The sequence below is a fragment of the Lepus europaeus genome, chromosome 10 (genome assembly GCF_033115175.1).
Source record: "Lepus europaeus isolate LE1 chromosome 10, mLepTim1.pri, whole genome shotgun sequence".
Lineage (NCBI taxonomy): Eukaryota > Metazoa > Chordata > Mammalia > Lagomorpha > Leporidae > Lepus > Lepus europaeus.
Window position 1 is genome coordinate 51,521,482 of NC_084836.1, and position 288,358 is coordinate 51,809,839.

Genomic DNA, 288,358 nt, shown 5'->3' on the forward strand with positions numbered 1-288,358 from the left:
AATCTTATGAAAACCAACCTATGGGATATGATTTATTTGAAAGGCAGAGTTACAGGGAAAGAGAGAGGGAGGGATAGAGAGAGAGAGAGAGAGGGAGAAAGAGAGATCTTCCACCTGCTGGTTCATTCCCCAAATGGCTGCAACGGCCAGAACTCGGCTGATCCAAAGCTAGGAGCCAGGAGCTTCTTCTGGGTCCTTCGTGTGAGTGCAGGGGAGCCAAGTACTTGGGCCATCTTCCACTGTTTTCCCAGGCACATTAGCAGGGAGCTGGCTCAGAAGTGGAGCAGCCATGAATCAAACTGGCACCCATATGGGATGCCAGTGCTGCAGGCAGTGGTTTTACCTGCTACAGCACAGCACAGGTCCCAATTTTTTTCTTTAACTCTGTATGGAAAAGAAAAAAGCACAGCTAGCTCAGGTGGCTAGTAAGTGATGGAACCCGGATTAGAATCCAGACAGTCTGTCTCCAGGGACACATACTTAACCACTAAACTAATATTTATTGAGTCTTTCCCATGTGCCATACCCATGACTGCCTTCCAACTGAAAGAGACGACTAGATTTATAGAAGAATGCATAGATCTCCTCCAGGCCTTTTATAGGGTACTATAACAAACCCACACAGATCCTTCTCATCTGCCTCCTCTCCCACTCCAAGTCATTCTGACATGTGTATAATCTTCATTTTTGAAGTGTACAAACTGCCTTACATTGAAAACTTTCTTTAATTCACATACAGTTCTTACATGAAGTGTGCTATTGTTACTGAAAGTTATCATGAGGAGTTCTATGCACGTAGTGAACAGAGGCATCTTCCACAGACAATGGGAGCAATTTGAAGCAATTTAATATAGACACTGGAAACCAGTATCTGCAGTCAAATTGTGCTTGTGCGGAGAAATGGGAGATAGCAAGGTTGAATTTGAGTAAAAATGTCACATTGACACAAACGTGGTGAAAACTAAAAAACAGAAGCCCTAAAAAGGGATGCGCATCAATTTTTAGTATATTTTGTATCTAATTTTTTTAATAAACATCGAGGAGAAAGTGTTAAAACTGACAACTTTATTTAAAAGGCTTAAACTCAGTAACTGTTTGACAAGAAGCTGTTTTGTGAGTGTAAAGAACTTAAGAGATTGCATTCTCTCTGTACTTTTTTTTAATCAAAATGTAACCCACCTTACTCTGCCTCAACTTCTCTTTCTGCAAAATATGCATGATAAATGCAGCTTTATATCATAGAGATGTTGTGAGACACAGCTAATAAATGATTATAAAGCACAGTTCTTTGAAGTATAAAGCACTGCATAATTACTAAATACTATAATAATCATCCTCATAATAATAGTAATTTTCAACCAACACATCAACCAGACCCAGATGCCTTTAGTCACCTCCCAATTAGACAAAAGTGTATGTGCCAACTATGAAATAAAGTAAAAAAATCTTAAACCACAAACTAATTCCACTCCTTTCCTCTTTCCTATGGAGAATTTCTGAAGTCAGACTACCAGTGATATACAAGGGGACTTCAGAAAGTTGAAGAAAGAGCGGCATTAAAAGTTTACTTTGATGAAAAAATTCTGAAATCCATGCAGTTTCTTCATAATATGCATTTTCCATGAAATTTATAAAGATTCCTTGGGCTCATTTAATTTTTACATAGCTTTAATGTTAACTTAAACAATAGGATATTATTTAATATGCACCATAAGCTCTCTAGTACTTAGAGTCTTTCTTAAGATGCTAATTCAAGCTTATTTTATAAGTATAGTATAAACATTGATTTTTCAAAAGCATGAATACAATTATGTTGCTTTTGCAAATGACCTTATTTGAGTCAGCAATGATCTTCAACATTACAATATTTACTAGGCAGCAGTCTAAAGAAAGAATTTATGCCCATCTGCCATTTTACCCCACTATGAACTACCCCGTTCTAAGGGTCATATTAGAACAACTGCAGTTTCAAAAGCTTCCTGTCTTGGTACAGCAAATTTCATTTTCCATCACATTTTCAAGCCAATGTAATACGACCTCCTCCCCTTTTTTTTAATCTCCACAGAGTGTATGATGGAGAGAAATGCTGCTGATCAGGAGCTTTCTAAATGATGGCTATGGAGAGATGCCAAGGAAAGTGAATGGTGCCAAGTGCAGGATCCTCTAGTTCTCTCAACCAGCAGACACTCACTGGGAAGCTGGGTATCACCGAGGCAGGAAGTATCTCATCTACAAAGACACAGCACACGTGGAGATTATGTCTTGGACGAGGGAATAAAGGAAGGTGAAGGTACACTGTATTTCAGTAGACTGGGACATTCAGTAGAAGAGAACATTTCCTGAAGACCAGTATCTCTGGTGATGAAACAAGACTTATGCAGTAGTTTGAAATGGCTCCCTTACAGCAAATTTAACTGCTGAAATTGTACTGTTCCTTCAACAAGCTCAATGCACTTAGAAGATAGAGAGAGAGAGAGAGATCAGGGGCTATTTCAAATTTTAAAAATTACAGTATTTGGGCCGGCGCTGCGGCTCAATAGGCTAATCCTCCGCCTTGCGGCGCCGGCACACCGTGTTCTAGTCCCGGTCGGGGCGCCGGATTCTGTCCCGGTTGCCCCTCTTCCAGGCCAGCTCTCTGCTATGGCCCGGGAGTGCAGTGGAGGATGGCCCAAATCCTTGGGTCCTGCACCCACATGGGAGACCAGGAGAAGCACCTGGCTCCTGGCTTTGGATCAGCGCGATGCGCTGGCCACAGCGGCCATTGGAGGGTGAACCAACGGCAAAAAGGAAGACCTTTCTCTCTGTGTGTCTCTCTCTCTCTCTCACTGTCCACTCTGCCTGTCCAAAAAAAAAAAAAAATTAAAAAAATTACAGTATTTGAAATATGCTCAGGTCCAAAGCACTGCCAATGTGTATTGCATACTTACCATGAACAAGGCACAGGAGGTCAGGGGGAGTACCAAGAACAGCATCACAGAATGAGTCCTCTGAGAATAAAAATGCCAGTTGGGGAGATAAGTTATGGGTTCATAGAAAAAGAACCAGAATGATGCAAAGCATCCTGTGGAAAATACGGAATGAACAGCAGAGTCAGTTAAGTTTTGGAGATCTCTTTCATCATCCGTGGTCTTGGGACCTAGTAAGAGACAGACTGATATAACATCTTAAAGGATTTATAGAAATTTTAGGGAAAGTGAGTATGAAAATAGACCCCAGCACTCAAACAATATACATGAAGGAAAGTACAGACCATGTCTAGGAGGAGATCTTGAAGAGATCCTTTTAACTGAGCCAAGGAGTTCATAACAAATAGAGAAAACTTTGGATAAGTAGATGGGGCCTCTTACTAAAGTGATGAGGGCCCAGGTTTGAGTCTTTGCCACCCACTTGGGAGATCTGGATTGAGTTCCTGGCTCCTGCCTGTTTGACTGTTATGGATATTTAAGGCATGCTAGATGATAGACCAATCCCCCCACCATATCTACCTCTAAAATAAATTTCTAAAAATCACCTAATTTGAAAAATACACTTACAAAAGACTCTTGTATGGGCAATAAAGAATCAAACCACTTCCTGATTGTGAAGCATCACAATTAAAGGACACTTTTTTTTTTTTTAAGATTTATTTATTTATTTGAAAGGCAGAATGACAGAGAGAGAGAAGGAGAGACAGAGAGAGGTCTTCCATCTGCTGGTTCACTTGCCAAATAGCTGCAACAACCAGGGCTGGGCCAGGCCAAAGTCAAGAACCAGGAGCTTTTTCTGGGTCTCCCGTGTGGGTACAGGAATCTAAGAATTTGGACCATCGTCCACTGCCTTCCCAGGCGCATTACCAAGGAGCTGGGTTGGAAGTGGAACAGCCAAGACTCAAACCAGTACCCATATGGGATGCCAGCACTGCAGGCCATGGCCTAATCCTCTGCGCCACAGCACCAGACCCCAAAGTACACTTTTTAAAAAAAACTTGATTTTTTTTCATGAAAGAAGTTTTGGGAAACACAGAAAAGGATTAAAAACAAAATAAAAATCACCCAGAAGCCTACCATCTCAGAAATACGTTAAATTTTTGATGAATAAAATTATGGCATTTTTTTTCTAGTCATATAGTTAGCTATGTGTATCTATAAACTGGGATTATGCTTTATTCACACAACATTATTTGGTATTTTCTGCAACATAATTTTTAATAACTGCATGTATTTAATCATGTAAATGTAATCTATACTTATCCAATTCTCCATTTTTCATCAAGGCACAAAAAACTAATAAGTTAAGCAGTTTGTAGGATGATTGGAGGGCCAATTTAGAAGCTGTTGGCAGACAACTCCTTAAGTAAATTAGAGCATATCCACACACTGGAAGACCATTCTATTACAATACAACGATTAGTCAAAGAATGACGCTTTTCCTGTGTACTATGGTAGAGTCATCTCTAAGGTATGCTTTCTTTCTTTTTTTTTTTTTTTAAAGATTTATTTATTTGAAAGATTTACACAGAGAGAGAAGGAGAGGCAGAGATAAGAGAGGTCTTCCATCCACTGGCCAACTCCCCATTTGGCTGCAATGGCCAAAGCTGCGCAGATCCGAAACCAGGAACCAGGAGCCTCCTCCAGGTCTCCCACTTGGGTACAGGGGCCCAAGGACCTGGGCCATCCGCTGCTTTCCCAGGCCACAGCAGAGAGCTGGATCGGAAGTGGAGCAGCCAGGACCCAAACCAGTGCCCATATGGGATGCTGGCATTGCAGGCAGCGGCTTTACCTGCTATGCCATGCTTCTTCTACACTACCCTTCTTCTCCCTTTCTCTTAAATTAGGAGTGCTTCTGAACTCTGTCCTTTCTCTTCTCCATCTACAAATCCAAATTGGTGATCTCATCCAATATCAAGGGTTTAAATATTTTGTCTACATTAACTGCTCGATGGCCAATGGAAAGAAATAGTGTTCAACATGTGGAGGTGGAAACAGAATTCAAAATGATAAATTGGAAAGGTCTGCTATACTCCAGTGCTATCCAGTAGGAGCAATTATAAGCACAAAACGCTGGTATACAGCCCTGGGCGTAGTGCTTGCAAGTAGAGAGCTTTGGAGCTGGGTGCGTGCTGCAGCCTCAGCAAAAGCCCGAGGTCAGGAGCAGAGTGATGGGGCGAAGGAACCAGGACGAGGACACCACTATTACAAAGTCAGGGGATGGGATGGGTCGGAAAAATCAATCTGAGTCATTTGCTCTTTGACCTCTACTCTTTCTGATGTTTACAGAATAATAACCTAAAAACTTCATTTGATTTGAGTTGTTAATAAATGGTTCATTGTGACAGGAGGTGGAAGGAAAAAGATTCTGTAGACCAATGAACAGAATAAGGCTTTTGAGATAGGAAGCAAATGTCCACGAGCCTTCATTTCCAATGTGTTCCCCATTTCAAATTTTCTTTCATAGTTTCTATTACAAGTTCTGCTTCCCAGCAAATAACACCCTCAGCTAAAATTTGCAAAGAATTCTTTCTTTTCATATTGAAAAGGCCTGGCTACTTTTATATAATTGCAATTCTGCCCTCCATTCTATGTGAGCACAAACATGTAAAAATATTTATACATCTCTCCAATCTATAGAAAACCATTCTGGGAGTCTTGCAAACAGACTCTTTACAGATGGAGAGAATGTGAGAGAAATGCCCTCAGTGTGCTGGCCGAAAGCTGCCATGTCTGCCCAGCACTGTGCCTCCTCTCATAACAGGGGATGCTCTGCTGAATGAGCCCTTGTATGTCAAGATTCAAAAAGGGCTTGTTTGCTCCAGTCGAACAAAGCTCTCACAGACAGTGGGATCTGCAGGGTAGCCACCAAGCGCGTTAGACCCATGTTGCCTCCACCACATTGCCGAATAGTTTATCGTAATGGCAGTTCTCACCTTCATGTATAGGGGCCCGTGTTCATGCTCCTGTCCCGCACAGAGCTCCCACTGACTTCAAAGGAAATGACATAGAACAGAACCCCATGGTGTACGGAGAAACAAGCAGCATCTGAGCAGAATCAGGCCATATTATTTTTTTCATTCTCTCTGTCTAAATGGCTAAATTTATATACAGAATATCTAAAGGCCACCTTTCACTGGAGCCGTTTATGGGTTGTCGGACATACACACAGTCATGGCGAAGCTCAGCACTGACTGCTTTTTGTGCAGAGGGGAAAGGGAGGGGACCATGTTTTAGAGAAATCCATCCCAGTTCCACACTGTTCTTGGTTTCTAAGATCCCCAAGATATCAAAGTGATTTGGGGTGAACTTAGCGGTTCTGTTTCACTTAAAGCTGGCCTCGAGGCAAGCCCCAAGGGAAAAGAAGACGGAGAGGGAGAAAGAACAAGTGAGTGTATGTTTAAGTCTCTGGAGAGTAGGATTCTTTCTCACTTTTCTCACCTTAAAAGCAGGGGCAAAAGTCATTAAAGATTAGTAAACTTAACTACAGAAAATTTCACATTTGTACATGTCAAAAATCAAAATAAGGTACATTTAAATGGCAAATAAAAAACTGACAATTTTGACAGGTAAAGGATTAACATTTCTAGGGTATTAGGATTTTCTACAAATTGGCTAATATAACAAAATAAGTTCTAGATGGATATAGAGTTGAAACTTACATTTTCTGAAAAAATTTTTAATAAAAATAAAGTAGAGGTGAATACCTAACCTTGGGATAGGAAGAGAGCTTGAAGCTTAAAAACTGCATAAGAAAAAGACTAATATATTTGGCTGTATAAAAAATTAAATTCTATAAGCTAAAAATATAAAGGAAAGTTAAAACAGTTAACTTGGAAAATATTTGTAACAAGCATTTTTCCTGAACTTATAAAGAACTCAAGAAAGTTATATATTTTTTTTAAAAAGCTCTAAGATTTCCGTAGGAAAAAGAGACAAAGGATTCAGACAATTCATAGAAACACAAATTAAAATAGACATTTGAAAAATTTTTCCAATAAAAATAAAATGAAAACTAATTTTTTCATTTCAGATTAGTAAATCTGAAAAAATGAAACTATCATAGCCCTTTCGAATATAAGCAATAAACAGAAATGTAATGAAAAAGAAATGCCTTTTTAGACTAGCAGACAAAAAGAAAATCACAAAGAATATACTTAATAACACATATGCAGAACCTAAACAAACAAAATGAGCTCTCCTTTCTTCCTGGCCAAAAGGCAGCCTCATGGGGGCCAGGGCCCACACAAAGAGGGTGTTCTAGCCAACTGGCAACCTAGAGGTGTCAAGAGATTACACACAGGGAGATTAAGCAAATTAGTAGAATATTGAGGACAACAGACAGTCAGATTTCTCAGTATCAGAAAAGAAAGGAATACCTATGGATGGGCAAGATAGAATGAGCTCTGTAGCAACAGATTAGAACTGAATCTACCAGTGTGAACTTATGGAGGTATATCCGTATATAAATGCATGGGTGTATAGATGTACATAAATGAATGTCTGTAAATACATATATATGTAAACCCATCTAAATGTCAATATGTATATGCATATATGCATATTTCCTAGTTCTCTTAGCAAGGCAGTCTGGGAGAAGCAACACCCCTAATGACAATGAGCAGCCCTAGTACCTAAATCTTAATTTCTAAATTAAAAAAGAAAAAGTTCATTGAGGCTGGTGTTGTGGTTTAATGGGTTAAGCCACCACTTGCAATTCCAGCATCCCATAGGGATGCTGGTTTGAGTCCTGGCTGCTCCACTTCCAATCCAGCTCCCTGCTAATGTACCAGGGGAAAGCAGTGGAAGATGGCGCAAGTGCATGGAGCCCTGCACTCACATGGGAGATCCAGATGAAGTTCTTGGATCCTAGCTTTGGCCTGACCAGCCCTGGCCATTGCAGCCACTTGGGGAGTAAACCAGAGGATGGAAGATCTCTTTCTGTCTCTCCCTCTCTCTGTACTCTGACTTTCAAAATAAATAAATAAATCTTTAAAAAAATAAGGTAAAAGTTTATTTATTTGAGAAACAGAAGGACAGAAGAGAGAAAGAGACAGAGAGTTTACACCTATTGATTCATTCCCCACTTTCTGGGAGCTGAGAACTCCATTCAAGTCTCCCGTGGGAATAGCAGGACCCTAATTCTTGAGCCATCAATGCTGCCTCTTAGGGTCTGCACTAGCAGGAAGCTGGAATCAAGAACCAGAGCCTCACTAGAACCCAGCCACTCCACTATGAGATTCAGGCATCCATGTGGGATTCAGGCAGGACAAGTGCTTGTCCCTGGATCTTGGTTTCTTTTTTTTTGACAGGCAGAGTGGATAGTGAGAGACAGAGAGAAAGGTCTTCCTTTTTGCCGTTGGTTCACCCTTTAATGGCCGCTGCGGCCAGCGCATCTCGCTGATCCAAAGCCAGGAGCCAGGTGCTTCTCCTGGTCTCCCATGCGGGTGCAGGGCCCAAGCACTTGGGCCATCCTCCACTGCCTTCCCGGGCCTTAGCAGAGAGCTGGCCTGGAAGAGGGGCAACCGGGATAGAATCCGGCGCCCCAACTGGGACTAGAACACGGTGTGCCGGCGCCGCAAGGCAGAGGATTAGCCTGTTAAACCACAGTGCCGGCTGATCTTGGTTTCTAAAGATAGCCCTCTCTTCCCCACATTTACTCTTTTCCTTGGAGAGCTCATCCATTTCCTAAAACTTCCTGCAGACATCTACATTTCTAAGTCAAAACTAGGCCTTTCATGAAAACTCCAGACTAATACATATGAACTCTTGTTTGATTTGTCTGCTTTGTTGTGTCACAAGCATTTCAAACCTCACACAATCAGTAAAGAATGCTCAGTATCCCCGTGCCCTCTCCACGCGATTCCTGCCCATCAGCCTCTCTTTACAAATGGCACCACTATTAGTTCAGTAACTGAAGTCCGAAGTCTGGCAGTCATCCTAGTACCCCTGCCTCCAGCCCCACCTTCCTTTATCCTTCATAGTTAATCTGTCAACCAGCCCCAAATTATTGTACCGCCAACACAGATCTTTTTTTTTTTTTTTTTTTTTTTTATTTGACAGGTAGAGTTATAGACAGTGAGAGAGAGAAAGGTCTTCCTTCTGTTGGTTCACTCCCCAAATGGTCACTACGGCCGGCGCTGCGCCAATCCAAAGCCAGGAGCAAGGTGCTTCCTCCCGGTCTCCCATGCGGGTGCAGGGGCCCAAGCACTTGAGCCATCCTTCACTGCCCTCCCAGGCCACAGCAGAGAGCTGGCCTGGAAGAGGGACAACCGGGACTAGAACCTGGCACCCATATGGGATGCCGGCACCACAGGCAGAGGATTAACCAAGTGAGCCAAGGCGCTGCCTCCTCCAACATAGATCTTGATTGTATTCCCTTTTCCTCATCTTCACCTGGGACTATGCCAGTTGAAGCCACCATTCTTCCTGTCCTGGATTACTGTAACGGCTTTTTGATTGATCCTCCACTTCTGTGATAATGTCCTTACATTCTTTATGAACATAACCAGGGTGAACTCTTCAACTGTAACTGCAGCATGCCATTCTCCTCCTTAGAACTCCTCTGTGATTTTTCAGCCTATTAGAGCAAACCCAAGTGCTTGGAAATCGCACAATGTGGCCACGTGCCTGAGGTCTCCAGCTTGAGACTACGGACCTTATCCCATCAGTTACAACTCTACAGTTCAAGGTCCTCTGGCACACGCAAAGCACTCTCTTGCAGGATTTTCGCACTTGCTCTTTTTTCATGAGAAATGCTCTTCTTCCTGCTTTTCACATGATTGGCTCCTTCTCATTTTTAAATTCAATGTCAATCCCTCAAGGCAGAATTTCTCGGCCATTTTATTTATCTAGTCAACCGTTTATATTCTTTCAAAAACATGTTGTAATTGTCTTATTAGTTTATTCGGTTTATTGTCTGTCATTAGAATATAAGTTATGTGAGCAGAGTGAACTTATTTTCTCATGTATTAACATTGCCTAGGCTGGCGCCGTGCCTTAACAGGCTAATCCTCCGCCTTGCGGTGCCGGCACACCGGGTTCTAGTCCCGGTTGGGGCGCCAGATTCTATCCCGGTTGCCCCTCTTACAGGCCAGCTCTCTGCTATGACCCGGGAAGGCAGTGGAGGATGGCCCAGGTGCTTGGGCCCTGCACCCGCATGGGAGACCAGGAGAAGCACCTGGCTCCTGGCTTCGGATCAGCGAGATGCGCCAGCCGCAGAGGCCATTGGAGGGTGAACCAACGGCAAAAAGGAAGACCTTTCTCTCTCTCTCTCTCACTGTCCACTCTGCCTGTCAAAAAAAAAAAAAAAAAAAACCACATTGCCTAGCACAAAGTCTGATATATAGCATACAACTGTATGTATAATTCTTGTTTTTTATTTTTTAAATCTCTAAAAATAAACCAATTGATTACAGAGGGATACTGAGAGATAAGCAAACATACAGAGAGCATGCCCATCCACTGTGCTTGCAATAGCTAGGGTTGGGCCAGGATGAAACTAGGACCTGAGGATTCAATCCAGGTCTCCCGCATAAGTGGCAGAGATCCAACCACTTAAGCTAATACCTACCTGCCACTGTGGTCTTCTGGGGGAGTGAACTAGTGGATAAAGGCATGCATGTGCTCTCCCTCTGTCTCTCAAATAAATACATATTTAAAAAAGCAAAAATATTTATAGAAATCTACCATGTGTTAGATGCTAGGGATTCATTCAGAAGTACAGCACAACATTTCATCTCATATAGTGAATAGTACAGAAGGGAAGTAAAGGAAAAAGTAAATAAGAAATTGCAATATTGCAATATTTAGCACAATGATGGGAGAAATGTAGGATCATATAAGAGAAGCCTCTATTCTGGGATCAAGGAAGATCACAAAAAACTTTTTGGAGCATATGACATCCTAATGAGACCTGCAAGATGGATGAGTTAGTCGTGCAAAGCATAGTTGGGTAGAACAGAGGCAAAGAACAGCATATGTCTGGAAATGAGACAAAGCATGGCATGGTTATCAGGCTAAACAGCCTTAAGCCTGGGACAAAGATTTAAGGGAGAGGGACATGAATGGCAAACCTCGTGAAATAGTTTATCTTGGGGAAATGGGGTAGTCATTGGGAGGTTCTATGCAGGGAGTAACATGATCACTTGAGTTACCCAATGATCATTTTGGCTGCACAGTGTGTAAGAGATTGAAGACTGGCCGCCTGGCAGCAATCCAGGTGGACACAGAGTAGGAAGACAGTGACCTAAACGAGGGTAGTAATCATGGGAACATAAAGAGAAAGACAAATTTGAAGGCTATGGAAAAAGTGGCAGTGTCAAAGATTAGCAATTCAATAAACAATTTGATAAATAATCTGGGAACAGGTGGTTAAATACTAGGAGGAAAAGAGTTAATTCCTTATTTCAAAATTATATAAAAATTATCTCCAGATCAATGAAATATTTTAATTTTTTTTAAAAAATGAATTTAGAAAATTATCAGAGGACATTTGGTCAATATGACACTTTAAAGCACCCCATCTTTTCCCAATCTACTTATGATAGGAGGCTTTAAAAAAAAAGCTAATGCTTCCTCTGTCCCTGAGGCTATGGTATTATATTGAACATTGTAGTGACCTTGAGATAGAAGGACAAAAGGCAGCAACTAAGAGCTGAACAACACTGGCCACTGTCTCAGTAAATGGATCTGTGGCATCCCGACGTTATCCCAGAGCAGGTGCTTTGAAATCCACTGTCGGTGTTGAGAGAGCAGAATCTTGCTGGAGAACCTACGAAACTGCTAGATAAGAAGGGGAGGGCAGAGGAAGTGCGGGAAAAATAACCAAAAACAAACAAACAGGAAAAAAAACTTACTTAAAATATGTCTGGAAACAATTTCTAAAAAGGCAATAAAACTAAGAGTGTATAGAGTTAATAATTAGTACATGAATTCATTCCAAGTGAAATTAATTTTATAGAGCAGTCTAATGATTATTATTTTTTTAAAGATTTATTTATTTGAAAGTCAGAGAGAGCAGAGGCAGAGAGAGCAAGAGAAGAGAGGTTTTCCATCCGATGGTTCACTCCCCAGTTAGCTGCAATGACTGAAGTTGCACCAATCCAAAGCCAGGATCCAGGAGCCTCCTCCAGGTCTCCTACATGGGTGCAGGGGCCCAAGGACTTGGGCCATCTTCTACTGCTTTCCCAGGCCATAGCAGAGAGCTAGATCAGAACTGGAGCAGCCGGGTCCTGAACCAATGCTCAGGCCAGGGCATTAACCCACTGCACCACAGCACCGGTTCCTCTAATGATTATTTTTAATAAATATTTTAAGATGTTCAGAGACATTTATAAAGGCAAGCTTCTGCTAAAATGAAGAGAAATTTTGAAAAAAGCATAAATAAAATAAAAACATCTGGATATAGAAAAGAAGTTTCTGGGGGTGGGTTTTTGGCACCATGGTTAAGAAGCCACGGGATGCCTTCATCCCACGTCAGAGTGCCTGGGTTCAGTTCCACTTCTGATTCTGGCTTCCGGAGGGTGCATACCCAGAGACGCAGCAGAAGAGGCTGAAGTACACGGGTCCCTGCATGCAGGTGGGAGACCCATATTGACTTCCAGATTTGCTCGCTCACTCTCTTTCTCTCTCTCTTTCCCGTTCTCTCTAACTCTTTTATATAAATTAATAAATTTTTTTAAAAATAGAAGCCATCTAAAAAGAATTTTCACATATTCCTACTGTTACATCTATTCACCTCCCTGTACTTCTGTTCACTTGCTTGGTTGGCCTTCTCACTTGTTACCATGAGTGGACTGTCTATGCCTCTAATGAAGACCACAACTCCACTAAGTATTGGACCACACCACAGCATTCTTGCCTTGCTTTCTGGCATCTTCCATCCCCCTCCACTTCCCCGTCCCCAGATCTTTCCCATAAGAGCAAAACCATGGTTTACTGCTTCCAGCCTAAAAAATAAGAAACCTACCACTCACCTCCTTTATCCTTCCATTTACTATGACATTTCCTACATTCTCCTTTTTGAAAGGATTCCTTGAAAGAAAAATCTGCCTGTACCCACTATTTCTAACTCTTCCTTTCTCTTGAATACACCTTGATCAAGTAAAGGCTTCTCCTTTCTGCCTTAGTCTATATTGTGCTGCAACAACAGAATACCACAAACTGGGTAATTGATTTTTTTTTTAAAGATTTATTTATTTATTTGAAAGTCAGAGTTAAACAGAGAGAGAAGGAGATTCAGAGAGAGAGAGAGGTCTTCCATCTTCTGGTTCACTCCACAGTTGGGTGCAATGACCAGAGCTGTGCCAATCCAAAGCCAGGAGCTTCCTCCAGGTCTCCCACATGGATACAGGGGCCCAAGGACTTGGGCCATCTTCTACTGCTTTCCCAGGCCATAGCAGAGAGCTGGATTGGAAGTGGAGCAGCCAGGACTAGAACTGGTGCCCATATAGGAGGCCAGCACAGCAGGAGGAGGCTTTACCCACTACACCACAGTGCCAGCTCAAACTGGGTAATTTATAATGAACAGAAATTCATTGACTCACAGTCCTGGAGGCTGGGAAGTCCCAAATCCAGGGGCCAGCATCTGGTAGGAGACCTCTTGCTGCATCATTGGAGGGCAGAAGACAGCCCATGATGGGAAAGCAGAAAGAGGGTGACAGAGAGATCAAAGAGAGCCAAACACCTATTTTATTCTGGACCTACTCCCATGATAATGTCATTAACCCACTTATGGAGACAGAGCTCTCATGGCCTACTTACCTCTTAGAAGTCCAACTCTCTATACTATTACAATGGAAATTAAATTTTACCATGAGTTTGAGAAGGGACAAATGTTCAGACCATAGCACCTCCTCACCATGTCATTAATTCTTTCATCAAGATCACCAAAAATTTCCACATGGCTAAATCTAATGGTTAATATCATTGCTCATCTTGCTTGACTTGTTAGCAGCATGTGGCTTCCACTGTTTCTATGTCACATGCTGTTCCTTCTTGAGACGTATTTGTCTCCTGGCTTCCAATGATTTCTCTCTATATTCTACTTCTCAATCTCCTTTGTTGGTTTTTCCTTATCTCCCTGACCTCTGAACACTAGACTATCTCAGACTTTATATTTCTTCTCTTCAATGACTACATACACTTTGTGGTAGATTAAATTATGGCTTACAATCATTTGCTCCCTCCATATTATGAGAATTGCTCCCCGACAATCTTTTGATTTGTGTTACAATGCTGCTTCTGGGCAGAACACACATCCTTGCTCCATTGTAGGGCCAGGCTACATGACATTTTGTGACCCATGGAGTGGAAGTATGTGGTGTAAGCCACACACCAGCAAAAGCTTTAAGTTAGACTGCCTTATTTAGTTTGGCCTCTCTTGCTTCAGCTCTTGGCCTTGATAATAGCATGCACTGGGCAGGGGATAGTTCTTCCCCAAGGCCCAAAGTTAAAAGGCACCTGAATCAGACTTACATATGGTCCATCACTTAGAGAAGAACCGAAATTGACTTGTAGCTTATGCACAACAAGATTAAGAGGCAAATCCTTATTGCTATAATCCCCTGATAGTTGGGAGCTGTATGTTACCTCAACAATGTTGACTGATAGAACTCCCTTTAAACTATCCTGAAGCCCAGGTTCATATATCCAGTTGCCAACTGTATTTGGATGTCCAAAAGGCATCTCAAACACAGTAGATTTAAAAATGAGCTTAAGATCTTTCTAATTAAATTTGGATTTCTTTAATTCTATTATCAATCAATGGAACCTCAACCTTCTACAACAAGAAAACTATAGCCCTCTTGATTTCTCACTTTTGCTTATACTCCACGCCCAATTTATTAACAAATCTTGTTGGTTCTATTTTCAAAATAAATTCAGATTCTGGCAACTTCTCACCACCAGCACAGGTACGACTTTGCTCCAAGACATCATCATCTTTATTTACTGCTATAGCCATACCAATCTCCAGTGGTCACAGCTGCTTTCTGCATCACAGTCTCAGTTCCTAAGAATTACTAGAGGGGCCAGCGCTGTGGCACAGCAGGTTAATGCCCTGGCCTGAAGTGCTGGCATCCCATATGGGTGCTGGTTCTAGTCCCGGCTGCTCCTCTTCTGATACAGCTCTCTGCTATGGCCTGGGAAAGCAGTAGAAGATGGCCCAAGTCTTGGGCCCCTGCACTCACATGGGAGACCCGGAAGAAGCTCCTGGCTCCTGGCTTCGGATGGGCACAGCTATGGCCATTGCAGTCATCTGGGGAGTGAACCTTCAGATGGAGGACCTCTCTCTCTCTCTGCCTCTCCTCTCTCTGTGTAACTCTGACTTTCAAATAAATAAATAAATCTTAAAAAAAGAATAAAAAGAATTACTAGAGAAAGTTCTTCTAGAGTAGAAAATAAAAGTTAATCAATAACTGCTCAATGAATGCTATCCAACCTCAGCTGGGTCACAGATATCAACTAATCGCTCAATTATCTCTAATCATTTTTTACCACCTCTATCACCATAGTCCAAGCCACTACTATCTTTCATCCTAGTTATTTTGAAAACCACTCAGCTTACTCCTGCCCTTGTCCCCCAGAATGGGTCTTTCAAAACAGTAAGTCAGATGGTATCACTTCTTTGCTGAAACTTTCCTTTGCTCAAATGATGTCCCACCTCACCAACAGAGAAAAGCAAGTCATTCTAGGCTCTACAACATCCTTAACACTCTGTACATACACAACACACACACTCCCCACCTAACTGCTCACATCACGTTTCTTATGGCTCTCACTGTTCTCCTTCAGCTTTGGCTACAGTGGCTTCCTGGCCATCCCAAAGTCTTTCGCACTTGTCCTTCCCTCTACCTCAGGTGCTGTTCCGCTAAATAGCTCTATGGCCTGCTCCTTACCTCCTGTAGGACTGTACATAGTCATCTTTGTAGTGAGGCCTTCTTTGACTCTCTTTTAAATTGCACCAGAACTCCCTATCGCTCTTTCCTGCTTTATTGCACTGTGTAGCATTTACAGAATTTGTAAATTTTAATGTATGAAACATTTTGCTTGTGCATTGTGTTTATTGTTTCTCTCCCTACACTAGAATGTAAGCTCCATGAACTAGCAGTGTTTTGGGTTTGTTTTGTTCACTGTCGCATCCTCTAAGCATTGCAAGTGCTCAATAAATATTTGTTGAGAGAATCAATACAACTAACTAGCTGTAACATTCAGAATATATAGAGTTCCTACACATCAAAAGGAAACATAAAGATAACTAGATGAAAAATTAGTCAAGAATACAGATAACGAATTCACAGAAGAAGCATATAATCAATAACCCAAGGAAAAGGATTCAACCTCACTAGCAATGAGTGACTTCTACATAATGGAATATCTTCTAATAATCATCTGGCAAACATTTTAGAAAGCTAATACACTGGCAAGGATACAGAAGAGCAGGGACTCTTACATACTACTGGCACAACTTTGGAGATTTGCAAAATCTAGTAAAAACTAGAAATACAAGCACCGTTTAACCTAGCAATCCTGCCCTAGGACAGAAGGCCAAGAAATGAATGTCATTGAATCTTTTTACATGAGACATGCATAAGAATATTAATATCAGCATTATTGATAAGAGCCTCCAATGAAGACTCAATTCACAATTAAGAGTAGAAAAAACATGTGTGATTCACACACACACTGGAATATTTTACAGTAATCAAAATGAATAAACTATGGTCTGAAACAACTTAAAAACCACCTTGGGGCTGGTGTTGTGGCATAGCTGGTAAAGTCACTAACTGCAATGTCTGCCTTCCATATGGGCGTCAGTTGGTATCCTGGCTGCTCCACCTCTGATCCAGCTCCCTGCTAATGGCCTGGGAAAAACAGTGGAAGATGCCCTGAGTGCTTGAGCCCCTGCCATCCATCCTAGGAGACCTGGATGATATTCCTGACTCCTGGCTTTGGCCTGGTTCAGCCCTGGCCATTGTGGCTATCTAGGGAGTGGATGGAGAATCTCATCTCACTCTGTGTGTCTCTCTCCCTCTCTCTCTGCAACTCTGACTTTCACATACATAAATAAATCTTAAAAACAAAACAAAACAAAAACTGAGGGGCCGGCACTGTGGCATAGCAGATAAGGCTGTGGCCTGCAGTGCCGGCATCCCATATGGGCACTGGTTCAAGTCCTATCTGCTCCACTTCCAATCCAGCTCTCTGCTATGGCCTGGGATAGCAGTAGAAGATGGCCCAAGTCCTTGAGTCCTGCACCCGCGTGGGAGACCCAGAAGAAGCTCATGGCTCCTGGCTCCTGGCTTCGGATCGGCACAGCTCCAGCCATTGCGGCCATCTGGGGAGTGAACCAGCGGAAGAAGACTTTCTCCCTCTCTCTCTCTCTGTCCCTGCCTCTTTGTACTCTGCCTTTCAAATAAATAAATAAATCTTAAAAGTAAAAAAACAAACAAACAAACAAACAAAAACCTGAAACTACCTGAAAGCCAAAGGGCAAGGGAGACTAGAAGATGTAGCTGTGCAGAGCAGGGAAAAACAGTTCTGCGGGCAGACAGGGAAATGGTGGGCACAGGGTAGTCGGGGTTGAGTGCTGCTCCTCTTGCTGGCAAGATGGAAGGAAGCCTGGTCTAGCAGGCCCATTTCTAGACAACCGAAGAGGAGTCCCTGGAATCACTTTTGATGCTGCTGCTTGTCATTCCATAATACATTTCCTGTGTACTTTTTACCCTCTTTATTCATCGACTTCATTGATCATTCCTTCATTTATTGAGCAATGTTTTAGGTGCTACAGAGGACAAAAGGAAGCAGAAGCCATGGCTCTTGTGCTCTGCGAGTTCAGTATATAGTTTCAAAGACAACAGTTGATGATGTGAAGGGCCATACTTGCCTTCTCATTAAAGAAGAAACAAGTACCATACGGTTGTATACCAATCATTCTGGCAACTCAGACCAGAGAGGATGGCTGTTGATTGAGGTAGACAAGATTTATAGGAGAAATCTGGAATTTCAATTATATTTTAGAAGCTGGCTCAGGTTTCATTGGCACATGTTGGGGAAAGCTCATGAATAAGAACTCACAGTGGCAGAGCGCATAAATGAGGTTCACAAAAGGGCATCCAGTCGAGGTGACCTGAAACACATGATAAATGCAGGGAAGAAGAGGAAGGGGAGGGTGAGTGAGAAGGTGGAGGCGGAACACTGAAGAGCTGTCAAAGACATGCTAAGGAGTTTTAACTTAATAGATTTTGATGTGGAAATCATTTGGTCAAAATGGTCACTGCTTCATATGCACCATCTCACTGAATCCTTATAATAATAAGGTAAATCTTATTATATTCATTTTTCAAGATCAAAAACTGAAGTTCAGGGGCTGGAGTCATGGCTTAGTGGATAAAGTGCCTCCTGTTATGCCAGCATCCCATATGGGCAGTGGTCCGTGTCTCAGCTGCTCCACTTCCGATCCAGCTCCCTGTTAATTGCCTGGGAGAAGCAGCAGAAGATGGCCCAAGAGCTTGGACCTCTGCCACTCACATGGGAAGAAGCTCCTGGCTCCTGGCTTCAGCCTGGCCTACCCCTGGCCATTGCATCCATCTGGAGAGTTAACTGGCGGATAGAAGATCTCTCTCTCTCTTTCCCTCTCTTTCTCTCTTTTTCTCTTTCCGCTCCTCTTCCAATCTAGCTCCCTGCTAATGAGCCTTGGAAAGCAGTGAATGACTGCCCAAGTGCTTGGGCCTCTGCCACCCATATGGGAGATCTGGATGGAGTTCCAGGCTCTTGTCTTCAACCTGGCCCAGACCCAGCCATTTTGGCCATTTAGGGAATGAACCAGTGGGTGGAAGATTCTCTCTCTCTCTCTCTCTCTCTCTCTCTCTATATATATATATATATATATATATATATAAAACTCTGCCTTTCAAATAAATAAATAAGTCTTTAAAAAAAAAAAAAAACCCTGAAGTGCAGAGAGGATATGTAATTCCTTAAATTCACACAGTGTGGAAATTGTATAATCAGTCCTCAAAGTCAGGTCTTTCTGACCCCAAAGACTGTACCTTAACTCTCCACTATATTACCTTCTATTAAAATACGCTCAGTCCATTCATCTCCAAGGAGAAGATGCTATACATTTGACCTAAGGTTACAGAGGTAAGGGATTTATTTGAAAGGCAGAACCACAGAGAGAAAGGAGGAGAGACTGGGAGTCGAGAAAGATCTTACATCTGCTGGTTCACTCACCAAATGACCACAACAGCCAGGGAAGAGTCAGGCCAAAGCCAGGAGCCAGGAGCTTCTTCCAGGTCTCCCATATGGGTGCAGGGTTCTAAGTACTAGGGCCATCTTCTTCTGTTTTCCAGGTAAATCGGCAGGGAGCTGGATCAGAAGTGAACAGCCAGACTCGAACTGGTGCCCTTATGGGATGCCAGCAACCCAGCCAGCAGTTTAATCTGCTATACCATAGCATCAGCACCAAGATTTTTATTTCTTTACTTATTTGAAAGGCAGAGTGACAGAGAGGGAAAAGGAGAGATAGAGAGATAGCTTCCATCTCCTGGTTCATTCCCCAAATGGCCACACATTTGAAGCCAGAAGTGTAGAACTCTAGCCACATCTTCCATGTGGATGGCGGGGACCCAAGCACTTGAGCTGTCATCTGCTACCTTCCAGCAGGAAGCCATGAAGGAAGTGGAGGAGCCAGGACTTGAACCCAGGCATTCCAGTATGAAATGTGGGTATCCCAAGTGTAACTTAATTTCTGTGCCAAATGCCGGACCCATGTATCTTTGAAGCAACAATAAGATTCTATTAAAAGGGAACATTCAGAACATTATAAAATTCTGTAAATATTAATGTTAGGCCGGCGCCGTGGCTTAACAGGCTAATCCTCCGCCTTTCGGCGCCAGCACACCAGGTTCTAGTCCCGGTTGGGGCGCCGGATTCTATCCCAGTTGCCCCTCTTCCAGGCCAGCTCTCTGCTATGACCCGGGAAGGCAAGTGGAGGATGGCCCAAGTCCTTGGGCCCTGCACCCGTCTGGGAGACCACGAAGAAGCTCCTGGTTCCTGGCTTCGGATCGGCGCAGCTTCGGCCATTGTGCCCAATTACGAAGTGAACCAGTGGATGGAAGACCTCTTTTTTTCTCTGCATTTCTTTTTCTCTCTGTGTAACTCTGACTTTCAAATAAATAAATAAATCTTTAAAAAAAAAAACAGAAAAATTGAGATAAAAGCCAATTAAATAATCAAGGGAAATCTACAAGAAGTAATTGACATGAAATCCTATAGTATTTTAGAATCAAAACAAGACATGCAGAAAGGAGGAACAGAATGGGGTCAGACTTCTCAAAGCAATACTAGAAGCTACAAGACAATCAACAATGACTCCAAAAGGGTCACCAACATGAATTTTTTTATTTTTATTTATTTTTTAATTTGATAGGTAGAGTTATAGGCAGTAAGAGAGAGAGACAGAGAGAAAGGTCTTCCTTTTGTTGGTTCACTCCCCTAATGGCCACTACGGCCGGCGCTGTGCCGATCTGAAGCCAGGAGCCAGGTGCCTCTCCTGGTCTCCCATGTGGGTGCAGGTCCCAAGCACTTGGGCCATCCTCCACTGCCCTCCCGGGCCACAGCAGAGAGCTGGACAGGAAGAGGAGCAACCGGGACTAGTACCCGGCGCCCCAGCCAGGACTAGAGCCCAGGGTGCCGGCACCGCAGGCAGAGGATTAGCCAAGTGAGCCATGACACCGGCCATCAACATGAATTTACCACCTTGAATTGTGTACAAACTGTCAACCCTGTATCAGATAGAAAACACTTTGGATATTCAAGGTCTCAAAAAATTTACCTTTAGGCATTCACTTCTCAGAAAAGTTTTGGAGAAAGTGTTCCATCAAAACAATGGAGGAAACCAAGAAAGAGGCCTCCATCCAATCCAAGAAAAAGAAAGTCTTACCTAGGCATGAGAACAAGGAAACCAGCAGCCCTTGGGGAGCCAGCTGTGTGGCAGGTCTAAAAAATAGTCTATCACAGCAAAATGATGGAAATCTCCAGAAAGGCTATTTCTAAGTGGAGGAAAAAAATTCCATGAAAATCATAGAGTATCTGATATATCTGGCTATACAAAGAGGACTTGCACAGCTCTGGGAGAGGAAAAGTATAAATTGTGACAAGTACATAGAAAACAAAAAAACTAGGAAATTATGATTATAGTTATTCTTAGAATAAAGGAGATGTCATCAATTGTTTCAGCAGTGAGTAATACCTAATATGAACCTTATAATATAAACATGAACATTGATTTCATAAAAATTTTTACATTGGGAGGATGGAGATAGGATTTATTAGAGTAGGCTTTTTAAAATATTTATTTATTTATTTATTTGAAAGTTACACAGAGAAAGGAAGAGACAGAGAAAGAGAGAGAGAGAGATCTTCCATCCACTGGTTTACTCCCCAAATGGCTGCAACAGCAAGGGCTTGGTCAGGCTGAAGCCAGGAGCTTCTTCCTGGTCTCCCACGTGGGTGTAGGAGCCCAAGCACTTGGGCCACCTTCCACTGCTTTCCCAGATGCATTAACAGGGAACTGGATCAGAAGTGGAGCAGCCAGGACTCAAACTGACACCCATATGGGATGCTGGTGTCACAGGCAGTGGCTTTATCCGCTACGTGACAACACCAGCCCCTAGACTAACTATTGAAACAAAAGATCTCAACATCTATAATGGTCTAAGCTAGCTGATGATAGCTCTGCCTTCTTCCATCTTCAGTAGGTGACCCAGGCCTAGAAGCCGTACATATCACTATGCTTGCATTGCATTGACTAGACTTCAGCCAGTAGGCACACTCAGACGGAAGACAGCTGACAAATCATTTCTGGGTAGGTATTCCTTCCCAGCACTGTTCTACATTCTAGAAGGGAGAGTACAGATCTTGGTACACGGCTAACCATAGTAGAAAGCAAGTGTATGTATGTGTGGGCTGGTATAAGGACCTAAAGTCTAATTCAGTCAGCAAACAATAAATAAGGCTAAAAATAAAAAAAAAATTAAAACTTAGGAAATAGTTTAGGCTTTAAAAAAAAAAAAAGAAATATGAAAGTAAAAGGAAGAGAGCATGAGAGCTGAAAATAATCATGCTTATAGAGTACTGCTCAGTGAACAAAGCCGAACCAAGGGACTGCTCCTTGTATTTTTTTTTTCTTTTTTCTTCCCCTAAAAAACCTTTTATTTAAGGAATACAAACTTCATGCATTTCATAAATTCAATTTTAGGGAAATAGTGATTCTTCCCACCATACCCACCCTCCCACCCACACTCTCACTTCACCTCCTCCTCCCTCTCCCATTCCATGCATTTTTTTTTTTGACAGGCAGAGTTAGACAGTGAGAGAGAGAGAGAGAGAGAGACAGAGGGAAAGGTCTTCCTTCCCTTGGTTCACTCCCCAAATGGCTGCTACCATTTGGCTGCTACCATTTGGCAACCGGGACAGAATCTGGCGCCCCAACTGGGACTAGAACCTGTGGTGCTGGCGCCGCAGGCAAAGGATTAGCCTAGTGAGCTGCGGCGCCGGCCCCCTGTATTTGTTTTTAAGATGAGCTTTGGGAGCCAGTGCTGTGGCATAGCAGGTTAATCCTCCTCCCCCTGCGGTGCCAGCATCCCATATGGGTGCTGGTTCAAGTCCCGGCTGCTCTTCTTCCAATCCGGTTCTCTGCTGTGGCCTGGGAAAGCAGTAGAAGATGGCCCAAGTCCTTGGACCCTTGCACCCAAATGGTAGACCCAGAAGAAGCTCCTGACTCCTGGCTTCAGATCGGCACAGCTTTGGCTGTTGCAGCCATTTGGGGAGTGAACCAGCGGAAGGAAGATCTCTCTCTCTCTGTCTCTCCCTCTCAGTGTCTGTAACTCCTCCTCTCAAATAAATAAATACAATCTTTAAAAAAAAAGATGAACTTTGTAGAACTATTCAACTTGTTGATAGTAGTATATGTACTACCACATAAAAATTAAAGTTAACTCAATAAAGTTAAATAGAAAATAAAAGATCTTAGAAATGATTGAATAGAGAATAAGAAAGAAATACAGGCAAAGGAGATGCCAAGGTCTGAATGAATAGGAGGATTTTGCTGCCATTAAGACAGATGAAGAATCATGAGCAATAGTTTTTTTGGAAAGATGTCATTTTTATGATAGTTGAGTTTAAGTTCTACCTGATGGACCTCCAAGTAGAAATGTCAACAAGGTAGAGAAGGTCAAGCTAAAGACACATATTTTTCAGTGATCTGCTTGAGCTATGCAAATGGATAAGGTTACTAAAGGGAGCAGTGTAGAGATCAGGTTGAAGACAAAGTACAGAGAACCTTGACCCTCTCTCTGCAGGGTCAGAGAAAGAAAAACATTCAATAAAGATGCAAATAAGTAGTTAGAGAAGCAGAAGCCCTTGAAATAGAATCCTTCATGGAATACAGGGGAAAAGAAACTCTCGAAAAAGATTAAATAATAGAAAACACTTCAGAATACTCAAGAAGGATGAGCAAAGCCTTTTGCTTTTAACGATAAGAAAGTCCCTAGTGACCAGCTACATAAGAGTTTCGTAATAGTGGCAGAAGAAACAGTGAATGGAGTATAAGGCAGCAAAAATTCTTGCCCTTACCTGGTTATATGCTCCACAGGCTCTATGCTGTTTGTAAAGGAAGATCTGGCTCTTGCCTACTTAACTCAATCCTCAATGTTAGCATGACAAAAAGTAGGAAAATCAGAAGGAATGTGCCCCAAATGGGACGCAATGTGAAGTATATAGCGCCAGCTATGCGCGTTCTTGACCAGAATGTTGAACCTGAATTGCAACCAGCCTTTAAATCTCCCCTCCAGTTTGTAGGAAATGCAGGGGATAGACCAACAAGTAAAACGATACCAACACAGAAATTAACAAGCTCAGAAGATGGGACATTAGCTAGGGGCTCAGTCTCTTCAATTTAGTGACATAAAAAAAGAGAGGAGAGGCACTGTTGAAATTAAAAGAGAAGTAAGCAATACTTATGCAACACATTCCTTTAATTGAATTCTGTCTTGTAAAACACAGCTATAAAAGCTGTTATATAGATCATTAGGAAAATTTCTAAATGGTCTATTATATAATATTAAAGTATTAGTTTTACTAGTTGTGATAAGTATACTGATAGAGATGCATTCTAAAATATTTAGAAATAAAATATAATAATGCCTATAATTTAATTTAAAATACTTCAGGAAAAGAAGGATGAAGCAAACACAACCAACTGTTAAATGTAGGCACAGGCCAGCGCCACGGCTCACTAGGCTAATCCTCCATCTTGCGGCGCCGGCACACCAGGTTCTAGTCCCGGTCAGGGCGCCGGATTCTGTCCCGGCTGCCCCTCTTCCAGGCCAGCTCTCTGCTGTGGCCAGGGAGTGCAGTGGAGGATGGTCCAAGTGCTTGGGCCCTGCACCCCATGGGAGACCAGGAGAAGCTCCTGCCTTCAGATCAGCGCGGTACGCCGGCTGCAGTGTGCCGGCTGTGGCAGCCATTGGAGGGTGAACCAACGGCAAAAAAGGAAGACCTTTCTCTCTGTCTCTCTCTCTCATTGTCCACGCTGTCTGTCAAAAAAAAAAAAAAAAACCACAGAAAGAAAGTGGCCTCTATTATGGTATTCTACTCTGTATATCTGAAAAGTATAGTAAAATAAAAAATTAGTTTAGTTGCGGAAAGAAAGCAATAAAGTAGTAGCTTGAAGGGGGTAACTGAGTCAAAGTTGTATTTTTTTTTAAAGATTTATTTATTTATTTTAAAGTCAGAGTTATACAGAGAAAAGAGGAGAGGCAGAGAGAGAGAAGTCTTCCATGTGCTGGTTCACTCCCCAGATGGCTGCAACAGCCAGGGCTGGGCCAGGCCAAAGCCAGGATTCAGGAGCCAGAAGCTTTACCTGGGTCTCTCACATGGGTACAGGAGCCCAAGGACTTGGACCATCTTCTGCTGCTTTCCCAGGCACATTAGCAGCGAGCCAGATTGTAAGTGGAGTGGCTGGGACTCAAGCAACATTGGGATGCTGGCGCTGTAGACTTAACCTGCTGTGCACGGGCCCTGTCAACATCGTTTTTATGGGGGCGTGTTTGTAAGCTGAAGGGAAGGAAGTAATACAGGAGAGAAAGGGAGGAACAGGTGGAGCTAAGTCAAAGAAGTGGGAAAGGATGGACTACAAGGACATAAGTGTTCGGATCCAGAAAGGATCATCAGCACCTTGTTCCCTGAGAGGAGAAAAGGGGGAGACATTTGTCCTAGGGGTAAAGCCCCGATTAGGATGACTGAGTCTCAGATCAGAGTCCCTGGGTTTAACTCCCAGCTCTGGCCCTTGTTTCCAGCTTCCTGCTAGTGTGGCTCCTAGGAGGCAGCAGTGATGGTTCAGTAATAGGGTCCCTGCCACCCATACAGGAGACCTGGACTAAGGTCCTGGCCCCTGGCTTTGGCCTGGGTCCACCCTTGGCCATTGCTGATATTTGGGGAGTGAACTGGCAGACAGGAGCTTTGTCTCTCTCAGTATCTGTCTCTCTTTACCTCTGTCTCTGCCTCTCAAATAAATAAAATTTAAAAATTTTTTATAGAGGGCCAAAAAATAATAATTGGAGAGCTGAAAGCATTCTAAGGTGAAGACAGCCAAAGTGAAAAATGGTTTTCCATGGACAAAGGTTTTGGATAGACCAAGAGTAGTGCAACTGAGTTTGGGAACTTAAGGAGAATGAGAAAGTTCTAGAAATGCTGCTGAGTAAATTCTGTAGGGATGCATTCCTGAAAAAGCAGGATCTAGATGAAGCTAGTATATATTCATGGTGAATCCAATCAGCACAACTCTATCATTTCCTTCAGGCATGTTCATCAACCTGAAAGGAAGAAAAGCCAGACAATCCTAGACCTTTTACTTAAGTAGAAGGGAAGACGTTAACCCCACAAATCAAATAGGTGACTATGAGTGTGGCTAGGCTTATAGAAAGGCCATAAATAATTAGCCAACCACAGGAAGCCTTCTGGGTGCAGCAGCTTTTTTTTTTTTTTTCAATAATAGTATTTTTTAAAAGAATGGCTGATTTGAAAGGCAGACTGTCAAAGAGAAGGAGAGACAGTGCATTCCCCAAATGCCAGCAACAGCCAGGGTTGGGCCAGGCTGAAGTCAGGATCCAGGAATACCTTCCAGGTCTTTCACATGAGTGGCAGGGACTTAAGTCCTTGCACTATGATCTGCTTCCTTCCCAGGGGTATTAGCAGGGAGCTGGACAGGAAGTGGAGTAGCCAGGACTTGAACTAGCACTAATATAGGATGCCTGCATAGTACGTGATGGCTTAATCCACAGTGACACAATGCCAGCTCCTGGTAACTAAACTAGGAAATAAATACATCAGGGGCCAGTGTTGTGGCTTAGCAGATAAAGCCCTTGCCTGCAATGCTGGCATCCCATATGGGTACCCATTCAAGCCCCAGCCAGCTCCCTGCTAGTGCGCCTGAGAAAGTAGCAGAGGATGGCCCAAGTGCTTGGGCCACTGCACCCACGTGGAAGACCCAGAAGAAGCTCCTGGCTCTTGTCTTCAGCCTGGTCCAGTCCCTGCTGATGGGGCCATTTGGGGAGTGAACCAGCAGATGGAGGCAGGCTCTTTCTCTCTCTCTTGCTCTCTCTCTGACTCTCTCTCTCTCTTTCCCCCCATAGCTCTGCCTTTCAAGTAAAAAAAAAAAAAAAAAATCTGAAAAAGAAAGAAAGAAAAAAAACCAGAAACACAATACCGCAACAATAATGGTCTGTTACTTCTGAAATTACGTACATAAAGACTGGCTTCCGTCTTGTTCGCCTTCCCTTGTTTGTTCACGAGTTTGCTCTGACAACACCAGCTGCCACATGGCAAGCTGCCAGATGGGGAGACCAACCAGGAAAAGAACTGGGAGAGGCCTCTGGCCAATGGCCAGTGTGGCACTGAGGCCATCCAGCAACCCACGAGGACGTGGGCTGCCAACACCCCAGGAGCGAGCTTGGAAACAGATTCTCCCCATTGGGCCATAGATGATGGAAGCCCCGGCTGATACGCTCACGGCTGCCTTGGGAGAGACCTGAGCGGAGGATCCAGAGCAGTCTTGTTCAGATGGGACTCAGAGATAATCCATGTTTGTTGTTTTAAGCCGCTAAATTGGGGGGATTTGACACATACTCATAGATAACTAATACAATGAATGTTGGTGCATTGAAAGTAGCAGGAGACAAGGTACAGAGGGAAACCACAATTCAGGAGCAGATCCTTTAAGATTTAAAGCAGAGTTTCTCTACATTAAGGTCAATCAGATCACTTGGAGGTCTTGTTAGAAGACAGATTCCAGTGCAGTGGTTTGGGGGCCTAAGGTTCTGCATTTCTGACAATTCACGGGGGAGGCTGCGCCGACCCAAAGCCAAGAGCCAGGCGCTTCTTCCAGGTCTCCCATGTGGGTGCAGGGGCCCAGGGACTTGGGCCATCTTCTACTGCTTTCCCAGGCCATAGCAGAGAGCTGGATCAGAAGAGGAGCAGCTGGGACTCAAACCAGCATCCATATGGGATGCCGGCACTTCAGGCCAGGGCTTTAACCCGCTGAGCCACGGCGCTGGCCCCTAAATTGATTTTTTGTACAAATCAGACTCACATGAGTTTGGGTGCAGGAGCTAGTTTTTAATAGGGTCTGATCAACCCAGACAGATGAAGCCAAGGTTGAGGTTCCAGACCTACAAAAGGCAGAATACCTACAAAAGTTGCACTTTGTAAATTCACATTTATGAAATAAAAAATTTTAAAAAAGAAAGAAAATAAGCATAAAAAAAAGGCAGAACACCTGCAGAATGCATGCAGAAGGGCAGCATCTTCCCTGACCTCTTCCTCATCTGTACCCAGTGGAACAGTAGCTCTAAAGAGGACTTGAGCACAGTCACACGGCTCACCAAGAGGTACAAAAGTCAGATCCTCTTGGACTCACATGTGTGTGTCATGGGTGTGGAATAACCTTGAAAGAGGACTGGAAGAACTTAATGAACCCATGCGAACAGATGTCGAAGTTCAGGTCCTTCAGCCATTTGTGTGCACCAAGAGTGAGCTTTCCTTCCTGCTATGCTTCTATGGTTTCAACCACAAAAATTACCCATAAAGAGACAAGAACTGGGCAAACTGTTCTGGGAGCCTCATTGACACCACCATCCCTAAGGTCAGCTTGACATCAAAATTCATGTTCTGCTTCATCAAGTCTGGCCAGTTTTTCTCGCTCAGTTAACAGGGCAAACCATTTCCTGCCCCGGGACTTCTCACTGGCCTTGAACTGCTGTGGCAGCAGTGACCAATGTTAAGTTCAGGCTAAGCATGTATGTGAGCATCTGAGCATGCCTAGACAAGTGCCAGAGGCTGCCATGGCCACCCCTGTCCAGACTTGACTTGACCTAAGCACTGACACCACAACATGAACTGTCACCACACCCCCAGCCCACCCCGCTCTACTGAGGTCTTGAAGCGTTGAGGCCACATCTATTTTTCTTCTCTCAGAATGAAATCCTATGTGAATGTCCTCAGAACAAAATTTCTGAGGCATTGTCTTTCTCATTGAAGTTTCGGTCACACTAACAGGAGATCTGATTCACATTCAGTGTCAAATATTTTGTCACTCTTTGATACCAAATAGTCCTTGTCAGTGTGTATGTAAGTTTCGACATAGTTGAAATCAAGTTATTCATTAGCCTGCTTTTTAAGCTTATTTCACACTTAAAACAGCTTCAAACATAACGTGTAGACACACACTCATGCCTCAGTGTAGATCAGATTCACATCACTTAGAGCTGGTACACAGTATTTCAGAGAATGGCAGAGTGGGATTTGCTTAGCCTTGTGCTTCATGGTTGGATTTTTATTTGTTTCCAATTTTTTAATATCGTGACTAATGCTGCTACGTATATGCTTGTACAAATTGCCTTTTTTTCCTCCTAGGCTTTTACCTTGGAACGTTTGAGTTTTTGTCAAGGAAGTATTACTGAGCCTCTGGATGGACAGACAGGAATCAGTGCAGGATGACAAGTAGGGCGCTGTATTTTCACCTAGAAAATATCTGTCCGGGGTAGGCTTTGGGTGCAGCAGCTGAGACCCATTTGCGCTGCTCACATCACATAGTAGAGTGCCCAGGTGTGAGTTCCAGTTCTCTCCCAACTCCATCTTCCTGCTAATGTGCACCCTGAGGGACAGCAAGTGTTGAGTCCCTGGCACCCATAGGAGACATCCATTTGGAGTTCCTGGCTCCTTAGCTTCAGCCTGGTCCAACCCCAGCTGTTGTTGGCATTTGGGAAACAGACCAACAATCTCTCTTTTTCTGTCTCCCTTTCAAAATGATGAAATTTTTTTTAAAAAGTCTGTCCAATGAGGGCAATATTTGTCACGGAGTTCTTGTGAACACTACATGAGGTCAAGGAGGTGATAGCATCATTACAAATTATGCAGAAGGGCCGGCGCTGTGGAGAGTGGGTAAAGCCGCCACCTGTAATGCTGGCATCCCACATGGGTGCCGGTTCAAGTCCCAGCTGCTCCTATTCCAATCCAGCTCTCTTCTATGGTCTGGGAAAACGGTAGAAGATGGCCCAACTCCTTGGGCCCCACACCTGTGTGGGAGACCCATAGGAAGCTCCTGGCTCCTGGCTTCGGATCGGCCCAGCTCTGGCCATCGTGGCCATTTGGGGAGTAAACCAGTGGATGGAAGACTTCTCTCTCTCTCTGCCTCTCTGTAACTCTGCCTTTCACATAAATAAATAAATAAATAAATCTTAAAAAAAAAACTACGCAGATATAGATTCATAGACTCAGACTGTGATTAGAAATTCTAATTATGAAGGAATCATAATGAATTCATTATCTGTTGGTTTAATCACACACTCACACACATGCAAAGTGTTTCTCTTGGGCTCTTTGTATGCTAAAATGTTTTCCTGAGGTTGTTATTTAAGCTTTGCCTGCAAAAAATAGTGCAACCCCATGAGAAGCAGTGAACTCTAAAAAAATAATCATTCCGAACAAACATATTCTTTGTCCTGTGAGCTAATGCAAGTGTCAAGACCTCAGGCTTGCTCCAGAAACATGGAAGTGGTCCACTCTTGAAGCATGACAAGGTTTGTGACCCCACAAGGAGAAAGGAGACGTTATCCAGTCTAGACACTGGCTTAAGGGACAGCTCACATTTCTCTTCTCTCTTTTTATTTGATCCATTGTAATCTTCTTAGTATATTTAAGTCCTGTTTTTGATTCTCTCTCTCCTCTTAAGAGCTCAGAGTGCCCTGGATTCACCATTTCGGGACTTTATTTTGTCTAGAAGATGTGAATTTCATCTTGACAGTCTCTCAAAGCCCGTCCAGCTCTGACCTCCTGGGTTCTATGATTCTGTCCACTCTCACTGAATGACAAAGCCCAGTCTTGTTCCAACTCAGTGTCTGGTTGCTTCAATTTCCTCATACCATGACCAGCGGCTCCTTGGGAAATTTTTGTCAAAGTGCAATATCTGACTCACTTGAATATGTGTAAACATGCAGACTCCTGGGCCCTATGCCTACAGAATCAAAATCTCAGGAGTGTAGACTGAGGAAACTGTATTTGATAAGAGGAAAACATGTATCTAACACATGTGGTCCTGGGCCAAACAGGCTGAAAGGCTGCCTTAAAGGAACACCCTGCCAGTCCCTTTTGTCTTCATCTTTCCAGTCTTACCTCCCACTCTTCAAGATTCTGCTTCCATAACAGGCCCAAAACGTCACATTGAAATCACATAAAAAAAATGGGTTCAAATGATAGGACATCAGGCATCAGATCAATACATAAGGAAGACCTCTGCCATCCCACTGGCTCTCTAATCCTACTGGGTCTGTGTTTGCCAAACCTACTATAATTTAGGCTGACAGTGTGGCTTTAGGAGAAGGTTATGGGTTAAAAGTATTCTCCTAAAATTCACATGTTGAAGCCTCAATCCCCAGTACCTCAGAATATGGTCTTCTCTATAAATAAGATTGTTGAGATGTGATCAGTCATGTACATGGAGAATACCATGTGAACATGAAGGCAGAGATTGTATCTACAAGTCAAGGAAAATGAAAATCCACCAGCAAAGCATCAGACACTAGGACAGGGGCATGGAACAGATTCTTCTTCACAGTCCTCAGAGAGAGAGAGATCTTCCATCTGCTGGTTCATTTCACAAATGGCGTCAGCTGGGCCACGTTGAAACAAGGAGTCAGGAACTCCATCCAGGGGCCCAAGTACTTGAGGCCATGCTCTACTGCCTTCCTAGGTGCATTAGCAGGGAGCAAGATTGAAGTGGAGCAGCCAGGACTCCAAACAGCACTCCTAAATGGGGTGCAGCCATCGCAAGCAGTGGCTTAACCAATTGCATCACCACATAGGCCCAACCATGCAACACCCTAACCACTGCACCAAATGCCCACTCCAAAACTCATTAAAAAAAAAGATTTATTTTATTTATTTAAAAGACAGAGTTACAGAGCGAGGTAGAGCCAGGGAGAGACAGAGGTCTTCCAATCCGCTGGTTTACTCCCTAAATGATCGCAATGGCCAGAGCTGAGCTGATCAGAAGCCAGGAGCCAGGAGCTTCTTCTGGGTTTTGCACACAAGTGCAGGCACCCAAGGACTTGGGCCATCTTCTACTGCTTTCCCAGGCCATAGCAGAGAGCTGGATCAGAAGTGGAGCAGTGGGGACTCAAATGGGTGCCCATATGGGATGCTGGAACTGCAGGCTGGGGCTTTAACTCACTGTGCCATAGCACCGGCCCCCAAAACTCATCTTTTTTTATTTTTATTTTTGACAGGCAGAGTGGACAGTGAGAGAGAGAGACAGAGAGAAAGGTCTTCCTTTTCCATTGGTTCACTCCCCAGTGGCTGCTGCAGCCAGCGCATTGCGCTGATCCGAAGCCAGGAGCCAGGTGCTTCTCCTGGTCTCCCATGGGGTGTAGGGCCCAAGCACTTGGGCCATCCTCCACCGCCTTCCCTGGACACAGCAGAGTTGGACTGGAAGAGGAGCAACCGGGACAGAATCCAGCTCCCCGACCGGGACTAGAACCTGGGCTGCCGGCGCCACAGGCGGAGGATTAGCCTATTGAGCTGCGGCACCGGCCCGAAAACTCATCTTTTAATTCCATTTTCCCATGAACTTTTTAAAATACCCTCATATACTGCATTCCTTGGAAGAAAAGTATTGTTGGAGATGTCTTTAGCACACTTGTGAAGTGTTCGCTATTATTAAAATATTATTCACCTTGTGGCCAGCAGGAAACTGCTTTGAGAAGATCATAAATGAATTCTCTGGTAACCAAGGGTTATTCTTCACATGTAGAAAGATAGGCGCCAGGTTGTAGGTGCCTTCAGTTCCTGACATCAGTGTGCTCACTCCCTGTGCTTCTGTCCAAAGCCAGTCTCTCCCCAGGCAAGGGAACACATCCCTCCTCCCTGACTTGAGGACATCACTCCAGCCTTCTTCCCCTTCTCACCTAAATCTTCCATTTTCTCCTTCCATCAGCACACCACCATGCTATTAGTTTTCCTACTCTTAAAGAAAACCCCTTGACCCTTTCTTCCCTCATTTCTTTCCTCCCCTCTGCAGTAAAACTTCATGAAACCATTGCTCTGAACCTTCTCTCCTGTTCCTCTTCTTACCATTTTTAATTTTTAGTAAACTTTATATTAGACATTTAGAAATACACGCAAAATCCTATGTTCTGAGTTAATTTTCACAAAGTAAACATTTCTGGTAACTAGCACCCAGATCAAGAAATAGAATCTTATCAGCACCTTATCAAGCTTACCTCCTGACCCCTCTCAGTCATTAACCCCAAGAGAGCCACTGTTTTAACTTTTAGCACTGTAGATTAGTTGTCTTGTTTTTAGACAATGAACAAATGAATTCATTTGCATAAAGAATATATATTCTTTTTCACCTGGCTTCAGTCTCCCACCATTATATTTGGGAACTTTATCTTTTTTCTTATAAATAGCTCTCATTCTGATTGCCTTAGTCCAGGGATTGGTAAGCAAAAAGACTATATAGTAAATATTTCAGGCTTTGTGGGTCATAAAGTCTTTCACAACTACTCAACTCTGGCCGTAGCTCTCTAAAATAGTCATAGATAACACTTCCTTAAAACAACTGGCCGAGGCTATGTCCAGGTAAAACTTTATAAATTTGACTCTGAGGCTATATTTGCCAACTCAAACTTAGTCTCTAGAATTCTATCAAGCGAATATGCTATAGGTTTTTTAAAAAAATTCATTCTAAATTGATGGACATTGTTATTTCCAGGTTTTGGTTATCCTAAACTTCTCTTCTTTTTGAGCTTTTAAATAAACTTTGTTGGGTTGTAATTTACATATAATAAAATGCACCCATTTACTTGTAAATCTATTCCAATTTGGATTACCTCCTTCATTCCAACAAAACTTTTGTTAGCAAAATCACCAGCAGTCTCTATATTGCTAAATCCAATAATGTATATTCAATCCTCATTTTATTTGACTTTACAAAGATATTTGATATGTACCTCCTCCTTGATACACTTTCTTCACTTGGTTTCCAGAACTTACCTTCTGGATTTTCCTCCTACCTGTTACTCCTTCTTGGTCTCCTTTGCTTATCCATCCTCTTCTCTCAACCCCTTAATGTTGTGGTGCTCAAAGGCTCAGTCCTTGGTCCTCTTCTCTACCACACTCACTTCCTTGTGATCTAAACCAACCTTTATCATTAATAACATTTTTTATTTTTTTAAGGATTTTTTTTTTTTTTGACAGGCAGAGTGGACAATGAGAGAGAGAGACAGAGAGAAAGGTCTTTCTTTTGCCGTTGGTTCACCCTCCAATGGCCGCTGCAGCTGGCGCATCGCGCTGATCCGAAGCCAGGAGCCAGGTGCTTCTCCTGGTCTCCCATGCGGGTGCAGGGCCCAAGGACTTGTGTCATCCTCCACTGCACTCCCGGGCCATAGCAGAGAGCTGGCCTGGAAGAGGGGCAACCGGGTTAGAATCTGGTGCCCCAACCGGAACTAGAACTCGGTGTGCCGGCGCCGCAAGGCGGAGGATTAGCCTGTTAAGCCATGGCACTGGCAAGGATTTTTATTTATTTATTTAACAGGTAGAATTACAGACAGTGAGAGGGAGAGACAGAGAAAGGTCTTCCATCTGCTGGTTCACTCCGCAGATGGCTGCAACGGCCAGAGCTGGGCTGATCCAAAGCCAGGAGCCAAGAGCTTCTTCAAGTCTCCCACATGGGTGCAGGAGCCCAAGACTTGGGCCATCTTCCACTGCTTCCCAGGCAGAAGAGAGCTGGATTAGAAGTGGAGCAGCTGGGACTTGAACTGGTGCCCACATGGGATGCTGGCACTACAGGCAGCGACTTTACCTGCCATGCCATAGTGCTAGCCCCTATTTTTATTTTTTTCAATTTTTATTTTTAAAAGATATATTTATTTGAAAGGCAGTTACACAGAGGCAGAGAGAGAGGGGGGGGGGAGAGACTTCTATCTACTGGTTCACTCCCCAAATGGCCATAGCAGCTGGAGCTAGGCCAATTTGAAGCCAGGACACAGGAGCTTCTTCCAGGTCTACCATGCAGGTGCAGGGGCCCAAGGACTTGGGCCATCTTCTACTGCTTTCCCAAGCCATACAGAGAGATGGATCGGAAGTGGAGTAGCTGGGTCTCAAATCCTCACCCACATGGGATGACGGCACTGCAAGCAGCAGCATTACCTACTATGCCACAGTGCCAGCCCCTCATTTATCACATTTAAATCTCCACCCAGGGCCGGCGCCGTGGCTTAACAGGCTAATCCTCCGCCTTGCGGCGCCGGCACACCAGGTTCTAGTCCCGGTTGGGGCGCCAGATTCTATCCCGGTTGCTCCTCTTCCAGGCCAGCTCTCTGCTATGGCCCGGGAAGGCAGTGGAGGATGGCCCAAGTCCTTGGGCCCTGCACCTGCATGGGAGACCAGGAGAAGCACCTGGCTCTTGGCTTCGGATCAGCGAGATGCGCCAGCCGCAGCGGCCATTGGAGGGTGAACCAATGGCAAAAGAAAGACCTTTCTCTCTCTCTCACTATCCACTCTGCCTGTCAAAAAATAAATAAATAAATACACCCAGAATCTTCCCCTAACTTCAGACTTGTGCATCCCACAATGTGCCTCACCTGTAGCCTTCTCCACTCTAGTGGTCAGCATCATCTGAATTGTCTTTTTTGTTGTTGTTTTTCTCACACACTACATCCAATCCATAGCAACTCCAACCGACTTTACCTTTAGGTTCTACCCCAAATCCAACTACTTCCCACCAACTCTGCCATTTGCAACCTGATCCAATCTAGCACCATCTTCCTTCTTGATAATTGCAATTACATTCTTTCTGGTTCCCTTGTTTCCAACCTTGTTCTCATAAAGTCAACTCACGCTATAGCAGTCAGAGTGATCTGGTTGTCATGTAAAGGAGAATATGTCACTCCTCTGCTCAGAACTCTCTAGTAGAGTCTCATCTCATTCCAAGTAAAAGTCCTACAAGATAAAAGTAAGAAGTCTAAGTGATGACCCATGGGCCCACACATGACTGTGTTGGTCCTACCTCTTCCATTATCCATGGTCCCCCATCCCTCCCTCTGTTCTAGCCACCTTCTCCAAACATACCAAGACACTCCTTTGTCTGGAATTCTTGTCCCCCAGAGAGCCACCTGGCTAATCCTCTTAACATCTTCAAGTCTTTGTTCCAGTATCATCTTCTCAATGAGCCCTATGCTGACAATTCGGTTTAAAATTGCAACCAGTCCCTCATACTTTCAATCCCCCTTACTCTGTGCTACAGTTTTTCTATAACACTTAGAGTCTCCCAGCACACACTACATTATTTACTTATTTAGTATGCGTATTGCTAATTTTCTATGAAGATGCTTCAAAAAAATTTGTGGAGAAATAGAATTAAAAGATAAAGTTAATTTTCCTGCATACACTTTTGAAATCCATGCATAAATTTTTCGTAATATGCATTTTCTGTGAATCTCCTGAAGAACCTTTGTAGTTCTCACACTTGAGTATGAGGCCAGAGAGGGTATGAATTTTACCCTTGCTCACTGATGTATTCCAATCTCCAAGAACAATCCTATCACATAATAGACATTCAATAAATATTTGTTGAGTGAATGAAAGTTCAAAAAAAAAAGAGGGATTTGTATTTCGGTTTAAAAAGTGTTAGTCTCCTTTTTGGGTACAAATTCTCACCCTGGATTGAAAGCTAAAGGACTCATCTGTCAAGCTCCCAGCGAGTGGTTTGGCATTTATATCAACTACAAGCAGGTCCTCTTAGGTCGATGGACACCTGAGGCTATTTATTTTATTGGTGAAAGCTTGGTGTGAGAGCATTTTGGTCCAGTTCACGAAAACAGCAGTGTTCTAACCAGCAGCTCCAATAAATCTTACACATTCTTGAGCCCATAAGTCCTGGCCTCCTGCCTCTCTACACATCCATTCATCCAGCTAAGAAGAACCTCTTGTTGGAGCACACAGGGCCACTTGATTAGTAAGAGCAATGGGAAGGAACACAATCCTCTTCCCTTTCTGCCCTGGGGACAAAACTTCAGAGTGAACAGCTCAGGGCAGGCAGTAAGACTTTACATCTCTTTCCACATATGCCAAGTAGCTTGCCCACTGTCCAAACACAGATGAAGTTAACTCATGGTGCTACGCAATGATATACATTTATTCTAAGGCAAGCCAGCTTTATTTCTGGCATAGTGGGTTCCTATATGGTCAATAAAAGACTACAGACACTAAACTGACTGAGAGATGGTCTGTCCAAAAGAACTTATTTCCCATAATGATTTCTTGATTCTTTGTTTCTTTGCACATAATCTTGACTGTAGTATTTTCCACACTTTGCACTGTAGTTGTTTGTTCACATTTTGACCTTACCATGTATATCCCTTGCTCATCCCTTGCCCCAACCATCACACTAACAGTTTCTTATAGCTGGGTGTAATTGTTAAAGGCATGGGCTAAAAAGCCATAGTATATGGGTCAGATCCCAGCACTAGCACTTACTAGCAGTATAATCTTGGGAAAGTTATTTAACCTCTGTCTCAATTTTCTGTGCTGTTAAATAAGGATAATACTACTGTATCATAGTTTGCTATAAGGATGAAATGAATTAGAAATTAGTACAGTGTCTAACACATTGAATGTATATATATATTTACATACATATTAGATATATATATTCCACAAAGCTCATAGAAAAATAGAATCAAAGATAAATTTATTTTGGTGCAAAATATTTTTAAATCCAGACAGAATTTTTTGCATGCATGGGTTTTTAAAACTTTTTAAGCCAAAATAAACTTACCAGGCAGGCGTTGTGGAACACTGGTGAAGCTGTTGCATCCACATCCCACTTCAGAATGCCTAGTTCAAGTCCCCGCTCCTCTTCTAATGTGCACCCTGTGACCCAGCAGATGATGAAGCAGACACCTGGGTCCCTGCCACCTGTGTGGGGATCCCAGATTGAGTTCTGAGATCCTGACTTTAGTCAGGCCCCACTCTGGTTGCTGTGGGATTTGGGGAGTGTCAGTAGGTGGAAGACCTCTGTCTCTCTACCTTTCCAACAAAATGAAGATAAGTAAATAAAATAAAAAACTTATTTTTTATTTTCATTTTCCATGAACTTTTGAAGGCCCCATGTGTCTACGTGTGTGCTTTCTTGTTTATATAATTATAAGAACTTTTTGATGTGACACATTTTTTAAAAGATTTATTTGAAAGAGAGAGTTACAGAGAGAAAGGGTGGAGGGGAAAGATTGTCCATCTGCTAGTTCATTCTCCAAATGACCACAACAGCCAGGACTGGCCCAGGTTAAGCCAGGAGCCTGGAACGCCATCCAGGTCTCCCACGTTGGTGGCCAGAGCCCAAGCACTTGAACCATCTTCCATTGCTTTCCAAGAAGCAGCAGCAGTAGTTGGACTACAAGTGTAATAACTGGAACTTGAACTGGCATCCATATGGGATGCTAGCATTGTAGGCTGTGGCTTCACTCAGTACATCAGAGTGTTGGTCCCTGGGTGACAGAAATTTTTTCTTTTTTTAATTTTTTTTTTGACAGGCAGAGTGGACAGTGAGAGAGAGAGACAGAGAGAAAGGTCTTCCTTTGCCATTGGTTCACCCTCCAATGGCTGCCGCGGCTGGCGCGCTGCGACCGGCGCACCGCGCTGATCCGATGGCAGGAGCCAGGTGCTTCTCCTGGTCTCCCATGGGGTGCAGGGCCCAGGCACTTGGGCCATCCTCCACTGCCTTCCTGGGCCATAGCAGAGAGCTGGCCTGGAAGAGGGGCAACTGGGATAGAATCCGGCGCCCCGACCGGGACTAGAACCCAGTGTGCTGGCGCCGCAAGGCGGAGGATTAGCCTAGTGAGCCACGGCACCGGCCCATGACAGAAATTTTTATCTAAGATTGTCTTTCATTATGACCCCTGCTTTGGAATAATGAATGAGCTGGCCTTTGTTTAGTGAAAAGATTCTAAGATGGTAAGGGGGAAAAAATAAATTTGTGCACACATTCCCAGAATACACTTGGTCTTCTCAGTCTCATGGAACAAGCTCCCCGGCATACATTCTGGAAAGAAGACCTCAGAAGCTGGGGTATTACAAGTGATGCCACCAGGGCCTGGAGGAGGTGCAAACAGTGGCCAAGTTTACGACAGCTTCTAGTTGCTTCCCCCACCCCTGCCCCTCAAAATACCTATTAGATCTCAGGGGATTGGGTGCCTTTGGCCTAGCCAGACTCAGATCATTTAAGGTTTGCTAAGCACTTTCCCACCCCACTTCACGTGTTGAAGTCCTAACCATCAATGTGGTTCTATTTGGCGGCAGGGCTTTCAGGAAGTAGTTAAGGTTAAATGGAGTCCTAAGGATGGGATCACAGTCCGATAGAATCAGTGGTCCTCTAAGAAGAGAGAGTGATCCCCTCCCACTTTTTGTCCGCCCTGAGGGAGGGTCATGTGAGGACAGGGTGAGAAGGTGGTTACTTGCAGGCCAGGCAAAGAGCCTCAACAGGATTGGCAGGCACCTTGATCCTGTGTGAAACATTTGTGCTGTTTAAGCCACCCAATCTATGGCATTTTGATATGGCAGCTTGAACTGATTACAACAGGCTGAAACAAGATGCGTGCCCAGTTGAGCCTGGATAATGGGATTTGTTGCTAGGATCCATGAGGCAGCATAAGATGTCTTCAGCTTTGGCTTCCTAAGCTGGGCAGCCACTCTTTGTCCCAGAGCTTCTCAGATGGGGACATTTACAGGCTCATGGGGACATGAAACAAAGGCTCAGGAATGCTGCCTAGTTTTTTTATTTGTTTGTTTTTATTTACTATTTCTGTTTCCTGGTTGTGTTGATTTGCTATTGTCCAATCTACCATGTCCTTTTTGGGCAGTTTGACACCAAGTTCTCTCTGACCTTTGAAACTAACTCATTCCCCAAGCACGTTGGCTGCAACAAAGTGTGGTGGGGGAAGCAGGGTTGGTTTCACATGTTATGAAACCAGACAACAGACAACACATCACCAGGGGCCTGCAGGCTCTCTACACATTGCTCAAGGCGTATGTATCCTTGGCTTCAAGGATTTCTCCTCAGTGTGGAATCTAACCCTTTCCATGGCAACAAAGCTTGATGAGAGCAATTCTGAGGTAAATTCTCTTACTATGCTACTGGCAGTATTCGGTATGTTCAGGGAACAGAGTTACAGAAGCCGGGGCACTGGGCTGCAGGCACATGTCCTCCTTTTCAGTTCCTATCTAACATTTAACAAACTTTTGCTGATTGATTGGGAACCAACTGTACTGTCACGCATTAGCAGGATGGCTTAGAGTTAGCTACGTTGGACACGTACTTACTACAGTTGAACAGTATTATCTCCCAGTCTCATTTGGGAATGTTTTGAAGGTTCTCTATTCTCAACAAAGTCTAGTTGAATAATTTGAAATACAATCGAGAATACCATCTTTGCCAGATTTATTTTTTTTTCCAGTGGATCCCTGTTAAAATTTGCAGTTCTTCTATTTGTCTTTCCCAGGCAGACCCAATATTTATATTGTCTTTATTTTTCTTTCAGTTTACTCATGTGCTTCTGTTCAGGGTGGTTTAGCAATATGCTAACATCTTAGGACTTTGTTTCCTATGTCAGACAAGATTATGTAGGTTAATATCTTCACTGCATAGTATGTTTTTCATTTATTTTGGTTAATGATTCCAGACCTCTGCAGGCAGGAACATCCACAAATTCAAGAATTTCTCTGCTCCTGAGAATCCAGCCTCCCTTTTCTCCTGAGGCTATTTCCATTCATTTTATATATTACTTCTACATGAATCAATATAACACAAATTTAACTACATCAAGATGATATCTCTGTGGGGCCGGTGCTGTGGTGCAGTGGGTTAATACCCTGGCCTGAAGCGCAGGCATCCCATATGGGTGCCGGTTTGAGACCCAGCTGCTCCACTTTTGATCCAGCTCTCTGCTATGGCCTGGGAAAGCAGTAGAAGATGGCCCAAGTCCTTGGGTCCCTGCACCCACGTGGGAGACCTGGAAGAAGCTCCTGGCTCCTGGCTTCAGATGGGCACAGCTATGGCCATTGCAGCCAACTGGGTAGTGAACCATTGGATGGAAGACCTCTCTCTCTCTCTCTCTGCCTCTCTTCTCTCTGTGTAACTCTGACTTTCAAATAAATAATAATTAAATCTTTTAAAAAAGATCTCTCTGATAAACAGAATAATGCTCAAAATAATGCAATATTCCACATCTGTCAAAAGAAAATAACTCATACTCATCATTTGCTGTAACTTTATTGATATTAGATGGGATTAAGATAACCAAACATCACATGGAGAATAATTACATATCTTTCAATTATTCTTCCCACTCGCTTTCAAGAAACTTGTCAACACAGGCTTGATGCATTGAGAAATAAATAATGCTACTTTAAAGGAACCATTATGAAGCTCAAACTGACAACTCAATGTTGAAAATCAAGGACAATTAAACTTTTGCTTATCCTCAGTTAATTTACCACCCTTGAGATCTTGTTTCACCTCCTTTAAGTGTTTTTAAAAAACAGACTGATTTTTTAAGAAAGGCACCCTGTAGGTAATGCTTTACTTGAACAAATAGAATGTTTAAAAGTCCTGTGCTGTTCTAGCATCCTTGACTGCCTATGTTTGATAGAGAATTTAAACTGAAGTAGCCTCTACGAATACAAAACAAGAAAACTGATTTTGAACGATTGCCGTAACTCTTTGTCTTAGCCTAGAAAACAAAGGATGAGGCAAGGTATATGCTGATATTTTATTAGGAGGGAGGTGGACAGACATTTGACACAGCAGATAGGAGACCTGGGATTAGGTCCCAGGTCTACTCCTGACTCCAGCTTCCTGCTAATGTGTACCCTGTGAGGCAGAGGTGAAGGTTCAGGTGGTTAGGTCCCTGATACTCACATGGGAATCCCAGATTGAGTTCTGGTCTTCCAGCTCCCAACTTCAGTCTGGTCTAGCCACAGTTGTTGTAGGCATTTGGGGGAATGAATCCGTGGATGTCTCTCTCTGTCTCTCTCTCTCTCTCTGTGTAACTCTTATTTTCAAATAAAATAAATAAATATTTTAAAAAAAAGCAAATAGGAGTAGAAAGTGGTGCCTTAAGAAGGTGGCCACAGCTTCACAAGGACATACAATGGGCCGCATGGTCAGGTACCTGGAATCCTGTACACAGAGTGGCTCCTCATGGAGTAAGGGACATAAGTTAACGTGTTGGCTCCTTGGCACCTCCTGTCTCTAGCTAGTCAAAGTAGACCCCACAGGAAGCTAACTTCCTGGTGTTCCTGGGCTGTGCAATCTAAGACCCCTCCAGGCAACCACTTCGGAAGCTACAGCCTGAGGCCCAGAGCTGCCTCTGAGTCTGTAAGAGGCAGCAGTAGCCAATGACTCCACCAGTCAGGTTGGGCTAGCTTGAGAACTGGTTCTGCTGCAGCTCTCACGTGTGGGTGTAGTGGAGGCCAAGGCCGTGATGGTCCCTGTGCCCAGGGAAGGAAGCACCACCAGCCCCTCCAGTTAGAAAGCAGCTGGGAATCCGGGGAGGCAGATCTTGGGGAACACAAAGAAAAGTCCAGCAGTCTTTACTGTTATATTCAAATGCCCTATCTTAAAATTCCCTGTAAAACACACTTTTTGAGCGCCTGTTATGTGCCAGCCTTTTTGCCATGGGTACAAAGATAATAAAACAAGGCCTTAGCTTCATGATTAACTGTAATTTAATATACTAAACATCATGACCCTGGAGCTCCAAATGAGAAACATGAATTCTGTCTGGGAGAGAGCAAGGAAAGCGGTAAGGAAGAGAACATGGGTGAGTAGGGCAGCTTTGTCTAATGTGGGTGAGACCTACAGAAGAGGATAGACTGCAAGACACATGGAAAATTAGCCAAGAATATGCATCCTGTCTCCTGAGCATGGAAAGAGGACTATATGTGAGTGATCCCTGGTAGCAGATGGTGGTCTGTGCTCCCTAAACTTTCTGCCATTATGGCCACATGTAAGGCATTGTGGCAATTAAGGGAAAAAAAATCCAATAACCATAATCTAATCCATAAATATATTCATTATTTACTTAGTTCAAGGCAAGTCATCCCAGAGTTGTTTTGGAAACCAAAAGTATAACCAAGAACAAAGGGTCTTTTTCCTATTCTGCCACCTTTGACTTGCACCCATAATCTTATTCCTTCCGAATCCCAAAATGATTGCTTCAGCTCCAAACACTACATCTTCACAGAAAAAGAAGGAAGCAAGGTGGCAGAAAGAGTTGTTGTTTTTTTTTCCCCCCAAAGAACTTTCTCAGAGGCCCCTTGTAGCTGTTCTTTCACACCCTATGGACCTGAACTGGGCTGCAAGCCCCAAAGAAATAGGTCAAAACGGGTGAGGATAAAGAGATGAAGACTGTTGTGATGCCGAGCAGGCATCGTGGTGCAGCAGGTGCACCACTGCTTGTGATGCCTGTGTCCCATATGAGAGATTTCCCACATAAGAGTGCCAGGTAATGGCCTGCTTCTGACCCAGCTTCCTGCTAATGCATCCTGGGAGACAAAGGATGATGGCCCAAGTACCTGGGTCCCTGCCAGCCACATGGGCAACCTGGGAGTTCTGGGCTCCTGGCTTCAATGTGACCCAGGTCTGGCTGTTGCAGACATTTGGGGAGTGAACTAGAGGATGAAAGATCTCTGTCTCTGTCTCCCCCCTTCTTGCTCTCTCTCTTCAAGCAGATGAGAAATAAATACATAAATATAAAAAAGGTTGCCTAGGAATCCTTGTAGGCATTTCAGGAGTGAAACGGTGAAAGAGAGCTTATAATTAGCCTCCTCGGCCGGCGCTGTGGCTCACTAGGCTAATCCTCTGCCTGTGGCGCCGGCACACCAGGTTCTAGTCCCGGTTGGGGCGCCGGATTCTGTCCCGGTTGCCCCTCTTCCAGGCCAGCTCTCTGCTGTGGCCTGGGAGTGCAGTGGAGGATGACACAAGTCCTTGGGCCCTGCACCCGCATGGGAGACCAGGAGAAGCACCTGGCTCCTGGCTTCGGATCAGCGAGATGCGCTGGCCGCAGCGGCCATTGGAGGGTGAACCGACGGCAAAAAGGAAGACCTTTCTCTCTGTCTCTCTCTCTCACTATCCACTCTGCCTGTCAAAAATAAATAAATAAATAAAAATTAAAAAAAATAATAATTAGCCTCCTCGATTGCCTTCCTCCTGGTCAGTACACTCATTCTAACAACCCGATGATGTCAATGTTACACTGGAAATACCTCTTCCTTGTCTATAGGGCAAGTCCAGGTTCTGTGACTATTAATGCTTCTTCATGTGATCTCTTCAGTTTTATCCCCTCTCACTCTGTGGCAGGCACTCTGTTGCAGATATGTGCAATTAGCTGAGATTCCCAGAATGCACCATTCTGGTTGTAACCTCTGGTGGTTTATAAATACAACAGGTCCCCTCATCTATGGGGATAAGTTCCCAGATCCCCTGGAAATGGCAGAAAAGGCAAATAGTATTGAACTCTTTATTTGCTGTGTTTTTTCCTATACATACATAACAATAATCAAGTTTAATTTATAAGTTAGATACAATTAAAGATTAGCAATAATAACTGAGAATTAAATGATATAACAAAACAAATAACAACTAGGGGCTGGTAAAGTGGCATAGCAGGTTAAGCTCCCACCAGGGATGCTGGCATCTCATGTTGGTGCCAATTCAAGTTTCAGCTGCTCCACTTCCTATTCAGCTCCCCACTAATGCACCTGGGAAGGTAGTGAAAAACAACCAAGTGCTTGGGCCCCTGTCACCCATATAGGAGACCTGGATGGAGTTCGAGGCTCCTGGCTTCGACCTGGCCCAGTCCCGGTCATTGCAGACATTTGGGGAGTGAGCCAGCAGATGGAAAATCTCTCTGTCTCTCTTGTCTCTTCCTCTCTGTCAGTCTGCCTTTCAGAGTAAATAATTAAATAAATAAATAGATAGATAAATAAGTAAATCTTTTTTAAAAAACTAAAAATTAAAACAATATATTGCAATAAAAGTTATGTGAGTGACCTCTCCAAATGTCTTACTGTATTGTCCTCACCTTTCTTGTGTTGATGAGATGAGATGAAGTGAAGTGAATGGCATAGGAATTGTGACATAGCATTAGGCATAATGGTAAGGATTACTTGTTCAGAAGCAATGTGGGGACCGGTGCTGTGGTGCAGCTGGTTAAGCCGCTGTCTGCAGTGGCGGCATTTCATATGGGCGCTGGTTCAAGTCTGGCTGCTCCACTTCCGATCCACCTCCTTACTAATGACCTGGGAAAGCAGTGGAAGATGGCCCAAGTCCTTGGGTCCCTGCACCCACATGGGAGACCTGGAAGAAGCTCCTGACTTCAGCCTGGCCCAGCCCTGGCTGTTGCGGCCATTTGGGGAGTGAATTGGAGGATGGAAGATCTCTCTCTCTCTCTCTCTCTCTTCCTCTGTGTCTCCTCTCTCTTTCTATAACTCTGACTTTCAAATAAATAAATAAATCTTTTTTTTTTAAAGCAGTGTGATACCACAGTTGCTCTGATAAGAAAGATGGCTACTAAGAGACTAACAGGAAGGTAGCAGATACATCATGGATATGCAAGACATAGGGATGCTTCCTGTCCTGAGTGGGACAGAGTGGGACAGCGTGAGCTTTCATCATGCTACTCAGAATGGCATAGAGTCTAAAACTCATGAATTATTTTCTACTTCTGGAATTCTCTATTTACTATTTTCAGACCATCACTGACTGCAGGTAATTGAAACTGTAGAAAACAAGACCTTGGATAAGGGGAGACACTCTCCTGCCTCTACTGGTTTCCTGCATCATCTTCCTATCAACTGCAACTTACATTTCAAACTTAAATGCCTTCTATTCAGAAAATCTTCCAGAAAGTTCCCTGTTTTCTGAAAGACTGCTCTGCTAACATTCCTTTTATGGCATTTACAGCTTGTGGTAGCTACTTACTTTTTCATTTATCTCCTTTACCAGACTGGAAATTCCCAGGGCTTAGCCTGGTACCCAGAATTCAGAAGCCACTTTAAAAGTGCTGATGAGATGAAAAGTCTCTACAAACGTGTGCTTTCAACTCCAACCCCACCAGGTCTTCATTTGTTTGATTTGTCACCAGCTGAATGCCACCCCAAGGACTTTCCAAACATTCCCCATCCTCCGGCAGCCTCCAGTGCAGTCTGCCTCCCTCATCCTCAGCGGGTGATCTCAACCTCAACTTCTTTTATTTTAAAGTATAATTTCAGTTCTTTTACGTTTGTTTGTTTGCTTGTTTTTTCAGTCCTTAAGGCTCAACTCCTTGCATGGGCTTTGGTGGAGGTCGTGTGACAACACTCACGGTCTAAATTCAGGGTGAGGGTGTTTGGTCCTTTTGGACTTCCTGAGGGTTACTTCAGACTACCTTGCTGTGGATGCCACAACTCACGCCATGTGAGATGCCACAGGTTGCCTGGGAAGCACACAGTTGTCAAAGACTCCCTTCAGAAATGTCCCAGAAAACCACAGCCTCCACTGTGCTTCAAATGATGAACTTAGGGGCCAGTGTTTTGGCACAGCAGGTTTAAAGCCCTGGCCTGCACCACTGGCATCTCATGGGTGCTGGTTCAAGTCCTGGCTGCTCTTCTTCCAATCCAGCTCCCTGCTAAATCCAGCCTGGGAAAGCAGTAGAAGATGGCCCAAGTCCCGCTGCACCCATGTGGGAGACCCTGAAGAAGCTCCTGGCTCCTGGTTTCGGATCAGCTCAGCTCTGGCTGTTACAGCCATCTGGGGAGTGAATCAGTGGATGGAAGACACCTCCTCCCCCCACCTTCCTACCTCTCTCTGTAACTTTCAAATAAAATAAAATAAATTTCAAAAAATATTTTTTAAATATGATGAACTTAGTGGCCTCATCCTTGGGTATACATTGGGTTCAGTTCACATGGGCAGGCTGCCTGTGGCCTTAGCCCTCTTTGGCACAACCATTGATCCCTTTTCCTTTGTCATCTTGAAAGTGAGGACTCCAGTGAACTTGACTTCTGCTTAGAGTTCCATGATGACACTAATATCAAGGCTCTTAATCTTTCCTCATTGATCTTCATTCTCAACTCGACCTTCATTCTCAACACCTGATGTTTCTTGATTGCTCACTGTCTTCATCTCTCCCATCTACAAGGAAAAAATATGTCTTCTGCCTAAGAATTTAATGGCCTTGGACCTCTTGCTCCAGAATCTTCTGTCTTCCCTTTGATACCTGCTGGAACTCTGGTCTCCTCCCAGCCCTTAGACACCCATCACACTGGTCACCCTCGCAAGGTCTCACATCTCAGATTTCTGCCCCATGTCAATGACACAGCCAAGCCCTGTGGCAGGGGTTCTACAACTGGTGGCTCAAATATGAGATAACACGACCCATAGAGGTGTTTCACTTGACCCTCACGGTGTTTTTAAAATTTGGAAATTTCACTTAAAAATCAAGATTTTAGTCTTTTCCCTAATGGTCTGGCTGCTCTGGGCCATATTGCCACATGGCAACAATGGTGTGGGACCTTTGAGCGGGACGTGTGACCACCAGGTGGTCAGAACAGCTTCTGGCCCTCTATGCTCACTTTTGTTACCTATAAGGGCCTGGGGAGCATTTGAGTTTGCAGTCCCCTAGACTTGTGGGTTTTGTCCTTATATTTCAGCTTTGGAAGTGTCCACTCTCATAACTCCTTTCAAATGCTCCCCTTGCTTCCTGTCCCTCATCCAAATCTCATTCCTTGCACCCTGGCTAAACCATCTTTGTAAAACATTGCTGTGATCCTGTCTTTCTTCTACGACTTTACATTTGGTAGCTGAGGGAATGAGACATGGCGATTTGTCAGGATTTTCGTCCACTTCCTTCTCGGCAATCCAGTATATTTCGACCTCAACACAATGACAGCCCACTTTTCCTGTACCGTTCTTGGTATGTAAGATACTTTTAGTTTTCTCCATCACTTGAAAAAGAAAATCCAAAACTTACGATCTTCAACCATCCAGACCCAACCTATTGCTTTCTGATAGCCACCTAACGTCACCTGGATGACTCTATGTTCACTAGACAACTTGAAGTTACTCCATGCTTGCTCCCTTTGTTGACGCAGGCCCATTGTTAAGAAGGTCCTCCCCGGGGCTGATGTTGTGGCACAGGAGGAAAAGCTGCCACCTGTGACACCAGCATCTCATATGGGTTTGCGTCACAGCTGCTCCACTTCCCACCCATCTCCCTGCTAAATGCACCTAGGAAGGCAGCAGAAGATGGCTCAAGTCCTTGGGCTCCTGTCCCCAAGTGGGAGACCTAGAAGAAGCCTGGCTCCTGGCTTTGGCCTAGCCTAGCCCTAGTTGTTGCAGCCATTTGGGGAGAGAACCAGCAGATGGAAGATCTCTCTTTCTGTCTCTCCCTCTTTCTGTGTAATTCTGATTTTCAAATAAATAAATAAATCTTAAAAAAAAAAATGGGGGTGGGGAGGAGACAACGCTTATTTTCCTGAACTTTTGGCGATCCCTTGGACATTCTGGCATTCTTTTTTTTTTTTTTTTAAGATTTTTATTTATTTATTTGACAGGTAGAGTTATAGACAGTGAGAGAGAGAGAGAGAGACAGAGAGAAAGGTCTTCCTTCTGTTGGTTCACTCCCCAGATGGCCGCAACAGCTAGAGCTGCGCCGATCCGAAGCCAGGAGCCAGGAGCTTCTTCCTGGTCTCCCACGTGGGTGCAGGGGCCCAAGGACTTGGGCCATCCTCCACTGCCTTCCCAGGCCACAGCAGAGAGCTGGACTGGAAGAGGAGCAACCGGGACTAGAACCCGGCGCCCATATGGGATGCTGGCGCCGCAGGTGGAGGATTAACCTAGTGCGCCACCGTGCCGGCCCCTCTGGCATTCTTTTATAGCTGGATTTTCTTTGGCCCACTATATTGTGTAGGGACTAATTCCTCCATCTTTTATCCAATTAGAGCATCCAATACATGCCATTCTTTCCTTCAACAAGCTTCTGTGTGAGCTTCCTGTAACAGTGGGTGCTGAGTCAGGTCCTAGCACACATACATGGGAGAGGCATAGTTCCTGTCCTGATGGGGTTCTCATTCAGACTGGTGAGACTGACACTAAAGCATGATAAACATAGCAGAGGTATGTAGAAAATACAGGGAGACTTTATTCATGGAGGGAGATAGAGTGGGAAAGTTAGGGTGTAGAGGATGTGACACTTCAATCAGGCATTAAAGGAAGACTGATCAGAGAGGTGAGCAGAGGTAATGATTGAAGTGAAACTAAAGCCAGCGATACTTATATAACTTATTGGCCATTGTGAGGATGATAAGGTACCTAAGTTGAAGGATTAACCCGAGTTTATTTAGATTATGTAGGTTTTAGTTTGGTATGAAACAGATAAATAAAGGTTAGCCCTATCACAGAGGGATGAATTCTACCAAGTTAAGTATGTAGGGAGAAAACTTGAGTCACTCTACTTCTGGGTTGTTGATTCCCTCCAGTGCATACTTCACTTTGTTGGCAGGTGACTATTTTAGATGAGTATTTATATATTGCAGACATTGAAAAAAGAGGAATACAGAGTTGACAATCAAGATCTGGTGTCAACCCATGTGGGAGACCGGAAGAAGCTCCTGGATCCTGGCTTTGGATCTGCTCAGCTCTAGCCATTGCAGCCATCTGGGGAGTGAACCAGCAGGTGGAAGACTTTCTCTCTCTCTCTCTCTCTACCTCTTTGTAACTCTGCCTTTCAAATAAATATATAAATCTTAAAAAAAAAAAAAAAGATCTGCTGATCAGAAAACCAGTAAAAAATGTTATATATATGTGTGTGTGTGTGTGTGTGTATTGCAATACAGTCCTTGCAGACCAAAAACAGCTTTGATGTTGGAACTCTTCCATTCACTGAACATGACTTGAGCAGCAGTCACCTGCCAAAGCTTAAGTCACTGCTAAAATGGCTTCCCTAATATAAGACAATTCCCAGAATCTGCCTCAGCCAGGAGAATGACCTTTGATTTCATCTGTAAAATACACAGCCTTATTTGACTAAGATAAGCAAAAAACCCAGCAACTTTAAATATAACTTACTTCATTTGATCATCTGAACTGAAATCTCTTTTTACATGAGAGCAGAGCTCTCCATCAGCAGGATTTTTCCTTCTTTCTTTTTCTTTTGTTTTTAAGGGACAGCTGGCTTCAAAAGCTTTGATTGCTTTTTTTCCCTATTGTAAAAATATTAAGTCAAGCACTTCTGGTGAGGCGTGCAACAAGAATGCAAACATCACGTACGTCCTGCTGATTTACAGGGGGACTGTGACCACAGTAACAAGTGGTGGCTATTGTGTGTGCAGAAACACCAGGAAGAAAACAGCCCTAGAAACACAGCCCTTGCATAGTGATCAGTAATATTACGTATTTCTCCATCTTAAAGCTAGCTTGGAAACACCAGTAAATGACCGGAGGAAGACACAGGTCACGGGTTTTCTCGTTGTGGGAGTTTTAGCCTCCCACCTGGGTAGTCTTTCACCTGGGCAGTAGCCCTTCACCCCTCCCCTTCTGCTCGGAAACTTCAGGAGTATTCACTCCAGATCCTGATCCTTGGCCTGAGCCAGTCTGGGCACTGCCCTCCTGGGAGGTGGAGGATTACATGCCGACTGACAGGGATGTGAGCTGGCAGCGCTGCCTTGTCGTTCCAAACTCAAATCCAGGTGAAGCCAGCCTGGGTAACCAGGTGGCACCGGGAGGTTTGTAAAGAGGTGGGCATGGAATATGACCCAGTGTGCTTCTTGGGCTGCCCTTTGACCCAACCCATGGCCATCTCTCCTTACCTGTGATAACTGCCCCCCACCCACTGATATGCACTCTGGGGAAATCCCCACTGTCCTGATAACCACGGCTAGGCCACGGTGAGTGTGAGTGCCTTCTGGGTTTTTCCCTGGAGCAATCACTTTGCAGTGTGGCTCTTGGGCAGATGCCAGTTGCCCAGCTAGAGGACTGTACACAGTATGCAATTCAGGGGAATTTCATTTTTCCTGTGCTGCTTGCTAAATAGCTAATGAAAGACAGCCGAGGTTAAAAAGCCTCCCCAGTGTTTGTGGGCGCTGATGCTGTGTTTTTTAAGGGGAGTGTGTGTGTCAGGGGGCAGTGCAGCCACTCATTAACCAGGTTGAATCCTTGGTACCTGTTTGCTCTCTGAAGCCCAGTCTGAGGAGGAGAGTTCGTGGCAGGGCAGCAGCAGAACAGAAGCAGAGGCACACCAGCATTTTCCACTCCTCTTCCACCAAGGGGGGACTTAGGCCCCGGGAGATGCCAGGCCTGCAGGATCAGCCGCCCCTGGCTTTGCCGGCTGGTGTAATGGTTCTGTTCTCACAGAAGTGCTGACAGAACATGACAAATAGAAAACAGATGTGAACTGACCTTCCAAAAATGTGTTCCAAGGCTTCTGATTCTCCCTAGGAACCCTTCAGGGGGAAGAGATGCCACCTTCAGGAGGCAATGCTCATGGCACCCTCAAGGGCTGGCGTTGCTGTCTGTGATGACCTGACCAGGCCTTGCGCTCGCACGAGCCTTTCCCTCGGCTTCTATCTCACACGTGGTCACCTCCCCCCACCCATGTACACACAACCGTGTCTTTCATAGCTATAGTTACCTATTCTAAGCACAGAGACTGCTCCTCTCTCCTTCAAAAAAATTTGCTTATTCATTTTTATTTAATTAAAATGCAGGCAGAAAGAGAGAAGAAGAGAGAGTTCATCCATCTTCTGGTTCACTCCCCAAATGCCCACAACAGCCAAGGCTGGGCCAGGCTGAAACTAGGAGCCAGAAACATCCAGCTCCCACATAGGTTTCAGGGGCCCAAGCACTTGAGCCATCTTTTGCTTCCAATGCACATTAGCAGTGAGCTGGATTGGAAGCAGAACAGCCAGGACTTGCAGTGACTTAACCCACTGTACCACAACACCAGTCCCTTCTCTGTCATTTTTGCCATTGAATCCATACTCTCTTTGACAATGCCCCTGCCACCAGGTCTATTACTTGCTCCAAAGTAACCAAATGTTGGCTGAAAAACCATGGAGTACACTGGCTGTGCCTATTTAACAGCTTAAGTTAGAGGCCAGCTGGGAAAACAAGCTTCCCTGCTCCTCTCTCGCGGCCTTCTTCGTCTCTGGCTTCTAGGCCAAAGGGCTGCTCCTTCTGTGTGCTCAGCACCATGGACGATTCCACAGCTTCTGAACTGCTCCACTTCTGTACTCCGTGAATGCCTATGTGTACCCTGCAAGAATCTGGATGGGATTTCTCAGTTTTGCCCTCCTGGTGACTGTAATACTTTTTTTTTAAATAAAGGTTTTTATATTGATTTAAAAGACAGAGAAAGACATACAGAGAGACAGAGATCTTCCATTCTCTGTTTCACTCTCTAAATGGCTGCAATAGCCAGCCGGGCGCGGATGAAGTCAGGAACCTAGAACTCCCTCTGAGTCTCCCATATGAATGGTAGGGACCCAGGTACTTGAGCGAGCACCTCCTGCCTCCCACGGTGTGCAGGAGCAGAAGTGGGCATCAGAAGCAGAGGAGCCAGAACTCAAACCCCAGCAACACAGTATGGGAGGTGGACATCCCATGTGGTGTCTTAACCACTGTGCCAAATGCCTGCCCTGACGACAACACTGTGCTGAAGACTTTCTTCCTTATTGATAACCCATAAAACAATTGTTGGTATGTTTACTCTGAGAAATAAAGTCATGTAATAGAGCAAATCCATCCCAATAGCATAGATAAGCATTCAACTACATCGCTCCCAAATCAGTTTGGTTTAAAAGTCTGGGCACCTCCTAGCAGCCAAACCAGCAATCACCCTGAAAGTCTAGGTGATTCATTATTATGTAAGAAGGATTATCCCAGGGTAGGTATTGTAGTACTGAGGGTCAAGCCACTGCTTGGGATGCCCACATACCATACTGGAGTGCTAGTTGGAGTCCTGGCTCCTCTACTTATTATTTTATATATATATATATATATATATATATATATATATATATATATATTGCCAGGCAGAGTTAGACAGTGAGAGAGAGAGAGTAATAGACAGTGAGAGAGACAGAGAGAAAGGTCTTCCTTCCGCTGGTTCACTCCCCTAATGGCCACTATGGCCGGCGCTGCACCGATCCAAAGCCAGGAGCCGGGTACTTCCTCCTGGTCTCCCACGCAGGTGCAGGGACCCAAGCACTTGGGCCATCCCGGGCAATAGCAGAGAGCTGGACTGGAAGAGGAGCAACTGGGACTAGTACCCGGAGCCCCAAACAGGACGAGAACCCTGGGGTGCGGGCGCTGCAGGCGGAGGATTAGCCAAGTGAGCCACGGCGCTGGCTGCTCCTCCACTTCTTATCCAGCTTCCTGCTGCTGATGTACCCAAGAAGGCAGAAGATGATGGCCCAAGTACTTGAGTCCCTGTCACCTATCTGAGAGATGGGGATGGAGTTCCTGGCTCCTGGACAACTCTAATTGTTGTGGGTATTTGGCGAGTGAACCAGTGGATCAAATCTCTCTCTCTCTCTCTCTCTTTTCCTCCTCCTCCTCTCATTCTGTCACTCTGCTTTTCAAATAACTAACTAACTAACTAAATATTTTTAAAAATATTGTCCATGTGGTTGAGGCCCTACGCAGGACCAAGTCCTAGTTCCCTAGCCGCCAGAAGATCCACATCTCAAAGAAGTGGGGCTTTACTGAGTTTAATGTGGGTGAATTTGAAGACATGGTGGCTGAGAAGTGGCTCATCCTGGGTGACTGTGGAGTCAAAGATATCCCCAACCGTGGTCCTTAGACAAGTGGCAGGCCTCCACTCATGAGGGCTTCAGTCTCCTGCGCTCCTTAATCATCAATAATAAATTTTGATTCCTGTTTTTAAAAAAAGTGTTGTCCAACTCCCAGACATCATATGCCATGAAATTTTCCATCTTATTTTAAAGTAAACTGAATAGAAAGTTCTGTACAGATAGAGCTTGTAAAACCCAAACATCTGAATCTTTTTGTATTCCTGTATCACTTAAGAGTAAATAATTTGTTCAATGTGTGGAATAATAAAAATGCACCCTCTACCAGAATATACAGTCATTGTTTATATATTTGAGTTTTGCAAATGGTCAAAAGTGCCAAAAATGCAATTTATACACATTGGCTTAGTTGAAAGTGGTGATGATCTTATACGACGAACAATATCATGTTAATTTTACAGAGTAGAGAAATGTAGCTGGTAGATGTGAACTCGTGTTGTTTCACAGTCCATAAGTGGGGGAGCAGGATTGCCTGTGACAGTGGCTCCAGGATTTTTACATGAGAAGGGCTGGGGCAGCATTTGGTGGGAATGTGTGCAGGTGACTTGTTTTGAAGCTGTATTTGCTTAGCTAGCTGGTTGCTTTATTTAGCACATTTATTTGGGTTAGATTGAGGGGGAAGAAGTGATCAGGGAAACTTTTTACCGCACACCACCCCCCCCCCCCCCCATCATGCAAGCTACTTCTGGGGCTCTCATTGCTTCTCTGATTCCAAGACCCACTTTCTTTTAGTTCATATATATATATATATATTTATTTGACAGATAGAGTTAGACAGTGAGAGAGAGAGACAGAGAGAAAGGTCTTCCTTCTGTTGGTTCACTCCCCTAATGGCCGCCATGGCCGGAGCTGCGGTTGCTTCAGTATTTCAGACCTAGAGCCTATGAATACTTGCTGAAAAAGGTATGTCCACTTGCACAAACATAGCACATCCACTGTTCCCAAGCTTACTATCACTGTATCTCCTGTCTGGATTTTGCAACCGGTTCCTGATAACCCCGGCTTCTACTTTTGCTTCCATCTAGACCAGCCAGTTACCCTTCCCAAACTAAAGTCAACTCATGTTAATCCTCTGGCTTCCTTCTCACTTGGAATAAAAACTCAAGTCCTTGCAATGGATTCCAAGATCCTACATGGTTTGGCTACTGATATCCATCTTGATCTCATCTTGCTCACTGAGCTCTAGCCTCTGGCCATTAGATGCTCTTCAAACACACCAGGAATGCTTTTGCTTCATGAAGTTTGTCCAGCCTGTTCCTTCTGCCTGGACCATTATTTCCGAGATATGTGACCTCTCACTCTTCTATCTCCTTCCTGTCTTGCTTAAATGCCACTTTTCCCGTAAGACCTAGATTTACAACCCTCTTTAAAGTTGCCACATCATCCACACTATCCCCCAGTAACTCCCAACTCTCTTATCCTGTTCTAATTTTCTTTTTCTCATATCACCTAACACCTTCTAACTTAACTAATTATAGTTAACCTATTCATTATTTTGTGTATTGTTTATTTGCTGACTTTCCTTCCTAAAATACTAACATCACAATGGTAAAGGCTTTTTTCTGCTGTCATATTCTCACACACTTATAATCACACTTGGTACACACATAAGGAGCTTAATAGATACTGATGTTACATATGGATACAAACATGCACGCATATGTACAGCTATCCATAACTTCAGTTCACAGTTACTATGAGTTGGCAAATTCACCAAGAGGGTCAACTCTTCTAGGCAAAGACAGGAAAAGCAGAGGCTTTGGTTGTGGTTTGGACATAATGCCCTAGAAAGACTTCGTTTAAATGGATCTTTTCAACAAAAAGGTGTTGCACAAAGCCCCTTCTTTGTGTAGCTTCAACACTTCCTTTGGCAATTTGAATGCTTTGACATCTAGGCTATGGCCCTGCACATGTGGTCTTGATGGAATGTCTCGATTAGTTATCAGATGTGCCTGAGCAGCTCTGGGGAATAGCATGTCAGTTCAGGTCTCTCCCTACAGAAACAGTTTTTCATTTGCAGTTCTATTGAAATTCTTCTTGGGCTGACCCTGTCCTCAGGCAGTTCAAAACAACACACTTCCTCACAGTCTTGTTCATTAAACTTTTCCCATATTTATTGGTAAAAATAAAGTGTCATTTGCTCTCTCTAGCACTCTCTTTCTGTCTCTACAGAAAAAGAGAAAGAAAAAGAGGAAGGAGGGGAGGGGAAGGGAGAGAATGGGAGAGGGGAGAAGGGAGAGAGAGAAAAGGGAAAGGGGAGAAAGAGAGAGAGAAGGAGGGACGGAGGGAGAGGGAGAGGGAGAGGGAGAGAGAGAGAGAGAGAGAGCCAGCGCACAACAGCAAGCTTTCCCATTCACTGGTTCATTTCCCAAATGCCTGCAAGGCCCAGGGCTGGGTCTGCCCGAAGCTGGGAACTCAGTCCAAGTCTCCTGAGCAGCAGGAACCCAATTACTTCAGCCATCACCACTGCCTCCTAGGGTCTCCATTATCAGGAAGTGGAAATCAGGAACTGGAGCTGAGATTTAAACCCAGGCACTTCGATGTGGGATGTAGGCATTTTAACCGGCATTTTTACATCTAGGTCAAGCGTCTGTCCCATAACGCAGTTTCTTAAACTATAATTAATAATAATAATAATGGTCACTTTGGTCTTATTTTAGGCCAAATTCAAGGGTTTTTCACTTTTTTTAAACTTTTATTTAATGAATATAAATTTCCAATGTACAGCTTATGGATTACAATGGCTTCCCCCTCCCATAACTTCCCTCCCACCTGCAACCCTCCCCTCTCCTGCTCCCTCTCCACTTCCATTCACATCAAGATTCATTTTCAATTCTCTTTATATACAGAAGATCAATTTAGTATATATTAAGTAAAGATTTCAACAGTTTGCACCCACATAGAAACACAAAGTGAAACATACTGTTTGAGTACTAGTTATAGCATTAAATCACAATGTACAGCACATTAAGGACAGAGATCCCACATGAGGAGCAAGTGCACAGTGACTCCTGTTGTTGACCCAACAAATTGACACTCTAGTTTATGGCGCCAGTAACCACCCTAGGCTGTCGTCATGAGTTGCCAAGGCTATTCACTTTTAACATGTAGTCAGCTATGTATTTATTTTTAATATCTTGGCACACAGCTGGACAAGACTCTGTGCTCAGCATTAGGACAGGATAAGGGTAGAAGGGAAAGCCAGAATTACAGCTAGATTTTGTGCCTTGGCATGGAACAGACCCAGTGCAGGCACTGGGAGTAAGCAGTGGCAGAGAACTGCCAGCAAGGATAACAAAAAAGAGAGGCCAGCAAGGTGCTCTGTCAGTTCAGAGGAAGGTGAGCTTGCTTGAGGGTAGAGGATTCCAGCCCTGTGAGAAGGACATATTTCAACAAAGGAAGGAGATAGCAAGTGCGTCAGACAAGTTCAGGGTACATTCAAGGAACAGAGTGAAGATCCTACTGGTTGAGGTCAAGGGCATGTATATACTAATTCTTTAACTTACACATTTATTTTTAATTTACCATCAAAGTCCTTCCAGCCATGCCCCACACCCTGGATCTTTCCAGGTTTTACAGAATATTGGCTCCTTTTTTTTTTTAAGTTATTTTATTTTATTTTAAAGTTAGAGTTACACAGAGGAGAGGCAGAGAGAGAGAGAGAGAGAGAGAGAGAGAAAGAGAGGTCTTCCATCCAATGGCTCACTCCCCAATTGGCCACAACGGCTGGAGCTGCGCCAATCTGAAGCCAGGAGCCAGAAGCTTCTTCTAGGTCTCCCACATGGGTACAGGGGCCAAAGGACTTGGGCCATCTTCTACTGCTTTCCCAAGCCATAGCAGAGAGCTGGATTGGAAGTGGAGCAGCCGGGACTTGAATTGGCACCCATATGGGATGCCGGCACTTCAGGCCAGGGCATTAACCCGCTGCACCACAGCGCCAGCCCCAGAATATTGGCTCCTTTTTTTTTTTTTTAAAGTTATTTTATTTTATTTTAAAGTTAGAGTTACACAGAGGAGAGGCAGAGAGAGAGAGAGAGAGAGAGAGAGAGAGAGAGAGAGAGGTCTCCCATCCGATGGCTCACTCCCCAATTGGCCACAATGGCTGGAGCTGCGCCGATCTGAAGCCAGGAGCCAGAAGCTTCTTCTAGGTCTCCCACATGGGTACAGGGGCCAAAGGACTTGGGCCATCTTCTACTGCTTTCCCAAGCCATAGCAGAGAGCTGGATTGGAAGTTGAGCAGCCGGGACTTGAATTGGCACCCATATGGGATGCCGGCACTTCAGGCCGGGGCATTAACCCGCTGCACCACAGCGCCAGCCCCAGAATATTGGCTCCTAATTGCAGCTACTTCAAAGGAGCCACTGACTGCCATCAGGGCAGGGGCCAGCACTTTGAGAGCCTTGGCAGCCATCACTAAGCAGTGAAGTTTAGGCTCAAGGGAGCAAGACACCCATCAACCAAACCTGGGAGCAGCCTTGCATTACTGGCCTCATTCCCTATCCGAGCTGATATCTCTTGGAAGAACTTCATGGGCTCACTCAAGGGTCTCTGTGCGCAGCATACCACTTATAAGGGTGACATCAAGGAAGTCCAAGAATGTGACTTCCTGCAGGGATTGGCAGTTTTCTCGATCTACAGCAGTTTACCAGTCAGGGACCATTTTTACCACGTGTGCTGCCTAGCAGCGTGCTTGACGCACTACCCTTATCAAGCTGCCTGGGAAACAACTAGGAAGTTAACTAAAGGTCAGTTTCTCAGGCAGAAAGGGAAATAGTTTTGTTAAGTCTTTACCCATATTACATGCTCCAATTTCACTGCTTTTCTTAAAAATAATTCTTGTAATTTTTCTAAACATTCACAACAGGACTGGAGCTGTGGTGTAGTGGTTAAAGCTGCCACCTGCAGTGCCAGCATCCCTTATGGGTGCTGGTTCAAGTCTCAACTGCTCCAGTTCTGATCCACCTCCCTGCTAATGTGCCTAGGAAAGAAGCAGAAGATGGTCCAAATCCTTGGACTACTGTGCCCATGTGGGAGACCTGGCTCCTGGCTTCGGATCAGCCCAGCTCCCGCCGTTGTAGCCATTTGGGGAGTGAACCAGTGGATGGAAGATCTCTCTCTCTCTCTCTGCTTCTTCCTCTGTCTCTTGTAGCTCTGCCTCTCAAATAAAATAAGTCAATCTTTTAAAAAAATTCACAACAATTTGTGTACATACTGGTAATTAATTTACATCCATTTTTCACATTATGAATGATCAATGAACATCCTATATACATGTATTTCCTAGCAATGAAATTACTTGATCAACTGGTAAATAAATGTTAATTCCTGGTAAATATTGTTAAATGTCTATTAATATTAATGTACACTGACAGTTTATGAATACCAGTTTCCCTTACTCTGTGTAACATATCAGAAATCTTTTAATTTTGTCTTACAGTGAATGAGAAATGGTCTTGTGCTAATTTGCATTTCCTAGTGGGTTTCCATTTACTAGTGGGTTTACTTGTCTTTCCAAGTGTCTATGGACCACCATATGAATTTTTCCTTTCTTTTGCTTTTTTTTTTTTTTTTTTTTGACAGACAGAATGGATAGCGAGAGAGAGAGAGAGAGACAGAGAGAAAGGTCTTCCTTTTGCCATTGGTTCACCCTCCAATGGCCGCTGCAGATCCGAAGCCAGGAGCCAGGTGCTTCTCCTGGTCTCCCATGTGGGTGCAGGGCCCAAGCACTTGGGTCAACCTCTACTGCACTCCCAGGCCACAGCAGAGAGCTGGCCTGGAAGAGGGGCAACCGGGACAGAATCCGGCGCCCCGACCGGGACTAGAACTTGGGGTGCCGGCACCGCAAGTGGAGGATTAGCCAAGTGAGCTGCGGCGCTAGCTGCTCTCTTTCTTTTTTTAAAAAAAGATTTATTATTTATTTGAAATGCAGAGTTACAGGGAGAGGGGGAAAGACAGAGAGAAAGAGATCTTCCCTCAACTGGTTCACTCTACAAATAGCTGCAACGACCAAAGCTGGGGCAGGCCAAAGCCAGGAGCTTGGAACTCCATCTGGGTCTCCCACATGGGTAGCAGGGACACAAACTGGGGCCATCTTTCCCAGGTACATTAGCAAGTAGATGGATTGGAAGTGGAGTAGCCAGAACTTGGAACATGAGCTCATATGGGATGCCATCATCATACACTGTGCCGTAGCCCTCTGTGCCACAACACCAGTCCCTACTGTTTGTTTTCTTAATTTTATCTTCCGATTGTTCATTGCAAGTATATGGAAATATAACTGATCTTTGTGTGCTTATCTTTTTTTTAAATGAAATTTAGAGTTTAATTGAGATTAGAACAAGGACACATTCAACAACCAAAAAAATAAATAAATAAATACTTTCCAGATTATCAGTTTTTGAGAGCCAAAGCATCCCCCAAACAATGGAGATCGGGCTTATTTCTGAGACATCAACCATCACAAAAGGTTTTCACTCTTTGCACTATTCACATTTTGTAGCACAAAACAGAACAACGTTCCACAGACATCCCTCCTCTCTTCTTCCCTCCATGTGTTCATAAACAGGGGCGTTCATAGTTCCAAAGAAAAACAGCTTTCTTAGCTGATGAGGAGTAGCCCTGCTCTCACCCTGGAGTCTGATCGCTGCCAATTCCCAAGACACCAGTGGCTCCTTTACTTATGGATGCATTCATCTATAAGGGGAGTCCCTCTCCTGGGATTACTGTGCCAGTCCACAGCCTCGGGACAGGCAGGAGGCAAGGAGGGTGAATGAGAAAGCACAGGGCCAGGACAAAGAACGGGTGGGTTTCCTGAACAACCCACAGCAAGGCAGAATGATCCAGGTTCACAAACCACTCTACAAACTGCAGACACGCACACCCAAGTTGGGGGAGGAAGGAGAGAGTTCAGAAGCAGACTTGCCTGTGGACATTTCCCACCTTCCTAACACTGGGTGGTGTTTCATTAAAGAGTTGCTGTTCAGAATTGTACTGAAAACACATCTAACGATAGGTCTGTAGTCATCTTAAAAATAAAAGGTTACTCCTCAAATAAGAGGAGTAACAGGTATTACCAGATACCAACACTTGAGGTATCTTTGAAGTGGATTTGAAAAATGTCCTGGCAGAGAAGGGAAAGAGGGAGGAAGAAGGAATGAAGAGGAAGGGAAAGCCCAGAGCACAGTGGGAAAGGCAAGAGAACTGGGAGGAACACACTCTGAGGCCCACGCTTATCGATCCCAGCAGTCAAACAAAGCAGACCAGCCAAGGGAAAAAGAGCTCTTGTCTTAGAATCACCTGAGAGGCAGCTTTAAACTCACATAGAGGACAACAAATATGACAATGCTCATCGGCTCTTAAAACAGCGACTGCTGGGGCGGGGTACGCCAGAGATTCAACACTCTTCCGGGCCATCCTCATGTGTGACCTGGCACCATACTGCCATCGGGCTTTCCCCGCCAGTGGAGACCGACGCGCCTCTCTTACTCGGGATGGACCTGCTCTGGGAGCAGATAAACCACCCGGATATACAGAGGACTCTGCCAGCAGTCAGAGCAAGTGGGGAGGAACGGCGGGGGGCAAAGAACAGCCATTCCTGAGGGCTCTCTTCTGACACAGTTTCAACATGTCTGCACAAACGCCTATGGAAAGGAACGGCGGGGTGGACTGTGAGACCAAGACAGAAGGCACTCCTCCCAGAGGAAAGAGGGGAAGGGGACTTCAAAACGGTGTCACAGGGTAATGCTCCCAGAGTCGCACACACGGTGTGCTGTCCTGAAGGACAAACGCCGAAGGTAAAAGGGAGAGCAGCTTTCTCTCTTATCATCTCCCCTGGTGTTTTTAAAAACTCAAACCCACAATCTCACAGCACAGAAAAACGGGCAGGATCCAGAGCAAGGGAGGAGAGAGGAGGTTCAGGAACATGAACAACACAGAACCCACCAAACCTCTGGATCCCTTTGCCGGAAGCCCCAGCAGGGGCTCATTATTGGGGGGTTGAGATTTGGTTTGGAGAAGATCTGAGAGGGGATGGGTGGTTCTCAATAGAAAAATGACCAACGAAGATGGTTCAGACGTTTCTACTATAGACTGCTTGGGTCTACAGAAATACTCCCAGGTCTTCAATCTAATCTAAGTGGGAGGGGTAACAGGAAAGGAGGAGAAATATGTTAGATGCAGCTCATCATCCCATTATTCGGCACCTGCAGGAAGGGGAAGGTGCAAACTGCAAGGGGGACTGCTGGTGCTCCTCTTCTGTCTTTCCACTGTGGATCCTATTGGTCAAGTCAGGTACACACAGGCCTTCTTGCCACTGCTTTTCTTCTAATCCTGGCTGGAGAGTCAGATTTCCATTTTAAACTGAGCAGCATCCCCAACTGCTTGCTTCCGGTCATGATTGTTTAGGTTGTTCTAGCTGTACTTCTACTGGGGAGTCTTCGACTAAGGTGCCAGGACTAGTGACTCCTGGAATACTGCGAAGATGGCAGGGCAGGGTCTGAGCCATTGGAGAACTGTGATGATCCAACAGAAACTTTGGGTCAGAAATGATTCGGGCGCCTCCCGGCATGGTGAGAAAAGAGCGTCCCACCGGGCGTGGTGCAATAGTCATGAGGTAGCTGGGCGGTGGAAGGGCGCCCTCTGCTAGCTTCCTCTCGCTCTCCCTCGTCCCGCTCCGCCCTGGCTGCCGGTGGGGCCTCCACCAGCAGCCTCAGCTTGTGTGTTTATCTTATACCCAGCAACCTGCTGCACCCATTTATGACCTCTAGTCGTTTCTGTGTGCTCGTGTGTTTAGCTCTTAGGATTTTCTTTGTACAGGAACGTGTCATCTGTGAGTAGAGATCACTTTACATCTTCCTTTCTAATCTGAATGGCTTTTATCCTTTTTTCTTAAATAGACCCTGATAGTACCTTTATTTTATAGATGCAATGGGAAACCTTTTTTTTTTTTTTTAATAAGATGTATTTATTTGAAACAGCGTTAGAGAGAAGCAGAGGCAGAAAGAGAGAGCTCCTTGTTCATTCCCCAAGGCCGATCCGAAGCCAGGAGCCAGGAGCCAGGAGCTGCACCATATTCTACTGCTTTCCCAGGCCATAGCAGAGAGCTGGATTGGAAGTGGAGCAGCCAGGTCTTGAACTGGTGTCCATATGGGATGCTGGCATTGCAGGTAGGCGTACAAGCTATGCCACACTCTGGCCCCTTCATTTTTCTTCACTAATTGCCCTGGCTAGAACCTCCACCACATTGTTGAATAGATACAAAGAGACTGAACATCTTGTCTTGTTCTTCACATCTAATTGGCAAAAGACCCATCTGTCACTGTTATGTGTGTTTCAGGTTGAAAAAGTTCCCTATGTTTTTCATTTGTTGAGTGTTCATCATAAAATAATGTTGAATATTGTTAAATGCTTTTTCTGCATCTATTGAGATGATCATCTGTGGCTTTTTTTTTAGTCTTTTATTCTATTAATATGCTATCTGTATGAATTTGTTAGGGGTGCCATAACACAGTACCACGTACTGGTAAGTTTAAACAGCAGAAACTTATTTTCCCCAATTCTGGAATCTAGAAGCCTGAGATTAAGGTGTGGGCAGAGTTGGTATCTTCTGAAGCCTTTGTTGAGGGCCATCTCCTTGTGTTTTCCCATGGTGATACATGTCTGTGTCATAATCTCTTACATGGACACCAATCAGATTCGATTAGGGCCCACCCTAATGACCTCATGTAAACTTAATAACCTCTTTATAGACACTATCTCCAAATACAGTCGCATTCTAAGATACTAGGGGTTAGAACTTCAATATATGAATTTGGGCAGTGACAGGACACAATCCAATTCATAATAGTGTATCACATAGATTGATTTTTTTTTTTTTTTTTTTTTACAGGCAGAGTGGACAGTGAGAGAGAGAGACAGAGAGAAAGGTCTTCCTTTTGCCGTTGGTTCACCCTCCAATGGCCGCCGCGGTAGCGCGCTGCGGCCGGCGCACCGCGCTGTTCTGATGGCAGGAGCCAGGTGCTTCTCCTGGTCTCCCATGGGGTGCAGAGCTCAAACACTTGGGCTATCCTCCACTGCACTCCCTGGCCACAGCAGAGAGCTGGCCTGGAAGAGGGGCAACCGGGACAGGATCGGTGCCCCGACCGGGACTAGAACCCGGTGTGCCGGCACCGCAAGGCGGAGGATTAGCCTGTTGAGCCACGGCGCCGGCCCATAGATTGATTTTTATATGTGAAACCAACCTTGCATTCCTGAAATTAATCTCACTTGATAATGCACTTAGTCCTCTTTGTAATTGCTAGATTTTATTTGGTGGAGCATTTTTGCAAACATCTAGCTTTATTATATTCTTTCTTCCTATCATTCACAGTGCTATTTCACTTAACCTTAAACAGAATCCCATGAAGTGGGTAGCACTCTCATTCACCACAGCAAGTAAGGCTCGGGAAAGTTGATTTCCGAATTATAGATTTTCAGCAGCACATAGTACAAATTGGAACTGAAATTACAGAGGAGGAAAACATTTAGACAGATGAAGAAAGCAGGATTTAGTGAGGACAAAGAGCAACTCTGTATGGGTGGAAGTCTACAGAGCCATTTTGAATGGCATCAATGATCTCAGTGATGTAAGAACTGAGGTCATCTGCTGATGTGCAGAATAAGATCAAATAGATTTGTGGTTTTAATTCATGCATGTAATTAGACCAAGTAGAGATGACAATTCTCATTAATTTTGAGAACATGATTTGACCAGATCAGCTACAGGAAGAATAGACAAAATTTTTGATGATAAGGATTTGACGATCAGTCACAATAAACCCCAGTTTCCAGAGTCTTTTTTGAAAGTTGGTGTCTTCAAAAGTTAGTTTCCAAGTTGATTTCCAGCTCACAACACCCTTCTCTAAGCCTTGGTTAAGCTGTACTTTGATACTCAAGTACCCATGACTGCCCAGGGAGGGAATGCTGAATTCAGTGGATTGGGTGACCATGAAAGTCATTTAATTTCTTCAAGGCCTTATGCCCTTATCAAGTGAAGGAACTGAATTAGATGCTTCCTAAGCTCCCTTCTATTTTGATGGCCCTATTCACTCTGCATAAGGGGACAGATGATTCAGTTGACTGGAAATTTTTAAATAGCAATGATGAGGAATTCCCTAAGGACAGACTAAGGAGACTAAGGACTTACTAAAGAGCAATGGAGCCTGACTGAAGACAGAGAACATTTAACCAGTGAAAGTGAGAACGAGTAAACAATGCAGTGGGAGTAGGGGAGGGCTACTAGGAGTTGGGGATTGGCATGAAACATATCAAACACATATAAGGCTCCTGGAACCTCGGTGGTCAATAATCAGTTTACTAATTAAAAGCAACTAAAAGGAATCAAAGTCTGACCTGACTTGAGAGCCCAAGATGAGTCAGAATATGGGTAAGACCCAACTTTCATCACCTATTTTTCTCTCAGGATCATGATGTTATTTGCTGCATGATGCCCTGCACAAGCACCTTATCCATAAATCCCTGAAGATATCCTGGCCCCTGAGTCCCTCACATCATTTGCAAGTCACGTTTTATGTCTCTGAACTAGCACATGACACTTCATCACGATCTGGTTCATGGAATGGAAGGCAAGGTTCTGATAATCAAGACATCTGTTGTTCCTAACTCTTTTTTTTTTTTTTTTTTTGACATGCAGAGTGGACAATGAGAGAGAGAGAGAGAGAGAGAGAGAGAGAGAGAGAAAGGTCTTCCTTTTGCCGTTGGTTCACCCTCCAATGGCCACCGCAGCTGGTGCGCTGCGGCCGGCGAACCGCGCTGATCCGAAGGCAGGAGCCAGGTGCTTCTCCTGGTCTCCCATGGGGTGCAGGGCCCACGCACTGGGCCATCCTCCACTGCACTCCCTGGCCACAGCAGAGAGCTGGCCTGGAAGAGGGGCAGCCGGGACAGAATCTGGCGCCCTGACTGGGACTAGAACCCGGTGTGCCAGTGCCACTAGACTGAGGATTAGCCTGTTGAGCCACGGCGCCGGCCGTTCCTAACTCTTTATTTCTATTCCTTCACTCAAATGAAATCCATTCTTATTGTAACAAATCCAAACATTTAGATACATAGTGCAGTGAGTTTTTTTTTTTCCTCTTAAGATTGGTGAAGATTCCAAGTCATTTTTCTCTGCATGCCGTAATATTATTTACAAAAATGGGATCACAGACATAGCTTTTCAAACTACCTTCCCCAACTCTCACTCACCAGCCTAATCCAGATACTGCTTTCACAGTAGGGCATACAGATCTGTTCTATTCATTTTGACAATCACAGCGGATTCCATTGTATCACTGTATGCCATAACAGTTAATAAGACATTTGCCTTGCTTTCATTTTTTTCCCATTGCTTAAAGTGAACAGTGTTGCAATGAACATCCCTGTATATATCTTGCATATTTGGATTTTTCTAAATAATACATTTTTTAAAATTTTTATTTATTTATTTGAAAGGCAGAATTACAGAAAGGCAGAGGCAAAGGCAGAGAGAGAGGTCTTCCATCCGCTGGTTCACTCCTCAGATGGCAACAATGGTTGGAGCTGCACTGATCCAAAGCCAGGAGCCTAGAGCTTCTTCCAGGTCTCCCACATGGGTGCAGGAGCCCAAACACTTCGGCCATCTTCCACTGCTTTCCCAGGCCATAGCAGAGAGCTGGATAGGAAGTGGAGGAGCCGGGACTCAAACTGGCACCCATATGGGATGCTGGCACTGCAAGTGGCCAATTTACTCACTACACCACAGCACCAGCCCCTAAATAATACATTCTTAAAAGTCTAATGGCTTCCAACAAAAAGTTTAAAAATGTAAATTTATGGGGCTGGAACTGTGACATTGTGGGTAAAACTTCTGACTGCAGTGCAAGCATCCTATATGGCCGCCGGTTTGAGTCCCCGCTATTCTACTTCCGATCCAGCTCCCTGCTAGGGAGGGTGGGAAAGCAGTGGAGGATGGCCCAAGTCCTTGGGCCCCTGCACCCACATGGGAGACCTGGATGAAGCTCCTGGCTTCAGCCTGGCTCAGCCTTGGCTCTTGTGGCTATTTGGGAAGTAAACCAGCAGATGGAAAGTTCTCTCTCTTTCTGTCTCTCCCTCTCTTTGTAATTCTCTCAAATAAATAATCTTTAAAACGTGTAAATTTAAAAGGTGAAGTTGCTGAGCCAGAATATTTTAGTAAATATTAGCCAATTGTCCTTCAAGAATATTGGGCCAATCTACAATTCCACCATTCTATCAGAGGACTTGTTTTTCCACTCTCTTGCTAGCACTGGGTGACTTTTTTGTTTTGTTTTGCTTTGCTTTTTAATATCTTTCCTAGATACAGAGTAGGAAAAACACTTCAATATTTAGGTAAATCTGAATTTCAGATAAAACATAAAGATCACCCATCTCCGACTGCCAGCTGGTTTGTTTCTGGTTTCAGTGGTGTCTTCTCTGTTACCAGTATTTGTCATCACCATTTATCTTCATCAACATGGATAAGAAACACTTGCTATTTAAATTTGCATATACTTAGGATTTAGTAGGGTCAAGCATATTTATTTAAATATCTTTTTTAATGAACTATTTAAGTCTTTGGCCAGTGGTTCATTCCTCTTCCTTAATGAACTACAAGAATTTTTTTTTTTACCTCAGTAAGACACTGTTATCTGTCTCAGTTTTCCTTTATAATACTTTTATTGTTTTTCTCTCATCCAGAAGGGTTGCATTTCTATGTAGTCCAACTTATCAACTTGTGTCAACATAATGGTTTCTCAAATCATCCAGATACCTTTAACAATTGCATATTTGTTAAATTTTGTTAAATATGCTCCTTTCCACATCTAGGTAATCAGATCTTTGGGAGTGAAATTTAGGGTTCTGTACTTTTTTTTCTTTTAATTTATTGGGAGTTGCAGGGAGAGAAATCTCCCATCACCTGGGTCACTCCTCCAATGCCCACAACAGCTGAATCAAGTAGCCAGGAACTCAATCCAGGTGTCCCACGTGGGTGGCAAGAACTGAATTACTTGAGCCATTACTACTGCTTCCCAGGGTCTGTGTTGGCATAAAGTTTGAGTCAGGAGCAGGCACTTTTGATATGGAACCTGTGTATCTTAACCCTACGCAAATGTCCACGCAAATGTCCACGTCAGAACTCTGTACTTGTTTAAAAAAAAGCTCCCCAGGGGATTTTCTTTCTCTTATCTCCCTGTTTTCTCTCCTCCCATCTATCTTTCTAGAGTTTTCTTTTTTTTTTTTTTTTTTTTTGTTTTTCTTTGTTCTCTTTTTTCTTTTGTTCTTTTTTCTGGAGTTTTCTTATATTCAGTAATCAGTATGGAAGAATTCGCTGGGATTATTAAAATATAGACATGCTAACTTTGCAACTGGAAGGTGTTGCTCTGATCAAGTATCAACACAACTTTATCAGTTATTGACTTTAGTGAAAAGAAAAAAGGAATCATGAGCCGGCGCCGCGGCTCACTAGGCTAATCCTCCGCCTTGCGGCGCCAGCACACTGGGTTCTGGTCCCGGTCGGGGCACTGGATTCTGTCCCGGTTGCCCCTCTTCCAGGCCAGCTCTCTGCTGTGGCCAGGGAGTGCAGTGGAGGATGGCCCAAGTGCTTGGGTCCTGCACCCCATGGGAGACCAGGAGAAGCACCTGGCTCCTGCCATCGGATCAGCGTGGTGCGCCGGCCGCAGGGCGCCTACCGCGGCGGCCATTGGAGGGTGAACCAACGGCAAAAAGGAAGACCTTTCTGTCTCTCTCTCTCTCACTGTCCACTCTGCCTGTCAAAAAAAAAAAAAAAAAAAAAAAGGAATCATAATGGTTAGCTCTGATACTGACAAACTTCTATTATGGAAAATCTTAAGCATTTACAAAAACAGAGAAAATAATATAAGTTCCTATCCACTTGTTACTCCACTTCTACATTCATCGACACATAGGAAATCCTGTTTCATCAGTCTTCCCTATTTTTCTCTACCATCTTCCATTTTCCAGAGAAGTTTAAAGCAAATTTTAGGAGATTCCTAAGTTCAAATTTGAAATTCTTTCCAATTCCAAGAAAATAATATTTATTCATGTTTTTTCTAGCCAGTACCTGTTGGAACACCTTTTATTTTAGTCTCAAGAGTTTGAAATTGGGGGCCAGCGCTGTGGTGTAGTGGGTAAAGCCACCACCTGTGATGCTGGCATCCCCTATGGGTGGTGGTTCAAGTCTTGGTTGCTCCACTTCCGATCCAGCTCCCTGCTAAAGGGCTGGGAAAGCAGAAGATAGATCAAGTGCTTGGGCCCCTGCACCCACGTGGGAGACCTGGAAGAAGCTCCTGCTTCCTGGCTTTCCCCTGGCCTACCCCTGACCATTGTGGCCATTTGGGGAGTGAAACAGTGGATGGAAGATTCTCTCGCTCTGCCTCTCCTCTGTAATTCTTTCAAATAAATACTTAAATCTTTAAAAACAAACAAAAAAGTTGAAATCTATAATTAGTAAACAAACTGGAGACACTGAAAGTAATGCACAAAGAATAGGAACTTGAAAAAAAATTTTTTTAAAAAGATGTATTTATTTTATTTGAAAGGCAGGTTTACAGAGACAGGGAGAGAGATCCACTGATTCCCTCCTCACATGCCTGCAACAGCTGGAGTTGGGTCAGGAGCCAAGAGCTTCATCAGGGTCTCCCATGTGGGTGCAGGGGCCCAAGCACTCAGGCGCTTCTGCCGTTTTCCCAGATGCATTAGCAGGGAGCTGGATCAGAAATGGAACAGCTGGGACTTGAACAGGTGCCCAATATGGGATGCCAGCATTGTAGGCTGTGGCTTAACCCACTATGCCACAACAGCAGCCCCTTGAAGTGTCTTTACAAGAAATTTCGAATACCTTTTCTTTAGAATTCCACCCAGCAGTCCTCAACAGAATTTCCTTACATCGTACTAATGGCTTGCAAGATTCACATCTATAGTGTTTTGCCTTTGTGCCACTTGATGTTCATTTTTGATAGTTTTAAATTACTCCAAAGGAGGGAGGTTTAAGAAGTATTTGGACACGAGCAACAGATAATTAAAAATGTTCTAATGCTTTGAACATGAGAATTAAGTATTATAGAGGCAGAGAAGCCTGTAGCTGTGGATTACTCATCTGAGACCCGGTGGTTGACTCAACAGCAAGCTATAGTCTCTTAATCTCCTATTTGTAAAGTATGGATAACAACAGTAACCACCTACATTGCTTAGAAAAATGAAACTTTGATCTTCTTTAAAGAAGTAAACTGTCTAATTAGCTGAGTGTTTAATTGTTCTAGCTCTTGATATGAAGGAATGATCCCTTGGTAAATAAATATTCTCTTTCACTGGTAGAACGAGGAAACAGAAATCAAGACCTTCTGGAACATTGTAGAGATTTCTATCATCCTAAGCAACAGGAAAAATATGTTTACTTTATGAAAAATTGTAATAGAGGCCGGTATTGTGGTGCTTGAATTAAGCTGCCCACAACCTTGTGCTCATCCCATATTGAAGCACTGGTTCAAGTCCCGGTTGCCCCGATTCTGATTCCAGGTCCCTGCTAATGCACCTGGAAAGGCAGAAGCAGGTGGCCCAAGTGCTTGCATCCCTGCACCCATGTGGGAGACCCAGATGAAGTTCTGGCTCCTGGCTTTAGCCTGGATCAGCTCCAGCTGTTGCAGCCATTTGTGGAACAATCCAGCAGATGGAAAATCTGTCACTCCGCTTTTCAAATTAATCAACAAATTTTTAAAAAATAGCAATTTTTATTTTAAAAAATTGGAAATCCTTTTACTTCATTTACTCTTAGCTATTTCACAAATGTGACAGGAGAAATTGGGAGTTTGTGATGAAATTTAGGAAAATTCTTTTTCCATAAAGCAAAAACATAATTCTTTCCCTCGGGTTCCTTCCAACTTTCCTTCACTGTGTTGAAGAGATACCAAGTTCTTCCAGATTTTTGGATAGGTGGTTTCCAAACTGATTGGGATTATCCAGGTAGGGAGTTCCTGCACAAGGTTTTCCTGACTTTACAACTCTGAAAATGATTTCACCCAGTTCACACCTCATATGCTTCATTGGTGGGCAAGTGAAGCTTTGAGAAGCATAACATCCCCACCAGTGCACTGCTGAAGGGAGCACATGAGCCAAGTAGCTGTCTATTTAAATAATATGAACAGATCCTGAACAAGCCTGCTCACTTTAGCAGATTTTTGTATTTTTTGCCACAATCACCTTCCCAATGATTCATCTGGCATAGACAGATGAATGAGCCGTTGCCACTATGTAGCTTTGGTCACCTCCTGGCTCTTTTTGAGATGTTTCAAAATTTTTATTGAGATAAAATTTACATAATATTCACCTTTTCGAAGAGCACAATTCAGTGCTTTTAGTAAAATCACAAAACTGTGCAACTATCACCACTAATTCCAAAACACTTGACCACCAGATGAAGCACCCTCCATTCTCCTGATACCTTGGCAATCAACATCCAACAGATTTGCATATTCTGGAATGTCACATATATGGAATCATATAATAATGCAGCTTTTTATGCCTAGCATCTTTCACTTAGCACATTCATTCATGCTGTAGCAGAATCAATACTTTCTTTAAAAAAATTTTTTTGAGAAGCAGAGACAGAGTTCTTATTTGCTGGTCCCCCCTCTAAGAGCCCACGAGTCCACAATTGTCCTGGGCTGGGCTGATGACTAAAGCTAAGAGTCAGGAACTTGATCCAGTTCTTCCATATGGGTGACAGAAATCCAATTACTTGAACCATCATTGCTGTGTCCTAGAGTCTGCATTAGCAGCTAGCTAGTCATGAGCTGGAACAGGGTAGGGGACCCAGGAACTGCAATGTGGGATATCAGCATCTTAACCACTAGGCCAAATACCTGCCCCAAGCAGTTCATTTTTATGGCTAAGTAATATTCAATCATATAGATATACCACATCTATTTATCCATTGGTTAACGAACATTTTTTTTTTTTTTGGGTGGCAATTATACATATTACTACATATTTCCATTTCTCCTGGGTACCTAACTAGGAGAGGAAATGCTGAGTTACTGGGTAACTAAAGTTTTTGAGGAATTGTCAAACTGTTTTCTTTTTCTTTTTTTTTTTTTTTATTTGACAGGTAGAGCTATAGATAGTGAGAGAGAGAGAGAGAGAGAGAGAGAGAGAGAGAGAGAGAGAGAGAGAAAGGTCTTCCCTCCATTGGTTCACTCCCCAAATGGCCGCTGTGGCCAACGCTGCGCTGATCCGAAGCCAGGAGCCAGGTGCTTCCTCCAGATCTCCCATGCTGGTGCAGGGCCCAAGCACTTGGGCCATCCTCCACTGCCTTCCCCGGCTACAGCAGAGAGCTGGACTGGAAGAGGAGCAGCTGGAACTAGAACCTGGCACCCATATGGGATGCTGGCGCCGCAGGCGGAGGATTAACCAAGTGAGCCACGGCGCCAGCCCCCAAACTGTTTTCAAAAGTAGTTACATCATTTGATATTCCTACCAGCAGTGTATGGATGTTCCACTATTTCCATATCCTCACCAATTTGTTTTGTTTTGTTAAAACTCATGGCCATCCATCCTAGTAGGTGTGAAGTCTCACTGTGGTTCTGATTTGCATTTTCCTAATGACACTGTGTATCTTCTCGTCTTATTGGCCATTTCTATATCTTCTTTGGAGAAATGTCTATTCAATCTTTTGCCCATATTTAAACTGTTTTGTCTTTTTTTTAAAGATTTATTTATTTATTTGAAAGGAAGAGTTAGAGAGGCAGAGGCAAAGGGAGAGGCAGAGAGAGGTCTTCAATCCACTGGTTCACTCCCCAAATGGCTACAACAGCTGGAGCTGGGCAGTTCCAATGCCAGGAGCCAGGAAACTTCTGGATCTCACACATGGGTGCAGGGGCCCAAGCACTTGAGCCATTTTCCACTGCTTTCCCAGGCCATAGCAGAGAGCTGGATTGGAAGTGGAGCAGCCAGGTCTTGAACCGGCACTCAAATGGAATGCCAACACTGCAGACAGTGGCTTTACTCGCTACGCCACAGTACCAGTCCGTTTTGTCTTTATTACTGAGTTATGAGTTCTCTGTAACTTCACAGGAAGAATAAGGTAAACACAGAAATAACAGCTGATGGAGGACAGGACTGTGCCACGATGATGTATTCTGAACCCCTGTACCCCTGTATCCGTGTACATATAAAGTCAGAACTGCAAACATTGACTTTGGTTTTCTTTTCTTTTCTTTTTTTTGAGATTTTATTCAATTAAAAGTTACAGAGAGAGGGAGAGACAGACAGTCTTCCGTCTGCTGGTTCACTCATTCCCCAAGTGGCTACAAAAGCCAGGATTGGAGCCAGGAGCTTCAGCCAGGTCTCTCATATGGGTGGCAGGGTCCCAAGCACTTAGGCCATCTTCTGCTTTTCCCAGGCCATTAGCAGGGAACTGGATCAGAAGTGGAGTGGCTGGGACTTGAACCGGTGCTCATATGAAACATCAGCATTGTAGGCAGCGGTTTTACCCACTATGCTACAATGCTGACCCCCAACTTTGGTTTTCTGAACGAGTATATTCTTGGGGTCTAATATGGCTAAGGAGGATGGTTTCTCATGTCAAGGCTCCCCTACTACAATGGCACTTTTCCCTCCAGTTTAGGATCTATCCCCATGCCCTCCCCAATAGTACGGGCCTGGTAGGCATGATGCATAGAGGCAGGAGGAAGCTGAATGATTCCTGGAAAAGTAAGTGCCATTCCAGAGGGTCCTGGCAGGAATTTCAAACCACACAGACCTCTGCACAACCTCTTAAAAGATGTGAGGTCACAGCACTATGAAGTATGTTCGTTGTATTGAAGGAATGCCAGAAAGTCTTCAAAGAGGAAGAAATACATCAAGAGGCACAAACAGGATCTGTAAACTGCATTTATTGACTATGTACTGGGCACACCATATACAAGACAGGTAACATGGGGGCAGGTAAGAACTTGAGAAATTAAATACACAGGCTAATTTTACCACTAATTCTAACTACTAAAGAAATACACACAAAATTTGTACAAGTTAATCTTCATAATGAAATTTTGATACCTGTCAAAGGACAATAACCTACACATATACTAAAATAAAAATATTTTAAAAATTGTGCTTAACATCACAGAATTTCCCTAAAATGGGTTGGTAAAATCCTATGCAGGATTGATCCTCAATTAACACACATTTTCCATTAAAGATTGCTTGAGCAGTACAAACACTTTGACTCCATTGCCGAGAATCTGTCAACAACTACATACACAGTTCCTCTAAGAAACATCACAGCATTTTCATTAAGTCCTTTTCTCCATCAAAGTCCACCTGATTTTTAGCAAGTTCTTGTCAAAGCCATTTATATGTCTTTTGTCTGATCATCTTCCTCAAGTTTCCTGATTTCATTTTTTAAACAATTTATAGTTTCACGACTTGCTTTTAATCTCTCCTTCAGCTCTGCAATTTCAAAGCTTGTTTTTTTCTTGGCAGCTTCTAATTTTTCTCTAGTTTTCACTTCAAGTTCTGCAACTAAGGAAAACATACTTTTACTGAATTATTTAAGTTTTCTTACATTTAAAATATGTCACAGAATCACAAACAGCACTTTCTTCAGTCAATGTTCCCCTGATAAAATACGGACAACAGAAGATGGAAAACATCAAATGTGGCGGGTGGGGTAGGAAAGAAAGTCTGACTTCCCAACAGACAAGCTCAGACGTTTTCTACAGCTAAGAATGAAACTCTGAGGCCGGCGCTGTGGCTTAACAGGCTAATCCTCCGCCTTGCAGCGCTGGCACACCGGGTTCTAGTCCCAGTTGGGGCGCTGGATTCTATCCCGGTTGCCCCTCTTCCAGGCCAGCTCTCTGCTATGGCCCGGGAAGGCAGTGGAGGATGGCCCAAGTCCTTGGGCCCTGCACCCGCATGGGAGACCAGGAGAAGCACCTGGCTCCTGGCTTCAGATCGGCGTGGTACGCCGGCTGCAATGACCATTGGAGGGTGAACCAACGGCAAAAAGGAAGACCTTTCTCTCTGTTTCTCTCTCTCACTATCCACTCTGCCTGTCAAAAAAAAAAAAAAAAAAAAAAAAGAATGAAACTCTGGTCGTGGAGGCACAGTTTATATTTGGAAAAAAGGGACCATACAAACCCAAGAGACTTCAGCTAGTAAGATGAACTAACTTTATAAAAGTATTCTTAAATTGATGTACAGGTGAACTTATATAATCAAAATTGTACTATCAAAATAAGCCCATATCTTTTTTCTCAAAGAGGCAGCACTGACTGCCTGAATTTGAATTCCAGCTTTACAGTTTATTAGCTGTGACACTCTTAAGGTTTTTCACCTCTCTATGATAATTTTGTCATTTATAAAGCAGAAATTATAATGGGAAACACTTCATAATATTGTTAAAATTTTAAATGAATTAATGTGTACATAAAATATCCACATGCTGCCTAGTACATAAAAAGTCCTATCGAACTATTATGATGATAAGACATTAAATGATATCTGAAACAACCTAGCTGGCTACATAACAAATCACTAAAGAAAATGTCATTACTACAAAATATCAATTTAAATATGTTACTTGAATAGTGTAGCATTAAGAAAAATGCCTGTATATATCCAACATTTCCATCTGGTGGACATTTTAGGTAATTGCTGCTGCTGATTTTTAAAGTATAAGAGTATATCAAGTTCACGGGGAAAAATTAAAAGATAAGTCTACTTTGGGGCAAAAAAAAAATTGAAATCCACACATATTCATATCTTGCTTCTGTTAATCTGAGGATGCTTCAAAAAGCTCATGGAAAATGGAATTAAGGGCTGGTATTGTGGTGTAGCAGGTAAACATGCCACCTGCAATGCTGGCTTCCCATATTGGTGCCAGTTTGAGTCCCAGCTGTTCTGCTTCCAATCAGGCTCCTTGGGAAACCAGCACAAGATGGCCCAAGTGCTTGGGCCCCTGTCCCCTATCATGGAAGACTCAGAAGCAGCTCTTGGCTCTTGGCTTCCATCTGGCCCAGCCCTGGCTGTTATAGCCATTTGGGGTGTGAACCAGAGGATAGAAGATCTCTCTCTCTCTGTAACTCTGCCTTTTAAATAAATAAATCTTTAATAAAAAGTAGAATTATAGGTAAGTTTTTATATACTTGAGTACTTCCATTTTTTAAGATTTATTTATTTACTTGAAAGCCAGAGTTTCAGAGAAAAAGGGAAAGACAGATCTTCCATCCACTGGTTCACACCCCTAAATGGCCACAACATGTGGAGCCGGGCCAGGTTGAAGCCAGGAGCTTCTTCCAGTCTCCTGCATGTGTGCAGAGGCCCAAGTATTTGGGCCACCTTCAAATGCTTTCCTAAGCAATTAGCAGGGAGCTGGATAGGAAGTGGAGTAGCTGGGACACAAACTGGCACCCACATGAGAGGGTGGCATCACAGGCAGCGGCTTAACCTGTTATCACAACATCGTTCCCATTTCCAGTTTTTTCTACAAATAATGCAATACATATGCTGCATACAGTCATTTCTTTATATTTATTGGATAATCAATATATTCATAGGGTAAATTTCTCTAAGTGGAATTGCTAAGTTAAAGGATTTATATACTTTAATTTTGGAAGAATGTCAAATAACTTTTTTTATTTGACAGGTAGAATTATAGACAGTGAAAGAGAGAGGGAGAGACAGAGAGAGGTCTTCCTTCCATTGGTTCACTCCCCAAATGGCCGCTACGGCCGGCGCACTGCGCTGATCTGAAGCCAGGAGCCAGGTGCTTCTCCTGGTCTCCCATGCGGGTGCAGGGCCCAAGCACTTGGGCCATCCTCCACTGCCTTCCCGGGTCACAGCAGAGAGCTGGACTGGAAGAGGAGCAACCGGGACAGAATCTGGCGCCCATATGGAATGCTGGAGCCACAGGCGGAGGATAAGTGAACCACAGCGCCAACCCCTCAAGTAACTTTTTTTTAAGATTAATTTTTATTTGTAAGGCAGAGTTACAGAGAGGGAGGCAGAAGCAGAGAAATTCCTTCCGCTGGTTTACTCTCCAGATGGCTGTCGACAGCTGGGGCGGGGCCAGGCCAAAGCCAGGAGCCAGCACCCAGGATCTACTTCCAGGTATCTCATGTGAATGCATGGGCCGAAGTAACCAGGCTGCCCTTTGCTGCTTTTCCAGGCACTCTAGCAAGGAGCAGGATTTGAAGTAGAGCAGCCAGTTCTCAAAGTGGCACTCATATGGGAAGCTGGCATTGCAGGCCAGGGCTTAACCTGCTGTGACACAATGCCAGCCCCTCAAGTAACTCTTAGAGGGTCTACCAAGTTTTAATTCCACTAGTATTATATATTTGTTTCCCTACAGAATAAACTTTATAGTCTTAATAAACCTAAAAGATTAAAAAAAAATATTTCAGGGGCCAGCTTTGTGGGGCAGTGGGTTAAACTGCAGGTTGGGATGCCAGCATTCCATATCACAGTGCTAGTTTGAGTCCTGGCTGCTCCCTTTCTGAGCCAGGTTCCTGTTAATGCATCTGGGAAGGCAGGAGATGCCAGAATACTTGGGACCCTATCACCCATGTGGGATACCTGGATGGAGTTCCTGGCTCCTGGCTTTGGCCTAGGCCAGCCCTGGCGGTTGTGGGCATTTGGGGAGTGAGGTAGAGGACAGACCACCTCTCTCTGTTTCAAATAAATTAATAAATAAATAAATAACATCTGTAAAAAGATTATTTCAAAGCAGTCTTAATTTGCATTTATCTTATTATACTGAAGCCAACTCAAATTTTTTTCTATGTTTAAGGCATATCTCCCTTCTTTTCTATGAATTGCTTTTCTCTTGTTCATTTTTCTATTGGGTTACTGGCCTTTCTTACTGAATTTATAGGAACCATTGATTTGTATATTAAGAAAACTAATTTACTTATGACATGAGTACAACAGGTTTCCATAACTTGTCTGTCTTTGGTTTGTTCACAACACATTTTATTAAAAAAAATTTTTATGGGGCCGGCACCATGGAGCAGTAGGTTAATGCTCTGTCTGCTGTGCCAGCATCCCATATGAGCGCCAGTTCTAGACCCCGCTGCTCCTCTTTCAGTCCAGTTCTCTGCTATGGACGGGAAAGCAATGGAAGATGGCCCAAGTACTTGGGCCCCTGCACCTGCATGGGAGACTGGGAAGAAGCACTTGGCTCCTGGCTTTGGATTGGCGTGGCTCTGGCCGTTGCGGCCATTTGAGGAGTGAACCAACAGAAGGAAGACCTTTCTCTCTTCTGTCTCTCCCTCTCACTGTCTGTAACTCTACCTCTCAAATAATAAATAAATAAATAAATAAATAATTTTTTTTTTAAAAAAATTTTTGTCTGCACCTTCTCTCCATATCGAAAAAAATATACCAAGGTGATATGCATTTTGTTAGATGCAGCAATTCAGAGATAGTAGACATGCAAGAAAAAAATGCAGCAGTGTCATGAGATAATCAGAGACAGCTATAATAGACTGGAATCATCACCAGTGGGAAAGGATGTATATGTACCAGGGAAGACTCTCGACACCAGTAAAATATGAATTGAGTTTCAAAGAATAGGAATAGAATTTGGTAGATGAAATGACATAGCAACTATCCATATACAAGGACGCTTCAAAAAGTTCATGAAAAATGGAATTAAACAATAAGTTTATTTTGGTTCAAAAATTTTTTTTTTTTTGACAGGCAGAGTGGACAGTGAGAGAGAGAGAGACAGAGAGAAAGGTCTTCCTTTTGCCGTTGGTTCACCCTCCAATGGCCGCCGCGGTAGCGCGCTGCGGCCGGCGCACCGCACTGTTCCGATGGCAGGAGCCAGGTGCTTCTCCTGGTCTCCCATGGGGTGCAGAGCCCAAACACTTGGGCTATCCTCCACTGCACTCCCTGGCCACAGCAGAGAGCTGGCCTGGAAGAGGGGCAACCGGGACAGGATCGGTGCCCCGACCGGGACTAGAACCCGGTGTGCCGGCGCCGCAAGGCGGAGGATTAGCCTGTTGAGCCACGGCGCCGGCCTCAAAAATTTTTTAAAAGATATTTGAAAGAGTTACATAGAGATATCTATGATATGCTGGTGTAGTTCCCCAGATGGACATAACAGCCAGGAGCCAGGAGTGTCTTCAGAGTCTCCCAAGATGGGGAACAGGGACCCAAGCACTTGGGCCATCTTCTGCTACTTCTTCCAGGCCATTAGCAGAGAGCTGATCTGAAGTGGAGCAGCCGGACTCAAACCAGCACCCATGGCATGCCAGTATCACATGAAGTGGCTTGACCTGCTATGTCACAACCCTGGCCTTGCTCATTTTTTTTCTTTTAAAGAATTATTTATTTACTTGAAAATCAGAGTTACACAGAGAGAGAAGGAGAGGTAGAGAAAGAGGTCTTCCATCTGCTGCTTCACTCCCTAATTGGCTGCAACTATGCTGATCTGAAGCCAGGAGCCAGGAGCTTCTTCCTGGTCTCCCATGTGGGTGCAGGGGCCCAAGGACTTGGGCCATCTTCTACTGCTTTCCCAGGCCAGAGCAGAGAGCTGGATCAGAAGTGGAGCAGCCAGGACTTTAACAGGTGCCCATATGGGATGCCAGCACTGCAGGCGGCGGCTTCACCCGCTACACCACAGCACCAGACACTCATTTTTTTTCCTTCTTTTTTATTTTACTTTCTCATTTTTTTATTTTATATATTTTTTTCTTCTATTTCAAACCCTTGTGTCGAAGGCTGACTTTCAATAGATCGCAGCGAGGGAGCTGCTCTGCTACGTATGAAACCCTGACCCAGAAGCAGGTCGTCTACGAATGGTTTAGCACCAGGTTCCCCACAAACGTGTGGTGTGTGATGGGCAAGAGGGTGGCCCCCTTTCCGGCCGCGCCCCATTTCCAGGGATGAAGTGCCCTCCGTACTGGGCCCCGGTCCCGACCAGACACTCATTTTTTAAAAAAATTTATTCGGCCGGTGCCGTGACTCACTTGGCTAATCCTCTGCCTGAGGCGCCGGTACCCCAGGTTCTAGTCCCGGTTGGGGCGCCGGATTCTGTCCCGGTTGCTCCTCTTCCAGTCCAGCTCTCTGCTGGGGCCCAGGAGGGCAGTGGAGGATGGCCCAAGTGCTTGGGCCCTGCACCTGCATGGGAGACCAGGAGGAAGCACCTGGCTCCTGGCTTCAGATAGGCACAGCGCGCCGGCTGTAGCAGCCATTTGGGGGGTGAACCAACGGAAGGAAGACCTTTCTGTCTCTTTCTCTCTCACTGTCTAACTCTGTCAAAAAATAAATAAAATAAAAATAAAAAGATTTATTCATTTAGTTTGAAAATCAGATTACAGAGAGACAGATACAGGGAGATCTTCCATCCTCTAGTTCACTCCTGAGATAGCCACAACAGCCAGGGTTGGGCCAGGCTGAAGCCAGGAGCTTCATCTGGGTCTCCCAAGTGAGTGCAGGGACACAAATAATTGGGCCATCTTCTGCAGCTTTGCTCAGGCCATTAGCAGGGAGCTAGATTGGGAATGTAGCAGCAAGAACACGAACTGTCCCAGTTACTGCGACTTAACCTGCAACACAACGCCACATACCACCCCATCACCAATTTCTTTTGAAATCCATGCGTATGAGAGGTCTTAAAAAAAGTTCATGGAAAATGTGCATTTGGAGGCCGCAGTGGCTGTGGCATAGCGGGTAAAGCCAGTGCCTGCAGTGCTGGCATCCTATATGGGCACTGAAAGAGACAGAGAGAAAGGGCTTCCTTCCGTTGATTTACCCCCCAAATGGTCGCTATGGCTGGCGCACTGCACTGATCCGAAGCCAGGAGCCAGGTGCTTCCTCCTGGTCTCCCATGCAGGTGCAGGCCACAAGGACCTGGGCCATCCTCCACTGCCTTCCCGGGCCACAGCAGAGAGCTGGCCTGGAAGAGGAACAACTGGGACAGAATCCGGCACCCCGACCAGGACTAGAACCTGGGGTGCCGGCTCCGCAGGCGGAGGATTAGCCGAGTGAGCCACGGCTCCGGCTGGCTACTCCATTTCTGATCCAGCTCTGTGATATGGCCTGGGAAAGCCGTAGAAGATGGCCCGCCGGCGCCGCGGGTCACTAGGCTAATCCTCCACCTTGCGGCGCCGGCACACTGGGTTCTAGTCCCAGTCGGGGCACCGGATTCTATCCCGGTTGCCCCTCTTCCAGGCCAGCTCTCTGCTGTGGCCCGGGAGTGCAGTGGAGGATGGCCCAAGTGCTTGGGCCCTGCACCCTCATGGGAGACCCGGAAGAAGCTTCTAGATCCTGGCTTTGGATCAGCTCAGCTCCAGCCATTGTGGCCATTTGGGGAGTGAACTAGCGGATGGAAGACCTCTCTCTCTCTGCCTCTGCCTCTCTGTAACTCTGACTTTCAAATAAATAAATCTTAAAAAAAAAAAAAAAAAAAGCCGGCACTGTGGCTTAACAGGCTAATCCTCTGCCTTGTGGCGCCGGCACACCGGGTTCTAGTCCCGGTTGGGGCACTGGATTCTATCCCGGTTGCCCCTCTTCCAGGCCAGCTCTCTGCTATGGCCCGGGAAGGCAGTGGAGGATGGCCCAAGTGCTTGGGCCCTGCACCCGCATGAGAGACCAGGAGAAGCACCTGGCTCCTGCCATCGGATCAGCAAGATGCGCCGGCCGCAGCGGCCACTGAAGGGTGAACCAACGGCAAAAAGGAAGACCTTTCTCTCTGTCTCTCTCTCTCACTATCCATTCTGCCTGTCAAAAAAAAAAAAAAAAAAAAAGCATCTAGTGCAAACTTTTTAAAACAAAATGAACTTACTTTTAATTCCCTTTTACCATGAACTTTCTGAAGACTCCTCTGGCATAGCATTGTGACACAGTTGGGATTAAGCTGCTGCCTGCAATGCCAGCATCCAGTATGAGCACAAGTTGGAGTCCCAGCTGCTCTACTTCTGATCTGGCTGCCTGATAATGCCCCTCAGAAAGCAGTGGAAGACAGCTTAAGCCATTCCACCAAAGTAGAAGAACTGGATGGAGTTCCAGGCTCCTGACTTCTGCCTGGTTCAACCCCAGCCACTGTGGCTATTTGCAGAATGAACCAGTGGATGGAAGATATCTCTTATTGTCTCTCCTTCTCTTTCTGTAAGTCTTTTTAATACACAAACAAACCTTAAAAAAAAAAAAAAAAGACCCTCTGGGACATTTTTTTTTTTTTTTTGCAACTCAAAGGATTAAAAGGATCCTGCTGTATTTAGAAGAAGTCCTGGGCTAATCAGCAATGAGATTTTTGGGGAAAACATTTTAAAACTTCTTTTAGCTTGTTCCAGTTTTCTGCTCCCTATTTATTGTTTATATACATAAAAAAAGGAAAAGTTTATTTTTAATTTCCTAACAAAGTCTCAATTTAGAGGAAATTAATTTGAAGGTTATTTTGATAGAAAAAAAAAAGACTTAAAACTTATTTGAAAAGCAGAGATACAAAGAGAAAGAAACAGAGACCTCTCTCATCTGCTGGTTCATTCCTGAAACATATGCAACACCTGGGGCTGGGCCACCTCAAAGCCTTGAGCCTTGGAACTCATTCCAGATCTCCTATGTGGACAGCGGGGACCCAAGTACTTGAACAATCACTTGCAGCCTCCCAGGGTGTGCATTAGCAGGAACCTGGAACTGGAAGCAGAGCCAGGACTCAAAACCCACACATCCTGACATGAAATGTGAGCGTTCCAATAGGATTTTTATTCCCTGTGGCCAAACACATGTCCCTACTATGTGATCTTTTAAAAATGTTAAGTCTGATAATGTCACTCCCCTGCTCAAAACCCACAAATGACTTCACATCTCATTCAGCTTAAAAATCTAAACTCCTAAATAAATGTTATCTACAGTCCCAACTTGACTTCATACCAGCTACACTTTCACCTCAGGGCTTTCTACCTCAGATCAGTACCATGCCTCTCTAGGTACCAAATGCATTCCTTGACCTAATTTTCAGAGCTCCAATCATTTCCTACCAAAGGTACTCCTGACCTACTTTATTTTTTTCCACAGCACCCAATCATTACCTTATACTTCACTGTTCTATTCTCCTATTAGAATAGAATGTAAGACCCAGGAGGGTGGAGCTTTATGTCTAAGTTGGACACTGCTCTATCCTCAGCACATAAATACTGCCTGGCATAAAACCTGTGTCCAGTATAAATTGTAAATGAATGAATTAAAGATCAAAGGAATGACTGAATAGTAACATCACAGATAATTTAGGGATGGCACATAGGTGTCATCTTAAATGTCAACCGCAAATCACTGGCAGTCGATGCACTGGTGATGTACAGAGGATTCTGAGGACACATCAGCTTGGGGAAAATATTATATGACCTTCAATGTGGCATTCAGGTTTTCATCATTAAAGCATTCACTTGAAACTATAAAATGACATTGGTAAAAAACATGACACAGATTCTTTCATAGTACACAGTACACAAAATAATTCTGCAAGGTCCTTCACACAGATTTTGTTGGCAAAGACCAGTAAACAGAAAATGACTAAGTAATAGGCTAGACAAATAGAAACTGAACTTAAATGTAATTAGGGAACAAAACAGACCACCAATGTTTCAGACAATGTGAGAATCTTTCACTATTTTGAATGCTGGCACAATTTAAAACATCCTTTTTTATAAGTTCTACACCAATTTTAACTCCTAAAAATTTACTTATATCATTAAAAAAGATTTACTTATTTAAAAAAGATTAATGCTCAATAATAATACAATCCTTTCACACATATTACAGAATTAAAATTAAGAAAATGTGGCACTTACATTCTGTTTCATGCTTATAGGCTCCTAATGTTAGCTGACGAGATGTTGTTAATAATTGTTGCATCATTGCTGTTGGATCTTGAAATATCTAATGTGACAGAATTTAAAAAAAGTCCAATAACTTCAAAGATTACCAACTTAAAATATTTTAAAAACTCTTAATATTATTAAATCTTCTTACCATTTCATCATAGAACTCTGAAACCACTGTCTTTTTTCCCAGCATTGCATTTGTGTCTGATTGAAACAGTTTTAGTAAATGATATAGGGTTACCTGTGAAATAAAAAGTTGACATCTGTGAAACGGCTTGTACCACCATTGTGAGACACTGTCACTTCTTCTTTATTTTCATTTATTTATTTATTATTATTATTTTTTGACAGGCAGAGTGGATAGTGAGAGAGAGAGACAGAGAGAAAGACACTGTCACTTCTTAAAAACTGAATTAGAGATTGAAACCTATCAGCTTCAGAATCTTATTTCAATTGCAACTTATTGAGGTCAATCATCCAATCTCTCTGCACTTTGTTTTCCCATCCATGGATGGTTACGACCATCCATCCATTTTATTTTGGTGAATGTTTTAAGAAAATAAATAAGGATATGTTCAAGAACATCTAGAGATAACTAAGAAAATATAACACGATATTCAGTAATCAGAATTAAACTGGGAAATCACTAAGACATAATTTTTTATTTACAAAATTAATACTGGATTGTGATAGTTATCAGTAGAGATTAGAGTTTACAAATTTATTGTGGGAAAAAAGAATTAGTATTTTCAAATGAAATGTCCAATACTGAAATGTTCAGTGAGGGCAAGATAACCTCTTTGGGGATTATAAAATTACTACATAAATGATATAAAAAGTAAAAAAAAAAAAGTTGGTCAGTGGTAATTCATTTGGCAAGAACATATCTTCAAATACTTAAATATAAGTGCAGTAACACATCAAAGGGAAAGTTGTGCAGTACAATGTGTAATCATTTCAGTGAAATAAAACCTAGCTGGCAAAACATCAGAGTTCATGTTTCAGTTATAGAAGATAATTTAGAAGCCTCAAGAATTTTCCAAAAAGTTACATAAAATCATTAATAAGGGAATGCTAGTCTTCTAAACACAAAATACGGAGTAAAGGAAGTCAGAAAATTACAAACATTCTTGCAACTGATTTTGAAAAGTATCATCAACTCCCTTTAAAGACAATCTAACTGAATTTGTAGAAATGTCGGGCTTCCCTGGACATGATTCAACCAGAAGTATCCTATTTAAAGGACATTTTCCAGGTTCAAGTTGGTGCATTAAGAATGTGGAGGCAGAAGGGAAATTCACAGAATTCTAAGCACACTAATAAAGACAAACAATCTAAAAATAAGAAAGCATGAATCATATGCCATCTTTAAAACAGATAGCTTAGCAAATTTCTAAAACAGACAGAAAGTAGATGAGACAACAGTGAAACAGTGACAAAGCATAACAGAGAAAAACCACAACCTGAAAACTTGAGGAAAACTGCATCAGTTGGTGGGAGCCAGAGTGCCCAGGAGCTCCGGAGTTGGCAGGTACTAAGATAAAGAATGTCATCAAGTGCGGGCCTTTTGACCCTCCCTTGCCCCTTCGAACAGATTAGAAAGCATATATCTAGAACTTTTCACCCCAACAAATCAAGTATGAAGGGAAAATAAAGACCTTTTCAGTGAGCAATGTTTACAAAAGCTTATTTCTCAATAATCCTTTCTGAAGAAATTAGTTCAGCAAAATGAAAAAGAAATCTGAAAAAAGAAAAGGCGGGGGGGGGGGGGGCGGCGGCGCTGTGGCACAGGGGGTTAATGCCCTGGCCTGAAGCGCCAGCATCCCATATGGGCGCCAGCTCTAGTCCCAGCTGCTCCTCTTCCAACCCAGCTCTCTGCTATGGCTTGGGAAAGTAGTACAAGATGGCCCAAGTCCTTGGGCCTCTGCACCTGCTTGGGAGACCCAGAAGAAGCTCCTGGCTTTGGATTGGCGCAGCTTCCTTTCTCCCTGTCTCTCTCTCTCACTGTCCACTCTGCCTGTCAAAAAAAAAAAAAAAAAAAAAAAAAAAAAAATAGATTGGCGCAGCTCCAGCCATTGCAGCCATCTGGGGAGTGAACCAGTGGATGGAAGACCAATCTCTCTGTAACTCTTTCAAATAAATAAATCTTAAAAAAAAAAGACAGGATCATCTGTCATCATTACCAGCTGAAAGATACTATCTAAAGTTGAGAAATCTAAAATTAACAGTTTAAATATATGAGATCCACGGGAGCAATTTCTACAAGAACTGAAAAACATTAATTGCTAAAAAGTAGTTTTCCTGGGGAACAGGTAGGAGAGAGGGAAACATGATTTCACATATTTAACTGTATCACCCAGAAAGATATGTTGAAATCCTAAATCTTAGCACCTGTGGATGTGATCTTATTTGGAAATAGGGTCTTTGCAGATGTAGTTAAGAAGTTAAAATGAGGTCATCAGACAGGCCCTAATCCAGTCTGACTGGGACCCTTACAGGAATGGAGATACTGACAGGGAGAGAGACAAGCTCCTATGACAACTGACATAGAGACAGGAATTATGCTAACAAAAGCCAAGGAATGCCCGAGGCTATCTGGAGCTGGAAGAGGCAAAAAAAAAAAAAAAAAAAGATTCTTCCTTGAGGCTTTGAAAAGAACAGGAATACTCCTGACCTCCAGGAATGTGTGAATAAATGTTTACTGCTTTAAGCTCCCTCCGGGATAGTATTTTAAAAAGTCTTTTAAACCATGTGCACATCTAATTAAAAAAAAATTCTTTTACAATTATGTCATAAAACTGTCCTTCCCTAAATTTATTATTTAGACTTTCAAAGGCATGCAAATACAGACAATAAACAATTTCAAGACAAATGTTTCTAATTTTGAGTAGTATTTGAAAATTCTTAGAGCAATGAAACCGCCTCTACTAGAAATTCATATTTCTAAGAATGAAAACCCAATTTTAGCATTTGCTTTTAGAAAATTTACAGCGGGTTAACCTATATAACAGATTATTGAATAACAGAAGTAAATGGCAAATTACCCATGTCTTTCTTTTATGTTTTAAATAAACCTTAATAGATGACATATTTTCTGTAAGAGCCAACTACTGAAAAAGTACAACAATCTCATTATATCAAAAGAACGCTATAACTTTTTTTAGGAAACAAAATTTAGGCCTATGTAGATCTTCTATGAGAATGTACCCAATAGATTAATCACTGCAGAAGTCCAACAGGTGATATTACTTTACCTTTCCATGCATGACTTTGAGAGCTCGCCCTCAGAGGTTATAGGTTATATGAGACTCCTTTCACAGAAAATGTTTCCAATTGGGGTTGGCATGGGGCAGATTTGTAGGCAGAGGTAAAGAGCATATTCTCAAAAGGAAAATGAAAACAGAACAATCTCAAAAGTGAAAGTAAGTGCCTGGTCTAGGAACATCCTGGGCTCCTCCATCTCTCTCTCTCAACATCTGCATTCTGTGCTCTTCGCTCCCTCATAAACTATTATGATTCAGGTCAGGCACGATTCAGTTCTGTATCCTTCACAATCCCTTGAACAACATCTTGCAAATAATGCACATTTCATAATTTATTGCCAAACAGAACAGAATGTCTGTGAGAGGTCTACAAGGACAATAAGAATAGCAGGGGATATGGAAACCCCACCACATGAAAAATATTTAATAAGCTATGGATGTTTACTCAGGAGAAAAGAAAACTAATGTAATGAAGAGTTGAAAAAGTTTAAGAAAGCATAACATAAAGTACAGCTTCCTTAAAATTAGAACTGTGGCATAGCAGATAAAGCTACCGCCTACAGTGCCGGCATCCCATATAGGTGTCAGTTCAAGGCCCAGCTGCTCCACCTTTTTTTTTTTTGGCAGGCAGAGTGGACAGTGAGAGAGAGAGAGACAGAGAGAAAGGTCTTCCTTTGCCGTTGGTTCACCCTCCAATGGCTGCCGTGGCCGGCGCACCGCGCTGATCCGAAGGCAGGAGCCAGGTGCTTCTCCTAGTCTCCCATGGGGTGCAGGGCCCAAGCACTTGGGCCATCCTCCACTGCACTCCCGGGCCACAGCAGAGAGCTGGCCTGGAAGAGGGGCAACCGGGACAGAATCCAGTGCCCCGACCAGGACTAGAACCCGGTGTGCCGGCGCCGCAAGGCGGAGGATTAGCCTGTTGAGCCATGGCGCCGGCCCTGCTCCACTTCTAATTCCGCTCTCGGCTGTGGCCTGGGAAAGCAGCAGAGGATGGCCCAAGGCCTTGGGCCCCTGCATTTGTGTGGGAAACCCAGAAGAAGCTCCTGGCTCCTGGCTGTTATGGCCAAATGGGAAGTGAACCAGCGGATGTAAGACCTCTCTCTCTCTCTCTCTCTCTCTGCCTCTCCTTCTCTGTGTAACTCTGACTTTCAAATAAATAAATAAATCTAAAGAAAAAAAAAAAAACCAGAACTTTCAAAAAATGTAATCTGATAAAGGAATGAGCTGATTCTAATAAGACAAAAATCAATAGTGATGAAAGTCAAAGTCCTGAAACTAGAGTTAACCCAAGCCACACGTATGTGCAATGAAACAGCCATAATTGATTTCGGACCCCATGTGTTTTAAAAAGGGAAACAGACAACTTAGTTCTGGTCACAAGAAAAAGTACCTGAAAGGGTGTTTTGTCTGAAAGCAAACACCTGGGTTCAAAAACTAACCCTGCCACAATTACTTAAACTGAGTGTTTCTGAGCGCACGACTTAACCTGAACCTCAGTATCCGCATCTCTAAAATGAGAATTTCCTCAACTTCACAAAGTCGCTGAGGGATCAAAGTGAATGTTTTGGAGATTTTTTTACATTATCAAGGAACAATCTGACAAGAGATCACAACTGAAAAAGTCAATGGTTATAAATAAGAACTCATAAAAAAATAAAGCTGCTAGTACTGATGGCAGTTTGAAAAGGCAAAAAGACTGTTCTTAAGACTTTCATCATAAAAACTGAATACTCCCATTTCAGAAAGCATATGGACTCAACTTGTGTAATATGAACAGCCAAATGACACTAATGAATTTTGAATGCTTTTTTTGTTGTTGTTGCAATAATCATCTGATTTCCATGGTTTCTTTCCAATGCAATTATATTCTTTATTTCCATGCTTGAGAAAAAACAATGGGGGGTGGTTTGAAAGGCACTTCACCCAAAAATGGAAAACCTTAACTCATGGCAAAACACACCATACCATAAGATTACATAAAGTACATCTGAATGAACACTAGATATGTATTAATGATTGTTACATTTTCACATTTGCTTGGAATATACATTTGCAAAACTTAACATTACTCACAGGTCTTTCATTAGGGTCAATAAAAAATATCTTAATGATTATTTCAAATTCACCCCATCCTGTTTCGGTAATTTCATATGGAGGCTTTGTAACAACTGGAAAGAGGAAAAAAAATTAAAATTATAAATCACTGATTTAGTTTCCTGTATTTTTTTAACTTTATATACAAGTCAAAAAACTGCTCTGTACCTCTTAAAGGATTGCCATAGCTTTCGTGCAATTTAAATTGGATTTTCTTCACATATGCCGACATATCCTAAAACAGAAATTATTCTATCATGTACAAATGAAAAGTAGGATGGAAATACACTGAACATATATACCTAATTTTATAAAACACACTTTAAAAAAAAGATTTATTTATTTACTTGAAAGAGTTATAGAGGGGGAGGGAGAGACAGAGAAAAAAAGATCTTCCATTCGCTGGTTCACTCCCTCGTGGCCTCATCAGCTATGGCTGGCCAGGCCAAAGTCAGGAGCCAGGAGTTTCATCCAGGTCTCCTAAGTGGTGGCAGGGCTCAAGCATTTGAGCCGTCTTCTGCTGCTTTTCCAGGGGCATTAGCAGGGAGCTGGATCAAAAGTGGAACAGTCAGGACTTGAATTAACATCAGTTTGGGATGCTGGAGTTGCAGCTGGCGGCTTGACCCCACTGTACCGCAATGGTGGAACCAAAGCACACTTTCTCTCAAATTTATGGAACACATTTTATTTTTTTAAAGATTCATTCATTTCTTTATTTGAAGAGTAGGGTGACAGAGAGAAAGGTGGTCCAGGAGCCAGGAGCCAGGAGCCAGGAACACCAAATTACAGAGAGAGAGAGAGAGAAAGAGAGGAAAAGAAAGGGGCAGAGAGAGATCGTCCACCCTAAGGTTTACTCCCCAAATGACTGCAATGGCCAGGGCTGGGCCAAGTCAAAACCAGGAGCCAGGAGCTTCAACTCCCACATGAGTAGCAGGGGCCCTAGGACCTGGGCCATCTTTGACTCTTTGCCTGGTGCATTAGCAGGGAACTAGGTCAGAAGTGGAGCAGATGGAACTCAGGTCAGCTCATATGGGCTGCTGGTGTTGTAGCAGTGGCTTAACTCACTGCACCACAACGCTAGGCCCTCCTCCCTGAATTCTTTTCTCACGTGGAGGCAAAAACTTGGAGCAAGTCCAGCTGGGGACTGAATTCCCCACAACAATTAAACCTTACAGGTCAAGAACATGCCCTACCATGAGGGTGACTTCAGTGGCTCCCACAGAAACCATAGACAGCAAGCTTCCCAACACTGCGTAACACATTAACAGCTGACAATAGTCATTTGCCTACCCGTTGCACAGTAACATAATACTTGTTAGGGATTAAGAAAAAATCTGCTGCCCCTGATACGACTAGACCTAACTTGTGGCAGCCTGTGCAGATCGACTCAGACTGACCTGAGAGTTACCCAGTTCTTCACTATCATGTTAGGTGACACACACTGCTAGGTCTCTCACATGGGTGCTGGGGTGAAACACTTGAGCTACCTCCTGCTCACTTCCCAGGCTCATTAGTAGAAAGCTGAATCAGAAGCAGAGGCCAGGATGTGAAACTGGCACTCCAATATAGGATGACAACACCACAAACTGTGGCTTAACCCACTGAACCACAACACCAGCCCCATGTAACCCAATTTTTTTAAAAGCACAAATTACGAGGACCAGCATTGTGGTTTAGCGGGCAAAGCTTCCACCTACAACACTAGCATCCCATATGGGTACTAGTTCAAGTCCTGGCTGCTCCATTTCTTTTTTCTTTTTTTTTGACAGGCAGAGTGGACAGTGAGAGAGAGACAGACAGAAAGGTCTTCCTTTGCCGTTGGTTCACCCTCCAATGGCCGCCGCGGCCGGCGTGCTGTGGCCAGCACACCGCGCTGATCTGAAGGCAGGAGCCAGGTGCTTCTCCTGGTCTCCCATGGGGTGCAGGGCCCAAGCACTTGGGCCATCCTCCATCTGTACTCCCTGGCCACAGCAGAGAGCTGGCCTGGAAGAGGGGCAACCGGGACAGAATCTGGCGCCTCAACCGGGACAAGAACCTGGTGTGCCGGCGCCGCTAGGCCTAGCCACGGCGCTGGCCTTGCTCCATTTCTAATCCAGGTCCCTGCTAATGAGTCTGGGAAAGCAGCAAAAAATGGTTCAAGTGCTTGGGCTCCTGCACCCATGTAGGAAACCAAGTTCCTAGCTTCTGGTTCCAGCCTCATCCAGCCTTGGCTGTTGTGGCCACTTGGGGAGTGAATTAGTGAATGGATGATTTCTGTCTCTCCCTCTCTCTCTGTAACTCTGTCATTCAAATAAACAAATCTTAAAACACACACACACACACACACAAATTATACTCTCTCTGTAGTTCTGCCTTTCAAATAAATCAATCTTAAAAAAAAAAAAAAAAAAAAAACCAGGGGCCGGCGAAGTGGCACATTAAGTTAATACTCTGCCTGCGGCACTGGCATCCCATATGGGCGCTGGGTTCTAGTCCTGGTTGCTCCTCTTCCAGTCCAGCTCTCTGCTGGGGCCCAGGAGGGCAGTGGAGGATGGCCCAAGCGCTTAGGCACCTGCACCCACATGGGAGACCAGGAAGAAGCACCTGGCTCCTGGCTTCGGACTGGCGTAGCTCTGGCCGTGGCGGCCATTTGGGGAGTGAACCAACGGAAAGAAGACCTTTCTCTCTATCTCTCTCTCTCACTGTCTGTAACTTTGTCAAATAAACAAATAAAAATCTTAAAACAAAAAACAAAAACAAAAACAATTATATTGGAGGCATTTTTTTTAAAAAACAAAGAAGCCTGTTGTGAATTCTCTCATAATTTATAGTACACAGAACTAAATTATGCTAATTCACTTGTGTGAATATTCTGCTTTTAGATACCACAATAAACAATACTGTAAATCAATTTTGATTTTTCCACTAACAGTACATTTCTAGTATTTTTAAAGAACTAATCATATAAATCAAGGCAAATCTATAGTCACCGTCAAATAAATACTATAGTATATAATGCTAAAAACAAAAAATGCAGGGCCAGTGCATTTTTGGCATAGCAGCTAAAGCCACCACCTACAGTGCCAGCATCTCATATGAGCACAGTTCAAAACCCGGCTGCTCCATTTCTGATCCAGCTCTTTGCCATGGCCTGGGAAGGCAGTGGAAGATGGCCCAAGTGCATGGGCCTCTGCATCCATGTGGGGTACCCGGGAGAAGCTCCTAGCTTCCGATCAGCCCTGCTCCAGCCATTGCAGCCATTTGGGGAGTGAACCAGCAGATGGAAGGTCAGTCTCTCTCTCCCTCTCTCTCTGCCTCTCTGTAACTCTGCCTTTCAAATAATAAATATATATATATATATATATATTTTTATTTTTGACAGGCAGAGTGGACAGTGAGAGAGAGACAGAGAGAAAGGTCTTCCTTTTGCCGTTGGTTCACCCTCCAATGGCCGCCGCGGTAGCGCGCTGCGGCCGGCGCATCGCGCTGTTCCGATGGCAGGAGCCAGGTGCTTCTCCTGGTCTCCCATGGGGTGCAGGGCCCAAGCACTTGGGCCATCCTCCACTGCACTCCCTGGCCACAGCAGAGAGCTTGCCTGGAAGGGGGGCAGCTGGGACAGGATCGGTGCCCCGACCGGGACTAGAACCCGGTGTGCCGGCGTCGCAAGGCGGAGGATTAGCCTAGTGAGCCGCGGCGCCGGCTATAAATAAATATTTAAAAAGAACAAATAATCAAATAATCTAAAACAACCTAAAACGAATAAAAATCTGTGGCTCTGCCTTTCAAATAAATAAAATAAATCTTTAAAAAAAAATCTTGCATCATAACAATTTATTCTGAGGTAGATTTTCATATGCATCTTTGAAGACTTTTTGTGGGACTACTTTATTACTTCTACAAATCTTTAAGTGACCACCAATACTGCTATACCAGCTAAGTATACAATGGTAATTATAGAGTTTGGCCCTCAGGTACAAGGCACTTATTGTGAAGTAGAGGACACTCAGTCTAATATGTGTTTTTTTGTTTTCTCTTGTTTTTTTTTTTTTTTAAGATTTATTTATTTATTTGAAAGGCAAAGAAATGGAGAGAAGGAAAGAGAGAGAAAGATCTCCCATCTACTGGTTCACTCCCCAAATGGTTGCAATGGCCAGGGCTGGGCCAAGCCAAAGCCAGGAGCTTCTTCTATGTTTCCCATGTCAGTGTAGGGACCCAAGTACTTGGACCACCTTCTGCTTCTTTCCCAGACACCTTAGCAGGGAGCTGGATCAAAAGTGGAGCAGTAGGGACTTGAACCGGCGCCCATATGGATGCCAGCACTGCAGGCAGAGGCTTAACCTTCTATGCCACAGTGCTGACCCCCAATGTAGTATGAAGAGGTCTACAGGGACAAGGTCTGTAGTTGGGTCCCGATATGGTGGTTAAAAAGGAATTCCAGTGGCCAACACTGTGGTGTAGCAGGTATAGCCACCACCTGCAATGCCAGCATCCCGTATTGGTACCTGGTCCCCGCTGTTTCACGTCTGATCCAGCTCTCTGCTAATGCACCTAGGAAAGCAGCAGAAGATGGCCCAAGTGCTTGGGCCCCTGCACCCACGTGGGAGACCCAGAGGAAGCTCCTGGCTCCTGGTTTCTCTGGCCTAGCTCCGGCCATTACAGCCATCTGGGAATAAAGACATACAGTGTGTTTGGGAAGGAATGAGTTAAGGAGTTTAAGAGTCCCTTTGAGATTAGTTAATTTGAGAGTAATTTAATATTAATAGAATGTAGAGTAGGAAGAAATGATGAGGCACAGATAAGTGAAAAAGTTGGGAGGTAGGAGAGGGAAAGAACATGGCAGGACTTCTAAAACGTGATGGAGAATTCTAATTTTATCATGATGACAATTTGCTATGCAGCAATGCCAGCTCCAAATTGGTTTTTTTAAATTAATTAATTAATTTATTTATTTATTTTTGACAGGCAGAGTGGATAGTGAGAGAGAGAGACAGAAAGAAAGGTCTTCCTTTTTGTCGTTGGTTCACCCTCCAATGGCCGCTGCGGCCGGTGCATTGTGCTGATCCGAAGCCAGGAGCCAGGTGCTTCTCCTGGTCTCCCATGTGGGTGCAGGGCCCAAGGACTTGGGCCATCCTCCACTGCACTCCCGGGCCATAGCAGAGAGCTGGCCTGGAAGAGGGGCAACTGGGATAGAATCCAGTGCCCCGACCAGGACTAGAACCCGGTGTGCTGGCGCCGCAAGGCAGAGGATTAGCCTGTTAAGCCACGGCGCCGGCCTCCAAATTGTTTTAATAACAGCTTTATTGGGGCCAGCGCCGTGGCTCACTTGGTTAATCCTCCGCCTGCGGCGCTGGCATCCCATATGGGCACTGAGTTCTAATCCCGGTTGCTCCTCTTCCAGTCCACCTCTCTGCTGTGGCCCAGGAGAACAGTGGAGGATAGCCCAGGTGCTTGGGCGCCTGCACTCGCGTGGGAGACCAAGAGGAAGTGCCTGGCTCCTGGTTTCAGATCGCCGCAGTGTGCCAGCCGTAGCAGCCATTTTGGGGGTGAACCAATGGAAGGAAGACCTTTCTCTCTGTCTCTCTCTCTCTCACTGTCTAACTCTGCCAGTCCAACAAAAAAGCTTTATCGAGATACAATTCATACACCATACAATTTACCTATGTAAATATATAATTCAATGGCTTTTAGTATATTCACTACAATCATTTTTTAAAAAGATTTATTATATTTATTTGAAAGTTAGAGTTACACGAGAAGGAAAGGCAGAGAGTGAGTGAGCGAGGTATTCCATCCACTGGTTCACTCCCCAACTGGATGCAACGGCCAGAGCTGCGCAGATCGGAAGGCAGGAGCCAGGAGCTTCTTCCCGGTCTCTCACACCAGTGCAGGGGCTCAAGGACTTGGGCCATCTCCACTGCTTTCGTAGACCATAGCAGAGAGCTGGATTGGAAGTGAAGCATCTTGGACATGAACCGGTGCCCATCTGGGATGCAGGCACTGCAGGCAGCAGCTTTACCCGCTACACCATAGCGCCGGCCCCACCACAATCAATTTTGGAACAAGTTTATACACTTGAAAAAACTCCATACCTATTAGCACTACTTTTGATTTTCTCTACCTCCCACCTATTGGCAACCCCCAGTTTATTTGCCATGTCTATGGATTTACCTATTCTGGATATTTCATATGAATGAAATTATATACTATGTGGACTTTTTGTTTGTTTTTTCACATAGCAAAATGTTTCCAAGTTTCATCCATGTGCTACCATGTATCATTCTTTCTTTTTATTGCCTAATAATATTCTGCCACATTTTATTTCTCCAGTCATTGCTTGAGATTTTTTTTCCCCATTTTTGGCTATTATGAATAATACTGCTATAAACACTCCTGCACAAGTTTTTGTGTGGAATTTGAAGGCTTTATTTTTTATTTACTTGGGGTGGGGGGTCTCTTCCACCTACTGTTTCACTCCCCAAAAGCCTTTCCAAGCCGCCTCTGAGCTGCACCAGACAGAAACCAGGAATTAGAAACTCCATCTGGGTCTTTCATGTGGGCAGCAATAACTTAGCTACTTAGCCATCACCTGATGCACTCACAGGAAACACAGGGAGGATTTGAACCCAGGCACTGTGACGCAGGATACAGATGTCCCAAACGGCACCTTAAGTGCTGCACCAAATGCCTGCCCCTTTGAGAGGTTTTAAATAGAGGATCTTTTCATTCAGTAACTACCTGTTGAATACCTACTGCTTACTGGCTATGTTCCAGGCACTGAAGATTTAGCAGCAAAACAAAATTAACAGCAACCAGATTAAACTCATACAGCAGATCTTTCACATTCCCTGATGGTCTTATAACCATACTGTCATTTTAAGTATGAACTGCTAGTCCAGAAATATCTGGTTCAACCCTGCTACTTTCAGGTGTGATGGCTGGCATTCTCACTTGAAGTATCAGCTGCTATTCCTTAAACATTTGATTTAATACTATGTTAACTTGAGATGTGATGTTTGGAAGCTATACCTATGCTTGTATTTATAGCATACTAGTTCCTGTTTTCTTAATATTAATTAGAAAACATTTCTAGGAAATTGATTTCTACTAACAATTATATGATGATGAGAGTTCTTATTCTTTCAAACTTATTTGGCAAAATTTTTACAAAGGGCCTATTTTATACTTAGCAAATTACTTTAAAAGAGTAGTACAGGGGCCAGCACTGTGGCGCAGTGGGTTAACACCCTGGCCTGAAGCACCAGCATCCTACATGGGCACTGGTTCTAGTCTCGGCTGCTCCTCTTCCCATCCAGCTCTCTGCTGTGGCCTGGGAAAGCAGAACATGGCCCAAATCCTTGGGCCCCTGCACCCGCGTGGGAGACCCAGAGGAAGGTCCTGGCTCCTGGCTTCAGATCGGCGCAGCTCTGGCTGTTGAGGCCATCTGGGGAGTGAACCACTGGACGGAAGACTCTCTCTCTCTGTGCAACTCTGACTTTCAAATAAATAAATAAATCTTAAAAAAAGAAAAAAGAAAAAAGAATAGTACAGTTCTGTTTTTTTGCATCACCACATGATTATTCCTCTGCACCCAACGCTGCCACTGCCAGCCTCTATCAGACACCAGAGTAATGCGGTCCCCATTCCTGAACTGTGAACCTCCTAACTGTAAGTCAAAATAAACCATTTCCTTCCCAGGAAAAAAATGGAGGGAGGACGGGCGTTGTGGTACAGCACTTTAAGCTGCTACTAAGCTTGCAATCAACATCAGAGCGTCTGTTTGCATTCCAGCTACTCTACTTCCAATCCAGCTCCCTGCTTACGTATCCTGGAAGAAAGATAATGGCTCTAGTGTTTGGGCTCCCAGCTTTGGCCTGGCCCAGCCCTGGCTGTGTACATATCCTGGGAGTGAACCAGTGGATGGAAGAGCTCTGTCACTCTGCCTTTTAAGTAGATGAAAATAGACATATTTTTATTTAAACAAAAACAGAATTTATCTTCAAGAAAAACAAATTACAGCTTCAAAAAAAAAGTTATAGGAAAAATGAGTGCCTACCTCATTTCTATATGGCTTTACATACACCGTCCACTGATGTGTGTGCCCATCTTCTTCTCTTTTCTTTCCAAAATATCGAGCGACATTACCATAAACTATTGGTTTAACAATAGTTACTCCCTAAAAGAAAAATAATTTAAAACCATTAAGTTTTTTTCATAAGTTTTTCCATTACCTAAATAGAAAGCATGAAAATTCTGAAAGCTTATTAAAGAATCGCAGTCTAACAATCTAGAGTTGTTATAACATGGATTTCTCTCAAATGAATTTCAGACAGTTACCATCATTTTATAGCAACATCAGATTAATTACAACGTTTCCACTTTGAAAATGTTATTTAAATTGCCACATAAAGCATTTTGACAGTTTTGTTAAACAGAACACAAAAAGCCCTGCGATCGATATAAAAATCACCAATTTTGACTGGCATCCCCTGATGACAATATCCTTAGTCTACGGCAGTGTTCCCATAGCATGGGGCAAATATCAAAGCAGTTTGTGAGAGGATTTTAGGTAGAGTAAGAACAAACATTTTTCACTTTATTATTTTGTGTTTACTTTAACCAGTATGAGAAAGATCTTAATTGTAACTAGAATTTCAAATCCACAGTGTCTAAAATATTAGTGCTTAGGGAAGCTTTGAAAAACTGGATCAATTTAAAGGTGTCACAATAAATGTTACAGTATGATTCAGCCAGGGCAAATACGGTAAAGTGGACCTTGTATAATGCAGCCTGGTCAGCACCGGCTGATACATGTCTGCTCCATTTGTGCTCAGCTCTGACATGCAGATGCATGTTTCTCATCACATTTGACAAGTATAAAGGAAGTTGAGTGTTGACATAGTCAGATGGAGGGTTTAACATTTTGAAGTGAAAACAGTAACAGTTCCACGTGAATGTAAGACCAAATGTTCAACAGCAGGAATGTATGTGATGGACAAAGAGCAAGATATACTATGTGGAAAACAACCAACAAAATTAGTAAAACACAAGGAAAATGAACAAAAGGGAAAAACTTAATTGTGGTTGGATAAAAAATTAACAATGAAATCCAACATTAAAATCTAAAGTTCAAAAGGCAAGCAGTTTGATTAAAAAGTTAAATAATCATAGTAACTACTACTGCTGACATTTTTATGCTGAGCAGATAGCAACTAGGGGTTCAAGGTCTGACTGAGTACAAGGGTCCTGATATAGTGAGTGCATAACAGACCCCATAGCTGCTATGGTGTTGCTAGTAACTTGCTCAGTGAAGACAGCGCTCACCCAGAGGCTACCTGGAAGAAATTTATCTAAACTGGAAAAAGATGCCTAAAAGAGCACATAGTAATCATTGAGGAAGAGTAATAAATCCCCTAACTTTGAAGCTTTAAGTCATTATTTTTGGTGAAAAAGCATTTGAGGACTGTAAAATTTAACTTCTCAAATCACTCTGGACTGAAACCTAGAAACTTTTAGAACCCAACACAATTTCAACTAGATAAAGTTCTCTAACTTTTTCCTCCAAATCTAATGTTTTCACCCTTTGTCCGATAGCAGCTTCCTATCAGTCCAAACCTTGTTCAGAAGGCTGGGCAAAATGGATGTTTATGAGGCTTCTGAGATAGTGAACTTTGGTATCTCTTTCCCCTTCTATATTACATATCAGTAATTTTTGAAATTTTAAAAGAATTTCCACCGTATGTGGTTATTAAAACACAATGTGGCACCGGCAATTAATATAAAGTGCAGTATATAGTGAAGGTGTATGCAAAGTTTCATGAAAAAGTTAACCGAAAAGACACTTACACTATTCAACTTTACCCACCTAGACTGACCATGTCCAGTTATAACCTGAATATAAAAAAACTCAAATAATTTATTTTTATACAGCATCTAGGGGCCGGAGCTGTGGCGTAGCAGGTTAAAAAGCTGCCTGCAGTGCCGGCATTCCATATGGACGCTGGTTAGATCCTGGCTACTCTACTTCCAATCCAGCTCTCTGCTACGGCCTGGGAAAGCAGTACAAGTTGACCAAGTCCTTGGGCCCCAGCACCCGCCTGATAGACATGGAAAAAGCTCCTGGCTCCTGGTTCCTCGCTTTGGATCAGTGCAGATGTGGCCACCAGGGGGGTTAACCAGTGGATGGAAGACCTCTCTCTGCCTCTGCCTCTCTGTAACTGCCTTTCAAATAAATAAATCTTTCTAAAAAACACAATGTAATAATTTTAGACACTCTATAAGATAATGCAAAAAATAATATAACACGGAGGACTAAAAAAGATTTACAGACTAACTAGATTGGTGCAAAAGTGGGCATACACTGGGGGCAACACAAGCGATGATTCAAGCTCTTGGGCCCCGGCCACCCACGTGCGAGACCTGGATGGAGTTGCAGGTCCCTGGCTCCAGCCTGGCCCTTCCGGGTATTGGGGGAGTGAACCAATACATGGGAGATCACTGTGCTTGTCTTTAAGATAAAATGTAAAGAAGTTTTTTTAAAAGTGGTCGATTTCTTTTTTAGAGAAAAATCTCCTTTCTGCGCTAAGAACCAGGAGGGGGTAGGAACAGGTTCTCAGCTTCAGGAGCCAGCTGGTCCTGCCTGAAAACCTGACGTGCGGGAGGCCACAGCAGAGAGGTTAGGAAGTCAGCGTCGCCCCGTCAAGGCTCACGTAGGCTCCAGGCGGACTCCCTGAAACAGGAAGCAGCCGCCGTTCACTGCTTCCTAGGTGCCGGGCAGGCACAAGTGTTGTTCCTCGCACGCATCCATTCGTCTCTCGACCCACGGCCACTTTCCTGAACTTTCTACGCCTGGGTGCTTCCGCCGCGCACCCGCCTACCGGGACCTGGGCGGGCAGCAGCGTCCGGGGCTCCCCAAGCCCCCGCTGGTCGTGTCTGTGTTCCGGCGGTGACGCGCCGAGCCTGGGGACCAAGGGACACTGCTTTTTCGCTCTCCGCCTTTGGCTCGCTCTCCGCCTTGGAGTCGCGGTTCAAATCCCCGGGGAGAAGGCGCGAAGGGGAAACGCGCGGGAGAGCGCCACCCCCGGCAGGGCGGCGCGGCCGGCACTGACCTTCACTCTCCCCCCGGAGTCAGGCCCAAATTCGGCCATTCTCTTGAACATATTGTCCCACGGAAGAGGCCGCCGCTGCCAGGGAAAGAGACCGGGCCGGCGGGGTCGCCGCTGCCCTCAGAGGACCCGCTCCTCCCGCGCGGGCGCAGGCGGACGCTTTCCGGCTGAGGGAAGGCGAGTCACAGCGGCTCGAGGCGCTCAGCAGCCGCCAACCCGTCCAGGCGGACGCCGTCCCTGAAGGCCATTCAGCCCCGGCGCGGCGCGGGAGGAGGGCAGAGCGGGAGGAGGGCCGACGGCGACGCAGTACGCAGGCGCGCCGGGGTGGCGCGCGCACGCCGTGCACAGCGCGCACGCGCCTGGGCGCTGCCCTGCCAACACCAGAGGGCCGCTGTAGTCCCTGAGAGAACAGAGTGGAAGGGAGGACGTAATGAATACACGGTTTCAGAGGGCTTGCCAGAACTTAAGCATAGGAGTTTCCACACTGAAGGAGTCCACCCTGTGCCAAGATGAAGACAGACCCACCTGGTGAACTCTGCAGAACATCGGGGACCCAGAGGAGATCCTCCACACGTCCAGTTATGAAGATTCTGGAATCAGAGCAGCTTCAGATTGCTCAGTAGCAACAGTCTAGAGAGCAGTGCAGTGCTACCCTCGATTTTCTGAAGGAAACTTACTTCCAATTTAGTTGCAACGCTTGGACAACTATCCTGCAAGTTTCAGACATGCGCAATCTAAACTAAACGTGCCTCTCAGTCACCTTTCTCAGGAAGATGCTAGAGATGGATCCATCACAATGAGGGAATGAGCCAAGAAGGAGAACATTGGGAAACCCAGGAAACACACTAGATACGAAACATAAGGGGAACATAGTGAATGCCAAGAGGATGCTGAAAGAGCCGTAATGCCAGCTGTGCGCAGGCACAGACTGCCGGCTGCCCCGGCCAGACTTCCTTTTGGTCAGAAATCTGGGAAATTCTGTGTCAGAGGATGGATTTGACAGCACTCCAGCTGCATCTGAACCTGAAGAGAGATTCAAATGTTCAACCTAGAGTCTGGGAGTTGAACGGATACACAGAAACCTAAAGAGATTCAAGGATCATGCAGGTACTAGCTTCAGGGAAAACAAGATCTGTGCAACAAAAGGAGGTGTATTTATGACTACTGAGTATTGATTTAACCCACACGCGTGGAAGGATGGGCTTTGGAGAGAGTGATCTACATGATGAGGGTAGGAGAAGAGGATATAGAGCTTCATTTTTAATCCTATAGGTTGAGCAACCAATATCCTAAAATGGGGGGGGGGGGCAGAATAATATAAACCTAATATTTATTTTTTAAAGATTTATTCATTTATTTGAAAGTCACAGTTACACAGAGAGCGAAGGAGAGGCAGAGAGAGAGAGTCTTCCATCCATTGGTCCACTCCAAAGTTGGTTGCAATGGCTGGAGCTGGACTGATCTGAAGCCAGGAGCCAGGAGCTTCCTTCAGGTCTCCCACGTGGGTGCAGTGGCCCAAGGACTTGGGCCATCTTCTACTGCTTTCTCAGGCCATAGCAGAGAGCTGGATGGGAAGCAGAGCAACCAGGACTAGAACCGGCGCCCTAATGGGATGCCAGTGTTGCAGGCGGTGGCTTAACCCACTATACCACAGGGCTGCCCCGAAGCCTAATATTTAAAGGCATGAAAGTAACTACAACACTATTCATGGTAAGCTAAAAGAGAAGGAAATCACAACTGATAATTTTTAGAAATACCAGCAAATTTTTAAAAAAGATTTATGTATTCATTTGAAATGCATAGTTACAAAGAGAGAGAAGAAGAGACACAGAGAGAGCTTCCATCTCCTGGCTCACTCCCCTAAGGCCACAACAGCCAGGACTGAGCCAGGCTGCAGCCAGGGGCCAGGAGCTTCTTCCAGGCCTCCCACATGGCTGCAGTGTGCAGTGCATCTTCCACTGTTTTCCCAGGCGCACTGGCAACAGAGCTGGATCGGAAGTGGAACAGTGGGGACACGAACCAGCACCCACATGGATGCTGGCGTGGCAGGTAGTGGCTTAATGTACTGCTCACCAGGGGGGCCCCAGCCTGCCTTCTTCAGTCGACTTTTGTTGATCTCTGGCAGTTTCTATAGTCAGCCCGTTATTGGGCTATCATATAGGCCCCATCTGTGTTTCTGAACTGCCATTCTCCAAGTCTCAGTACTCTACTTTGACCCATTCTTGTACACCTCGGGCTATACTGATCTGAATTAACTCAAATTCTTTCTGAGTATATTGGCATCAGAGTGGTCCAAGAATCTTGAAGCCGAAGTAGGCATTGGCGTGGAGGCCTTCTGCTGCCCTCTCATGGCTGATCTATGAACTACACTTACATAAGCTAGTTAAAACTGGATTGCAGAAACTATTGCATGGGAATCATGTGGGTTAAAGGGTAAGGAAAATCTTAGAGTGCTCAGCACAGAAGGAATGTACTACATGAGCAATATGGCTATTCAGTCAACTTATGTTCATTCCAATCACTGCTCTAGGTTTTTGAAATAAGGAGGAGAACCAGAGCCAAACACGTCTCTCTTACCTATCAGGACAGTGGCTCTGCACGGTGTGTTAGAGATGTGACATGATAGAGAGCATCCAGTGGGGAGAAGGAGCAGCCCACCGAGGGGCTTCAGAGCCTTAGTGGAGGCATCTGCTACATGGTGTGCCTGTGTTGGGAGATTGATTGATACATTTTGAGGCCATTTATATGGATATATGTTTCTCACTGTCAGACAATCGAGCATAAAACATGAAGAGGGAGAAAATTCAAACCCCATGGCATGGTGTAAGATTAGAATTGCAGGTATTGGTGTGAATTAATGAATTCTGATATAAATATAATGATATAGGAGAAATATAAATTGGGGCGAGCATTTGGCACAGCAATTAAAATACCACTTGGGATACTCATATCCCATATTGGAGTGCCTGAATTTGAGTTTCAGCTCCACTTCCCATCCAGCTTCCTAATAATGTGTACCCTTATAGGCAGCAGGCAATGGCTCAAGGAGTTGGGTCCCTAACACTCATATGGGAGGCCTAGATTGAAATCCAGGCTCCTGCCTTTGGCCTGGCCCCGGCTTGGCTGTTATGGGCATTTGGGGAGGAACCAGCAGAAAGAAGATCTATCTCTCTCGCTTTCTGAGTCTCTGTGTCTGCCTGCCCCCTGTTTCTGTCTTTCAAATAAATAAAAATACAAAAATGGTTCTTAAAAAACCCCAAAGGGGCGCCAGCGCTGTGGCATAGTGAGTTAAGCCACTGCCTGCAGTGCCTGCATCCCATACGGGTGCCGGTTCCTGTCCTGGATGCTCCACTTCTGATCCAGTTCTCTGCTTTGGCCTGGGAAAGCAGTAGAAGATGTCCTAAGTGCTTGGGCTCCTGCAACCACGTGGGAGACTTGAAGACGCTCCTGGCTTCTGATTGGCTCAGCTTCCTCTGTTGCAACCATTTGGGGAGTGAACCTGATCCAGATTGAAAGAGACTAAAAAATATGGCAACCAAATACAACACATGATTTTTTGGAAAGATTTGTTTCTTTGAAAGGCTTATAGAGAGAGGTAGGGGGTGAGGGAGGTTTTCCATCTGCTCGTTCACTCCCCAGATGGCTGCAACGGTCTGAAGCCAGGAGCCAGGAGTTTCTTCCGAGTCTCCCACGCGGGTGCAGGGGCCCAAGGACTTGGGCCATCTTCTACTGTTTTCCTAGGCCATAGCAGAGAGCTGGATTGGGAGTGAAGCATCTGGGACTCGAACTGGTGCCTATATGTGATGCCAGCATTGCAGGAAGCGGCTTTACCTGCTATGCCACTGTGCTGGACCCTAAGGGTCCCTTTGAGATCTGTAGCTATGAATTTAAAGTGAGACGTGTAGCATGCTTGTGGATTTTTATCCAGCAATATCCAGCTGTTTAGATGCAGATGAACACATAGGAGATTTTAAGAGTGCCAAATTATTTTTTTATACGTATGGCAGAGCAACAGTTAAAATAATCCTTTCAGGTTCCCAGAATCCCATATCAGAGACTCAAACCTGGGTTTGAGTCCCAGTTCTGCTCTCAATTGTAGTGTCCACTTGATGCACACACCGGGAGGCAGCAAGTGATGACTCAAATAGTTGGGTCGCTACTACCCATGGTAGGAGACCTGGACCAAGTTCCTTGCCCCCAACTTTGGCCTGGCCCAGTCGTGATTGTTGTGGGCATTTGAGGAGTGAAATCTCCTAAACTGAAATGAGGAATGAAAGAATGAGATTCTGGTACACTGGGTTAAGCCACTGAGGGGGTTGCCCACATCCCATATCAGAGTAATCGATTCAGTGCTATGAATCTGTCTGTGAGGTCAGTTTTACTTGGGTGATATACACAAAGGTTCTGTTAGGCCTTCGCTTTCTTGAGCATCCCTGAGCCATCCTTTGTTCTTTAAGATACAGTCCTTTTCTATTATCAGATACAATGTCCCTAAAAGCAGTCAGTAGCCTACTTTTCAGTAGCCTCTTTTCGGGAGATAATAGCATTTGTGTCTCTGAAGGGGTTTGTAAGGAAAGTGATCTACAACCAGCAAGAACTGTGTCCCTCAGCATTTAGTGAGTCCTACCTCTTGGGCAAAGCCAGTGTGTGCTCACTATGACATATATAAATGCTGACTAGAACTGACTCCTTGAAAGTCACTGGGCCTGTGTCTCCTAGGCTTCTGTCACTCATCTTCTGCCCTGAGTAAACTTAAAGTAACCTTTCTACAGATCCTGTTTGTTTCCATCAATGATATGTGGATGCCAAATGTGGGGCTCAGAGAACACTCACGACTCCTTGGAGGCCTTACTCAGATCGGCTCTTGGTATGAGCCTCGGCCCGTTATGGTCCTCCAACCCTGAAATTCTCCCCTGAATGGGATGCTAAGCCCTCCTGGGTCTCCAGAATCTCTTGTTGGATCAGTGGTTCCCCAGGTTTATTCTTGGCCCATTTTTCTGGTCTTTCTTGCTGAGAACATTTGAGGAAAACATTTTTCAGCACCTGGTGTTGCACCTTTAAGAGGCCTCTCCTCCTTCATCCTACCAACTGGCTATTTCAAATACTAAAGAACAAGGAGATCGACTTTTTTCTGGTGCATCAGCTGGCTTTATGTTTAATAACTGTGGCATTTTTACTTGCAAGTATTCGAGTAAATGGGAAAGTCTTAGAAAAGATGATTTAAGTCTTTTATTTCCAAAACAGGGAACATTCGATACTCTGAAACTAGTTTTTCTTAGGTCGAAATTGGGAAAGGCACTTAGAGTGACTATATCCCATGCCAGAGTGCCTGGTTCAAGTTCTGGGTACTCTGTGGTTCTGATCCAGTTTCCTGCTGTTACTGGCTAGGCAGGCAGACAGGTAGGTCTGCTGAGCTGAGGTACCAGCAAGCACCATACCCTGTGCCCATGTGTGATTCTATCTGCCTACTTGTCAAACAAAATGCCCCCTTTCCCAGGATGCATCTGCTTTATCTGGGACCAGGGGGGATGATGCCATGAAAATACAGATATTGAACTCCATGGGGAACTTGTGGAGGTGCCATATAATTCCCAGGAGCTCCACATGGAGAGGCTGATAAAGGAGACCAGCAACTCGCAGAGGGTCTCTCTTCCACCGCAGACCATGACTGCAGGGACTGGCAGGTGCCCCCTCTGTCCCCACCCCTTCTCCTTTTGGGCAAATCTTTCGTCTCATTGCCTACCCACAATGGGTGTTTTTCTTTTTTTTTTTTTAAATTTTTTATTTTTATTTTTATTTTTTTGACAGGCAGAGTGGACAGAGAGAGAGAGAGAGACAGAGAGAAAGGTCTTCCTTTTTGCCATTGGTTCACCCTCCAATGGCCGCCGCGGTAGGCGCGCTGCGGCCGGCGCACCGCGCTGATCCGATAGCAGGAGCCAGGTGCTTCTCCTGGTCTCCCATGGGGTGCAGGGCCCAAGCACTTGGGCCATCCTCCACTGCACTCCCTGGCCACAGCAGAGAGCTGGCCTGGAAGAGGGGCAACCGGGACAGGATCGGTGCCCAGACCGGGACTAGAACCCGGTGTGCCGGCGCCGCAAGGCGGAGGATTAGCCTACTGAGCCGCGGCGCCGGCCTCAATGGATGTTTTTCTGTGTGGGGCACCACATGCTAATGTGTGTGTGTGGTGACTTTCTCACCTTTTGAATAAAATTTACCTTATTTGAGTCAGTACTTAGAATGCATATCTTTGTGCATGACAAGGACCTGGAGTAAAAACCAAATAAATACCCCCACTCACCCACATCTGGTCTCAGATAATCTGGGAGTCAGAGGTCCCATTTTCGAGCCATTAAATATTTCTAAAAAATATTTATTTATGGCACTGTGGCATAGCAGGTTGGCCCACTGTCTGCAGTACAGGCGTCTCAAATGGGCTCCAGTTGAGTCCTGGCTGCTCCACTTCCAATCTAGCTCCGTGCTAATGTGCCTGGGAAAGCAGCAGAAGATGGCTCAGGCTCTGAGGTCCCTGCATCCATGCAGGATACCCAGCACCTCCTGACTCCTGGCTCCTGGCTCCTGGCTTCAGTCTGGCCCAGCCCCTGCTGTTTTGGCCATTTGGGGGAGTGAACCAGCGAATCAAAGACCTCTTTCTCTGTTATCTTCCCCTCTTTATAATTTTTTTTAAAAATATTTATTTATTTATTTATTTACTCGAAAGTCAGAGTTACACACACACACACACAGAGAGAGAGAGAGAGAGAGAGAGAGAGGCAGAGAAAGAGAGAGGGGGTCTTTCTTCCATTGGTTCACTCTCTAGTTGACCACAACGGCCAGAGCTATACCAATCCGAAGCCAGGAGCCAGGTCTCCCACATGGGTACAGGGGTCCAAGGACTTGGGCCATCTACTGCTTTCCCAGGCCATAGCAGTGAGCTGGAAGGGAAGTGGAGCAGCCGGGACTTGAACGGGCACCCATATGGGATGCTGGCACTGGAGGATGGTGGCCTTACCTGCTATGCCACAGCACTGGGCCCCTCCTCTGTAATTCTTTCAAATAAATAAATAAATAAGTAAATCTTAAAAAATTATTGATTTATTTTGAAAGTCGGAATTAAAAAGGAAGAAACAGAGAGATATCTCCCACCTGTTAGCTCATTCCCCAGAAGGTCATGATGGCCAGGGCTGGGACAGGCCGAAGACAGGAGACAGGAGCTTCCTCTGGGTCTCCCATGTAGGTATAAGGGTCCACACACTTGGACCATCTGCTGCTGCTCGTCCCAGGCCATTAGCCGGGAGCTGCATGGGAAGTGGAGCGGCTGAGACATGAGCCGGTGTCCATATGGGGTGCTGGCTTCACAGGTGGTAGCTCTACCCACTATGCAACAATGCCAGCCCCAAGCCATTGACCTTTATTATCTAGTTTATAGTGTGGCCAAACTGAATTATAGAAAAAGATGAATTTTTTTAACCTAATTTTTGTTGTTGTTGTTGGAGATAGGGCCTTAAGATTACGGAGAGGGAGCCGGTGCAGTGGTGCAGCAGGGTAAAGCCCCAGCCTGCAGCACTGGCATCCCATGTGGGTGCCGGTTCTAATCCCTGCATGCCACAGTGGCGTGCCTGGTTTGAGACCCAGCCCCACTCCCAGTTCTAGCTTCCTGCTATGCACATCCTAGGATGCAGCAGGTCATGGTTCAAGTGGTTGGGTCCCTGCCACCCACAATGCAGACCTGGACTGAGTTACTGCTTCCCGACTTTGGCCTGCTCCTACCACAGTGGTTGTAGGCATCTGAGGAGTGAACTGGTGGATGGGAGACCTCTGTGTGTTCATCTATCTCGGCCCCTTTCCTTTCAAATAAAGTAAGTAAATAAATATTTATTAAGAAAGAAAGACAAAGGTATGCACTGCAAAGCCTTTAATGATAATATACTTTTTTACAACATGCATAATTTCACACCTGTGGTTAATCAGCAATCATTTCAATACCTGTGAGCTCACCTGACTCAGATTTAGTTATAATGCACAAATCTAAATAAAGTTAAGAAACAGCAACTGCTCATCTAACCCCTCCACAATAGCAAGATGCATCTAAATGTTCTTTAAGGGGCTAAAACAGATTGATATTTAACTGGACATTCTTTTTGTAAAGATGTATAAATGAAATCTTTCCCAGAAAATATTCAAAGCAAAGGTCACATACACCTTATGAAAACAAAATTCTTAACCCAGGCAGTACGACTGCTCCTTTAACAGCTGTGTATCACCCACTGAAGAGGGGTCAGTGTTCCTGTGTTGGAGGTGCCTGACAGGAGGCATCGGGGCCCACGCAGCTGGCATTCTGCCCTAGACACATGTGTTATGAGACTGTCCTCTTTAATATTTTAATCCAAAACTGAGGAAGAGTAAGTCTGGGTTATTTCTGTTCAAGAACTGAGTGCACTGGCGATGTATTTGGTAGCTAAGAAGAAAGGCCATATTTTGCTCCTGCTTCTGGGACAATGTTAGTTTGTTTGAAAAGGCAACACTGGCTACTGAAAGAGACAAGATGAGCGGAAGAAGAAAATTCTGCAGTTACACTCCACAGCCCTGAATATACGAAGTGAGATCTCGGTTTTGACAATGACTTCTCCACGCCATCCTGTAGAGAAAGGCAAAACAAGTGAAGGGGTGAAAATATGTCTTCATGGAAAAATACAAGTACAGACTTCAAACATTTTGGGAGAACAAAACACCTCATGAACGAAAACAACCTAGAAAAGGAGAGGGATGGCCAAGTGCAGCTGCTGCACCGTGCGAGCTTCCCCAACACGGGAAGAACATTAGCCTTGACCTCTGCGTGTTCATCTTGAAGACAGAATTCTACTCCTATCCAGTCTCTTTCCCTGTTCTGCAAAGGTGGGGGTCTTCTCCACATACTTCCAGGATTTGGAATGCAAACGGACACTCTGCTTTTGCCCTTGGGATGCAGCTATCCTGCCTGCTTCTCCAGGAAGGAAGAAACAGCTGAAGCGGGCCCTCTCCTCAAGCTTGCTTCACTATGAAGAAATGACTTTGCAAGCTGAAGACCTGTTAATTTGAGACAGGAGTTTGTGAATTTCTTTGCTTCTTGTTCCAAACAAGAAGGCGACATAAATAGCAAGGATGGATGACCGAAGGGCTTAAAAAATGTCTTCCGGTTTCAGCCACTACCAACAGCACAGCTGAGACCACGGCACTACATTTCAAATACATGTTCTAATTTGAAATGAGGAGAGATGCTAAAAAGTGACACATAGTGATGTCTTCAATCTTGACTCCTCCTGAGACACAGATTTACTGAATAAACTGAGGTCCAATGTTGCAATTAAACCTTTGATGTGACAAAAAAGCATAAAGACAAGAAATCATGGTTAATTTTGTATGAGAATAAATCTTCAGTTTCTTGTCAAATATGCATAGTTACCTGGGTCTACCCACATTTTTGGTTGAAAAGAGGAATTTTTCTTCAAGCTGTTGCTGACTTCTTTCTCAGAAGTCATTGGATGGCTGGTATTTAGTGTTTTTCATTTCTCTAAGGAGGGACCAGATTGTGCCGCAGCTAGCCCAATGAATGCATGCTTGGGTCTAGTCAAAAGGACATGGGAAGAAAACAAGAGAGTTCTGTGTCTGGGGTGGAGGCCTACTCACCTCCCTAGGATGGGAGGCTGCTGTGTTACAAAGTGCACCATCCTTTTTGTGGCATCTTCTACGGCACAGCATAAATTTTCTGGGTTGCTGAAGATGGGAGGAAAGTGGCCTAAGTGGGGGGCAGGGTTCTGTGCAGCCATGATGTTGCTCATCCAGATGTCTGCATCCACCATGGTGCTGGTGTGAGAATCCGGGTCTTCCCTTCTGCTGCCAGCTGCCTGCTAATGCGCACCCTGGGAGGCAGAAGCTGATGGCTCAAGTACTTGCATCTCTGCCCCCCATGTGGGAAACTAAGACTGTGTTCTGGCCTCCTGGCTTTGGCCTGGCCCAGCCCTGGCTGTTGTGGCCATGTCAGACTGAATCAGGGCATAGAAGATATTTCTGTCTCTGTCTCTCTGCCCCTTAAATATAGTAACTCAATAAAGTTTTGTAAAAAGTGGGATGAGTAGTTTTACAATTCAGAAGATGTGATGGATCCGGTAAGATAACCTGCCTTCCACTTTGGATGTAGAAGAATGGGCGGTTGGGTGGGGGATGGGAAAGTTTCCAAATAACACCTTATCTGAAGAAAAGGAAGCCAAAATGTTTTATGCAGTTCCATCTGACATTATGACATTTTACACTATCTAGTTCATTTTTTATAAAAGAAAAGTAGACAAATAACTAAAGTGAAGACCACAGACAGACTGAGGCATTGCTACTTGCTAAATGGAAATACACACACAAAGCACTTCAGCCTCCCTTCTGCCCTCAGGAGAGCTCAGGATGCCAAGTGCAAACACTGAGTTAGGTGCTCTGTGCAACAGCAGGTACAGCACGTTCCACATTTGCTTATTCTAAACCTAATCTCAAGACATGGCAAGGAACTGGCAGAATGTGGACAATCTTAGAAACCCTAGAAATCCCCCAAAATGAGGAATGAAAGAATGAGATTCTGAGTCCATTAAAATACATTGTTTCTTCAAGGATTTAGGCAATACGCTGTAGCACAGACTCAAAACTACCATATTCAGTTCTCAACAGCATATTTTGGGCTTAGAAAGTCTTCTCTCATGTATATATGAAACACATACCATGCTCTGACGCCTTGTGGATCGCTGACGACCCTCTTTGCGCAAGCTACAGCTTGAGTGATGTCATTTTTCAACAAATCTGAAAAATAGGTGGTGAGAAATGAAAACAAATTGCACAGCGATTTCATTTTACATTTAGGGTTAGCCAGTTTTATTTTGTTGGACTAAGGAAAGAATATTAAGAAATTATTTTTCAAGAGTCCATTAGGCAGTAATGGTGGGGAAAAACTCTCTTCACTCTTTTCTCTCAGGCAGCAAATAAAGCATTTTGTCTCATTTACAATGGAAGCTCTGGAATTACCACGATACGGAAGGTCCACTGCATACTAGACACTGTAGGAAAAAGCATGCCTAGTAATTTTTTACTCGGCAATTGTACTATTGCAACTTCATCATAAAGAACTAATGAGACATCTTTCCAAAGGTGTTTGCATGAAGATGTTCACAGCAATTATTAAGTGAAAAAATGGGAAACAACCTAATTGCTTAATAGGAAGAAGTAGAGCCAGCGCCGTGGCTTATCAGGCTAATCCTCCACCTTGTGGTGCCGGCACACTGGGTTCTAATCCCGGTAGGGCGCCGGATTCTATCCCGGATGCCCCTCTTCCAGGCCAGCTCTCTGCTATGGCCCGGGAAGGCAGTGGAGGATGGCCCAAGTGCTTGGGCCCTGCACCCGCATGGGAGACCTGGAGAAGCACCTGGCTCCTGGCTTCGGATCAGCACGATGTGCCGGCCGCAGCGGCCATTGGAGGGTGAACCAACAGCAAAAAGTAAGACCTTTCTCTGTCTCTCTCTCTCTCACTATCCACTCTGCCTGTCAAAAAAAAAAAAAAAAAAAAAAAAAAAAGGAAGAAGTAGATAAACACATTACAGAATAATCATAGAGTGGAATTCTACTCATCCTTTAAAATGATAATAGATATTTGTATTTGTTGATATGGAGATAGTATTGTGTCAGATGTAAACTGTATAGCAGTCTATTTAATACAATTTAATTTTTGTAAAAATTTACATTGCTGTCATGTTTATATATGGGTACATGTATACATGATATAATTTTATTTTTAGGTTTATTTATTTATTTGAAAGGCAGAGTTACAGAGAGAGAAAGAGGGAGAGACAGAGATATCTTCCATCTACTGGTTCACTCCCCAAATGATCTCAACAGCCAAAGCTGGGCCAATCCAAAGCCAGGAGCCAGAAGCTAATTCCAGGTCTCCCACTTGGGTGCAAGGGCCCAATCTCTAGGGCCATCTTCTGCTGCTTTCCCAGGACATTAGCAGGGAGCTGGACAGGAAGTGGAACAGCTGGGACTTGAACCAGCATCCATATGGGATGCCATCACTGCATCGATGGCTTTACCTGCTACACCTCAGTGCCAGTCCCTGTAATTTTACTTGCATGTACCTGATTGATGTACATTCTGGAAGAATATATAGCAAAAGTGACAATGGTCAGACATCTCTAATAGTAAGGTTACGGTTGCTATTTTATTCCAGTTTGTATTTTCTAATTTTTATTTAATGACTTCATGCTATTATACAATGCAAAATACATAAGAAAGTAATTTAACTAGATTATAAAAGAATATGTAAAAATTAATCTTCTTGATGTGGGTGTTGTGTGGTACAGCAGGTCAAACTGCTGCTTGAGACACCAACATCCCCTTTTGGAGAACTTGTTTAGGTCCTGGCTGCTTCATTCTGACCCAGTTCCCTGTCAATGTGCCTGGGAAATATCTGGGTTCCTACCACCCATTTAGGAGACCAAATGGAGTTCCTGGCTCCTGGCTTTGGCCTGGCGGCCAAGTGCTGGCTGTTGTATAATGATTATGTATGAACTGCGGTTTTTAGAGATACAAACTAGAGAATTTAGAAATGAAAGACATAATGTTTTTAATTCATTTTAAAATCCTTCAACAAAAACTACATAGAGAAGAAGCAACTATTGCAAAAAGTTAAGAATTTAAAAGTCAGATATCTGAGGGCAGTCATTAGGCAAAGCAAGAAAGATGCCGCTTGGAAGCCTGCATCCCATACTGGATTGCCTGGGTTCAGAGTCCTCAGTCTGCTCCCAATCCTAGCTCCCTGCTATCCGGAGATGGAGCAGGTGATGGCTCCAGTAGCTGGGTCCCTGCCACACACGTGGCAGGCTGAGAATGAGTTCTGGGCTCCTAGCTTCTGCCTGGCCCACACCCAGCTGTTGTGGGTATTTAGGGAATGAGAAGCTGATATGAGATCTGTGTGTCTGTCCTTCTGTATTTAAAATAAATAAATAAAAAAGTATGAAGTTGGACTTATGGGGGCTGGCATGTGGTGCAGTGGGTTATGCTGCTCGCCTATGATGCTGGGATCCCATATGGTTGCTACTCAATTTGTGGCTGTTCTACTTCTGATCCAGCTCCCTGCTAATGCACCTGGGAAAGCAGCAGAAGATGGCTCATGTGCTTGAGCCCCTACACTCACATGGGGACATGGATGAAGTGCCTGGCTCTTGGCTCCGGCATGCCCAGCCCCGGCTGTTGCAGTCATTTAGGGAGTGAAACAGCAGATACATCACTCTCTGTCTCTCCCTCTCTCTGCATAACTCTATCTTTCAAATAAAGAAAATAAATAAATAAAAAGCTGCATTTATGGCTGTTTGTTATACTACCACCTCTAATTTTCTGTGTATTCAGAACATTTCATAGTAATACATACACAATCAAAATAGGAACCAAGACCAAATCACTCCTCTCCTCCCCTGAGTCAGCAGGAGGAAAGCATCAGTGAGGCCATTTACAATCAGTTAACAGATCATTCCAGAAACTTGTGCATATGAAAGAGCACCAACCTTTCATACTACCTGCTCTTTACTTTCTTACTTGGGGAATTAGGAGGAGGATAACAAAACTTTCTGGAAGCTGTGATGGGAGCTTTCCTAGGTCCCTCACGAATTTGTCTTGAATCTCTACTCTTACAAGACACCCAGAGGGGTCCTGTGCCATCACTCAAGTATTATCCAGTCTTACCACTGCAGGGTATATGGCAGGCGTTAACTGCTCCTGGGGTTTTGCCGTCATCACACCAGTAGCGGCTATTGATCTGAAATATTCCATAATCGGTGCTTTGGTCTCCAGGGTTGTAGTTTGTAGCTTGTGTGTTATAACTGCTCTCCCATTTGGTCAAACACATCCCTGAAAAAGTAATTTTTGTAATGAACAGCAACATAAAATGACTTACAGTGTAAACATAAAGCAATACATGTGTCTAACTCTGTTTTACCAATGACTTGATGCGTTTAACTTATAACTGAACACTTTAGTGAAGAAAGGCCTTAAGAGAACCATTTTTGTAATGCAAGTGAACTTCTGCTACTACTGCAGCAAGAGAAGGTGCTTCAAAAATATTAAAATAACAGTTTCTTCTTTGCTTTTACCCTCTCCCTGCTCCCATGGCTCAGGCAACATGCAGCCTTGAATAGAAAAATCAGCAGAGTTGATAGGCTCAGGTCTATCTGAGTCTAACAGCAAATCGGATGTTCCTTTCTTTGATGTGGGCCCCTGAGTCACTGTAAAACCTACCATTAAGATGCTAACTGTGCTAATATGCGCAGTTTGAGTCTTCATGATTCCTGGTCTCTCTTCACAGGCCAGGGGAGAGATTTTGGGGCCCAACTTGATCTCTATCAAAGCACTGGGGAATGGGCTGGGTATGGTCTCAGGAAGTTGGAAAGAGTGGAGACTTACAGTTTGCCAAGCTGACTCCCTTGTAGCCATCCAGTCCAAGACTTTTCAGAGTTCTGGCCAACTCACACCTTTCATAGATCTTGCCCTGGACAGTGTAGGAAAGGAGGAGAAGCCCCAGGATCAGAAGTGCCTTCATGTTGACTGAGAAGCTGGACCTCTATGCTGACAGGAGAGGCAGCCCCAGTATTTAACCTCTTCCAACTTCCTTCTTCACCAGGTGGCTTGCGGGCTCCAACCTTTATGTGGAAAGCATCCTTGTTTTTCTGATTTACTGACTTGAAAGGGTTTTTTTTTTTTTTTTAAATGTTTGAAGAGAAACGGTCTGATGTCCTAAACATTAATCTCAGTAAAATGATAAAAAGACATTGCTTAAATATTTGTTCAGGAAGAACTGGGAAGTAGCAGTTTTCCAAAATAAAGGTTTTCTTCTATGTTATTACGAGTTAAGCAAATGTGAAGAAAAAAGGGACTGTTTTATGTAACTTAAGATGAGTGTGATTTTTTGCCTAATATTTTCATTTCCATTAAATGGTCTGTGTGAATTCACTATTTTGTATTCATCTTCACTTAGAATCATTTTGTATATACTTTTCTAGAGAATGGACATGGCACTTGGACCTGTTGTCTTCATGGGTACATAACCTGTTACCAAAAACTCAGTCCCTAACCCCAGTGCCAATCAAAATAATGAGGCCAAGGTTTGGGATGAAGGGAAGAGAACATTTAATCTGCTGACAGATGAAAGCATGGCAGACCCCAGGGTCTCAAGAACCACCACCCTCCTTCAGGGGGTTTGGGGCTTTTAAAGAACTACAGGGGAATCAGAAATAAGAGGGACAAAGGAAAGGGACAGCTGCATGTTGGCCCACTGGCCAGGCACCAAGGCCTGCACATTCATTTTCTGTTTAATGCTCTGGTTGTCTGTAGAAGAAACTGAGGTAAGGAGAAAAAGCAATGTGTACTTCAGACAGCGGTGAATAGGAAGCCAGGAGTCCAGCCCGATGCATCACCCAGATGCTCTGCTGGTAGGGGTGTCAAGTGGCCTTCAGTCAGCCTGGGGGCTACATGTAGGTAGTTATTTCCTGCCCTGACCTGGGATTTCCTGGCAAGGATCCAGGATTTCCCCTAATTTCCCCTAATGGAATCCCTGGAGAGAATACTGGCCACCCACATAGTACCCATTGAAGAAACAAATGACATTGAGCCTAGAGACCAGAATCTTGTAAGGCCAGCTGTACCACTCCCTCAATTCAGTGAGTTAAGCCAAGATAGTGTCCCTAGGAGACCTGATGGTATCTGCCTCTGCACTCAAAACTTTTTTTTTTGTGAGGGCAGGGAGAGCCCAGTCCAATCATGGCATCCCAATGTTCAGCTGATATTCTACTTTAGACTGGGTGTATATATTTTATTATTATAAAACAGTGTTTTACAGTTACAAACAAGGGTCATGTGAACAACTTTCCTAACTCCTTCTCCATAGTGACTGGCCTCCCAGTTTTATGTCAGAATGGAATAGGTCACTTTTTTTAAAAAAAAGATTCATTTATTTATTTGAAAGGCAGAGTTACAGAGAGGCAAAAGCAGATAGAGAGAGAATGAGGTTTTCCAGTTGTTGGTTCACTCTCCAGATGGCAGCAATGGCCAGGCTAGGTTGATCCAAATCCAGGAGCCAGGAGCTTCTTCCAGGTCTCCCACACGGTCAAAAGGACCCAAGGACTTGGGCCTACTTCCACTGCTTTCCCAGGCCATAGCAGAGAGCTGGACCAGAAGTGCAGCAGTCAGGACCCAAACCAGTGCCCATATGGGATGCCGGCACTACAAGCTGCGGCTTTACTTGCTACACCACTGCGCTGGCCCCCAAAGAGGTCATTTTAAGGCAATAGGACTTTACTCAACTAAGTGTTACCTTTTAAAATACCCATCCGAGGAGGCTTTGCACATTTTTTTGGCTTGTAAGTAATTTTTTTAAGGATTTTATTTATTTATTTGAGAAGTAGAGTTACAGACAGTGAGAGGGAGAGAGAGAGAAAGGTCTTCCTTCCATTGGCTCACCCCCTAAGTAGCCGCAATGGCTGGAGCTGTGCCGATCCAAAGCCAGGAGCCAGTTGCCTCTTCCAAGTCTCCCATGTGGGTGTAGGGGCCCAAGCACTTGGACCATCTTCTACTGCTTTCGCAGGCCAAGCAGAGAGTAAGATTGGAAGTGGAGCAGACGGGACCAGAACCGGCACCCATATGGGATGCTGGCACCACAGGTGGAGTATTAACCTACTGTGCCATGCTGCCAGCCCCAGCTTGTAAGCAATTTATTTTTAAATTATAAGATTTGTAGGCCGGTGCCACAGCACACTAGGCTAATCCTCCACTTGTGGTGCCAGCAGCTCGGGTTCTAGTCCCGGTTGGGGTGCCGGATTCCGTCCCGGTTGCTCCTCTTCCAGTCCAGCTCTTTGCTGTGGCCTGGGAAGGCAGTGGAGGATGGCCCAAGTGCTTGGGTCCCTGCACCCGCATGGGAGACCAGGAGGAAGCTCCTGGCTCCTGGCTATGGATTGGTGCATCGCCAGCCATAGCGGCAATTTGGGGGTGAACCAACAGAAGGAAGACCTTTCTCTCTCTGTCTGTCTCTCTCTGTCTAAATCTGCCTGCCAAAAAAAAAAAAAAAAAAGATTTATAATGATTTGTTTACTCAAAATAGCATATTGGAAATCAAAGCCTATCAGTAGACAAAAGAAAGTTTAGTTTTTTGACTATCAGTACTGAAGCCATCTTTATAAGTATCTGACATCCAACCATGTCTCATGTAAAAAGAAGAGTAATCTCACATTTCACTTCCATTCTTAGTTCCTAGTTTTCAAATTTTAGGAAGTGCAATGTAATTTACTTCAAATTCCATTACACTTAGTGTTTATATTGCAAGAGCAGCAGATTTCACATGGAATTAGGGCACAGCTTTTAGCCACATACAGAAATTATATACCACATTCAGTACAGTAGAGTACACTATATTAACAAGTGCACGGAGTTTAATAAACTTAATGCAGGGTTGCTATATCTTCCCCTCTAAACTGAACCAGCTGAGCTTCTGAGCAGACAGATTGCTGCTATGGATAGTAAGACTGCTGTGGGGGCTCAGCGAAGGGACATGAAGGTTGCTGGGGTCCTGGGTGATACACTGGAAAAAACAGCATGTTATTCCTCTGTGGGTGAAAAGATTATAGCCCATGGGCATGGACGTTTGGCAACATCCAGGATATCCTGGATGCGGTGGGTGCCGGGCCTGTGGAGGAGGGGCTGAGTCAGGGTTTATGTGACAGCTGGTGCAAGATCCCAGTTTCTACAGGAGCCAGATGAATCGCTATTTTGAAAGAGGGTGCCAAGTTTTACAATGAGCTACTGCTGAAATCCTGGTCAAGTTCCAGAACAAATACAATCATACAGTATTTGCATGGAAGACCGGAAGAGGGGAACTCTTCAAGAATTTGCAACAAAGCATTGCCTGAGAACCTAGCGCTCCTTCAGTCCCTACACTTGCCTATCAGTGTTCTCCAGCAGGAGGACATCACCAGCTCCCTGACCCCAGCACCAAGAAACATGCTGCCTCCTAAGCCCAGGTCCCAGACTCCACCACCTATGCTTCCAGCAAGTAGTGCTCCTGCACATTTTTAAAAATGATGCAATCAGCACTCCAGAGGAACTGTGCTTCCAGATCAACCTATGAAGACAGATTCTGAGCCACACAAGAATACCATCACTTCGTAGCTATCCTTGTTTTGCATCAGTGACAGTCTCTTTCTCTTTGGCCTTTACAGACTGTCAGTATTGGCTATGACTGCTGGACCCTGTCCAAAAACCAAGTATAACTCGATGTATTAGGCCAGGCCTAATTTTGAAACAGTGAGACAGATTTTTCAGGATGCAAAGAGACAAAAAAGGAGCTAAAAGAGTTCATCTCTAGTCTCTTATATATACTTCTAAACTCAAGGGAAAAGAAAATCCAGTTATTACCTATGCTGGTTTCAGCCTCTGACAATGAGATTCGCTCTTCTTTTCAGATGTTTGGACAGTTACAGTCTAATATCTTGGAGTGGAACAAACAAATATTTGGAAACTCAGTGCATAATAATATGTAACTATGTAAAGAAGTGTTTTTAGTCCCGTTAACTCTGAGAACAAAGGGCCTCTAAAAGGCCTGAACCCCATGGCAGAGAAACACCCACTAGACTTATCTGTGTAGCGGCACTGAGCTATTACTCTTATTGATTAGCTTAGTTTGTGTGGGTGATTGCACATCTGGAGCAACCTTGAGCTATCCTTTGTTCTTTGAGAATACATTTCTTATCTATTCTCAGAAATATTCTCCCTAATGTTAATCAGTAACCTTTTCCATAGCTGCTTTCCAACTCTCCTAGTCCCTGAAGATGAAGAAAACAATCTTCAGCCAGTAAGAAATTTATTCTCCCCCCTTTACCTAAATCCCATTTTTTAGGCCAAGCCAATGTGTGCTCACTGTGTGATACATAAATCATAAATTCTCACAAGAACTGACCACTCTAGAACACTTCCCAATTCTCATTGAAAGTCACTGGGCTTCTGCCCTGAATACACCTTAAATTTGTCCTTTTACAGATCTTGCTTATTTCCATCAACAGTATCTAAGTGCCCAACATGGGACCCAGAGAAGACTCAGAACCCCTGGAGGTCCAGATTAGCACTTGGTACCAGCACAGGACCCTTGTGCTCCTCTGACCTCAGCTTCTCCCTGGGTGGAATGCTGACTACTCCTGGGCCTCCAGACATCCCTTCCGGTCACTGATGTTTGGGTTTATTCTTGGCCCATTTTTCCCTTTTTCTTTTTGTCCTTCTTGCTCAGAGCATTTTTCAGTAACTTAAGTCACATGTAAGAGGCTGCTCCTTCTTGATCCTATCTATTGGCTATTTCAAAAACTAAACAACAAAGAGAGCAACTTCTTTCTGGTTGTATGCAAATATTTGAATAAGTAAAAACATTTTATTAAAGGTGATTTAAGTCTTACATTTCCAAAATGGGAAATGTTTAATATTGTAAAATTAGTTTTTCTTCGGTAAACATTGGAAAGGCACTTGGGATGACTGCTCCCCATGTGGGCGTGCCCAGCCTGAGTCCCAGCTACTCCATGCTTCTTATTTAAATCCAGCTTCTTGCAAACGCCCCTGGGAGGCAGTGGATGACGGCTCCAGTACTTGGGTCCCAGCTGCCCATGTGGAATCCCTGGATGGAACTCCTGGCTTAATTCTGGCCTAACCTTGGTTGTTACAGGCGTTTGGAGAATGAACCAACAGATGGAAGAAGATCTTTTTCTCCCTCTTTAACCCCACCCTGCAATTTGCCTTTCAAATAAATAAATCTTTTCTTAAAAAGTTAGAAAGGGTAGACTCTTGAACAAAATACATAGAATAAGAAAGCTATTTTGACTGGTACTTTGAAGCATAAAAAAAAGAGGATGATAAGGTCATCTCATTACATGAAGCAAGTAAGAAAATGTTTGGACTGTTACAGAACTTAAAAGGGCCATTGGAGCTGCAACAGGAAAACCAACCACATTGAATCTGCACACCCGCTTGGTCTACATGCAGTTCCTCCCTGTCCTTCCTCCCCTTAGTTTCCTCATACTCTCGATCTCAACTTTCCTCACCTCCCTGCACCTGAACATTTGCCTGTAATTAATGAAGGGACAAATCTTATAACTGCATCTTTTAGAACCAAACCCACTGGATGTGGGGAACTATATACTACTTATGTTCCCTGGACAAAAAGAGTTAAAAGCCTTAGTCTCAGGATTTCATGGTCCAATTCAAGACATACTATGATCTACAAAAGAATTTAAAATTACTTCTCAAAGTAATTACTCCTAATTAGTCTTGACATAGGCCCCTGCCCTAGGACAAGCCTGTTAGTTATGGTAGCCAACAGTTATGATGTGGACAGGCAGGTAGCTAGGGAATGAGAAGCTGAGGACTGCACGCGTGAGCAGCCCAAACCCCATCTCCTTTTGTGAGTGACAGTTGGCAGGCTGGAAGTACCAGCATGACTGCAGGTTCAGTACACCCATTCCCCATCATGCACTGGAGCCTCACTTCCCATTGTGCATAAGCTGCTATGACACCTTCCTAGAGAGAGCACTGTGTGCTCCAGCCCTGCATGGAGACACCATGATACTTCTGAGGTCCCCAATAAAGCGACATCAAAGCTAGTGGTGCTCAAGTCCCGCCCAAACGCCACCAGATGGAATATCCTCCCCTTATCTCCATCTTTTGGCCTTTCCAAAAAAATATCCCTGGAGATTTTTTGCTTTGGAAAAGAAACCAAATAAAGGAGTCCCCACATTCTTGATGGAAAGGACCCTATCAAGTACATCTTACCAGCTCCTGCATGCCAAACTGAAAGGAGTCAATCACTGGACACACATTCCACACTACAAGCATGCACCTGATTCGACACCTAAACCAATGAGGACTGTGAAACCCATCACTGACTTGTCTTTTACAAACATAAGATGAGCCAAACAGGATAACTGATGACCACAAACTTTTACTTTTTACCTGTATGTTGTTATATGATATCTCCGCTGACCCTGAATGTCTTAATTTAGCCCCTGAAGACTTTCCTTTGGAAATCCAGCATGATCCTTGGTATATGCTCTTATAGGGTTCTGATAGATTAGAACTGTATTTAAACTTTAGCATATATTCATACGTAACATATTTCCTTTGATTAATGCTCTATGTCTTCTAGAGATACCACCCTCAAACCTCCTCATGATGTAATCAGTGTAGAAATGGCATTGTGTTGTAGCAGGTAAAGCCACCACCTGGGATAACCACACCCAATGTGGACAGTGCCAATCCAGCTTTCTGTTCATGTGCCTGGGAAAGCAGTGGAAGATGGCCCAAGTGTTTGGACCCCTGCGCTCATGTGGGAGACCCAGAAGTTCCTGGTTCCTGGCTTCTGGCTTCAACCTGGCCCAGCTCTGCCCATTGCAGCCATTTTGGGTGTTAACCAGCAGATGGGGGATCTCTTTTTCTCTGTCACTCCCTCTCTCTGTGTAACTCTGCTTTCAAAGAAAAACAAATCTTGAAGAAAAAAAAAAAAAAAGAATGGCTTGTCCTGAAGAAACGTTAACGATACAAACTAAGACAATAACAGTACTACACACCTCTAATGAGGTCACAGGGTCAGAATGACTAGAGATAACAGAACCTCTGAACCCCACAAAAGAAGGATGGGAAGATGACCTTCTGAGATGATGAACCGCAGACTCTGGGCTGGATGAAGGCACAGCTAAAGGCAGGGGTAGGACACCACAAAGGAAACATGCAAATGAAGTGAAAGTCTGCATGCTGAGCAGGAAGCCATCCATAGTTCTCCACCTGCCCCCACTGAGCTTCACGACAACTGGCTGCCAGAAGGACCTCCCTGGCAGGAGCCAGCAGCACTCCTTGTGGGGTGCCTGCCTGAACCAGAAGAAACAGCCCCTAGGGACAAATATTTAGGGCCCACAATGAAATTTATTTATTTATTTATTTATTTATTTATTTATTTTTTACTTAAGAGTCAGGGTCACACAGAGAGAGGAGAAGCAGAGAGACAGAGAGAAAGAGAGAGAGAGAAAGAGGTCTTCCATCCGATGATTTACTCCCCAATTGGCTGCAACGGCCGGAGCTGCGCCGATTGGAAGCCAGGAGCCAGGAGCTTCTTCTGGGTCTCCCACACAGGTGCAGGGGCCTAAACACTTGGGCCATCTTCTACTGCTATCCTAGGCCATAGCAGAGAACTGGATTGGAAGAGGAGCAGCCGGGACTAGAACTGACTCCCATATGGGATGCCAGGGCTTCAGACTAAGGCGTTAACCCACTGAGCCACAGTGCCGGCCCCTGAACACTACAGACTTGATGATAACTGCTAATGTGGATGACAGATCCAATTAAATAGAGAAGAGGAAACAGGGCAACAGAAAATAAAATACAAACTATAATGAATAGATCAAAGAGAAGAGACAGGGGCTGGCCCTGTGGCATAGTGGGTTAAGCCTCTGCCTGTGATGCCTGCATTCCATATGAGTGTTGGCTTAAGACCCAGCTGCTCTGCTTCCCATCCAATTCCCTGCTAATGTGCCTGGGAAAGCAGCAGCAGATGGTCCAAGTACTTGGCCCAAGTACTGCACCCATGTGGCAGACCTGGAAGAAGTTCTGGGCTTCTGGCTTTGGCCCAGCCCAGTCCCAGCTGTTACAGCCATTTGGAGAGTGAACCCGCAGAGGGAAGATCTCTGTCTCTCCTGCTCTCACTGTAACTCTGCCTTTCAAGCAAATAAAAAAAAATCTTTAAAAAAAGAGAGACAAGAGAAATATCATGTCCATAGAACAAGTAAGTATGTTATAATACAGAGATCATTAGAGAATTTAGAAAGCAGCACTATGGGAAAGCCCTTGGTGCAGTGGTTAAAATGCCCCTTGGGAGGCCTGTGTCCCCTGTCAGGGTGCCTTGCTTGAGTCGCAGTTCTGCTTTTGCTCCAGCTCCCTGCTAATACACATCCTTGCGAAGGCTCATCACAAGGCTCCTGCCACTCATGTGGGAGACCTGGATGGAGTTCCAGGCTCCTGGCTTCTGCCTGGCCCAAACCTGGCTGTTGTGGACATATGGGGGAGTGAACCAGCAGATGTTACATCTCTATCTATCTGCCTTTTAAATACAAGGAAACTAAAGAAATTTTAAAAAGTTCTTAGAAGGAGCCTTTGGTATTTAAAAATATGACCACAGTAATAACCCATTTAATAGAAGAATTAACACATGCCCTGGATCCCACTTATTGTGGGGCCCAGAGGCAATGCTAAAGGCCTCTTGGATGGCACACAGAGCTCACTGTCTGTAACTCTACTTCTCAAATAAATAAATAAAATCTTAAAAAAAAAGAAAAAAGCAGTGATGTTTCTTGTGCCCATTTTTGGAAGAGCCAATTTATACCCACTACAGCACAGTATCTTGACTTGCCTGGTCTGAGTACCGTAAGACTGCAGAGTGGACAACGAGAGGCCTCCTAGGATCCCTAGGACTTAACTCTTGTCCTGAAAATGGCTCTGTGTTCCCACGAATGGGGTCACCATCAACCCCACAGGCAGTCCCAGCTGTTCTGGTTTTCAGTGACTCAGACTGTGTGGACAGTCCCCTCTGCTTTCATAATTGTTTCACTGTATTTTACAGCACTGCTACTTTGGTGTCTTTGCTGCTGCTGCTGTTGATCCTGCATTCCTATTTTCTCTATTAGTGTTCAGTAATTACCGTCTATTTGTGCCACTGGGAGAGAAACATGAAATGCTGTAAAAGAATGCCTCAGAAAACCACTGACGGAGGCAAACAGCGCCCACATTCAGGAAGGAAGCGGTGCATGTGTTTTTGTCGAAGGGTCCAAGTCCTCACTTGCCTGTGAGCAGCACTACCCCTGATGCTGTCGGGGACCTTAGGAGCCCACGGTCAGGCCAGCTGCACCTGGCTCCTTACTCAGCTCATGCTGCCCTGCTGGGTTTGGCTCGTGGGTGCACGGGACCTAGTCTTGTCTCACTGCAGCAGCATGGATGCTGGGATGGGGACAGACAACACCCTCTGGCTGAAAGCTGAAGGTGAAGCCAGGTGGTGGTGCTGCCTTTGCCTGGCTGTGTCCTGGCTGGGAACAGAACCAGCCCCCCAAACAGCCACTTCCTGCAAGGGCAGCAGCCTGGCGGAGGTCGGGGTGGTTTCTTGTAGGGACATTTCTTGCCTCAGGAGCAGGGGTTGGCCCCTGAGGTGCACCGGTCACCAGGAAAACATGCAAATGATTTGAGTGTGTTTAATCCAGACCAGTGCATTTCTTTCCAAGGATGAGTGACCACTTTCTGTCCTTTTAGTGATCACCATCTTTGTAATTTATGTTCCTGCTCAATGCGAAATAGATCAAACAGGCCGATTATTTTCCTGAGTTCTCTGATGCCATCAAAACTCCAAAAATCATATATATAAATGTGTGTGTAGTTTATTTTCATCTATTTGAAAGAGTAAGACATAAACACACATACACACAGAGACCATCCATCCTCTGGTTCATTTCCCCAAATTCCTCCAACATTCAGGATTGGGCCGGGTCTCACATGTGGGTGGCAGGGACCTAAATACTTGAGTCATCATCTGCTGCTTCCCAGGATGCATGAGTTGAACTGTCACTCCAATACGGAATGCAGCTTAACCCACTGCGCCACTATGCTCACCTCCAACACTCACCTAACTTTAATTTATGCTATGGTTTTGCTGTTGTTGAATTTTGAGCCAAATTACTAGTTCATGTGAGAGAAACTAACGCTATTCCACATACCCAAAGGACCGAGTAACAGGAATTATCGCTGACATAGTGCCAATACTCTGCTAAAATAGCCTCTACCAAGAGCTACCGTGACTTCAGAGCTCCTGTGTTTCTTTCCGCATGCCTTTTATTGTGGTTGTCTTTGCCAGGTGGCAAGCTGAGTGAGAAACACTGTTTGACAGTATTCTTTAGAGCTGTTTTTACTGTCTGCTAGGCAAACACCGGAACTCAGGCCGTTGGAGGAACTATGAAGATCTCATCCTTGCCCACAGAGAATTTATGGCATAGTAAGCCATGCTGATTGACAGCTCATAATTTTAGGTGTGACAGGCATTACAGACTGGAGAATGCAATACATATGGGAGATCTCAGCAGAGAGAAACTTGTGTAGAAGTTTCCAGCTGAGACCTGATTGAATGAGCTGTGGTTCTCCAAATAAGAGTAAGGAAACTGGGGGAGAGAGGCTGAGACAGCAGGCTTGAAAACCCAGAGGCCACCAGGCAGGAAGAGTCAATGTAGACACTGAAAGAACAGCTAGGGTGTCTGGTGAAAAAAAATAGCAAAGAAAACGAGGGGATGGGTAGGGCCAGACCCTGATGCTTGGGAGCTTTAGGATGTACACAAAGGGAGACTATTCCTGAGTACTTAAATGGGAAAGTAACAGGATCAAATCTTTTTTTAAAAAAACTAAACATTGGCTTGTGAAGAACAGCGGGGGTCCAGAGTGGGGCAGCAATGGCTATGTAAAAATCTTTAAAGACAAAGACAATCACTGTGTCATTTCCAGGACAGCCAGCTCCCCCACTGAGTAAGTGGAGGGATGGCAGTATGGAGGACTTGAGGATGCATGTCTGGAGGGATTTTTATCTTAAAATGGAGAAACCCTTATTGTGCAAGGTGGAACACTTGAATTATTGAGAATCCAAGTTGTGATTTGAATTCTGTGACATATTTAAAAGGAGTAAAATGTGAGCGCTACTTTACTATTATTAACAGCTTTATGATAGTGAAGACTCGTTGCTTAATTCTAAAAATACCAGGAAGCTAGAGCTGGCTTATTGATTATGGCAAATACATCATGTTAATGTGTTGATGGGGAAGCTGAGTGTGGTTATATGGGCACTTTGTACTGCTTCACAATTTCTGTTTTGTAAATCAAACTATTTTGAAATTAAAAAGTTTCTAAAATTCTTCTTCTTCTTTTTTTTTTTTTTTTTGAAATCCAAGCTGTCTTTTGTAATGATTTTCTAATGTTCAAGAAAGATGTCCTTCAGCAGTTTGTGGTTGGTTTTTGTTTGCACGTTCGTGTTACTTAATTTCATTACTTGTAATATCCGAATCCTGTTTTAACACATGGTGTTCAGGAGACAAGAGCAACACTTCCATGGCAGGTAGAGTGCATTTTTGATACAGTGACTTTACACAAGTGACTGCGCACCTCAGTGGGAAGGCGGAGGACAAGGCTTCAAGGAGTGTAAGTCCTCAAAGAGCACATGGTGGCAGGTACAAATTTGTGATAATAAATGTCAGTCATTTATTATGTGTGATTGACATGTACGTGCTATAAGTGCTGAGTCCTCTGAGCTCAGAGATGGCATGCTCAGGGTGTAGAGTGGGTCAGAGGGAGAGACTGGAGTTAAGGAGATGAGGTAGAAGGCCTTGTTGGTGGTCCAGTCATGAAATTCAGGTCTGAAACAATCCACACTCCAAAGTCCACAGAGGATATGTGACTTGCAGTCTGATTGAGAGAGATTTTAATTTTAAGGGAGATATTTTAATTTCAAATGTAATCTTTATGGCTTTAGGTTTGTTGTATTCCCATTGTTTTTGATTTTTACAAAAATTAGTCATGTATGTATACATGTGTAAACCTTTCTTTTAAAAAATATTTGTTTTAAAGGCAGTTAGAAAGATCTTCCATCCACTGATGAACTACCCAAATAGCCACAATGGCCAGGACAGGACCAGACCAAAACCAAGAGCCCTGAACTCCATCCTGGTTTCCCATGTGAGTGGCAAGGTCCAAGGATCTCCAATGGAGCTCCTGGCTTTGGCCTGGCCCATCCCTGGCCATTGCAGCCGTTTGGGGAGTGAGCCAGCACATGGAAGATCTTTCCATCTCTCTTCTCTTGTAATTCTGCTTTTCAAATAAATGAAGTAAATCTTTTTTTTTTTTTTTTTTTTTTTTTTTAAGATTTATGTATTTTTGAGAGGCAGAGTTACAGACAGGGAGAGACAGAGAGGTCCTCCATCTGCTGGTTGACTTTCAAATGGCTGCAATGGCCAGAGCTGGACCGATCATAAGCCAGGAGCTTCTTCCAGGTCTCCAAAGCACTTGTGCCATCTTGCATGCTTTCCTAGGCTATTAACAGAGAGCTCGATCAGAAGAGGAGCAGCCAGGATGCAAACCAGCACCCACATGGGATACTGGCATTACAGGTGGAGGCTTAGCCTACTATGCCATAGCGCTGATCCCCCCACCATTTTTTTTAAATAATGTAGCTGCATCCAAAATAACTTAGAGTGATGCCAAAAGAGGGAACAGCACGATTTTCAATTGAATGTACATATAAATTGTTAATAATACAGTAAACATTTTATCTTATTTGCTTGCTAAGAGTTATAATGAAATGCTTGTTTGTCAAGGGAGGGAAAAATACAACCCAGTTTATGAGCCCACTCCCCTTTCTTGGTGACAATTTTTTTTTTTTTTTTTTGGATAGGCAGAGTGGACAGTGAGAGAGAGAGAGACAGTGAGAAAGGTCTTCCTTTGCCATTGGTTCACCCTCCAATGGCCATCGCAGCAGGCGCACTGTGGCCGGCCCACTGCACGGATCAGAAGGCAGGAGCCAGGTGCTTCTCCTGGTCTCCCATGGGGTGCAGGGCCCAAGCACTTGGGCCATCTTCCACTGCACTCCCGGGCCACAGCAGAGAGCTGGCCTGGAAGAGGGGCAACCGGGACAGAATCCGGCGCCCCTACCGGGACTAGAACCTGGTGTGCCGGCGCCACTAGGCGGAGGATTAGCCTGTTGAGCCACCCTCTTGGCGACAATTTCTTCCCTCTTCCTCCAACGTTTTACAGTGGTACCAGAGCTCATTTATGGGATTAATTCTAGATGTCTGGCTTCGTGAGAGGGAATTTCATGAAAATCTAGTTGCACTGACATAAGTCAAAGTACGGAACCTAAACCCAAAGATCACTTAGTACAGAAATGAAATCAGAATGTTCTTCTGGGGAGAGGAACAAAATGGGAACATATGCATGTCTTTGCAAACCAGGCTGCATGTCATCACATATTTGAAAAAATAGTTAACACTTTCATATTAATTTCTCAATGCGGAATGTTCAGTTATTGTGCAAATTAAGAAAAGCATTTTGTAACTTGAGCAAAGTGGGAAGGAAAGTGTTTGTTTATAAGGTCGAAAATGGGAAGTGAAATCCAGCCAAAGTTGTAGTTGCTTTGGCCTTGGATGCTTACAGATTACAGAAATAAGAATGTTGAAGAAATACAAAGAAATGGAAAGGCCTCCAGAATTATATTGTCATTGTTCAACCCCTAGGAAATTAGTTTTAAAGTAGCCCCTAGGTGTTCAACGGCATTGCCTGGTGTTAGACAAACCTCGGAGACAAAACTCACACCTTCAAAGTAAATATGTAAAATGGGTTTGCACAATGACATTAGGAACTGCAGTCAGGCAAGGGGGAGGTGAACAAGTTAGAGTGTGTGGGTGAGAATTTATTCCCTTCCTACTTCAGTTCTTCCCTGGTGGTGTAGTCGATTGAAAAGAGGCTAGAACCAACCTGAATCCAGGTCCCAGCTCTGCTACTTATTTCCTGGTGCAAATTACTTTACACCTCTGGGATGCATATTACTCATCTATAAAATGGAAATAATGCTTAAATGGAAGGCCACTGTAAGGATCAGAGGTTATGTTTATTAAGCAACTCTCATACTGTAAGCATTTGAGAAATAAACACTAGCCAGAGCAGCCAACCAGCAGGATACCATGATCCAGAGCTTTGCTGCTACAGCCTGGATCCTAATCGATGCCTGATTTATAGAACTAAGCTTCCTCTATTATTAGCAGCTTGTAGAGTATATTTGTCACAATTAATAAACCACATCTCTATTTTTCCAAACTCTTTCCATTCCTTCCACTCCTCCCCACCTCTAAAATCAACTTCTGTGCTCAGATTGAGGTATTTTATTATTTTTAAAAGACATTTACTTATTTGAAAGTCAGAGTTACAGAGATAGAGGAGGATAGAGAGAAAGAGATCTTCTATCCACTAGTTCACTCTCCAAATGGCTGCAGTGGCCAGGACTGGGGCAGGCTAGAGCCAGGAGCTCTTTCCAGGTGTCCCACATGGGTGGCAGGGGCCCAATCACTTGGACCATCTTCTGCTGCTTTTCCAGGCCATTAGCAAGGAGCTGGATCAGAGGTCAATCACCAGGGCCAGCGCTGTGGCATACCAGGTAAAGCTACCACCTGCAGTGCCAGCATCCCATATGGGTGTTGGTTCGAGTCCTGGCTGCTCCTCTTCCAATGCAGCTCTCTGCTATGGCCTTGGAAAGCAGCAGCAGATGGCCCAAGGGCATCCCTGCACCCGTGTGGAAGACCCAGAAGAAGCTCCTGAATCTTGGCTTCAGATCAGAGCAGCTCTGGCTGTTGCAGCCATCTGGGGAGTGAACCAGTGGATGGAAGACCTCTCTCTACCTCTGCTTCTCTGCAACTCTCTGCCTTTTCAATAATAAATAAATCTTAAAAAAAAATGAAGGCGTTGGCTCTGCTCTGGCCATTGCTGCCATTAGGGGAGTGTACCAGTGGATAGAAGACCTCTCTCTCCCCCTCTGCTCTCTGTAATTCTGTCTTCCAAATAAGTATATCTTTTTTAAACAAGTAAAGTTCACAAGGGTAAAACAATAATCAATACTGTCAAGGAATTATGTGTAATTTTATTATAGAAAAGACTACAGTGTAATATTTGGTTATAAAGTTTAAGGATGCATCCATTCATAATTCAATAAAGATTAAAAGTTGGTTAATATTTTCAATGGAAGAGGTGCTAAACTGGTGTGAAGTATGCCAAAGTCAGAAAGGACGGCTGTTTGCTTCTACAGGACAGGCAAACAACCGTAATCCAGTAAGATGTTGTCTTTTTGCTCATGTACAGAGTGCTGATGGAGCAGAGAGAGAACCTAAAGTCTATTCAGAAGAGACAGTGAAGGCCTCACAGGATTCCAGCCGACTGAGAACTAGAGGCAGAAGAGGATCTGTTTGGCGAGCAGCTGAGATAGAAGACTTATGGTAGAAACTTCATGTACTCTTGCATGTTTGGTTCTGTCTCCTTCCCAGCACTAAGATGACCATACTTCCTCAGTCTTGAGTGGTCTGGCAGAGCTATGTAACTAGTTCTGGTCAATGAACTATGGATAGAAATGTCATTTTTTGGAACTGATGTTGTGACACAGTGGGTAAAGCTGCTGCCTGTGAAGCTGGCAACCCATATGGGCACTAGTTTGAGTCCTGGCTGCTCCACTTCCCATCCAGCTCTCTGCTATGGCCTGGGAAGGCAGTGGAAGATGGCCCAAGTCCTTGAGCCCCTGCACCCATGTGGGAGACCCAGAAGTTTCTGGCTCTTGGCTTCGGCCTAGCCCAGCTGCAGTCATTGCAGCCATTTGGGGAGTGAATCAGCAGATGGAAGCTCTCTCTCGCTCTCTGTAAGACTACCGTTCAAATAGATAAATCTTAAAAGATAAAATAGAAATGTCATTTCTGAAGCATTTAATTGCTGCTGCAAAACACTGCAGTGCTCTTACCCTGCCTTGGCAGCTGATAAAGGTAAATGTTTCAGAAGGTGTAGCTGCCTGGGGCTGGCATTGTGGTACAGTGGGTTAAACCACCACATGTGACTCTGTTATCCCATATCAAAGTGCTGGTTTGAGTCCTGGCTGCTCCACTTCTGATCTAGCTTCCTGTTAATTTACCTTGGAAGGCAGATGGTCCAAGTGCTCGGGTCTCTGCTATTCACGTGGGAGACCAGGATGGAGTTCCTGGTTCCTGGTTTCAACCTGGCTCAACCCTGGCTGTTGCCGGCACTGGGGAGTGAATCAGCAGACGGAAGCTCTCTCTCTCTCTCTGCTTTCAAATGAATTATATATCTATATAATTAAATTTATATATTATTCATTTAAAGGAAGGTGTAGTTGCTTGATGGTGGAACTTCTGGCAGCTTGACTCTCTGAATGACTATATGGGATACAGCCATTTGTTGAACTGTGATAAACATTTTGGAATGAACAAGGAAAAAATGTGTGTTGAGGCATTGAAATTTTGACATTGTTTTCTTATTTCACCTTTCCAGATAGAGGTTAACAAACTGAAAAATGAAGAGGGGGAAGAAGAGACATGTCTGAATTTTCAGTACTTTACATGGATGCCTGCCCTCAAGGGAGAGCATAATGAAACTAAGTCAATTCAGCATGTGGTTGAGCTATGACAGATTCAGTTCACCACCAGCTTCATGTGTCAACGAAAATGGGAAGAGGACTTTCACCTCAGCACAGCCTGGGTTCTGAGAACTAACAAGACCCTAGGGATCTCCTGGTGGATCCCAGCCCTGCCAGAGTCATGCTGTGGGAGAGTGTCTTCCTGCTAGGAGAGTGGGCAGCTAGGGATATTTGTCCTTCAATCTGACCTCAGTTTCTGAGTCTGATGGTCTCTTGCAGCCTTGCTGTTGTGAGGAGTCCTGATCCACTTCAGGCTAGGACAGTGGGACCCTGGAGGGCCTCAGATGTTCTGCTCTGTTGCTCCTGCCTCCAGAGAGTGCTACAAACCTGAGGTGCCACACACTTCAGGAGGCATCGCTCCCAGCTTTTTCCTTCTCTTCCCAACTTCTTTGTCCACTCTCCCTGAGAAAACCACTTTCACCCCTGGGAAACAGTGAATGGATGCAGACCTGCCTTGTGGCTGGGTGTCCCTGGCATGCATTCCGTCACACTAACCCAGGTGTGGCCACGAACTGTCGAGGAAAACTTGGCCAATTTCTCTTTGTCCATCTATTAATTCTTTCTCCTGCTATTTCGCGAGTGATGAGAACAGCTGTGAGGCAATTCTTTCCCAGAAAGGGCTCATTACTTTCCAGAGTTTGTGGTTCCTTTCTTCCTAGGTTTCTTCGCATCTTCAGCTCTCTTGTGTCTTCCAGACTGGTGGTTTCTATCATAATCCAGCATTTGTCAATCCCATTCTCACATCAGCAGCTCCTGGAAGATTTTTCTCTTGTCTTTTTGAGTTTGGTTTCTCTCAACTATAGCCATGTCCTGGTGGACCTTACCTGGGAAAGGCTCAGAGCCATTAGGAGGGAGACCTTCCAGATTCTGCTGTGGCAGGGGCAGAATTAGCAAATAGCAGCATGGAAGGGTCTAGCTTTTTGGGGGAGAGATATCTCTGTTCTGGGGCTGGAAGACAGGAAGCCCCAATCCATATATCAGCATCCTGGTGAAAGAGAAGGTACAAAGAAAACCTATGGCTGGTGCCGCGGCTCAACAGGCTAATCCTCCGCCTGTGGTGCTGCCACACCAGGTTCTAGTCCCGGTAGGGGCGCCGGATTCTGTCCCGGTTGCTCCTCTTCCTGTCCAGCTCTCTGCTGTGATCTGGGAGTGCAGTGGAGGATGGCCCAAGTGCTTGGGTCCTGCACCCACAAGGGAGACCAGGAGAAGCACCCGGCTCCTGGCTACAGATCAGCGCAGTGCGCCAGCCTCAGCGGCCATTGGGGAGTGAACCAATGGAAAAGGCAGACCTTTCTCTCTGTCTCTCTCTCTCACTGTCCACTCTGCCTGTCAAAAAAAAAAATTTAAAAAAAAAGAAAACCTATGCCCCATGCCAGGCTGCCAAGGGTAAACTACATATTTCAATAACAACTGAGTCCAGGCTGGTGAAAGGACAGTCTGGGGGCCAGTGTTGTGGTATAGAGAGTTAAGCTGCTGGGATGCTGGTTATTTATAATAGTCATTAAATATCATAGAATCACATAGAAAATATATACATTGTAGACTAATATATATTGCGCAGAGATGCGTATGAGTATAACTGGTAAAATTATATCAGCCTTATAGATTATACCAACACAATTTCTTAACTTTGATATTATACTATGGAAGTGTAAGAGGTTATCACTGGGGAGTCAGAAGAAGTTGATCATGGGGCCAATGCTGTGGCGCAGCAGCTTAATGCCCTGGCCTGAAGTACTGGCATCCCAAATGGGCACCAGTTCTAGTCCTGGCGGCTCCACTCCCGATCCAGCTCTCTGCTATGGCCTGGGATAGCAGTAGAGGATGGCCCAAGTCCTTGGGCCCCTGCACCCGTGTGGAAGATCCAGAAGAAGCTCCTGGCTCCTGGCTTCAGATCGGCACAGTTCTGGCTGTTGCAGCCAATTGGGGAGTAGACCATTAGATGGAAGACCTCTCTCTCTCTCTGCCTCTCATCTCTCTTAGTAACTCTGACTCTCAAGCAAAAAAAAAAAAAAAAAAAAAGTTGATCATGTTCCAATAATATTCAATGGAAGATTCCAGCAATAAACAATTCAGTACTTTTAAATTGGGTACCATTCTGAATAGTGTGATGAAATCTCATGCTGTTTTGGTTTATTCTACCCAGGATGTGACCCGTCCCTCTGTCCAATGTATCCACACTGTATATGCTACCTGTCTGTTAGTCACTTAGTCAACTCAGTTATCAGATCAAATGTTGTGATACCACAGAGCTTGTGCTTAAGTAATTCTTACAGAGTAGCCTAATCTTCTGTCATTATGCTTGTTATTTGCACTTCATTTGATCATGTGAGCATTGTATCATTTTACATCATCACAGGAAGAAGAAAGGTGAGTTTAGCACAATTAAATATTTTCAGAGAGACCACATTCACATAACTTTTATGACAATATATTGTTATAGGTATTCTATTATTTGTTGTTAATCTTGTTCTGTGCTTAATTTATAAATTAAACTTTAGGATATGTACACATGTATAGGAAAAATATATAGGTAGGTAGGTTTTATGGCCCTTCATTTTACTGCTTTTTTACAAAGTGAAGGTCTGTGGCAATCCTGCATAGAATAGGTCTACCAGTCCCGTTTTCCCAATGGTTTGTGATCACTTCATGTCCCTGTGTCCCATGTCGCATTTAGGTAACTCTCAGATTATTACAAGCTTTTTCATTTTACTATGGTGATCTGAGATTAGACTTTACTACTGTAATTGTATTGGGGTGCCATTAACTGCATGCATAGAAGATGGTAAATTTCACAAGACACATCTCTTGCTTTAAATATTAAAATTAAAAAGGGTTAAACTGAGGCTGGTGCTGTGGCGTAGAGGGTAAAGCTGTCGCCTGCAGTGCCAGCATCCCATATAGGTGCTGGCTCAAGTCCCAGCGGCTCCACTTTCAATCTAGCTCCCTGCTAATGGCCTGGGAAAGCAGTGGAAGATGGCCCAAGTGCTTGGGCACTTGCACCCATGTGGGAGACCCGAAAGAAGTTCCTGGCTCCTGACTTTGGATCAGCCCAGCTCTAGCCATTGCAGCCATTTGGGGGGTGAACCAGAGGATGGAATACCTCTCTCTCTCTCTCTCTCTCTCTCTCTGTAACTCTACTTCTGAATTAAATAAGATAAATCTTAAAAAAAAAGGATTGAATTTAGTGAAGAAGTCATGTTGAAAGCTGACACAGATTAAAATCTATGCCTCTTGTTCCAAACAGCAAGCTTTCAATGCAAAGGAAAAGTTCTTCAAGAAATTAAAGATGCTATCCCAGTGAACACAGGAATGATAAGAAATCATAATAGCCTTACTGCTGATATGAAGAAAGCCTTACTGGTCTACATAGACAATCAAACCAACCACAACATTCCTTTAAGTCAAAGCTTATTCCAGAGCAAGACTTGGACTGACCTTAATTTCATGGGAGCTGAGAAAGGTGGGGGTAGCTGCAGAAGAAAAGTCTGAAGTTAGCAGAGCCTGAATCATGAGGTTTAAGAAAAGAAACCATCTCACAACTTCAAAGTGCAAAGTGAAGCAGCAAGTGCTGATGTACAACAGGCAGCAGGTTATGCACAAGATCTGGCTAAGATCACTGATCGCAGTGGTTGCTTTTTTTTTTTTTTTAATTTTGACAGGCAGAGTGGACAGTGAGAGAGAGAGAGAGGGAGAGAGAGAGAGAGAGAGAGAGAAAGGTCTTCCTTTTTGCCTTTGGTTCACACTCCAATGGCCACTGCGGCCGGCGCATCTTGCTGATCCGAAGCCAGGAGCAAGGTGCTTCTCCTGGTCTCCCATGCGGGTGCAGGACCCAAGGACTTGGGCCATCCTCCACTGCCTTCCCGGGCCACAGCAGAGAGCTGGCCTGGAAGAGGGGCAACCGGAATATAATCCAGCGCCCCAACCGGGACTAGAGCCCGGTGTGCCGGCGCCACAAGGTGGAGGATTAGCCTGTTGAGCCACGGCGCTGGCCGCAGTGGTTGCTTTAACAGATCTCACTGTCGATGAAAGAGCCTTCTACTGGAAGAAGACGCCACCTAGGACTTTCATGCTGGAGAGAAGTCAGACCTGGCTTGGAGGCTCCCAAGGACAGACTGACTCTCTTGTTAGGGGCTAAAGCAGTTGGTGACTTTAGCTTAAAGTCAATGTTCACCTACCATTACAGATGTCATGGAGTCCTTAAGAATTACAGTAACTCTATTTTCATGCTATATAAATGGAACAACAGAGCCTGTATGACAGCACATTTGCTTACAGAGGTGGGGAACCTTTTTACTGCCAGGGACCATATGCATATTTATAACATTAGTCGTGGGCCATATAAAATTCTCAACTTGAAAATTAGCCTGCTTGGGGTCCGGCACTATAGCATAGGGGATAAGGCTGCCGCCTGCAGGACTGGCATCCCACATAGGCACCAGTTGGAGTTCTGGCTGCTCCACTTCCCATTCAGCTCTCTGCTATGGCCTGGGAAAGCAGTGGAGGGTGGCCCAAGCCCTTGAGCCCCTGCACCCACGTGGGAGACCCGAAAGAAGCTCCTGACTCCTTGGTTTGGATCAGTCCAGCTCTGGCTGTTGCAGCCATTTGGGGCATGAACCAGCAGGAAGAAGACCTCTCTGTCTCCTCTCCCTTTCACTGTCTGTAATTCTACCACTCAAATAAATAAATAAAATCTTTATAAAAAAAAATAAAGGACAGGAACAGTGTCAGTTTGAGAGAACTGCCACGAATTTCCCTTTAATATTTATTTATTTGACTTATTTGAAAGGCAGAGAGACAGAGAAACAGACAGAGATCTCCCATCTGCTAAATCATCGTCCCTATAACAGCTGGGGCTGGGCCAGGCTGAAGCCAGGAGCTGAGAACTCAATTTGGGTCTCCCAAGTAGGTTTCAGGGACCCAAGTACTTGAGCCGTCACCTGCTGTCTCCCAGCGTGTGCGATAGCAGGAAGCTGTAATAAGAGGAGGAGCCAGCACGTGAACCCAGGCGCTCTAATTTGGGATGCAGGCATTCCAAGCAGCATCACACTGCTGTGCTCACTCCTGACTCAAATTTTGAAAGAAGTTCGACTCTGGATAAGATGCTATCAAACAGCATCACATGCTACAGAGAAATCCTTCATGAAGGGAAGAGTCAATCAATTCCACAAACTGCCTCTCTCTTACTTTAAGACATCATCGCAGCCACTTCAAGCTTCAACAATACTACTCTGATCAATCAACATCCATCACATCAAGGCAAGACCCTCCACCAGCAGGATTACAACTCACTGAAGGCTCTGTGGATTGCTAGCATCCTGAATAAATAAAATATTTCCAAATTAAGACACACATAATCTTACATATGCTGTAGACCTTGGTATAATTTAAATGTAACTTTACATGTTTTGAGAAATCAATTTGTGTCAATTGCTTTATTGCAGTGGTCTGGAACCAGATCTGCAATGTCTCTGAGTTCTGCCTGTCTACAATGTCTCATTTCAAAAAAAAAATTGTCAAACATATTACACAGCAAAGGAAGTGTGTGAGAGCAAAGTTTCACTGAACAAAGGAAAAGTTCAACAGTAAAGTAATAGTTTTAGTTATGCATCATTAGGGTTGAATGGCAGATGTAACATGTATTATAACAATACCTCAAATCAAAGTGGGGGTGGGACAGACCTATGTAAGAGTGACACTTTAATATATCGCCAAATTAAGCCAGTATAAATTTAAAGCTGACTCTGATAAGATGTATGTGGTGAAGTCTAGAGTAGCTACTACAAAAAGAAAAAAAATTACAAAACAGAAAAATCATGAAAGAAATTAAAAAGCTATACAAGGAAATATCTTCTTAGGGCAAAAGAAAGCAGTAAAGGAGGACTAGTAGAACACAAAAGATACGAGACATGTAGAAAACAAAATGTAAAATGGCAGATGTAACCCCAACTACATTACTATAGTGTAACGCTAAATGCAAATGGATAAGAATTAACATAAATTCTTAATAAACTCTTTCAAAAATAGAAGAGGAAAACATAACTCCCAATATTGCCCTAAAACCAAAATCAACGACATTACAAGCAAAGAAAACCACGAACCAGTATTTCTTATAGAAATTGATGTAAAAATCCTCAAAAAATACCAGCAGACTAAATGCAGCAACACAGGAAGAATAATCACAGGGCAGTGTTTGGTGCAGCAGTCAGGACACGGCTTGGGACACCTGTATCTGACAGTGGAGTGCCCCGGTCAGGTTCTGGCTCTGCTCGCCCTTCCTGCTTCTGCTAATAGGCATGCTGGGAGGCAGCAGGTGATGGCTCAAGCACTTGTCTTCCTGTCACCCCAGATACAGCTGTTGTGAGCATCTGGGGGAGTGAACCAACAGATAAAAGACCTGTCTGTCTCTGTTTCTTTCTCTGCCTGCCTTTCAAATACAATGCAAACAAATATGCAAAAATTAAAAAAAAATAATTATAGACTATGACCCATTGAGATGTAACCTAGAAATGTAAATTTGGGTTAATATCAGAATATAAATAAAAGGTAACAGATTTTAAAATTACATGGTAAACGCCATAGATTCAGAAAAAGCATTTGAAAAAAAAAAATCCAAACCACTTTCATGATGAAAACATCCAAGGAACTAGGAATTTAAAGAAACATCTTCAGTCTGATAAAGGACACCCATAAAAACCCACAGATACTGTCACACTTCATGAGGAAAGACTAGATGCTTCCCCCTAAGACCAGGAACAGAACAAGGATGTTCCTTCTCACCTCTTCTAGTCAGTATTGTACTAAGGTGCTAGCCAGGCCAATTAGGCAAGAGAAAGAAAGAAAAGGCATCCAGATTAGAGAGAAAGAAGAAAACCACCTCTAACCGCAAATGACATGATATTGTATGTAGAAAATTCTAGGGGCCGGTGTTGTGGCATAGTGGGTTAAGCTGCCTCTTGGAATGGTGACTTTCCATATGGGTGCTCCACTTCTGATCCAGCTCCCTGCTAATGTGCCTGGGAAAGCAGCAGATCAAGGTCCAAGTGCTTGGGCCCTTGCACTCATGTGGGAGACCTGTATGAAGCTCCTGGCTCCAGTCTGGCCCAGCCATGGCCACAGCAGCCATCTGGGGGAGTAAACAAGAGATGGAAGACCTCTTTCTGTCTCTCTGTAATTCTGACTCTGAAAATAAATAAATAAGTCTATAAAGTAAACAAAACAATCAAAAGAGGAAATTCCTGGAGAATCCACTTAAAACTCTTGGAATTATGAGTTCAGCAAAGTTGTAGCACACAGGATCAATATATAAAATTCAATTGTATTTCTATACATTTCCAATGAGCAATTCAAAAGCAAATATAAGAAAACAATTCCTTTTACAATAGCACAAGAAAGAATAAAACACTTAGGAATAAGTTTAACCAAAAAAGTTCAGGAGCTGGCATTGTTGGCACAGTAGGTAAAGCTGCTGCCTGCAATGCCAGCACCCCATACTGGAACCAGTTCAAGTCCTGGCTACTCCACTTCTCATCCACCTTCCTGCTAATGTGCCTGGGAAAGCAGTGGAGGATGGCCCAAATGCTTGGGCCCCTGCCACCTGTGTGGGAGACCTGGAAGAAGCTCCTGGCTCCTGGCTTCAGCCTGGCTCAGCCCTGCCCATTGCCAGTGGATGGGAAACCTCTCTGTGTATATCTTCCTCTCTCCCTCTCTGTAATTCTTTCAAATAAATAAAATAATTTTTTTAAAAAAGCTCGAAACTTACCCTCTGAAAACTACAAACTATTGTTGAAACAAGTTAAGTATCTAAATAACTGAAAACTATAAAACATTGCTGAAAAAAATTAAAGCACAAAAATGGAGACATCTTTTGTCACGTATTGGAAGAATCAATATTAAAATGTCCATACTAAGTCAAGCCATCTACACATTCAGTACAATCTTTATCCAAATACCAATGACATTCTTCACAGGAGTAGAAAAAATGCTACTACCCTGGGGCAGGCATTAGATGCAGTGGGATGAAGGAACTGCTTGAGACGTCCACATCCCATAGTGCAGTCCTTGGGTTCAAGTCCTTGATCCACTCTCCGTTGCAGCTTCCTACTCAGTTCTGGCCGGCAGCAGGTGATGGTTCAAGTAGCTGGATCTATACCCCAGCGTGGGAGACTAGACTGAGTTTTTTTTTTTTTTTTTTTTTTTTTTTTTAAAGATTTACCCATTTATTTGAAAGTCAGAGTTACACTTAGAGATAAGGAAAGGCAGAGAGAGAGAGTGGTCCTCCATCCGCTGGTTCACTTCCCAATTGACCACAACGGTGGAAGCTGCGCCAATCCGAGGCCAGGAGCCAGGCGCTTCCTCCAGGTCTCCCATGTGGCTATAGGGGCCCATGCACTTGGGCCACCTTCTACTGCTTTCCCAGGCCATAGCAGAGAGCTGGTTTGGAAGTGGAGCAGCTGGGACTCAAACTGGCACCCACATGGGATGCCAGCACTGCAGGCGGTGGCCTTACTTGCTATGCCACAGTGCCAGCCCCCAAATTGAGTTTTGACTTCCTGACTTTGGCTTGGCTCAGCCTTAACTCTTGTTGGCATTTGGGAAGTAAACCAGCGAATGGGAGATCTCTGTCTGTCTCTGCCTTTTAAAGAAATAAATAAATACATTTTTAAAAAGCACTCTGCCACCCCCCCCCACAAAAAACAAACAAACAAACAAAAAAACAAAGCAGAAAACCCTGAGTAGCCAACAGTCTTGAGCAAAAAAAAGTAGGAGGCTGGATTCTCAATGTTTTCACCACAAAGAACTGATAAAAGTTCGATTAGATAGATATGCTTACCCTGATTTGAACATTATACAATGTGTATATATATCAAAATATCAACGGCCATAATAGGTAGAATTAAAATACATCAATTAAAAGTTGTCACATGTTCATAGGTCATTTCCATCATTAAGATAACAATATTCTCTCAGGGCTGGTGCTGTGGCATAGCAGGTTAAGCCTCCGCTTACAGTACCAGCATCCCATATGGGCACCAGTTCAAGTCCCACTGCTCCACTTCGGATCCAGCTCCCTGCTGAAGTTCTAGCAAAGCAGAAGATGGCCCATGTGCTTAGGCCCCTGCACCCATGTGGGAGACCCAGAAGAAGCTCCTGGCTCCTGGCTTCAGATTGGCCCAGCTCCAGCTGTTTTTAGCCATTTAGGGAGTGAAGTCTCTCTGTTACTCTGCTCTCAAATAAATAAATAAATAAATGTTTTTTAAAAATAGCAATACTCTCCAAACTGATCTACAGACTCAACCAAACTGCAATCAGAATCCCAGCTAGCTTCCTTGTGGAAACTGACCAGCTAATTCTGAAACCCAAAGGAATTGTCAAGAACCTGGAATTGTAAAGGACCAGGAAAAGTTGAAGGATTCACACTTCTCAGTTTCAAAACTTTCTACTGTGCAACAGTAGTCAAGGTACTGGCTAGGATGGATAGAATTAAAAAGATATTAATAAGCACTGGTAAGGGTGTAGACAAACTGGAATTTTTTTTTTGACAGGCAGAGTAGATAGTTAGAGAGAGAGACAGAGAGAAGGGTCTTCCTTTTTGCCTTTGGTTCACCCTCCAATGGCCGCTGTGGCCGGCGCATCTCCCTGATCCAAAGCCAGGAGCCAGGTGCTTCTCCTGGTCTCCCTTGAGGGTGCAGGGCCCAAGCACTTGGGCCATCCTCCACTGCCTTCCCCTGCCATAGCAGAAAGCTGACCTGGAAGAGGGGCAACCGGGATAGAATCCGGCGCCCCAACCGGGACTAGAATCCGGTGTGCCAGTGCCGCAAGGCGGAGGATTAGCCTGTTAAGCCACAGTGCCAGCCGAGAAACTGGAATCTTATACGCTGCTGGGCCAAATGTACAATGGCACAGTTATTTCAGAAAATAGTCAGGTAGTGAGTTATTGTCTGATCCAGAAATTTGACTTCAAAAGAGAAATGAAAACACATTCACGCAAAAACTTGCATACAAATGTTCACAGAAGCAATATCCATAACAACTCAAACATTCATCAACTGAAAACAAAAATGGATTTAAGAGGGAAATAAAATGGATAATAAAATGTTGTATATGCATTTAATGGAATACATATAATGGAAGATTATTTACCTCTTAAAAAATTAAAAAAACCGAAGAACTGATACATGCTACAATGTGTGGAAAAAGCTTGAAAACATTATACTGGGGGCTGGAGCTGTGGCATAGTGGGTAAAGCTGCTGCCTGCAGTGCCGGCATCCCATATGGGCACCGGTTCAAGTCCCGGCTGCTCCACTTCCGATCCAGCTCTCTGCAGTGATGTGGGAGGGCAGTGGAGGATGGGCCAAATGTTTAGGCCCCTGCACCCAAGAGGGAGACCTAAAGGAAGTTCCTGGCTTCAGATTGGCACAGCTCCGACTATTGCAGCCATCTGAGGAGTGAACCAGCAGATGGAAGACAGACCTCGTTCCCTCTCTCTCTGCTGCTCTATAACTCTGCCCTTCAAATAAATAAATAAAATAAACATTATGCTGAGTTACAAAAGTCAATCGCAAAATATCACATATTGTATGGTTCTGTTGATAGGAATTGCCAAACAGGAAATTCTATAGGGTCAGAAATACATTAGCAATTGCCCAAGGTTAGGGATGTTGGAGAGAAATGGGAGGGGGCTGCTAAAGTGTGATGAAATGCTCTCAAATTGTGATGGCTGCACCTACCATCTGTGCAGATATTAACTTCTACTGAACTGTACAGTTTAAGTGGGTCTATTGCATGACAGAGTAATTAAATTTCAATAAAGCTATTACATTTTTCCAAACAGCAAAGAAAAATGCATATAGAGGAACAAAAGATGACATTGGCATTCTTTTCAGAAACAGTACAAACATAAAGACATTGGAGCAACATCTTTAAAATACTTAAAGGCAAAAACTGCCAACCTAGTACTCTATACCTGAAAAAATGTCTCTCAAGATGATCATGAAACACACTTCTACAGAACACATGCATCAACGGTAATATCTCAAGAGCAATGAAAAAATACTTTGAATGAAATGAAAATTAAAAATCAACATCAAATTTTGTGGGAGTTAGCAAAAGCAGTATTTAGAAATACATAGCATTAAATATATAAATTCAAAGAAAAGAAGTTTTAAAATCAGGAATCTAAGCTTTCCCCTTTGGAAACAGGAGTAACAAGAATAATTTAAGTTTAAAGCAAATAGAAGAAAAGAAATAATAAAACTAAGAGCCTAAATGTATGAAACTGGAAATGCAAAGCAGTGGAGAAAAATCACTGAAAACAGAACCTAGTCTTGAAAAAGATCCTTTGATCGATAAACCTCTACTAGGTTAATCAGGAGCAAGAGAAGGAAGAAACAAATCACTAAGTGCTGACACATGCTTTAAACCTTGAGGGCAGCCTAGTGGTGCAGTGGGTGAAGCTGCCACTTGCAATGCTGGCATCCCATACAGGAGTGCCAGTCTGAGATCCTGTGCTCCACTTCCAGCCCAGCTTCTTGCTAATCTACTAGGACCCCTGCCACCCAGGTGGGAGACCAGGACGGAGTTCTTGGCTGCTAGTTTTGTTTAGAACAGCCTTGGCTGTTGTGGCCATTTGGAGAGTGAATCAGCAGATGGGAGATGTCTTTCTCTCTGTCACCCTGCATTTCAAATAAGTAAGTAAATAAATAAATACATCTTAAAATATATATCTGCCTGTCAAAAAAAAGGTTTCTTAAAATATATATATATATAAACCGTGAAAACCTTATGCTAAGTGATAAAGAAGCCAGTCACAAAAGACCACATATTCTGACTCTATTCATGTACAATATGCAGATCAGAGGAATAACTGGCATATGCTTGGTAAATAGACACAGCAAGTCTGTTAGGGAGTGGGTACTTAGCCTTGCAGTTAAGATGCCTTCACCTGGGTTTGATTCCTAGCTCCAGCTTCTGAGTCCAGCTGCTTGCCTATGTAGACCCTAGGAGGCAACAGCAATGACCCAAGTAATTGATCTCTTGATACCCAATGAGAAACCTGGGCTTTGTTTCTGGCTCCTTGCTGCAGCCCTGGTCCAATCCTGGCTGTTGTGGGTAAAGCCCTCTCTCCATCTGCCTGTTCCTCTCCATCTCTCTACCTTTCAAATAATTAAAAATTAAAAAATGAAAGTAGTTGTCCAGTTCAGCACCGGCCCCATCTTAACCTTTTTTTTTTTGAAAGGTAGAGTGTACAGTGAGAGAGAGAGACAGAGAGAAAGGTCTTCCTTTGCCATTGGTTCACCCTCCAATGGCCGCCGCACCGCGCTGATCTGAAGGCAGGAGCCAGGTGCTTCTCCTGGTCTCCCATGCGGGTGCAGGGCCCAAGCACTTGGGCCACAGCAGAGAGCTGGCCTGGAAGAGGGGCAACCAGGACAGAATCCGGCACCCGACCTGGACTAGAACCCAGTGTGCCAGCGCCGCAGGCAGAGGATTAGCCTATTGAGCCATGGTGCCAGCCTTAACCATTTTTAAGTGTACAGCTCAGTGGTGTCAAATATTATGCAACCATCACCACCATCCTTCTCCAGAACTCTTCATTTTATAAAACTGATGGCTGTGAGGTGGTATCTCACCATGGATTTGACCCACATTTATCTTATGATTGGTGATGTCACACATCTTTCCATGTGCTTATTGGCCATTTGGATACCTTCTTGGGGAATAATGTCTATTCGAGTCCTTTGCCACATTCAAAAAGTCTTTACCATGCTCAGTGTCCTGAAACTTTTCCTTCCTATTTTCCTTTAGGTACTTTATAGATCTGCCTCTTACAGTCAGACTTTTAATGTTTTGAATTAATTTTTCTATGTGGTGTTAAGAAGCCAATTTCATTCTTTGCATGTGGATTTTGTCTTTCCAACATAATTTGTTATTTACTTATTTGAAAGGCAGAGTGACAGTGAGAGAGAAATCTTCCAACCACAGGGTTCACTCCCTAAATGGCTGTAATAGCCAGGTTTGGGCCAGGCTGAATCCAGGAGCCAGGAACCCCATCCTGATCTCCCAGAGGGGTAGAAAGGACCCAAGCACTTGGGCCACCTTCTGCTGCCTTCTCAGGCTGATTAGCAGGAAGCTGGATTGAAAGCAGAGCAGCTGAGATTATTCAAACCAGGGCTCCAATGTGGAATGCCAGCATTGCAAGGAGCACTGGCCCCTCCCAACACCACTTGTTGAAGAGGCTGGTGTAGGCAGTGTGGAAGATCATCTTCCTACGTCTGCTAGGGTTTTCTGGGGGCTGTGTATTCTGATCCAACAGTATGTATGTGTGATCACATCTTTGTTAGCTAAATACCCTTAATTTGGTTAGGGGAGCGCCCATGTGGCTAGTTCTGGTCCTGTGGATGTTGCTCCCCCACTCCGTGCCTTCTGGCACAAGATGCTACATTCTTATCCCTCACTTTCCCTTAAGAAGCCTCAAAACCAGCCATTTTTCTAGAGATCCCTGATTCCTTTTAGTGAATATGACATTAAGAAGCCAAGATCTGGAGGCTAGGTAAATTCATGATTTTGAAATTTCACTGGTCCCTTGAGTCTAAGTGGAAAGAAATGGAAAATTATCAGGGCCAGTGCTGTGGGATAGTAGGTCAAGCCTCCACCTGCGGTGCTGGCATCCCATGTGGGCGCTGGTTCATGTCTCAGCTGCTCCACTTCAGATGGCCTGGGAAAGCAGAAGATGGCTGAAGTTCTTGGGTCCCTGCACCCACATGTGAGACCCAAAGAAGCTCCCAGCTCCAGGCTTCGGATTGGCCCAGCAGTGGCCGTTGCGGCCATTTGGGGAGTGAACAAGCAGATGCAAAACTCTCTGTCTCTCCCTCTGTAACTCTGCCTCTCAAATCAATCAATCAATCACTTTAAAAAATGGAAAATTATCTTCAAAATTATACTCCAAGAAGTTCATGGGAAAATGGAATTAAAGGTAGTTTATTTTGGTGCCAATTATGTTAAAGCCATGTACAGTTTTTGTAGTACACATTTCCAGGATCTTTTTGAAGCCCCCTGATATATCTACAACCCCAACTCAAACTATGGGGCTCATTCCTATTCCCACCCTTTCTGTATTTTTCTCATTGTTAGGCAACGAGGAACCAGACTTCCACTTTCCTCTTTCATATTTGGTCATCTCCATTTGCAACACCATCATCTTCTTTCTCTCCATGCTTGGGCTCTGACAGCCCACACCAGGTCAGCCCCCTGCAATGATGCCCTCCTTGCCCAATAGACTACGGCAACTCACACTCATGCTTCCCCTTCCCCAGGCTCTGACATCCATGCCAACCTGCACCCACTCCCAGAGACGTGGGCTGCACTACACCACAAGACTAGTTCTCTGTCGATACTGGGGGCTCTAGCCCACTTGGACTCTGACTTCACTCCCAGCCCAGGCTACCCTTCCTCGTGGACCCTCATCCCCTTTGGGCTCTGACAGCTTTGGTATGACTGTCCTGTGAAGGCAGCCTCATCGCAGGTTTGGACTCTTCCACCACATGCTGGGCTAGCTTCCCACGTGGACTTCCTCTACATTTTCTTTAGGTGAGGTAGGGAACCCTATTCTAGTCTCTAAAAAGCTTTTTGGTGATTGGTATTTTTCTGCCAGCAGATGGCAAATATCTCCCTCTATCCTCTATCTTCCCTATCCCTCCCTATGTAATTCTGCCTATCAAATGAATAAAAACATTAATGCCATTTCCATTTCTTAAAACATAAAGATTAAATTCTCCTTGCTCTATGTAGCCATGTGTATTCATCCATTTGTCATTACTTTACCTAAAATAACCAAGAGGAGCTTCGTGGAAAGGAAAAGGTTTACTTCAGCCAAGTTTGGATATTAAGGTCAGGACGGGGTGGTCCCATAGATCATCTCTGGTGGAAGCTAGCCATGGCAGTGTGGAGGAGTGATCACATGGTGAGCCAGGAAGCCCAGGGAACAACTAGACTTGAGCTCAAGTCATCAGCCTTGTTGTGAGAACCACCCTCTGCAGGTGTGACCTCAGTGACCGAAAGACCTCTCATCAGAGCCACCTCTTAGACGCCGTAACTAGATCAAGTGTCCACTCTCCACCTATCAACTGTTAAGACATTAAACATACACATGACTTTCAGGGAGACAAAATCTACTCAGACATAACATTGAGTCAGTGGAAGTACCATCTAAAAAAGCTGAGTGGTATTTGGACATAATTACCCTTCATTCTGAAGATACACAAAGGATTTAAGGAGGATTTCCCTGGGGCCTGAATGGTGTTACAACAGAAGTTTACAGCTATGACTTGCACTGTGCTGGCACTGAACAGCAGATCAGAAGTGACAGAATCACCTAAGTCCTCGTTAATCAATTTCTATGTTTGTAATACACATCTGGATCCCTCTGAAATATAGAACCCAGAGCAGTTCCCCATTGTGTCTGGGTCAAAAGGGGGCCTTGATATTTGCTTACACTTCTCATCTTTTCTGTGAAATGTTTTTCTGGTTACTTTGATGTCAAGTTTTACTGCTCTTACACATATTTCCTTTAGTGCCTTTGTATAGGTACAGTGCATTTTAGACCATGTAGTCTTTCCAGGAATGGCTACCGAACTCTCCTTCCCTATGGCTGCAGCAGCTCTCTGTCCACACCTGGTTTCCACACTACTCACATATTTGGGCACTTCAGGATTTTGGTTTGAAACCTAATGTTGTTTGAGTTCTATGGAAGACATGTTCACATCCTAACCACCTAGTATCTCTTATTTGGAACCAGGTTCATTGTGGATGTAACTGGTTTCGGATGGGGTCATACTGGACTGGGACCCTCATTCTATATGAATAGTGTCCTTCTAAGAAGTAGTCATGGAATAAAAAAAAAAAAAAAGAAAAAAAAAAAGAAGTAGTCATGGGAAGTCAGAGACAGACAAAGAGGGGCATATGATGACAAAGGCAGAACTGGAATTGGGTGACTTAAAGCCAAAGAATATGAAGACTGCCAGCCAATCATTCAAAGCTAGGAAGAGGACAGGAAGGACTTCATTTTAGTTTTCACAGGGAACACCTGCTGCTTATAGATTGATTTTGAACTTCTAGGTCCCAGATCTGAGAAACCAGGACTTCCTGTTGTTGTGGGGGTACTTTGTTATGGCAGCACTAGGTAACTAATATATAAGGTGTTTTACTGTCCTTATTGCTTTCATGTGGTTTCTGGGAGGTGAGACCTTGGATCTGAACACTCACCAAGTTCACACTGTTCACTATTTCCCATGTTGACAACAGAATTCTGTCAATGGAATCGCCTAATGATTGCGCATAAGGAACAGGTTTCCATTCCATCTGCACACAAAGGATTCCGAACAGGTAAGTATATTCAAAGAGTATTTTCACAGAAGGGGCCAAATGAATGTCTCCATATCACCAGTGTTTGTTCAATATATACAGCCTTTGAGTTACTGTGAGTTTGTGTCTTGTTTGCATCTTAGAAATGGGCACTGTAAACAGATACATACCAAGTTATGGTAAAAGTTCATTACACACCTTCCCTTTCCATATGAGGACACAAACTTACTATATCACAAAAATGGGGCTCTATATTGTTACGCATGAAGACCTATTCCAGAACTCTCTATATTTTTACAATTCCTTGCCTAAAGGGCTCAGTGGAGGATGAACATCTTTTAATGATATGTACTTTTTGAGGCTTCAATTTTTTTTTTTATTTGAAAGACAAAGGTAATTTGGCAAGCTCATTTGCTGAAATGCCTGCAAAGCTTTGGAGGCTGGACCTTGAAGCTGAGACCTAATTCCAGATCTCCCACCTAAGTGGCAGGTACCCAGTTACTTGGGCCATCACCACTGCTTCCCAGGGTCTGCATCTGCAGTGTCTGGAATTTGGAGGCAGGGTACTACGATATGGGACACAGGCATTGTAACCACTAGGCCAAATGACCACCTAGGACTTCAACTTTGTATCAGTAAAGGTGGGAAGATGGCCTTTGAAATGAGGCTTAGTCATTCTGACAACAACATGACAGTTAGCTTGTGCAATGTCCCAAACATCCATTGCTAAATAGGGACATCCTCATCTGATTATTTTTTACAATAATACCCGTATCATTCAGGTAAAAACACATAGCATTTTATCATCTGAATCAATTTTAACTGCTCAGTAGTGTTAAGCATATTCACATAATTATGAAATAGATCTCTAAAACATTTATCTTGCAAAACTAAACCATATACCCACTTGTATACACAACTGTATATTATTCGTGATTATGATGCTACTGTTCTGACCTTTATTATGTTAGAGTAAATTCCTCAAATACCTAGTTTGTTGCATCCATATTCATCAGAGATACTGGCGTATAGTTTTCTTGCGTTTTCGGTTTTGGATCAGGGTAATGCTGGCCTCGTAAAATGCACTTGGCAGTGTTACCTCCTCTCCAATTCTGTGAAAAAGTCTGAGGAGGAGTCTTACTAATTTTATTTGAAAGTCAAACACAGAGGAAGAGAAAGAATCTTTCATCTGCATTTCACTCCCCAAACACCTGTAATAGCCAGGGCTAGGTCAAGCCAAAGCCTGGAGACCAGAACTCAATCCAAGTCTCCCAAGTACATGACAAGGACTCAACTATTTGAACCATCATCTGCTGCCTCCCAGGGTGTACTAGGAGTTAGTTCAGAAGTGGAGTGTGGTTTTTCCTTTGGTACAATACATTTTATTAAACTCATATTATATATGAGAAAATTGAGGATCTGAGAAGTTGTTTGCCAAAGTTTACAGAATTAAGAAAATACACTGTCATTATCTTCCCGCTTTTCCTCCTTTTTAAATGCTTCTTTCTTTTTTTTTTTTTTACTTTTATTTAATGAATATAAATTTCCAAAGTATAGCTTGTGGGTTACAATGGCTTCCCCCCTCCCATAACTTCCCTCCCGCCCGCAACCCTCCCTTTTCCCGCTCCCTCGCCCCTTCCATTCATGTAAAGATTCATTTTCAATTCTCTTTATATACAGAAGATCAGTTTAGTATATATTAGGTAAAGATTTCAACATTTTGCCCACATAGCAGCGTAAAGTGAATAAACTACCATTGGATTACTAATTATAGCATTAAATAGCAATGTACAGCACATTAAAGACAGAGATCCTACATAATTTTTTTTTTCAAATTAATTAATTTTCTATGCCATTTCCATTTTAACACCAGGTTGTTTTTTTTTTTTCATTTCCAATTATCTTTATATACAGAAGATCGATTCAGTATATAATTAGTAAAGACCTCATCAGTTTGTAGCCACACAGAAACACAAAGTGTAAAAATACTGTTTCAGTACTAGTTATAGCATCACTGCACATTAGACAACACATTAAGGACATATCCCACATGGGATGTAAGTACACAGTGACTCCTGTTGCTGATTTAACAATTTGACACTCCTGTTCATGGCGTCAGTAATCTCCCTAGGCTCTAGTCATGAGTTGCCAGGGCTATGGAAGCCTTTAGGGTTCGCTGACTTTGATCTTATTCCGATAGGGTCATAGTCAAAGTGGAGGTTCTCTCCTCCCTTCGGAGAAGGGTACCTCCTTCTTTGATGGCCCCGTTCTTTCCGCTGGGATCTCACTCACAGAGATCTTTCATTTAGGTCTTTTTTTTTTTTTTTCCGTGATATCTTGGCTTTCCATGCCTGCTATACTCTCATGGGTTCTTCCGCCAGATCCGAATGCCTTGAGGGCTGATTCTGAGGCCAGAGTGTTGTTTAGGACATCTGCCATTCTATGAGTCTGCTGTGTATCCCACTTCCCATGTTGGATCTTTCTCTCCCTTTTTGATTCTATCAGTTAGTATTAGCAGTTACTTGTCTTGTTTGTGTGATCTCTTTGACTCTTAGACCTATCAGAGCTATCGATTGTGAGCTGATATTGATCACTTGGACTAGTGCGATGGCATTGGTACATGCCACCTGGGTGGGATTGTGTGGGAATCCCCTGGCACCTTTCTGACTACACCATTTGCGGCCAGTCCGATTGAGCATGTTCCAAATTGTTCATCTCCTCCCTCTCTTTTTCCACTCTTAGATTTAACAGGGATCACTTTTCTGTTAAAATTTAAACTCCTAAGGATAATTGTGCGTTAATTACTGAGTTCAACCAATAGTACTAGAACAACAACAACAACAACAACAAATACTAAAAAGGATAAAGTATTACATTGTACATCTAAAGTCAGGACAGGAGCTGATCAGTTCATTGTTGCTTATAGTGTCCATTTCACTTAACAGGTTTCCTCTTTGGCGCTCAGTTGTCACCGATCAGGGAAAACATATGATATTTGTCTCTTTGGGACTGGCTTAATTCACTCAGCATGATGTCTTCTAGATTGCTCCATCTTGTTGCAAATGACTGGGTTTCGTTGTTTCTTACTGCTGTATAGTATTCTATGGAGTACATGTCTCATAATTTCTTTATCCAGTCGGTAGAATCAATATCATCAAAATGTCTATTCTCCCAAAAGCAATTTATACATTCAATGCAATACCCATCAAGATCCCGAAGACATTCTTCTCAGATCTGGAAAAAAGGATACTGAAATTCATATGGAGACACAGAAGACCTCGAATAGCCAAAGCAATCCTGTACAACAAAAACAAAGCCGGAGGCATCACAATACCTGATTTCAGGACATACTACAGGGCAGTTGTTATCAAAACAGCATGGTACTGGTACAGAAACAGATGGATAGACCAATGGAACAGAATAGAAACACCAGAAATCAATCCAAACATCTACAGCCAACTTATATTTGACCAAAGATCCAAATCTAATCCCTGGAATAAGGACAGTCTATTCAATAAATGGTGCTGGGAAAATTGGATTTCCACATGCAGAAGCTTGAAGCAAGACCCATACCTATCACCTTACACAAAAATTCACTCAACATGGATTAAAGACTTAAATCTACGACCCGAAACCATCAAATTATTAGAGAGCATTGGAGAAACCCTGCAAGATATAGGCACAGGCAAAGACTTCCTGGAAAATACTCCAACAGCACAGGCAGTCAAAACCAAAATTAACATTTGGGATTGCATCAAATTGAGAAGTTTCTGCACACTAATGTTTATTGCAGCTCAATTCACAATAGCAAAGACCTGGAATCAACCTAAATGTCCATCAACAGTAGACTGGATAAAGAAATTATGGGACATGTACTCCATAGAATACTATACAGCAGTAAGAAACAACGAAACCCAGTCATTGGTTTTTCCTTTGACTCATTGGTTGTTTAAAAGTGCACTGTTGGGCCGACGCTGTGGCTCACTTGGTTAATCCTCCACCTGTGGCACCGGCATCCCATATGGACGCCGGGTTCTAGTCCTGGTTGCTCCTCTTCCAGTCCAGCTCTCTGCTGTGGCCCGGGAGGACAGTGGAGGATGGCCCAAGTGCTTGGGCCCCAGCACTCGCATGGGAGACCAGGAGGAAGCACCAGGCTCTCCTCTTCAGATCGGCGCAGCACCGGCCATTCGGCCATTTGGGCAGTGAACCAACGGAAGGAAGACCTTTCTATCTCTCTCCCTCTCACTGTCTATAACTCTACCTGTCAAATAAATTTTTTAAAAAAATGCACTGTTTAGGGGCTGGCACTGTGGCATAATGAGTAAAGCAGTGGTCTTCAGTGCTGGCATCCCATATGGGTGCCAGTTCGAGTCCTGGCTGCTCCAATTTCGATCCAGCTCTTTGCTGTGTCCTGGGAAAGCAGTAGAAGATGGCCCAAGTGCTTGGCCCCTGCATCCGTATGGGAGACCTGGAAGAAGCTCCTGGCTCCTAGCTTCAGATCAGCACAGCTCTGGCCGTTGTGGAAATCTAGGGAGTGAACCAGCAGGTGGAAGACTCTCTCTCTCTCTCTCTCTCTCTCTCTCTCTCTCTCTCTCTGCCTCTCCTTCTCTCTCTGTGTAACTCTGACTTTCAAGTCAATAAATAAATCTTTTTTTTTTTAAAGTGCACTGTTTAATTCCCACATGTTTGTGGACTTTCCTCTTTTTCTTCTGCTGCTGATTTCTGTTTTCACGTTTGGCGAGATGTGTTCTGATTTCAATCTTCTTAAATTTGTGGGGGGTTCTTTATGGCCTAACACGTGGTCTCTCTTGGAGAATGCTCCATATGCAGAATGTGGATTCTGCTTTTGTTAGGTGCAGTGTTCTGTGTGTGAAAATGCTTGTTACGGCCAACTGGTCCATATGGAGTCCTCTATTCCTTAATGATCCTGTCTGGTTCTGTACACACCCAGAGGAGTACTGATGCCTCCTACTATGGTGTTGCAGCTAATTTCTGATTTCATTTCCTTCTTATATTTGAGAGCTCTAATGCTAAGTGCATATATAATTGCTAAATGTGTTCCTAGTGAATTGGCCCTTTTATCATTATATAATGTCAGTTGCTGTCTTAAATTCTATTGTATTTGATATTAAGAATGGCCACTCTTGCTTTCTTTAGGTTTCCATTTACATGGCCTGTTTTTCCAACTTCTCACATTTAGCTTAGTTATGTCCTTAGATACAGGTGGTCTTCTAGACAGCATATTTAGTCATCCACTACATAATGCTTTTTTTGAAAAACAGATCTTTTTTTTTTATTTGACAGAGCTATAGACAGTGAGAGGGAGAGATAGAGAGAAAGGTCTTCCTTCCGTTGGTTCACCCCCCAAATGGCTGCTACAGCTGGCGATGCACCGATCCAAAGATGGGAGCCAGGTGCTTCTTCCTGGTCTCCCATGTGGGTGCAGGGCCCAAGCAGTTGGGCCATCCTCCACTGCCCTCCCGGGCCACAGCAGAGAGCTGGACTGGAAGAGGAGCAACCGAGACTATAACCCAGTGCCCATTTGGGATGCTAGCGCTGCAGGTGGAGATTAACCACGTGAGCCAAAGAACTGGCCCCCTACATAATGTTTTGGTTAACAAATGTATAAGTTACAGTAGTCTCATAAGATTATTTCTATCACTTAATGATATTGTACCTTAATTCATGAACATACTCTGTGTTTGCACAACTACAAAACCGCCTAATGATGTATTTCTCAAAACTTATCCCCCCAGGGACACAATCGTGAATACTCAGATTTTTTTTTCCATTAACCAATTTTTGAGTTCCAGTTGGTTCACATAAACCATGTACATCTAAAATACTGACAGTGGACTATTGCAATTTTGTTGTGTTCTGTATGTGTGGTAGCTTTTATGTTCCTCCTTTCTTCCCTTGCTGTCACTATACAAAACACAACAGAAGCCATGCTTTGGTTTCCCATTAATTTTCCTTTGTGTATATTCTTTAGATATATTGCGGTTACCACTTCAATTACATTAAGCATCTTAAAGTTATAACAAATCAATTTTAAACTGGTAACAATTTAAACTTCATTTGTGTATAAAACCACTCCCTTATACCTCTGCCCACTCTTCACTTTGTTACTGATGACACAAATCATGTATTTCTATTAGTACCCATGAACATAAGCTTATAATTACTTATGATGCTTTTGTTTTAAAAATTCTACCCAGTGGAAAAAGATATTCCATGCTAACAGAAGAAAAAAAAAAAAGCCAGTGTAGCCATCCTAATATCAGACAAAATAGACTTTAACACAAAAACTTGAAAACAAAGAAGGGTACTATGTAATGATTAAAGGGATCAATTCATCAGGAAGATGTGACTATAAACATATATGTACCTAATTACAGGGCACCTGGCTATTTAAAAGAAATGTTAATGGATCTAAAGGGAGATAAAGACTCCAACACAATAGTAACGGTGGACTTCAATACGCCACTTTCAGCAATGGACAGATCAACCAGACAGAAAGACAGAAAATCAGCAAGGAAACAACAGTTAATTGACACTATAGACCAAATGGACCTAACAGATATTTTCAGAACTTTTCATCCTACAGTTACAGAATAAACATTCTTCTCACGAGCGCATGGAACTTTCTCTAGGATAGAACACATGCTACACCATAAAGAAAGTCTCAGCAAATTTAAAAAAATCAAAGTTATACCATGCATCTTCTCTAACCAAAATGGAATGAAGCTGGAAATCAACAACTCAAGAATCTCTGGGGCCAGTGCAGTGATACACTTGGCTAATCCTCCACCTGCAGCACCAGCACCCCGAGTTCTAGTCCTGGGGGTGCCGGTTCTGTCCCGGTTGCTCCTCTTCCAGTCCAGCTCTCTGCTGCGGCCCAGGAGTGCAGTGGATTATGGCCCAAGTGCTTGGGCCCTGCACCCGCATGGGAGACCAGGAGGAATCACCTGGTTCCTGGCTTCGGATCGGCACAGTGCGTTGCCCGTAGCGGCCATTTTGGGGGTGAACCAACGGAAGGAAAACCTTTCTCTCTGTCTCTCTCTCTCACTGTCTAACTCTGCCTATCAAAAAAAAAAAAAAAAAAAAAAAGGAACTTAACCCCATGCCAAACATTAATTTGTCACAAAATGATTCCAGACCAACTTAAAGACAGACACAGATTATCAATAATAATAAAAAAAGAATCTCTGGAACATATGCAAACTCATGGAGACTGAACAACATGCTCCTGAAAGAAAGTGGCTCACAGAAGAAATCAAAAGAGAAATAAAAAAAATTCCTGGAAATGAATGAAGACAATAACAACATATCAAAATTTATGAGATACAGCAAAAGAAGTGTTAAGAGGAAAGTTTATAGTTGGTGCCTATATCAAGGAACTGGAAAGGCACCAAAAAATGAGTTATCAATGCATCTCAAGGATCTAGAAAAACAGCAAATTAAACCCAAAATTAGTAGGAGGAAAAATATCTAAAATTAGAGAATAAGAAAAACTGAAACAAAAAAATAAAAGATCAGCAAAATGAAGAACTGGTTTTTAAACAAAACTGATACACCACTGGCCCAACTAACCAAAAAATGAGAAAAAGAGGAAAAGACCTAAATCAATAAAATTACAGATGAAAAAGTCAAGGTAACAGCCGGTGCCGTGGCTTAACAGGCTAATCCTCTGCCTTGCGGCGCCGACACACCGGGTTCTAGTCCCAGTCGGGGCGCCGGATTCTATCCTGGTTGCCCCTCTTCCAGGCCAGCTCTCTGCTATGGCCCGGGAAGGCAGTGGAGGATGGCCCAAGTGCTTGGGCTCTGTACCCGCATGGGAGACCAGGAGAAGCACCTGGCTCCTGGCTTCGGATCAGCGAGATGCGCCGGCTGCAGCGGCCATTGGAGAGTGAACCAACGGCAAAAACGGAAGACCTTTCTCTCTGTGTCTCTCTCTCACTATCCACTCTGCCTGTTAAAAAAAAAAAAAGTCAAGGTAACAACTGATACCACAGAAATAAAGAGAATAATCAGAAATTACTACAAAGAGCTGTATATCAGCAATTCAGGACACCTGGAAGAAATGAACAGATTCCTGGACACATATAACCTACCTAAATTGAGCCATGAAGACAAAGAAAACCTGAACAGAACAATAATCAAGATGGAAACTGAATCAGTAATAAAGACCCTCCTAGCAAAGAAAAGCCCAGGACCAGATGGCTTCACTGCTGAATACCACCAGACATTTAAAGAAGAATTAACTCCAATTCTTCTCCAGCTATTCAAAACAATTGACAGGGAAGGAATCCTCCTAAACTTTCAGCATCACCTTAACTCTGAAAACTGAAACAGACACAACAGAGAAAGAGAACAACAGGCCAATTACCCTGATGAACATAGATGCAAAAATCCTCAGCAAAATACTAGCCAATTGAATCCAACAACATATCAGAAAGATAATTCGCCCGGATCAAGTGGGATTTACCCCTGGTACAAGAGGATGGTTTAATATTTGTAAATCAATTAACATCACATTAACAAATTGAAGGACAAAAACCATATGTTATCTCAAGAGATGCAGTGAAAACATTTGTCAAAATACAACATCCTTTCATGTAAAAACTTTAAGCAAATTGAGTACAGAAGGAACATTCCTCAACACAAAATCAAGGCAATTTATGACAAACCCATGGCCAGTGTCCTACTGAATGCAGAAAAGTTGGAAGCATTCCCACTAAGATCCAGAACCAGAGAAGGATGCCCACTCTCACCACTGCTATTCAATACAGTCCTGGAAGTTTTAGCCAGAGCCATTAGGCAGGAAAAAGAAATCAAAGGGATAAAAATTGGGAAGGAAGAAGAAAAACTATCCTGACTCTATAAATAGGGGATCCAAAAGACTCCATTAAGAGCCTATTGGAACTCATAGAAGAGTTTGGTAAAATGGCAGGCTATGAAATCAACACACAAAAATCAATAGCCTTTGAATACACAGACAATGCCATGGCTGAGAAAGAATTTCCAAGATCAATCCCATTCACAATAGCTACAAAAACAAAATACTTTGGAGTAAATATAACCAAAGACATCAAAGACTTCTATGATGAGAATCACAAAACATTAAGAAATAGAAGACACCAAAAAAATGGAAAAATCTTCCATGTTCATGGAATCAATATCATCAAAATATCCATACTTCTGAAAGCAATTTACAGATTCAATGCAATACTAATCAAAATACCAAGGGCCGGCGCCGTGGCTCAACAGGCTAATCCTCCGCCTTGCGGCGCCGGCACACCGGGTTCTAGTCCCGGTCGGGGCACCGATCCTGTCCCGGTTGCCCCTCTTCCAGGCCAGCTCTCTGCTGTGGCCAGGGAGTGCAGTGGAGGATGGCCCAAGTCCTTGGGTCCTGCACCCCATGGGAGACCAGGATAAGCACCTGGCTCCTGCCATCGGAACAGCGCGGTGCGCCGGCCGCAGCGCGCTACCGCGGCGGCCATTAGAGGGTGAACCAACGGCAAAGGAAGACCTTTCTCTCTGTCTCTCTCTCTCACTGTCCACTCTGCCTGTCAAAAAAAAAAAAAAATTAAAAAAAAAAAATACCAAGGACATTCTTCTCAGATATAGAAAAAATGATGCTGAAATTCATATGGAAACACAGGACGCCCCGAATAGCTAAAGCAATCTTATTCAATAAAAACAAAGCCAGAGGCATCACAGTACCACTTTTCAAGATACACTATAAGGCAGTTATAATCAAAGTAGCTTATAATCAAAACTGTTACAAAAATAGACGGAAATGCCAGAAATCAACCCATGCATCTACAACCAACTTATCTTTGACAAAGGAGCTAAAATCAATCCCTGGAGCAAGGACAGTCTCTTCAACAAATGGTGCTGGAAAACTGGACCTCCATATGTAGAAGTATGAAGCAAGACCCTTACCTTACACCTTACACAAAAATCCACTCAAATTGCTTAAAGACCCCAAATTGATGGTACAATACCATCAAATTGTTAGAGAACATTGGGGAAACCCTGCAAGACATTGGTATAGGCAAAGAGTCCTTGGAAAAGACCCCAGATGCACAGGAAATCAAAGCCAAAATTGACAAGTGGGATTATTACAGCAGTTGAGAAGCTTCTGTACAGAAAAATAAACACTCGGCAAAGTGAAAGAGGTAACCAACAGAATGTGAGAAATTATTTGCAAACTATGCAACTGATAAATTACCAGAATATATAAAGAGATGAAGAAACTCAACAACAATAAAAAACAACCCAGTGAAGAAATGGGCAAAGGACTTAAACAGGCATTGTTTGAAAGAGGAAATCCAAATGGCCAACAGACACATGAAGAAATGCTCAGGATTACTAGTCATCTGGGAAATGCAAATCGAAACCACAATGAGGTTTCACCTCACTCCTGTTGGAATGGCTTTCATACAGAAGTCAACAAGGAGGAAATCTGAATATAGACCTATCATATGACCCAGCCATTGCACTCCCAGGAATTTACTAGGAAATGTAATCAGCTTATGAGAGTTGTTTGTATTCCCATGTTTATTCAGCTCAATTCAACTAGCTAAGAAATGGAATCAACCCAAATGTCCATCTACTGACAATTGGGTAAAGAAATTATGGGATATGTACACCACGGAATACTGAAAGACAGAAAAAGGAAGGAAGGAAGGGAGGAAAGGGGGAGGGGGAAAGAGAGAGGGAGGGAGCAATCATGTCATTTGCAACAAAATGGATGCAACTGGAAAACTTTACTTAGTGAAATAAGCCAGTCCCAAAAAGACAAATACCATATGGTCTCCCTGTTCTGTGATAACTAATAGAGCACCTAAAAGGTAATCTATAGAAGTGAAATTGGCACTTTGAGATGTGATAACTTTGAACAGCCCTTATTTTGACTGTTGAGGAATTTTTTTTTAATATTTGTTGAACTCTTTACTTAGTATAGTTAATCTTATGTGTATAAAGTTAATCAAAAATAGATCTTAGTGAAAAATAAGAATGAAGAATAGCAGAGGGAGGAGCAAGAAGGGTGGGATCATGGGTATGGTGGGAAAAATCACTGTATTTCTAAAGTGTATTTATGAAATGCATGAGGTTTCTATACATTAAATAAAAGGTTTCTGGAGGAAAAAGAAATTCTATGCTGGGGGCCAGTGGTTTGCCACAGTAGATTAAGCCTCCTTTGTAGCACTGGCATCCCATATGAATGCTGGTTCAAGACCCAGCTACTCCACTTCCGATCCTGCTCCCTGCTAATGTGTCTGGGAAAGCAGTGGAACATGGCCCAAACATGTGGGAAACTTGGAAGCTCTGGGTTCCTGGCTTCTGCCTGGCACAGCCCCAACCTTTACAAACAACTGGGGAGTGAACCAGCGGATGGAAGATCTCTCTCTCCTTCTCTTCTCTAACTCTGCCTTTCAGATATTTTTTTTATAAAAAGGGAAAAAAATTCCACCTAAGATTTAAAAGTTCTTTTCAGGCCTACTTACGTTATAGGACTCTCCTCATCAATATGTCTATATAATTGTCCATATCCATGGAGGATTGGTTCCAAACCCCCTGCAGATACCAAAATCCAGATGCTTAAATTCTTTTTATGGAGCAATATTTACATATAATCTATGTACAACCTTCCATGTATTTTAAATCATCTCTAGATTACTTCTTTTAAAAAAGATTTATTTAAATTTAGAGGGAGTGAGAGAGGTCTTCCATGCACTGATTCACTCCCCAAATGGCCACAATGGCTGGAGCTGAGCCGATCTGAAGCCAGGAGCCAGGAGCTTCTTCCAGTCTCCCACACAGGTGCAGGAGCCCAAGGACTTGGGCCATCTTCCACTGCTTTCCCAGGCCACAGCAGAGAGGTGGATCAGAAGAGGAGCAGCTGGAGGCTTAGCCTGCTACACCACAGCACTGGCTCTCTCGAGTGAGTTTTAATGTGTTTCTCTAATGGTTAATGGTATTGATCACCTTTTGTGCCCCTATTTCTAATACCTAATGCAATGCAATTGTTACCTCCATAGCTGTACTTTTGAATTCTTTGGCAACTCATATAACTCCATTTCATTCGGGGTGGTTTCTGGAGATTTGTCCCTTTAAATGTGCCATGTGTCCAATTGTTTTGCATGTCTTATTTTTTGTTAGTATTCCAGCTCTTCTCCAATTTTATGGCCTGGTTTTATACAGAGAAAGATTTCTCCAATCTGCTTGGCTAGCGACCCTGGAGGCCTCTGAGGCTTTTTCATGGAATGCAGGTTCTCTACCATCCTCTGTGAGCGAACAGATATGCCAGTGTGTACTCAGGAGCTCCCCCTGGTGTTTGTGATATGGTAGCCTCGCTGGTGCTGTAGTAATTGCTGTGCTAGACCTCCGCCTAGTGTCCATCTGAGGTACCACAGGCTTCAGTGCACTCGAATTGTCTTAACAACTTCACACCCTGTTCCTGTCAGTGCTTGGTTTGAAGCAGGACACAAACCGGTCCCAAGGGCAGAACACATGTTCTACTTCTTTCTCTTCCCAGGGAGAAGACCAAAGTTGGGAGCCTTCCTCCCAACGATGCCACGCATGGAGGGTGTGGTGGCAGCAGGAGGCTCTGACAGAGTGTTCTGAATTTTCCTGCCTGACTTCAGTGAGGTGGGTCAGACTCACCTGCGGTACAAGACTGGCTTCAGGATTTCTCAGAGGTTAAGATTTTTCTGTGGGCCTGCTGACAGATTACAACAATACTCCTTTTAAAAACTATTTCTGGCCGGCGCCGCGGCTCACTTGGCTAATCCTCCACCTGCGGCGCCGGCACACCGGGTTCTAGTCCCAGTTGGGGTGCTGGATTCTGTCCCGGTTGCCCCTCTTCCAGGCCAGCTCTCTGCTGTGGCCCTGGAGTGCAGTGGAGGATGGCCCAAGTGCTTGGGCCCTGCACCTGCATGGGAGACCAGGAGAAGCACCTGGCTCCTGCCTTCAGATCAGTGCGGTGCGCTGGCCGCAGCGGCCATTGGAGGGTAAACCAACTTGGTAAAGGAAGACCTTTCTGTCTCTCTTTCTCTGTCCACTCTGCCTGTCAAAAAAAAAAAAAAAAGACTATTTCCTGCCCCTTCAGTCCCCTCTGAATTCATTTTCTTCTCATCACCACACTAAACCAATCATCATTTTAAATATAATTACACATTTTAAAATATAATTAACTTATTGGGGCCAGCACTGTGGTGTAGCAGGTGAAGCCGCCGCCTGCAGTGCCGGCATTCCATATGGGTGCAGGTGTGAGTCCCGCCTGCTGCACTTCCAGTCCAGCTCTCTGCTATGGCCTGGGAAGGCAGTGGAAGATGGCCCAAGTCCTTGGGACCCTGCACTCGCATGGGAGACCCAGAAGAAGCTCCTGGCTCCTGGCTTCAGATTGGCGCAGCTCCAGCCATTGCAGCTATTTGGGAGCGAACTTGCAGATGGAAGACCTCTCTCTCTCTCTGCCTTTCAAATAAATAAATCTCTATAAAAATACATATATAATTTATATAAACATTAAATTTAGGAGCACCACATGATTTAGTCTGGTCATCTCCTCTGGTCCTCTGCTTTAAATAGTATTTATGCTCCTACCACTGTTTTCTCCAGCCCTGACTCTGACCCTGGATTTCAGCTACATATAGTCAAATGACTACTTAATATCTCCATTTGGTGGTTTAATATTTTCTCAAACTCAGCTTACTTTACATGAAATTTTTATTCCTATCCCCACACCAAATGAAGACAATGCACTTTCTCAGATATCCTTTCTTCTCTTTCTCATATTCACCAATCTGGCAATAAATGAAGTTGGCTTTGCCTTGAGGATATACTGAAAATCTGGGTGGGCATTTGGCACAGTGGTTAAGATGCTGCTTGGGAAGCCAGCACTCCATTTAAAGTGCCTGCTTTTGAATCCTGGCTGCAGTTCCACAACAGCTTCCTGCTAATATACACCCCGACAGGAAGCAGTGGTGAAAGACAACTCAAGCAGTTGGCTTGCTGCCACCCACATGGGAGAGTTCTCAGCTACTGGCTTCACCCTGGTCTAGACCTGCCAGTTGCACATATTTAGAGCAAGCCCAAAGATGGGAGACCTCTCTGCCTTTTAAGTAAAATGAAAATGAAAAAATACTCAAAATCTGTGTTTCTAAGCCACTGTTTCTATGTTAATGCAAAATCATTCCAATTTGTCTTTAAGACTTGCACCCTAAAAGCCTACTCTTCAAGTAGCAACCAGTGATAACATGTAGAACTATGCCACTTAGCTGTCAAACTATTAAAAGTGATGATCTTAACAATTCTCCATACAGCCCTACAATTTCATACCCCCAGATACCTTCTGGAACCCATTTCTGATCATTCTCTTTTTCCCTCGTTCAGCCAGTCTTTTGCTGTCTCAATTATCCTTGGAGAATTTACTGTCAGTATTCCATCTGCAAGAATGGTTTTCTTCCTTATCCATGTGGCTGCCCAGATATCTTCAGAACTCTCTTCAAGCTATCCCTTACAAGGATCTCTCCTGACAAAATGAAATAGAATGGGCAACAGTGATCCTGAAAGATGAGGACATAGGACTCAATGTGAATCAAGGACTTCCAAGTTTTAGAAGATACTATTTTCTAATCCTGATTGGCTGTCATCTAACGAGATCTGCTCTCAACACTGTTTCTTCCTGTTGCAGGAAGACCAATTCTAGTGACCTCTGTCTCAGCCAGTTCCTTCAGGAAGCAGACTCCAGCTGAGGTCATCATTGTAAGAGCTGACAGCCATTAGCACTTCAGATAGTATATGCAAAAAGGAGGCAGGAATGGTTTGACACAGGTAGGTTACCCCGAAGTGCAAAGGTGTCAAGCTGATGCTCGGGTTCATCCAAGTGGTTCGAGCAGGCATAAAATTCCATTAGTCTGCTTCCTGAGAGTGGATGGGTGCTGTCTACACTTGGATATATTGTCTGTATTGATCTCTGCATCCCAAGGCAAACAACACAGGTACCTTTGTGTAGCATCGCATGCAATTCAATGTTTCAGGTCATTCACCTTGCTACTACCATCCTACACATATCATCACTGGGAACCACTCCTCCCAATCCTTAGCCTAGTACCTGGGATGCTGACCATTAGACATTTGGTTTCTTCCACCTAGTGCAGTGTGAACACTAACTTTATGTTTATCCCAACAATGGCATGTCAAAAACTCACTTCTGAGAAATATAAGCCTTGCGCTCTCCTTTCACGTTATATCAAACAAAACATACAGCAGCAGTGGTAATTCTAATGATTTCTCAAGCTACACATGTTCCTGTCTTCCAGGTTGACATTCTCTGATTCAGCAGGAGACTGTTTATAACATCACCTACTTGCTAACTCCAGACAGTCACTGGACTATGTTATCTACAAATTCAAGTGAACTAAACATTTCAGACAGAACTAGGAAACTGTTTTAAAGCAGAGTAAAGGGTCTCATGGGGCCAGTGCTGAGGTGCAGTGGGTAAAGCTGCCATCTGTGGTGCTGGCATCCCATATGGGTGCCGGTTTGAGTCCCAGCTGCTCCACTTCCGATGCACCTCTCTGCTATGGCCTAGGAAAGCAGAAGATGGCCCAAGTCCTTGGGCCCCTGCGTCCACGTGGGAGACCTGGAAGAAGCTCCTGGCTCCTGATCAGCACAGCTCCAGCTGTTGGGGCCATCTGGGGAGCAAACCAAAGGATAGAAGACCTCTGTCTCTGCCCCTGCCTCTTTGTAACTCTGCCTTTCAAATAATAAACTAAATAAATCTTTTTTTTTACAAAAGAAAAGGGTCTCCAAAAAGTTCACAGAAGGTATATTATGCAAAAAAAAAAAAAAAAAAAAAAAAAGAAAGAAAGAAAAACCAAAAAAACAAAAACAAAAAAACAACCTCAACAACAAAAAACTATGATGCCGGCACTATGGGATACAAGGTTAAGCCTCCGCCTGCAGAGCTGGCATCCCACGTTGGCACCAGTTCAAATCCTGGCTACTCCACTTCCGATCCAGCTCCCTGTAATGCACTTATAAAAGTCACGGAAAATGGCCAAGTACTAATCCCCTGCATCCACATGAGAGACCTGGAAGAAGCCGCTGGCTCATGGCTTCAGCCTGGTCCAGCCCTGGCCATTGCAACCATTTTGGGAATGAGTCAGCGGCTAGCAGATGGATCTCTCTATCTTTCAAATAAATAATTCTTAAAAAATAAAAGAAATGGTTAAGAATGTTATATTAAAAAAACTATGGAGGCCAGCGCCACAACTCACTTGGCTAATCCTTTGCCTGCGGCGCTGGCACCCCGGGTTCTAGTCCCGGTCGGGGTGCCAGATTCTGTCCCGGTAGCTCCTCTTCCAGTCCAGCTCTCTGATGTAGCCTGGGAAGGAAGTGGGAGATGGCCCAAGTGCTTGGGCCCTGCACCCGCATGGGAGACCAGGAGGAAGCATCTGGCTTCTGGCTTTGGATCGGTGCAGCGTGCTGACCATGGCAGCAATTTGGAGGGTGAACTGATGGAAGGAAGACCCTTCTCTCTCACTAACTCCGCTTGTCAAAAACAAAACAAAACAAAACAAAATACAAAAAACTACGCATAGTTTTCATAATTTTTGCACCAAAACATCTTGTAATTTCACTTTCCATGAACTTTTGGAAGTACTATTTACATTTCTGAAGAAATACCTAGATAAAATTTTAGGCATTTGTTAGTGTCATTTTCTGGGTATGATAGTAGCTTAAAAGTTCTAGTCTTATACAATAATGTGTTAATTTTATTGTATATGACTATTGTAAAACATACATAAGTATATCAAATATTTGCAGTCCAAAGAAAAAACCATAAGTGCTAATGATTCTAAACAAATGTATGATGGAACTTCAGAAGCCCCTATGGAACCTCCTCAGCTTTACTTCTCTACCTTCCTACTCCTAGAATTGCCATGCTGAATTTTTAAAATGATTTCCTTACATTGCTTTCCTAGTATTTTCCCAGTCTAGGATCTCTAGATACAGTCGCAAACTTGCCTATTGGTGAAGTTTATATATATGGAGTACTGTGCAAATGAGTGGCTGCTTCTGTCAACACAGTATTAGACTTTACTGATTTTAAGGTTTTCGTTTTCTAATTTGAAAGGCAGAGCGATAGAGGGCCAGAAGAGAGAGAGAAGGATCAGTCTTCCAAGCTGATTCACTTCCAAATTGGCTGCAACAGTCAGGCCAGGTGAAAGTCAGGAGCCAGAAACTCCATTCTGGTCTCCCACGTGGGGGGCAGGGGCCCCTGTACTTGGGCCACCTTCCTACAGCTTCCCAAGCACATCAGCAGGAAGCTGGATCAGAAGTGGGGCAAGCAGCGGCTTAACCCTCTGCACAACACTGATCTCAAGATTCATTTATGTGGATGTGCATAGTCAAAATGCTCACAATGTGTAGAACTGTACCATCCTGAAAATATTTTCTACAATTTGTCTATTCCATTTGTAGCTATCCATTTGTTTTTGCTATTGCAAATAATGTGGCTACATTCTTGTAAATATCTCCTAGTGCAAAGTTGCTCTAGGGGATATATGCATATTCACTTTACCAAGTGATCCTAAACCACTTTCCAAAATGCTTGTACTGACTGACTCCCCTTCTAGTATTTCCCATTGTGCCATACACTAGCCAATACTTAGAACTAACTTCATTAAACATTTTCCTTCTTTGCCAATCTGGTAGGTGTAAAACAGCACCTATGATTTTAATATGCACCTTTCAGATTAGTAAGGAAGCAGAGTTTACTTACTGATACATTGTTTTCTTCTGTGAAATGAGTTGTTCACATCCTTTGCTCACTTTCCTATTTGGTTTCTTATTTTTCTAGATCTATAGTTTATTATCTATTCTTGCTATTAGTCTTTTGTCAGTTATGTGTATTTCAAGTATCTTTTTTTTTGGACAGGCAGAGTGGACAGTGAGAGAGAGAGACAGAGAGAAAGGTCTTCCTTTACCGTTGGTTCACCCTCCAATGGCCGCTGCGGCTGGCATGCTGAGGCTGGTGCACCGCACTGATATGAAGTCAGGAGCTAGGTGCTTCTCCTGGTCTCCCATGCAGGTGCAGGGCCCGAGCACTTGGACCATCCCTCCACTGCACTCCCGGGCCACAGCAGAAAACTGGACTGGAAGAGGAGCAACTGGGACAGAATCTGGCGCCCCAACCGGGACTAGAACCCCGGGGTGCTGGCGCCGCAGGCAGAGGATTAGCCTATTGAGCCGTGGTGCTGGCCTCAAGTATCTTTTGACTCTTTAAGAGCAGTTCTTTTTTGTTTGTTTGTTTGTTTTACAGGCAGAGTTAGACAGTGAGAGAGAGAGACAAAGAGAAAGGTCTTCCTTCCATTGCCCCAAATGGCCGCTACGGCCAGCGAGCTGCACTGATACGAAGCCAGGAGCTTCTCCTGGTCTCCCATGCAGGTGTGGGCCATCCTCCACTGCCTTCCTGGGCCACAGCAGAAAGCTGGACTGGAAGAGGAGCAACCGGGACAGAATCCACCGCCCCAACTGGGACTAGAACCCGTAGTGCCAGCGCCACAGGGAGAGGATTAGCCAAGTGAGCTGCAGTGCCCGCCAAGAGCAGTTCTTAATACATGAAAATTTATCCATCTTTCCTGTTGTTACTTGTACTTTTATGTCAAGAAATTCTTCAATCCAAAGTCATAAACGTACTTCCTATATTTGCTTCTTCAGCTAGTCTTGTCTCACTTTAAGCCCATATTTAATCCACCTAGAACTAAAACTTATGTGTAATATAAGGTAGATTCTAATATACTAGTATTTTTCTATAGTCCACGGCAATTAAAATCTACTTTTGAGGGCTGACCAGTTGTGCCATAGACCATTACACTTAAGCCTGTGATACTGGCATCCATATCGGTGCTGGTTCAAGACCCAGCTGCTCCACTTCCAATCCAGCTCCCTGCCAATTTGTCTGGGAAAGCAGCATAAGGCCCAAGTGCTTGGAGCCCTGCACTCATGTGGGAGACCCGGAAAAAGCTCCTGGCTCCTACCTGGCCTGGCCCAGCCCTGGCCGTTGTGGCCAATTGGGAAGTGAACCTGTTCTGTTTCTCCTCCACTAACAATTTTAGGCTTTCACCTGCGGTTAAAAGCAAAACCAAAGCACAGCACTGAAGAGCTGAGCAAAATTAAGTCCACTGCAGAACTATCAAGAGAATTCTATTCAGTATGTTAGCATAATATGAACTCCATTGTGGCATAGTGGGTTAAGCTGCTGCCTGTACACCAGCATTCCACATGGGAACCAGGTCAAGTCCTGGCTCCTCCACTTCCATTCAGCTCTCTGTCAATGGCCTGGAAAAGCAGCAGATGGCAGCCAAAGCGCTTGAGGCCCTATTACCCAAGTGGGGGACCCAGATGAAGCTCCTGGCTCCAGCCTGCCCAGCCCCACCTGTTGCAACCATGTGAGGGGTGAGCCGGTGAATGGAAGCTTTATGTAACTCTGCCTCTCAAATAAACAAATATTAAAATAATTTACTCCTTACATGCTCTGAACAAATTTACAAACATTTCTCATGCAATAATCAAAATAAAAAGCATTTTGATAAGGTTACTGCTCCAGAATAATCAACGTGTTATGATGTTCATTCTGTTTTGACTGTATTGTGGTGACCTACAGGAACTGTGGATTACAAAAGATAATCTTTCACATCTTCCTTGGTTTCCGTTCTTGGATATCCTTTTATCGACTGTATTGCTTAGGGCCTGAATGCATACATTCACCTGTTCCCTCAATTAGAAAACATTATGATCAAAATAAGATTTAATGGCAGGCACTGCGGCTCAATAGGCTAATCCTCTGCCTGTGGTGCTGGCACACCAGGTTCTAGTCCCGGTCAGAGTGCCGGATTCCATCCCGGTTGATTCTCTTCCTGTCCAGCTCTCTGCTGTGGCCCCGGAGTACAGTGAAGGATGTTCCAAGTCCTTGGGCCCTGCACCCACATAGGAGACCAGGAGAAGCACCTGGCTCCTGGCTTCGGATCAGCAAGACGCGCCAGCCGCAGCGGCCATTGGAGGGTGAACCAACGGAAAAGGAAGATCTTTCTCTCTGTCTCTCTCACTGTCCACTCTGACTGTCCAAAAAAAAAAAAAAAAAAAAAAGATTTACCCTTTTTAGGCCAGCGCTGTGGCTTAGAGGGTAAGGCCACTGGCTGAAGTGCCGGCATCCCACATGGGCACTGGTTCGAGTCCCAGATGCTCCACTTCTGATCTAGCTCTCTGCTATGGCCTGGAAAAGCAGAGGAATATGGTCCAAGTCCTTGGGCCTCTGCACCATCATGGGAGACCTGGGAGAAGCTCCTGGTTCCGGAATGGCAGTCATCTGGGGAGTGAATGAACCAGTATATGCAAGACCTCGCTGCTCTTTGCCTGATAAATAAATCTTTAATAAATTAATGAATACATTCTAATAAAGATCCCATGTTCAATTTTTTAAAAAGTACCCTCTTACTTTTTACATAAACCTATCACTAGATGGCAGCACACTAACATTTCAACATTATCTGTCACTAAAAAACCATACCAGTGTTCATTGACAACACTAATACCTTAAAAAAAACAAAAACAAACAAACAAAAAAAACACCATTATTGGAGCCTCCACTGTGGCACAGCAGGTAAAGCCGCAGCCTGCAGTGCCGGCAAACTATATGGGCACCGGTTCTAGTCCCGGTTGCTCCACTTCCAATCCAGCTCTCTGCTACAGCCTGGGAAAGCAGAAGATGGCCCAAATGCCTGGACCCCTCCACCTGCATGGGAGACCAGAAGGGCTCCCAGCTTCAGATCAGCACAGCTCCAGCCATTGTGGTCATCTGGGGAGTGAACCAGCAGATGGAAGACTCTCTTTCTTTGTTCTGCCTCTCTGTAACTCTTTCAAATAAATATTTCTTTAAAAAATCCATTATTGAGAATGTTGTACAGAATTATGCACTGTCATATTCAGCCATGGTAAAGGTAATGGAGGAACAATTTAACATATCTCCACCAGAAGCCCATTTTTGGAAAACGAGATTTATGTTACAATTATAAAGATATTCACTTTAGTGTTCTTATGCTGGTCAAAATTCTAGTGAGGTAACTTGAATGTTCAACATCCTAAGTATATCCTAAGTTGAAATAACAGGTATTTCAATATATCCTAAGTATATCCAAAGTTGAAATACTAGGTAGTTATTAAAAAAGCAGTTTAAAATACAACTTGCTCATTTTTAATGTGCACACAAATATCTGGAGACCTTGTTCAAATGCAGATTCTGACATCACAGTCTGCCCTTGTAGTGTGATGTCAATAGTCTCTAGACCACATTTTCACAAGTTTTTAAGACTACAGAGTTTCAACTGTCCTCCACATAATCCACCTGTAAATACTAAGAAACTCACTGACATAAGAAAAGTACACTTATATTGACTTCAACCAGCTGTTTCTAAACTCTATCAATAGCACTTTGTGATTTCATACCTTCATATAATGTGAACCAACAGAACATAAGTGCAAGATTTGGTTCAATGTAAACTAAGTATTACTCAGCTACAAAGAAAATGAAATTCTGGTAAGTGCTGTGCTAAGGATGAACCTTGATAGAAGTTGGTCACAAACGGAAAACTGTTCTAGACTCCACTTATATGACGACCCTAGAAAAAGCCAGCTGAGACAGAAATGCAATAGTGGTTGCCAGAGGCAGGGCCAGGGTGGGCATAGGGAGCTCTTGTTTAGGGAGCAGTTTGTTTGAGAGGTTGACAAGCTTAAAGCAATGGACAGTGGCAAGGGCTGTACAATACTGGCAATGTACTTACTGCTCTTGAACTGTGCACTTAAAAATGGCCCAAACGGGGGCCGGCACTGTGGCTCAATAGGCTAATCTTCCACCTGCGGCGCCGGCACCCCGGGTTCCAGTCCTGGTTGGGGCTCCAGATTCTGTCCCAGTTGCCCCTCTTCCAGGCCAGCTCTCTGCTGTGGCACGGGTGTGTAGAGGAGGATGGCCCAAATCCTTGGGCCCTGCACCCGCATGGAAGACCAGGAGAAGCACCTGGTTCCTGCCTTCGGATCAGCGCGGTGCGCCGGCCACTGCGCTGGCCGCAGCGGCCATTGGAGGGTGAACCAACTTGGTAAAGGAAGACCTTTCTCTCTGTCTCTCTCTCTCACTGTTCACTCTGCCTGTAAAAAAAAAAAAAAAAAAAAAAAAAAAAAAAAAAAAAAAGCCCAATCGGCAAGTTTCATAAGGTTTCACAATGAAACTTCTAGTTCTTAGACTATGTTTGAGCTAACAAGATTACGTGGCAAACACTTAAAGGACATTCACTCATGCATCATGTAAGGTCTGTGTGCCAGACCCTGATGTAGACTCCTGGGACTTAACAAAATAAAACGACTTTTGCTTTCATGAGGCTTTATATTTGGATAACAGCATTGTTAGGCAATAACTAATTGAGAAAAATACAGAGTAAAGCAGACTACAGGGAGGGAGTAGGTTCGGCTTAATGGAATATTGGGGATAAATCGGAGACACGTACACAGGTGTCCACAGCATCTCGGGCAGGGGAAATGTCACTGAAAAGGCTCAGAGCCAACAGCAAATAAGGCCTGTCTGAAAGGCAAGGGAGCGGAGTAGCTGGAATGAAGTGGGCACTAGGGAAGTTACTAGGAGATGCAGTCAGAGGCATCTGTGGGCAAATTCCTAAGAACTACGGTTTTACTGGCAGAAACGGAGAGCCACTGTAGGATTTTGAACAGATAAAACCTTGACAGCTGAGACTGTGTGTAGTCCAAGGGCAGAGGCAGTGGAAACTGTACTAAGCAGACCTAGGTATTCTGTGATGGTGGAGACAAAACACTTTTCAATGTACTGGATGTGGAGTGTGGAGACAAGAATGATCTGAGTTTGGGCCTGGCAACTGAAACAATGTTAGCTGCTGGGAGACTGCTGACTTGAGGAAGGAGCTGGGGAGGAGGCAGGGTGAACAATTTAGAGTTCAGCCTTGGCATTTTGAGAGGCCTATTAAACACTCAGCAGAGATGTCTGGTAAAGTAAACTCTCCAGATTGGGGGATAACTCGTCTAAACAGGGATACAGACTTGGAAACTGACAGCATATAGACATTACTTAAACCCCTGAGACTGGAGTATAGGGAAACTAAACTCCCTAGGAGGGCACCAAACTCAGTTATGGGAAAGAAAGAACAAAATAGACTAAGAAGGGTGTAAATACCTGTCAACGTGAACTTTCACTTGATTTAACTCTGCAAACTGATCAACCGGTCTTGGCAAGTCTAGCGAGGGCATATTCTGTCCTTGATACGTGTGTTAAGAATTTCTTAACCACCACCAGGTATTCTGACTAGGGAAAAAAGACACTGCCTTTCAGTGTCCATTCATACTCTCACTTAGGAAAGACAACAGAAAACATACTGCTCTATCAGTTTATATGTAGTCTCTCAGTGGGCACACACACACACATTAATACATTTGTGAGAATGTGAAACAGTTCAACAGTTAAACTAAGACCAACCATTAGCTGGGAAAAGCTAGCCATCACTAAATTCACTTATTAACTGTTACCTTCGGTGTTCTTCACAATTCCACAAATCATTTTTAAATTAGCCGCGTGTTCCTAGGATAAATTAGATGTGCAATACAGTGATACACTGAGTCCAAGATGGTACACCTTAACAAGATAGGGCCAATCTCTAATCTGCCTAATAGCAAAAGGGGGAACTACATAAATAGACTCTGTTCAAGTATTTATAGGACTTTTCTTAAGCATTTTTCCTAATTTTGAAAGGCAAAGTGACAGAGGTCTTCCAGCCACTGCAGCCAGGCCAGGCAAAAGCTAGGAGCTAAGAACTCTTCCACATGTGTGGTAGGGACCCAAGCACTTGAACCATCATCTGCTGCCTCTTAGCAAGCAGCTGGATTGGAAGTAGAGGCAGGACTCAAGCCCCAGCACTCTGATATGGGATGCAGGCATACAAAGCGGTAGCTTAACCTCCTGTGCCACAATGCCCAACCCTGCATCAGTTTTGAAAAACAACAGGACACCACTATGCTGCTATGGCCTGTCTTACACAAAAGTCTCCTGAACGGTAGGTGGTCAACATCTGTGGAAGGGAACATTTTAACGTGATATATTCCTAAATGCCTACAGGTCATACATCACTAAGCTTTAAAAAGCACTTAAGGGAGCAAGCAGTGGGAAGGGGGGCTGTTCAGCTTGACATATTCAGCAAACAACTGAAAATTTACAATTACAAAATCATTCTAACTTCTACTCACCACTCTGCTGGTCACCACCTCTCAGAGCCTCCTATGGGAGAGCCGAATATTATAGGGCCAGTGTTCGTTGTGGCACAGCAGGTTAAGTCACTGCCCATAATGTAGGTCCTGCCTGCTCCACTGCCAATGTGCCTGTGAAAGCAACAGAGGATGGCCCAAGTCCTTGTTTCTTGCCACCCACGTGGGAGATCTGAATGAAACTCCTTACTTTGGCCTAGCCTAGCTCTGCTGGTTACAGCCATCTGGGGAGTGAACCAGCAGATGGAAGATCTCTGCCTTTCCCTGTGTGTGTAAAGTCTGATTTTCAAACAAACAAATTTTTAAGAATATGTTATCCAATCTACTTTAAGGGGTTACAAAGAAACTAGAGGGGTAAAAAACACAAAGCAACTTGAAGGGGCTGGTGGTGTGCCACAGAGAGTTAAAGCCCCGGCCTGAAGCGCCGGCATCCAATATGGGCTCCAGTTTGAGTCCCACCAGCTCCACTTCTGATCCAGCCCTCTGTTATGGCCTGGGAAAGCAGTAAAAGATGGCCCAAGTCCCTTATCCCTTGCACCCATGTGGGAGACCTGGAAGGAGCTCCTGGCTCTTGACTTTGGATTGGCTCAGCCCCAGCCGTTGCAGCAATTTGGGAATGAACCAGCAGATGGAAGACTCTACCTCTTTCCATAACTTTCAAATACATCTTTAAACAACAAAAAAAGCAACTTTAAAACGGGACTAGAACCCAGGGCGATGGCGCCACAGGCAGAGGATTAGCCAAGTGAGCCATGGCACTGGCCATGGCTAACCCTAAATGTAAAATGAAATCGCTGTGCAAGTTGTTTTCATTTCTAATCACCTCTTTTTCAGATTTGTTGTGAGATGACATCACTCAAGCCATAGCTTGTGCAAAGAGGGTCGTCAGTGATCCACAAGGCATCAGAGCATGGTATGTGTTTCATATATGACATGAGAGAAGACTTCCTTTTTTAATTTTTTATTTAGTAAATATAAATTTCCAAAGTACAGTTTCTGCATTACAATGGCTTCCCCTCTCCCCCATGATTTCCCTCCCACTCATACCCCCCCATCTCCCACTCCCTCCACATCAAGATTCATTTTCAATTATCTTTATATATAGAAGATAGATTTAATATATATTAAGATTGCATCAGTTTGCACCCACACAGAAACACAAAGTGTAAAACACTGTTTAAGTACTAGTTATAGCATTACTTCACATTGGACAACACATTAAGGATAGATACAACATGAGAAGTAAGTACACAGTGACTCCTGTTGTTGACTTAACAATTTGACACTCTTGTTTATGGAGTCAGTAATCTCTCTAGGCTCTAGTCATGAGTTGCCAAGGCTATGGAAGCCTTTTGAGTTCACCGACTTTCATCTGATTCCGACAGGGTCATAGTCAAAGTGGAAGTTCTCTCCTCCCTTCAGAGAAAGGTACCTCCTTCTTTGATGGTCCATTGTTTCCACTGGGATCTCACTCACAGAGATCTTTCATTTAGGTCTTCTTTTTTTTTCCTTTTTTTTTTTTTTTCAGAGTGTCTTGGCTTTCCATGCCTACAATACTCTCATGGGCTTTTCAGCCAGATCCGAATGCCTTAAGGGCTGATTCTGAGGCCAGAGTGCTGTTTAGGACATCTGCCATTCTATGAGTCTGCTGTGTATCCCGCTTCCCATGATGGATCGTTCTCTCACTTTTTGAGTCTATCAGTTAGTATTAGCAGACACTAGTCTTGTTTGTGTGATCCCTTTGACTCTTAGACCTATCAGTGTGATCAATTGTGAACTGAAATTGATCACTTGGACTAGTGAGATGGCATTGGTACATGCCACCTTGATGGGATTGTATTGGAATCCCCTGGTACGTTTCTAACTCCACCATTTGGGGCAAGTCCAATTGAGCATGTCCCAAACTGTACATGAGAGAAGACTTTCTAAGCCCAAAATATGCTGTTGAGAACTGAATATGGTCGTTTTGAGTCTGTGCTACAGTGTATTGCCTAAATCCTTGAAGAAACAATGTACTTTAATGGACTCAGAATCTCATTCTTTCATTCCTCATTTTGGGGGATTTCTAGCTTTTCTAAGACTGTCCGCACTCTGCCGGTTCCTTGCCGTATCTTGAGGTTAGGTTTAGAATAAGCGAATGTGGAACATGGTTTGCGACTGCTGTTGCGCAGAGCACCTCACTCAGTGTTTGCACTTGGCATCCTGTGCTTTCCTGAAGGCAGAAGGGAGGCTGAAGTGCTTTGTGTGTGTATTTCCATTTAGCAAGTAGCAATGCCTCAGTCTGTCTGTGGTCTTCACTTTATTTATCTACTTTTCTTTTATAAAAAATGAACTCTATAGTGTAAAATGTCATAATGTCAGATGGAACTGCATAAAACATTTTGGCTTCCTTTTCTTCAGAGAAAGGTATTATTTGGAAACTTTCCCATTCCCTACCCCACGCCCATTCTTCTACATCCAAAGTGGAAGGCAGGTTATCTTACCGGATCCATCACATCTTCTGAATTGTAAAACCACTCATCCCACTTTTTACAAACCTTTATTGAGTTACTATATTTAAGGGGCAGAGAGACAGAGACAGAAAAGATCTTCAATGCCCCGATCCAGTCTGACATGGCCACAACAGCCAGGGCTGGGCCAGGCCAAAGCCAGGAGGCCAGAACACAGTCTTAGGTTCCCACATGGGGGGCAGAGATACAAGTATTTGAGCCATCAGCTTCTGCCTCCCAGGGTACACATTAGCAGGCAGTTGGCATCAGAAGGGAAGACCTGGATTCTCACACCAGCACCATGGTGGATGCAGACATCTGGACGAGCATCTTCATGGCTGCACAGAAGCCTGCCCCCGGCTTAGGCCACTTTCCTCCCATCTTCAGTAACCCAGAAAACTTGCGCTGTGCCAGGGAAGATGCCACAAAAAGGATGGTGCACTTTGTAACACAGCAGCCTCCCATCCTAGGGAGGTGAATAGTCCTCTACCCTCGGACAAAGAACTCTCTTGTTTTCTTTCCATGTGTTTTTTTTTTTTTTTAATTATTTATTTGACAGAGTGAGACAGTGAGGGAGAGAGACAGAGGGGAGAAAGGTCTTTCTTCTGTTGGTTCACCCCCCAAATGGCTGCCAAGGCCGGAGCTACACAGATCCAAAGCCAGGAGCCAGGTACTTCTTCCTGGCCTGCGACGTGGGTGCAGGCGCCCAAACACTTGGGCCATGTTCCACTGCCTTCCTGGGCCACAGCAGAGAGCTGGACTGGAAGAGGAGCAACTGTGACCAGAACCCAGGGGCCCATATGGGATGCGAGCACCACAGGCTATGATTAACCAAGTGAGCCATGGCACCGGCCCCTCCATTTCCTTTTGACTAGACTGAAGCATGCGTTCATTGGGCTAGCTGTGGCACTATCTGGTCCCTTCTTAGAGAAAGGAAAAACACAAAATACCAACCATCTAATGACTTCTGAGAAAGAAGTCAGCAACAGCTTGAAGAAAAATTCCTTTTTTTTTTTCTTGACAGGCAGAGTGGATAGTAGAGAGACAGAGAGAAAGGTCTTCCTTTTTGCTGTTGGTTCACCCTCCAATGGCCGCTGCGGCCGGCGCGTCTCGCTGATCCGAAGCCAGGAGCCAGGTGCTTCTGGTCTCCCATGGGGTGCCAGGCCCAAGCACTTGGGCCATCCTCCACTGCCTTCCCGGGCCATAGCAGAGAGCTGGCCTGGAAGAGGGGCAACCGGGACTAGAACCCGGTGTGCCGGCACCGCAAGGCAGAGGATTAGCCTGTTAAGCCACAGCGCCGGCAAAATTCCTCTTTTCAACCAAAATTGTGGGTAGCCCCAGGTAAATATGCATATTTGACAAGAAACTGAAGACTTATTCACATACAAAATTAACCGGGATTTCTTCTCTTTATGCTTTTTTGTCACATCAAAGTTTTAATTGCAACATTAGACCTCAGTTTATTCAGTAAATCTGTGTCTCAGGAGGAGTCAAGATTGAAGACATCACTATGTGTCACTTTTTAGCATCTCTCCTCATTTCAAATTAGAACATGTATTTGAAATGTAGTGCCGTGGTCTCAGCTGTGCTGTTGATAGTGGCTGAAACCGGAAGACATTTTTTAAAAGCCCTGAGGTCATCCATCCTTGCTATTTCTGTTGCCTTCTTGTTTGGAACAAGAAGCAAAGAATTGACAAACACCTAGGCCTGCGCCATGGCTCAACAGGCTAATCCTCCGCCTTGCGGCGCCGGCACACCGGGTTCTAGTCCCGGTCAGGGCGCTGGATTCTGTCCCAGCTGCCCCTCTTCCAGGCCAGCTCTCTGCTATGGCCCGGGAGTGCAGTGGAGGATGGCCCAAGTGCTTGGGCCCTGCACCCCATGGGAGACCAGGAGAAGCACCTGGCTCCTGCCTTCGGATCGGCGCAGTGCACCGGCCACAGCAGCCATTGGAGGGTGAACCAACGGCAAAGGAAGACCTTTCTCTCTGTCTCTCTCACTGTCCACTCTTCCGGTCAAAACAAAACAAAACAAAAAACCAAAAAACCAAAGGATTCACAAACACCTGTTTCAAATTAACAGGTCTTCAGCTTGCAAAGTCATTTCTTCATAGTGAAGCAAACTTGAGGAGAGGGCCCGCTTCAGCTGTTTCTTTCTTCCTGGAGAAGTAAGCAGGATAGTTGCATCCCAAGGGCAAAAGCAGAGTGTCCGTTTGCATTCCAAATCCTGGAAGTATGTGGAGAAGACCCCCACCTTTGCAGAACATGGAAAGAGACTGGATAGGAGTCAGAATTCTGTCTTTAAGATGAACAGAAGGCTGGCACCGCAGCTCAATAGGCTAATCCTCCACCTTGCGGCACCGGCACACAAGGTTCTCGTAACGGTCGGGGCGCCGGATTCTATCCCGGTTGCCCCTCTTCCAGGCCAACTCTCTGCTGTGGCCCGGGAGTCAAGAGGAAGATGGCCCAAGTCCTTGGGCCCTGCACCCGCATGGGAGACCAGGAGAAGCACCTGGCTCCTGGCTTTGGATCAGCACGGAGCGCCGGCCACAGTGGCCATTGGAGGGTGAATCAACGGTAAGGAAGACCTTTCTCGCTTTCTCTCTCTCTCACTGTCCACTAAGCCTGTCAAAAGAAAGAAAGAAAGAAAGAAAGAAAGAAATGAAAGACATAATGTTTTTAATTCATTTTAAAATCCTTCAACAAAAAATACATAGAGAAGAAGCAACTATTGCAAAACGTTAAGAACTTATAGGTCAGATATCTGAGGGCAGTCATTAGGCAAAGCAAGAAAGATGCCGCTTGGGAAGCCTGCATCCCATCTGGATTGCCTGGGTTCAGAGTCCTCAGTCTGCTTCCAATCCTAGCTCCCTGCTATCCGGAGATGGAGCAAGTGATGGCTCCGTTAGCTGGGTCCCTGCCATACACATGACAGGCTGAGACTGAGTTCTGGGATCCTAGCTTCAGCCTGGCCCAAACCCAGCTGTTGTGGATATTTAGGGAATGAGAAGTAGATAGGAGATCTGTGTGTCTGTCCTTCTGTATTTAAAATAAAGTACAAAGTTGACTTATGGGGGCCAGCCTGTAGTGCAGTGGGTTATGTTGCTTGCCTACAATGCTGGGATCCCATATGGCGGCTGGTTCAAGTCGTGGCTCCCTGCTAATGCACCAGGGAAAGCAGCAGAAGAAGGCTCATGTGCTTGAGCCCCTACACCCACCCGGATGAAGCTCCTGGCTCTGGCATGCCCAGCCCCGGCTGTTGCAGTTATTTAGGGAATGAAACAGCAGACCGAAGACCTCTCTGTCTCTCCCTCTCTCTGCATAACTCTATCTTTCAAATAAATAAATAAATTAAAAATTTTTAAAAGTTGCATTAATGGCTGTTTGTTATACTATTATCTCTAATTTTCTGTGTATTCAGAACATTTCATAGTAATACATATACAATCAAAAAAGGAACCAAGACCAAATCACTCCTCTCCTCCCCTAAGTAAGCAGAAGGAAAGCATCAGTAAGGCCATTTACAGTTAACAGATCATTCCAGAAACTTGTGCATATGAAAGAGCACCAACCTTTCATACTACCAGCTCTTTACTTTCTTACTTGGGGAATTAGGAGGAGGATAACAAAACTTTCTGGAAGCTGTGATGGGAGTTTTCCTAGGTCCCTCATGAATTTGTCTTGAATCTCTACTCTTACAAGACACCCAGAGGGGTCCTGTGCCATCACTCAAGTATTATCCAGTCTTACCACTGCAGGGTATATGACAGGCATTAACTGCTTGTGGGGTTTTGCCATCGTCACACCAGTAGCGGCTATTGATCTGAAATATTCCATAATCGGTGCTTCCGTCTCCAGGGTTGTAGTTTGTAGCTCGTGTGTTATAACTGCTCTCCCATTTGGTCAAACACATCCCTGAAAAAGTAATTTTTGTAATGAACAGCAACATAAAATGACTTACAGTGTAAACTAAAATCAATCCATCTGTCTAATTCTCTTTTACCAATGACTTGATGTGTTTAACTTATAACTGAACACTTTAGTGAAGAAAGGCCTTAAGAGAACCATTTTTGTAATGCAAGTGAACTTCTGATACTACTGCAGCAAGAGAAGGTGCTTCAAAAATATTAAAGTAACAGTTTATTTTTTGCTTTTACCTTTTCCCTGCTCCCATGGCTCAAGCAACATGCAGCCTTGAATAGAAAAATCAACAGAGTTGATAGGCTCAGGTCTATCTGAGTCTAACAGCAAATCGGATGTTCCTTTCTTTGATGTGGGCCTGTGAGTCGCTGTAAAACCTACCATTAAGATGCTAACTATGCTAATATGCGCAGTTTGAGTCTTCATGATTCCTGGTCTCTCTTCACAGGCCAGGGGAGAGATATTGGGGCCCAACAGAATCTCTATCAATAGCATTGGGGAATAGGCTGGGCTTCGGTCTCGGGAAGTTGGAAGGAGTGGAGACTTTCGCCAAGCTGATTCCCCTGAAGCCCTCCGAGGCAAATCTCTTCAGAGTTCTGGCCAACTCACACCTTTCATAGATCTTGCCCTGGACAGCGGTGGAAAGGAGGAGGAGCCCCAGCATCAGGAGCGCCTTCATGTCGACTGGGAAGCTAGACCTCTATGCTGACAGGAGAGAGGCAGCCCCAGTATTTAACCTCTTTCAACTTCCTTCTTCCCCAGGTGGTTTGAAGGCTCTACCCTTTGTGTGGAAAACATGCTTGATTTTCTGATTCACTGACTTGAAAGGTTTTTTTTTTTTTTACAAATGTTTGAAGAGAAATTGTCTGATGTCCTAAGCATTAATCTCAGTAAAATGATGAAAAGACATTGCTTAAAGATTTGTTCAGGAAGAATTTGGAAGTAGCAGTTTTCCAAAATAAAAGTTTTCTTCTATTTTATTAGGAGTTTAAACAAATGTGAAGAAAAATAAAGACTGTTTTATGTAACTTAAAATGAGCTGTGATTTTTGGACTAATATTTTCATTTCCATTAAATGGTCTGTGTAAATTCACTATTTTGTATTCATCTTCACTTAGAATTATTTTGCATATACTTTTCTAGAGAATGGACATGGCACTTGGACCTGTTGTCTTCATGGGTACATAGCCTGTTACCAAGAACTCAGTCCCTGTCCCCAGTGCCAATCAAAATAATGAGGCCAAGGTTTGGGATGAAGGGAAGAGAACACTTAATCAGCTGACAGATGAAAGCATGGCAGACCTCAGGGTCTCAAGAACCACCACCCTGCTAGACAGGGTGTTTGGGGCTTTTAAAGAACTACAGGGGATTCGGGAATAAGAGGGACAAAGGAAAGGGACAGCTGCATGTTGGCCCACTGGCCAGGCACTAAGGCCTGCACATTCATTTTCTGTTTAATGCTCTGGTTGTCTGTAGAAGAAACTGAGATAAGGAAAAAAGCAATGCGTGACTTAAGACAGCGGTGAGTGGGAAGCCAGGAGTCCAGCTCCGATGCATCACCCAGATGCTCTGCTGGTAGGGAAGGGATATGAAAGTTGCTGGGGTCTTCGGTGATAAGCTGGAGGAAAATGCAGGTTATACCTGCTGTGGGAGTAAGGATTATAGCCCATGGCATGGACGTTTGGCAACATCTAGGATATCCTGGATGCGGCGGATGCTGGGCCTGCGCAGGAAGGGCTGAGCCAGGGGTTTATGTGACAGCTGGTGCAACATCCCAGTCCCTACAGGAGCCAGATGAATCGCTATTTTGAAAGAGGGTGCCAAGTTTTACAATGAGCTACTGCTGAAATCCTGGTCAAGTTCCAGAACAAATACAATCATACAGTATTTGCATGGAAGACAGCTAGAGGGGAACTCTTCAAGGATTTGCAACAAAGCATTGCCTGAGAACCTAGTACTCCATCAGTCCCTACACTTGCCTCTCAGTGTTCTCCAGCAGGAGGACATGCACCAGCTCCCTGACCCCAGCACCAAGAAACATGCTGCCTCCGAAGCCCATGCCCCAGCCTCCACCCCCTGTGCTTGCAGCAAGTAGTGCTCCTTCTGCACATTTTTAAAAAAGATGCAATCAGCACTCCAGAGGAACTATGCTTCCAGATCAACCTATGAAGACAGATTCTGAGCCACACAAGAATACCATCACTTCGTAGTTATCCTTGTTTTGCATCAGTGACAGTCTCTTTCTCTTTGGCCTTTACAGACTGTCAGTATTGGCTATGACTGCTGGACCCTGTCCAAAAACCAAGTATAACTCGATGTATTAGGCCAGGCCTAATTTTGAAACAGTGAGACAGATTTTTCAGGATGCAAAGAGACAAAAAAGGAGCTAAAAGAGTTCATCTCTAGTCTCTTATATATTCTTCTAAACTCAGTGGCAAAGAACATCCAGTTATTACCTATGCTGGTTTCATCCTCTGACAATGAGATTCGCTCTTCTTTTCAAATGTTTGGAGAGTTAAAGTCTAATTTCTTGGAGTGGAATAAACAAATATTTGAAAACTGAGAGCATGCCAGTATGTAAGTATTGAAAGAGAAGAAGTGATTTTAGTCCTTTTAACTCTGAGATCAAAGGGCCTAAAATGGCCTGAATCCCATGGAAGAGAAACACTCACTAGACTTATCTGAGTGGTGGCACTGAGCTATTACTCTTATTAGGTTAGTTTGATTTGGGTGATGTGTACATCTGGAACAACCCTGAGCTATCCTTTGTTGATATATTTCTTATCTATTCTCAGAAAAATTCTCCCAAATTTAATCTGTAATCTTTTCAATAGCTGCTTTCCAACAGACAATACACTCCCTGGCCCTGAAGATGAAGAAAACAATTCTCAAGCAGTTAGAAATTTATTCTCCCCCCTTCACCTAAATCCCATCTTTTAAGGCCAAGCCAATGTGTGCTCACTGTGCGATACATAAATTATAAATTCTCACAAGAACTGACCACTATAGAACACTTCCCAAGTCTCATTGAAAGTCACTGGGCTTCTGCCCTGGATACACCTTAAATTTGTCCTTTTACAGATCGTGCCCAACGTGGGACCCAGAGAAGACTCAGGACCCCTGGAGGTCCAGATTAGCACTTGGTACCAGCATGGGACCCTTGCACTCCTCTGACATAAGCTTCTCCCCTGGGTGGAATGCTAACTACTCTTGGGACTCTAGACATCCCTTCTGGTCATTTTTCTTTTTGTCCTTCTTGCTCAGAACATTTTTCAGTACCTTAAGTCATACATCTAAGAGGCCTCTCCTTCTTGATCCTATCTATTGGCTATTACAAAAACTAAAGAACAAGGAGATCAATTCGCTTCCTATGGTGCATAAGCTGTCTTGACGCCTTCCTAGAGAGGAGCACAGTGTGCTCCAGTCCTGCACGGAGACACCATGATACTTCTGAGATCCCCAATAAAGTGACATCAAAGCCAGTGGTACTTAAGTCCTGCCTAAACCCCACCACCTTCGAATACTAACCTTCCTGGGCACCATCCCCTAGCCTATAAAAGGATGACCTGCTGGTATGGGCAGCAGCACTGCCCTCCTCCTAAGGAGAGGTTGCCCAGACTCACACCTGAGCATGTGCTATCTCTTTCAATAAATCCTACTCTCCTCTATACCTTTGCATCTCCTGCCTTTTTTTTTTTTTAAGATTTATTTATTTATTTGAAAGGCAAAGTTACAGAGATAGAGAAAGAGAGAGAGAGAGAGAGAGAAAGAAAGTAGCAGAGAGAGATCGTCCATCCATTGTCTCACTCCAAAATGACTACAATGGCCAGGGCTGGGCCAAGTCAAAACTTGGGGACTGAGTTCCCCACAACAATTAGACCTTATAGGTCAAGAACATGCCCTTGCATGAGGGTGATCTCAGTGGCTCCCAGTGAAACCATGGACAGCAAGCTTCCCAACACTGCATAACACACTAACAGCTGACAATAGTCTTGTGCCTACCTGCTGCATAGTAACATAATACTTGTTTGGGATTAAGAAAAAATCTGCTGCCACATCTTTCCAAAACCCGTGATACAAGTAGACCTAACTTGTGGAGCCAAGACTGTAAACGAAGCATGTGCAGATCCACTCAGACTAACCTGAGAGTTACCTAGTGCTTCATTCTCATGTTAGGTGACACACATGCTAATTCTCTCACATGGGTGCCAGAGGTGAAACACTTGAGCTACCTCTTGCTCACTTCCCAGGCTCTTTAGTAGAAAGCTGAATCAGAAGCAGAGGCCAGGATGTGAAACTGGCACTCCAATATAGGATGACAAAACCACAAACTGTGGCTTAACCCACTGAACCACAACACCAGCCCCATGCAATCCAATTTTTTGAAAAGCACAAATTACAAGGGCCAGCATTGTGGCTTAGCGGGCAAAGCTTCCACCTACAACACTAGCATCCCATATGGGCACTAGTTCAAGTCCTGGCTGCTCCATTTCTAATCCTGGCCCCTGCTAATGTGTCTGGGAAAGCAGCAAAAAATGGTCCAAGTGCTTGGGCCCCTGCACCCATGTAGAAAACCCAGAAGTTCCTGGCTTCTGGCTCCAGCCTCATCCAGCCTTGGCTGTTGTGGCCATGTGGGGAGTGAATTAGTGAATGGATGATCTCTGTCTCTCCTCCTCTCTCTGTAACTCTGTCATTCTGTCATTCAAATAAATAAATAAATAAATAAATCTTAAAAAAAAAAATACAAATTATACCCTCTCTGTAATTCTGCCTTTCAAATCTATCAATATTAACAAAAAATTATATCGGAGGCAACTTTTTTAAAAAAAGAACCCTGTTGTGAATTCCCTCATAATTTATAGTAAATAGAACTAAATTATGGGGGCTAATGCTGTGACACAGCAGGTTAACACCCTGGCCTGAAGCGTCGGCATCCCATATGGGTGCCAGTTCTAGTGCCGGCTGCTCCACTTCTGATCCAGCTCTCTGCTATGGCCTGGGATAGCAGTAGAAGATGGCCCAAGTCCTTTGGCCCCTACACTCGTGTGGGAGACCCGAAGAAGCTCTTGGCTCCTGCCTTTAGATCAGCACAGCTGTTGTGGCCAATTGGGGAGTGAACCAACGGATGGAAGACCTCTCTCACTCTCTCTGTGCCTCTCCTCTCTCTGTGTAACTCTGACTCTCAAGTAAAAAGTAAATAAATCTTTAAAAAAAAAACTAAATTATGTTCCTCATTCACTTGCTTTGAATATTCTGCTTTTAGATACCACAATAAACAATACTGTAAATTTATTTTGATTTTTCCACTAGCAGTACATTTCTAGTATTTTTAAAGAAATAATCATATAATCAAGGCATATCTATAGTCACAATCAAAGAAACACTATAATAAATAATGCTAAAAACAAAAAATCTAGGGCCAGTGCTGTGGCGTAGCAGGTAAAGCTACGGCCTAGAGTGCCAGCATGCCATATGAGTACAATTCTAAACCCGGCTGCTCCATTTCTGATCCGGCTCTCTGCCATGGCCTGAGAAGGCAGTGGAAGATGGCCTAAGTGCATGGGCCTCTGCATCTGTGTAGGATACCCGGGAGAAGCTCCTAGCTTCGGATCAGCCCTGCTCCAGCCATTGCAGCCATTTGGGGAGTGAACCAGTGGATGGAAGGTCTCTCTCTCTCTCTCTCTGTCTCTCTGCCTCTGCCTCTCTGTAACTCCTGCTTTCAAATAAATATTAAAAGAGAACAAAAAATCCGAAACAATCTAAAATGAATATAAAATCTGACATTCATTAATTATATTTTGAAGCACAGAAGCATAATCATTAGTTCTAGCACACAAGAGGCTTCTGATGAAGTGGCTTTTGATAACATAATGTATTCTAGAAAAATAAAATGAAAGACAGAATAAGTCACAATCAACAGTAATATTTATTAACCTTTTATGTGCTTTTTAGAATTTATGTGCCGGGGCCACTGCTGGGGCCTAGAATGTTAAGCTTCCATCTGCGGTGCTAGCATCCCATATGGGTGCTGTTCGAGTCCTGGCTGCTGCACTTCCGATCCAGCTGCCTGCTAATGTGCCTGAGAAAGCAGCAGCAGATGGCCAAGTAGTTGGATCACTGCACCCATTTGGGAGACCCAGAAGAAGGCACCCTGGCTGCTGGCTTTGGCCTGGCCCAGCACAGGCCATTGTGGCCATCTGGGGAGTGAACCAGCCGATGGAAGATCGATCTCTCTCAGCCTTTCAAATACATTTTTAAAAAAATCTTAAAAAAAAGAAATGTGTATGCTGATACCTATATTTAGTTTTTAAAAAATAAAATTGGCATTATACTGTAATGATGTCTCAATATCTTGCTTGTAGGGGCCAGCGCTATGGCATATAAGCCTAAGCATCTGCCTGCAGTGACAGTTTCCCGTATGAGTGCCAGTTCAAGTCTTGGCTGCTCCACTGCCAATCCAGCTCCCTGATAATGCACCTGGGATAGCAGTGGAGGATGGCCCAAGTGGTTGGGCCCTGTACCCACATGGGAGACCCACTTGAAGCTCCTGGCTTCGGCATGGCCCAGCACTGGCAGTTGTGGTCATTTTGTGAGTGAACCAGCGATGTAAGACCTCTCTGTTTCTTCCTCTCTCTCTTTCTCTGTGGCTCTGCCTTTCAAATAAATATCTTTAAAAAAAAAAAATCTTGTATCATAACGATTTATTCTGAGGCAGATTTTCATATGCATCTTTGAAGACTATTTTTGGGAATACTTCATTACTTTTACAAATATTTAAGTGACCACCAATACTGCTATACCAGCTAAGTAAACAATGGTAATTATAGAGTCTTGCCCTCAGGTACAAGGCACTTACTGTGGAGTAGCGGACACTCAGTCTAATATGTGTTTTTTGGCTTTGTTTTTTTATGATTTATTTATTCATTTGAAAGGCAAAGAAATGGAGAGAAGGAATGAGAGAAAGATCTCCCATCCACTGGTTCACTCTCCAAATGGTTGCAATGGCCAGGGCTGGGCCAAGCCAAAGCCAGGAGCTTCTTCTATGTTTCCCATGTTGGTGCAGGGGTCTAAGCACTTGAACCATCTACTTCCTTCCCAGGCACCTTAGCAGGGAACTGGATCAAAAGTGGAGTAGTTGAGACTTGAACCAGCGCCCACATGGATGCCAGCACTGTAGGCAGAGGCTTGACCTTCTATGCCACAATGCCGACCCCCAATGTAGTATGAAGAGGATACAGGGACAAGGTCCGTAGTTGGGTCCCGATACGGTGGTTAAAAAGGAATTCCAGGCCGGCGCCGTGGCTCAACAGGCTAATCCTCCGCCTTGCGGCGCCGGCACACCGGGTTCTAGTCCCGGTCGGGGCACCGATCCTGTCCCGGTTGCCCCTCTTCCAGGCCAGCTCTCTGCTATGGCCCGGGAGTGCAGTGGAGGATGGCCCAAGTGCTTGGGCCCTGCACCCCATGGGAGACCAGGAGAAGCACCTGGCTCCTGCCATCGGATCAGCGCGGTGCGCCGGTCGCAGCGCGCCGGCCGCGGCGGCCATTGGAGGGTGAACCAACAGCAAAGGAAGACCTTTCTCTCTGTCTCTCTCTCACTGTCCACTCTGCCTGTGGAAAAAAAAAAAGTAAAAAGGAATTCAAGTGGCCAGCACTATGGCACAGCAGGTATAGCTACCACCTGCAATGCCAGCATCCCATATTGGTACCTGGTCCCTGATGTTTCACTTCTGATCCAGCTCTCTGCTAATGCACCTATGAAAGCAGCAGAAGATGGCCCAAGTGCTTGGGCCCCTGCAAATACGTGGGAGACCCAGAGGAAGCTCCTGGCTCCTGGTTTCTTTGGCCTAGCTCCGGCCATTACAGCCATCTGGGAATAAAGACATACAGTGTGTTTGGGAAGGAATGAGTTAAGGAGTTTAAGAGTCCCTTTGAGACTAGTTAATTTGAGAGTAATTTAATATTAATAAAATGTAGAGTAGGAAGAAATGATGAGGCACAGATATAAGCGAAAAAGCTGTGAGGTAGGAGAGGGAAAGAACATGGCAGGCACTGGCAGCAGCTTTATTTGCTATACCACAGCACCAGCTCCAGCACAATCAATTCTGGAACAAGTTTATCACACCAGAAGAAACTCCATACCTATGACCATTCACTCTTGACGCTCTCTACCTCCCATCTATTGGCACCCACTAGTTTATTTTCCATGTCTATAGATTTACCTATTCTGGATATTTCAAATGAATGAAATTATATACTATGTGGACTTTTTGTCTGGTTTCTTTCAAATAGCAAAATGTTTCCAAGTTTTGTCCATGTGCTACCATGTATCATTCTTTCTTTTTATTGCGTAATAATATTCTGCCACATTTTATTTCTCCAGTCATTGCTTGAGATTCCCCCCCCCCCCATTTTTGGCTATTATGAATAATACTGATATAAAAACTCAAGCACAAGTTTTTGTGTGGAATTTGAAGGTTTTATTTTTTATTTACTTGGGGTGGGGGGTCTCTTCCAGCGGCTGTTTCACTCCCCAAAAGCCTTTCCAAGCCGCCTCTGAGCTGCACCAGACAAAAACCAGGAACTAGAAACTCCATCTGGGTCTTCCACATGGGCAGCAATAACTTAGCTACTTAGCCATCACCTGATGCACTCACAGGAAACACAGGGAGGATTTGAACCCAGGCACTGTGACGCAGGATACAGATGTCCCAAACGGCACCTTAAGTGCTGCACCAAATGCCTGCCCCTTTGAGAGGTTTTAAATAGAGGCTCTCTTCATTCACTAACTACCTGTTGAATACCTACTGCTTACTGGCTATGTTCCAGGCACTGAAGATTTAGCAGCAAAACAAAATTAACAGCAACCAGATTAAACTCATACAGCAGATCTTTCACATTCCCTGATGGTCTTATAACCATACTGTCATTTTAAGTATGAGCTGCTAGTCCTGAAATATCTGGTTCAACCCTGCTACTTTCAGGTGTGATGGCTGGCATTCTCACTTGAAGTATCAGCTGCTATTCCTTAAACATTTGATTTAATACTATGTTAACTTGAGATGTGATGTTTGGAAGCTATATCTATGCTTGTATTTATAGCATACTCGTTCTTGTTTCCTTATTTTAATTAGAAAACATTTCTGGGAAATTGATCTCTACTAATAATTATATGATAATGACAGTTCTTAGTTTATTCTTTCAAACTTATTTGGCAAAATTTTTGGCCGCCCATAGCGGCCATTTGGGGGGTGAACCAACGGAAGGAGGACCTTTGTCTCTGTCTCACTGTCTAACTCTGCCTGTCAAAAAAAAAAAAAAAAAAAAAAAAGCAAGCAGTTTGGGGCCGGTGCCATGGCTCCTTGGCTAATCCTCAACCTGTGGCGCCGGCACCCCAGGTTCTAGTCCCAGTTGCTCCCCTTCCAGTCCAGCTTTCTGCTGTGGCCCAGGAGGGCAGTGGAGGATGGCCCAAGTGCTTGGGTCCCTCCACCCACATGGGAGACCGAGAGGAAGTACCCAGCTCCTGGCTTTGGATCGGCTCAGCACTGGCCGTGGTGGCCATTTGGGGAGTGAACCAACAGAAGGAAGACCTTTCTCTCTCTCTCTTTCTCTCACTGTCTATAACTCTACCTGTCAAAAAAAAAAAAAAAAAAGGCAAGCAGTTTGAATAAAAAGTTAAATAATCATAGTAAATACTACTGCTGACATTTTTATGCTGAGCAGATAGGAATGCGGGTTCAAGGCCTGAGTACAAGTGCCCTGATGTGGTGAGTGCGTAGCAGACCCCATAGCTGCTATGGTGTTGCTAGGAACTTGCAGTTCAGTGAAGAGAGTGCTCACCCAGAGGCTACCTGGAAGAAATTTATCTAAATTGGAAAAAGATGCCTAAAAGAGCACATAGTAATCAGTGAGGAAGAGTAGTAAATCCCCTAACTTTGAAGCTTTATGTCATTATTTTTGGTGAAAAAGCATTTGCGGACTGTAAAATTTAACTTCTCAAATCACTCTGGACTAAAACCTAGAAACTTTTAGAACTCACCATAATTTCAACTAGAGAAAGTTCTCTAACTTTTCCTCCAAATCTAATGTTTTCACCCTTTGTCTGATAGCAGCTTCCTATCAGTCCAAACCCTGCCCCAGAAGGCTGGGCAAAATGGATGTTTATGAAGCTTATGATTATGGTATGAAGCTGAGATAGTGAACTGGGTATCTCTTTCCACTTCTATGATATTTCAGTAGTTTTTGAAATTTTTAGAGAATTTCCACCGTGTGTGGTTATTAAAACACAATGTGGCACCAGCAATTAATATAAAGTGCAGTCTTATAGTGAAGGTGTATGCAAAGTTTCATGAAAAAGTTAACCGAAAAGACACTTACACTCTTAAACTTTTCCCACCTAGACTGACCATGTCCAGTTGTAACTTGAATATAAAAAACTCAATTTATTTTTATACAGCATCTAGGGGCCTGTGCTGTGGCGTAGCAGGTTAAAAAGCTGCCTGCAGTGCCGGCATTCCATATGGACGCTGGTTAGATCCTGGCTACTCTACTTTCAATCCAGCTCTCTGCTACGGCCTGGGAAAGCAGTACAAGTTAGCCCAAGTCCTTGGGCTGCTGCACCCGCCTGGGAGACATGGAAAAAGCTCCTGGCTTCTGGCTTTGGATCAGTGCAGCACCTGCCGATGAGGCCACCAGGGGGGTGAACCAGTGGATGGAAGACCTCTAACTGCCTTCCAAATAAATCTTTCTAAAAAACACAATGTAATAATTTTAGGCACACTATAATTAAGATAATGTAAAAAATAATATGAGGAGGAGGACTCAAAAAGAACTACAAACTAGATTGGTGCGAAAGTGGGCGTTTGGCTCAGCAGTTATGCTGAGTTGTAGAACCCACAGCCAAGTGCCTGAATCAACACAGCTCCTCCGATTCCCACCCAGCTTCCTGCTAATGCCCACACTGGGGGCAGAACAAGCCATGATTCAAGCACTTGCGTCCCTGCCACCCACGTGCGAGACCTGGATGGAGTTGCAGGTCCCTGGCTCCAGCCTGGCCCTTACGGGTATTGGGGGGAGTGAACCAATACATGGGAGATCACTGTGCTTGTCTTTAAAATGCAAAGAAGTTTTTTTTTTAAAGTGGTCGATTTCTTTTTTAGAGAAAAATCTCCTTTCTGCGCTAAGAACCAGGAGGGGGTAAGAACAGGTTCTCAGCATCAGGAGCCAGCTGTCCTGCCTTAAAACCTGACGTGCAGGAGGCCACAGCAGAGCGGTTAGGAAATCAGCGTCGCCCCGTCAAGGCTCACGTCAAGGCTCCAGGCGGACTCCGTGAAACAGCAAGCAGCCGCCGTTCACCGCTTCCTAGGTGCCGGGCAGGCACAAGTGTTGTTCCTTGCACGCATCCATTCGTCTCTCGCCGGCCGCCTTGGCGTCTCGTGACCCACGGCCACTTTCCTGAACTTTCTAGGCCTGGGTGCCTCCGCCGCGCACCCGCCTACCGGGACCTGGGCGGGCAGCAGCGTCCGGGGCTCCCCAAGCCCCCGCTGGTCGTGTCTGTGTTCCGGCGGTGACGCGCCGAGCCTGGGGACCAAGGGACACTGCTTTTTCGCTCTCCGCCTTTGGCTCGCTCTCAGCCTTGGAGTCGCGGTTCAAATCCCCGGGGAGAAGGCGCGAAGGGGAAACGCGCGGGAGAGCGCCACCCCCGGCAGGGCGGCGCGGCCGGCACTGACCTTCACTCTCCCCCCGGAGTCAGGCCCAAATTCGGCCATTCTCTTGAACATATTGTCCCACGGAAGAGGCCGCCGCTGCCAGGGAAAGAGACCGGGCCGGCGGGGTCGCCGCTGCCCTCAGAGGACCCGCTCCTCCCGCGCGGGCGCAGGCGGACGCTTTCCGGCTGAGGGAAGGCGAGTCACAGCGGCTCGAGGCGCTCAGCAGCCGCCAACCCGTCCAGGCGGACGCCGTCCCTGAAGGCCATTCAGCCCCGGCGCGGCGCGGGAGGAGGGCAGAGCGGGAGGAGGGCCGACGGCGACGCAGTACGCAGGCGCGCCGGGGTGGCGCGCGCACGCCGTGCACAGCGCGCACGCGCCTGGGCGCTGCCCTGCCAACACCAGAGGGCCGCTGTAGTCCCTGAGAGAACAAAGTGGAAGGGAGGACGTAATGAATACACGGTTTCAGAGGGCTTGCCAGAACTTAAGCATAGGAGTTTCCACACTGAAGGAGTCCACCTTGTGCCAAGATGAAGACAGACCCACCTGGTGAACTCTGCAGAACATCGGGGGCCCAGAGGAGATCCTCCACACGTCCAGTTATGAAGATTCTGGAATCAGAACGGCTTCAGATTGCTCAGTAGCAACAGTCTAGGGAGCAGTGCAGTGCTACCCTCGATTTTCTAGGAAACTTACTTCCAATTTAGTTGTCAACGCTTGGACAACTAACCTCCAAGTTTGAGACATGCGCAATCTGAACTAAACGTGCCTCTCAGTCACCTTTCTCAGGAAGATGCTAGAGATGGATCCATCACAATGAGGGAATGAGCCAAGGAGGAGAACATTGGGAAACCCAGGAAACACACTAGATACGAAACATAAGGGGAACATAGTGAATGCCAAGAGGATGCTGAAAGAGCCGTAATGCCAGCTGTGCGCAGGCACAGACAGCCGGCTGCCCCGGCCAGACTTCCTTTTGGTCAGAAATCTGGGAAATTCTGTGTCAGAGGATGGATTTGACAGCACTCCAGCTGCATCTGAACCTGAAGAGAGATTCAAATGTTCAACCTAGAGTCTGGGAGTTGAACGGATACACAGAAACCTAAAGAGATTCAAGGATCATGCAGGTACTAGCTTCAGGGAAAACAAGATCTGTGCAACAAAAGGAGGTGTATTTATGACTACTGAGTATTGATTTAACCCACACGCGTGGAAGGATGGGCTTTGGAGAGAGTGATCTACATGATGAGGGTAGGAGAAGAGGATATAGAGCTTCATTTTTAATCCTATAGGTTGAGCAACCAATATCCTAAAATGGGGGGGGGCGAATAATATAAACCTAATATTTATTTTTTAAAGATTTATTCATTTATTTGAAAGTCACAGTTACACAGAGAGCGAAGGAGAGGCAGAGAGAGAGAGTCTTCCATCCATTGGTCCACTCCAAAGTTGGTTGCAATGGCTGGAGCTGGACTGATCTGGAGCCAGGAGCCAGGAGCTTCCTTCAGGTCTCCCACGTGGGTGCAGTGGCCCAAGGACTTGGGCCATCTTCTACTGCTTTCTCAGGCCATAGCAGAGAGCTGGATGGGAAGCGGAGCAACCAGGACTAGAACCGGCGCCCTAATGGGATGCCAGTGTTGCAGGCGGTGGCTTAACCCACTATACCACAGGGCTGCCCCGAAGCCTAATATTTAAAGGCATGAAAGTAACTACAACACTGTTCATGGTAAGCTAAAAGAGAAGGAAATCACAACTGATAATTTTTAGAAATACCAGCAAATTTTTAAAAAAGATTTATGTATTCGTTTGAAATGCATAGTTACAAAGAGAGAGAAGAAGAGACACAGAGAGAGCTTCCATCTCCTGGCTCACTCCCCTAAGGCCACAACAGCCAGGACTGAGCCAGGCTGCAGCCAGGGGCCAGGAGCTTCTTCCAGGCCTCCCACATGGCTGCAGTGTGCAGTGCATCTTCCACTGTTTTCCCAGGCGCACTGGCAACAGAGCTGGATCGGAAGTGGAACAGTGGGGACACGAACCAGCACCCACATGGATGCTGGCGTGGCAGGTAGTGGCTTAATGTACTGCTCACCAGGGGGGCCCCAGCCTGCCTTCTTCAGTCGACTTTTGTTGATCTCTGGCAGTTTCTATAGTCAGCCCGTTATTGGGCTATCATATAGGCCCCATCTGTGTTTCTGAACTGCCATTCTCCAAGTCTCAGTACTCTACTTTGACCCATTCTTGTACACCTCGGGCTATACTGATCTGAATTAACTCAAATTCTTTCTGAGTATATTGGCATCAGAGTGGTCCAAGAATCTTGAAGCCGAAGTAGGCATTGGCGTGGAGGCCTTCTGCTGCCCTCTCATGGCTGATCTATGAACTACACTTACATAAGCTAGTTAAAACTGGATTGCAGAAACTATTGCATGGGAATCATGTGGGTTAAAGGGTAAGGAAAATCTTAGAGTGCTCAGCACAGAAGGAATGTACTACATGAGCAATATGGCTATTCAGTCAACTTATGTTCATTCCAATCACTGCTCTAGGTTTTTGAAATAAGGAGGAGAACCAGAGCCAAACACGTCTCTCTTACCTATCAGGACAGTGGCTCTGCACGGTGTGTTAGAGATGTGACATGATAGAGAGCATCCAGTGGGGAGAAGGAGCAGCCCACCGAGGGGCTTCAGAGCCTTAGTGGAGGCATCTGCTACATGGTGTGCCTGTGTTGGGAGATTGATTGATACATTTTGAGGCCATTTATATGGATATATGTTTCTCACTGTCAGACAATCGAGCATAAAACATGAAGAAGGAGAAAATTCAAACCCCATGGCATGGTGTAAGATTAGAATTGCAGGTATTGGTGTGAATTAATGAATTCTGATATAAATATAATGATATAGGAGAAATATAAATTAGGGCGAGCATTTGGCACAGTAGTTAAAATACCACTTGGGATACTCATATCCCATATTGGAGTGCCTGAATTTGAGTTTCAGCTCCACTTCCCATCCAGCTTCCTAATAATGTGTACCCTTATAGGCAGCAGGCAATGGCTCAAGGAGTTGGGTCCCTAACACTCATATGGGAGGCCTAGATTGAAATCCAGGCTCCTGCCTTTGGCCTGGCCCTGGCTTGGCTATTATGGGCATTTGGGGAGGAACCAGCAGAAAGAAGATCGATCTCTCTCTCTTTCTGAGTCTCTGTGTCTGCCTGCCCTCTGTTTCTGTCTTTCAAATAAATAAAAATACAAAAATGGTTCTTAAAAAACACCAAGGGGGCGCCAGCGCTGTGGCATAGTGAGTTAAGCCGCTGCCTGCAATGCCTGCATCCCATACGGGTGCCGGTTCCTGTCCTGGATGCTCCACTTCTGATCCAGTTCTCTGCTTTGGCCTGGGAAAGCAGTTGAAGATGTCCTAAGTGCTTGGGCTCCTGCAACCACGTGGGAGACTTGAAGAAGCTCCTGGCTTCTGATTGGCTCAGCTTCCTCTGTTGCAACCATTTGGGGAGTGAACCTGATCCAGATTGAAAGAGACTAAAAAATATGGCAACCAAATACAACACATGATTTTTTGGAAAGATTTGTTTCTTTGAAAGGCTTATAGAGAGAGGTAGGGGGTGAGGGAGGTTTTCCATCTGCTCGTTCACTCTCCAGATGGCTGCAACGGTCTGAAGCCAGGAGCCAGGAGTTTCTTCCGAGTCTCCCACGCGGGTTCAGGGGCCCAAGGACTTGGGCCATCTTCTACTGTTTTCCTAGGCCATAGCAGAGGGCTGGATTGGGAGTGAAGCATCTGGGACTCGAACTGGTGCCTATATGTGATGCCAGCATTGCAGGAAGCAGCTTTACCTGCTATGCCACTGTGCTGGACCCTAAGGGTCCCTTTGAGATCTGTAGCTATGAATTTAAAGTGAGACGTGTAGCATGCTTGTGGATTTTTATCCAGCAATATCCAGCTGTTTAGATGCAGATGAATACATAGGAGATTTTAAGAGTGCCAAATTATTTTTTTATACGTATGGCAGAGCAACAGTTAAAATAATCCTTTCAGGTTCCCAGAATCCCATATCAGAGACTCAAACCTGGGTTTGAGTCCCAGTTCTGCTCTCAATTGTAGTGTCCACCTGATGCACACACTGGGAGGCAGCAAGTGATGACTCAAATAGTTGGGTCGCTACTACCCATGGTAGGAGACCTGGACCAAGTTCCTGGCCCCCAACTTTGGCCTGGCCCAGTCGTGATTGTTGTGGGCATTTGAGGAGTGAAATCTCCTAAACTGAAATGAGGAATGAAAGAATGAGATTCTGGTACACTGGGTTAAGCCACTGAGGGGGTTGCCCACATCCCATATCAGAGTAATAGATTCAGTGCTATGAATCTGTCTGTGAGGTCAGTTTTACTTGGGTGATATACACAAAGGTTCTGTTAGGCCTTCGCTTTCTTGAGCATCCCTGAGCCATCCTTTGTTCTTTAAGATACAGTCCTTTTCTATTATCAGATACAATGTCCCTAAAAGTAATCAGTAGCCTTCTTTTCAGTAGCCTCTTTTCGGGAGATAATAGCACTTGTGTCTCTGAAGGGGTTTGTAAGGAAAGTGATCTACAACCATAAGAACTGTGTCCCTCAGCATTTAGTGAGTCCTACCTCTTGGGCAAAGCCAGTGTGTGCTCACTATGACATATATAAATGCTGACTAGAACTGACTCCTTGAAAGTCACTGGGCCTGTGTCTCCTAGGCTTCTGTCACTCATCTTCTGCCCTGAGTAAACTTAAAGTAACCTTTCTACAGATCCTGTTTGTTTCCATCAATGATATGTGGATGCCAAATGTGGGGCTCAGAGAACACTCACGACTCCTTGGAGGCCTTACTCAGATCGGCTCTTGGTATGAGCCTCGGCTTGTTATGGTCCTCCAACCCTGAAATTCTCCCCTGAATGGGATGCTAAGCCCTCCTGGGTCTCCAGAATCTCTTGTTGGATCAGTGGTTCCCCAGGTTTATTCTTGGCCCATTTTTCTGGTCTTTCTTGCTGAGAACATTTGAGGAAAACATTTTTCAACACCTGCTGTTGCGCCTTTAAGAGGCCTCTCCTCCTTGATCCTACCCACTGGCTATTTCAAATACTAAAGAACAAGGAGATCGACTTCTTTCTGGTGCATCAGCTGGCTTTATGTTTAATAACTGTGGCATTTTTACTTGCAAGTATTCGAGTAAATGGGAAAGTCTTAGAAAAGATGATTTAAGTTATTGATTTCCAAAACAGGGAACATTCGATACTCTGAAACTAGTTTTTCTTAGGTCGAAATTGGGAAAGGCACTTAGAGCGACTATATCCCATGCCAGAGTGCCTGGTTCAAGTTCTGGGTACTCTGTGGTTCTGATCCCATTTCCTGCTGTTACTGGCTAGGCAGGCAGACAGGTTAGGTCTGCTGAGCTAGAGGTACCAGCAAGCCACCATACCCTGTGCCCATGTGTCATTCTATCTGCCTACTTGTCAAACAAAATGCCCCCTTTCCCAGGATGCATCTGCTTTATCTGGGACCATGGGGGATGATGCCATGAAAATACAGATATTGAACTCCATGGGGAACTTGTGGAGGTGCCATATAATTCCCAGGAGCTCCACATGGAGAGGCTGATAAAGGAGACCAGCAACTCGCAGAGGGTCTCTCTTCCACCGCAGACCATGACTGCAGGGACTGGCAGGTGCCCCCTCTGTACCCACCTCTTCACCTTTTGGGCAAATCTTTCGGCTCATTGCCTACCCACAATGGGTGTTTTTCTGTGTGGGGCACCACATGCTAATGTGTGTGTGTGGTGACTTTCTCACCTTTTGAATAAAATTTACCTTATTTGAGTCAGTACTTAGAATGCATATCTTTGTGCATGACAAGGACCTGGAGTAAAAACCAAATAAATACCCCCACTCACCCACATCTGGTCTCAGATAATCTGGGAGTCAGAGGTCCCATTTTCGAGCCATTAAATATTTCTAAAAAATATTTATTTATGGTACTGTGGCATAGCAGGTTGGCCCACTGTCTGCAGTGCAGGCGTCTCAAATGGGCTCCAGTTGAGTCCTGGCTGCTCCACTTCCAATCTAGCTCCGTGCTAATGTGCCTGGGAAAGCAGCAGAAGATGGCTCAGGCTCTGAGGTCCCTGCATCCATGCAGGATACCCAGCACCTCCTGACTCCTGGCTCCTGGCTCCTGGCTTCAGTCTGGCCCAGCCCCTGCTGTTGTGGCCATTTGGGGGAGTGAACCAGCGAATCAAAGACCTCTTTCTCTGTTATCTTCCCCTCTTTATAATTTTTTTTAAAAAATATTTATTTATTTATTTATTTACTCGAAAGTCAGAGTTACACACACACACACAGAGAGAGAGAGAGAGAGAGAGAGGCAGAGAAAGAGAGAGGGGTCTTTCTTCCATTGGTTCACTCTCTAGTTAACCACAACGGCCAGAGCTATACCAATCTGAAGCCAGGAGCCAGGCCTCCCACATGGGTACAGGGGTCCAAGGACTTGGGCCATCTACTGCTTTCCCAGGCCATAGCAGTGAGCTGGACGGGAAGTGGAGCAGCCAGGACTTGAACGGGCACCCATATGGGATGCTGGCACTGGAGGATGGTGGCCTTATCTGCTATGCCACAGCACTGGGCTCCTCCTCTGTAATTCTTTCAAATAAATAAATAAATAAGTAAATCTTAAAAAAATTATTGATTTATTTTGAAAGTCGGAATTAAAGAGGAAGAAACAGAGAGATATCTCCCACCCTTTGGCTCATTCCCCAGAAGGTCATGATGGCCAGGGCTGGGACAGGCCGAAGACAGGAGACAGGAGCTTCCTCTGGGTCTCCCATGTAGGTATAAGGGTCCACACACTTGGACCATCTGCTGCTGCTCGTCCCAGGCCATTAGCAGGGAGCTGCATGGGAAGTGGAGCGGCTGAGACATGAGCCGGTGTCCATATGGGGTGCTGGCTTCACAGGTGGTAGCTTTACCCACTATGCAACAATGCCAGCCCCAAGCCATTGACCTTTATTATCTAGTTTATAGTGTGGCCAAACTGAATTATAGAAAAAGATGAAATTTTTTAACCTAATTTTGTTGTTGTTGTTGGAGATAGGGCCTTAAGATTACGGAGAGGGAGCCGGTGCAGTGGTGCAGCAGGGTAAAGCCCCAGCCTGCAGCGCTGGCATCCCATGTGGGTGCCGGTTCTAATCCCTGCATGCCACAGTGGCGTGCCTGGTTTGAGACTCAGTCCCACTCCCAGTTCTAGCTTCCTGCTATGCACATCCTAGGATGCAGCAGGTCATGGTTCAAGTGGTTGGGTCCCTGCCACCCACAATGCAGACCTGGACTGAGTTACTGCTTCCCGACTTTGGCCTGCTCCTACCACAGTGGTTGTAGGCATCTGAGGAGTGAACTGGTGGATGGGAGACCTCTGTGTGTTCATCTATCTCGGCCCCTTTCCTTTCAAATAAAGTAAGTAAATAAATATTTATTAAGAAAGAAAGACAAAGGTATGCACTGCAAAGCCTTTAATGATAATATACTTTGTTACAACATGCATAATTTCATACCTGTGGTTAATCAGCAATCATTTCAATACCTGTGAGCTCACCTGACTCAGATTTAGTTATAATGCACAAATCTAAATAAAGTTAAGAAACAACAACTGCTCATCTAACCCCTCCACAATAGCAAGATGCATCAAAAGGTTCTTTAAGGGGCTAAAACAGATTGATATTTAACTGGACATTCTTTTTGTAAAGATGTATAAATGAAATCTTTCCCAGAAAATATTCAAAGCAAAGGTCACATACACCTTATGAAAACAAAATTCTTAACCCAGGCAGTACGACTGCTCCTTTAACAGCTGTGTATCACCCACTGAAGAGGGGTCAGTGTTCCTGTGTTGGAGGTGCCTGACAGGAGGCATCGGGGCCCACGCAGCTGGCATTCTGCCCTAGACACATGTGTTATGAGACTGTCCTCTTTAATATTTTAATCCAAAACTGAGGAAGAGTAAGTCTGGGTTATTTCTGTTCAAGAACTGAGTGCACTGGCGATGTATTTGGTAGCTAAGAAGAAAGGCCATATTTTGCTCCTGCTTCTGGGACAATGTTAGTTTGTTTGAAAAGGCAACACTGGCTACCGAAAAGAGACAAGATGAGCGGAAGAAGAAAATTCTGCAGTTACACTCCACAGCCCTGAATATACGAAGTGAGATCTTGGTTTTGACAATGACTTCTCCACGCCATCCTGTAGAGAAAGGCAAAACAAGTGAAGGGGTTAAAATATGTCTTCATGGAAAAATACAAGTACAGACTTCAAACATTTTGGGAGAACAAAACACCTCATGAACGAAAACAACCTAGAAAAGGAGAGGGATGGCCAAGTGCAGCTGCTGCACCGTGCGAGCTTCCCCAACACGGGAAGAACATTAGCCTTGACATCTGCGTGTTCATCTTGAAGACAGAATTCTGACTCCTATCCAGTCTCTTTCCCTGTTCTGCAAAGGTGGGGGTCTTCTCCACATACTACCAGGATTTGGAACACAAACGGACACTCTGCTTTTGCCCTTGGGATGCAGCTATCCTGCCTACTTCTCCAGGAAGAAAGAAACAGCTGAAGCGGGCCCTCTCCTCAAGCTTGCTTCACTATGAAGAAATGACTTTGCAAGCTGAAGACCTGTTAATTTGAGACAGGTGTTTGTGAATTTCTTTGCTTCTTGTTCCAAACAAGAAGGCGACATAAATAGCAAGGATGGATGACCGAAGGGCTTAAAAAATGTCTTCCGGTTTCAGCCACTATCAACAGCACAGCTGAGACCACGGCACTACATTTCAAATACATGTTCTAATTTGAAATGAGGAGAGATGCTAAAAAGTGACACATAGTGATGTCTTCAATCTTGACTCCTCCTGAGACACAGATTTACTGAATAAGAACTGAGGTCCAATGTTGCAATTAAACCTTTGATGTGACAAAAAAGCATAAAGACAAGAAATCATGGTTAATTTTGTATGTGAATAAATGTTCAGTTTCCTGTCAAATATGCATAGTTACCTGGGTCTACCCACATTTTTGGTTGAAAAGAGGAATTTTTCTTCAAGCTGTTGCTGACTTCTTTCTCAGAAGTCAAATGATGGCTGGTATTTAGTGTTTTTCATTTCTCTAAGGAGGGACCAGATTGTGCCCCAGCTAGCCCAATGAATGCATGCTTGGGTCTAGTCAAAAGGACATGGAAAGAAAACAAGAGTTCTGTGTCTGGGGTGGAGGCCTATTCACCTCCCTAGGATGGGAGGCTGCTGTGTTACAAAGTGCACCATCCTTTTTGTGGCATCTTCTACGGCACAGCATAAGTTTTCTGGGTTGCTGAAGATGGGAGGAAAGTGGCCTAAGTGGGGGGCAGGGTTCTGTGCAGCCATGATGTTGCTCATCCAGATGTCTGCATCCACCATGGTGCTGGTGTGAGAATCCGGGTCTTCCCTTCTGCTGCCAACTGCCTGCTAATGTGCACCCTGGGAGGCAGAAGCTGATGGCTCAAATACTTGTATCTCTGCCCCCCATGTGGGAACCTAAGACTGTGTTCTGGCCTCCTGGCTTTGGCCTGGCCCAGCCCTGGCTGTTGTGGCCATGTCAGACTGAATCAGGGCATAGAACATATTTCTGTCTTTGTCCCTCTGCCCCTTAAATATAGTAACTCAATAAAGTTTTGTAAAAAGTGGGATGAGTAGTTTTACAATTCAGAAGATGTGATGGATCCGGTAAGATAACCTGCCTTCGACTTTGGATGTAGAAGAATGGGCGGTTGGGTGGGGGATGGGAAAGTTTCCAAATAACACCTTATCTGAAGAAAAGGAAGCCAAAATGTTTTATGCAGTTCCATCTAACATTATGACATTTTACACTATCTAGTTCATTTTTTATAAAAGAAAAGTAGACAAATAACTAAAGTGAAGACCACAGACAGACTGAGGCATTGCTACTTGCTAAATGGAAATACACACACAAAGCACTTCAGCCTCCCTTCTGCCCTCAGGAGAGCTCAGGATGCCAAGTGCAAACACTGAGTGAAGTGCTCTGTGCAACAGCAGGTACAGCACGTTCCACATTTGCTTATTCTAAACCTAATCTCAAGACATGGCAAGGAACTGGCAGAATGTGGACAATCTTAGAAACCCTAGAAATCCCCCAAAATGAGGAATGAAAGAATGAGATTCTGAGTCCATTAAAATACATTGTTTCTTCAAGGATTTAGGCAATACACTGTAGCACAGACTCAAAACTACCATGTTCAGTTCTCAACAGCATATTTTGGGCTTAGAAAGTCTTCTCTCACGTATATATGAAACACATACCATGCTCTGACGCCTTGTGGATCGCTGACGACCCTCTTTGCGCAAGCTACAGCTTGAGTGATGTCATTTTTCAACAAATCTGAAAAATAGGTGGTGAGAAATGAAAGCAAATTGCACAGCGATTTCATTTTACATTTAGGGTTAGCCAGTTTTATTTTGTTGGACTAAGGAAAGAATATAAAGAAATTATTTTTCAAGAGTCCATTAGGCAGTAATGGTGGGGAAAAACTCTCTTCACTCTTTTCTCTCAGGCAGCAAATAAAGCATTTTGTCTCATTTACAATGGAAGCTCTGGAATTACCACGATATGGAAGGTCCACTGCATACTAGACAATGTAGGAAAAAGCATGCCTAGTAATTTTTTACTCGGCAATTGTACTATTGCAACTTCATCATAAAGAACTAATGAGACATCTATCCAAAGGTGTTTGCATGAAGATGTTCACAGCAATTATTAAGTGAAAAACTGGAAACAACCTAATTGCTTAACAGGAAGAAGTAGAGCCAGCGCCGTGGCTTAACAGGCTAATCCTCCACCTTGTGGCGCCGGCACACCGGGTTCTAGTCCCGGTAGGGCGCCGGATTCTATCCCGGTTGCCCCTCTTCCAGGCCAGCTCTCTGCTATGGCCCGGGAAGGCAGTGGAGGATGGCCCAAGTGCTTGGGCCCTGCACCTGCATGGGAGACCAGGAGAAGCACCTGGCTCCTGGCTTCGGATCAGCACGATGTGCCGGCCGCAGCGGCCATTGGAGGGTGAACCAACAGCAAAAAGTAAGACCTTTCTCTGTCTCTCTCTCCCTCACTATCCACTCTGCCTTTCAAAAAAAAAAAAAAAAAAAAAAAAAAAGGAAGAAGTAGATAAACACATTACAGAATAATCATAGAGTGGAATTCTACTCATCCTTTAAAATGATAATAGATATTTGTATTTGTTGATATGGAGATAGTATTGTATCAGATGTAAACTGTATAGCAGTCTATTTAATACAATTTAATTTTTATAAAAATTTACATTGCTGTCATGTTTATATATGGGTACATGTATACATGATATAATTTTATTTTTAGGTTTATTTATTTATTTGAAAGGCAGAGTTACAGAGAGAGAAAGAGGGAGAGACAGAGATATCTTCCATCTACTGGTTCACTCCCCAAATGACCTCAACAGCCAAATGGTTCTGGGCCAATCCAAAGCCAGGAGCCAGAAGCTAATTTCAGGTCTCCCACTTGGGTGCAAGGGCCCAATCTCTAGGGCCATCTTCTGCTGCTTTCCCAGGACATTAGCAGGGAGCTGGACAGGAAGTAGAACAGCTGGGACTTGAACCAGCATCCATATGGGATGCCATCACTGCATCGATGGCTTTACCTGCTACACCTCAGTGCCAGTCCCTGTAATTTTACTTGCATGTACATGATTGATGTACATTCTGGAAGAATATATAGCAAAAGTGACAATGGTCAGACATCTCTGATAGTAAGGTTACGGTTGCTATTTTATTCCAGTTTGTATTTTCTAATTTTTATTTAATGACTTCATGCTATTATACAATGCAAAATACATTTGAAAGTAATTTAACTAGATTATAAAAGAATATGTAAAAATTAATCTTCTTGATGTGGGTGTTGTGTGGTACAGCAGGTCAAACTGCTGCTTGAGACACCAACATCCCCTTTTAGAGAACTTGTTTAGGTCCTGGCTGCTTCATTCTGACCCAGTTCCCTGTCAATGTGCCTGGGAAATATCTGGGTTCCTACCACCCATTTAGGAGACCAAACGGAGTGCCTGGCTCCTGGCTTTGGCCTGGCGGCCAAGTGCTGGCTGTTGTATAATGATTATGTATGAACTGCGGTTTTTAGAGATACAAACTACAGAATTTAGAAATGAAAGACATAATGTTTTTAATTCATTTTAAAATCCTTCAACAAAAACTACATAGAGAAGAAGCAACTATTGCAAAAAGTTAAGAATTTAAAAGTCAGATATCTGAGGGCGGTCATTAGGCAAAGCAAGAAAGATGCCGCTTGGAAGCCTGCATCCCATACTGGATTGCCTGGGTTCAGAGTCCTCAGTCTGCTCCCAATCCTAGCTCCCTGCTATCCGGAGATGGAGCAGGTGATGGCTCCGGTAGCTGGGTCCCTGCCACACACATGGCAGGCTGAGATTGAGTTCTGGGCTCCTAGCTTCTGCCTGGCCCACACCCAGCTGTTGTGGGTATTTAGGGAATGAGAAGCTGATATGAGATCTGTGTGTCTGTCCTTCTGTATTTAAAATAAATAAATAAAAAAGTATGAAGTTGGACTTATGGGGGCTGGCATGTGGTACAGTGGGTTATGCTGCTCGCCTATGATGCTGGGATCCCATATGGTTGCTACTCAATTTGTGGCTGTTCTACTTCTGATCATGCTCCCTGCTAATGCACCTGGGAAAGCAGCAGAAGATGGCTCATGTGCTTGAGCCCCTACTCTCACATGGGGACATGGATGAAGCTCCTGGCTCCTGGCTCCGGCATGCCCAGCCCCAGCTGTTGCAGTCATTTAGGGAGTGAATCAGCAGATGGAAGACCTCTCTGTCTCTCCCTCTCTCTGCATAACTCTATCTTTCAAATAAAGAAAATAAATAAATAAAAAGCTGCATTTATGGCTGTTTGTTATACTACCACCTCTAATTTTCTGTGTATTCAGAACATTTCATAGTAATACATACACAATCAAAATAGGAACCAAGACCAAATCACTCCTCTCCTCCCCTGAGTCAGCAGGAGGAAAGCATCAGTGAGGCCATTTACAATCATTTAACAGATCATTCCAGAAACTTGTGCATATGAAAGAGCACCAACCTTTCATACTACCAGCTCTTTACTTTCTTACTTGGGGAATTAGGAGGAGGATAACAAAACTTTCTGGAAGCTGTGATGGGAGCTTTCCTAGGTCCCTCACGAATTTGTCTTGAATCTCTACTCTTACAAGACACCCAGAGAGGTCCTGTGCCATCACTGAAGTATTATCCAGTCTTACCACTGCAGGGTATATGGCAGGCGTTAACTGCTCCTGGGGTTTTGCCGTCATCACACCAGTAGCGGCTATTGATCTGAAATATTCCATAATCGGTGCTTTGGTCTCCAGGGTTGTAGTGTGTAGCTTTTGTGTTATAACTGCTCTCCCATTTGCTCAAACACATCCCTGAAAAAGTAATTTTTTGTAATGAACAGCAACATAAAATGACTTACAGTGTAAACAAAAAGCAATCCATGTGTCTAACTCTGTTTTACCAATGACTTGATGCGTTTAACTTATAACTGAACACTTTAGTGAAGAAAGGCCTTAAGAGAACCATTTTTGTAATGCAAGTGAACTTCTGCTACTACTGCAGCAAGAGAAGGTGCTTCAAAAATATTAAAGTAACAGTTTCTTCTTTGCTTTTAACCTCTCCCTGCTCCCATGGCTCAGGCAACATGCAGCCTTGAATAGAAAAATCAGCAGAGTTGATAGGCTCAGGTCTATCTGAGTCTAACAGCAAATCGGATGTTCCTTTCTTTGATGTGGGCCTGTGAGTCGCTGTAAAACCTACCATTAAGATGCTAACTGTGCTAATATGCGCAGTTTGAGTCTTCATGATTCCTGGTCTCTCTTCACAGGCCAGGGGAGAGATATTGGGGCCCAACATGATCTCTATCAAAGGCTTTGGGAAATGGGCTGGGTATGGTCTCAGGAAGTTGGAAAGAGTGGAGACTTACAGTTTGCCAAGCTGACTCCCTTGTAGCCATCCAGTCCAAGACTTTTCAGAGTTCTGGCCAACTCACACCTTTCATAGATCTTGCCCTGGACAGTGTAGGAAAGGAGGAGAAGCCCCAGGATCAGAAGTGCCTTCATGTTGACTGAGAAGCTGGACCTCTATGCTGACAGGAGAGGCAGCCCCAGTATTTAACCTCTTCCAACTTCCTTCTTCACCAGGTGGCTTGCGGGCTCCAACCTTTGTGTGGAAAGCATCCTTGTTTTTCTGATTTACTGACTTGAAAGGTTTTTTTTTTTTTTTTAATGTTTGAAGAGAAACAGTCTGATGTCCTAAACATTAATCTCAGTAAAATGATAAAAAGACATTGCTTAAATATTTGTTCAGGAAGAATTGGGAAGTAGCAGTTTTCCAAAATAGAAGTTTTCTTCTATTTTATTATGAGTTAAGCAAATGTGAAGAAAAAAGGGACTGTTTTATGTAACTTAAGATGAGTGTGATTTTTTGCCTAATATTTTCATTTCCATTAAATGGTCTGTGTGAATTCACTATTTTGTATTCATCTTCACTTAGAATCATTTTGTATATACTTTTCTAGAGAATGGACATGGCACTTGGACCTGTTGTCTTCATGGGTATATAGCTTGTTACCAAAAACTCAGTCCCTAACCCCAGTGCCAATCAAAATAATGAGGCCAAGGTTTGGGATGAAGGGAAGAGAACATTTAATCTGCTGACAGATGAAAGCATGGCAGACCCCAGGGTCTCAAGAACCACCACCCTCCTTCAGGGGGTTTGGGGCTTTTAAAGAACTACAGGGGAATCAGAAATAAGAGGGACAAAGGAAAGGGACAGCTGCATGTTGGCCCGCTGGCCAGGCACCAAGGCCTGCACACTCCTTTTCTGTTTAATGCTCTGGTTGTCTGTAGAAGAAACTGAGGTAAGGAGAAAAAGCAATGTGTGCTTCAGACAGTGGTGAATGGGAAGCCAGGAGTCCAGCCCGATGCATCACCCAGATGCTCTGCTGGTAGGGACGTCAAGTGGCCTTCAGTCAGCCTGGGGGCTACATGCAGGTAGTTATTTCCTGCCCTGACCTGGGATTTCCTGGCAAGGATCCGGGATTTCCCCTAATTTCCCCTAATGGAATCCCTGGAGAGAATACTGGCCACCCACATAGTACCCATTGAAGAAACAAATGACATTGAGCCTAGAGACCAGAATCTTGTAGGGCCAGCTGTACCACTCCAATTCAGTGAGTTAAACCAAGATAGTGTCCCTAGGAGACCTGATGGTATCTGCCTCTGCACTCAAAACTTTTTTTTTTTTGTGGGGGCAGGGAGAGCCCAGTCCAATCATGGCATCCCAATGTTCAGCTGATTTTCTACTTTAGACTGGGTGTATATATTTTATTATTATAAAACAGTGTTTTACAGTTACAAACAAGGGTCATGTGAACAACTTTCCTAACTCCTTCTCCATAGTGACTGGCCTCCCAGTTTTATGTCAGAATGGAATAGGTCACTTTTTTTAAAAAAAAGATTCATTTATTTATTTGAAAGGCAGAGTTACAGAGAGGCAAAAGCAGATAGAGAGAGAATGAGGTTTTCCAGTTGTTGGTTCACTCTCCAGATGGCAGCAATGGCCAGGCTAGGTTGATCCAAATCCAGGAGCCAGGAGCTTCTTCCAGGTCTCCCACATGGTCAAAAGGACCCAAGGACTTGGGCCTACTTCCACTGCTTTCCCAGGCCATAGCAGAGAGCTGGACCAGAAGTGCAGCAGTCAGGACCCAAACCAGTACCCATATGGGATGCCGGCACTACAAGCTGCGGCTTTACTTGCTACACCACTGCGCTGGCCCCCAAAGAGGTCATTTTAAGGCAATAGGACTTTATTCAACTAAGTGTTACCTTTTAAAATACCCATCTGAGGAGGCTTTGCACATTTTTTTGGCTTGTAAGTAATTTTTTTTTAAGGATTTTATTTATTTATTTGAGAAGTAGAGTTACAGACAGTGAGAGGGAGAGAGAGAGAAAGGTCTTCCTTCCATTGGCTCACCCCCTAAGTAGCCACAATGGCTGGAGCTGTGCCGATCCAAAGCCAGGAGCCAGTTGCCTCTTCCAAGTCTCCCAAGTGGGTGTAGGGGCCCAAGCACTTGGACCATCTTCTACTGCTTTCCCAGACCACAGCAGAGAGCAAGATTGGAAGTGGAGCAGCTGGGACCAGAACCGGCGCCCATATGGGATGCTGGCACCACAGGTGGAGGATTAACCTACTGTGCCATGCTGCCAGCCCCAGCTTGTAAGCAATTTATTTTTAAATTATAAGATTTGTAGGCCGGTGCCACAGCACACTAGGCTAATCCTCCACTTGTGGTGCCAGCAGCTCGGGTTCTAGTCCCGGTTGGGGTGCCGGATTCCGTCCCGGTTGCTCCTCTTCCAGTCCAGCTCTTTGCTGTGGCCTGGGAAGGCAGTGGAGGATGGCCCAAGTGCTTGGGTCCCTGCACCCGCATGGGAGACCAGGAGGAAGCTCCTGGCTCCTGGCTATGGATTGGCGCATCGCCAGCCATAGCGGCAATTTGGGGGGTGAACCAACAGAAGGAAGACCTTTCTCTCTGTCTGTCTTTCTGTCTCTCTCTCTGTCTAACTCTGCCTGTCAAAAAAAAAAAAGATTTATAATGATTTGTTTACTCAAAATAGCATATTGGAAATCAAAGCACATCAGTAGACAAAGAAAGTTTAGTTTTTTGACTATCAGTACTGAAGCCATCTTTATAAGTATCTGATATCCATTCATGTCTCATATAAAAAGAAGAGTAATCTCACATTTCACTTCCATTCTTAGTTCCTAGTTTTCAAATTTTAGGAAGTGCAATGTAATTTATTTCAAATTCCATTACACTTAGTGTTTATATTGCAAGAGCAGCAGATTTCACATGGAATTAGGGCACAGCTTTTAGCCACATACAGAAATTATATACCACATTCAGTACAGTAGAGTACACTATATTAACAAGTGCACGGAGTTTAATAAACTTAATGCAGGGTCGCTATATCTTCCCCTCTAAACTGAACCAGCTGAGCTTCTGAGCAGACAGATTGCTGCTATGGATAGTAAGACTGCTGTGGGGGCTCAGCGAAGGGACATGAAGGTTGCTGGGGTCCTGGGTGATACACTGGAAAAAACAGCATGTTATTCCTCTGTGGGTGAAAAGATTATAGCCCATGGGCATGGACGTTTGGCAACATCCAGGATATCCTGGATGCGGTGGGTGCCGGGCCTGTGGAGGAGGGGCTGAGCCAGGGTTTATGTGACAGCTGGTGCAAGATCCCAGTTCCTACAGGAGCCAGATGAATCGCTATTTTGAAAGAGGGTGCCAAGTTTTACAATGAGCTACTGCTGAAATCCTGGTCAAGTTCCAGAACAAATACAATCATACAGTATTTGCATGGAAGACCGGAAGAGGGGAACTCTTCAAGGATTTGCAACAAAGCATTGCCTGAGAACCTAGCGCTCCTTCAGTCCCTACACTTGCCTCTCAGTGTTTCCCAGCAGGAGGACATGCACCAGCTCCCTGACCCCAGCACCAAGAAACATGCTGCCTCCTAAGCCCAGGCCCCGGCCTCCACCACCTGTGCTTGCAGCAAGTAGTGCTCCTTCTGCACATTTTTAAAAATGATGCAATCAGCACTCCAGAGGAACTGTGCTTCCAGATCAACCTATGAAGACAGATTCTGAGCCACACAAGAATATCATCACTTCGTAGCTATCCTTGTTTTGCATCAGTGACAGTCTCTTTCTCTTTGGCCTTTACAGACTGTCAGTATTGGCTATGACTGCTGGACCCTGTCCAAAAACCAAGTATAACTCGAGGTATTAGGCCAGGCCTAATTTTGAAATAGTGAGACAGATTTTTCAGGACTCAGAGACAAAAAAGGAGCTAAAAGAGTTCATCTCTAGTCTCTTATATATTCTTCTAAACTCAAGGGAAAAGAAAATCCAGTTATTACCTATGCTGGTTTCAGCCTCTGACAATGAGATTCGCTCTTCTTTTCAGATGTTTGGACAGTTACAGTCTAATATCTTGGAGTGGAACAAACAAATATTTGGAAACTGAGAGCATAATAATATGTAACTATGTAAAGAAGTGTTTTTAGTCCCGTTAACTCTGAGAACAAAGGGCCTCTAAAAGGCCTGAACCCCATGGCAGAGAAACACCCACTCGACTTATCTGTGTAGCGGCACTGAGCTATTACTCTTATTGATTAGCTTAGTTTGTGTGGGTGATTGCACATCTGGAGCAACCTTGAGCTATCCTTTGTTCTTTGAGAATACATTTCTTATCTATTCTCAGAAATATTCTCCCTAATGTTAATCAGTAACCTTTTCCATAGCTGCTTTCCAACTCTCCTAGTCCCTGAAGATGAAGAAAACAATCTTCAGCCAGTAAGAAATTTATTCTCCCCCCTTTATCTAAATCCCATTTTTTAGGCCAAGCCAATGTGTGCTCACTGTGTGATACATAAATCATAAATTCTCACAAGAACTGACCACTCTAGAACACTTCCCAATTCTCATTGAAAGTCACTGGGCTTCTGCCCTGAATACACCTTAAATTTGTCCTTTTACAGATCTTGCTTATTTCCATCAACAGTATTGTGGTGCCCAACGTGGGACCCAGAGAAGACTCAGGACCCCTGGAGGTCCAGATTAGCACTTGGTACCAGCACAGGACCCTTGTGCTCCTCTGACCTCAGCTTCTCCCTGGGTGGAATGCTGACTACTCCTGGGCCTCCAGACATCCCTTCTGGTCACTGATGTTTGGGTTTATTCTTGGCCCATTTTTCCCTTTTTCTTTTTGTCCTTCTTGCTCAGAGCATTTTTCAGTAACTTAAGTCACATGTAAGAGGCTGCTCCTTCTTGATCCTATCTATTGGCTATTTCAAAAACTAAACAACAAAGAGAGCAACTTCTTTCTGGTTGTATGCAAATATTTGAATAAGTAAAAACATTTTATTAAAGGTGATTTAAGTCTTACATTTCCAAAATGGGAAATGTTTAATATTGTAAAATTAGTTTTTCTATGGTAAACATTGGAAAGGCACTAGGGATGACTGCTCCCCATGTGGGCGTGCCCAGCCTGAGTCCCAGCTACTCCATGCTTCTTATTTAAATCCAGCTTCTTGCAAACGCCCCTGGGAGGCAGTGGATGACGGCTCCAGTACTTGGGTCCCAGCTGCCCATGTGGAATCCCTGGATGGAACTCCTGGCTTAATTCTGGCCTAACCTTGGTTGTTACAGGCGTTTGGAGAATGAACCAACAGATGGAAGAAGATCTTTTTCTCCCTCTTTAACCCCACCCTGCAATTTGCCTTTCAAATAAATAAATCTTTTCTTAAAAAGTTAGAAAGGGTAGACTCTTGAACAAAATACATAGAATAAGAAAGCTATTTTGACTGGTACTTTGAAGCATAAAAAAAAGAGGATGATAAGGTCATCTCATTACATGAAGCAAGTAAGAAAATGTTTGGACTGTTACAGAACTTAAAAGGGCCATTGGAGCTGCAACAGGAAAACCAACCACATTGAATCTGCACACCCACTTGGTCTACATGCAGTTCCTCCCTGTCCTTCCTCCCCTTAGTTTCCTCATACTCTCGATCTCAACTTTCCTCACCTCCCTGCACCTGAACCTTTGCCTGTAATTAATGAAGGGACAAATCTTATAACTGCATCTTTTAGAACCAAACCCACTGGATGTGGGGAACTACATACTACCTATGTTCCCTGGACAAAAAGAGTTAAAAGCCTTAGTCTCAGGATTTCATGGTCCAATTCAAGACATACTATGATCTACAAAAGAATTTAAAATTACTTCTCAAATTAATTACTCCTAATTAGTCTTGACATAGGCCCCTGCCCTAGTACAAGCCTGTTAGTTATGGTAGCCAACAGTTATGATGTGGACAGGCAGGTAGCTAGGGAATGAGAAGCTGAGGACTGCACGCGTGAGCAGCCCAAACCCCATCTCCTTTTGTGAGTGACAGTTGGCAGGCTGGAAGTATCAGCATGACTGCAGGTTCAGTACACCCATTCCCCATCATGCACTGGAGCCTCACTTCCCATTGTGCATAAGCTGCCATGACACCTTCCTAGAGAGAGCACTGTGTGCTCCAGCCCTGCATGGAGACACCATGATACTTCTGAGGTCCCCAATAAAGCGACATCAAAGCTAGTGGTGCTCAAGTCCCGCCCAAACGCCACCAGATGGAATATCCTCCCCGTATCTCCATCTTTTGGCCTTTCCAAAAAAATACCCCTGGAGATTTTGTGCTTTGGAAAAGAAACCAAATAAAGGAGTCCCCACATCCTTGATGGAAAGGACCCTATCAAGTACATCTTACCAGCTCCTGCATGCCAAACTGAAAGGAGTCAATCACTGGACACACATTCCACACTACAAGCATGCACCTGATTCGACACCTAAACCAATGAGGACTGTGAAACCCATCACTGACTCATCTTTTACAAACATAAGATGAGCCAAACAGGATAACTGATGACCACAAACTTTTACTTTTTACCTGTATGTTGTTATATGATATCTCCGCTGACCCTGAATGTCTTAATTTAGCCCCTGAAGACTTTCCTTTGGAAATCCAGCATGATCCTTGGTATATGCTCTTACAGGGTTCTGATAGATTAGAACTGTATTTAAACTTTATCATATATTCATACGTAACATATTTCCTTTGATTAATGCTCTATGTCTTCTAGAGATACCACCCTCAAACCTCCTCATGATGTAATCAGTGTAGAAATGGCATTGTGTTGTAGCAGGTAAAGCCACCACCTGGGATAACCACACCCAATGTGGGCAGTGCCAATCCAGCTTGCTGTTCATGTGCCTGGGAAAGCAGTGGAAGATGGCCCAAGTGTTTGGACCCCTGCGCTCATGTGTCTTTGCTGCTGCTGCTGTTGATCCTGCATTCCTATTTTCTCTATTAGTGTTCAGTAATTACCGTCTATTTGTGCCACTGGGAGAGAAACATGAAATGCTATAAAAAAGAATGCCTCAGAAAACCACTGATGGAGGCAAATAGCGCCCACATTCGGGAAGGAAGCGGTGCATGTGTTTTTGTCGAAGGGTCCAAGTCCTCACTTGCCTGTGAAGCAGCACAACCCCTGATGCTGTCAGGGACCTTAGGAGCCCACGGTCAGGCCAGCTGCACCTGGCTCCTTACTCAGCTCATGCTGCCATGCTGGGTTTGGCTCGTGGGTGCACGGGACCTAGTCTTGTCTCACTGCAGCAGCATGGATGCTGGGATGGGGACAGACAACACCCTCTGGCTGAAAGCTGAAGGTGAAGCCAGGTGGTGGTGCTGCCTTTGCCTGGCTGTGTCCTGGCTGGGAACAGAACCAGCCCCCCAAACAGCCACTTCCTGCAAGGGCAGCAGCCTGGCGGAGGTCGGGGTGGTTTCTTGTAGGGACATTTCTTGCCTCAGGAGCAGGGGTTGGCCCCTGAGGTGCACCGGTCACCAGGAAAACATGCAAATGATTTGAGTGTGTTTAATCCAGACCAGTGCATTTTCTTTCCAAGGATGAGTGATCACTTTCTGTCCTTTTAGTGATCAACATCTTTGTAATTTATGTTCCTGCTCAATGCGAAATAGATCAAACAGGTAGATATATTTTCCTGAGTTCTCTGATGCCATCAAAACTCCAAAAATCATATATATAAATGTGTGTGTAGTTTATTTTCATCTATTTGAAAGAGTAAGACATAAACACACATACACACAGAGACCATCCATCCTCTGGTTCATTTCCCCAAATTCCTCCAACATTCAGGATTGGGCCAGGTCTCACATGTGGGTGGCAGGGACCTAAATACTTGAGTCATCATCTGCTGCTTCCCAGGATGCATGAGTTGAACTGTCACTCCAATACGGAATGCAGCTTAACCCACTGCGCCACTATGCTCACCTCACTCACCTAACTTTAATTTATGCCATGGTCTTGCTGTTATTGAATTTTGAGCCAAATTACTAGTTAATGTGAGAGAAACTAACGCTATTCCACATACCCAAAGGACCGAGTAACAGGAATTATTGCTGACATAGTGCCAATACTCTGCTAAAATAGCCTCTACCAAGAGCTACCGTGACTTCAGAGCTCCTGTGTTTCTTTCTGCATGCCTTTTATTGTGGTTGTCTTTGCCAGGTGGCAAGCTGAGTGAGAAACACTGTTTGACAGTATTCTTTAGAGCTGTTTTTACTGTCTGCTAGGCAAACACCGGAACTCAGGCCGTTGGAGGAACTATGAAGATCTCATCCTTGCCCACAGAGAATTTATGGCATAGTAAGCCATGCTGATTGACAGCTCATAATTTTAGGTGTGACAGGCATTACAGACTGGAGAATGCAATGCGTATGGGAGATCTCAGCAGAGAGGAACTTGTGTAGAAGTTTCCAGCTGAGACCTGAATGAATGAGCTGTGGTTCTCCAAATAAGAGTAAGGAAACTGGGGGAGAGAGGCTGAGACAGCAGGCTCGAAAACCCAGAGGCCACCAGGCAGGAAGAGTCAATGTAGACACTGAAAGAACAGCTAGGGTGTCTGGTGAAAAAAATAGCAAAGAAAACGAGGGGATGGGTAGGGCCAGACCCTGATGCTTGGGAGCTTTAGGATGTAGACAAAGGGAGACTATTCCTGAGTACTTAAATGGGAAAGTAACAGGATCAAATGTTTTTTTTTAAAAAAACTAAACATTGGCTTGTGAAGAACAGCGGGGGGTCCAGAGTGGGGCAGCAATGGCTATGTAAAAATCTTTAAAGACAAAGACAATCACTGTGTCATTTCCAGGACAGCCAGCTCCCCCACTGAGTAAGTGGAGGGATGGCAGTATGGAGGACTTGAGGATGCATGTCTGGAGGGATTTTTATCTTAAAATGGAGAAACCCTTATTGTGCAAGGTGGAACACTTGAATTATTGAGAATCCAAGTTGTGATTTGAATTCTGTGACATATTTAAAAGGAGTAAAATGTGAGCGCTACTTTACTATTATTAACAGCTTTATGATAGTGAAGACTCGTTGCTTAATTCTAAAAATACCAGGAAGCTAGAGCTGGCTTATTGATTATGGCAAATACATCATGTTAATGTGTTGATGGGGAAGCTGAGTGTGGTTATATGGGCACTTTGTACTGCTTCACAATTTCTGTTTTGTAAATCAAACTATTTTGAAATTAAAAAGTTTCTAAAATTCTTTTTTTTTTTTTGAAATCCAAGCTGTCTTTTGTAATGATTTTCTAATGTTCAAGAAAGATGTCCTTCAGCAGTTTGTGGTTGGTTTTTGTTTGCACGTTCATGTTACTTCATTTCATTACTTGTAAAGTCCGAATCGTGTTTTAACACATGGTGTTCAGGAGACAAGAGCAACACTTCCATGGCAGGTAGAGTGCATTTTTGATACAGTGACTTTACTCAAGTGACTGCGCACCTCAGTGGGAAGGCGGAGGACAAGGCTTCAAGGAGCATAAGTCCTCAAAGAGCACATGGTGGCAGGTACAAATTTGTGATAATAAATGTCAGTCATTTATTATGTGTGATTGACATGTACGTGCTATAAGTGCTGAGTCCTCTGAGCTCAGAGATGGCATGCTCAGGGTGTAGAGTGGGTCAGAGGGAGAGACTGGAGTTAAGGAGATGAGGTAGAAGGCCATGTTGGTGGTCCAGTCATGAAATTCAGGTCTGAAACAATCCACACTCCAAAGTCCACAGAGGATATGTGTCTTGCAGTCTGATTGAGAGAGACTTTAATTTTAAGGGAGATATTTTAATTTCAAATGTAATCTTTATGGCTTTAGGTTTGTTGTATTCCCATTGTTTTTCTTTTTTACAAAAATTAGTCATGTATGTATACATGTGTAAACCTTTCTTTTAAAAAATATTTGTTTTAAAGGCAGTTAGAAAAATCTTCCATCCACTGATGAACTACCCAAATAGCCACAATGGCCAGGACAGGACCAGACCAAAACCAAGAGCCCTGAACTCCATCCTGGTTTCCCATGTGAGTGGCAAGGTCCAAGGAGCTCCAATGGAGCTCCTGGCTTTGGCCTGGCCCATCCCTGGCCATTGCAGCCGTTTGGGGAGTGAGCCAGCACATGGAAGATCTTTCCATCTCTCTTCTCTTGTAATTCTGCTTTTCAAATAAATGAAGTAAATCCTTTTTTTTTTTTTTTTAAGATTTATGTATTTTTGAGAGGCAGAGTTACAGACAGGGAGAGACAGAGAGGTCCTCCATCTGCGGGTTGACTTCCAAATGGCTGCAATGGCCAGAGCTGGACCGAACATAAGCCAGGAGCTTCTTCCAGGTCTCCAAAGCACTTGTGCCATCTTGCATGCTTTCCTAGGCTATTAACAGAGAGCTCTATCAGAAGAGGAGCAGCCAGGATGCAAACCAGCACCCACATGGGATGCTGGCATTACAGGTGGAGGCTTAGCCTACTATGCCATAGCGCTGATCCCCCTGCCATTTTTCTTTTTAAATAATGTAGCTGCATCCAAAATAACTTAGAGTGATGTCAAAAGAGGGAACAGCATGATTTTCAATTGAATGTACATATAAATTGTTAATAATACAGTAAACATTTTATCTTATTTGCTTGCTAAGAGTTATAATGAAATGCTTGTTTGTCAAGGGAGGGAAAAATACAACCCAGTTTATGAGCCCACTCCCCTTTCTTGGTGACAATTTTTTTTTTTTTTTTTTGGATAGGCAGAGTGGACAGTGAGAGAGAGAGAGACAGAGAGAAAGGTCTTCCTTTGCCGTTGGTTCACCCTCCAATGGCCATCGCGGCAGGCGCACTGCGGCCGGCACACTGCACGGATCCGAAGGCAGGAGCCAGGTGCTTCTCCTGGTCTCCCATGGGGTGCAGGGCCCAAGGACTTGGGCCATCCTCCACTGCATTCCCGGGCCACAGCAGAGAGCTGGCCTGGAAGAGGGGCAACCGGGACAGAATCCGGCGCCCCTACCGGGACTAGAACCTGGTGTGCCGGCGCCACTAGGCGGAGGATTAGCCTGTTGAGCCACCCTCTTGGCGACAATTTCTTCCCTCTTCCTCCAACGTTTTACAGTGGTACTAGAGCTCATTTATGGGATTAATTCTAGATGTCTGTCTTAGTGAGAGGGAATTTCATGAAAATCTAGTTGCACTGACATAAGTCAAAGTACGGAACCTAAACCCAAAGATCACTTAGTACAGAAATGAAATCAGAATGTTCTTCTGGGGAGAGGAACAAAATGGGAACATATGCATGTCTTTGCAAACCAGGCTGCATGTCATCACATATTTGAAAAAATAGTTAACACTTTCATATTAATTTCTCAATGCGGAATGTTCAGTTATTGTGCAAATTAAGAAAAGCATTTTGTAACTTGAGCAAAGTGGGAAGGAAAGTGTTTGTTTATAAGGTCGAAAATGGGAAGTGAAATCCAGCCAAAGTTGCAGTTGCTTTGGCCCTCGATGCTTACAGATTACAGAAATAAGAGTGTTGAAGGAATACAAAGAAATGGAAAGGCCTCCAGAATTATATTGTCATTGTTCAACCCCTAGGAAATTAATTTTAAAGTAGCCTCTAGGTGTTCAACGGCATTGCCTGGTGTTAGACAAACCTCGGAGACAAAACTCACACCTTCAAAGTAAATATGTAAAATGGGTTTGCACAATGACATTAGGAACTGCAGTCAGGCAAGGGGGAGGTGAACAAGTTAGAGTGTGTGGGTGAGAATTTATTCCCTTCCTACTTCAGTTCTTCCCTGGTGGTGTAGTCGATTGAAAAGAGGCTAGAACCAACCTGAATCCAGGTCCCAGCTCTGCTACTTATTTCCTGGTGCAAATTACTTTACACCTCTGGGATGCGTATTACTCATCTATAAAATGGAAATAATGCTTAAATGGAAGGCCACTGTAAGGGTCAGAGGTAATGTTTATTAAGCAACTCTCATACTGTAAGCATTTGAGAAATAAACACTAGCCAGAGCAGCCAACCAGCAGGATACCATGATCCAGAGCTTTGCTGCTACAGCCTGGATCCTAATCGATGCCTGATTTATAGAACTAAGCTTCCTCTATTATTAGCAGCTTGTAGAGTATATTTGTCACAATTAATAAACCACATCTCTATTTTTCCAAACTCTTTCCATTCCTTCCACTCCTCCCCACCTCTAAAATCAACTTCTGTGCTCAGATTGAGGTATTTTATTATTTTTAAAAGACATTTACTTATTTGAAAGTCAGAGTTACAGAGATAGAGGAGGATAGAGAGAAAGAGATCTTCTATCCACTTGTTCACTCTCCAAATGGCTGCAGTGGCCAGGACTGGGGCAGGCTAGAGCCAGGAGCTCTTTCTAGGTGTCCCACATGGGTGGCAGGGGCCCAATCACTTGGACCATCTTCTGCTGCTTTTCCAGGCCATTAGCAAGGAGCTGGATCAGAGGTCAATCACCAGGGCCAGCGCTGTGGCATACCAGGTAAAGCTACCACCTGCAGTGCCAGCATCCCATATGGGTGTTGGTTCGAGTCCTGGCTGCTCCTCTTACAATGCAGCTCTCTGCTATGGCCTTGGAAAGCAGCAGCAGATGGCCCAAGGGCATCCCTGCACCCGTGTGGAAGACCCAGAAGAAGCTCCTGACTCTTGGCTTCAGATCAGAGCAGCTCTGGCTGTTGCAGCCATCTGGGGAGTGAACCAGTGGATGGAAGACCTCTCTCTACCTCTGCTTCTCTGCAACTCTCTGCCTTTTCAATAATAAATAAATCTTAAAAAAAAATGAAGGCGTTGGCTCTGCTCTGGCCATTGCTGCCATTAGGGGAGTGTACCAGTGGATAGAAGACCTCTCTCTCCCCCTCTGCTCTCTGTAATTCTGTCTTCCAAATAAGTATATCTTTTTTAAACAAGTAAAGTTCACAAGGGTAAAACAATAATCAATACTGTCAAGGAATTATGTGTAATTTTATTATAGAAAAGACTACAGTGTAATATTTGGTTATAAAGTTTAAGGATGCATCCATTCATAATTCAATAAAGATTAAAAGTTGGTTAATATTTTCAATGGAAGAGGTGCTAAACTGGTGTGAAGTATGCCAAAGTCAGAAAGGACGGCTGTTTGCTTCTACAGGACAGGCAAACAACCGTAATCCAGTAAGATGTTGTCTTTTTGCTCATGTACAGAGTGCTGATGGAGCAGAGAGAGAACCTAAAGTCTATTCAGAAGAGACAGTGAAGGCCTCACAGGATTCCAGCCGACTGAGAACTAGAGGCAGAAGAGGATCTGTTTGGCGAGTAGCTGAGATAGAAGACTTATGGTAGAAACTTCATGTACTCTTGCATGTTTGGTTCTGTCTCCTTCCCAGCACTAAGAGGACCATACTTCCTCAGTCTTGAGTGGTCTGGCAGAGCTATGTAACTAGTTCTGGTCAATGAACTATGGATAGAACTGTCATTTTTTGGAACTGATGTTGTGACACAGTGGGTAAAGCTGCTGCCTGTGAAGCTGGCAACCCATATGGGCACTAGTTTGAGTCCTGGCTGCTCCATTTCCCATCCAGCTCTCTGCTATGGCCTGGGAAGGCAGTGGAAGATGGCCCAAGTCCTTGAGCCCCTGCACCCATGTGGGAGACCCAGAAGTTTCTGGCTCTTGGCTTCGGCCTAGCCCAGCTGCAGTCATTGCAGCCATTTGGGGAGTGAATCAGCAGATGGAAGCTCTCTCTCGCTCTCTGTAAGACTATCGTTCAAATAGATAAATCTTAAAAGATAAAATAGAAATGTCATTTCTGAAGCATTTAATTGCTGCTGCAAAACACTGCAGTGCTCTTACCCTGCCTTGGCAGCTGATAAAGGTAAATGTTTCAGAAGGTGTAGCTGCCTGGGGCTGGCATTGTGGTACAGTGGGTTAAACCACCACATGTGACTCTGTTATCCCATATCAAAGTGCTGGTTTGAGTCCTGGCTGCTCCACTTCTGATCTAGTTTCCTGTTAATTTACCTTGGAAGGCAGATGGTCCAAGTGCTCGGGTCTCTGCTATTCACGTGGGAGACCAGGATGGAGTTCCTGGTTCCTGGTTTCAACCTGGCTCAACCCTGGCTGTTGCCGGCACTGGGGAGTGAATCAGCAGACGGAAGCTCTCTCTCTCTCCCTGCTTTCAAATGAATTATATATTTATATAATTAAATTTATATGTTATTCATTTAAAGGAAGGTGTAGTTGCTTGATGGTGGAACTTCTGGCAGCTTGAATCTCTGAATGACTATATGGGATACAGCCATTTGTTGAACTGTGATAAACATTTTGGAATGAACAAGGAAAAAATGTGTGTTGAGGCATTGAACTTTTGACATTGTTTTCTTATTTCACCTTTCCAGATAGAGGTTAACAAACTGAAAAATGAAGAGGGGGGAGAAGAGACATGTCTGAATTTTCAGTACTTTACATGGATGCCTGCCCTCAAGGGAGAGCATAATGAAACTAAGTCAATTCAGCATGTGGTTGAGCTACGACAGATTCAGTTCACCACCAGCTTCATGTGTCAACGAAAATGGGAATAGGACTTTCACCTCAGCACAGCCTGGGTTCTGAGAACTAACAAGACCCTAGGGATCTCCTGGTGGATCCCAGCCCCGCCAGAGTCATGCTGTGGGGGAGTGTCTTCCTGCTAGGAGAGTGGGCAGCTAGGGATATTTGTCCTTCAATCTGACCTCAGTTTCTGAGTCTGATGGTCTCTTGCAGCCTTGCTGTTGTGAGGAGTCCTGATCCACTTCAGGCTAGGACAGTGGGACCCTGGAGGGCCTCGGATGTTCTGCTCTGTTGCTCCTGCCTCCAGAGAGTGCTACAAACCTGAGGTGCCACACACTTCAGGAGGCATCGCTCCCAGCTTTTTCCTTCTCTTCCCAACTTCTTTGTCCACTCTCCCTGAGAAAACCACTTTCACCCCTGGGAAACAGTGAATGGATGCAGACCTGCCTTGTGGCTGGGTGTCCCTGGCATGCATTCCGTCACACTAACTCAGGTGTGGCCACGAACTGTCGAGGAAAACTTGGCCAATTTCTCTTTGTCCATCTATTAATTCTTTCTCCTGCTATTTTGCGAGTGATGAGAACAGCAGTGAGGCAATTCTTTCCCAGAAAGGGCTCATTACTTTCCAGAGTTTGTGGTTCCTTTCTTCCTAGGTTTCTTCGCATCTTCAGCTCTCTTGTGTCTTCCAGACTGGTGGTTTCTATCATAATCCAGCATTTGTCAATCCCATTCTCACATCAGCAGCTCCTGGAAGATTCTTCTCTTGTCTTTTTGAGTTTGGTTTCTCTCAACTATAGCCATGTCCTGGTGGACCTTACCTGGGAAAGGCTCAGAGCCATTAGGAGGGAGACCTTCCAGATTCTGCTGTGGCAGGGGCAGAATTAGCAAATAGCAGCATGGAAGGGTCTAGCTTTTTGGGGGAGAGATATCTCTGTTCTGGGGCTGGAAGACAGGAAGCCCCAATCCATATATCAGCATCCTGGTGAAAGAGAAGGTACAAAGAAAACCTATGGCTGGCGCCACGGCTCAACAGGCTAATCCTCCGCCTGTGGTGCTGCCACACCAGGTTCTAGTCCCGGTAGGGGCGCCGGATTCTGTCCCGGTTGCTCCTCTTCCTGTCTAGCTCTCTGCTGTGATCTGGGAGTGCAGTGGAGGATGGCCCAAGTGCTTGGGTCCTGCACCCACAAGGGAGACCAGGAGAAGCACCCGGCTCCTGGCTACGGATCAGCGCAGTGCGCCAGCCTCAGCGGCCATTGGGGGAGTGAACCAATGGAAAAGGCAGACCTTTCTCTCTGTCTCTCTCTCTCACTGTCCACTCTGCCTATCAAAAAAAATTAAAAAAAAAAAAAAAAAAAGAAAACCTATGCCCCATGCCAGGCTGCCAAGAGTAAACTACACATTTCAACAACAACTGAGTACAGATTGGTGAAAGGACAGTCTGGGGGCCAGTGTTGTGGTATAGAGAGTTAAGCTGCTGGGATGCTGGTTATTTATAATAGTCATTAAATATCATAGAATCACATAGAAAAAATATACATTGTAGACTAATATATATTGCGCAGAGATGTGTATAACTGGTAAAATTATATCAGCCTTATAGATTATACCAACATAATTTCTTAACTTTGATATTATACTATGGAAGTGTAAGAGGTTATCACTGGGGAGTCAGAAGAAGTTGATCATGGGGCCAATGCTGTGGCGCAGCAGCTTAATGCCCTGGCCTGAAGTGCTGGCATCCCAAATGGGCACCAGTTCTAGTCCTGGCGGCTCCACTCCCGATCCAGCTCTCTGCTATGGCCTGGGATAGCAGTAGAGGATGGCCCAAGTCCTTGGGCCCCTGCACCCGTGTGGAAGATCCAGAAGAAGCTCCTGGCTCCTGGCTTCAGATCGGCACAGTTCTGGCTGTTGCAGCCAATTGGGGAGTAGACCATTAGATGGAAGACCTCTCTCTCTCTCTGCCTCTCATCTCTCTTAGTAACTCTGACTCTCAAGCAAAAAAAAAAAAAAAAGTTGATCATGTTCCAATAATATTCAATGGAAGATTCCAGCAATAAACAATTCAGTACTTTTAAATTGGGTACCATTCTGAATAGTGTGATGAAATCTCATGCTGTTTTGGTTTATTCTACCCAGGATGTGACCCGTCCCTCTGTCCAGTGTATCCACACTGTATATGCTACCTGTCTGTTAGTCACTTAATCAACTCAGTTATCAGATCAAATGTTGTGATATCACAGAGCTTGTGCTTAAGTAATTCTTACAGAGTAGCCTAATCTTCTGTCATTATGCTTGTTATTTGCACTTCATTTGATCATGTGAGCATTGTATCATTTTACATCATCACAGGAAGAAGAAAGGTGAGTTTAGCACAATTAAATATTTTCAGAGAGACCACATTCACATAACTTGTATGACAATATATTGTTATAGGTATTCTATTATTTGTTGTTAATCTTGTTCTGTGCTTAATTTATAAATTAAACTTTAGGATATGTATACATGTATAGGAAAAATATATAGGTAGGTAGGTTTTATGGCCCTTCATTTTACTGCTTTTTTACAAAGTGAAGGCCTGTGGCAATCCTGCATAGAATAGGTCTACCAGTCCCGTTTTCCCAATGGTTTGTGATCACTTCATGTCCCTGTGTCCCATGTCCCATTTAGGTAACTCTCAGATTATTACAAACTTTTTCATTTTACTATGGTGATCTGAGATTAGACTTTACTACTGTAATTGTATTGGGGTGCCATTAACTGCATGCATAGAAGATGGTAAATTTCACAAGACACATCTCTTGCTTTAAATATTAAAGTTAAAAAGGGTTAAACTGAGGCTGGTGCTGTGGCGTAGAGGGTAAAGCTGTCGCCTGCAGTGCCAGCATCCCATATAGGTGCTGGCTCAAGTCCCAGCGGCTCCACTTTCAATCTAGCTCCCTGCTAATGGCCTGGGAAAGCAGTGGAAGATGGCCCAAGTGCTTGGGCACTTGCACCCATGTGGGAGACCCAAAAGAAGTTCCTGGCTCCTGACTTTGGATCAGCCCAGCTCTAGCCATTGCAGCCATTTGGGGGGTGAACCAGAGGATGGAATACCTCTCTCTCTCTCTCTCTCTCTCTGTAACTCTACTTCTGAATTAAATAAGATAAATCTTAAAAAAAAAAAGGATTGAATTTAGTGAAGAAGTCATGTTGAAAGCTGACACAGACTAAAATCTATGCCTCTTGTTCCAAACAGCAAGCTTTCAATGCAAAGGAAAAGTTCTTCAAGAAATGAAAGATGCTATCCCAGTGAACACAGGAAATATAAGAAAGCATAATAGCCTTACTGCTGATATGAAGAAAGCCTTACTGGTCTACATAGACAATCAAACCAACCACAACATTCCTTTAAGTCAAAGCTTATTCCAGAGCAAGACTTGGACTGACCTTAATTTCATGGGAGCTGAGAAAGGTGGGGGTAGCTGCAGAAGAAAAGTCTGAAGTTAGCAGAGCCTGAATCATGAGGTTTAAGAAAAGAAACCAGGCCGGCGCCGTGGCTCAACAGGCTAATCCTCCGCCTTGCGGCGCCGGCACACCGGGTTCTAGTCCCGGTCGGGGCACCGATCCTGTCCCGGTTGCCCCTCTTCCAGGCCAGCTCTCTGCTGTGGCCAGGGAGTGCAGTGGAGGATGGCCCGAGTATCTGGGCTCTGCACCCCATGGGAGACCAGGAGAAGCACCTGGCTCCTGCCATCGGAACAGCGCGGTGCGCCGGCCGCAGCGCGCTACCGCGGCGGCCATTAGAGGGTGAACCAACGGCAAAAGGAAGACCTTTGTCTCTCTCTCTCTCTCTCTCTCTCTCTCTCACTGTCCACTCTGCCTGTCAAAAAAAAAAAAAAAAAAAAAAAAAAAGAAAAGAAACCATCTCACAACTTCAAAGTGCAAAGTGAAGCAGCAAGTGCTGATGTTCAACAGGCAGCAGGTTATGCACAAGATCTGGCTAAGATCACTGATCGCAGTGGTTGCTTTTTTTTTTTTTTTAATTTTGACAGGCAGAGTGGACTGTGAGAGAGAGAGAGAGGGAGAGAGAGAGAGAGAGAAAGGTCTTCCTTTTTGCCTTTGGTTCACACTCCAATGGCCACTGCGGCCGGCGCATCTTGCTGATCCGAAGCCAGGAGCAAGGTGCTTCTCCTGGTCTCCCATGCGGGTGCAGGACCCAGGGACTTGGGCCATCCTCCACTGCCTTCCCGGGCCACAGCAGAGAGCTGGCCTGGAAGAGGGGCAACCGGAATATAATCCAGCGCCCCAACCGGGACTAGAGCCCGGTGTGCCGGCGCCACAAGGTGGAGGATTAGCCTGTTGAGCCACGGCGCTGGCCGCAGTGGTTGCTTTAACAGATCTCACTGTCGATGAAAGAGCCTTCTACTGGAAGAAGACGCCACCTAGGACTTTCATGCTGGAGAGAAGTCAGACCTGGCTTGGAGGCTCCCAAGGACAGACTGACTCTCTTGTTAGGGGCTAAAGCAGTTGGTGACTTTAGCTTAAAGTCAATGTTCACCTACCATTACAGATGTCATGGAGTCCTTAAGAATTACAGTAACTCTATTTTCATACTATATAAATGGAACAACAGAGCCTGTATGACAGCACATTTGCTTACAGAGGTGGGGAACCTTTTTACTGCCAGGGACCATATGCATATTTATAACATTAGTCGTGGGCCATATAAAATTCTCAACTTGAAAATTAGCCTGCTTGGGGTCCGGCACTGTGGCGTAGTGGGTAAGGCTGCCGCCTGCAGGACTGGTATCCCACATAGGCACCAGTTGGAGTTCTGGCTGCTCCACTTCCCATTCAGCTCTCTGCTATGGCCTGGGAAAGCAGTGGAGGGTGGCCCAAGCCCTTGAGCCCCTGCACCCATGTGGGAGACCCGAAAGAAGCTCCTGACTCCTTGGTTTGGATCAGTCCAGCTCTGGCTGTTGCAGCCATTTGGGGCATGAACCAGCAGGAAGAAGACCTCTCTGTCTCCTCTCCCTTTCACTGTCTGTAATTCTACCACTCAAATAAATAAATAAAATCTTTATAAAAAAATAAAGGACAGGAACAGTGTCAGTTTGAGAGAACTGCCACGAATTTCCCTTTAATATTTATTTATTTGACTTATTTGAAAGGCAGAGAGAAAGAGAAACAGACAGAGATCTCCCATCTGCTAGATCATCGTCCCTATAACAGCTGGGGCTGGGCCAGGCTGAAGCCAGGAGCTGAGAACTCAATTTGGGGCTCCCAAGTAGGTTTCAGGGACCCAAGTACTTGAGCCGTCACCTGCTGTCTCCCAGCGTGTGCGATAGCAGGAAGCTGTAATAAGAGGAGGAGCCAGCACGTGAACCCAGGCGCTCTAATTTGGGATGCAGGCATTCCAAGCAGCATCACACTGCTGTGCTCACTCCTGACTCAAATTTTGAAAGAAGTTCGACTCTGGATAAGATGCTATCAAACAGCATCACATGCTACAGAGAAATCCTTCATGAAGGGAAGAGTCAATCAATTCCACAAACTGCCTCTCTCTTACTTTAAGACATCATCGCAGCCACTTCAAGCTTCAACAATACTACTCTGATCAATCAACATCCATCACATCAAGGCAAGACCCTCCACCAGCAGGATTACAACTCACTGAAGGCTCTGTGGATTGCTAGCATCCTGAATAAATAAAATATTTCCAAATTAAGACACACATAATCTTACATATGCTGTAGACCTTGGTATAATTTAAATGTAACTTTACATGTTTTGAGAAATCAATTTGTGTCAATTGCTTTATTGCAGTGGTCTAGAACCAGATCTGCAATGTCTCTGAGTTCTGCCTGTCTACAATGTCTCATTTCAAAAAAAAAAAAAAATTGTCAAACACATTACACAGCAAAGGAAGTGTGTGAGAGCAAAGTTTCACTGAACAAAGGAAAAGTTCAACAGTAAAGTAATAGTTTTAGTTATGCATCATTAGGGTTGAATGGCAGATGTAACATGTATTATAACAATACCTCAAATCAAAGTGGGGGTGGGACAGACCTATGTAAGAGTGACACTTTAATATATCACCAAATTAAGCCAGTATAAATTTAAAGCTGACTCTGATAAGATGTATGTGGTGAAGTCTAGAGTAGCTACTACAAAAAGAAAAAAAATTACAAAACAGAAAAATCATGAAAGAAATTAAAAAGCTATACAAGGAAATATCTTCTTAGGGCAAAAGAAAGCAGTAAAGGAGGACTAGTAGAACACAAAAGATACGAGACATGTAGAAAACAAAATGTAAAATGGCAGATGTAACCCCAACTACATTACTATAGTGTAATGCTAAATGCAAATGGATAAGAATTAACATAAATTCTTAATAAACTCTTTCAAAAATAGAGGAGGAAAACATAACTCCCAATATTGCCCTAAAACCAAAATCAACGACATTACAAGCAAAGAAAACCACGAACCAGTATTTCTTATAGAAATTGATGTAAAAATCCTCAAAAAATACCAGCAGACTAAATGCAGCAACACAGGAAGAATAATCACAGGGCAGTGTTTGGTGCAGCAGTCAGGACACGGCTTGGGACACCTGTATCCGACAGTGGAGTGCCCCGGTCAGGTTCTGGCTCTGCTCGCCCTTCCTGCTTCCTGCTAAGAGGCACGCTGGGAGGCAGCAGGTGATGGCTCAAGCACTTGTCTTCCTGTCACCCCAGATACAGCTGTTGTGAGCATCTGGGGGAGTGAACCAACAGATAAAAGACCTGTCTGTCTCTGTTTCTTTCTCTGCCTGCCTTTCAAATACAATGCAAACAAATATGCAAAAATTAAAAAAAAATAATTATAGACTATGACCCAGTGGGATGTAACCTAGAAATGTAAATTTGGGTTAATATCAGAATATAAATAAAAGGTAACAGATTTTAAAATTACATGGTAAACGCCATAGATTCAGAAAAAGCATTTGAAAAAAAAAATCCAAACCACTTTCATGATGAAAACATCCAAGGAACTAGGAATTTAAAGAAACATCTTCAGTCTGATAAAGGACACCCATAAAAACCCACAGATACTGTCACACTTCATGAGGAAAGACTAGATGCTTCTCCCTAAGACCAGGAACAGAACAAGGATGTTCCTTCTCACCTCTTCTAGTCAGTATTGTACTAAGGTGCTAGCCAGGCCAATTAGGCAAGAGAAAGAAAGAAAAGGCATCCAGATTAGAGAGAAAGAAGAAAACCACCTCTAACTGCAAATGACATGATATTGTATGTAGAAAATTCTAGGGGCCGGTGTTGTGGCATAGTGGGTTAAGCTGCCTCTTGGAATGGTGACTTTCCATATGGGTGCTCCACTTCTGATCCAGCTCCCTGCTAATGTGCCTGGGAAAGCAGCAGATCAAGGTCCAAGTGCTTGGGCCCTTGCACTCATGTGGGAGACCTGTATGAAGCTCCTGGCTCCAGTCTGGCCCAGCCATGGCCACAGCAGCCATCTGGGGGAGTAAACAAGAGATGGAAGACCTCTTTCTGTCTCTCTGCAATTCTGACTCTGAAAATAAATAAATAAGTCTATAAAGTAAACAAAACAATCAAAAGAGGAAATTCCTGGAGAATCCACTTAAAACTCTTGGAATTATGAGTTCAGCAAAGTTGTAGCACACAGGATCAATATATAAAATTCAATTGTATTTCTATACATTTCCAATGAGCAATTCAAAAGCAAATATAAGAAAACAATTCCTTTTACAATAGCACAAGAAAGAATAAAACACTTAGGAATAAGTTTAACCAAAAAAGTTCAGGAGCTGGCATTGTTGGCACAGTAGGTAAAGCTGCTGCCTGCAATGCCAGCACCCCATACTGGAACCAGTTCAAGTCCCGGCTACTCCACTTCTCATCCACCTTCCTGCTAATGTGCCTGGGAAAGCAGTGGAGGATGGCCCAAATGCTTGGGCCCCTGCCACCTGTGTGGGAGACCTGGAAAAAGCTCCTGGCTCCTGGCTTCAGCCTGGCTCAGCCCTGCCCATTGCCAGTGGATGGGAAACCTCTCTGTGTATATCTTCCTCTCTCCCTCTCTGTAATTCTTTCAAATAAATAAAATAATTTTTTTAAAAAGCTCAAAACTTACCCTCTGAAAACTACAAACTATTGTTGAAACAAGTTAAGTATCTAAATAACTGAAAACTATAAAACATTGCTGAAAAAAATTAAAGCACAAAAATGGAGACATCTTTTGTCACGTATTGGAAGAATCAATATTAAAATGTCCATACTAAGTCAAGCCATCTACACATTCAGTACAATCTTTATCCAAATACCAATGACATTCTTCACAGGAGTAGAAAAAATGCTACTACCCTGGGGCAGGCATTAGATGCAGTGGGTTGGAGGAACTGCTTGAGACGTCCACATCCCATAGTGCAGTCCTTGGGTTCAAGTCCCTGATCCACTCTCCGTTGCAGCTTCCTACTCTGTTCTGGCCGGCAGCAGGTGATGGTTCAAGTAGCTGGATCCATACCCCAGCGTGGGAGACTAGACTGAGTTTTTTTTTTTTTTTTTTTTAAAGATTTACCCATTTATTTGAAAGTCAGAGTTACACTTAGAGATAAGGAAAGGCAGAGAGAGAGAGTGGTCCTCCATCCGCTGGTTCACTTCCCAATTGACCACAACGGTGGAAGCTGCGCCAATCCGAGGCCAGGAGCCAGGCGCTTCCTCCAGGTCTCCCATGTGGCTGTGGGGCCCATGCACTTGGGCCACCTTCTACTGCTTTCCCAGGCCATAGCAGAGAGCTGGTTTGGAAGTGGAGCAGCTGGGACTCAAACTGGCACCCACATGGGATGCCAGCACTGCAGGCGGTGGCCTTACTTGCTATGCCACAGTGCCAGCCCCCAAATTGAGTTTTGACTTCCTGACTTTGGCTTGGCTCAGCCTTAACTCTTGTTGGCATTTGGGAAGTAAACCAGCGAATGGGAGATCTCTGTCTGTCTCTGCCTTTTAAAGAAATAAATAAATACATTTTTAAAAAGCACTCTGCCACCCCCCCACAAAAAACAAACAAACAAACAAAAAAACAAAGCAGAAAACCCTGAGTAGCCAACAGTCTTGAGCAAAAAAAAGTAGGAGGCTGGATTCTCAATGTTTTCACCACAAAGAACTGATAAAAGTTCGATTAGATAGATATGCTTACCCTGATTTGAACATTATACAATGTGTATATATATCAAAATATCAACGGCCATAATAGGTAGAATTAAAATACATCAATTAAAAGTTGTCACATGTTCATAGGTCATTTCCATCATTAAGATAACAATATTCTCTCAGGGCTGGTGCTGTGGCATAGCAGGTTAAGCCTCCGCTTACAGTACCAGCATCCCATATGGGCACCAGTTCAAGTCCCACTGCTCCACTTCGGATCCAGCTCCCTGCTGATGTTCTAGGAAAGCAGAAGATGGCCCATGTGCTTAGGCCCCTGCACCCATGTGGGAGACCCAGAAGAAGCTCCTGGCTCCTGGCTTCAGATTGGCCCAGCTCCAGCTGTTTTTAGCCATTTAGGGAGTGAAGTCTCTCTGTTACTCTGCTCTCAAATAAATAAATAAATAAATGTTTTTAAAAAATAGCAATACTCTCCAAACTGATCTACAGACTCAACCAAACTGCAATCAGAATCCCAGCTAGCTTCCTTGTGGAAACTGACCAGCTAATTCTGAAACCCAAAGGAATTGTCAAGAACCTGGAATTGTAAAGGACCAGGAAAAGTTGAAGGATTCACACTCCTCAGTTTCAAAACTTTCTACTGTGCAACAGTAATCAAGGTACTGGCTAGGATGGATAGAATTAAAAAGATATTAATAAGCACTGGTAAGGGTGTAGACAAACTGGAATTTTTTTTTTTGACAGGCAGAGTAGATAGTGAGAGAGAGAGACAGAGAGAAGGGTCTTCCTTTTTGCCGTTGGTTCACCCTCCAATGGCCGCTGCGGCCGGCGCATCTCGCTGATCCAAAGCCAGGAGCCAGGTGCTTCTCCTGGTCTCCCTTGAGGGTGCAGGGCCCAAGCACTTGGGCCATCCTCCACTGCCTTCCCCTGCCATAGCAGAGAGCTGACCTGGAAGAGGGGCAACCGGGATAGAATCCGGTGTGCCAGTGCCGCAAGGCGGAGGATTAGCCTGTTAAGCCACAGTGCCAGCCGAGAAACTGGAATCTTATACGCTGCTGGGCCAAATGTACAATGGCACAGTTATTTCAGAAAATAGTCAGGTAGTGAGTTATTGTCTGATCCAGAAATTTGACTTCAAAAGAGAAATGAAAACACATTCACGCAAAAACTTGCATACAAATGTTCACAGAAGCAATATCCATAACAACTCAAACATTCATCAACTGAAAACAAAAATGGATTTAAGAGGGAAATAAAATGGATAATAAAATGTTGTATATGCATTTAATGGAATACATATAATGGAAGATTATTTACCTCTTAAAAAATTAAAAAAACCGAAGAACTGATACATGCTACAATGTGTGGAAAAAGCTTGAAAACATTATACTGGGGGCTGGAGCTGTGGCATAGTGGGTAAAGCTGCTGCCTGCAGTGCCGGCATCCCATATGGGCACCGGTTCAAGTCCCGGCTGCTCCACTTCCGATCCAGCTCTCTGCAGTGATGTGGGAGGGCAGTGGAGGATGGGCCAAATGTTTAGGCCCCTGCACCCAAGAGGGAGACCTAAAGGAAGTTCCTGGCTTCAGATTGGCACAGCTCCGACTATTGCAGCCATCTGAGGAGTGAACCAGCAGATGGAAGACAGACCTCGCTCCCTCTCTCTCTGCTGCTCTATAACTCTGCCCTTCAAATAAATAAATAAAATAAACATTATGCTGAGTTACAAAAGTCAATCGCAAAATATCACATATTGTATGGTTCTGTTGATAGGAATTGCCAAACAGGAAATTCTATAGGGTCAGAAATACATTAGCAATTGCCCAAGGTTAGGGATGTTGGAGAGAAATGGGAGGGGGCTGCTAAAGTGTGATGAAATGCTCTCAAATTGTGATGGCTGCACCTACCATCTGTGCAGATATTAACTTCTACTGAACTGTACAGTTTAAGTGGGTCTATTGCATGACAGAGTAATTAAATTTCAATAAAGCTATTACATTTTTCCAAACAGCAAAGAAAAATGCATATAGAGGAACAAAAGATGACATTGGCATTCTTTTCAGAAACAGTACAAACATAAAGACATTGGAGCAACATCTTTAAAATACTTAAAGGCAAAAACTGCCAACCTAGTACTCTATACCTGAAAAAATGTCTCTCAAGATGATCATGAAACACACTTCTACAGAACACATGCATCAACGATAATATCTCAAGAGCAATGAAAAAATACTTTGAATGAAATGAAAATTAAAAATCAACATCAAATTTTGTGGGAGTTAGCAAAAGCAGTATTTAGAAATACATAGCATTAAATATATAAATTCAAAGAAAAGAAGTTTTAAAATCAGGAATCTAAGCTTTCCCCTTTGGAAACAGGAGTAACAAGAATAATTTAAGTTTAAAGCAAATAGAAGAAAAGAAATAATAAAACTAAGAGCCTAAATGTATGAAACTGGAAATGCAAAGCAGTGGAGAGAAATCACTGAAAACAGAACCTAGTCTTGAAAAAGATCCTATGATCGATAAACCTCTACTAGGTTAATCAAGAGCAAGAGAGGGAAGACACAAATCACCAAGTGCTGACACATGCTTTAAACCTTGAGGGCCAGCCTTGTGGTGCAGTGGGTGAAGCTGCCATTTGCAATGCTGGCATCCCATACAGGAGTGCCAGTCTGAGATCCTGTGCTACACTTCCAGCCCAGCTTCTTGCTAATCTACTAGGACCCCTGCCACCCAGGTGGGAGACCAGGATGGAGTTCTTGCCTACTGGTTTTCTTTAGAACAGCCTTGGCTGTTGTGGCCATTTGGAGAGTGAATCAGCAGATGGGAGATGTCTTTCTCTCTGTCACCCTGCATTTCAAATAAGTAAGTAAATAAATAAATACATCTTAAAATATATATCTGCCTGTCAAAAAAAAGTTTCTTAAAAATATATATATAAACCGTGAAAACCTTATGCTAAGTGATAAAGAAGCCAGTCACAAAAGACCACATATCCTGACTCTATTCATGTACAATATGCAGATCAGAGGAATAACTGTCATATGCTTGGTAAATAGACACAGCAAGTCTGTTAGGGAGTGGGTACTTAGCCTTGCAGTTAAGATGCCTTCACCTGGGTTTGATTCCTAGCTCCAGCTTCTGAGTCCAGCTGCTTGCCTATGTAGACCCTAGGAGGCAACAGCAATGACCCAAGTAATTGATCTCTTGATACCCAATGAGAAACCTGGGCTTTGTTTCTGGCTCCTTGCTGCAGCCCTGGTCCAATCCTGGCTGTTGTGGGTAAAGCCCTCTCTCCATCTGCCTGTTCCTCTCCATCTCTCTACCTTTCAAATAATTAAAAATTAAAAAATGAAAGTAGTTGTCCAGTCCAGCACCGGCCCCATCTTAACCATTTTTTTTTGAAAGGTAGAGTGTACAGTGAGAGAGAGAGACAGAGAGAAAGGTCTTCCTTTGCCATTGGTTCACCCTCCAATGGCCGCCGCACCGCGCTGATCTGAAGGCAGGAGCCAGGTGCTTCTCCTGGTCTCCCATGCGGGTGCAGGGCCCAAGCACTTGGGCCACAGCAGAGAGCTGGCCTGGAAGAGGGGCAACCAGGACAGAATCCGGCACCCGACCTGGACTAGAACCCGGTGTGCCAGCGCCGCAGGCAGAGGATTAGCCTATTGAGCCATGGTGCCAGCCTTAACCATTTTTAAGTGTACAGCTCAGTGGTGTCAAATATTATGCAACCATCACCACCATCCTTCTCCAGAACTCTTCATTTTATAAAACTGATGGCTGTGAGGTGGTATCTCACCATGGATTTGACCCACATTTCTCTTATGATTGGTGATGTCACACATCTTTCCATGTGCTTATTGGCCATTTGGATACCTTCTTGGGGAATAATGTCTATTCGAGTCCTTTGCCACATTCAAAAAGTCTTTACCACGCTCAGTTCCTGAAACTTTTCCTTCCTATTTTCCTTTAGGTACTTTATAGATCTGCCTCTTACAGTCAGACTTTTAATGTTTTGAATTAATTTTTCTATGTGGTGTTAAGAAGCCAATTTCATTCTTTGCATGTGGATTTTGTCTTTCCAACATAATTTGTTATTTACTTATTTGAAAGGCAGAGTGACAGTGAGAGAGAAATCTTCCAACCACAGGGTTCACTCCCTAAATGGCTGTAATAGCCAGGTTTGGGCCAGGCTGAATCCAGGAGCCAGGAACCCCATCCTGATCTCCCAGAGGGGTAGAAAGGACCCAAGCACTTGGGCCACCTTCTGCTGCCTTCTCAGGCTGATTAGCAGGAAGCTGGATTGAAAGCAGAGCAGCTGAGATTATTCAAACCAGGGCTCCAATGTGGAATGCCAGCATTGCAAGGAGCACTGGCCCCTCCCAACACCACTTGTTGAAGAGGCTGGTGTAGGCAGTGTGGAAGATCATCTTCCTACGTCTGCTAGGGTTTTCTGGGGCTGTGTATTCTGATCCATCGGTATGTGTGTGTGATCACATCTTTGTTAGCTAAATACCTTTAATTTGGTTAGGGGAGCGCCCATGTGGCTAGTTCTGGTCCTGTGGATGTTGCTCCCCCACTCCGTGCCTTCTGGCACAAGATGCTACATTCTCACCCCTCACTTTCCCTTAAGAAGCCTCAAAACCAGCCATTTTTCTAGAGATCCCTGATTCCTTTTAGTGAATATGACATTAAGAAGCCAAGATCTGGAGGCTAGGTAAATTCATGATTTTGAAATTTCACTGGTCCCTTGAGTCTAAGTGGAAAGAAATGGAAAATTATCAGGGCCAGTGCTGTGGGATAGTAGGTCAAGCCTCCACCTGCGGTGCTGGCATCCCATGTGGGCGCTGGTTCATGTCTCAGCTGCTCCACTTCAGATGGCCTGGGAAAGCAGAAGATGGCTGAAGTTCTTGGGTCCCTGCACCCACATGTGAGACCCAAAGAAGCTCCCAGCTCCAGGCTTCGGATTGGCCCAGCAGTGGCCGTTGCGGCCATTTGGGGAGTGAACCAGCGGATGCAAAACTCTCTGTCTCTCCCTCTGTAACTCTGCCTCTCAAATCAATCAATCAATCACTTTAAAAAATGGAAAATTATCTTCAAAATTATACTCCAAGAAGTTCATGGGAAAATGGAATTAAAGGTAGTTTATTTTGGTGCCAATTATGTTAAAGCCATGTATAGTTTTTGTAGTACACATTTCCAGGATCTTTTTGAAGCCCCCTGATATATCTACAACCCCAACTCAAACTATGGGGCTCATTCTAATTCCCACCCTTTCTGTATTTTTCTCATTGTTAGGCAACGAGGAACCAGACTTCCACTTTCCTCTTTCATATTTGGTCATCTCCATTTGCAACACCATCATCTTCTTTCTCTCCATGCTTGGGCTCTGACAGCCCACACCAGGTCAGCCCCCTGCAATGATGCCCTCCTTGCCCAATAGACTATGGCAACTCACACTCATGCTTCCCCTTCCCCAGGCTCTGACATCCATGCCAACCTGCACCCACTCCCAGAGACGTGGGCTGCACTACACCACAAGACTAGTTCTCTGTCGATACTGGGGGCTCTAGCCCACTTGGACTCTGACTTCACTCCCTGCCCAGGCTACCCTTCCTCGTGGACCCTCATCCCCTTTGGGCTCTGACAGCTTTGGTATGACTGTCCTGTGAAGGCAGCCTCATCGCAGGTTTGGACTCTTCCACCACATGCTGGGCTAGCTTCCCACGTGGACTTCCTCTACATTTTCTTTAGGTGAGGTAGGGAACCCTATTCTAGTCTCTAAAAAGCTTTTTGGTGATTGGTATTTTTCTGCCAGCAGATGGCAAATATCTCCCTCTATCCTCTATCTTCCCTATCCCTCCCTATGTAATTCTGCCTATCAAATGAATAAAAACATTAATGCCATTTCCATTTCTTAAAACATAAAGATTAAATTCTCCTTGCTCTATGTAGCCATGTGTATTCATCCATTTTTCATTACTTTACCTAAAATAACCAAGAGGAGCTTCGTGGAAAGGAAAAGGTTTACTTCAGCCAAGTTTGGATATTAAGGTCAGGACGGGGTGGTCCCATAGATCATCTCTGGTGGAAGCTAGCCATGGCAGTGTGGAGGAGTGATCACATGGTGAGCCAGGAAGCCCAGGGAACAACTAGACTTGAGCTCAAGTCATCAGCCTTGTTGTGAGAACCACCCTCTGCAGGTGTGACCTCAGTGACCGAAAGACCTCTCATCAGAGCCACCTCTTAGACGCCGTAACTAGATCAAGTCTCCACTCTCCACCTATCAACTGTTAAGGCATTAAACATACACATGACTTTCAGGGAGACAAAATCTACTCAGACATAACATTGAGTCAGTGGAAGTACCATCTAAAAAAGCTGAGTGGTATTTGGACATAATTACCCTTCATTCTGAAGATACACAAAGGATTTAAGGAGGATTTCCCTGGGGCCTGAATGGTGTTACAACAGAAGTTTACAACTATGACTTGCACTGTGCTGGCACTGAACAGCAGATCAGAAGTGACAGAATCACCTAAGTCCTCGTTAATCAATTTCTATGTTTGTAATACACATCTGGATCCCTCTGAAATATAGAACCCAGAGCAGTTCCCCATTGTGTCTGGGTCAAAAGGGGGCCTTGATATTTGCTTACACTTCTCATCTTTTCTGTGAAATGTTTTTCTGGTTACTTTGATGTCAAGTTTTACTGCTCTTACACATATTTCCTTTAGTGCCTTTGTATAGGTACAGTGCATTTTAGACCATGTAGTCTTTCCAGGAATGGCTACCGAACTCTCCTTCCCTATGGCTGCAGCAGCTCTCTGTCCACACCTGGTTTCCACACTACTCACATATTTGGGCACTTCAGGATTTTGGTTTGAAACCTAATGTTGTTTGAGTTCTATGGAAGACATGTTCACATCCTAACCACCTAGTATCTCTTATTTGGAACCAGGTTCATTGTGGATGTAACTGGTTTCGGATGGGGTCATACTGGACTGGGACCCTCATTCTATATGAATAGTGTCCTTCTAAGAAGTAGTCATGGAATAAAAAAAAAAAAAAAAAAAAAAAAGAAGTAGTCATGGGAAGTCAGAGACAGACAAAGAGGGGCATATGATGACAAAGGCAGAACTGGAATTCGGTGACTTCAAGCCAAAGAATATGAAGACTGCCAGCCAATCATTCGAAGCTAGGAAGAGGACAGGAAGCACTTCATTTCAGTTTTCACAGGGAACACCTGCTGCTTATAGATTGATTTTGAACTTCTAGGTCCCAGATCTGAGAAACCAGGACTTCCTGTTGTTGTGGGGGTACTTTGTTATGGCAGCACTAGGAAACGAATATATAAGGTGTTTTACTGTCCTTATTGCTTTCATGTGGTTTCTGGGAGGTGAGACCTTGGATCTGAACACTCACCAAGTTCACACTGTTCACTATTTCCCATGTTGACAACAGAATTCTGTCAATGGAATCGCCTAATGATTGCGCATAAGGAACAGGTTTCCATTCCATCTGCACACAAAGGATTCCGAACAGGTAAGTATATTCAAAGAGTATTTTCACAGAAGGGGCCAAATGAATGTCTCCATATCACCAGTGTTTGTTCAATATATACAGCCTTTGAGTTACTGTGAGTTTGTGTCTTGTTTGCATCTTAGAAATGGGCACTGTAAACAGATACATACCAAGTTATGGTAAAAGTTCATTACACACCTTCCCTTTCCATATGAGGACACAAACTTACTATATCACAAAAATGGGGCTCTATATTGTTACGCATGAAGACCTATTCCAGAACTCTCTATATTTTTACAATTCCTTGCCTAAAGGGCTCAGTGGAGGATGAACATCTTTTAATGATATGTACTTTTTGAGGCTTCAATTTTTTTTTTTTATTTGAAAGACAAAGGTAATTTGGCAAGCTCATTTGCTGAAATGCCTGCAAAGCTTTGGAGGCTGGACCTTGAAGCTGAGACCTAATTCCAGATCTCCCACCTAAGTGGCAGGTACCCAGTTACTTGGGCCATCACCACTGCTTCCCAGGGTCTGCATCTGCAGTGTCTGGAATTTGGAGGCAGGGTACTACGATATGGGACACAGGCATTGTAACCACTAGGCCAAATGACCACCTAGGACTTCAACTTTGTATCAGTAAAGGTGGGAAGATGGCCTTTGAAATGAGGCTTAGTCATTCTGACAACGACATGACAGTTAGCTTGTGCAATGTCCCAAACATCCATTGCTAAATAGGGACATCCTCATCTGATTATTTTTTACAATAATACCTGTATCATTCAGGTAAAAACACATAGCATTTTATCATCTGAATCAATTTTAACTGCTCAGTAGTGTTAAGCATATTCACATAATTATGAAATAGATCTCTAAAACATTTATCTTGCAAAACTAAACCGTATACCCACTTATATACAAAACTGTATATTATTCGTGATTATGATGCTACTGTTCTGACCTTTATTATGTTGGAGTAAATCCCTCAAATACCTAGTTTGTTGCATCCATATTCATCAGAGATACTGGCCTATAGTTTTCTTGCGTTTTCAGTTTTGGATCAGGGTAATGCTGGCCTCGTAAAATGCACTTGGCAGTGTTACCTCCTCTCCAATTCTGTGAAAAAGTCTGAGGAGGAGTCTTACTAATTTTATTTGAAAGTCAAACACAGAGGAAGAGAAAGAATCTTTCATCTGCATTTCCCTCCCCAAACACCTGCAATAGCCAGGGCTAGGTCAAGCCAAAGCCTGGAGACTAGAACTCAATCCAAGTCTCCCAAGTACATGACAAGGACTCAACTATTTGAACCATCATCTGCTGCCTCCCAGGGTGTACTAGGAGTTAGTTCAGAAGTGGAGTGTGGTTTGTTCTTTTCTAGTTCTGTGAGGTGTGAGCTAGGTTGCTGATTTGAGAAAAACAAAACAAAACAAAACAAAAAAACCTTCTGTTTAAATTAATATTCCCTGAATGGTACTTTCATTGCATTCCAAAAGTTTGGTGTGTTATGGTTCTATTTTCTTTTGTTTCCAGGTATCTTCTGAATTCTCTTTTGTGGTTTTTCCTTTGACTCATTGGTTGTTTAAAAGTGCACTGTTGGGCCGACGCTGTGGCTCACTTGGTTAATCCTCCACCTGTGGCACCGGCATCCCATATGGACGCCGGGTTCTAGTCCTGGTTGCTCCTCTTCCAGTCCAGCTCTCTGCTGTGGCCCGGGAGGACAGTGGAGGATGGCCCAAGTGCTTGGGCCCCTGCACTCGCATGGGAGACCAGGAGGAAGCACCAGGCTCTCCTCTTCAGATCGGCGCAGCACCGGCCATTCGGCCATTTGGGCAGTGAACCAACGGAAGGAAGACCTTTCTATCTCTCTCCCTCTCACTGTCTATAACTCTACCTGTCAAATAAATTTTTTTAAAAAATGCACTGTTTAGGGGCTGGCACTGTGGCATAATGAGTAAAGCAGTGGTCTTCAGTGCTGGCATCCCATATGGGTGCCAGTTCGAGTCCTGGCTGCTCCAATTTCGATCCAGCTCTTTGCTGTGTCCTGGGAAAGCAGTAGAAGATGGCCCAAGTGCTTGGCCCCTGCATCCGTATGGGAGACCTGGAAGAAGCTCCTGGCTCCTAGCTTCAGATCAGCACAGCTCTGGCCATTGTGGAAATCTAGGGAGTGAACCAGCAGGTGGAAGACTCTCTCTCTCTCTCTCTCTCTCTCTCTCTCTCTGCCTCTCCTTCTCTCTCTGTGTAACTCTGACTTTCAAGTCAATAAATAAATCTTTTTTTTTTTAAAGTGCACTGTTTAATTCCCACATGTTTGTGGACTTTCCTCTTTTTCTTCTGCTGCTGATTTCTGTTTTCACGTTTGGCGAGATGTGTTCTGATTTCAATCTTCTTAAATTTGTGGGGGGTTCTTTATGGCCTAACACGTGGTCTCTCTTGGAGAATGCTCCATATGCAGAATGTGGATTCTGCTTTTGTTAGGTGCAGTGTTCTGTGTGTGAAAATGCTTGTTACGGCCAACTGGTCCATATGGAGTCCTCTATTCCTTAATGATCCTGTCTGGTTCTGTACACACCCAGAGGAGTACTGATGCCTCCTACTATGGTGTTGCAGCTAATTTCTGATTTCATTTCCTTCTTATATTTGAGAGCTCTAATGCTAAGTGCATATATAATTGCTAAATGTGTTCCTAGTGAATTGGCCCTTTTATCATTATATAATGTCAGTTGCTGTCTTAAATTCTATTGTATTTGATATTAAGAATGGCCACTCTTGCTTTCTTTAGGTTTCCATTTACATGGCCTGTTTTTCCAACTTCTCACATTTAGCTTAGTTATGTCCTTAGATACAGGTGGTCTTCTAGACAGCATATTTAGTCATCCACTACATAATGCTTTTTTTGAAAAACAGATCTTTTTTTTTTATTTGACAGAGCTATAGACAGTGAGAGGGAGAGATAGAGAGAAAGGTCTTCCTTCCGTTGGTTCACCCCCCAAATGGCTGCTACAGCTGTTGATGCACCGATCCAAAGATGGGAGCCAGGTGCTTCTTCCTGGTCTCCCATGTGGGTGCAGGGCCCAAGCAGTTGGGCCATCCTCCACTGCCCTCCCGGGCCACAGCAGAGAGCTGGACTGGAAGAGGAGCAACCGAGACTATAACCCAGTGCCCATTTGGGATGCTAGCGCTGCAGGTGGAGATTAACCACGTGAGCCAAAGAACTGGCCCCCTACATAATGTTTTGGTTAACAAATGTATAAGTTACAGTAGTCTCATAAGATTATTTCTATCACTTAATGATATTGTACCTTAATTCATGAACATACTCTGTGTTTGCACAACTACAAAACCGCCTAATGATGTATTTCTCAAAACTTATCCCCCCAGGGACACAATCGTGAATACTCAGATTTTTTTTTCCATTAACCAATTTTTGAGTTCCAGTTGGTTCACATAAACCATGTACATCTAAAATACTGACAGTGGACTATTGCAATTTTGTTGTGTTCTGTATGTGTGGTAGCTTTTATGTTCCTCCTTTCTTCCCTTGCTGTCACTATACAAAACACAACAGAAGCCATGCTTTGGTTTCCCATTAATTTTCCTTTGTGTATATTCTTTAGATATATTGCGGTTACCACTTCAATTACATTAAGCATCTTAAAGTTATAACAAATCAATTTTAAACTGGTAACAATTTAAACTTCATTTGTGTATAAAACCACTCCCTTATACCTCTGCCCACTCTTCACTTTGTTACTGATGACACAAATCATGTATTTCTATTAGTACCCATGAACATAAGCTTATAATTACTTATGATGCTTTTGTTTTAAAAATTCTACCCAGTGGAAAAAGATATTCCATGCTAACAGAAGAAAAAAAAAAAAGCCAGTGTAGCCATCCTAATATCAGACAAAATAGACTTTAACACAAAAACTTGAAAACAAAGAAGGGTACTATGTAATGATTAAAGGGATCAATTCATCAGGAAGATGTGACTATAAACATATATGTACCTAATTACAGGGCACCTGGCTATTTAAAAGAAATGTTAATGGATCTAAAGGGAGATAAAGACTCCAACACAATAGTAACGGTGGACTTCAATACGCCACTTTCAGCAATGGACAGATCAACCAGACAGAAAGACAGAAAATCAGCAAGGAAACAACAGTTAATTGACACTATAGACCAAATGGACCTAACAGATATTTTCAGAACTTTTCATCCTACAGTTACAGAATAAACATTCTTCTCACGAGCGCATGGAACTTTCTCTAGGATAGAACACATGCTACACCATAAAGAAAGTCTCAGCAAATTTAAAAAAATCAAAGTTATACCATGCATCTTCTCTAACCAAAATGGAATGAAGCTGGAAATCAACAACTCAAGAATCTCTGGGGCCAGTGCAGTGATACACTTGGCTAATCCTCCACCTGCAGCACCAGCACCCCGAGTTCTAGTCCTGGTTGGGGTGCCGGTTCTGTCCCGGTTGCTCCTCTTCCAGTCCAGCTCTCTGCTGCGGCCCAGGAGTGCAGTGGATTATGGCCCAAGTGCTTGGGCCCTGCACCCGCATGGGAGACCAGGAGGAATCACCTGGTTCCTGGCTTCGGATCGGCACAGTGCGTTGCCCGTAGCGGCCATTTTGGGGGTGAGCCAACGGAAGGAAAACCTTTCTCTCTGTCTCTCTCTCTCACTGTCTAACTCTGCCTATCCAAAAAAAAAAAAAAAAAAAAAAAAAAAAAAAGAACTTAACCCCATGCCAAACATTAATTTGTCACAAAATGATTCCAGACCAACTTAAAGACAGACACAGATTATCAATAATAATAAAAAAAGAATCTCTGGAATATATGCAAACTCATGGAGACTGAACAACATGCTCCTGAAAGAAAGTGGCTCACAGAAGAAATCAAAAGAGAAATAAAAAAAATTCCTGGAAATGAATGAAGACAATAACAACATATCAAAATTTATGAGATACAGCAAAAGAAGTGTTAAGAGGAAAGTTTATAGTTGGTGCCTATATCAAGGAACTGGAAAGGCACCAAAAAATGAGTTATCAATGCATCTCAAGGATCTAGAAAAACAGCAAATTAAACCCAAAATTAGTAGGAGGAAAAATATCTAAAATTAGAGAATAAGAAAAACTGAAACAAAAAAATAAAAGATCAGCAAAATGAAGAACTGGTTTTTAAACAAAACTGATACACCACTGGCCCAACTAACCAAAAAATGAGAAAAAGAGGAAAAGACCTAAATCAATAAAATTACAGATGAAAAAGTCAAGGTAACAGCCGGTGCTGTGGCTTAACAGGCTAATCCTCTGCCTTGCGGCGCCGACACACCGGGTTCTAGTCCCAGTCGGGGCGCCGGATTCTATCCTGGTTGCCCCTCTTCCAGGCCAGCTCTCTGCTATGGCCCGGGAAGGCAGTGGAGGATGGCCCAAGTGCTTGGGCTCTGTACCCGCATGGGAGACCAGGAGAAGCACCTGGCTCCTGGCTTCGGATCAGCGAGATGCGCCGGCTGCAGCGGCCATTGGAGAGTGAACCAACGGCAAAAACGGAAGACCTTTCTCTCTGTGTCTCTCTCTCACTATCCACTCTGCCTGTTAAAAAAAAAAAAAGTCAAGGTAACAACTGATACCACAGAAATAAAGAGAATAATCAGAAATTACTACAAAGAGCTGTATATCAGCAATTCAGGACACCTGGAAGAAATGAACAGATTCCTGGACACATATAACCTACCTAAATTGAGCCATGAAGACAAAGAAAACCTGAACAGAACAATAATCAAGATGGAAACTGAATCAGTAATAAAGACCCTCCTAGCAAAGAAAAGCCCAGGACCAGATGGCTTCACTGCTGAATACCACCAGACATTTAAAGAAGAATTAACTCCAATTCTTCTCCAGCTATTCAAAACAATTGACAGGGAAGGAATCCTCCTAAACTTTCAGCATCACCTTAACTCTGAAAACTGAAACAGACACAACAGAGAAAGAGAACAACAGGCCAATTACCCTGATGAACATAGATGCAAAAATCCTCAGCAAAATACTAGCCAATTGAATCCAACAACATATCAGAAAGATAATTCGCCCGGATCAAGTGGGATTTACCCCTGGTACAAGAGGATGGTTTAATATTTGTAAATCAATTAACATCACATTAACAAATTGAAGGACAAAAACCATATGTTATCTCAAGAGATGCAGTGAAAACATTTGTCAAAATACAACATCCTTTCATGTAAAAACTTTAAGCAAATTGAGTACAGAAGGAACATTCCTCAACACAAAATCAAGGCAATTTATGACAAACCCATGGCCAGTGTCCTACTGAATGCAGAAAAGTTGGAAGCATTCCCACTAAGATCCAGAACCAGAGAAGGATGCCCACTCTCACCACTGCTATTCAATACAGTCCTGGAAGTTTTAGCCAGAGCCATTAGGCAGGAAAAAGAAATCAAAGGGATAAAAATTGGGAAGGAAGAAGAAAAACTATCCTGACTCTATAAATAGGGGATCCAAAAGACTCCATTAAGAGCCTATTGGAACTCATAGAAGAGTTTGGTAAAATGGCAGGCTATGAAATCAACACACAAAAATCAATAGCCTTTGAATACACAGACAATGCCATGGCTGAGAAAGAATTTCCAAGATCAATCCCATTCACAATAGCTACAAAAACAAAATACTTTGGAGTAAATATAACCAAAGACATCAAAGACTTCTATGATGAGAATCACAAAACATTAAGAAATAGAAGACACCAAAAAAATGGAAAAATCTTCCATGTTCATGGAATCAATATCATCAAAATATCCATACTTCTGAAAGCAATTTACAGATTCAATGCAATACTAATCAAAATACCAAGGACATTCTTCTCAGATATAGAAAAAATGATGCTGAAATTCATATGGAAACACAGGACGCCCCGAATAGCTAAAGCAATCTTATTCAATAAAAACAAAGCCAGAGGCATCACAGTACCACTTTTCAAGATACACTATAAGGCAGTTATAATCAAAATAGCTTATAATCAAAACTGTTACAAAAATAGACGGAAATGCCAGAAATCAACCCATGCATCTACAACCAATTTATCTTTGACAAAGGAGCTAAAATCAATCCCTGGAGCAAGGACAGTCTCTTCAACAAATGGTGCTGGAAAACTGGACCTCCATATGTAGAAGTATGAAGCAAGACCCTTACCTTACACCTTACACAAAAATCCACTCAAATTGCTTAAAGACCCCAAATTGATGGTACAATACCATCAAATTGTTAGAGAACATTGGGGAAACCCTGCAAGACATTGGTATAGGCAAAGAGTCCTTGGAAAAGACCCCAGAGGCACAGGCAATCAAAGCCAAAATTGACAAGTGGGATTATTACAGCAGTTGAGAAGCTTCTGTACAGAAAAATAAACACTCGGCAAAGTGAAAGAGGTAACCAACAGAATGTGAGAAATTATTTGCAAACTATGCAACTGATAAATTACCAGAATATATAAAGAGATGAAGAAACTCAACAACAATAAAAAACAACCCAGTGAAGAAATGGGCAAAGGACTTAAACAGGCATTGTTTGAAAGAGGAAATCCAAATGGCCAACAGACACATGAAGAAATGCTCAGGATTACTAGTCATCTGGGAAATGCAAATCGAAACCACAATGAGGTTTCACCTCACTCCTGTTGGAATGGCTTTCATACAGAAGTCAACAAGGAGGAAATCTGAATATAGACCTATCATATGACCCAGCCATTGCACTCCCAGGAATTTACTAGGAAATGTAATCAGCTTATGAGAGTTGTTTGTATTCCCATGTTTATTCAGCTCAATTCAACTAGCTAAGAAATGGAATCAACCCAAATGTCCATCTACTGACAATTGGGTAAAGAAATTATGGGATATGTACACCACGGAATACTGAAAGACAGAAAAAGGAAGGAAGGAAGGGAGGAAAGGGGGAGGGGGAAAGAGAGAGGGAGGGAGCAATCATGTCATTTGCAACAAAATGGATGCAACTGGAAAACTTTACTTAGTGAAATAAGCCAGTCCCAAAAAGACAAATACCATATGGTCTCCCTGTTCTGTGATAACTAATAGAGCACCTAAAAGGTAATCTATAGAAGTGAAATTGGCACTTTGAGATGTGATAACTTTGAACAGCCCTTATTTTGACTGTTGAGGAATTTTTTTTTAATATTTGTTGAACTCTTTACTTAGTATAGTTAATCTTATGTGTATAAAGTTAATCAAAAATAGATCTTAGTGAAAAATAAGAATGAATAGCAGAGGGAGGAGCAAGAAGGGTGGGATCATGGGTATGGTGGGAAAAATCACTGTATTTCTAAAGTGTATTTATGAAATGCATGAGGTTTCTATACATTAAATAAAAGGTTTCTGGAGGAAAAAGAAATTCTATGCTGGGGGCCAGTGGTTTGCCACAGTAGATTAAGCCTCCTTTGTAGCACTGGCATCCCATATGAATGCTGGTTCAAGACCCAGCTACTCCACTTCCGATCCTGCTCCCTGCTAATGTGTCTGGGAAAGCAGTGGAACATGGCCCAAACATGTGGGAAACTTGGAAGCTCTGGGTTCCTGGCTTCTGCCTGGCACAGCCCCAACCTTTACAAACAACTGGGGAGTGAACCAGCGGATGGAAGATCTCTCTCTCCTTCTCTTCTCTAACTCTGCCTTTCAGATATTTTTTTTATAAAAAGGGAAAAAAATTCCACCTAAGATTTAAAAGTTCTTTTCAGGCCTACTTACGTTATAGGACTCTCCTCATCAATATGTCTATATAATTGTCCATATCCATGGAGGATTGGTTCCAAACCCCCTGCAGATAGCAAAATCCAGATGCTTAAATTCTTTTTATGAAACAATATTTACATATAATCTATGTACAACCTTCCATGTATTTTAAATCATCTCTAGATTACTTCTTTTAAAAAAGATTTATTTAAATTTAGAGAGAGTGAGAGAGGTCTTCCACCCACTGATTCACTCCCCAAATGGCCACAATGGCTGGAGCTGAGCCGATCTGAAGCCAGGAGCCAGGAGCTTCTTCCAGTCTCCCACACAGGTGCAGGAGCCCAAGGACTTGGGCCATCTTCCACTGCTTTCCCAGGCCATAGCAGAGAGCTGGATTGGAAGAGGAGCAGCTGGAGGCTTAGCCTGCTACACCACAGCACTGGCTCTCTCGAGTGAGTTTTAATGTGTTTCTCTAATGGTTAATGGTATTGATCACCTTTTGTGCCCCTATTTCTAATACCTAATGCAATGCAATTGTTACCTCCATAGCTGTACTTTTGAATTCTTTGGCAACTCATATAACTCCATTTCATTCGGGGTGGTTTCTGGAGATTTGTCCCTTTAAATGTGCCATGTGTCCAATTGTTTTGCATGTCTTATTTTTTGTTAGTATTCCAGCTCTTCTCCAATTTTATGGCCTGGTTTTATACAGAGAAAGATTTCTCCAATCTGCTTGGCTAGAGACCCTGGAGGCCTCTGAGGCGTTTTCATGGAATGCACGTTCTCTACCATCCTCTGTGAGCGAACAGATTTGCCAGTGTGTACTCAGGAGCTCCCCCTGGTGTTTGTGATATGGTAGCCTCGCTGGTGCTGTAGTAATTGCTGTGCTAGACCTCCGCCTAGTGTCCATCTGAGGTACCACAGGCTTCAGTGCACTCGAATTGTCTTAACAACTTCACACCCTGTTCCTGTCAGTGCTTGGTTTGAAGCAGGACACAAACCGGTCCCAAGGGCAGAACACATGTTCTACTTCTTTCTCTTCCCAGGGAGAAGACCAAAGTTGGGAGCCTTCCTCCCAACGATGCCACGCATGGAGGGTGTGGTGGCAGCAGGAGGCTCTGACAGAGTGTTCTGAATTTTCCTGCCTGACTTCAGTGAGGTGGGTCAGACTCACCTGCGGTACAAGCCTGGCTTCAGGACTTCTCAGAGGTTAAGATTTTTCTGTGGGCCTGCTGACAGATTACAACAATACTCCTTTTAAAAACTATTTCTGGCCGGCGCCGCGGCTCAATAGGCTAATCCTCCACCTGCGGCGCCGGCACACCGGGTTCTAGTCCCAGTTGGGGCGCCGGATTCTGTCCCGGTTGCCCCTCTTCCAGGCCAGCTCTCTGCTGTGGCCCTGGAGTGCAGTGGAGGATGGCCCAAGTGCTTGGGCCCTGCACCTGCATGGGAGACCAGGAGAAGCACCTGGCTCCTGCCTTCAGATCAGTGCGGTGTGCTGGCCGCAGCGGCCATTGGAGGGTAAACCAACTTGGTAAAGGAAGTCCTTTCTGTCTCTCTTTCTCTGTCCACTCTGCCTGTCCAAAAAAAAAAAAAAAAGACTATTTCCTGCCCCTTCAGTCCCCTCTGAATTCATTTTCTTCTCATCACCACACTAAACCAATCATCATTTTAAATATAATTACACATTTTAAAATATAATTAACTTATTGGGGCCAGCACTGTGGTGTAGCAGGTGAAGCCGCCGCCTGCAGTGCCGGCATTCCATATGGGCGCAGGTGTGAGTCCGCCTGCTGCACTTCCAGTCCAGCTCTCTGCTATGGCCTGGGAAGGCAGTGGAAGATGGCCCAAGTCCTTGGGACCCTGCACTCGCATGGGAGACCCAGAAGAAGCTCCTGGCTCCTGGCTTCAGATTGGTGCAGCTCCAGCCATTGCAGCTATTTGGGAGCGAACTTGCAGATGGAAGACCTCTCTCTCTCTCTCTCTGCCTTTCAAATAAATAAATCTATAAAAATACATATATAATTTATATAAACATTAAATTTAGGAGCACCACATGATTTAGTCTGGTCATCTCCTCTGGTCCTCTGCTTTAAATAGTATTTATGCTCCTACCACTGTTTTCTCCAGCCCTGACTCTGACCCTGGATTTCACCTACATATAGTCAAATGACTACTGAATATCTCCACTTGGTGGTTTAATATTTTCTCAAACTCAGCTTACTTTACATGAAATTTTTAATTCCTATCCCCACACCAAATGAAGACAATGTACTTTCTCAGATAGCCTTTCTTCTCTTTCTCATATTCACCAATCTGGCAATAAATGAAGTTGGCTTTGCCTTGAGGATATACTGAAAATCTGGGTGGGCATTTGGCACAGTGGTTAAGATGCTGCTTGGGAAGCCAGCACTCCATTTAAAGTGCCTGCTTTTGAATCCTGGCTGCAGTTCCACAACAGCTTCCTGCTAATATACACCCCGACAGGAAGCAGTGGTGAAAGACAACTCAAGCAGTTGGCTTGCTGCCACCCACATGGGAGAGTTCTCAGCTACTGGCTTCACCCTGGTCTAGACCTGCCAGTTGCACATATTTAGAGCAAGCCCAAAGATGGGAGACCTCTCTGCCTTTTAAGTAAAATGAAAATGAAAAAATACTCAAAATCTGTGTTTCTAAGCCACTGTTTCTATGTTAATGCAAAATCATTCCAATTTGTCTTTAAGACTTGCACCCTAAAAGCCTACTCTTCAAGTAGCAACCAGTGATAACATGTAGAACTATGCCACTTAGCTGTCAAACTATTAAAAGTGATGATCTTAACAATTCTCCATACAGCCCTACAATTTCATACCCCCAGATACCTTCTGGAACCCATTTCTGATCATTCTCTTTTTCCCTCGTTCAGCCAGTCTTTTGCTGTCTCAATTATCCTTGGAGAATTTACTGTCAGTATTCCATCTGCAAGAATGGTTTTCTTCCTTATCCATGTGGCTGCCCAGATATCTTCAGAACTCTCTTCAAGCTATCCCTTACAAGGATCTCTCCTGACAAAATTAAATAGAATGGGCAACAGTGATCCTGAAAGATGAGGACATAGGACTCAATGTGAATCAAGGACTTCCAAGCATTACAAGATACTATTTTCTAATCCTGATTGGCTGTCATCTAACGAGATCTGCTCTCAACACTGTTTCTTCCTGTTGCAGGAAGACCAATTCTAGTGACCTCTGTCTCAGCCAATTCCTTCAGGAAGCAGACTCCAGCTGAGGTCATCACTGTAAGAGCTGACAGCCATTAGCACTTCAGATAGTATATGCAAAAAGGAGGCAGGAATGGTTTGACACAGGTAGGTTACCCCGAAGTGCAAAGGTGTCAAGCTGATGCTCCGGTTCATCCAAGTGGTTCGAGCAGGCATAAAATTCCATTAGTCTGCTTCCTGAGAGTGGATGGGTGCTGTCTACACTTGGATATATTGTCTGTATTGATCTCTGCATCCCAAGGCAAACAACACAGGTACCTTTGTGTAGCATCGCATGCAATTCAGTGTTTCAGATCATTCACCTTGCTACTGCCGCCTACACATATCATCACTGGGAACCACTCCTCCCAATCCTTAGCCTAGTACCTGGGATGCTGACCATTAGACATTTGGTTTCTTCCACCTAGTGCAGTGTGAACACTAACTTTATGTTTATCCCAACAAAGTCAGGTCATAAACTCACTTCTGAGAAATATAAGCCTTGCGCTCTCCTTTCACGTTATATCAAACAAAACATACAGCAGCAGTGGTAATTCTAATGATTTCTCAAGCTACACATGTTCCTGTCTTCCAGGTTGACATTCTCTGATTCAGCAGGAGACTGTTTATAACATCACCTACTTGCTAACTCCAGACAGTCACTGGACTATGTTATCTACAAATTCAAGTGAACTAAACATTTCAGACAGAACTAGGAAACTGTTTTAAAGCAGAGTAAAGGGTCTCATGGGGCCAGTGCTGAGGTGCAGTGGGTAAAGCTGCCATCTGTGGTGCTGGCATCCCATATGGGTGCCGGTTTGAGTCCCAGCTGCTCCACTTCCGATGCACCTCTCTGCTATGGCCTAGGAAAGCAGAAGATGGCCCAAGTCCTTGGGCCCCTGCGTCCACGTGGGAGACCTGGAAGAAGCTCCTGGCTCCTGATCAGCACAGCTCCAGCTGTTGGGGCCATTTGGGGAGCAAACCAAAGGATAGAAGACCTCTTTGTCTCTGCCCCTGCCTCTCTGTAACTCTGCCTTTCAAATAATAAACTAAATAAATCTTTTTTTTACAAAAGAAAAGGGTCTCCAAAAAGTTCACAGAAGGTATATTATGCAAAAAAAAAAAAAAAAAAAAAAGAAAGAAAGAAAGAAAAACCAAAAAAACAAAAACAAAAAAACAACCTCAACAACAAAAAACTATGATGCTGGAACTGTGGGATACAAGGTTAAGCCTCCGCCTGCAGAGCTGGCATCCCACGTTGGCACCAGTTCAAATCCTGGCTACTCCACTTCCGATCCAGCTCCCTGTAATACACTTATAAAAGTCACGGAAAATGGCCAAGTACTAATCCCCTGCATCCACATGAGAGACCTGGAAGAAGCCGCTGGCTCATGGCTTCAGCCTGGTCCAGCCCTGGCCATTGCAACCATTTTGAGAATGAGTCAGCGGCTAGCAGATGGATCTCTCTGTCTTTCAAATAAATAATTCTTAAAAAATAAAAGAAATGGTTAAGAATGTTATATTAAAAAAACTATGGAGGCCGGCGCCACAACTCACTTGGCTAATCCTTTGCCTGCGGCGCTGGCACCCCGGGTTCTAGTCCCGGTCGGGGTGCCAGATTCTGTCCCGGTAGCTCCTCTTCCAGTCCAGCTCTCTGATGTAGCCTGGGAAGGAAGTGGGAGATGGCCCAAGTGCTTGGGCCCTGCACCCGCATGGGAGACCAGGAGGAAGCATCTGGCTTCTGGCTTTGGATCGGTGCAGCGTGCTGACCATGGCAGCAATTTGGAGGGTGAACTGATGGAAGGAAGACCCTTCTCTCTCACTAACTCCGCTTGTCAAAAACAAAACAAAACAAAACAAAATACAAAAAACTACGCATAGTTTTCATAATTTTTGCACCAAAACATCTTGTAATTTCACTTTCCATGAACTTTTGGAAGTACTATTTACATTTCTGAAGAAATACCTAGATAAAATTTTAGGCATTTGTTAGTGTCATTTTCTGGGTATGATAGTAGCTTAAAAGTTCTAGTCTTATACAATAATGTGTTAATTTTATTGTATATGACTATTGTAAAACATACATAAGTATATCAAATATTTGCAGTCCAAAGAAAAAACCATAAGTGCTAATGATTCTAAACAAATGTATGATGGAACTTCAGAAGCCCCTATGGAACCTCCTCAGCTTTACTTCTCTACCTTCCTACTCCTAGAATTGCCATGCTGAATTTTTAAAATGATTTCCTTACATTGCTTTCCTAGTATTTTCCCAGTCTAGGATCTCTAGATACAGTCGCAAACTTGCCTATTGGTGAAGTTTATATATATGGAGTACTGTGCAAATGAGTGGCTGCTTCTGTCAACACAGTATTAGACTTTACTGATTTTAAGGTTTTCGTTTTCTAATTTGAAAGGCAGAGCGATAGAGGGCCAGAAGAGAGAGAGAAGGATCAGTCTTCCAAGCTGATTCACTTCCAAATTGGCTGCAACAGTCAGGCCAGGTGAAAGTCAGGAGCCAGAAACTCCATTCTGGTCTCCCACGTGGGGGGCAGGGGCCCCTGTACTTGGGCCACCTTCCTACAGCTTCCCAAGCACATCAGCAGGAAGCTGGATCAGAAGTGGGGCAAGCAGCGGCTTAACCCTCTGCACAACACTGATCTCAAGATTCATTTATGTGGATGTGCATAGTCAAAATGCTCACAATGTGTAGAACTGTACCATCCTGAAAATATTTTCTACAATTTGTCTATTCCATTTGTAGCTATCCATTTGTTTTTGCTATTGCAAATAATGTGGCTACATTCTTGTAAATATCTCCTAGTGCAAAGTTGCTCTAGGGGATATATGCATATTCACTTTACCAAGTGATCCTAAACCACTTTCCAAAATGCTTGTACTGACTGACTCCCCTTCTAGTATTTCCCATTGTGCCATACACTAGCCAATACTTAGAACTAACTTCATTAAACATTTTCCTTCTTTGCCAATCTGGTAGGTGTAAAACAGCACCTATGATTTTAATATGCACCTTTCAGATTAGTAAGGAAGCAGAGTTTTACTTACTGATACATTGTTTTCTTCTGTGAAATGAGTTGTTCACATCCTTTGCTCACTTTCCTATTTGGTTTCTTATTTTTCTAGATCTATAGTTTATTATCTATTCTTGCTATTAGTCTTTTGTCAGTTATGTGTATTTCAAGTATCTTTTTTTTTGGACAGGCAGAGTGGACAGTGAGAGAGAGAGACAGAGAGAAAGGTCTTCCTTTACCGTTGGTTCACCCTCCAATGGCCGCTGCGGCTGGCATGCTGAGGCTGGTGCACCGCACTGATATGAAGTCAGGAGCTAGGTGCTTCTCCTGGTCTCCCATGCAGGTGCAGGGCCCGAGCACTTGGACCATCCCTCCACTGCACTCCCGGGCCACAGCAGAAAACTGGACTGGAAGAGGAGCAACTGGGACAGAATCTGGCGCCCCAACCGGGACTAGAACCCCGGGGTGCCGGCGCCGCAGGCAGAGGATTAGCCTATTGAGCCGTGGTGCTGGCCTCAAGTATCTTTTGACTCTTTAAGAGCAGTTCTTTTTTGTTTGTTTGTTTGTTTTACAGGCAGAGTTAGACAGTGAGAGAGAGAGACAAAGAGAAAGGTCTTCCTTCCATTGCCCCAAATGGCCGCTACGGCCAGCGAGCTGCACTGATACGAAGCCAGGAGCTTCTCCTGGTCTCCCATGCAGGTGTGGGCCATCCTCCACTGCCTTCCTGGGCCACAGCAGAAAGCTGGACTGGAAGAGGAGCAACCGGGACAGAATCCACCGCCCCAACTGGGACTAGAACCCGTAGTGCCAGCGCCACAGGGAGAGGATTAGCCAAGTGAGCTGCAGTGCCCGCCAAGAGCAGTTCTTAATACATGAAAATTTATCCATCTTTCCTGTTGTTACTTGTACTTTTATGTCAAGAAATTCTTCAATCCAAAGTCATAAACGTACTTCCTATATTTGCTTCTTCAGCTAGTCTTGTCTCACTTTAAGCCCATATTTAATCCACCTAGAACTAAAACTTATGTGTAATATAAGGTAGATTCTAATATACTAGTATTTTTCTATAGTCCACGGCAATTAAAATCTACTTTTGAGGGCTGACCAGTTGTGCCATAGACCATTACACTTAAGCCTGTGATACTGGCATCCATATCGGTGCTGGTTCAAGACCCAGCTGCTCCACTTCCAATCCAGCTCCCTGCCAATTTGTCTGGGAAAGCAGCATAAGGCCCAAGTGCTTGGAGCCCTGCACTCATGTGGGAGACCCGGAAAAAGCTCCTGGCTCCTACCTGGCCTGGCCCAGCCCTGGCCGTTGTGGCCAATTGGGAAGTGAACCTGTTCTGTTTCTCCTCCACTAACAATTTTAGGCTTTCACCTGCGGTTAAAAGCAAAACCAAAGCACAGCACTGAAGAGCTGAGCAAAATTAAGTCCACTGCGGAACTATCAAGAGAATTCTATTCAGTATGTTAGCATAATATGAACTCCATTGTGGCATAGTGGGTTAAGCTGCTGCCTGTACACCAGCATTCCACATGGGAACCAGGTCAAGTCCTGGCTCCTCCACTTCCATTCAGCTCTCTGTCAATGGCCTGGAAAAGCAGCAGATGGCAGCCAAAGCGCTTGAGGCCCTATTACCCAAGTGGGGGACCCAGATGAAGCTCCTGGCTCCAGCCTGCCCAGCCCCACCTGTTGCAACCATGTGAGGGGTGAGCCGGTGAATGGAAGCTTTATGTAACTCTGCCTCTCAAATAAACAAATATTAAAATAATTTACTCCTTACATGCTCTGAACAAATTTACAAACATTTCTCATGCAATAATCAAAATAAAAAGCATTTTGATAAGGTTACTGCTCCAGAATAATCAACGTGTTATGATGTTCATTCTGTTTTGACTGTATTGTGGTGACCTACAGGAACTGTGGATTACAAAAGATAATCTTTCACATCTTCCTTGGTTTCCGTTCTTGGATATCCTTTTATCGACTGTATTGCTTAGGGCCTGAATGCATACATTCACCTGTTCCCTCAATTAGAAAACATTATGATCAAAATAAGATTTAATGGCAGGCACTGCGGCTCAATAGGCTAATCCTCTGCCTGTGGTGCTGGCACACCAGGTTCTAGTCCCGGTCAGAGTGCCGGATTCCATCCCGGTTGATTCTCTTCCTGTCCAGCTCTCTGCTGTGGCCCCGGAGTACAGTGAAGGATGTTCCAAGTCCTTGGGCCCTGCACCCACATAGGAGACCAGGAGAAGCACCTGGCTCCTGGCTTCGGATCAGCGAGACGCGCCAGCCGCAGCGGCCATTGGAGGGTGAACCAACGGAAAAGGAAGATCTTTCTCTCTGTCTCTCTCACTGTCCACTCTGACTGTCCAAAAAAAAAAAAAAAAAAAAAAAGATTTACCCTTTTTAGGCCAGCGCTGTGGCTTAGAGGGTAAGGCCACTGGCTGAAGTGCCGGCATCCCACATGGGCACTGGTTCGAGTCCCAGATGCTCCACTTCTGATCTAGCTCTCTGCTATGGCCTGGAAAAGCAGAGGAAGATGGCCCCCAAGTCCTTGGGCCTCTGCACCATCATGGGAGACCTGGGAGAAGCTCCTGGTTCCGGAATGGCAGTCATCTGGGGAGTGAGTGAACCAGTATATGCAAGACCTCTCTGCTCTTTGCCTGATAAATAAATCTTTAATAAATTAATGAATACATTTTAATAAAGATCCCATGTTCAATTTTTTAAAAAGTACCCTCTTACTTTTTACATAAACCTATCACTAGATGGCAGCACACTAACATTTCAACATTATCTGTCACTAAAAAACCATACCAGTGTTCATTGACAACACTAATACCTTAAAAAAACAAAACAAAACACCATTATTGGAGCCTCCACTGTGGCACAGCAGGTAAAGCCGCAGCCTGCAGTGCCGGCAAACTATATGGGCAGCGGTTCTAGTCCCGGTTGCTCCACTTCCAATCCAGCTCTCTGCTACAGCCTGGGAAAGCAGAAGATGGCCCAAATGCCTGGACCCCTCCACCTGCATGGGAGACCAGAAGGGCTCCCAGCTTCAGATCAGCACAGCTCCAGCCATTGTGGTCATCTGGGGAGTGAACCAGCAGATGGAAGACTCTCTTTCTTTGTTCTGCCTCTCTGTAACTCTTTCAAATAAATATTTCTTTAAAAAATCCATTATTGAGAATGTTGTACAGAATTATGCACTGTCATATTCAGCCATGGTAAAGGTAATGGAGGAACAATTTAACATATCTCCACCAGAAGCCCATTTTTGGAAAACGAGATTTATGTTACAATTATAAAGATATTCACTTTAGTGTTCTTATGCTGGTCAAAATTCTAGTGAGGTAACTTGTATGTTCAACATCCTAAGTATATCCTAAGTTGAAATAACAGGTATTTCAATATATCCTAAGTATATCCAAAGTTGAAATACTAGGTAGTTATTAAAAAAGCAGTTAAAAATACAACTTGCTCATTTTTAATGTGCACACAAATATCTGGAGACCTTGTTCAAATGCAGATTCTGACATCACAGTCTGCCCTTGTAGTGTGATGTCAATAGTCTCTAGACCACATTTTCACAAGTTTTTAAGACTACAGAGTTTCAACTGTCCTCCACATAATCCACCTGTAAATACTAAGAAACTCACTGACATAAGAAAAGTACACTTATATTGACTTCAACCAGCTGTTTCTAAACTCTATCAATAGCACTTTGTGATTTCATACCTTCATATAATGTGAACCAACAGAACATAAGTGCAAGATTTGGTTCAATGTAAACTAAGTATTACTCAGCTACAAAGAAAATGAAATTCTGATAAGTGCTGTGCTAAGGATGAACCTTGATAGAAGTTGGTCACAAACAGAAAACTGTTCTAGACTCCACTTATATGACGACCCTAGAAAAAGCCAGCTGAGACAGAAATGCAATAGTGGTTGCCAGAGGCAGGGCCAAGGTGGGCATAGGGAGCTCTTGTTTAGGGAGCAGTTTGTTTGAGAGGTTGACAAGCTTAAAGCAATGGACAGTGGCAAGGGCTGTACAATACTGGCAATGTACTTACTGCTCTTGAACTGTGCACTTAAAAATGGCCCAATCGGGGGCCGGCACTGTGGCTCAATAGGCTAATCTTCCACCTGCGGCGCCGGCACCCCGGGTTCCAGTCCTGGTCGGGGCTCCAGATTCTGTCCCGGTTGCCCCTCTTCCAGGCCAGCTCTCTGCTATGGCCCGGGAAGGCAGTGGAGAATGGCCCAAGTCCTTGGGCCCTGTACCCACATGGGAGACCAGGAGAAGCACCTGGTTCCTGCCTTCGGATCAGTGCGGTGCGCCGGCCACTGCGCTGGCCGCAGCGGCCATTGGAGGGTAAACCAACTTGGTAAAGGAAGACCTTTCTCTCTGTCTCTCTCTCTCACTGTTCACTCTGCCTGTCAAAAAAAAAAAAAAAAAAAAAAAAAAAAAAAAAGCCCAATCGGCAAGTTTCATAAGGTTTCACAATGAAAACTTCTAGTTCTTAGACTATGTTTGAGCTAACAAGATTACGTGGCAAACACTTAAAGGACATTCACTCATGCATCATGTAAGGTCTGTGTGCCAGACGCTGATGTAGACTCCTGGGACTTAACAAAATAAAACGACTTTTGCTTTCATGAGGCTTTATATTTGGATAACAGCATTGTTAGGCAATAACTAATTGAGAAAAATACAGAGTAAAGCAGACTACAGGGAGGGAGTAGGTTCGGCTTAATGGAATATTGGGGATAAATCGGAGACACGTACACAGGTGTCCACAGCATCTCGGGCAGGGGAAATGTCACTGAAAAGGCTCAGAGCCAACAGCAAATAAGGCCTGTCTGAAAGGCAAGGGAGCGGAGTAGCTGGAATGAAGTGGGCACTAGGGAAGTTACTAGGAGATGCAGTCAGAGGCATCTGTGGGCAAATTCCTAAGAACTACAGTTTTACTGGCAGAAACGGAGAGCCACTGTAGGATTTTGAACAGATAAAACCTTGACAGCTGAGACTGTGTGTAGTCCAAGGGCAGAGGCAGTGGAAACTGTACTAAGCAGACCTAGTATTCTGTGATGGTGGAGACAAAACACTTTTCAATGTACTGGATGTGGAGTGTGGAGACAAGAATGATCTGAGTTTGGGCCTGGCAACTGAAACAATGTTAGCTGCTGGGAGACTGCTGACTTGAGGAAGGAGCTGGGGAGGAGGCAGGGTGAACAGTTTAGAGTTCAGCCTTGGCATTTTGAGAGGCCTATTAAACACTCAGCAGAGATGTCCGGTAAAGTAAACTCTCCAGATTGGGGGATAACTCGTCTAAACAGGGATACAGACTTGGAAACTGACAGCATATAGACATTACTTAAACCCCTGAGACTGGAGTATAGGGAAACTAAACTCCCTAGGAGGGCACCAAACTCAAAGTCATGGGAAAGAAAGAACAAAATAGACTAAGAAGGGTGTAAATACCTGTCAACGTGAACTTTCACTTGATTTAACTCTGCAAACTGATCAACCGGTCTTGGCCAAGTCTAGCGAGGGCATATTCTATCCTTTGAGGCATGTGTTAAAAATTTCTTAACCACCACCAGGTATTCTGACTAGGGAAAAAAGACACTGCCTTCCAGTGTCCATTCATACTCTCACTTAGGAAAGACAACAGAAAACATACTGCTCTATCAGTTTATATGTAGTCTCTCAGTGGGCACACACACACACATTAATATATTTGTGAGAATGTGAAACAGTTCAACAGTTAAACTAAGACCAACCATTAGCTGGGAAAAGCTAGCCATCACTAAATTCATTTATTAACTGTTACCTTCGGTGTTCTTCACAATTCCACAAATCATTTTTAAATTAGCCGCGTGTTCCTAGGATAAATTAGATGTGCAATACAGTGATACACTGAGTCCCAGTTGGTATACCTTAACAAGATAGGGCCAGTCTCTAATCTGCCTAATAGCAAATGGGAGAACTACATAAATAGACTCTGTTCAAGTATTTATAGGACTTTTCTTAAGCATTTTTCCTAATTTTGAAAGGCAAAGTGACAGAGGTCTTTCAGCCACTGCAGCCAGGCCAGGCAAAAGCTAGGAGCTAGGAACTCTTCCACATGTGTGGTAGGGACCCAAGCACTTGAACCATCATCTGCTGCCTCTTAGCAAGCAGCTGGATTGGAAGTAGAGGCAGGACTCAAGCCCCAGCACTCTGATATGGGATGCAGGCATACAAAGCGGTAGCTTAACCTCCTGTGCCACAATGCCTAACCCTGCATCAGTTTTGAAAAACAACAGGACACCACTATGCTGCTATGGCCTGTCTTACACAAAAGTCTCCTGAACGGTAGGTGGTCAGCATCTGTGGAAGGGAACATTTTAACGTGATATATTCCTAAATGCCTACAGGTCATACATCACTAAGCTTTAAAAAGCACTTAAGGGAGCAAGCAGTGGGAAGGGGGGCAGTTCAGCTTGACATATTCAGCAAACAACTGAAAATTTACAATTATAAAATCATTCTAACTTCTACTCACCACTCTGCTGGTCACCACCTCTCAGAGCCTCCTATGGGAGAGCCGAATATTATAGGGCCAGTGTTCGTTGTGGCACAGCAGGTTAAGTCACTGCCCATAATGTAGGTCCTGCCTGCTCCACTGCCAATGTGCCTGTGAAAGCAACAGAGGATGGCCCAAGTCCTTGTTTCCTGCCACCCACGTGGGAGATCTGAATGAAACTCCTTACTTTGGCCTAGCCTAGCTCTGCTGGTTACAGCCATCTGGGGAGTGAACCAGCAGATGGAAGATCTCTGCCTTTCCCTGTGTGTGTAAAGTCTGATTTTCAAACAAACAAATTTTTAAGAATATGTTATCCAATCTACTTTAAGGGGTTACAAAGAAACTAGAGGGGTAAAAAACACAAAGCAACTTGAAGGGGCTGGTGGTGTGCCACAGAGAGTTAAAGCCCCGGCCTGAAGCGCCGGCATCCAATATGGGCTCCAGTTTGAGTCCCACCAGCTCCACTTCTGATCCAGCCCTCTGTTATGGCCTGGGAAAGCAGTAAAAGATGGCCCAAGTCCCTTATCCCTTGCACCCATGTGGGAGACCTGGAAGGAGCTCCTGGCTCTTGACTTTGGATTGGCTCAGCCCCAGCCGTTGCAGCAATTTGGGAATGAACCAGCAGATGGAAGACTCTACCTCTTTCCATAACTTTCAAATACATCTTTAAACAACAAAAAAAGCAACTTTAAAACGGGACTAGAACCCAGGGCGATGGCGCCACAGGCAGAGGATTAGCCAAGTGAGCCATGGCACCGGCCATGGCTAACCCTAAATGTAAAATGAAATCGCTGTGCAAGTTGTTTTCATTTCTAATCACCTCTTTTTCAGATTTGTTGTGAGATGACATCACTCAAGCCATAGCTTGTGCAAAGAGGGTCGTCAGTGATCCACAAGGCATCAGAGCATGGTATGTGTTTCATATATGACATGAGAGAAGACTTCCTTTTTTAATTTTTTATTTAGTAAATATAAATTTCCAAAGTACAGTTTCTGCATTACAATGGCTTCCCCTCTCCCCCATGATTTCCCTCCCACTCATACCCCCCCATCTCCCACTCCCTCCACATCAAGATTCATTTTCAATTATCTTTATATACAGATGATCGATTTAGTATATATTAAGATTGCATCAGTTTGCACCCACACAGAAACACAAAGTGTAAAACACTGTTTAAGTACTAGTTATAGCATTACTTCACATTGGACAACACATTAAGGATAGATACAACATGAGAAGTAAGTACACAGTGACTCCTGTTGTTGACTTAACAATTTGACACTCTTGTTTATGGAGTCAGTAATCTCCCCAGGCTCTAGTCATGAGTTGCCAAGGCTATGGAATCCTTTTGAGTTCACCGACTTTCATCTTATTCCGACAGGGTCATAGTCAAAGTGGAAGTTCTCTCCTCCCTTCAGAGAAAGGTACCTCCTTCTTTGATGGTCTATTGTTTCCACTAGGATCTCACTCACAGAGATCTTTCATTTAGGTCTTCTTCTTCTTTTTTTTTCTTTCTTTTCCATGGTATCTTGGCTTTCCATGCCTACAATACTCTCATGGGCTTTTCAGCCAGATCCGAATGCCTTAAGGGCTGATTCTGAGGCCAGAGTGCTGTTTAGGACATCTGCCATTCTATGAGTCTGCTGTGTATCCCGCTTCCCATGATGGATCGTTCTCTCACTTTTTGAGTCTATCAGTTAGTATTAGCAGACACTAGTCTTGTTTGTGTGATCCCTTTGACTCTTAGACCTATCAGTGTGATCAATTGTGAACTGAAATTGATCACTTGGACTAGTGAGATGGCATTGGTACATGCCACCTTGATGGGATTGTATTGGAATCCCCTGGTACGTTTCTAACTCCACCATTTGGGGCAAGTCCAATTGAGCATGTCCCAAACTGTACATGAGAGAAGACTTTCTAAGCCCAAAATATGCTGTTGAGAACTGAATATGGTCGTTTTGAGTCTGTGCTACAGCGTATTGCCTAAATCCTTGAAGAAACAATGTACTTTAATGGACTCAGAATCTCATTCTTTCATTCCTCATTTTGGGGGATTTCTAGCTTTTCTAAGACTGTCCGCACTCTGCCGGTTCCTTGCCGTATCTTGAGGTTAGGTTTAGAATAAGCGAATGTGGAACATGGTTTGCGACTGCTGTTGCGCAGAGCACCTCACTCAGTGTTTGCACTTGGTATCCTGTGCTTTCCTGAAGGCAGAAGGGAGGCTGAAGTGCTTTGTGTGTGTATTTCCATTTAGCAAGTAGCAATGCCTCAGTCTGTCTGTGGTCTTCACTTTATTTATCTACTTTTCTTTTATAAAAAATGAACTAGATAGTGTAAAATGTCATAATGTCAGATGGAACTGCATAAAACATTTTGGCTTCCTTTTCTTCAGAGAAAGGTATTATTTGGAAACTTTCCCATTCCCTACCCCACGCCCATTCTTCTACATCCAAAGTGGAAGGCAGGTTATCTTACCGGATCCATCACATCTTCTGAATTGTAAAACCACTCATCCCACTTTTTACAAACCTTTATTGAGTTACTATATTTAAGGGGCAGAGAGACAGAGACATAAAAGATCTTCAATGCCCCGATCCAGTCTGACATGGCCACAACAGCCAGGGCTGGGCCAGGCCAAAGCCAGGAGGCCAGAACACAGTCTTAGGTTCCCACATGGGGGGCAGAGATACAAGTATTTGAGCCATCAGCTTCTGCCTCCCAGGGTGCACATTAGCAGGCAGTTGGCAGCAGAAGTGAAGACCCGGATTCTCACACCAGCACCATGGTGGATGCAGACATCTGAACGAGCATCTTCATGGCTGCACAGAAGCCTGCCCCCGGCTTAGGCCACTTTCCTCCCATCTTCAGTAACCCAGAAAACTTGCGCTGTGCCAGGGAAGATGCCACAAAAAGGATGGTGCACTTTGTAACACAGCAGCCTCCCATCCTAGGGAGGTGAATAGCCCTCTACCCTCGGACAAAGAACTCTCTTGTTTTCTTTCCATGTGTTTTTTTTTTTTTTAATTATTTATTTGACAGAGTGAGACAGTGAGGGAGAGAGACAGAGGGGAGAAAGGTCTTTCTTCTGTTGGTTCACCCCCCAAATGGCTGCCAAGGCCGGAGCTACACAGATCCAAAGCCAGGAGCCAGGTACTTCTTCCTGGCCTGCGACGTGGGTGCAGGCGCCCAAACACTTGGGCCATGCTCCACTGCCTTCCTGGGCCACAGCAGAGAGCTGGACTGGAAGAGGAGCAACTGTGACCAGAACCCAGGGGCCCATATGGGATGCGAGCACCACAGGCTATGATTAACCAAGTGAGCCATGGCACCGGCCCCTCCATTTCCTTTTGACTAGACTGAAGCATGCGTTCATTGGGCTAGCTGTGGCACTATCTGGTCCCTTCTTAGAGAAAGGAAAAACACAAAATACCAACCATCTAATGACTTCTGAGAAAGAAGTCAGCAACAGCTTGAAGAAAAATTCCTTTTTTTTTTTTTTCTTGACAGGCAGAGTGGATAGTAGAGAGACAGAGAGAAAGGTCTTCCTTTTTGCTGTTGGTTCACCCTCCAATGGCCGCTGCGGCCGGCGCGTCTCGCTGATCCGAAGCCAGGAGCCAGGTGCTTCTGGTCTCCCATGGGGTGCCAGGCCCAAGCACTTGGGCCATCCTCCACTGCCTTCCCGGGCCATAGCAGAGAGCTGGCCTGGAAGAGGGGCAACCGGGACTAGAACCCGGTGTGCCGGCACCGCAAGGCAGAGGATTAGCCTGTTAAGCCACAGCGCCGGCCAAAATTCCTCTTTTCAACCAAAATTGTGGGTAGCCCCAGGTAAATATGCATATTTGACAAGAAACTGAAGACTTATTCACATACAAAATTAACCGGGATTTCTTCTCTTTATGCTTTTTTGTCACATCAAAGGTTTAATTGCAACATCAGACCTCAGTTTATTCAGTAAATCTGTGTCTCAGGAGGAGTCAAGATTGAAGACATCAATATGTGTCACTTTTTAGCATCTCTCCTCATTTCAAATTAGAACATGTATTTGAAATGTAGTGCCGTGGTCTCAGCTGTGCTGTTGATAGTGGCTGAAACCGGAAGACATTTTTTAAAAGCCCTGAGGTCATCTATCCTTGCTATTTCTGTTGCCTTCTTGTTTGGAACAAGAAGCAAAGAATTGACAAACACCTAGGCCTGCGCCATGGCTCAACAGGCTAATCCTCCGCCTTGCGGCGCCGGCACACCGGGTTCTAGTCCCGGTCAGGGCGCTGGATTCTGTCCCAGCTGCCCCTCTTCCAGGCCAGCTCTCTGCTGTGGCCCGGGAGTGCAGTGGAGGATGGCCCAAGTGCTTGGGCCCTGCACCCCATGGGAGACCAGGAGAAGCACCTGGCTCCTGCCTTCGGATCGGCGCAGTGCACCGGCCACAGCAGCCATTGGAGGGTGAACCAACGGCAAAGGAAGACCTTTCTCTCTGTCTCTCTCACTGTCCACTCTTCCGGTCAAAACAAAACAAAACAAAAAAACAAAAAACCAAAGAATTCACAAACACCTGTTTCAAATTAACAGGTCTTCAGCTTGCAAAGTCATTTCTTCATAGTGAAGCAAACTTGAGGAGAGGGCCCGCTTCAGCTGTTTCTTTCTTCCTGGAGAAGTAAGCAGGATAGTTGCATCCCAAGGGCAAAAGCAGAGTGTCCGTTTGCATTCCAAATCCTGGAAGTATGTGGAGAAGACCCCCACCTTTGCAGAACATGGAAAGAGACTGGATAGGAGTCAGAATTCTGTCTTTAAGATGAACAGAAGGCTGGCACCGCAGCTCAATAGGCTAATCCTCCACCTTGCGGCACCGGCACACAAGGTTCTCGTAATGGTCGGGGCGCCGGATTCTGTCCCGGTTGCCCCTCTTCCAGGCCAACTCTCTGCTGTGGCCCGGGAGTCAAGAGGAAGATGGCCCAAGTCCTTGGGCCCTGCACCCGCATGGGAGACCAGGAGAAGCACCTGGCTCCTGGCTTCGGATCAGCACGGAGCGCCGGCCACAGTGGCCATTGGAGGGTCAATCAACGGTAAGGAAGACCTTTCTCGCTTTCTCTCTCTCTCACTGTCCACTAAGCCTGTCAAAAGAAAGAAAGAAAGATTGAAAGACATAATGTTTTTAATTCATTTTAAAATCCTTCAACAAAAAATACATAGAGAAGAAGCAACTATTGCAAAAAGTTAAGAACTTATAGGTCAGATATCTGAGGGCAGTCATTAGGCAAAGCAAGAAAGATGCCGCTTGGGAAGCCTGCATCCCATACTGGATTGCCTGGGTTCAGAGTCCTCAGTCTGCTTCCAATCCTAGCTCCCTGCTATCCGGAGATGGAGCAAGTGATGGCTCCGGTAGCTGGGTCCCTGCCATACACATGACAGGCTGAGATTGAGTTCTGGGCTCTTAGCTTCTGCCTGGCCCAAACCCAGCTGTTGTGGATATTTAGGGAATGAGAAGTAGATAGGAGATCTGTGTGTCTGTCCTTCTGTATTTAAAATAAAGTACAAAGTTGACTTATGGGGGCCAGCCTGTAGTGCAGTGGGTTATGTTGCTTGCCTACAATGCTGGGATCCCATATGGCGGCTGGTTCAAGTCGTGGCTCCCTGCTAATGCACCAGGGAAAGCAGCAGAAGAAGGCTCATGTGCTTGAGCCCCTACACCCACCCGGATGAAGCTCCTGGCTCCTGGCTCTGGCATGCCCAGCCCCGGCTGTGAAGTTATTTAGGGAATGAAACAGCAGATCGAAGACCTCTCTGTCTCTCCTTCTCTCTGCATAACACTATCTTTCAAATAAATAAATAAATTAAAAATTTTTTAAAAGTTGCATTAATGGCTGTTTGTTATACTATTATCTCTAATTTTCTGTGTATTCAAAACATTTCATAGTAATACATATACAATCAAAAAAGGAACCAAGACCAAATCACTCCTCTCCTCCCCTAAGTAAGCAGGAGGAAAGCATCAGTAAGGCCATTTACAATCATTTAACAGATCATTCCAGAAACTTGTGCATATGAAAGAGCACCAACCTTTCATACTACCAGCTCTTTACTTTCTTACTTGGGGAATTAGGAGGAGGATAACAAAACTTTCTGGAAGCTGTGATGGGAGCTTTCCTAGGTCCCTCATGAATTTGTCTTGAATCTCTACTCTTACAAGACACCCAGAGGGGTCCTGTGCCATCACTCAAGTATTATCCAGTCTTACCACTGCAGGGTATATGACAGGCATTAACTGCTTGTGGGGTTTTGCCATCGTCACACCAGTAGCGGCTACTGATCTGAAATATTCCATAATCGGTGCTTCCGTCTCCAGGGTTGTAGTTTGTAGCTCGTGTGTTATAACTGCTCTCCCATTTGGTCAAACACATCCCTGAAAAAGTAATTTTTGTAATGAACAGCAACATAAAATGACTTACAGTGTAAACTAAAATCAATCCATCTGTCTAATTCTCTTTTACCAATGACTTGATGTGTTTAACTTATAACTGAACACTTTAGTGAAGAAAGGCCTTAAGAGAACCATTTTTGTAATGCAAGTGAACTTCTGATACTACTGCAGCAAGAGAAGGTGCTTCAAAAATATTAAAGTAACAGTTTATTTTTTGCTTTTACCTTTTTCCTGCTCCCATGGCTCAAGCAACATGCAGCCTTGAATAGAAAAATCAACAGAGTTGATAGGCTCAGGTCTATCTGAGTCTAACAGCAAATTGAATATTCCTTTCTTTGATGTGGGCCTGTGAATCACTGTAAAATCTACCATTAAGATGCTAACTGTGCTAATATGGGCAGTTTGAGTCTTCATGATTCTTGGTCTCTCTTCACAGGCCAGGGGAGAGATATTGGGGCCCAACAGAATCTCTATCAATAGCATTGGGGAACAGGCTGGGCTTCGGTCTCGGGAAGTTGGAAGGAGTGGAGACTTTCGCCAACCTGATTCCCCTGAAGCCCTCCGAGGCAAATCTCTTCAGAGTTCTGGCCAACTCACACCTTCCATAGATCTTGCCCTGGACAGTGGTGGAAAGGAGGAGGAGCCCCAGCATCAGGAGCGCCTTCATGTCGACTGGGAAGCTAGACCTCTATGCTGACAGGAGAGAGGCAGCCCCAGTATTTAACCTCTTTCAACTTCCTTCTTCCCCAGGTGGTTTGAAGGCTCTACCCTTTGTGTGGAAAACATGCTTGATTTTCTGATTCACTGACTTGAAAGGGTTTTTTTTTTTTTTATAAATGTTTGAAGAGAAATTGTCTGATGTCCTAAGCATTAATCTCAGTAAAATGATGAAAAGACATTGCTTAAAGATTTGTTCAGGAAGAATTTGGAAGTAGCAGTTTTCCAAAATAAAAGTTTTCTTCTATTTTATTAGGAGTTTAAACAAATGTGAAGAAAAATAAAGACTGTTTTATGTAACTTAAAATGAGCTGTGATTTTTGGACTAATATTTTCATTTCCATTAAATGGTCTGTGTAAATTCACTATTTTGTATTCATCTTCACTTAGAATTATTTTGCATATACTTTTCTAGAGAATGGACATGGCACTTGGACCTGTTGTCTTCATGGGTACATAGCCTGTTACCAAGAACTCAGTCCCTGTCCCCAGTGCCAATCAAAATAATGAGGCCAAGGTTTGGGATGAAGGGAAGAGAACACTTAATCAGCTGACAGATGAAAGCATGGCAGACCTCAGGGTCTCAAGAACCACCACCCTGCTAGACAGGGTGTTTGGGGCTTTTAAAGAACTACAGGGGAGTCGGGAATAAGAGGGACAAAGGAAAGGGACAGCTGCATGTTGGCCCACTGGCCAGGCACTAAGGCCTGCACATTCATTTTCTGTTTAATGCTCTGGTTGTCTGTAGAAGAAACTGAGATAAGGAAAAAAGCAATGCGTGACTTAAGACAGCGGTGAGTGGGAAGCCAAGAGTCCAGCTCCGATGCATCACCCAGATGCTCTGCTGGTAGGGAAGGGATATGAAAGTTGCTGGGGTCTTCGGTGATAAGCTGGAGGAAAATGCAGGTTATACCTGCTGTGGGAGTAAGGATTATAGCCCATGGGCATGGACGTTTGGCAACATCTAGGATATCCTGGATGCGGCGGATGCTGGGCCTGCGCAGGAAGGGCTGAGCCAAGGGTTTATGTGACATCTGGTGCAACATCCCAGTCCCTACAGGAGCCAGATGAATCGCTATTTTGAAAGAGGGTGCCAAGTTTTACAATGAGCTACTGCTGAAATCCTGGTCAAGTTCCAGAACAAATACAATCATACAGTATTTGCATGGAAGACAGCTAGAGGGGAACTCTTCAAGGATTTGCAACAAAGCATTGCCTGAGAACCTAGTACTCCATCAGTCCCTACACTTGCCTCTCAGTGTTCTCCAGCAGGAGGACATGCACCAGCTCCCTGACCCCAGCACCAAGAAACATGCTGCCTCCTAAGCCCATGCCCCAGCCTCCACCCCCTGTGCTTGCAGCAAGTAGTGCTCCTTCTGCACATTTTTAAAAAAGATGCAATCAGCACTCCAGAGGAACTGTGCTTCCAGATCAACCTATGAAGACAGATTCTGAGCCACACAAGAATACCATCACTTCGTAGTTATCCTTGTTTTGCATCAGTGACAGTCTCTTTCTCTTTGGCCTTTACAGACTGTCAGTATTGGCTATGACTGCTGGACCCTGTCCAAAAACCAAGTATAACTCGATGTATTAGGCCAGGCCTAATTTTGAAACAGTGAGACAGATTTTTCAGGATGCAAAGAGACAAAAAAGGAGCTAAAAGAGTTCATCTCTAGTCTCTTATATATTCTTCTAAACTCAGTGGCAAAGAACATCCAGTTATTACCTATGCTGGTTTCAGCCTCTGACAATGAGATTCGCTCTTCTTTTCAAATGTTTGGAGAGTTAAAGTCTAATTTCTTGGAGTGGAATAAACAAATATTTGAAAACTGAGAGCATGCCAGTATGTAAGTATTGAAAGAGAAGAAGTGATTTTAGTCCTTTTAACTCTGAGATCAAAGGGCCTAAAATGGCCTGAATCCCATGGAAGAGAAACACTCACTAGACTTATCTGAGTGGTGGCACTGAGCTATTACTCTTATTAGGTTAGTTTGATTTGGGTGATGTGTACATCTGGAACAACCCTGAGCTATCCTTTGTTGATATATTTCTTATCTATTCTCAGAAAAATTCTCCCAAATTTAATCTGTAATCTTTTCAATAGCTGCTTTCCAACAGACAATACACTCCCTGGCCCTGAAGATGAAGAAAACAATTCTCAAGCAGTTAGAAATTTATTCTCCCCCCTTTACCTAAATCCCATCTTTTAAGGCCAAGCCAATGTGTGCTCACTGTGCGATACATAAATTATAAATTCTCACAAGAACTGACCACTATAGAACACTTCCCAAGTCTCATTGAAAGTCACTGGGCTTCTGCCCTGGATACACCTTAAATTTGTCCTTTTACAGATCGTGCTTATTTCCATCAACAGTATTGTGGTGCCCAACGTGGGACCCAGAGAAGACTCAGGACCCCTGGAGGTCCAGATTAGCACTTGGTACCAGCATGGGACCCTTGCACTCCTCTGACATAAGCTTCTCCCCTGGGTGGAATGCTAACTACTCTTGGGACTCTAGACATCCCTTCTGGTCATTTTTCTTTTTGTCCTTCTTGCTCAGAACATTTTTCAGTACCTTAAGTCATACATCTAAGAGGCCTCTCCTTCTTGATCCTATCTATTGGCTATTACAAAAACTAAAGAACAAGGAGATCAATTCGCTTCCTATGGTGCATAAGCTGTCTTGACGCCTTCCTAGAGAGGAGCACTGTGTGCTCCAGTCCTGCACGGAGACACCATGATACTTCTGAGATCCCCAATAAAGTGACATCAAAGCCAGTGGTACTTAAGTCCTGCCTAAACCCCACCACCTTCGAATACTAACCTTCCTGGGCACCATCCCCTAGCCTATAAAAGGATGACCTGCTGGTATGGGCAGCAGCACTGCCCTCCTCCTAAGGAGAGGTTGCCCAGACTCACACCTGAGCATGTGCTATCTCTTTCAATAAATCCTACTCTCCTCTATACCTTTGCATCTCCTGCCTTTTTTTTTTTTTTTAAGATTTATTTATTTATTTGAAAGGCAAAGTTACAGAGATAGAGAAAGAGAGAGAGAGAGAGAGAGAGAGAAAGAAAGTAGCAGAGAGAGATCGTCCATCCATTGTCTCACTCCAAAATGACTACAATGGCCAGGGCTGGGCCAAGTCAAAACTTGGGGACTGAGTTCCCCACAACAATTAGACCTTATAGGTCAAGAACATGCCCTTGCATGAGGGTGATCTCAGTGGCTCCCAGTGAAACCATGGACAGCAAGCTTCCCAACACTGCATAACACACTAACAGCTGACAATAGTCTTGTGCCTACCTGCTGCATAGTAACATAATACTTGTTTGGGATTAAGAAAAAATCTGCTGCCACATCTTTCCAAAACCCGTGATACAAGTAGACCTAACTTGTGGAGCCAAGACTGTAAACGAAGCATGTGCAGATCCACTCAGACTAACCTGAGAGTTACCTAGTGCTTCATTCTCATGTTAGGTGACACACATGCTAATTCTCTCACATGGGTGCCAGAGGTGAAACACTTGAGCTACCTCCTGCTCACTTCCCAGGCTCTTTAGTAGAAAGCTGAATCAGAAGCAGAGGCCAGGATGTGAAACTGGCACTCCAATATAGGATGACAAAACCACAAACTGTGGCTTAACCCACTGAACCACAACACCAGCCCCATGCAATCCAATTTTTTGAAAAGCACAAATTACAAGGGCCAGCATTGTGGCTTAGCGGGCAAAGCTTCCACCTACAACACTAGCATCCCATATGGGCACTAGTTCAAGTCCTGGCTGCTCCATTTCTAATCCTGGCCCCTGCTAATGTGTCTGGGAAAGCAGCAAAAAATGGTCCAAGTGCTTGGGCCCCTGCACCCATGTAGAAAACCCAGAAGTTCCTGGCTTCTGGCTCCAGCCTCATCCAGCCTTGGCTGTTGTGGCCATGTGGGGAGTGAATTAGTGAATGGATGATCTCTGTCTCTCCTCCTCTCTCTGTAACTCTGTCATTCAAATAAATAAATAAATAAATAAATCTTAAAAAAAAATACAAATTATACCCTCTCTGTAATTCTGCCTTTCAAATCTATCAATATTAACAAAAAATTATATCGGAGGCAACTTTTTTAAAAAAAGAACCCTGTTGTGAATTCCCTCATAATTTATAGTAAATAGAACTAAATTATGGGGGCTAATGCTGTGACACAGCGGGTTAACACCCTGGCCTGAAGCGTCGGCATCCCATATGGGTGCCAGTTCTAGTGCCGGCTGCTCCACTTCCGATCCAGCTCTCTGCTATGGCCTGGGATAGCAGTAGAAGATGGCCCAAGTCCTTTGGCCCCTACACTCGTGTGGGAGACCCGAAGAAGCTCTTGGCTCCTGCCTTTAGATCAGCACAGCTGTTGTGGCCAATTGGGGAGTGAACCAACGGATGGAAGACCTCTCTCACTCTCTCTGTGCCTCTCCTCTCTCTGTGTAACTCTGACTCTCAAGTAAAAAGTAAATAAATCTTTAAAAAAAAAACTAAATTATGCTCCTCATTCACTTGCTTTGAATATTCTGCTTTTAGATACCACAATAAACAATACTGTAAATTTATTTTGATTTTTCCACTAGCAGTACATTTCTAGTATTTTTAAAGAAATAATCATATAATCAAGGCATATCTATAGTCACCATCAAAGAAACACTATAATAAATAATGCTAAAAACAAAAAATCTAGGGCCAGTGCTGTGGCATAGCAGGTAAAGCTACGGCCTAGAGTGCCAGCATCTCATATGGGCACAATTCTAAACCCGGCTGCTCCATTTCTGATCCGGCTCTCTGCCATGGCCTGAGAAGGCAGTGGAAGATGGCCTAAGTGCATGGGCCTCTGCATCTGTGTAGGATACCCGGGAGAACATCCTAGCTTCGGATCAGCCCTGCTCCAGCCATTGCAGCCATTTGGGGAGTGAACCAGTGGATGGAAGGTCTCTCTCTCTCTCTCTCTCTCTCTCTCTCTCTCTGCCTCTGCCTCTCTGTAACTCCTGCTTTCAAATAAATATTAAAAGAGAACAAAAAATCCAAAACAATCTAAAATGAATATAAAATCTGACATTCATTAATTATATTTTGAAGCACAGAAGCATAATCATTAGTTCTAGCACACAAGAGGCTTCTGATGAAGTGGCTTTTGATAACATAATGTATTCTAGAAAAATAAAATGAAAGACAGAATAAGTCACAATCAACAGTAATATTTATTAACCTTTTATGTGCTTTTTAGAATTTATGTGCCGGGGCCACTGCTGGGGCCTAGAATGTTAAGCTTCCATCTGCGGTGCTAGCATCCCATATGGGTGCTGTTCGAGTCCTGGCTGCTGCACTTCCGATCCAGCTGCCTGCTAATGTGCCTGAGAAAGCAGCAGCAGATGGCCAAGTAGTTGGATCACTGCACCCATTTGGGAGACCCAGAAGAAGGCACCCTGGCTGCTGGCTTTGGCCTGGCCCAGCACAGGCCATTGTGGCCATCTGGGGAGTGAACCAGCCGATGGAAGATCGATCTCTCTCAGCCTTTCAAATACATTTTTAAAAAAATCTTAAAAAAAAGAAATGTGTATGCTGATACCTATATTTAGTTTTTAAAAAATAAAATTGGCATTATACTGTAATGATGTCTCAATATCTTGCTTGTAGGGGCCAGCGCTATGGCATATAAGCCTAAGCATCTGCCTGCAGTGACAGTTTCCCGTATGAGTGCCAGTTCAAGTCTTGGCTGCTCCACTGCCAATCCAGCTCCCTGATAATGCACCTGGGATAGCAGTGGAGGATGGCCCAAGTGGTTGGGCTCTGTACCCACATGGGAGACCCACATGAAGCTCCTGGCTTCGGCATGGCCCAGCACTGGCAGTTGTGGTCATTTTGTGAGTGAACCAGCGATGTAAGACCTCTCTGTTTCTTCCTCTCTCTCTTTCTCTGTGGCTCTGCCTTTCAAATAAATATCTTAAAAAAAAAAATCTTGTATCATAACGATTTATTCTGAGGCAGATTTTCATATGCATCTTTGAAGACTATTTTTGGGAATACTTCATTACTTTTACAAATATTTAAGTGACCACCAATACTGCTATACCAGCTAAGTAAACAATGGTAATTATAGAGTCTTGCCCTCAGGTACAAGGCACTTACTGTGGAGTAGCGGACACTCAGTCTAATATGTGTTTTTTGGCTTTGTTTTTTTATGATTTATTTATTCATTTGAAAGGCAAAGAAATGGAGAGAAGGAATGAGAGAAAGATCTCCCATCCACTGGTTCACTCTCCAAATGGTTGCAATGGCCAGGGCTGGGCCAAGCCAAAGCCAGGAGCTTCTTCTATGTTTCCCATGTTGGTGCAGGGGTCTAAGCACTTGAACCATCTACTTCCTTCCCAGGCACCTTAGCAGGGAACTGGATCAAAAGTGGAGTAGTTGAGACTTGAACCAGCGCCCACATGGATGCCAGCACTGTAGGCAGAGGCTTGACCTTCTATGCCACAATGCCGACCCCCAGTGTAGTATGAAGAGGATACAGGGACAAGGTCCGTAGTTGGGTCCCGATACGGTGGTTAAAAAGGAATTCCAGGCCGGCGCCGTGGCTCAACAGGCTAATCCTCCGCCTTGCGGCGCCGGCACACCGGGTTCTAGTCCCGGTCGGGGCACCGATCCTGTCCCGGTTGCCCCTCTTCCAGGCCAGCTCTCTGCTATGGCCCGGGAGTGCAGTGGAGGATGGCCCAAGTGCTTGGGCCCTGCACCCCATGGGAGACCAGGAGAAGCACCTGGCTCCTGCCATCGGATCAGCGCGGTGCGCCGGTCGCGGCGGCCATTGGAGGGTGAACCAACAGCAAAGGAAGACCTTTCTCTCTGTCTCTCTCTCACTGTCCACTCTGCCTGTGGAAAAAAAAAAAGTAAAAAGGAATTCAAGTGGCCAGCACTATGGCACAGCAGGTATAGCTACCACCTGCAACGCCAGCATCCCATATTGGTACCTGGTCCCTGATGTTTCACTTCTGATCCAGCTCTCTGCTAATGCACCTATGAAAGCAGCAGAAGATGGCCCAAGTGCTTGGGCCCCTGCAAATACGTGGGAGACCCAGAGGAAGCTCCTGGCTCCTGGTTTCTTTGGCCTAGCTCCGGCCATTACAGCCATCTGGGAATAAAGACATACAGTGTGTTTGGGAAGGAATGAGTTAAGGAGTTTAAGAGTCCCATTGAGACTAGTTAATTTGAGAGTAATTTAATATTAATAAAATGTAGAGTAGGAAGAAATGATGAGGCACAGATATAAGCGAAAAAGCTGTGAGGTAGGAGAGGGAAAGAACATGGCAGGCACTGTAGGCAGCAGCTTTATTTGCTATACCACAGCACCAGCTCCAGCACAATCAATTCTGGAACAAGTTTATCACACCAGAAGAAACTCCATACCTATGACCATTCACTCTTGATGCTCTCTACCTCCCATCTATTGGCAACCACTAGTTTATTTTCCATGTCTATAGATTTACCTATTCTGGATATTTCAAATGAATGAAATTATATACTATGTGGACTTTTTGTCTGGTTTCTTTCAAATAGCAAAATGTTTCCAAGTTTTGTCCATGTGCTACCATGTATCATTCTTTCTTTTTATTGCGTAATAATATTCTGCCACATTTTATTTCTCCAGTCATTGCTTGAGATTTCCCCCCCCCCATTTTTGGCTATTATGAATAATACTGATATAAAAACTCAAGCACAAGTTTTTGTGTGGAATTTGAAGGTTTTATTTTTTATTTACTTGGGGTGGGGGGTCTCTTCCAGCGGCTGTTTCACTCCCCAAAAGCCTTTCCAAGCCGCCTCTGAGCTGCACCAGACAAAAACCAGGAACTAGAAACTCCATCTGGGTCTTCCACATGGGCAGCAATAACTTAGCTACTTAGCCATCACCTGATGCACTCACAGGAAACACAGGGAGGATTTGAACCCAGGCACTGTGACGCAGGATACAGATGTCCCAAACGGCACCTTAAGTGCTGCACCAAATGCCTGCCCCTTTGAGAGGTTTTAAATAGAGGCTCTCTTCATTCACTAACTACCTGTTGAATACCTACTGCTTACTGGCTATGTTCCAGGCACTGAAGATTTAGCAGCAAAACAAAATTAACAGCAACCAGATTAAACTCATACAGCAGATCTTTCACATTCCCTGATGGTCTTATAACCATACTGTCATTTTAAGTATGAGCTGCTAGTCCTGAAATATCTGGTTCAACCCTGCTACTTTCAGGTGTGATGGCTGGCATTCTCACTTGAAGTATCAGCTGCTATTCCTTAAACATTTGATTTAATACTATGTTAACTTGAGATGTGATGTTTGGAAGCTATATCTATGCTTGTATTTATAGCATACTCGTTCTTGTTTCCTTATTTTAATTAGAAAACATTTCTGGGAAATTGATCTCTACTAATAATTATATGATAATGACAGTTCTTAGTTTATTCTTTCAAACTTATTTGGCAAAATTTTTGGCCGCCCATAGCGGCCATTTGGGGGGTGAACCAACGGAAGGAGGACCTTTGTCTCTGTCTCACTGTCTAACTCTGCCTGTCAAAAAAAAAAAAAAAAAAAGCAAGCAGTTTGGGGCCGGTGCCATGGCTCCTTGGCTAATCCTCAACCTGTGGCGCCGGCACCCCAGGTTCTAGTCCCAGTTGCTCCCCTTCCAGTCCAGCTTTCTGCTGTGGCCCAGGAGGGCAGTGGAGGATGGCCCAAGTGCTTGGGTCCCTCCACCCACATGGGAGACCGAGAGGAAGTACCCAGCTCCTGGCTTTGGATCGGCTCAGCACTGGCCGTGGTGGCCATTTGGGGAGTGAACCAACAGAAGGAAGACCTTTCTCTCTCTCTCTTTCTCTCACTGTCTATAACTCTACCTGTCAAAAAAAAAAAAAAAAAAAGGCAAGCAGTTTGAATAAAAAGTTAAATAATCATAGTAAATACTACTGCTGACATTTTTATGCTGAGCAGATAGGAATGCGGGTTCAAGGCCTGACTGAGTACAAGTGCCCTGATGTGGTGAGTGCGTAGCAGACCCCATAGCTGCTATGGTGTTGCTAGGAACTTGCAGTTCAGTGAAGAGAGCGCTCACCCATAGGCTACCTGGAAGAAATTTATCTAAATTGGAAAAAGATGCCTAAAAGAGCACATAGTAATCAGTGAGGAAGAGTAGTAAATCCCCTAACTTTGAAGCTTTATGTCATTATTTTTGGTGAAAAAGCATTTGCGGACTGTAAAATTTAACTTCTCAAATCACTCTGGACTAAAACCTAGAAACTTTTAGAACTCACCATAATTTCAACTAGAGAAAGTTCTCTAACTTTTCCTCCAAATCTAATGTTTTCACCCTTTGTCTGATAGCAGCTTCCTATCAGTCCAAACCCTGCCCCAGAAGGCTGGGCAAAATGGATGTTTATGAAGCTTATGATTATGGTATGAAGCTGAGATAGTGAACTGGGTATCTCTTTCCACTTCTATGATATTTCAGTAGTTTTTGAAATTTTTAGAGAATTTCCACCGTGTGTGGTTATTAAAACACAATGTGGCACCAGCAATTAATATAAAGTGCAGTCTTATAGTGAAGGTGTATGCAAAGTTTCATGAAAAAGTTAACCGAAAAGACACTTACACTTAAACTTTTCCCACATAGACTGACCATGTCCAGTTGTAACTTGAATATAAAAAACTCAATTTATTTTTATACAGCATCTAGGGGCCTGTGCTGTGGCGTAGCAGGTTAAAAAGCTGCCTGCAGTGCCGGCATTCCATATGGACGCTGGTTAGATCCTGGCTACTCTACTTTCAATCCAGCTCTCTGCTACGGCCTGGGAAAGCAGTACAAGTTAGCCCAAGTCCTTGGGCTGCTGCACCCGCCTGGGAGACATGGAAAAAGCTCCTGGCTTCTGGCTTTGGATCAGTGCAGCACCTGCCGATGAGGCCACCAGGGGGGTGAACCAGTGGATGGAAGACCTCTAACTGCCTTCCAAATAAATCTTTCTAAAAAACACAATGTAATAATTTTAGGCACACTATAATTAAGATAATGTAAAAAATAATATGAGGAGGAGGACTCAAAAAGAACTACAAACTAGATTGGTGCGAAAGTGGGCGTTTGGCTCAGCAGTTATGCTGAGTTGTAGAACCCACAGCCAAGTGCCTGAATCAACACAGCTCCTCCGATTCCCACCCAGCTTCCTGCTAATGCCCACACTGGGGGCAGAACAAGCCATGATTCAAGCACTTGCGTCCCTGCCACCCACGTGCGAGACCTGGATGGAGTTGCAGGTCCCTGGCTCCAGCCTGGCCCTTACGGGTATTGGGGGGAGTGAACCAATACATGGGAGATCACTGTGCTTGTCTTTAAAATGCAAAGAAGTTTTTTTTTTAAAGTGGTCGATTTCTTTTTTAGAGAAAAATCTCCTTTCTGCGCTAAGAACCAGGAGGGGGTAAGAACAGGTTCTCAGCATCAGGAGCCAGCTGTCCTGCCTTAAAACCTGACGTGCAGGAGGCCACAGCAGAGCGGTTAGGAAATCAGCGTCGCCCCGTCAAGGCTCACGTCAAGGCTCCAGGCGGACTCCGTGAAACAGCAAGCAGCCGCCGTTCACCGCTTCCTAGGTGCCGGGCAGGCACAAGTGTTGTTCCTCGCACACATCCATTCGTCTCTCGCCGGCCGCCTTGGCGTCTCGTGACCCACGGCCACTTTCCTGAACTTTCTAGGCCTGGGTGCCTCCGCCGCGCACCCGCCTACCGGGACCTGGGCGGGCAGCAGCGTCCGGGGCTCCCCAAGCCCCCGCTGGTCGTGTCTGTGTTCCGGCGGTGACGCGCCGAGCCTGGGGACCAAGGGACACTGCTTTTTCGCTCTCCGCCTTTGGCTCGCTCTCCGCCTTGGAGTCGCGGTTCAAATCCCCGGGGAGAAGGCGCGAAGGGGAAACGCGCGGGAGAGCGCCACCCCCGGCAGGGCGGCGCGGCCAGCACTGACCTTCACTCTCCCCCCGGAGTCAGGCCCAAATTCGGCCATTCTCTTGAACATATTGTCCCACGGAAGAGGCCGCCGCTGCCAGGGAAAGAGACCGGGCCGGCGGGGTCGCCGCTGCCCTCAGAGGACCCGCTCCTCCCGCGCGGGCGCAGGCGGACGCTTTCCGGCTGAGGGAAGGCGAGTCACAGCGGCTCGAGGCGCTCAGCAGCCGCCAACCCGTCCAGGCGGACGCTGTCCCTGAAGGCCATTCAGCCCCGGCGCGGCGCGGGAGGAGGGCAGAGCGGGAGGAGGGCCGACGGCGACGCAGTACGCAGGCGCGCCGGGGTGGCGCGCGCACGCCGTGCACAGCGCGCACGCGCCTGGGCGCTGCCCTGCCAACACCAGAGGGCCGCTGTAGTCCCTGAGAGAACAAAGTGGAAGGGAGGACGTAATGAATACACGGTTTCAGAGGGCTTGCCAGAACTTAAGCATAGGAGTTTCCACACTGAAGGAGTCCACCCTGTGCCAAGATGAAGACAGACCCACCTGGTGAACTCTGCAGAACATCGGGGGCCCAGAGGAGATCCTCCACACGTCCAGTTATGAAGATTCTGGAATCAGAACGGCTTCAGATTGCTCAGTAGCAACAGTCTAGGGAGCAGTGCAGTGCTACCCTCGATTTTCTAGGAAACTTACTTCCAATTTAGTTGTCAACGCTTGGACAACTAACCTCCAAGTTTGAGACATGCGCAATCTGAACTAAACGTGCCTCTCAGTCACCTTTCTCAGGAAGATGCTAGAGATGGATCCATCACAATGAGGGAATGAGCCAAGGAGGAGAACATTGGGAAACCCAGGAAACACACTAGATACGAAACATAAGGGGAACATAGTGAATGTCAAGAGGATGCTGAAAGAGCCGTAATGCCAGCTGTGCGCAGGCACAGACTGCCGGCTGCCCCGGCCAGACTTCCTTTTGGTCAGAAATCTGGGAAATTCTGTGTCAGAGGATGGATTTGACAGCACTCCAGCTGCATCTGAACCTGAAGAGAGATTTAATGTTCAACCTAGAGTCTGGGAGTTGAACGGATACACAGAAACCTAAAGAGATTCAAGGATCATGCAGGTACTAGCTTCAGGGAAAACAAGATCTGTGCAACAAAAGGAGGTGTATTTATGACTACTGAGTATTGATTTAACCCACACGCGTGGAAGGATGGGCTTTGGAGAGAGTGATCTACATGATGAGAGTAGGAGAGGAGGATATAGAGCTTCATCTTTAATCCTATAGGTTGAGAAACCAATATCCTAAAATGGGGGGGGGGCAGAATATATAAACCTAATATTTATTTTTTAAAGATTTATTCATTTATTTGAAAGTCACAGTTACACAAAGAGCGAAGGAGAGGCAGAGAGAGAGAGTCTTCCATCCATTGGTCCACTCCAAAGTTGGTTGCAATGGCTGGAGCTGGACTGATCTGAAGCCAGGAGCCAGGAGCTTCCTTCAGGTCTCCCACGTGGGTGCAGTGGCCCAAGGACTTGGGCCATCTTCTACTGCTTTCCCAGGCCATAGCAGAGATCTGGATGGGAAGCAGAGCAGCCAGGACTAGAACCGGCACCCTAATGGGATGCCAGTGTTGCAGGCGGTGGCTTAACCCACTATACCACAGGGCTGCCCCGAAGCCTAATATTTAAAGGCATGAAAGTAACTACAACACTATTCATGGTAAGCTAAAAGAGAAGGAAATCACAACTGATAATTTTTAGAAATACCAGCAAATTTTTAAAAAAGATTTATGTATTCAGTTGAAATGCATAGTTACAAAGAGAGAGAAGAAGAGACACAGAGAGAGCTTCCATCTCCTGGCTCACTCCCCTAAGGCCACAACAGCCAGGACTGAGCCAGGCTGCAGCCAGGGGCCAGGAGCTTCTTCCAGGTCTCCCACATGGCTGCAGTGTGCAGTGCATCTTCCACTGTTTTCCCAGGCGCATTGGCAACAGAGCTGGATCGGAAGTGGAACAGTGGGGACACGAACCAGCACCCACATGGATGCTGGCGTGGCAGGTAGTGGCTTAGTGTACTGCTCACCAGGCGGGCCCCAGCCTGCCTTCTTCAGTCGACTTTTGTTGATCTCTGGCCGTTTCTATAGTCAGCCCGTTATTGGGCTATCATATAGGCCCCATCTGTGTTTCTGAACTGCCATTCTCCAAGTCTCAGTACTCTACTTTGACCCATTCTTGTACACCTCGGGCTATGTTGATCTGAATTAACTCAAATTCTTTCTGAGTATATTGGCATCAGAGTGGTCCAAGAATCTTGAAGCCAAAGTACGCACTGGCGTAGAGGCCCTCTGCTACCCTCTCATGGCTGATCCATGAACTACACTTACATAAACTAGTTAAAACTGGATTGCAGAAACTATTGCATGGGAATCCTGTGGGTTAAAGAGTAAGGAAAATCTTAGAGTGCTCAGCACAGAAGGAATGTACTACATGAGCAATATGGCTATTCAATCAACTTATGTTCATTCCAATCACTGCTCTAGGTGTTTGAAATAAGGAGGAGAACCAGAGCCAAACACGTCTCTCTTACCTATCAGGACAGTGGCTCTGCACGGTGTGTTAGAGATGTGACATGATAGAGAGCATCCAGTGGGGAGAAGGAGCAGCTCACCGAGGGGCTTCAGAGCCTTAGTGGAGGCATCTGCTACACGGTGTGCCTGTGTTGGGAGATTGATTGATACATTTTGAGGCCATTTATTAAGCACGGTGGATATATGTTTCTCACTGTCAGACAATCGAGCATAAAACATGAAAAAGGAGAAATTCAAACCCCATGGCATGGTGTAAGATTAGAATTTCAGGTATTGGTGTGAATTAATGAATTCTGATATAAATATAATGATATAGGAGAAATATAAATTGGGGCGAGCATTTGGCACAGCAGTTAAAATACCACTTGGGATACTCATATCCCATATTGGAGTGCCTGAATTTGAGTTTCAGCTCCACTTCCCATCCAGCTTCCTAATAATGTGTACCCTTATAGGCAGCAGGCATTGGCTCAAGGAGTTGGGTCCCTAACACTCATATGGGAGGCCTAGATTGAAATCCAGGCTCCTGCCTTTGGCCTGGCCCTGGCTTGGCTGTTATGGGCATTTGGGGAGGAACCAGCAGACAGAAGATCGATCTCTCTCTCCTTCTGAGTCTCTGTGTCTGCCTGCCCTCTGTTTCTCTGTCTTTCAAATAAATAAAAATACAAAAATTGTTTTTAAAAAAACCCCAAGCACTGTGACATAGTAAGTTAAGCTGCTGCCTGCAGTGCCTGCATCCCCTACGGGTGCTGGTTCCTGTCCTGGATGCTCCACTTCCGATCCAGTTCTCTGCTTTGGCCTGGGAAAGCAGTAGAAGATGTCCTAAGTGCTTGGGCTCCTGCAACCACGTGGGAGACTTGAAGAAGCTCCTGGCTTCTGATTGGCTCAGCTTCCTCTGTTGCAACCATTTGGGGCGTGAACCTGCAGAAAGAATAGCTCTTACTCTGTCTCTCCCTCCTTCTGTCTGTAACTCTACTTCTCAAATAAATAAATAAATAAAATCTTTAAAAAACCCAGGAGGATGGGGCAGGCACTGTGGCATAGCCGGTAAAGCCACCACCTGCATTGCCAGCATCCCATATGGGTGCCAGTTTGTGTCCCAGCTGCTCCATATCTGATCCAGCTCCCTGCTATGGCCTGGGAAAGCAGTAGAAGATGGCCCAAGTCCTTGGGCCTCTGTACCCACTTAGGAGACCTGGAGGAAACTCCAGGCTCCTCATCAGCCCAGCTCTGCCCATGAAGCCAATTGGGGAGTGAACCAGAGGATGGAAAACCTCTCTCTCTCTCTCTCTCTCTCTCTCTCTGTCTCTGCCTCTCCTTCTCTCTATGTGTAACTCTGACTTTCGGGTAAATAAGTCTTTTAAAAGAAAAAAAAAAAAAAAACAAAACCAGGAGGCTGGCACTGTGGCCTATTAGGTAAAGCTGCTGCCTGTAGCACCTGCATCCCATATGGGCGCAGGTTCAAGTTCAAGCTCCTTCTCTTCTTATCCAGCTCTCTGCTAATGAGCCTGGGAATGCAGCACAAGGTAGCCCAAAGCCTTGGGACCCTGCACCCACTTGAGAGACCCAAGGGAAGCTTCTGGCTCCTGGCTTCAGATAGAGCCAGCTCCGGCTGTTGCGGCCATTTGGGGAGTGAACCAGTGTGTAGAAGATCTCTCTCTCTGTCTCTCCCTTTCTCTCTCTGTAACTTAGCCTATCAAATAAAATAAATGTTTAAAAAAACCCAAAACTTTAAAAATTGTTTAAATTTAAAAATATGGTGTATATATATATATATATATATATAATCTCTAGCTCTTTCCACTGACACTGTCACCTAGGAACACCCTAATGTCCAGATCTTGTTTTAAAAATATTATTAACCACTGTGATAAATTAGGGTTTCTTGAAGAAATGGCTATTCCAGGGCTGGAGCAAGGAAAGAACAAGGCAAACCTTAGAGTACCTTGTGCCAGAAAAAAACTAAGTGCTCAAAAAATCATAGACAAGTCAGAATGAAACAGAAGTCAGCTTGCAGGGGCTCACTGCCTAAATAGGGCACAGTGTGGACAGCAAAGTAAATGGTAGTAATGAATTATGACTCATTATAATTTGACTAAGACAGAAACCATGGGTCCACAGTGATCTCATAAATAAATGAAGTTGGAAATTTGATGAGCAACAGTCTCCTAGTACCTCCCTTACCAGAAACTTTACAATGGACATGACTTACAACCACATTTAAATCAAGTTGTCTAAGTGAACAAAATCAAATCAAGACTGCATGCCACTTAAGGCAATGAGAAGGGAATCACTTCTGTGGTATTCCTGCCAAAGTTCCAAAACCTACTCTAATTAAGAGAATATCAGAAGCACCTTAGAGAAATTCTGCAGTATAACTGGTCTGTGGTCTTCAAGAATGTCTAGGTCCTAAAAGCCAAGAAAGAAATAATCATTAGGAAATGATCCAGATTGAAAGAGACTAAAAAGTATGGCAATCAAATACAACACATGATTTTTTGGGAAGATTTGTTTCTTTGAAAGGCTTATAGAGAGAGGTAGGGGGTAAGGGAGGTTTTCCATCTGCTTGTTCACTCCCCAGATGGCTGCAACGGTCTGAAGCCAGGAGCCAGGAGTTTCTTCCGAGTCTCCCACGTGGGTGCAGGGGCCCAAGGACTTGGGCCATCTTCTACTGTTTTCCTAGGCCATAGCAGAGAGCTGGATTGGAAGTGAAGCATCCAGGACTCGAACTGGTGCCTATATGTGATGCCAGCATTGCAGGAAGCGGCTTTACCTGCTATGCCACTGTGCTGGTCCCTAAGGGTCCCTTTGAGATCTGTAGCTATGAATTTAAAGTGAGACGTGTAGCATGCTTGTGGATTTTTACCCAGCAATATCCAGCTGTTTAGATGCAGATGAACACATAGGAGATTTTAAGAGTGCCAAATTATTTTTTTATACGTATGGCAGAGCAACAGTTAAAATAATCCTTTCAGGTTCCCAGAATCCCATATCAGAGACTCAAACCTGGGTTTGAGTCCCAGTTCTGCTCTCAATTGTAGTGTCCACCTGATGCACACACTGGGAGGCAGCAAGTGATGACTCAAATAGTTGGGTCGCTACTACCCATGGTAGGAGACCTGGACCAAGTTCCTGGCCCCCAACTTTGGCCTGGCCCAGTCTTGATTGTTGTGGGCATTTGAGGAGTGAAATCTCCTAAATTTAAATGAGGAATGAAAGAATGAGATTCTGGTACACTGGGTTAAGCCACTGAGGGGGTTGCCCACATCCCATATCAGAGTTATCGATTCAGTGTATGAATCTGTCTGTGAGGTCAGTTTTACTTGGGTGATATACACAAAGGTTCTGTTAGGCCTTCGCTTTCTTGAGCATCCCTGAGCCATCCTTTGTTCTTTAAGATACAGTCCTTTTCTATTATCAGATACAACGTCCCTAAAAGTAATCAGTAGCCTTCTTTTCAGTAACCTCTTTTCGGGAGATAATAGCATTTGTGTCTCTGAAGGGGTTTATAAGGAAAGTGATCTACAACCAGCAAGAACTGTGTCCCTCAGCATTTAGTGAGTCCTACCTCTTGGGCAAAGCCAGTGTGTGCTCACTATGACATATATAAATGCTGACTAGAACTGACTCTTTGAAAGTCACTGGGCCTGTGTCTCCTAGGCTTTTGTCACTCATCTTCTGCCCTGAGTAAACTTAAAGTAACCTTTCTACAGATCCTGTTTGTTTCCATCAATGATATGTGGATGCCAAATGTGGGGCTCAGAGAACACTCACGACTCCTTGGAGGCCTTACTCAGATCGGCTCTTGGTATGAGCCTCGGCTTGTTATGGTCCTCCAACCCTGAAATTCTCCCCTGAATGGGATGCTAAGCCCTCCTGGGTCTCCAGAATCTCTTGTTGGATCAGTGGTTCCCCAGGTTTATTCTTGGCCCATTTTTCTGGTCTTTCTTGCTGAGAACATTTGAGGAAAACATTTTTCAGCACCTGGTGTTGCACCTTTAAGAGGCCTCTCCTCTTTGATCCTACCCACTGGCTATTTCAAATACTAAAGAACAAGGAGATCGACTTCTTTCTGGTGCATCAGCTGGCTTTATGTTTAATAACTGTGGCATTTTTACTTGCAAGTATTCGAGTAAATGGGATTTCTTAGAAAAGATGATTTAAGTCTTTCATTTCCAAAACAGGGAACATTCGATACTCTGAAACTAGTTTTTCTTAGGTCGAAATTGGGAAAGGCACTTAGAGCGACTATATCCCATGCCAGAGTGCCTGGTTCAAGTTCTGGGTACTCTGTGGTTCTGATCCAGTTTCCTGCTGTTACTGGCTAGGCAGGCAGACAGGTAGGTCTGCTGAGCTAGAGGTACCAGCAAGCCACCATACCCTGTGCCCATGTGTCATTCTATCTGCCTACTTGTCAAACAAAATGCCCCATTTCCCAGGATGTATCTGCTTTATCTGGGACCAGGGGGGATGATGCCATGAAAATACGGATAATGAACTCCACGGGGAACTTGTGGAGGTGCCATATAATTCCCAGGAGCTCCACATGGAGAGGCTGATAAAGGAGACCAGCAACTGGCAGAGGGTTTCTCTTCCACCGCAGACCGTGACTGCAGGGACTGGCAGGTGCCCTCTCTGTCCCCACCCCTTCTCCTTTTGGGCAAATCTTTCAGCTCATTGCCTACCCACAATGGGTGTTTTTCTGTGTGGGGCACCACATGCTAATGTGTGTGTGTGGTGACTTTCTCACCTTTTGAATAAAATTTACCTTATTTGAGTCAGTACTTAGAATGCATATCTTTGTGCATGACAAGGACCTGGAGTAAAAACCAAATAAATACCCCCACTCACCCACATCACTGCGAATGCCTCTGGCATGGAGGATTGTCCCAGGGCACTTGTCAGACTGGGAAAATCCCTAGCTAAGGGTAGTGCAAATTTCCCAGCTCCACCAAGACTTGCAAATTACCTACCTGGAAAAACCTGCTGGACCACAAGAAAACTCTCCCTAAGAAGAGACTGCTATTACAAGTATATACCTCAGATCATGGTCCATGATTCAGCCATTATCCTCTGCCTGCCTGCTGGCCTGCCTGCTGTTCTCATTCAGATTCAATGAATTTAACTCTCTCCACTCTATCTTACTGCTCTGGTGAATTCTTTGAACACCCATGATGCTGGCCTCAATCAGTCACATCCTGCAACATTTTGATGGTGTCTACAGGGACTTTTCCTCTGATCGCTGGGAGTCAACCTTCAGAGTGAGGCATGATATGTAGTGGCAGCTTGTCTGGGTGAACCCACAGCTGCTGTTAGACCCCGATCACGGTCAGTCCTTCTTTCTCCTTGACCTGGTCGTTGAGGAACAGCTTATCCCGTAAGACCAGCTGATGATTCCTGGCCAGGGCAAATGCCTGGTAGAATTTGAAGGCCCCTGTTCAATGCCACCCAGAACCCATTTCTCTCGGGGTTGAGGACTGAATTTCTATCTGTTCCATCTTTTTTTTTTTTTTTCATCTTATTAATGCTTGTATATATCAAAACTCATACTGATCAATGAGTTCTGGGTTGCAAAAGAGGATTTATTTTTTGCACCTGTATATCCACTAGTTGAAACACACACAAGTGTAAGGGGCCAGGGCTGTGGCGCAGTGGGTTTAAGCCTCAGCCTGCAGTGCCAGCATCCCATAAGGGCGCCGGTTCTATTCTCAGCTGCTCTTCTTCCGATCCAGCTCTCTGCTATGGCCTGGGATAGTGGTAGAAGATGGCCAAAATCCTTGGGCCATTGCAGCCATATGGGAGACCCAGAAGAATCTCCTGGCTTCTGGCTTCTGGCTTCGGATCAGCTCAGCTCTGGCCATTGTGGTCATTTAGGGAGTGAACCAGTGGAATGGAAGACCTCTCTCTGTAACTCTTTCAAATAAATAAAATAATTCTTTAAAAAAACATACACAAGTACAGTTCTGTGTTCCATCTCAGTGGGTTCCCTTTGTCCTTTACAAAAGCTGAATGTCTGCCATCCCCTGGTAACCATTTTTGGCTGACCACCCCATCTGGAATGATCCTAGGGCTGAAGGGCTTGATGTCTCAAGGATGCGTACAGTTTTTGCTCCTTCCTCCAGATCTGGATTGGCTACCAGCAGGAGAGAACCTTCTTGAGAAGGCAGCACTGGGCTGTCTTCCAGGCAACAGGAGCACCACTGACTCCCTGCAGTGAGCAGGATGCCCCATTAAGCACACGCCTGCTTTTCACCCATTGTCTGGGCCGTGTCACCTCTTTGCTGGACTGTTTTTGAAGTATCACCTTCCACGCCTCATGATTCACCCCGAGATGCATCCTTATTGGGATCAGTTTGATCTCCAGAAGCATCTAATTTTCCTTTGTAACACTGATTGGCCCCAATATGAATTTCCGGAATAGGAGGCCTGGCCCTTGAATGAAATCTGAGCTTGGACACTGTCCTTCGGCTTGATCTCTTCTGTTGGAATTTTTTTTTTTTTTTTTTATTTGACAGGTAGAGTTAGACAGTGAGAGAGAGAGACAGAGAGAAAGGTTTTTCTACCGTTGCTTCACTCCTCAAATGGTCGCTACGGCTGGAACTACGCGGATCCGAAGCCAGGAGCCAGCTGCTTCTTCCTGGTCTCCCATGCAGTTGCGGGGGCCCAAGCACTTGAGCCATCCTCCACCGCCTTCCAGGGCCACAGCAGAGAGTTGGACTGGAAGAGGAGCAACCAGGACTAGAACAGAGTGCCCATATGGGAAGCCGGCACCGCAGGCGGAGGATTAACATAGTGAGCCATGGTTCCGGCCCCTTCTGTTGCAATCTTTAGTAAAATAATCTCTTGTGTCCTGTGCTGTCTTTGCTGAGTTTTAACTATTTGGGAAAGCTGAGTCTTAAAAGAGTTAAGATTTTGATAAGAACCCAGAGGCCTTTCAAAGATCTTTGTTACTGCCCTTCCCATCAGAGATGAGGCCATAAGGGGATACAAGTTTTGTAAAATCCTTCTGGTGCTTTCTATACTGTTGTATGCAATGAAGATAACTGGTTCTCTTACTCAATTGATAAGTTTTAAAATTTTAACCTTGACTATTTTAAATATTATGTCATCTACAGTTCTGATTCTTCCCTGAAAACAGCTGCAACATTTGCAATCAGATTCAAGGAGAAGACACTAACAAATTCTTAAATACAGGTTTGTATGACAGCTTTAAAATCAGTGGACTGGCTGGTGCCGCAGCTCACTAGGCTAATCCTCTGCCTGCGGCACCCTGGGTTCTAGTCCCGGTTGAGGCGCCAGTTCTGTCCCAGTTGCTCCTATTCCAGTCCAGCTCTCTGCTGTGTTCTGGGAGTGGAGTGGAGGATGGCCCAAGTGCTTGGGCTCTGCACCTGCATGGAGACCAGGAGGAAGCACCTGGCTCCTGGCTTTGGATTGGCACAGTGTGCCGGCTGTAGCGGCCATTTGGGGGGTGAACCAACGGAAGGAAGACCTTTCTCTCTGTCTCTCTCTCTCACTGTCTAACTCTGCCTGTCAAAAAAAAAAAAAAAATCTGTGGACTAGACAAGGAGTTCCAGAACTTTGGGACAATAAACCCAAAAACTGGTAAATCAAAGAAAATGCTATTGGAGTTCAAATAAGAATTAGTTACATGAGACTTAATGAATTAATGAAACTTGTAGATTTCTATGTTTTTATTAAAACATTGCTGGAGGTATAGCACATTAAGCCACAGGTTTTTTTTTTTTTTTTTTTTTTTTTTTTGACAGGCAGAGTGGCCAGTGAGAGAGAGACAGAGAGAAAGGTCTTCCTTCCATTGGTTCACCCCCCAGTGGCCGCTGCGGCTGATCTGAAGCCAGGAGCCAGGCACTTCCTCCTGGTCTCCCATGCGGGTGCAGAGCCCAAGCTCTTGGGCCATCCTCCACTGCCTTCCGGGGCCACAGCAGAGAGCTGGACTGGAAGAGGAGCAACCGGGACAGAATCCGGTGCCCTGACTGGGACTAGAACCCAGGGTGCCAGCGCCAGAGGATTAGCCTATTGAGCCGCAGCGCTGGCTGAGCCACCACTTTTGACACCACATTCCATATCAGAGTGCCAGTCTGAATCCCAGATACTCTGCTTCTGAACCAGATTGCTGCTAATGTGCCTGGGGAGACAACAGATAATGGTCCAAGTAATTGGGCCCCTGCCACTCTGTGGGAGATCCAGATGGAATTCCAGATCTCTAGATTCGGCCTGATCCAGGCCCACAGTGGGGAATGAACAAGTAGATAGAAGTTCTCTTTCTTTTTTACTCTCTCTGTCACTTTGCCTTCCAAATAAGTAACTTTAAAAAATTAAATTAATGCAAATGAACTATTTTTATTTGAATGTTTCATTTTCTAGGTTCAGGAAACCGCTCTCATGTGATTTATATAGTTTACAGTGCTTTGGTAAACTACAGTTTCGTAAACAGAGATAGAAGGGCTTACTTCTTCCTACCCTCACTTAATTCCTCTAAAATTCAAAAATTTTGTGACAATTTTTGTTTTTTCATGGCAATGTGATTATCTGTATGCACTCAGTAAGAATGTGTTCTCGTCATAACAGGATATCATTGGAAATACTAGCATATCTAAAAATTATGTACAGCAGACTGGCTATAATGTTTCCAGCCTTGCAGTGAACAAATGGAGTTGTTACTTCTTAGTAGGCCCTGGAACGTCAAAAGATTAGGTACCAAAGTTAAAAAAATATTTGGGTGCCAGTGTTGTGGTACAGCAGGTTAAACCACTGCCAGTGACCCCAGCATCCCATAAGGGTACTGGTTTGAGTCTTGGCTACTCCATTTCTAATCTAGCTCCTTGCTAATGTGCTTGGAAAAGCAGTAGAAGATGGATGGTTAACTTGGGCTGGCACTGTGGCGCAGTAGGTTAATCCTCCTCCTGTGGTGCCAGCATCCCATATGGGCGCCGGTTCTAGTCCCGGCTGCTCCTCTTCCAGTCCAGCTCTCTGCTGTGGCCTGGGAAAGCAGCAGAAGATGGTCCAAGTGCTTGGGCCCCTGCACCCACGTGGGAGACCAGGCAGAAGCTCCTGGCTCCTGGCTTCGGATCGGCATAGTTCCAGCCGTTGCGGCCATTTGGGGAGTGAACCAGTGGAAGGAAGACCTTTCTGTCTCTCCCTCTCACTGTCAGTAACTCTAACTCTCAAATAAAATAAATAAAGTCTTAAAAAAAAGATGGATAACTTGCTTGGGCCCCTGCCACCCATGTGGGAGACTCAGATGGAATTCAGGTTCCTGGCTGTGGCTGGCCCAGCCCTGGCCATTGTGGCCATTTGGGGAGTGAATCAGCAGATGAGATTTCTTTCTCTCTCTCTCTGACTCTTCCTCTTTCTCCCTGTAACTCTTCCAAATAAAATAAATATTTTTAAAAACCTAAGACTAATTAACACTTCCTGCTATGCTTATATGAATAATCAATTATGTCTGCTATTATATTATAACCTTCATAATTTTTTTAAGATGCAAACTCAATTTGTTATGTTCTTGTTGTTGGTTTGGTTATACGTGTTCCTTTTCAAGCTTTGTGTCTGTTACATTGCAGAATTCTACAGAAGTACAATTCCCAGCAAGATAATGCTGGCTTGGCACTTTGAGATGATGACTCCTACCTACAGAATAGATGAAGTGAAGTTTAACAAAGGAGTCCAGGTAAAGTTAGCCTAAGAACAATGCCTTCTTTAAAAAAATTTTTTTTATTTACTTACTTGAAAGTCAGAGTTACACACAGAGAGAAAGAGAGGCAGAGAGACAGAGAGAGAGAGAGAGAGAGAGAAGTCTTCCATCTGCTGGTTCACTCTGCAGATGGCCGCAACGGCTGGAGCTGCACCAGTCCGAAGCCAGGAGCCAGGTGCCTCCTCTGGGTCTCCCACACAGGTGCAGGGGTCCAAGGACTTGGGCCATCTTCTACTGCTTTTCCAGGCCATAGCAGGGAGCTGGATCAGAAGTGGAGCAGCTGGGACTTGAACCAGTACTCATATGGGATGCTGGCACTACAGGTGGTGGCTTTACCTGCTATACCACAGCGCCAGCCCCAGAACAACTCCTTCTAATATATCTTTGTTGTTCAAAGGTGGCTGAAATGTTTTTCACACTGACTCCTGGACAGCAGATGCTTCCTTCTTCATGTGGGACTAGATCAACAACCAGGTCAAATGCAACCAGGCAATGAGGCACCAACAGAACCTAGCCACAGGATGACTGATCAACAGCATTGTCACACGAAGATTTTGATCACAAGGAAGGAATAAAAATCAAGATGGATTCACTGGTGTGAACCCTAAACAAACAAACAAACAAAAAGATAAAGCCAAAAGGTTATAAAGGAAATGCCTTTTTTTAAAAAAAGATTTATTTATTAATTTGAAAGGCAGAGTTACAGAGAAAGAGGGAAAGACAAAGAGAAAGAGAGAGAGAGATCTGATGGTTTACTCCCCAAGTGACTGCAAGGATTAGAACTGGGAGCAGTGATTCAAATTTTGGGAAAAATAGGGTGACTCATGGTGTGTCTAAAATCTGGACATTGTCACCCAAGGTTCACCAACGTGCCTGGGAAAAACAGCTGTTGTGAGATACTAGGAAATAGACTAGCTCACTTTTGGGCAGCCCATCACAAGGCATACACCTCACTGTGCTGCCACTCTGGCCAAGACAGTGGTTTATTGAAGTTTTCCTACTGAGGAAAGTAGTTCTCTAAAACTGAGAGGCTCTCAAGGGGCAACTTGCGCCCTCACTGAAACAGAATGTTGTGTGTA

The 288,358-nt window shown here is 44.3% G+C and overlaps 4 protein-coding genes and 1 pseudogene across 7 annotated transcripts; all 5 read right to left on the reverse strand.

The window, feature by feature from the left end:
* Positions 1-1,886: 1,886 nt before the first annotated feature.
* Positions 1,887-100,028, reverse strand: YEATS4 (YEATS domain containing 4). 4 transcript variants are annotated; one of them, XM_062203249.1, is made up of 9 exons: positions 99,753-100,025; positions 96,701-96,820; positions 88,837-88,903; positions 88,648-88,742; positions 83,460-83,552; positions 83,279-83,366; positions 37,366-37,505; positions 2,928-2,987; positions 2,191-2,229 (listed from the first exon to the last, which is right to left on the reverse strand). In XM_062203249.1, the coding sequence occupies exons 1-9, from the start codon at positions 99,801-99,803 to the stop codon at positions 2,206-2,208; spliced, it is 738 nt and encodes a 245-aa protein (XP_062059233.1). In that variant the 5' UTR covers positions 99,804-100,025; the 3' UTR covers positions 2,191-2,205. The 4 variants fall into 4 exon arrangements, with proteins under 4 accessions (XP_062059235.1, XP_062059233.1, XP_062059234.1 ...); XM_062203251.1 differs by lacking the exons at positions 88,648-88,742; positions 88,837-88,903 and having other exon boundaries at positions 1,887-2,229; positions 99,753-100,028; XM_062203250.1 differs by lacking the exons at positions 2,191-2,229; positions 2,928-2,987; positions 37,366-37,505 and adding an exon at positions 73,356-74,003 and having other exon boundaries at positions 99,753-100,020.
* A 7,616-nt stretch (positions 100,029-107,644) lies between these two features.
* LOC133768577 (lysozyme C-like) lies at positions 107,645-114,350 on the reverse strand. Its single transcript, XM_062203253.1, has 4 exons — positions 114,213-114,350; positions 113,496-113,660; positions 110,486-110,564; positions 107,645-108,384 (listed from the first exon to the last, which is right to left on the reverse strand). Exons 1-4 carry the CDS (start codon positions 114,346-114,348, stop codon positions 108,318-108,320), a joined length of 447 nt encoding a protein of 148 aa, XP_062059237.1. The 5' UTR covers positions 114,349-114,350; the 3' UTR covers positions 107,645-108,317.
* An 83,081-nt stretch (positions 114,351-197,431) lies between these two features.
* On the reverse strand, positions 197,432-204,130 carry LOC133768581 (lysozyme C-like). Its single transcript, XM_062203256.1, has 4 exons — positions 203,995-204,130; positions 203,276-203,440; positions 200,263-200,341; positions 197,432-198,160 (listed from the first exon to the last, which is right to left on the reverse strand). Exons 1-4 carry the CDS (start codon positions 204,128-204,130, stop codon positions 198,094-198,096), a joined length of 447 nt encoding a protein of 148 aa, XP_062059240.1. The 3' UTR covers positions 197,432-198,093.
* Positions 204,131-260,626: 56,496 nt separating this feature from the next.
* LOC133768031 (lysozyme C-like) lies at positions 260,627-266,954 on the reverse strand. Its single transcript, XM_062202457.1, has 3 exons — positions 263,705-266,954; positions 263,084-263,248; positions 260,627-261,959 (listed from the first exon to the last, which is right to left on the reverse strand). Exons 1-3 carry the CDS (start codon positions 263,931-263,933, stop codon positions 261,865-261,867), a joined length of 489 nt encoding a protein of 162 aa, XP_062058441.1. The 5' UTR covers positions 263,934-266,954; the 3' UTR covers positions 260,627-261,864.
* Positions 266,955-283,084: 16,130 nt separating this feature from the next.
* Positions 283,085-283,197, reverse strand: LOC133769277 (small nucleolar RNA SNORA40; annotated as a pseudogene).
* Between the last annotated feature and the right edge of the window lie 5,161 nt (positions 283,198-288,358).

Excerpts from the sequence above, each read along its gene's own strand:
- LOC133768581 (XM_062203256.1), bottom strand. The coding sequence starts at position 204,130 with ATGAAGGCACTTCTGATCCTGGGGCTTCTCCTCCTTTCCTACACTGTC. Across the intron at positions 200,342-203,275 it reads CTGCCATATACCCTGCAGTG|ATTTGTTGAAAAATGACATC; the intron begins GTAAGACTGGAT and ends CCTATTTTTCAG. Across the intron at positions 198,161-200,262 it reads CCACAAGGCGTCAGAGCATG|GATGGCGTGGAGAAGTCATT; the intron begins GTATGTGTTTCA and ends CTTTCTCTACAG.
- LOC133768031 (XM_062202457.1), bottom strand. The coding sequence starts at position 263,933 with ATGAAGGCGCTCCTGATGCTGGGGCTCCTCCTCCTTTCCACCACTGTC. Across the intron at positions 263,249-263,704 it reads GCCCCAATATCTCTCCCCTG|GGATGTGTTTGACCAAATGG; the intron begins GCCTGTGAAGAG and ends TTACTTTTTCAG. Across the intron at positions 261,960-263,083 it reads CTGTCATATACCCTGCAGTG|GCTTAGTGGACAGTGAGAGA; the intron begins GTAAGACTGGAT and ends TTCTTTTGACAG.
- LOC133768577 (XM_062203253.1), bottom strand. The coding sequence starts at position 114,348 with ATGAAGGCACTTCTGATCCTGGGGCTTCTCCTCCTTTCCTACACTGTC. Across the intron at positions 113,661-114,212 it reads GGGAGTCAGCTTGGCAAACT|GGATGTGTTTGACCAAATGG; the intron begins GTAAGTCTCCAC and ends TTACTTTTTCAG. Across the intron at positions 110,565-113,495 it reads CTGCCATATACCCTGCAGTG|ATTTGTTGAAAAATGACATC; the intron begins GTAAGACTGGAT and ends CCTATTTTTCAG.
- YEATS4 (XM_062203249.1), bottom strand. The coding sequence starts at position 99,803 with ATGTTCAAGAGAATGGCCGAATTTGGGCCTGACTCCGGGGGGAGAGTG. Across the intron at positions 83,553-88,647 it reads TTGACCCTAATGAAAGACCT|GTAACCCTATATCATTTACT; the intron begins GTGAGTAATGTT and ends TTTATTTCACAG. Across the intron at positions 37,506-83,278 it reads CTATAAGCATGAAACAGAAT|GTGGCAGGGACCCAGGTGTC; the intron begins GTAAGTGCCACA and ends ATCCCCACACAG.